Here is a 268,081-nt window from a genome sequence, read left to right on the forward strand (position 1 = left end):
CACACCTGATGGTACTGGTCATGAGAAAAAGGTCTGAACCGTGGAAGAGGTGGCTTTTCTTTAGTTTTCCATCTTGATACAAAACTTTCAAAGTTTTCTTCCACAGGACAAAGTCATCAGTAAAGCATAAAATCAATTTTCCCCCATAAGCCAGCCTCTATATGACTGAATGAATTGGTTCCATTTTATTTTTTACAAATGGGCTCACACCTTTGGCAGGAGAGCAAAACACCACTGCCATGAAAGGGAGATACTCTTCATGGAAAAGGAGAGCGAGGGCACTTGGTCAAAAGAGACGGGAGCCCTTCAGTAACTGAGTTTTAGCTCACACATACAAGTCGAATGAACTGATGGGATCCACGAAGTGCAAGTCTTCTGGCCTTAGAGGCTTTCTTCTTTTTGGTTAAGAACAGACTGACGAATAATTAGACCAACATAGCTAAAAACAAATTGCATTTCCAAACTCATCTCACTGCTCGGCGGTTGATCTTTAAGACCAGCTTGATGTACAACAGGACACATTAAGGCACAGGAAGGTGATACAGATACAATGAATACTTTAGGACTAGCTGGGAAGTGGGCTCTTCCACAAATACTAAAATATGTACCGTTTTCAAGGTTTAAAAAAAAAGAAAGTACATTATTCTGTTATGAAAAGCCTATACAAAATTTAAAAATTTACACCATCTGAGCTGCCAAAAAAGGTTTAAAAAAGTCTCAATTTTTCACATAAAACTAGATCTCTTGACAGTAGGTCCACAGCGAACTGGGTCTAAAACACCCCAGCACCTTAGGAGTGGAGGAGGGAAAGATATTTTCCCCCACGTAAGACCCCCCAAAGAAAAGTCAAATGTATACAGTAGTGTATCCTACTTATTAAAAACAACTAAAATCCATAAGGTTATAATATGTGGCGCTTATTGGTTCAGTAACCGGTTACAGTAAGGCACTTCCTTCGTGGGAGTGGCACCTTCCGACGACGTGGGGTACAAAGGAGATGACAGATCGGGTTCTGGTTACAACAAAGAACTGGATTAGGGTCCCCAGGATACGACAGGAACACTTCAACAGCAGGGAGAGACACAGGAGGTAAAGCCCGGAGGTGAGTCTACACAGAAGTGGTCACTCTGTCAACGGCATTATTGACCTCGTTTTTGTTGGAGTCCAGTCCTTTAGCAGCATTCATGTCGTTCCGCAGGTTTTCCACCGTCTTCTTCATGTTCTTTAGCTCGCCTGGGTGTGGTGTGGCTCGTCTGAGAAGTGTTCTCTACAAAAGAACAGGAGAGTTAGTTGGGGGAAGGTTTGGACCATTCATTTTGGGCACCCGTACCTCTCTCTGGTTCCAGTTTTTAAATCACAGCTGCAATCTCAACGAGGAACAAGTTGTGAGCAGGGAATATGTCTATTTATTGTGTACTGTACTCACTCAAGTGCTCAGTACAGTGTTCTGCACAGACAAAGCGTTCTATAAATACAACAATGAAAGAATGAATTTGCTTTAAAAAACAAATTCTGCTACTACTGTTCCAACTACCTGTATGAAAGATGGAAGGGTTATAGCTGGTTGTAGAAGAGCTTTCCCACTGGAGTCAAATAATGTAAGAACCGCAACAGGCTGCCCTGATAGGGCAGAAGGGCAATATCCATTTAGTGTGGAAGAGGAAAGATAAAGAGATTTTTCTCATTTCCTGAGAATACAGTGGCCAAACACAAACCAAGAACAGAGGGTGTGGAGAGGGGAAGCCTGAATATTATTAATCTTGGAGCTCTAAGTTTAGCAGTGCATTTGGAATTCTTCTTGATCCCATAGTGTTTGTGTAAAGTAGGGGTAGAGAGTGGAAAGTGAAGAGAGGAGGCAAGGTATAGAACTGGGCTTCATTTCTTTTCTTGCTTCAAATTTCTCCCTTGTCCTGTGGGAAAATGCATTACCAGGTTAAGTGCCTGTCTGGGCCATATATCAAGAGCAACTAATTAGAATCCATTGATGCAATCTGCCAGCAAGTGTTAATTCTCCAAAAGGGGCCACAAAACTCACCCTGAGATGCCAGCACAACTTGCGTATGTCAAGTTTTAAAATATATATAAAAAAACTGGTAATAGAAAATGGTTTGTAAAAATAAAATCCCCTGGCCTGGAATCACCAGAAAGCCTCTTTTCTTCTATTCTGATGGGGTTATTGCTCTTATTCTATCAAGGTTTCAGTTACCTTCAGCACTGGAGAATGGGGCTGGGAAAAGGGATTTTAAGAAAACATTTTATATCATATTTAATAATAATGTTGGTACTTGTTAAGCACTATGTGCCAACTATGAACATAGAACAGCACTATGTTCTAAGCGCTGGGGTAGATACAAGGTAATCAGGTTGTCCCATGTGGGGCTCACAGTCTTAATCCCCATTTTACAGTTGAGGTAACTGAGGCTCAGTGAAGTTATGTGACTTGCCCAAAGTCATACAGCTGACAAGTGGCGGAGTCGGGATTAGAACCCATGACCTCTGACTCCCTAGCCTGTGCTCTTTCCACTAAGCCATGCTGCTTCTCTAATAGCAACAGAGTAATACAGGAATATCTAGAGGGCATGGAGGGAGAGAGAAGCCTGGTCAGGTGGGACTAACAATAAGTAATGTAGCTTATAGAACAACAGAAGCTGATTATATCATACGCCCACCCTGCACAGTTAATACAGTGCCAGGAACTTGTTGATTTCAGAGCATTCCCACAATACGCCAGCTATGGGATGTTATCCTTATTTGTCCAACATTTGGCTCCAGAATGTCAATTTCTTGGCCTCCTGTGTCATTCAATAATCAGATTCAGTGGCAATTCATGAAGTCAATCGTAAGCTACGTGGAAAAAAAATCAAAGGATTTCCTCCCTCATTTTGCTCAACCAATCAATACAACCAGGCAGTGCACTGGTTCCTCTTGCTGTGTGCCTGCTGAAATGATAACTCCCCTGCAACTTTAAAACTGTTTTCTGTAGAGAGCTGCAGGGCCCACTTATGAAAAACTCCATTAATAATAATAATAATGGCATTTATTAAGCGCTTACTATGTGCAAAGCACTGTTCTAAGCGCTGGGAGGTTACAAGGTGATCAGGTTGTCCCACAGGGGGCTCACAGTCTTCATCCCCCTTTTACAGATGAGGTAACTGAGGCACAGAGAAGTTAAGTGACTTGCCCAAAGTCACACAGCTGACAACTGGCAGAGCCAGGATTTGAACCAATCAATCAATCAATCAATCAATCGTATTTATTGAGCGCTTACTATGTGCAGAGCACTGTACTAAGCGCTTGGGAAGTACAAATTGGCAGCACATAGAGACAGTCCCTACCCAACAGTGGGCTCACAGTCTAAAAGGGGGAGACAGAGAACAGAACCAAACATACCAACAAAATAAAATAAATAGGATAGAAATGTACAAGTAAAATAAATAAATAAATAGAGTAATAAATATGTACAACCATATATACATATATACAGGTGCTGTGGGGAAGGGAAGGAGGTAAGATGGGGGGATGGAGAGGGGGACGAGGGGGAGAGGAAGGAAGGGGCTCAGTCTGGGAAGGCCTCCTGGAGGAGGTGAGCTCTCAGCAGGGCCTTGAAGGGAGGAAGAGAGCTAGCTTGGCGGAGGGGCAGAGGGAGGGCATTCCAGGCCCAGGGGAGGACGTGGGCCGGGGGTCGACGGCGGGACAGGCGAGAACGAGGTACAGTGAGGAGATTAGCGGTGGAGGAGCGGAGGTTGCGGGCTGGGCAGTAGAAGGAGAGAAGGGAGGTGAGGTAGGAGGGGGCGAGGTGATGGAGAGCCTTGAAGCCCAGGGTGAGGAGTTTCTGCCTGATGTGCAGATTGATTGGTAGCCACTGGAGATTTTTGAGGAGGGGAGTAATATGCCCAGAGCGTTTCTGGACAAAGATAATCCGGGCAGCAGCATGAAGTATGGATTGAAGTGGAGAGAGACACGAGGATGGGAGATCAGAGAGAAGGCTGGTGCAGTAGTCAAGATGGGATAGGATGAGAGCTTGAATGAGCAGGGTAGCAGTTTGGATGGAGAGGAAAGGGCGGATCTTGGCAATGTTGCGGAGCTGAGACCGGCAGGTTTTGGTGACGGCTTGGATGTGAGGGGTGAATGAGAGAGCGGAGTCGAGGATGACACCAAGGTTGCGGGCTTGTGAGACGGGAAGGATGGTAGTGCCGTCAACAGAGATGGGAAAGTCAGGGAGAGGACAAGGTTTGGGAGGGAAGATAAGGAGCTCAGTCTTCGACATGTTGAGCTTTAGGTGGGGAACCCACCTAGGTTTAGGAACCCACGACCTCTGACTCCAAAGCCCGTGCTCTTTCCACTGAGCCACGCTAACATGGAGTTAAAGTAAGAAACAAAAAGCACTCTAAAAGACAACTGCCTTCAAAGGCTGAAGCTTACTCATTTGGGACAGCTGGTGGCTACATCAGTTCAGTGACTGAAGGTATCTATCTGATAACCAGAGAACAGGCCATCTCCATCCCATCATGGATGCTGCAGCCATGGGCAAGATAAATGGCCAAGGGAGTGACAAAGGGGAAAGCCTGGAAAAATAGAATTGCAGACTGAAACACCCAGTCTGATGAAATGGGAGCCAATTCAATGTGGCTAAAAAAGTGGACCAATTACAATAGAGGGCTTATCTAGCTGTAAGAAATGAAAAGACTCTTCCCTGTTCTATGCTTCTAAAAGTCAAAGTCCCACCTCCCCACTTTCTGCTTCTAGAGAGAAGTGCTGCATAGTATTTAGCCGGAGTTACCGGCTTTGCAGAGTAATAATAATTATGGTATTTGTTAAGTGCTTATTATGTGCCAGGTACTGTTCTAACTGCTGGGGTAGAAACAAGGTTGTCAGGTTGTCCCATGGGGGGTGGGGGGGGGGGGGCTCACAGTCTTAATCCCTACTTTACAAGATGAGGTAACTGCGGCACAAAGAAGTTAAGTGGCTTGCCCAAGGGAACACAGCAAACAAGTAGCAGAGCAGGGATTAGAACCCTGGTCATCTGACTCCCAAGTCTGTGCTCTTTCCACTAAGCCACACTGCTTCTCATAGCGTCCATTGTTAGGATGGCCTTGTAGAAAGAATTTGGGCCTGGGAGTCAGAGGACCTGTGTTCCAATGCCAGCTGTGCCACTTGCCTGCGATGTGAACTTGGGTAACTTCTGTGCTTCAGCTTCCCTCATTTGCAAAATGGGGATAAAGCACCTCTTCCCCCTCCCCTTTATGTTGTGAGCCCTATGTGGAACAGGGACAATGTCAGATCTGTTTATTTTGTATCTACCCCTGCACTTAATACAGTGCTTGGCATACAGTGAGGGCTTAAATGCCATAATTATTACTGGGATTATTAGCTGAAGACTGGTAAAAAAAAAAAAGGAGAGCCTTTAGTGTAGTTACGCTGGTCTTCTAGGAATTAAAAAAGTTGAACCAAACACTGGAACCAACTACTATTCCGCCTACAGTTTTCAGTTACATGTTACAGAAATCTTGGAGAGGCAACATTATTACTATTTTAGAAGTTATTACTTTTCAAGTACTGATAAGTCCCTTATAGGTGCTTAATTAACACTCTGAAGCAGGTTCCTTGGTGAATGATTAGTTGTTTTGATGTCTACCTCCCCACTTCTAAACCGTAAGCCCGGTGAGGGTGGAGATTGTCTCTCTTTATTGCTGAATTGTACTTTCCAAGCACTTGGTACAGTGCTCTGCACACAGGAAGTGCTCAATAAATACGATCGAATGAATGAATGAACATCGAGGTCTAAGGTGGAAGCAGTGAGGTCTAGTGGAAAGACTACAGGTCTAGGAGCCAGAGGACCTGGGTTCTAATCCTGGCTCGGCCATGTGACTGCTGAGTGACCTTGGGTCACTTAGGTACCATCTCTGGGCCTCAGTTACCTTATCAGTAAAATGGGGTTTCAAGACTGGTTCTCTCTCCTACTTAGACTGTGAGCCCCATGTGGGCCAGGGACTGTTTCCAACCTGCTTATTTGTATCTACCCCAGAGTTTAGTATTCTGCTTGGCACATAGAAAGGCTTAAATATCACTATTATTTTTATTAAATCTCTTCCTGCTTGAGTAATGTACCGTTTCGTTTTCCTCTTCATCTTTCTCATCTTCTAAGAATCGGATGGCGCTGACTCTGTTCACTGCTCGCTCATTCCAGGTTTCATCCGACATTTCATTTACTAGGCTCTCAAAGGCTCCACAGCGGGGAAGATTTTCTGTTGTCACAGTAAAACAGAAAGTATGAAACTTTTCCACCTTAGCAACAACACATGGTACCCGTCTATTAATGTCCCCAAATACCTACACATTCCAAAGAGTTAAGGAAAACATCCAGAATAAAGAAAATAGGTTACTTGAACTACTGGCACCAGACTACCTGTGAACTCTTGACCAGGACAAAGCTGACTGAACCAAAAGTCTGTAGCAAAATTTTTCAGTGGGTTTAATCCCCCTTCCTCTCACCATCACAATAAAGCCCAAATTGCACAGGTGCCAACTCCATGGGGGCAAATCCCTTTTGAGCTGGCCTAGTCTGGCTCATCCCAGGTTCTAACTAAGTTTGAGAAGTTTCCAATCTGTGGTGAAAAGACCCAAATGGCATCTTTCTGGCCTGTGTGTTCTTCGAAGACTGCCCTCTCTCAATCTCCATGTCCCACCCCCCACACTAAAATCCCTGTCTCCTTTTCACCCCACACTAAAAGTGAAAAGATGGTACCAATGCCAAAATGTTTACTGAGTCATATTTAAATATTTCTGCTTTCTGGGTGACCAGAAAGCTTCAGTCCAATTGATCCAGCCAATGTGGTCTAATGTCTTCTTCCCCAAGGTTCTGACCATGACTGCAATCACAAACGAATGACTCCCAAATGATATTCACCTTGGCAGCTAGGTTCAGAAGGCCGCTGAGGAAGTAAAACACATGTTAAGATCTTTTCTCCCGTTGCATAGTCAGTATCTGTCTGGAACGTAAGCAAAGGCTGAGATTGGTTGTCAGACAACCACAAAGCTTTCAACTTCAAGTTAGTCATTGATAAGGGCAGGTGTTGCAACCTAATTTAAAAAAAAAAAGAAGTTATAGGCTTCTTGTTCATACTTTAAATGACTTTCAGAAAAGACAAAACTCAGTTGCTTGGGGTACCCTGCACCCAGGGAAATGGGAGCTGTCGATTATTCAATGTATTCCCTGACCAACTGCAAAATTTAGACCCATAAAACCACTTTACTCCACTGTACTGGCTCCATGGAAAGGTTTACCATCTCTCTTCCTTACATGATTCTACTAATATGCACTGAGATTAACCCACCACACATGGGATTGATACAAATTCTACACTATAGTCAAAATCTCTATTCCACTGGGTGGATTCTTTAATCATGAGTGACCAGATCTTGTGCTTCCCCTCCAACCTTCTACTCTGCTCACATTTTTACTGTTCATCTGCTAACTTTTGTTGGAGTATGACCATGAGGAGCTAGCTATGCAGTTTCAGGAGTTCTGTTACCAATTTTCCATTTTTTTTCCCCATAAAAGATCATATTCTTAGTTTTCTCCCAATAAATCAATGATTATTTACTGAGTGCTTATTGTGTGCAGAGAGCAAAGTACAATACAACAGAACTGGTAGACATGTTCCCTGTCCACAAGGAACTTAAAATCAGGAAGGGGAAAATCAATTACTGATATGTACATAAGTGCTGAGAATAGGGTAAATATCAAGTTCTTAAAGGTACAAATTCCAGTGCAAGAGGGACAAAGAAGGGAGAGGGGGTAGGGAAAATGAGGACTTACAGAAGCCTTCTTGGAGTAGTGATAGTCTTTTAGTTAAGAAGGAGGGAGCTCCAGGCCAGAGGGAGGGAGGGAGGACAAGGGGTCGTGGCAAGAGAGATGAGACTGAGGTACAGTGAGTAGGTTCGTGTTAGAGGAGCAAAGTGAGCATGCTGGGCTGTATTAGATCAGTGAAGTAAGGTAAGAGAGGGCAAGGTGACAATGTTTTAAAGCCAGTGGTAGAAGTTTCTGTTTCAATTGGAGGTAGATGAGCAACCACTGAAGATTCTTGAGGTGTAGGGAAACATGGAATGAATTTTTTTTTTTTTAGACAATGATCTCAGCAGCAGAATGAAGTAGGACTGGAGTGGGTAGAGACAGGAGGCAGAGAGATCAGAAAAGAGTGGATTTTACAAGTGTTGTGAAAGTAGAATAGGATTTGGTGACAGATTGAATATGTGAAATGAAAGAGAGATGAGTTAAGACAGGGAGGATGGTGGTGATGTCTATATGGGACAGTAAGGGGGAGGATGGTGTTTGGGTGGGAAGTTGAGGAGTTTTGGTTTGAACATATTAAGTGTGAGATATGGGTGGGACATCCAAGTAGAGATGTCCTGAAGGCAGGAGGAAATAGGAAACTGCAGAGAGGGAGAGAGGTTAGTGCTGGGAGATGTCGATTTGGGAGTCATCCATGTTGAAATGGTAGTTGAAGCCATGAGAGTGAATTAGTTCTCCAAGGAGTGGGTGTAGATGCAAAATGGAAGGGGACTCACAACTGAGCCTTGAAAGACACCCACACTTAGATGGTAGGAGGCAGAAGAGCAGCCATAGAAAGAGATTGAGAAAGAGTGGCCAGAGAAATAAGAGAACCAGGAGAGGACAGTGTTGGTGAAGCCGAGGTTGCATGTTTCCAGAGGAAAGGGGTGTCCCCATTGTCAAAAGCAGTTGAGAGGTTGAGAATGAGGATGGAGTAAAGGGGGCAGAACCCAGATTGGAAGGGGTCAAGGAGAGAATCAGAAGTGAAGAAGTGGAGGTAGTGGGTGTAGACAACTCACTCAAGGAGTTTCAAGTAGAGGGAGAAGGAGAAATAACTGGAGGGAGCTGTGGGATTATGGGAAGTTTTGAGGTTTTTTTTAGGCTAGGGGCTACATGAGCATGTTTGATAGCTATAAGGAAGAAGCCATTGAGGGATGAGTGGCTTAAGATGGCAGTCAGAGAAGGAAGAAAGGAGGGGGTAAGAGCACGGGCTTGGGACTCTGAGGTCATGGGTTCAAATCCCGCTATGTCAACTGTCAGCTGTATGACTCTGGGCAAGTCATTTAACTTCACTGTGCCTCAGCTACCTCATCTGTAAAATGGGGATTAAGACTGTGAGCCCCACGTGGGACAACCTGATCACCATATATCCTCCCCAGAGCTTAGAACAGTGCTTTGCACATACTAAGTGCTTAACAAATGCCACCATTAAAGCACTTAGTACAGTGCTCTGCACACAGTAGGTGCTCAATAAATATGATTGAATGAATTATGTGAGAACGGATAGGGTAGGAGGTGCAGGTGGAAGGGGCAGATTTTCAGAGGAGGTGGGAGATCTCCTCTTGAGACAATGTTGGGAAAGATGGGAGAGTGGAAGAAGAGGTAGAAGGGGAGAGGGACTGGAGAAGAGCTGGGGAGATTTTAAGGAGATCATGCCTGATGGTTTCTCTCCAAAGCAGAAAGTCCCTGTGTGATTGGAGGGGGCGCCACATGCCTTGTACATATTTATTCTATTTATTTTATTTTGTTAATATGTTTTGTTTTGTTCTCTGTCTCCCCCTTCTAGACTGTGAGCCCACTGTTGGGTAGGGACCGTCTCTATATGTTGCCAACTTGTACTTCCCAAGCGCTTAGTACAGTGCTCCGCACACAGTAAGCGCTCAATAAATACGATTGAATGAATGAATGAATGCCTGGAGAAGACCAAGCTCGCTCTCTTCCTCCCTTCAAGGCCCTACTGAGAGCTCACCTCCTCCAGGAGGCCTTCCCAGACTGAGCCCCTTCCTTCCTCTCCCTCATCCCCCTCTCCTTCCCCCCATCTTACCTCCTTCCCTTCCCCACAGCACCCGTATATATGTATAGATGTTTGTACATATTTATTACTCTATTTATTTATTTATTTTACTTGTACATATCTATTCTATTTATTTTATTTTGTTAATATGTTTGGTTTCGTTCTCTGTCTCCCCCTTCTAGACTGTTTGGTTTTGTTGGTTATGTTTGGTTTTGTCTCCCCTTTTTAGACTGTGAGCCCACTGTTGGGTAGGGACTGTCTCTATATATTGCCAATTTGTACTTCCCAAGCGCTTAGTACAGTGCTCTGCACACAGTAAGCGCTCAATAAATACGATTGATGATGATGATGATGATAAGGCCAGTGGGTAACCCTAACCAGTCCCTTCCAACAGTAACAGACATAATATGCTTACTATCCTATGGTTGAAAGGGTTTTCCCTTCAGTTTACCCTGAATCTGCCACCTTCAAACTGCAGCTCCTCATTCCGGTACAATAGGATTCAGTGAACAAATATGTTAAGCTCAATGTGGGCAGGGAACGCGTCTACCAATAATCTGTTGCTATGTTGTATTCATTCATTCAATCGTATTTGAGTGCTTATTGTGTGCAGAATGCTGTACTAAGCAGTTGGGAGAGTACAATATAACAATAAACAGAAACATTCCTTGCCCACAAGCTTACTCTCCCAAGCACTTTGTATAGTGCTCTGCACACAGTAAATGCTCAATAAATTGATATAATTGATTAACAGTTTTCCACAGTGCTAGACAGGTAGTAGGAAAAAAGAAGTTTTCTAATTTTCAGGAGCTTGGGATATTCCATGTAAGTACTGTTTTCTCTCTTTACACTGAAAAAAAAATCCATCCCCCGACAAACCATGCTACGTGTCACCAAAGACAACTCAAAGTGAATCAGCTGCAAGTCAGCAGAACCTTCAGGGGAAGCTGATAAGAAGTCTTGCAAGGAATTCCTTTGGAAAATTAATTTTGTGGGGACTCTGGCTAGCAAACAGCTGAGAACACTTCTGTGCAACAGGCACTAATTATAAGACCTAGGCCACCAGAGTTCAGAAATGCTTAGCCAAATATTTACTTTCCCAGATGGAAGGCTCTATGTTCAGTTAGTTAATTAAGGACCAGTAAGTAGCGGGAGCTAAAATTGCTCATGGCCCTTGTCACTCTAGGCTCCTGCCCATTTTCCAACCAATGGAAGCAATCAAGAAGGGCCAGCCAAATACCAGTCTTCCCTGGGTTAACTAATCTTCTCCTTGAAACATCTTACTCCCCCACAGGATGGAGAATTAGAAAGTAGAAAATGGCATTCACAATTGCCGATAAGAAAATAGCATCCAAGGGATGGACATGGACTTTCCACGTGTCCATTAATTCCCTGCCGATTTTGGAGGGAACAGTTCTTGTTGGAGTCATGTACTCTGTACTTTGAGCAGCCTGACACCAAGAAATAGTGCTGTGGCACTCTGTCCACCCTGAAATCACTAAAGGTCAAACAACAATCCATCTGATCAGTTCATCAGACAGTCAGCCATTCCCAGCAATGATCAAAGTAATCACTGACAAGGTATTTTCAGTGTCATCAATCCTGCCTCCCTTTTCCCCATTATGCAGGGTGGGAGATAATAAAAGAACAGGCAGTCTCTGGAGCCTCCACAAATTATCTCCCAGGTAAAAATACAGCTTATCTCCAATCTTAGAGGACACAGATGGTGAGGAACGACAGCTTAACTTGAGGCCTCCACTTAATAGAAAACTGTACTATGTACAGTGGAGCAGCATGGTCTAGTGGATAGAACACAGACATGCCTTGGAGTCATAAAAACCTGGGTTCTAATCCCAGCTCTGCCACTTGTTGGCTGTGTGACTTTGGGCAAGTCACTTAATTTTTCTTTACCTCAGTTACCTCATCTGTAAACTGGGGATTAAGACAGGGAGCCCCATTTAGGACAGTGACTGTGTCCAACACCATTTCTTTTATCCACTCCAGAGTTTAGTACAGTGCCTCGCACAGAGTGAGCGCTTAAATACCACAATTATTATTACTAAGTGTTTGGAAGAGAGCAACAGAATAAGCAGACATGATCTGTGCTCTCAAGCAGCTTGCAATCTAGCGAGGGGAGGGAAAGAAACACTAAAATAAGTTACCCTCCTTATCTAGTGGAGCTACTTGAACCTTCTATGACCAGTAAGATCTAGTTTCTAAGAGTGGATACTGATCTACCTGGAGATTTTCTCATTCTGATGCGAGATGGTTTCTAATTGAATCTAAATCCTTAAACAATATACTCCGTGTTGTTGTTTTTTAATGGTATTTGTTAAAAGCTTACTATTGTACCAAGAACTGGTACAGATACATGATAATAAGATTGGACACAGTCCCTGTTCTACTTGGGGCTCACAGTCTAATCAGGAGGGAAAACAAGTATTGAATTCCCCACTGTACAGATGAGGTAACTGAAGCCCAGAAAAGTGAAGTGACTGTGACTCTTTCCCCTAGGCTTTCAAAGGACCCTTGAAAGAGCAATGTGATGGCAGTATTCCTCATGGTTAGAGAGGCCACCAAGAGGCCTTCCCCCATTAAGCCCTATTTCCCCCGACTCCCTCTCCCTTTTGCATCATCTATGCATTTGGATCTGTAGTGTGGTGGATGGAGCACAGGCCCGGGAGTCAGAAGATCACGGGTTCTAATCTTGGCTCTGCCACTTTGCTGTGTGCCCTTGGGCAAGTCGCTTCACTTTTCTGGGCCTCAGTTATCTCATCTGTAAAATGGGGATTGAGACTGTGAGCCCCACGTGGGACAGGGACTACGTCCAACCCGACTTGCTTGTAATCACCCCGGCACTTAGTATAGTGCCCGGCATGTATTAGATGCTTAACAAACACCACAATTATTATTACAACAAATTTGAGCACTGGTATTCACCCCACCCTCAGCCCCACAGCATTTATATACATATCTCTTATTTATTTATATTAATGCCTGTCTCCCCCCTTTAGGCTGTAAACTCGTTGCAGGCAGGGAACATGTCTTCAAACTCTATTGTATTGTACTCTCCCAAGCACTTAATAATAATAATGATGATGGTATTTGTTAAGTGCTTACTATGTGCAAAGCACTGTTCTAAGCGCTGGGGAAGATACAAGGTTAGCAGGTTGTCCCACATGGGGCTCACAGTCTTAGTCCCCATTTTACAGATGAGGGAACTGAGGCCCAGAGAAGTTAATTGACTTGCCCAAAGTCACACAGCTGACAAATGGCAGGGCTGGGATTCGAACCCATGACCTCTGACTCCAAAGCCCATGATCTTTCCACTACGCCACAGCTGCTTCTCTACAGTCCTCTGCACACAACAAGCACATAACAAAATCCCACCTTTTCCCATTAAGCCTTAGTTCTTTTTGTCCAATAATTTAGGAGTCAATATTTTCTGCCTTATTCCTTCCTTTGGTAACACATTTCTTATTGTGGCTCTTCAGTGGCTGAGGAAACATTTCCTTACGATTATCCTGAATCTGCTTCCTTGAAACTTCTGTGGCTGTTCCCAGGTGCTGGTGAACTGGCATTTGGCTAAACAGCATTTTGATTTCTGCCCATCTAGACATGTGAGCACCCACTGGTTTTTTTTTTTTTTTTTGGGGGGGGGGGATATTTGACTCCACAGCTCTACTCTAAAGACTGGTCTGAGGTATCAGGACTCTTGCAGAGAGTCAAGAGTACCAGCTTGGAAGCAGCCAGGTTGAGCAAGCAAAGCAGTGCACATACGCTTGGCCAGGATGCTCTGATGGATACAAGCAATCTCTTGGAGGTAAGGAGAAAAAGAGAAGCAGTGTTCACTAGTAGTCTCGCCACAGCAGCTCTTCATTTTAATCTTGGCTCTCCTGCTGACTCATCCAGCTGGGGAAAAAAACCAGACACACAGTGCTCTGTCTCAATCTGCCACCCCTCCCTAATACCAGCTACAAAGTAGGCAAAATAGCTCCCTGTGAGGTAACTCAGTGGTGGCTAAATTCCTCTGGATTAGAACCCAATTGTAACTAGATTTTAACCCCGTGAGGAATAATCCAAAAGCTCTCAATCATCAAAGGTATTTATTGAGGGCTTACTGAGTGCAGAGCACTGCACTAAACACATGGGACAGTACACTATAACCGAGTTGTAGACTATGATTCCTGTCCTCAAAGAGCTTATGGTCTGGTGGAGGATGCGCTTTCCACCTCAATCAGCTATCTCCTGCCTCCTTGTCCACTCTCTTTTCCCATTACACCAGTTTACACTCACCAATACTCCCACTATAGCCTACTCAAATATACTTCACTCTCATTCTCTCCCTCCTCTGACACTGCTCACATCTTTCTTCCCATCTAGAACTTGCTCTTCCTTCGATACCTGCCGGATTAAAGTTTTCTTTATCTCCAAATCCCTTCTGAAATGACATCTCCTTCAGGAAGTCTTCCCGGATTGATTTCTCCTGTCCCACTCTTTTATTCCTCAATTACCACTTTTTTTAAATGGTATTTGTTAAGCACTTACTATGTGCCAGGCACTGTTCTGAGTGCTGGGATAGATACAAAGTAATCGGGTTGGACACAATCTCGGTCCTCCACAGGGCTCACAGTCTTAATCCCCATTTTACAGATGAGGTAACTGAGGCTCTGAGAAGTGAAGTGACTTGCCCAAGGTCACACAGCCGACAGGTGCCAGAGTCGGGATTAGACTCCAGGTCCTCCAGTCTCCCAGCTCTTTAGTCCAGCAATTTATACTAAAGCTGCATTTACATATCCACAACCACTTGTGGCAATTTTCTTACTCTTCTACAGGTCCAGCTTCCTTCTTTCCCTCATCTGTGAATTATTTTAGTGTTCATCTTCCTTGATGGGTTCCAGGAAGTCTGGGACTATGTTGGCCTACAATCTTGTACTCTCCCAAGGGATTTGTGCAGTGCTGTGCAAACAGCAGATACTTAGAGAGGATATAATAATAATAATAATTATGGTATTTGTTAAGCACTTACTATGTGCCAGGCACTGTACTAAGCACAGGGGTGGATACAAGCAAATAGAGTTGGACACAGTCCCTGTTCCATGTAGGGCTCACAGTCTCAACCCCCATTTTACAGATGAGGTCACTGAGGCCCAGAGAAGTGAAGTTACTTGCCCAAGGTCACAAAGCAGACAAGTGGCGGATCTGGGATTAGAACTCATATGGATATCAGCCTTTGGGATTGATGGTATGTGTGGCAGTGAGGGGACAGATAGGATGGATGTCAGCGTGAAAGAGCAGATTGGAGGGAGGGTGGGGAATAGAGTAAAAAGGGAATTTAAGGCCCTTGTGGGCAGGGGATGTGTCTACCAACTCTGTTATACTGTACTCTCCCAAGCACTTAGTACAGTGCTCTGTGGACAGTAAGCTCTCGATAAATATGATTGATTGACTGAATAATCATCATTTAACTGAATATCAGGGGAAGTCCTGAGACTGTTGGGATGTTTCTGAGAAAAGTTGAGAATCCCTAGTCCATGAAGCAGCCCAGCTCCTCGGTAGTTAACCCCCCTCATTCCCTCACCGCACCCAGGGACAGAAAGCTTCTTAGCCCAGCAAATTTGTCCAGCACCTTTTGATCTCTGGCTTAAGAGGCCAAGAACCAAGCTGGCACTGCCAAAGTAACAAGTGGAAACAGGAAGGGTGAAGTCAACAGAGAGGCTGATAAACTCACATTTTCTTTACACTTCTGTTAGAAAGGCTTAGGGATTACGAAGGCTACCTTTGCCAGTCACGACACTGTTTCACGCTCACTTATTACTTGAATTACTTCAAAACGCACAAGGCCTCTTGATACTAGCTATACGAAGGGCCAATTTCTGAACTCAAAGCTCTTCTCCCATAATACAGTCGCTATCTAACTTTTGTGGAGGGATGCTCTAAAACCTTTATAAGGAGCATATTGTTCACTATCACATCAAATATTTTTAGACTGTGAGACCCCGAGAGACAGAGACCACGTTGAATTCTTAGTGCATATTCTTTCCCAGAACTTTGTTTAGTGCTCTGCATAAAGTGCTTATAATAAATACTATTACCTTTGGTATTACTATTACTACTAGCTGACCTCATCCAATTCAATTCATCCTTTCCTCCTCTTTTTCTGCCCTCTCCACCACCTGACCACACTTCTCCATCCTAACTCTCCAACACATTGCCTATATCAGCTGTTTCAGATGTTTTCCTCCTGCACCAACACCTCCGCTTTCCCCATCTCTTTTTAATGACCTATGTACTTTATTAATAAAATTAAAACAATTAGGTGTGATCACCCCCCCCAAAATCCCCTGCTCCTCTCTAATCCCTCCCTCCTCCTGCACCCTCTTCAATTCTTCCATCTTTCCCAGCATCTCGAGATCTCTCGCGTGCTCTCAGAATCTACTCTCTTCACCTCCATCTCTGACCCCATCCCTTCACATTTGACTCTTTCCTGACCACCATCTTTAACCACTCACTCTCCAATGACGACTTCACCACTGTTTTCAAACATGCTCATTTATCCTCATCCCCCCAAAAACCTCCACTAACTCCACGGCTCCATCCAGTTAGTTCCTTATCTCCCTCCTACCGTTCCTCTACAAACTCCTGGACTGAGTTGTCTACACACACTGTCTTTGCTTTCTCTCCTTTAAATCTCTCCTTGACCCTCTCCAATCTCCTCCCCCTTCACGGAATCTGCCTTCTCAAAAGTCACCAACGATCTGCTCCTTGACAAATCCAACGGCCTCTACTCAACCCTAATTCTCCTCTACCTCTCGGATGACATTGTGGACCATCCACTTCTCCTGGAAATATTATCCAACTTTACCTTTACTGACACTGTCCTTTCCTGGTTCTCCTCCTCTCCCTCTAACCACTCCTTCTCAGTCTCTTTCATTTGTTTCTATAGTAATGCAAAAAATTAGATAGAATTCAATATTTGGATTGGCTAAAAATTTGGTTAACAATACCTACACTGGGGGCTCACAACTGACAGAGTGAATAACTAGACAGAGAAGTAACTATGCACCTCAACTGGGCTTTTCCCAACACTAGATTTCATTCTTTATTACATGGTAAAAAGTAAATCAATCCTGAGACAGCAAAAGTGAACCCCAATTCACCTGCTAAAAATCTCTGAACATCACTAAAGGCTTGCTCCAAAGATAAATAAGCCCAGATTTCTAAAGAGGAATTTTGGGGGTCCTACAATAGAGTTAATTAGCAAATGAAAACAAATGGTTAAAAGAGATTACAAAAGTCTTTCCTCCCTCCATTCTGTCAGTGCTTCTGAAATACTTATTTTTATTACAAGTGACCTTTTCAAAAATCAGATGTCAGTAGCCACAAAACGCCTCTTAAGTGAACAGTACAGCGAGGGCTATCGATAGCCAGTCATTTAGGGAATTGATTTTTTTTTAATTCTAACTTGGGCAGGGTAAGGGGTATCTCCCTCCTCAGAAAGAAAGAGGAAGGAGAGATGTGTATCTGAAGTTTGGTTCAGTCAGTCAATCACATTTATTGAGCACTTACTATGTGAACAGCATTGTATTAGTAATAACAATAATAATAACGATTATGGCATTTGCTAAGTGCTTACTATACGCCAGACACTGTACTGAGCACTGGAGTGAATCAAGCAAATGGAGTTGGACACAGTCGCTGTCCCACATGGGGCTCACAATGTCAATCCCCATTTTACAGATGAGGTAACAGGCCAAGAGAAGTCAAGTGACTTGCCCAAAATCACACTGCAGAGAAGTGGCAGAGCCAGGATTAAAATTCAGGTCCTTCTGACTCCCAGGACCATGGTCTATCCACATCATTCATTCACTCAATCGTATTTATTGAGCGCTTACTGTGTGCAGAGCACTGTACTAAGCGCTTGGGAAGTACAAGTTGGCAACATATAGAGATGGTCCCTACCCAACAGTGGGCTCACAGTCTAGAAGGGGGAGAAGCACCATGTAAGTGCTTGGGAGAGTACAATATAACAATATAACTTGCCAACCTTATCTACTTTAAAATAAAATGAAATTGGAAGATCTGGATGGTTTTCATTGCTTTCAAAATTTTTGTTCAATATATTTATTTCTAATTGTAGATGTAGAAAATGTCTGACTTAAAATTTCCTTCCATATTTATTTGAAATAAATTTGAATTCATGACAATATCGATTCTAAATTGGTCACACTGAAGAAGTACCTGCCTGCTGCAATCAGTGCAACTTTATTGTATTGTGGAAGAAAGGAGGTAGCCAATATTTAAAAATGAATTTAGAGTAGTTCCAGGCATTGAGTGAATCACCACTTTTGGAGCAAAAAGCATCACATATGAATTTGGTCACCCTGCTTGGTTTTGTCTGTTTTCACCAATTAAATGGTTCAAAACTACTAAACTGTTTTGTAAGTTAAACAGTTTCATAACAGGCCTTCACTGCTGCAGAATATATCTCACTCTCCTCCACAAGGAGATTTTTTTCCTGATTGGCCTTATTCAACTCTGCTGCCTAGAAATTAGCAAAATAGTGGCAATAGTAGTAGTGGCAAAAGTAATGTTATTTACTGAGTATACAATAAGTGCAATGCGATAAGCACTTGGGAAAGTGCCAGCACTTAGAACAGTGCTTTGCACATAGTAAGTGCTTAGCAAATGTCATTATTATTAAAACACATGTTCCCAATCCACAAAGGTAACACTCCACCACTACTAACTTAATGTTGGGAAGGGACTGTCTCTAGATGTTGCCAACCTGTACTTCCCAAGCGCTTAGTACAGTGTACACAGTGTACTTACTGTACTTACTGCATAGTGTACTTACTGTACTTACTGCACACAGTAAGCGCTCAATAAATACGATTGAATGAATGAATAGGAATCCCCTCCTTCCCAATACATAAAGCTTCCCCATGGGATCCAGGAGAACTTGTCCGTCAGTTAGTCAACTGAATTTATTGAGCACTTACTATGTGCAGAGTATTGTACTAAACTCTCGGGAGAGTACAATATAACAATATAATAGACATACTCCCTGCCCACAACAAGTTTGCAGTCTAGGAGGAGACAGACAATAATATAAATAAATTACAGATAGGTACATAAGTGCTGTGGGGCTGGGAGGGGGGATAAATAAAGGGAGAAGGTCGGGATGATGCACAACGGAGTTAAAGAAAAGGAAAAGAGGACTTAATCAGGGAAGGCCTTTTGGAAGAGATGTGCCATTTGGCCCTCTTGTACTCCATCTCCAACTTGTAGTTCCCAAGTGTTTAGTACACTGCTCTGCACACAGTAAGCGCTCAATAAATATGATTGAATGAATGAATCTCTTTAGATGGAAAAAAGACAAGGGTGTAGCTGGTAGATAGAGGCACCGGAAGACTAGGGATTTTAAAGCACGTAAGTGGCTGGGAAAGACAACCAAGAATCTACTTACCTGTTACCAGCTACATCCAGGACATGAAGTTCTGTTGCTTGGGACACCTCTGTGGGTATCCGAGTTAGTTTGTTGTCCCGCACACAGAAAACTGTGAGGCTGCAACACCCTCCAATCTGCATTGGGAAAGAGAAGAGCTTGTTTTCCACATTTTCATTCTAGGAGAACCTCCGAATATAAGGTAGATAATCCAGGTAGAACATGAACAAAAGCAGAACAGAGTTCCCAGATTCCCTGGAAACCAGTCATTAACAAAAAGTAAAATTTCCGACCATAGTATTAGTTTTGGAATAAAGACTAAACTCACCCAAGCTGCCTGCACATCCGACCACATCCCTTCACACCTTAGCAAAACAGTTGCCCTCCTCCCCTTCCTCTCCCTAACCACCATCTTCAACTGTTCACTCGCCAATGGCTTCTTCCCCTCCACTTTCAAACACGGCTCCCTCCAGTTATGGCCCCATCTCCCTCTTACCATTCCTCCCCAAACTTCTTGAGCAAGTTGTCTAAACCCACTCTCTAAAGTTCCTCTCCTCTGATTCTCTCCTTGGCCCCCTTCCAATCTGGCTTCTGCCCACTTCACTCCACAGAAACTGCCCTCTCAAAGGTCACAAATGATCTCCTTGTCAAATCCAACAACCTCTACTAATCCTCCTCGACCTCTGAGATGCCTTCGAGACTATCAACTACCCCCTCTTGTAAACATTATCCAACCTCAGATTCACTGACACTGTCCTCTCCTGGTTCCCTCCTATCTCTGTGGCCACTCAATCTCAGTCCCTTTAATGGACTCCTCCTCTGCCTCCCACCCCCTAACTGTGGGAGTCCCTTAAGGTTCAGTTCTAGGTCCCCTTCTATTCTCCATCTACACCCGCTCCCTTGGAGAACTCATTTGCTCACATAGCTTCAACTACCACCTCTATACGCATGACTCCCAAATCTACATCTCCAGCCCTGATCTCTCTCCCTCTCTGCAGTCTTGCATTTTCTCCTGCCTTCAAGATACCTCTACTTGGATGTTCCACCATCACCTCTTACAACATTTATAGAACAGAATTCCTTATCTTTCCGCCAAAACCCAGTCCTTCCCCTGACTTTCCCATTACTGTGGACAGCACCACCATCCTTCCTGTCTCACAAGTCCATAACCTAGATATTATCCTTGACTCCTCTCATTCAAACCATATATTCAAACCAGCACTAAATCCTGTTGGTTCAACCTTCACCACATGGCTAGAATCTGTCCTTTCCTCTCCATCCAAACTGCTACCGCGTTAATCCAAGCACTTATCCTATCCTGTCTTGATTACTGTGTCAGCCACCTTGCTGACCTCCCTGCCTCCTGTCTCTCCCCACTCCAATCCACACTTCACTCTGCTGCACAGATCACTTTTCTACAAAAACATTCAGGCCATGTATCCCTACTCCTGAAGAACCTCCAGTGGTTGCCCATACACCTCCACATCAAACAGAAACTCCTTACCATTGGCTTTAAAGCACTCAATCACCTTGCCCCCTCCTACCTTGATTCGCTTCTCTCCTACTACATCCAAAACCGCACACTTCAATCTTCTTATGCCAGTCTACTCACTGTACCTATATCTCGTCTAGCTCACTGCTGACCTCTTGCCCACATGCTGCCTCTGGCCTGGGATGCCCTCTCTCTTCCCATCCGACAGTTACCCTACCCCACTTCAAAGCCTCATTGAAGGCACATCTCCTTCTAGAGGCCTTCCCTGAGTAAGCCTTCTTTACCTTTTCTTCCACTCCCTTCCGAGTTGCCCAACTTGTTCCTTTCATACATCCCCCTCCCTAGCCCTACAGCACTTACATATCTATAATTCATTTATTTATATTAATATCCATCTCCTCCTCTAGCCTGCAAGCTTGCCGTGGGCAGGGAATGTATCAATTATATTATTATATTGTACTCTCCCAAGTACTTAGTACCGTGCTGTGCATACAATAAATGCTCAATACGACTGAGCAACTGATTTCAGGAGGAACAAATATTTTCATATAGACATAGAAGCAACATGACAATGACTTTTTCCACCAAATAAGTCAGTTTTCAAATCCCAATTTAAATCTTCTGTTTCTTATAGAATTTCTATTTGTCCTAGAGGCTGGAGTTAGATTTCTATTTCTACTTTTCCTTGAATTGTATAGGTAAGGACTTTAGCTTCTAAATACTGTTCTGACCTGATGTATACTTAGCACAGCACAGACCCCAAGAGATGTTAATTGAAAGTTATTTCGGTCCCATGCTACACTACATGGTCAAACTTGCTAATATAAGATTTTAACGGTTCCTCTTTATGGTAACATTATGCATTTTCAGTGGGCAATGTAACAAGACCAGTGGCAGAATAATTAACAACTGTTGATATTGACATCAGTTTGAATGGTTCAAGTCCCCTCCTTATTTGCTCCCTCTCCTTTTAATGCTCTGATTAGTTCCCTGAACCAAGGCATTTCCCAAAATCTCTTCCTTTACTCCTAAAAAACCCATTCTCAATACAAATTAATATTTGTTGAACTCCAACTCCAGGGAAATACAAGATGCTGAGCAGAAAATAATGCAACACCTTGAGAAATCCATGAGACAAGATGGGACCAGAACCTCCCTTTCCCTGTCCCGGCCTCCCCCTGTCAGTGGAGGGGGCTGATTTTTATTTGGAGTCTTTGTGTTGAGGTTGAAGGTTAACTGGAGGTTAAACTTCTGGAAGGACAACCACACCCACCCATGAAATGTATTCAAGCTTTCTGACCATGAAATATATCCATCTATATTCTGAAAAGACTAAACCCTTCCACCCAGCAGCCAAGAGGCAGGCAAGTTTCATGGCTGCCTTTTTCCCATTCACCAAGACTCCCAGGGAGATAATAATAATGATAATGATGGTATTTGTTAAGTGTTTACTATGTACCAGGCACTGTATTAAGCGCTGGGGCAGATATAAGCAAATCCAGTTGGACCTAGTCCCTGTCCCATGTGGGGCTCACAGTCTCTATCCTTATTTTACAGATGAGGTAACTGTGGCACAGGGAAGTGTAGTGACTTGACCAAGGTCACCCAGCAGACAAGTGAAAGGCTAGTGCTGTTGAACCCCCGGCAAAGAATTTTTCATTTATGGCTGGGAGGGAGAGGGCTCTCCCACCAGCAACAAGATTTACTTGGATTTGTTTCCAGAGCTGGGATGTGATCTCCCTAGCCCTCTCTCACTGGGCTTTCCTCCTATGCCCCTGGGCCACCCAGAGACATGGCTGGTTGGGCCAACAGGTGCAAACTAGCTATGGCAGGCAGAATGTCTCTGTATGCCCTCCTCAGTAGCATACAATTGATATGTTCTCTTGAGCAAGACTACCCTACAAACTGTGGACTTGTTCACTTGTTCACTAATGGCAGTTTAGCTGCAGTCCATTTAGCTAGTCTAGTGAGCATATGCTATGGCACCAAAAATATCTTACTGGTTATGGATGATGTAACTTGGCCATAGAGTGGCTTCAAAGCTTTCCATCACTTTGCCCCCTCCTACCTCACCTCCCTTCTCTCCCAGCCCGCATACTCCACTCCTCTGCCACTACTCTCCTCACTGTGCCTCATTCTCGCCTGTCCCGCTGTCGGCCCCTGGCCCACATCCTACCTCTGGCCTGGAATGCCCTCCCTCTTCACATCCGCCAAACTAGCTCTCTTCCCCCACCTTCAAAGCCCTACTGAGAGCTCACCTCCTCCAGAAGGCCTTCCCAGACTAAGCCCCCACTTTTCCTCTGATCCTCCTCCCCTCCCCATTGCCCCTACTCCCTCCTTCTGCTCTACCCACTTCCTTGCCCCACAGCACTTTGGTATATTTGTACATATTTATTATTCTATTTTATTAATGATGTATATATATCTATAATTTTATTTATCTATTTTGATGCTATTGATGCCTGCCTACTTGTTTTGTTGTCTGTCTCCCTGTTCTAGATGGTGAGCCCGTTGTTGGATGGGGATTGCCTCTATCTGATGCCGAATTGTGTTTTCCAAGCACTTAATACAGTGCTCTGCACACAGCAAGCACTCAATAAATACGACAGAATGAATGAAAAGATACCAATCTTTCTCTCCCCCATAATCACGGCATTTGGACACCCTAGCACTTTGCCATGAGCAGGGAACATGTCTATCAATTCTACTGTATTACATTCTCCCAAACACTTAACATAGTGCTCTGCACACAGTAAGTGCTCAATAAATACAATTGACTGTTTGATTCTACACTGGCCAAGAACCTAGTAAAGTATACTGCATCAAGCAGGCACTCAACAAATGTCACTACTATTAATAATTACAGAATTGAAAGAGAAGAGCCCTGTTTCTTTCCCCCCAAAATATCACAAGTTCTTTCCAGGATGTCTTCCATTCCAAAGACCACAAGTCAGTCAGTTAGTCAATTGTATTTGAGTTCTTACTGTGTGCAGAGCACTGTACTAAGCACTTGGAAGAGTACAATACAACAATAAACAGACACATTCCCTGCCACAACAAGCTTGCAGTCTAGAGGGAGAGACAGACATTAATGTAAATACCAGCCCATCTAAAACAGATATATGTCACTAGCCCATGACCCATCTTCAATAGGCCAAAGAGTCCCCACTTAAGGTGTCTGCAGGCACATTCATCCACTCTTCAACTGATGCAGAAGAGCTGAATCCCTAGATGGGCTCAGAATCTACTAAGCCCTCTCAGCATCCTCCAGATGCAATATGATCCAGGGCTGAGACAGATCTCCAGCCCTGTCCCTAGACCTGGCCTGTAACTGGCGCAGGTGCTGGGTGTTCAACCTGCTGCTGCCACCTCTCTCAGGTTCCTTCTTCTCCTTACCAAGTCCCTTGGAAAGCTTACCCACCACCTTTAAATCCTGGCTTCCCTGTCAACTCCCCCTTTCCCTTCAGCTGCTCTGCAGCTCCCTCTTTCCTAGGTCATCTTTGCCAATCTCTCCTCTGCACTATACGCACCCCTGCCATCCTGGCTGCTACAGGCTAACAGCCTAATGTCTTTCCCCCAAATCCTCATCCAACTCCCCCAAGCAGTTTTTGCCCCTATACTGTCCCTAGCTCCCCATGCCCTCTCAGCCTCACCCCCCAAAGCAAGGACAGCTCCTCCAACCCCTGCTACATCCTTTTCCATGTCCTAGGTCCCCAATGGAGGAAGACCAGCTTCCATCACATCCTCCTGAGCAGTGTTTGGAGGATGCAGGAGGGTTGGATATGACACCAATGAGACTTTATTCTTTCCCAAAGGGATGGGAAGAGAGCATGCAGAAATATGGTATCTTCTACCAAGACAAGCTTGTTTTCGACTCTAAACTAATGAGTCTTGCCCTGGGGTGATGGTGGATGTGGCTGGCTGAGATTCTAATCTATATGCTGTCAAAGCAGATTGAGTAGCCTCTTACTCTCTGCTGTTCTATCATTTCCAATATCCACTTCCATTTTCCATAACACACAATGAAATGTCCACACAAAGCGTCTGTCGTTGTGGAGGCTGCACGTCCCAGCTTAAAGGCCGTTATAGGTTAAAAGCAGTCTCCTTCCTCCACATCTTTGGCAAACACAAAGACTGAAGCTCCTTTAATTTTGAGTGCAAAGGAAGACGGCTTCCTGAATAAATGACATCTCATCCAAAAGGCCTCGGATTGACACAATAATACGTGGCTGAATCGATTAAAATTTGTTTTTGGAAAGAAACACTGCTTATTTTTTTTAAGGATCTTATTTCTTTAGGAGAGCATGCAAAATCACTTCATAAATACTACACAAATGTTCCAATTGGATTTTGCTGAAGTAAACACAGTATGGAATGGGAAGCCATACTGCTTTATGTATGGCATTCTGGTTTCTTTTATCAGGCTCCAAAACTTCACTTGTTCTATGCAGTCTTTTCTTTCAAAATGGAATCCCAATTAAGTTGGCTGAATTTGCAGTACTGCTTTCCCTCACTCACTGTGAGGTTTTAGTTGCAGAAATGTTCTTGGTTTGGTAACACTAGGGGCTTGTGGGACATACGGATTTGGTGCCCTGTAGAGGCTTTGGTCCCATTAGATAAAATTCTTGAACATTTTGAATCAAAAATACAGATTTTTAAGCTTGCACCAAAAATGTTAAATATACGTGCAGTGTATAAAACCATTTTTATTTACCCATAAACACTGTTTTTGCACAAATATAAACTGCTCTAGAAAAATTAAAATAATCAGATTATTAAACTAGTCTTAATAAACTCCCCTCTTTTCCTTTCTTCCAACTTTGATCATTCATTTTGCAATTTAGAGACAATTAAAAACCACTATATAATGAAATTGGGAGAAGAAACACGAGGCAATGTAAATGGATCTTAACAGCATGAAGTACACTGTGAGATGGAGAGTGAAGCATGTCTGGCCCTCGCCAAGGGGCCCTACGGGGAGAAAGTGCACAGGAGACCGGAAGGCCTGGCGGCAGGATGATGACTGGCCACAGAAAACTGTAGTGAAGCCAAACTGTACCATTTCTGTGAGCCAAAGTGCTTCACACCATATTAAGTGTGGAAATCCAAAACTGGGGTTGGAAAAATCTGTGGGGAGAAAGCTGTATAAACAAAACTTTGTGAAATTCAATTTGTTTCGAAGTTTAAAAGCAATACTGTTGCTATGCAGAATCTTAGCAGCCCAACCCTGATGGGATAGCTCTCACCATCAGCGCTAGCAAACTTCTTCAAGTCCCCCCACCTTCTAGCTGCAGTTACAATGAACTGCTTGCTTTTCCCTGGAGCTCACCAGAAACCACTAACTTTCCAAGTGGGAGGAGCTCCCTGGCACAAGGGGGATCCCTTTTGCTCCAAACCACATTCAAAGCTTCTACTTCAGCTGTGGTTTCGGATCTGCGAATCCCTTCCCGCTCAAACTGCCTAAATCAGTGCCACGTGTGTTGCCAAGGCAAATTTAATTTAAAATAAAGATAGACGCCACCCACTGTGGGGGTGAGGGTGGGATGTGGATTGGGGGAGAAAGGGGAACCACACCAAGAATCCAAAACTCCAGTGGGGCTTAACTGTTTTCTCCCCAGAGCTTTCTACTTATTGCAGATGAGCCTAACCAATTAGAATCAGCCTCTGTAGGTCCCCACTTCTGCCAACTTCCAAAATTGATGCATCTTCAGTAGGCAAGTAAAGCATCGGAAATCCTGGGGGAAATAAGGCAGACCCCATAAAGGAACATACTCCTTCAACTGCCCATCCCAACCTCTCTCCCACCTGCCCAAGAGAATGATAGGGGGCTTGGTAAGGCTGTACTAGGCAACAGAACAGGAACCGTGGTGGGACAGAATGTCACAGAAGTTATCAAGGGCACGGTCCCTGGCAGAGCACTGTGCCAGAGCCACATCCTGAGTCTGGGGCACTTCCCAGGAAGGCATGATGGCCTACCCCTCTGGCCCACACTCTAAAGGCTCCCTTGGAGGATTCATTTACTCACATGGCTTCAACTACCACCTCTACATGGATGATTCCCAAATCTACATCTCCAGCCCAATGACCACCTCTATGCGGATGTTTCCCACATCTACATCTCCTGCCCTGATCTCTCTCCCTCTCTGCAGTCTCACATTTCCCCCTGCCAAGATATCTCCACTTGGATGTTCCCCCACCGTCACCTCATACTTGACATTTATAAAAACAGAACTCCTTATCTTCCCATCCAAACCATGTCCTTCCCCTGACTTTCCCATCACTGTAGACAGCACCACCACCCTTCCTGTTTCACAAACCCATAATCTCAGCATTTTCCCTGACTCTTCTCTCTCATTCAACTCACATATTCAATCCATCACTAAATACCGTCAGTTCAACCTTCACAATGTTGCTAAATTCCACCCTTTTCTCCCCATCCAAACTGCTATCATGTTAATCCAAGCTTTTACCCTACCTGGCCTTGATTACTTTAGAAGCCTCCTTGTTGCCCTCCCAACCCCTTGTCTCTTCCCACTCCAGTCCATACTTCACTCTGCTGTCCCACATCACTTTTCTACAAAAAGGTTCAGGCCATGTTTCCCCATTCCTCAAGAACCTTCTGTGGTAGCCCATCCACCGCCGCATCAAATAAAAACTCCTTACCATCAGCTTTAAAGGACTCAATCTCCTTGCCCCGCTCCTAACTTACCTTACTATTCTCCTACTAAATCCAGCCCACACATTTCACTCTTCTAAAGCTAACCTTCTCACTGTACCTCAACCTTGTCTGTACCGCTGGTGACCTCACCCACATCCTGCTGCCTCTGGCTTGGAATGCCCTCCCTCTTCATATCTGACAATTACTCTCCCCCACCTTCAAAGCCTTATTGAAGGCACATCTCCAAGGGGCCCTCTCGGAGTAAACCTTCTTTTCCCTTTCTTCTGCACCCTTCTATGTCGCCCTGACTTGCTCCCTGCATTTAGCCCATCGAGCCCCACAGCACTTATTTACACATGTGTAATTTTATTTATTTATATTGTCTGTCTCCCCCCTAGACTGTATGCTTATTGTAGGAAGGGAATGTCTGTCATACTGTACTCTCCCAAGTGTTTAGTGCCGTTCTACACACAGAAAGCACTCTAGCAATACAATTGACTCAATGACACAATGGAGAAGCAGCGTGGCTCAGTGGAAAGAGCACGGGCTTTGGGATCAGAGGTCATGGGTTCAAATCCTGGCTCCACCAATTGTCAGCTGTGTGACTCTGGGCAAGTCATTTAACTTCTCTGTGCCTCAGTTACCTCATCTGTAAAATGGGGATTAAAACTGTGAGCCCCCCATGGGACACACCCCATGCTTGCAAGCTAAGTTTGTACGCTTACACACTAAGGGCTTTTAACCATCCCAGCACTTAGAACAGTGCTTTACACATATTAAGCGCTTAAAAAATACCATTAAAAAAATTGACAATAAATTCCAAATTTATTAATGAAGCAGTTGAAGGGGGACAGGGGCAGGGACGGAAGACAGGATGGTGAGGATTCCTCCTCTTTTCAAGAACTAGGATTAGCTACTTTGTTTTACATTATCATCTTGGTCAGTTAACTTAGTAATTTCTTGTTTTGTAAAGGCACACCCCACAGTACAGTCGCAATGTGTTCCTTGAAAGCATGGGTCATCACTGAATGGATATATTTTGGGGGTACATTACATTTTACAAATGAAATCAACAAGTAGCAGCATGGCCAAGTGGAAAGAGTACAGGACCTGGTTCTAATCCACTCTCTGCTACTAGCCTTCTGTGTGACCTCGGACTTGTCACTTATCTGAGACAGTTTCTGCCCCTTCTATCCAACCTCAGCTATGTTGCCTCCCTCCCGAGACGCCAGCCAATGTGGACAAGCTAGGCTTCAAGTCTGCATTCAGGAGAGGAGGGAAAAAGAAAGTACAGAGAAGGAACTGAATTCCCAGCAGTAACTGGATGTAATGTTAGGTGGAGCTTTCAGTCCTGGACTAAATCAGTAATTAGTGCATGATGGCTTAGTACAGTGCTCTGCTTCAGTCTATACTTCACTCTGCTACCCAGATTATCTTTCTAGAGAAACGCTCTGGGCATGTCATCCCCCTCCTCAAAAATCTCCAGTGGTTGCCTATCAACCTTCGCATGAAACAAAAACTCCTCACTATTGGCTTCACAGCTGTCCATCACTTTGCCTCCTCCTACCTCACCTCCCTTCTCTCCTTCTACAGCCCAGCTCGCACACTCCGCTCCTCTGCCGCTAACCTCCTCACTGACTGCGGCTCATTCTCACCTGTCCCGCTGTCGACCTTTGGCCGACATCCTACCTCTGGTCTGGAATGCCCTCCCTCCTCCTGCCAAACTAGTACTTCCCCCCTTCAAAGCCCTACTGAAAGCTAACCTCCTCCAGGAGGCCTTCCCAGACTGAGCCCCTCTTTTCCTCTGCTCCTTCTCCCCTCCCCATTGCCCCTACTCCCTCCCTCTGCTCTACCCCCCTCCCCACCCCACAACACTTGTGCATATATGTACGTATTTATTATTCCATTTATTTTATTAATGATGTGCATATATTTATAATTTTATTTATTTATATTGATGCTATTGATGCCTGTCCACTTGTTTCGTTTTGTTGTCTGTCTACCCCCTTCAAGACTGTGAGCCCATTGTTGGGTAGGGATTGCCTCTGTTGTTGAATTGTACTTTCCAAATGCTTAGTACAGTGCTCTGCACACAGTAAGCACTCAAAAAATACAATTCCCTGGATTTTATGGATTGTGGCTGTTCAGAATTAAGGCTTCACTTGAGTTTAACCTTTATCATTCTAAATGTGTTTACCCAGACTTAGGTTGAGAGAGCCCTGTGGGGCAAGGATCATATCTAATCTTCTTACCTTGTAATAATAATGATGGTATTTGTTAAGTCATACACTGTTTTAAGTGCAGTAATTACTCCCACCGCTTCCCATCTACTAAGTGCTTATAAGTACCATTGCTACTACTACCACTTCTGTAGGCCATGCATTTGGGCTTTAGGGTGGTACATAATAATAATACTTATGGCATTTGTTAAGCACTTACTATGTGCCAAGCACTGTTCTAAGCCTGGGGCAGGCACAAGGTAATCAGGCTGCCCCATGTAGGGCTCAGTCTTAATCTCCATTTTACAGATGAGGTAACTGAAGCACAGAGAAGTTAAGTGGCTTGCCCAAGGTCACACAGCAGACTAGTGACAGAGCTGGAATTAGAACTCAGGTCCCCTAACTCCGAAGCCCAGGCTTTTTCCACTAAGCCCCGCTACTACATGATTACAGATGTATCAAGTGAATCAAAAATTTGCAGCACGCCCCACACTAATAAGCTCATCCATTCAAATCTAACCTTTCCGCTTTAGAGATGGAATCATGCCGCCAGCCTGATGCTTCCCAAAAGTCAAATGAGCTTCCAAGTGGTGCCTTATTGTTTGCAAGATTTCTGAATAACAAAGGTTCATTTTCGGGGAAGGGGTGCCTAGCAGGGAGCATTCTCATGGGAGGGAAAGATCTGACAAACATAAAGCAAATGAGGTTTCTGGGCATGCAGCCGGATAAGAAAATTCCATTCATCCTAAAACAGTAAGCTATGCCGCAATTCAGCCATCTAGTTTGATCAGCATGCATTTCAAGCACTAAATGAATATCAGTGGTGCATTTGTGGATAGTTCAATGCATACAAAATTACAAGTTACCTGACTTTTCTAAATTCCCAAGCAGCTACCAATTAAGAAAACAAGAGATGTTCATTCATTTGGCTATGAATGCTCATGAATAACTCTATTAAACTCACACACATAATACAAAAACCACTATGTGAAGCAGACACTGGCATCCCCTACCTCACTTATCCCCAATGTTTATATATACTCGCAATGACACCTATGGCCCATGAAGTCATTTTTACCTTAAAAAATGACTTTATGATATGATCTTTAAAAGCAAAGCATTGAGCATTCTTACTGACAATTGTTGAAAGTTTGTTTGCGAGGAGCGAGTTGAAATGATAAGCATTTCAGCCCAGACCTTGCATCTGTACCGTCATGAAATGAGAAAATTCACCAGTAATGGAATGATCTGACTAGACAGTCACATTTGAAGAGCAAGCCAAAGCTAACTCTCTCTCTCTCTCTCTCTCTCTCTCTCTCTCACTAGATACACACATACACACAAAAAAAACCCCACCAAACAAAAAAACCCCACATACATTTTACACATCCACAGCTCTCCTGGACAGAAAGCCCAAAATGGGGAAAGATCACAGTGACCACTCTGATGCCACATGAGGCCAGAAGCCTCTCTCTATGGCTTGGTGTTTTTTTCTTCTCTGGTCAGAGTAGACCATTCTAGTTTTTCCCGGTTTGCCAGGGTCAAGCATAAAAAACTAATTATAGTCTCAGTACATGTCCCTGAATTTAGAGTTAACATAGGCATAAGCACCAGGGAAAAGACTCATTTTTTAAAAAACTGAAGTTGCTCTGCCAGGCTTTGAAGAAAACCCACATGGATCACAGTTCTCAGGAAGATTTGCTTTGGAGCTATGAAAAGGAGCCAAAATCCTTAGTAGAGTTACACCAAAAGTTTCTAAAAGACAGACCAAAAAAAAAAAAAAATGCTTCAAAAGAAGTTTCCTCTTCTTTGTTTTAGCTATATGGCGTCATAAGCAGAGACACGAAAAGGTCAGCAGACATTCCCAAGCTTATTATTATCATTTTTTATTATTACTACTACCAATAACAATAATAACTGTGGCATTTCCTAAGCATCCTAAGCATGTGACAATCAATGTCTAAGCACTGGGGTAGATACAAAGATAGGTCAGACCCAGTCCCTGTCCCACATAAGGGGTCACAATCTAAGTAAGAGACAAAAGGTATTATTGGGAGGGGGAAAGGACAGTGGGGGGAAAGAAGAGGAAATGGAAGTTTATTTAGCATATGTCACAAAAACAAAATGGTCCTGGAGGGGAGAAGGTCATCCCGAGTCAAACTGCTATTCAAGTCCAGAACTCTACCTTTGACAGTTGCACCAAAGGATGTTTGGAGACACAGTGAAAATAAATGCCCTTTCTTGACATCCAACTGCATGGTTCAGGAAGGACCTCCTCACATCCCTAATGTTGCCAACCCTTTGGGAACTCTCATCCCTGAATTTATCCACCCAACTTCTTGAACCTCTTGATATTTGCTGCCTGCACAAATTATCATGTGTCAAATTTCATATGCTTAACACCCAAAGGTTGAAGAAGAAGTGTTTCCTTTTGTGTGATTTGAACCTACCATTATCAATTTTCAAAAAGAGTGGTCCCACGTCTCTCTGGGGTGGTATTTGGTAACCAAAGCTTTTTTAAAAAACCCTCATTTACTACCAATTTCCTGTATTTTAAAACGGTTCTCCCTCTGGTACTGTCATCCTCCTGGAAGATTTACAATGACCATCCTCTAAACATGCAGATGACCCACCACTTCAACAACTATACAATCAATGTCAACTTCCAACACTTGTGAATTTTCCACTGTTCAGGGTGAAAAGAGTTTTATAAATTTACACAAGCAAAATAAAAGCTTTCCTTCTCGACACAGCTTCAAGTCTTCACACAAGAAACAGCCTAAATTCAAATGTGCCTTAAATACGTTAGCCTCTTCCCTCCCTATTTTTCTCCCCTCCTTTTCATTTCCCCTCTCTCCTATTAATCAATCAATTAATGGTATTTATTGAGTTCTTACTGTGGGCAGAGCACTGTAGTAAGCACTTGGACGACTACAATACAAGAGAGCTGGTAGATACGATCACTGCACTAAAGAAGATTAAAGATTTAAGGGAAATGTAAGAGTGGCATTCAGTAGCATAAATATGGCCATACAGGAGATCCCCCTTTAGACTGTAAACTCCTCAAGGGAAGGGACCACTTAATTATTACTAATGAATTGATGGTCCACGGTTGATTTAGGGCCATAAACCAGCATGAGGTCAGAAAGGAAGAAGCAAAGGTAGACTAGGACCCAGGAAGCACCACCTTGATTTAGGTGGTCAAAAATGCAAAGCTACCAGTTATGTGGAGAAAGAAGGCACATAAAAGATAATGCCTCCACTTCACTACCTTCTACAAATGTGACAATTAAGTTTACTAGTCATGCTGCTTGTGAGCAGTACTTCATTTAGAAAGCGCATTTAAAACAGACTATTTCACAGCTGTAAAATACCGCTTGACTGTTGTAGAAGAAAAGATCATGATGGATTTTCTATGGTATTTGGAGACTACCACAACTTTAAAATTGCCCTTTTTCTATTCATTATTGCTAAGACCATAGAAATTAAGACAACAAAGCACACAAAGCAATTTTCTACAGCAACTAAACCAGCTTTCAATTATTCAGAGCTGATTATCCATCTTGTGAATAACCCCATTGATTTTCTTCACCCCCACATTCTTCTTCTCCCTCCTGCTGTTACCTTTCAGCTGTTTCATAGCCCTAGAACCTTCACCAGATAATTGGCAGGACCAGACAGAGGATGTGAAACTCAAATGAGCCCAAATTCCTCTTTGTTAAAATTCAGATGTACAGAGACATTTGAAGATATGACTATGAGACACTTGGATTATCTTGAGATTTCTATTCTCTATGTTTTTCCTGAACTCAGTTGGAATAGGTAATCACTCAATCATACTTTTTGAACCCTTATGGTGTGCACAGCACTGTGCTAAAAGCTTAGGAATTTCTTTTCATTTTTTTTGTTCGTTTTTAATGGTATTTGTTAAATGTTTGCTATGTGCCAGGCACTGTACAGACACTATGGGAGATAAAGGCGAATCAGGTTGGACACAGTCCATGTCCCCCGTGGAGTCCACAGTCTTAATCCCTATTTTACAAATGAGGTAACTGAGGCACAGAGAAGTTAAGTGACTTGCCCAAGGTCTCACAGCAGACAAATGGTGGAGCTGGGGTTAAAACCCAGGTCCTCTAACTCCCTGACCTATGCTCTTTACACAAAGCCACGCTATTTCTGAGTTGAATAATGCTCTTTGTGGACAGGGAATGTGTCTGTTATATTGTTGTGCTGTACTTTCCCAAACGCTTAGTACAGTGCCCTGCACACAGTGAGTGCTCAATAAATATGACTGATTGCTGAGTTGAGAGTTCACAGAACTATGATATGCCTTGATTGCTATCATAAAATGGCACATCTCTGATTTTCTAGACATTAGCCAGGAAGATTAGACAATCTCTCCCACCATCCAACTGAAAACAGGATCATTTCTTTAAAATCCTTGAGATGAGCCAGAGAAAAAGTGTTGGAAGCGTTAGTAAATGCTTACTAAATACCATTATTATTATTAGTAGTAGTAGTAAAGGAAATTTATGACGAACAATTTTGACTTCTAATTTTTTTGTGGTGGAAGAGTTAGGGCCCTTAGGAAAGTAAGAATAAAATGGACGTTTGAAAGTAAACTGGTCCCAGGTACAGGTAGGTGGCAAGTTGTTTTAATTACCCACACAACTGCTTTCCCTCCAGGCTTAACACTTTGTGGCAAACTAAACAATAATAATAATAATAATGATATTTGTTTCATGCCATGCACTGAGGTAAACATAAGATAATCACATCAAACACCACCCCTTTTCTACACAGGGCATACAGTCTAAGATATAAACACAGCAGAGAGAGAGCAGGTTTTTAACTTCCATTTTACATATGAGGAAACTGAAGCCTGGAGGAGTTAAGTGCCTTGCCCATGGTGGCAGAGCTGGGATTAGAATCCAGGTCTTCACACTCCCAATTCTCTGCTTTTTCCACTAGAAAGCTGAGTTATGTGTTTACACAATGGATGTAGCCACAGTTTTTCCCTCTGTCTGATTATGGCAGCTACAAAGAAAAAGGGCAAGCTTCTGATACTGCCAATCCCTTCATTCAGTCAAGAGAAGGAGGGAGGAGAAAACGATGACAAGTTTTAGTCAGAAGCTTCCAAATTTTGTCCTTGCTGATATTTAGAATCATTTTCTACAAATGTATTGTAATTAACAATGCTGGCTCTATTACAGACAACTAGGGTTTTGTTTGTGTGCACACCATATATATAGGAGGAAGAAATGTATGAAAACTAAGAGTACTTCAATAACTCTCAGTTATGGTGCTACCTCAACATTATCAAAGTCCCTTTCCCAAAGGACAAAAACTATCCAATGAGTAGAGGTTTGAAGGGAATAATTCATTTTATAAGCATTCTACCTCTTAGTCTACTGTTACCTTCCTAGTATTTCAGTTCTCCCACCCATCCACTCTAAAGCATGTACCTCTTTTGGTAAATGTTGTAATTTGTTTCTGTCTGCATTCAAGTTGCTCAGCTTCTTCAGCTTCCCAATGCTCTTCGGTAATGTCTGGTTAAATGAAAAATAATTAGAAAACATGGATTAACAGTCCCATCAATATCAGGCTTGTTAGCCAGCCAGCATTTGTAACTGCCATCTGGAGATGTTCTTCAGATAGCCTGAGACACAGGGCTCCCTTCTAGATCCAAAGCTCCAGACTGAAAAGCAGCATGCCCTAGTTTTGTTGTCATTCTCCCCTTTCCAGACTGTGAGCCTGTTGTTGGGTAGGGACCATCTCTATATGTTGCCGGCTCGTACTTCCCAAGCACTTAGTACAGTGCTCTGCACACAGTAAGCGCTCTATAAATACGATTGAAAGAATGAATGAATAAATGAGCCTTGGAGTCAGAAGGACTTGAGTTCTAATCTGGCTTCGCCACTTGTCTGCTGGGTAACTTAGGCAAGTTACTTCACATCTCAGGGCCTCAGGTACCTCATCTGTAAAATGGGGATTAAGACTGTGAGCCCCATGTGACACAGGGACTTAATCTGTTTTCCATTATAAGAGTTTTCCCTCCCCCATTCTTCCCCAAATAGAGATCCCCTCTGCATCTAGACTCCTTAGTATACAACAGAGCATCCAGTGGGTGCACAATGTTAACTAAATAAAAGAGGCTCCATTACTATTATTATTTATGGTATTTGTTAAGCATTTACTATGTGCCAGGCACTGTTCTAAGCACTGGGGTGGATACAAGCAAATCAGGTTGGACAGAATCCCTGTCCCACGTGGAGCTCTCAGTCCCAATCCCCATTCTACAGAAGAGGTAACTGAAGCGCAAAGAAGTAAAGTGACTTGTCCAAGGTCATACAGCAGACAAGTTAGAAACTATGACCTTCTGCTTCCCTTACCCACGCTCTATGCACTAGGCCATGCAGCTTCTCTTTGAGCTTCACTGTATACTCCCAAGCACTTAACACAGTACTCTGCACACAACAGGTACTCTAAAAATACTGATTATGAGGGTGATGGACAAATAGGCTCTTATAAGTCAGTCTTTCTCTTATGCTAATGATGAGACTGTCTGACTAAAATACACACTGAGGCAGCCTATTCTACATTCCTTCTCTTCCACCAATATAGAACTATACTCTATCCGGGACAATATGACACAAGTAAAGTTTAGTTAGGGCTCATCTACTTTCAGCAGGAACTTTGAGGAGTTCTAATGGTGGTTCAGGTCCTTACTAATGAGTACCATATCATGTCCCCTGAATTTCCACAATCCTGTCTAACTCTGGAGTCACTTAAATCCATGTGAACAACTTCAGTGCCATGCTGAGATAGATGAAAAGTAAACATGTTGAACAAAATTATTGTGAGGTGGGACAGGCTGAAGACCAAGAAGTGGGACTTATGGTCAGAATGTTCAGAGAAAAAGGAAATAAAAAGAAACATACTGTAGCCAAAACAGCCTTTTCCCAATCTTCCTGGACTGTAAGCTACCAATAGGGAAGGCAGGCCTCACTTACCAGAAGTTGGTTTTCTGTAAGAACTAGTTCAGTAAGGTTTTCACATTCTCCAACGGCTTCTGTCAACTTGATTAGCCTATTTTGATCAACTTTTAAGATAGACAGCTTCTTTAACCTTCCTGTAAGAGAAAGCAATAACTTCATCTGTTCCAGAACTATAGCTCCTCAGACACTGGGTATCTGGTTCTTAGATTTTTTTTTTGTTTTAGGGAGGTGATATTTGTCCTGGGTTTTCCTAATTATGAAACTGCACAGTTAATTAATTTGCCAATGGGTGCAAGAAGATACAAAATAATATTTATTAAAAGAGATAAAGCCACCTGACAAGAGGAATAATATTTTAGAAGATGGGTTTTTTTACACTGTCCACAGTTAGCACATTCTGGTTCTCCTGGGCCCAGGGAACTGAGATATTGGTAATACCTCAAGGAGCATTGAAAGATGGTTATCTTTGATTTAGCTAGTTATATTTCATTCAGTTACATCAACCAACCTACTTTCAGAAAACAACATCAAAGAGAACTGCAATTTCTATGCGGTATGGTACAGGGCGCTAGAAAATCATCTCTCAAGGGTTAGTGGTACAGTGGAATCCCTAATACAGAATGTCTCTTTTAGGAGCAACAGTTCTTGCTGAAGGAGCGGACTTCCAAATAAAATTGCCCCTGGAAGAAGTAGGGACTGTTTCCAGAGAGACTGGAAGCTGATCACTGCCTTCAGAAGGCCCTAAGCCCTGTCTGGGAGCCTTTCAAGAGGCAAGGGATACAACTTCATTGGCTCTAATCCTGAACAGTAGACCTCAGCAGAAATCTACAGCAAACACGGCAGCAACTTAGAGACTATTTTCCTGAAAAGGGGGATTTCTGGTGGAGCAGAATTCTGGAAAAAGTGAGATATTTCTATGGGGTACTCACTTTGGGGTGAAAGGTGACATTTGCCAGGGCAATTGGTAAAACAATGAAAAATGAGAATGCGTAAACCATAACATGTTGTCCTCATGCTCATTCTACTGCACCCTAATTACTACTGATGTCAATAGAATATACTTATATGCATGAAATATGAGCCCAAGTTCAAAATTCACCCTACAATTTCAAAGTTGAGAGCTCAGTTTCAAGTCCAAGTTCAAAATTCAACCTACAATTTTGGGTTGCCCACTGAAATCCAAAGGAGAAATATATACATATATATATTTCTATTTATACATTAAAGGATAGGATAGGCAGAATTAAAATCATGCTCAGTGATATGGGGGAAGCGTGTAAAGCTCTGGAAAATGGTGGCCAGAGATACACCTTAATACAGTTCCGTCCTTGTATCTGGGAATTTCAGATATTTCTCAGTTCAAAGCAAAGACTAAGAAAGTGAACGATAGAAAACGAATGCAGTTACTTACCTATGCCATCAGGTATGATCTCCAGTAAATTCTGAGAAATGACTAAATCCGTTAATGATGTTAAGCCACTTATCTCTTCAGGCAGCCTCTCCAACTTATTTTCAGAGACATCTAAGCATAACAGACTTTTCAGGTTTCCTATTTCCTATATTAATGTCATAAAAAAACAAGAGTAACATAACTTCCAAAGCAATTCCAGAGAAACCCTTAAAACTGGCCCTACTTGGAAACAGGAACATCTTTCTAAATTCTGGAGAACACTTAGTATGATGATGACATAAGAGATTCCGCAAAAGCCTTCATTCAACTATAAGCTTGATAGCTCACAAGTTGAATAAATCAACCTTAGGGAATATGTCAATTATGAGCAGCATTTCTGCAGTGAATAGAAACAGGTAATACAATACCATTTTCTTCATTCTTCTATGTAGGGGTTCTAAAAAGCTATCCAGTTACATATAGCACTCAACTGACCCCAATCAATTCATGGGTACTCTGAAGAATCACAAAATAAAAATTGTTTATTTTGAAAATTGAGACTGGTACCCAATAGCCTTTTATTTCGTTGAAGTGAAAATAAGAGAGACACTGCCAAAAGCAATTGGGACTGGGGGTGGGGGGGAGACTATCATAAGAACAAACTGACTGGTTGCAAATAGGTCATGTAGTCAATAGGTCATATAGTGGAATAGACCCTTGATTCCAATCTGTCAGTCTAAGGAAATTTTTTCTACAGAAATTTCCTATCCTCCCATGCCTTTATCCTTATAACATACTCTGTGCCCCTTTCCCCCTTGCTGTCCATCAAATAAATCTACATTCATTCCTTCAACCCCAGAATAGTCCCTATACTGCCTCAGCTTTTAGTTCTACAGCCAACCTCATGCAATACTCTTCTCCTCCCTCCCAATTCTTTCCTTGCCCCTTCCTCCCTCCCTCCTTTCCTTCCCAGTATTTTCTGGTCCAGTGAACTGTAAAACAGTCTCCAGACTCAAACTGGGGCAACTCATGATTATGGTTACAATGATGGGACTCCGATTTGCATCCTCAACCCAACACATTATAAACACAGCTAAACCAAATAAAAGACCAGCTGTGTTTTTAATGCTGAAAGCACAACACCTACAGTATGAGAATAAACTAAACAGTCCTAAACTAAAACTGGGATAGGGTCTATAGCAAATCACAAAGCTCAATCAAGGCGTTGGGGAAAACAAGGTGATAGCAGGCCAAGAAACAGCATTGAGTACTCGGCTAAAAATCGCTTCAAACTAGTAAAAAGCCCAATTATTTTAGCCTGCTGTGCCTGTTCACCAGATGGAACAGCCAGCTTGCTTCAGTTCCAAAATATAACTGGCACGTAGAAATCTGTGCAAGATTCAACCCCATCTGGGACACAATTCTTACGTTCAGTATTAAAAAAGTAAAAAAAAGAGCAAAACACCACACGCCAGATAAGATATCCACAATATTGATGAGAGAAAATGTTCAATAAAAGCTTTTAGCCTTGTTTTCCATCAATTATTACAGGAATGTGGTGACCAATAACTAAGTAAAATTACTTCAGACCATTTGGCCAAGATAAAGTGCTCCATAAATGCATAATGACAATAATAGCAGAACTCAGACTGTACACATCTGTTAGGCTTAAAGCAGACTGTGAATGTGGACATGGGTGACAGGCCCTCTGTTTCACAATTAACAGTTTCAACTACCAATGGGGAGGGCGCATTGAGCTTTTCATTTTGCTACATATAAATCTCGACTATTAAATGCACACAAATGCAGCATGTTTGTTTTATTGTGTGGCTCAATCATTCGCATTTACTGAGACCTTACTGTGTGAAAAGCTAGGTACTAAGTGCTTGGGAGAATACAACATAAAAGAGATGGAAACATGTTCCCTGCACACAACGAGGCTCATTCATTCCAGCTCAGTTCGGTAGGGCCTACTTTCAACTACCCCAAGAAAAACGCATACATGAGTGGTAATAATAATAATAATAATAATGATGGCATTTATTAAGCACTTACTATGTGCAAAGCACTGTTCTAAGTGCTGGGGAATTTACAAGGTGATCAGGTTGTCCCACGTGGGGCTCACAGTCTTAATCCCATTTTACAGAGCAGGTAACTGAGGCCCAAAGAAGTGAAGTGACTTGACCAAAGTCACACAGCTGACAAGTGGCAGAGCCGGGATTTGAACCGAGGACCTCTGACTTCAAAGTCCGGGCTCTTTCCCCTGAGCCACGCTGTGTGAGATGGTTGTTATTACTTACCTGAGGTAATTCAGCCAGCTGATTTCCATCCAACCAGAGATCCTTAAGATGTAGAAGTGCTCCAATAGTTTCTGGCTAGAAATAGTTAAAATAAGGTTAGGGTCACAAGTTTCCCAGTGATCTTTTTACTTCTAACTCTGATTAGGCTTCTCACTTCCCTTCTCAGAGTCAATCCTGGTCATCCAGAAGAGGGGAGGAAGCTGAGGCTCTGCTTGCAGTCTCCCATATGCTCCCGGCGTACACTGCTCTGCTGTCTCCCCTTCCTTCCTGGTTGGCCTAGGGTTGCTAGCATTGGTTTGGTTGTGTACAGTCCGGGACAACCTTAGACTCTGTCCCGCCTGAAGATGCTGTCAGACAAGGCCAAGGGAGGGGGAAGCCTTTCAGCTGGGCACCAGTGACTGTCCCACCTTCCTACAAGATGGTGCCACTCCTGGGAGTCCTGCCTGCTGAGAGGGCCACGGCCTTCTAGAGCAGGGAGCCCTGGGCCATTAAGTAGGGTCAATTGAGGTAAGACTGAACCACAGAGGGGTCAATGGAGCCCTGCCCCATTGCATTCCTAAGAGCCTGCTGAGACATCAATCCTGCAGAATGCACGCTGAGTAAGGGATGAAGCAACATATAGCTGCCTTTAGGGCTCAAGAGGACACAAAATGAATGGACAAGGTAACAGGCAATAGACATATATATTAGGCCCTGTAGGTGCTGAACTGGATATAAAGATACATTCTCAAATATCCTTGGTACCAACTATTTTTAAGAGCCCAAATAAGTTTCCCAGATTCCTTTCCACAGGTTATATTTTTGAAACTAAATACCTAGTCCCCTCATATAATAATAGTAATATCTTGAATTTGTATAGGACTTTCATTTTTCCAGAGTGTTTTCAAATCAATTTGTCTCATTTTATCCTCAGTACTCTGAAGTAGAGCGGGGAGGTATATTATCCCCATTTCACAGATGAGAAAATTGAAACATTGAGCAATTAAGTGGCATGCCCAAGGTTACTCAGATGACTAGTAGCAAATGTGGGTTTGGAATATGTGTCTCAACACTCCTAGACCCATGCTCTTAATGATAGGCCAAGATGCCTCCTTAAACCACATGCCGCTTCCAGAGTGGTTTTTAAAATTTCTTCAACTTATTCAAATCCCGCTTCCTGTCACCAGCTGTCAGTCCCCCACCTCCCTGAGAATTCCTCCTGAGAATTTCCATCCTCTCCTCTAGTCTTTCCCAATTAGGGCTGAAGAGAATGAGGTTCAAATGGAACTTCCTTCTTAAAACACTTACCAAATGATAGATCTCATTGTTTCCTAAATCAAGTTCCTCTAATCTCTGAAGCTGGGTGAGTGATCTGGAAACAGAAAAGTACTACGTGAGGTCATCCTACCCAAAGGATACGGTGGTTTGTTTTTATACAAATTTAAAAGTGTTCAGCTCCAACTGTCTCATCTAAACTGACCCTGTCAGGGCACCATTTTGAGGATGGGATGAATAATTTCAGCTCTGCGAGGCTGCCTGAGGCAAGGGAATTGGAAGCACAGTGAAACCCCTTCTGTCCTATTATACAACTGCTGTGCCCCACCCAACCCCATGTCCCTGAATCATGCCTCAGCCCAACTTCATAATACGAGAGAATCAAGTCACAATAAACCCGTGCCTCAAATGTCAATGCACTGGTTCCTCAGAAACAGGGCAATGATTACTGTGAGGCAATATGGCGGCAGGAGAGGACCCAAAGTCCAGGGAGCCTTTCACAGTGTATTGTGGCGACCACTGATACTTCAATTAGCCAGTGGTGGAACAAACCATCGGACTGACCTCTAATACTCTACAGTGATTAGAGGGAAGGAAGCTGGTGTGAAGTACATTTGAAAAGCTACCCATTTGGCTATGGGCTCGGCAGAGGAATCCCTGATATGTCCAATACAGGCTAGAGTGATAACCTCGTTAGAAAGAACAAAGATGCCGCTGTAACATGTGGCTCTGAAACTTGTTATAATAAGTGTTCAAATCATGCAAGACAAGCCTTTATTTTGGACCTGAATCAACCATCATGAGGAGAGAGTTTTTCCGAATTACCTGGCAGATGCGCTCTTCACACAATACTCCCTCTCCCCCAGTCCCCTAGAAACTCACTCTGGCAAGTATGTAAGCAGGTTCTCTCGCAGTTCCAGGGAAGCCAGGTTATAGAGGCTGGAACAGGAAAAAGATGAAAAATTCATCCATATCGGCTTCACATGTAGTTGTATAAAACAGATTATTGACTGTGTGACATCCTGGAAGGAAGTTAACACCTTGAAATTTGCAATTTAGTTCACCCAATCCAAATATCACCTAAGTAAACAACTCACACCTGCTAAAAATGTTTCTTACCCACTACCCATTAGAACAGTCATTCAGGGGTAGGGTTTGAAACACAGCATGCGAGTGTTGGGCCTTCAAAGCCATTTCTTAAAACTCTCAAGATGGAATAATTCTGTCACACTAAAATAATTACTTTTATCCCACAGGATTTAATGTGCTTTGTATATATTGTCTCACACTCCCAATTCTCCTACAGCATGGGGATTGGGTTCTTGCCAAACTTTGCTTTTAGGAGAAATTCATGCTGTACGATTCACCCAGTATCTACTGACTCTGCAGTGCTCTTCTGGCAGGCAGATACCTACTACCAGGAAAGCATTCCTTAATTCAGCTGCCACACTCAATATAAAATGCATAGTGAAAAATACACATTCTGCCACAAGTGAGTGTATTTCTGAAAAGCATTCCTTCATGATAGCCATTAGGAGTAACCCCCATTTGAAACAGCTGGAAAATGATGTTAAGTGACAACCAAAATCACAACCAAGGAAGGAGCACAGCTTGGAACAGATGCCAAAATTCTCCACGCCCAAGAAATGTTTTCTCTGGTAGACCACGCTGCCCCAGCAAGAAAATTGGAAACAAAATAGTGTGTGGATTTTTCTCTGCTATCCCTCTTGGGGTTAGGTAACATGAAATTTCTATTGGGCTTTTGTCACTGAAGAGCTACACAAATACAAAGTGGTAGTGTCAGAAAGGCACAAATTATTAGAATGCACAACCTGCACAGAAAGGCACATGCTGGCATAAGGGAGAGCATGCTTCTAAGCTTTTCAGTTATGCCATAAACCAGGCTTTTGCTAATATCACCATAGTAACAGTCACATTTTTTTCAGGGTTTTATTTATGAGTGAACAGAACACAAGGAGTCAGACATTATCCCAACACTATAATCTGCCTTAATCCTCCAAACTCTCCTTTCCCAGGGCAAAATATAAACCAGATATTGTACCAGCAAATAGCAGAGGCTCCAAATGAAAAAATGCACTTGACATGAGGGAACAAGATTTCAAAGTATTTTAAACTTCAGCTTCACCAAAAATAAACCTATTGAAGAGAATCTCCATTCAGAGAAATGTGCCAACTCAGAATCCCTTTCCCCAGGTTCAAGCTGAATCATGTTCTAGGAAAGTTAATGAATGTACAGTCACTAGCACCAAGAAATAAAATCCTTTAATAATCACAGTTGCTTCAGACATAACACCTTGCCTAGGACAAACTCCCAACATAAAATAATATGAACAAATGCTAACCCTGAGGCTAACCAGACTACAGCCAAGCTTTCTTTTAGATTACATCTGGTTTCAAAAAATAGTTCAATACACGCAGCCTAACACACAAACTCCCAAATATCCTTTAGCCCTACCTGTACTTTACTGAAGTGTCTATCTCCCCAGATAGACTGTAAGCCCCCTGAGGGCAGGATTCATGCCTTCTAACTCTTTTTTTACTCTCCTAAGCCTGCATATATATAATATTACCCTAGAGGTTCAAACACTCAGTCTGCCTTGGTCTGGTCCAAGGTCACAAGCCACTTAACTTCTCTGTGTCAGTTACCTCATATGTAAAATGGGGTTTAGGACTGTGTCCCCATGTCAGTCAGTCAATCCAGTATACTGAGTGCTTACTGTTTGCAGAGCACTGTACTAAGCACTTGGGAGAGTATACCATACAACACGTGCTGCCTAGAATTCCTCAACAACAACTCTCTCCTCGACCCCCTCCAGTCTGGCTTCCGTCCCCTTCATTCCACGGAAACTGCGCTCTCAAAGGTCACCAATGACCTCCTGCTTGCCAAATCCAACGGCTCATACTCTGTCCTAATCCTCCTCGACCTCTCAGCTGCCTTTGACACTGTGGACCACCCCCTTCTCTTCAACACGCTATCTGACCTTGGCTTCACAGACTCCGTCCTCTCCTGGTTCTCCTCTCATCTCTCCGGTCGTTCTTTTTCAGTCTCTTTTGCAGGCTCCTCCTCCCCCTCCCATCCTCTTACTGTGGGGGTTCCCCAAGGTTCAGTGCTTGGTCCCCTTCTGTTCTCAATTTACACTCACTCCCTTGGTGACCTCATTCGCTCCCACGGCTTCAACTATCATCTCTACACTGATGACACCCAGATCTACATCTCTGCCCCTGCTCTCTCCCCCTCCCTCCAGGCTCGCATCTCCTCCTGCCTTCAGGACATCTCCATCTGGATGTCCGCCCGCCACCTAAAGCTCAACATGTCGAAGACTGAGCTCCTTGTCTTCCCTCCCAAACCTTGTCCTCTCCCTGACTTTCCCATCTCTGTTGACTGCACTACCATCCTTCCCGTCTCACAAGCCCGCAACCTTGGTGTCATCCTCGACTCCGCTCTCTCATTCACCCCTCACATCCAAGCCGTCACCAAAACCTGCCGGTCTCAGCTCCGCAACATTGCCAAGATCCGCCCTTTCCTCTCCATCCAAACCGCTACCCTGCTCATTCAAGCTCTCATCCTATCCCGTCTGGACTACTGCACTAGCCTTCTCTCTGATCTCCCATCCTCGTGTCTCTCTCCACTTCAATCCATACTTCATGCTGCTGCCCGGATTATCTTTGTCCAGAAACGCTCTGGACATATTACTCCCCTCCTCAAAAACCTCCAATGGCTACCGATCAATCTGCGCATCAGGCAGAAACTCCTCACCCTGGGCTTCAAGGCTCTCCATCACCTCGCCCCCTCCTACCTCACCTCCCTTCTCTCCTTCTACTGCCCAGCCCGCACCCTCCGCTCCTCCACCACTAATCTCCTCACTGTACCTCGCTCTCGCCTGTCCCGCCATCGACCCCCAGCCCACGTCATCCCCTGGGCCTGGAATGCCCTCCCTCTGCCCATCCGCCAAGCTAGCTCTCTTCCTCCCTTCAAGGCCCTGCTGAGAGCTCACCTCCTCCAGGAGGCCTTCCCAGACTGAGCCCCTTCTTTCCTCTCCCCCTCGTCCCCCTCTCCATCCCCCCATCTTACCTCCTTCCCTTCCCCACAGCACCTGTATATATGTATATATGGTTGTACATATTTATTACTCTATTTATTTATTTATTTATTTTACTTGTACATTTCTATCCTACTTATTTTATTTTGTTGGTATGTTTGGTTCTGTTCTCTGTCTCCCCCTTTTAGACTGTGAGCCCACTGTTGGGCAGGGACTGTCTCTATGTGATGCCAATTTGTACTTCCCAAGCGCTTAGTACAGTGCTCTGCACATAGTAAGCGCTCAATAAATACGATTGATTGATTGATTGATTTCCACTAGGCTACAATGTCTAGGAGGCAAAGGTGTTGGATGTGCTCATTATGAGTCAGTGTTTCAGACATCACGACTGACAATCATTCTTCTACCTGACCACAATGCCCTCAACCTGTCTGCTCTCCCACACACCTCCTCCCCACAAATCTGTGCTGTTCTCTGATAGAGACTTCTGATGTTTTGACCCCATCCAATTTTCTCAAGTCATGCCCGGTTTACCCTCCATACCCAAACTACTTTCCCTTGACCAAACTGACACCCTGAACACCAACCTCCCTACTGAATAATTCACTTGCTCCCTTATCCCTTTGTCGATCTTGTATCACTAATCCACAGCCTTGGATCACCTACATAGTCTGCCTCCTTCACACCTGTACATGAGCCACAGAGCGCTGCTGGCAGAAATCTAGAACCCACCTTGACCACTTCAAGTTTATCCTTGTGTGCTTTAACTCTGCCTTCTCCTCTGCCCGGCAAAATTATTTCTTCATCCTCATCGACAGCCATGCCCATTGCCCTCCCCAGCTGTTCTGTTCGTTTAACTCCCTCCTCAAACCCTGTCTCCCCACCTTCCCCATCTCTAGCCCCTAAAGACCTGGCTACCTACTTCACTGAGAAAATTGAAACTATCAGGCATGATCTCCCTAAACTATCGCTTGCTAACCCCTTCTTCAACTCTCCCATCAGGATCTTAATAGATCTCCTGCCTTCTCTAAAATCCACCCCTCCTCCTATGCATCTGAACACATTCCTTCACACCTTATCAAAACACTTGCCCCTCCCTTCTTCCATCCCTGACTGCCATCTTCCACTGTTACTCCACAGAAACCACCCTCTCAGAGGTCACGAGTTATCTCCTTCTTTCCAAATACAATGGCCTCTATTACATTTTCATCCTCCTAGACCTCTTAGTTGTCTTCAACACAGTTAACTATCCAACTTTAGCTTTACTGACATTGTCCTCTCCTGGGGCACCTCCTATCTCTCTGGCCAGTCATTCTCAATCTCTTTCACGGGCTCTTCCTCTGCCTCCCACCCACTGTAGGTGTCCCTCAAGTTTCAGTTCTGGGATCCCTTCTATTCTTCATCTACACCCACTTCCTTGAAGAACACATTCACTCACATGGCTTTAACTATCACCTCTATGCGGATGATTCCTAAATCTACATCTCCAGCTCTGCTCTCTCTCCATCCCTGCAGCCTCGCATTTTCTCCTACCTTCAAAACAACTCTACTTGGACATCCTGCCATCTCAAACTTAACATGTCCAAAATAGAACCTCTTATCTTCCCACCCAAACACTGTCCTCCACATGATTTTCCCCTCACTATAGACAGCACTACTATCCTTCCCATCTCACAAGCCCATAACCTTGGCATTATCCTTGACTCGTCTCTCTCATTCAACGCACATTAAATTTACCACTAAATCCTTTGGGTTCAACCTTCACAACATCCTAAAATTCACCCTTTCCTCTCCATTCAAACTGCTACCATATTAATCCAAGCAATTATCCTGGTCCACCTTGATTACTGTATCAGCCTCCTTGCCGACCTCCCTGCCTCCTGTCTCTCCCCACTCCAGTCCATACTTCACTCTGCAGGCCTTATTTTTCTACAAGAATGTTCAGTCTATGTTTTCCTCCTCCTCAAGAACCTCCAGTGATCGCCTATCCACCTCGGCATCAAACAGAAACCCCTTACCATCAGCTTTAAAGCACTTAATCACCTTGCCCCTTCCTACTTCACCTCGCTACTCTCCTAGTACAACCCAGCCCACACACTTCAATCCTCTAATGGCAACCTTCTCACTGTACCTCAATTTCGTCAATCTCACTGTCAACCTCTCGCCCACGTCCTGCCTTCTTCCTCATATCTCACAATTACTCTTCCCCTCCTTCAAAGCCTTATAGAAGCACATCTCCTCCAAGAAGCCTTCCCTGACTAGGCCCTCATTTCCTCTTCTCCCACTCCCTTCTGCATTTGGATTTGCACCCTTTATTCACCCTTCCCTCAGCCCTCCAGCACTTATGAACATATCCATAATTTATTCATTTATATTAATGTCTGTCTCTCCCTCTACACTGTGAGCTTGTTGTGGACAGGGAACATGACTACCAATTCTGTAGTACTGTACTCTTCCAAGCACTTAGTACAGTGCTCTTCATACAGTAAGCGCCCGAAAAATAATCTTCTGAGACTAATGACTAATGACTAATGATCTTCTGAGATCAGAGGAAACACGTTTTTGCCAAAAGGTTATTCCCAACCTGAGCCACCCACTTCTCCCTGTTACTTTGGCCAGACTACATGTGGCAGTACTGATGTCATAACACAAATCTGGCAATCCTGACATCATAACACAAACCCTATCTTTTTGGCTAGGTCCCATCCAAAGAGGAAAACTCAAGAGGTTTGCAGATGACCAAAAAAAAAAAAATTAATTCTTATACAAAACCAAGCTGGATGGGGTACAGTTGCCAAAATCTGATCAATAATGAAACTAATCCTATTTTAAAGATTAATTTTTCAACTGAGGCGTTTACATGTGGGGGTGAAGCCAATGGCCAAATTTAGTGCAAGATTCCTAAGTGGAACCAAGAAACTGGGCTAAAATGCCCCAGAAAGACCATTACACCCTCCCTTACCCCTCAGAAGTTTCCCCTAGAAAGAAACAAAATAGAGCTTCACAGAAGTCTTCGTGGCACCTACCACCTTTAATACTGCCTAGTTTTGTTAAAAGCCACATAGATATTACATTAAAAATTTGTCACCAGCTAGACCATAAACCAAACTATTTTTAGAGGTTCTATTTCCGGGATTAATGAAGTGGGTATTTTAAACGAACTCACAGCTGTTTCTCTCTATGTTTAAAAGCTCTTTCAATCCTGTTGGATATTGCTTTTCCACTTAGCAGGCCAAGAAACACTGGGGAATTTGGGGTAAAAAAAAATGCTGAGTGGACCAAAACAACTAGTGATTCAAAAAAGCTTACTATGCTGTAAATGGAAGCACTAATAGTCTAAATGATCTCCATAAGGCAACACTGAAAGGTTTTTTGTGAATGATAGGGCTTTATTTTTACATCAGGAATCATTTTGCTCATAATTAATCAACTAGTTACTATAATTTAACAGTTGAGACATAGATGTTACAAATTTCAAATTTCCCTGCTTTTTCCTTTAAAGAAACCTTGCTGTATAACTTTCAGAAATGAAGTTCTTTCCTACACTTATTTTTAGAAGCCAAATATAGATTTTTCCTGAAAATTGTAGGCTCTGGAAGAATTTTACTATATATCATTTACCTTTGCACATCAATCAATGGTATATGCTGAGTGCTTACTGTGTGCAGAGCACTTAATACTGTGTACTAAGCACTTGGGAGACACACAGCAGACACAGTCCCTGCCCACAATGAGCATACAATGTACAGGGAGACAGAGACATTAATATAAATAAATTACAGATATGTACATAAGAGCTGTGAGGTTGGGGCAGGGAATGAATAAAGGGAGAAAGGTTGGTGAGAAAGGGAATGGAAGAAAAGGAAAACAGGGCTTAGTCAGGGGAGGACTCTTGGAGGAAATGTCCCTTCAAAGCCTTTGAAGTGGAGGAGAGTAATTGTCTGATAGATATGAAGAGGAAGGGCATTCCAGGTGAGAGGACATGGGCGAGAGGTCAGCGGCGAGACAGACCAGATTGAGGTACAATGAGAAGGTTAGCAGAGGAGTGAAGTGTGTGGGCTCAGTCAATCAATCAATCATATTTATTGAGCGTTTACTGTGTGCAGAGCACTGTATTAAGTGCTTGGGAAGTACAAGTTGGCAACATGTAGAGACAGTCCCTACCCAACAGAGGGCTCACAGTCTAAAAGACTCGATTGTAGTAGTAGAGTACAACTCAACAGAGTTGTTGGATACTCTTCCTACCCACAGTGAGCTTACATTCCAGAGGGGGAGAAAGACATTAATATAACTAATTTATAATATATAATTTATAGATATGTACATAAGCGCTGTGTGGCCAAGGGTCAGGGCAAATGTCAAAAGCCCAAAGGTCACAGATCCAAGAACACAGATGCTGAAGGGAGAGGGCGATGAGGAAAAGAGGGTTTAACTGAGGAAGGGCTCTTGGAGAAGATACATCCTCAAGGCTTTGAAGGTAGGGAGAGTGGTGGTCTGGCACATATTGATGGGGAGGGAATTCCAAACCAGAGGGAGGATGTAGAAACGGGGTCAATGCTAAGATAGATGTGATCGGGGCACAGTGAGCACGTTGGCGCTAGAAAAGTTGAGTGTGTGGGCTTGGCTGTAGTAGGAATTTAGGGAGGTAAGGTAGGAGGGGGCCAGGTAACTGAGTGCTTGATGCAGAGGTGGATGGGCAACCATTGAAGGTTCCTGAGGAGTGGGGAAACATGAACAACTTTTTTTTTTTTAGAAAAACTATCAGGGCAGCTGAGTGAAATATGGACTGGAGTGGGCCAAGGCAGGGAGATTAGTGAGGAGAGAGATGCAGTAGTCAAGGTGGGATAAAATACGTTCTTGAATCCAAGTAGTAACAGTGTGGATGGAGAGGATAGGACAGATTTTAGTGATGTTGTAAAGGTAGAACAGACAGGATTTGGTGACAGATTGATTATACGACAGATATAGTGAGAAACTGAATATAGAAGCAGCATGGTCTAGTGGATAGAGCAAGGGACTGGTAGTCAGAAGGACCTGGGTTCTAATCTAAGGTACTCTCCCAAGTGCTAGTACAGTGATTGACTAATCCTGGCTCTGCCACTTGCCTGCTGCATGACCTCGGGCAAATTGCTTCTCTTTTCTGGGCCTCAGTTACCTCATCTGTAAAATGGGGACTGAGACTGGGTGACAGGGACTGTGTTCAACCCAACTGCCTTGTCTCTATCCCAGCACTTGGTACAGTGCCACGAATACAGGCAATATTAAAGGTGGTAGGTGCCACGAAGACTTCTATGAAGCTTTACTTTGTTTCTTTCTAGGGGAGACTTCTGAGGGGTAAGGGAGGGTGTAATGGTCTGGGAACAGCGATGACATTTTAGCCCTGTTTCTTGGTTCCACTTAGGAATCTTGCACTAAATTTGACCATGGCTTCACCCCAACATGTAAACTTCTCAGTTGAAAAATTAGCCTTTAAAATAGGATTAGTTTCATTATTGATCAGATTTAAGCACTTAAGTTCCACAATTATTATTTGTGGGTTGAATGAGAGAGATGAGTCGAGGACAACACCAAGTTTATGGGCTTGTTAGATAAGGAGGATAGTCTACAGAAATGGCAAGATAGGGGAAGGACATGGTTTGGGTGGGAGGATAAAGAGTTTTCTTTTGGACATGTTTAGTTTGAGGCATCTGCGGGACATCCAAGCAGAGGTACCCTGAAGGCAGGAGGAAATGCAAGACTGCAGAGAAGGAGAGAGATCAGGCCTGGAGATGTAGATTTCAGAAACATCTATGCAGAGACGGTAGTTGGTATGGGAGCGAATGAGTTCTCCAGGGGAGTGAATGTAGATGGAGAATAGCAGGGGACCAGAACTGAGCCTTGAAGGATGTTCGCTGTCAGAAGATGGGAGACAAAGGAGGAGCCTACAGAAGAGATTGAGAAGGAGCGGTCAGAGAGATATGAGGAGATATGAGAGAGGACAGGATCAGTTGAGAACAGGTGTGGTTCTCGACTCATCTCTCTCATTCAACCCACAAATAATTACCATTTCACAGATGTGGTAACCTAGGCACAGAAAACTTAAGTGACTTGCTCAAGGTCACACAGTATTGAAGACAGTTAAGGAGTCTAGGTAGATTAGGACGGAGTAGAGGTTGTCAGATATGGTGAGAAGGTGGTCATTGGTTACCTTAGAGAGGGCTGGTTCCATGGAGTGAAGCGGGTGTAATCCAGATTGGAGGAGGGCAAAGAGAGAATTAGAAGAGAGAAAGTAGGAAAGTAGCGTGGCCTATTGGAGAGAGCAGGGGCCTGGGAGTCAGAAGGACCAGGGTTCTGATCCTTACTGTGCCAATTGCTTGCTGTGTGACCTTAGGCAAGTCACAACTTCTCTGTGACTCAGTTTCTTCAACTGTACAATGGGGATACCTGTTCTCCCTCCTACTCAGACTGTAAGCCCAATGCGGCACAGGGATTGGGTTTGACCTCATTAACCTGCACCTAACCCAGGGCTTGCTCATATTCGTACTGCAGGCAACTGGCAGAGCCAGAATGAGAACCTAGGTCCTGCAACTCCCAAGCCCTTACTCATGCTTTTTTAAAAAAATATATTTGTTAAGTGCTTACTATGTGCCAGGCATAATTCCAAGCATAGAAGTATATGCACGTTAATCAGGTTGGATACAGTTCATAATAACAATAATAATAGCCATAAGACTAACAACAATAATTGTGGTATTTGTTAAGCACTTCTTATTTACCAGGTACTGTACTAAGCACTGGCGTAGATACAGGCAAATCGGGTTGATCACAGTCCCTGTTCCACACGGAGCCCACAGTCTTAATCCCTATTTTACAGATAAGGTAACTGAGGCACAGAGAAGTGACTTGCCCAAGATCACACAGCAGAAAAGTGGCAAAGTAGGAACAGAACCCAGGTCCTCTTGAATCCCACCAGGCCTATGCTCTTTCCACTAGGCCATTCATTCATTCATTCAATCATATTTATTGAGCGCTTACTGTGTGCAGAGCACTGTACTAAGTGCTTGGGAAGTACAAGTTGGCAACATATAGAGACAGTTCCTACCCAACAGTGGGCTCACAGTCTAGAAAGGGGAGACAGAGAACAAAACAAAACATAGTAACAAAATAAAATAAATAGAATAAATATGTACAAATAAAATAAATAAATAGAGTAATAAATACATACAAACATACATATTTACAGGTGCTGTGGGGAGGGGAAGGAGGTAAGGTGGGGGGGATGGAGAAGGGGAGGAAGGGGAGAGGAAGGAGGGGGCTCAGTCTGGGAAGGCCTCCTATGGAGGCTTCCTATGGGAAGGCCATGCCATTTCCCGTATATACATATCTCCTACCTATAACATACCTATCAGTGGGAAGCAGCATGGCCTAATGGATAGAACACAGGCTTGGTGGAGTCAGAAAGACATGGATTCTTATCCCAGCTCCTCCACTTGTCTGCTGTGTGACTTTGGGCATGTCACTTTACTTCTCTGTGCCTCAGTTCCCTCATCTGCAAAATGGGGATTACAACTGTGAGCTTCATGTGGGATGTGGACTGGGTACCACCTTCAGCTTTAAAGGTTTAAAGCACATTTAGCTTTAAAGCACTCCACCATCTTGCCCCTCACCCCACCTCACCTCGCTTCTCTCCTCCTACAACCCAGCCCGCATACTTCACTCCTCTAGTGCTAACTTTCTCACTGTGCCTCAATCTCGTCTGCCTCCCCACCGACCTCGCCTGCCTCACCACCTGACACCTGGCCCACATCCTGCCTCTGGCCTGAAACGCCCTTCTGCCTCATATCCAACAATCACTCTCCCCCTTTCAATGGCTTATTGAAGGCGTATCTCCTTCAAGAGGCTTTCCCAGACTAAGCCCCACTTTTCCTCATCTCTCACTCCCCCTGCGTCGCCCTGACTTGTTCCCTTTGCTTTTCCCCTCATTCCCGGCCCCACGGCACTTATGCATATATCTGTAATTTTACTTATTTGTATTGATGTCTGTCTCTCCCCTTCTAGATTGTGAGCAAGGAATGTCACTATTTATCATTGTACTGTACTTGCCCAAGCACTTAGTACAGTGCTCTGCACACAGTAAGACTAATAAATACAATTGAATGAATGAATGAACCTGATTAGCTTGCATCTAACCCAATTCTTAGTACAGTGCCTGGCACAGGGTAAGCACTTACACACCATTAAAAAAAACTAATGATATTTGAACACTTACTGTGTGTAGTGCACTCAGCTTGGGAAAGTAAAAGAGTGCTCAAATACCATTTTTTTAATGTTATGTAGATGTGAATCCTGCCCCCAAGGAATTTATAGCCTACAGGGGGGATCTTATTTCAGTGCCTGTCTCCCCTGCTACAGTGTAAACTCCTTCAGGACAGTGATCATGTACCAAAATTTTCTGTACTCTTTCAAGCATTTACTACAGTGCTTTCCTCAGTGTATGGGCTTACCAATGCCAGTAAACTCAAAAATTCACACTTCTAATCCACTGGGAAAGCACACTTGTCAAACTGACATTTTCAAAACATTTTTCTTTTGAGCAGCTTCAACAAAACTCTCAATGTTACCCAAATCACTGTTAAGATGTTGTCTTGTGTGCTACAGTTCACTGTTATAAAAACGTCCATTCAATCACTCTATCTATAGTGCTGACTTGCTCTATTCCTGTAAGCAACTCCACACAATGAAACAGTCAAGACCACCACCACTTATATGAGAAGAAAATGTGGCTCCAATTCATCCCTGATTATCCTTGCCAAAAGGGAGTCTATGCGTGCCAATCCATTCCTGGCTCAGGCAGGTGGAAGAGGGAGAATGGGGAGAGAGTAAAACATTTCAAAGCTGCAAGGATAATAATAATTATGATGTTACTTGTTAAGCACTTGCCAAGCACTATTCTAAGACAAGCTGTCGGAAGATAAATCATGAGGGCCCTCAGTTGAAACACAAGAACCATCTGATTCTCTCATCTATTTCCCATCACTAAGCACAGTGCTTGGCACTTCATATGCACTTAATGAAAATCATCACTAAACATACCGAAGACCAAAGAACACCATGACCATGAGAAGCTCACCTTAAGAAGTTTTCTGTATGTCTATAAAGAGTTAAACTACTTCCAAAAAGTGAACAGTTTACTCCAAGGGATTAATTTATCATCATCATCATCAATCGTATTTATTGAGCACTTACTGTGTGCAGAGCACTGTACTAAGCGCTTGGGAAGTACAAGTTGGCAACATATAGAGACAGTCCCTACCCAACAGTGTGCTCACAGTCTAAAAGGGGGAGACAGAGAACAAAACCAAACATACTAACAAAATAAAATAAATAGAATAGATATGTACAAGTAAAATAAATAGAGTAACAAATATGTACAAACATATATACATATAAACAGGTGCTGTGGGGAAGGGACGGAGGTAAGATGGGGGGGATGGAGAGGGGTACGAAGGGGAGAGGAAGGAAGGGGCTCAGTCTGGGAAGGCCTTCTGGAGTAGGTGAGCTCTCAGTAGGGCCTTGAAGGGAGGAAGAGCGCTAGCTTGGCGGATGGGCAGAGGGAGGGCATTCCAGGCCTGGGGGATGACGTAGGCCAGGGGTCAATGGCGGGACAGGCGAGAACGAGGTACGGTGAGGAGATTAGCGGCAGAGGAGCGGAGGGTGCGGGGTGGGCTGTAGAAGGAGAGAAGGGAGCTGAGGTAGGAGGGGGCGAGGGGATGGACAGCCTTGAAGCCCAGGGTGAGGAGTTTCTGCCTGATGCGCAGATTGATTGGTAGCCACTGGAGATTTTTATTAGGGATCAGGTTTCAACTCCTAATTTCTATCACTGCCAGTTCACAAGAAGCACATAACCTAGAGGGCTCAAATCCATCCTGGAACAGGTAAAGAAGCAAATTCCTTACTTAGGAAAAGCAGCATTCTGTAAGGGATTGGCTAGGCCTGACTAAGTGTATATATGTATACACTTGTATATATATGTATATATAAAAGTATATATATATCACCTGTATATATGTATATATGCTTGTACATATTTATTACTCTATTTATTCATTTATTTATTTTACTTGTACATATCTATTCTATTTATTTTATTTTGTTAGTATGTTTGGTTTTGTTCTCTGTGTCCCCCTTTTAGACTGTGAGCCCACTGTTGGGTAGGGACTGTCTCTATATGTTGCCAACTTGTACTTCCCAAGCGCTTAGCACAGTGCTCTGCACACAGTAAGCGCTCAATAAATACGATTGATGAAGTGGCAGGTCAAAGGGACTTGAGGGAAGATAGCAGGTCTCCTATTATCCTTCTACACCCACTCTCTTGGGAAACTCATTGGCTCCCATGGCTTCAATTACCATCTCTATGTAGATTTGTGAATCATCTGCATCTCCATCCCTGACCTATCTTCTTCCCAGCATCCTCTCATTTCCTCTTGCCTTCAAGACATTATCAACCTGGATGTTCAAAGCTGAACTCCCCCTGTCGTTCCCATTACTATTGACAATACCACTATACTCCTTTCCTCACAAGCTCGTAACCTTGGCATTTTCCTCAACTCATCTCTCTCATTCAGAGAAGCAGCATGGCTTAGTGGATACAGCATGGGCCTCGGAGTCAGAAGGACACAGGTTCTAATTCCAGCTCCACCACATGTCTGCTGTGCAACGCTGGGCAAGTCACAATTTTTCGGTGCCTCAATTACCTCATCTGTAAAATGGGGATAAGAGTGTGAGCCCCATGTGGGCCAGGTGACTGTGTTCAACCCAATTAACTTGTATCTATCCCAGTGCTTAGAAGAGTGCCTGGAACGTAGTAAGCACTTAACAAGTACCATTATTATTCATTAGTATTATTATTATTCTGCCCACATATTCTCTGTCACCAAATCCTGTTGGTTTTACCTTCATAACATTGTTAAAATCTGCCCTTTCCTCTCCATTTAAACTGCTATTTATGCTGAATATCTGCTTCCTTGCTGAACTCCCAGCTTCCTGTCTGTCCTTACTTCAATCCATGCTTCACACTGCTGTACTAATCATATATCAACAAAAAACACTCAGTTCATGTCTCCCCACTCCTCAAGAACCTCCAAAGGCTGCCCATCCACCTGCGAATCAAACAAAAACTCCATATCATTGGCTTTAAAGTACTCAGCCAGCTCTCCCCACCCTATTCACCCCATTAATCTCCTACTACAGCCCAGCCCAGACACTACACTCCTCTAACGCCAGTTTACTCACTGTGTCGACCCCTTTCCCAAGTCATGCCCCTAGCCTGGAACTCCCTTCCCCTTCTCTACATAAGCCAGACCAACACTCTCTCCACGTTTAAAGCATTATTAAGGTCGCATCTCCTCGAAGTGGCCTTCCCCTATTAAGCCCCCCTTTCCCCTGGCTCACTCTCCCTTTTCTGTCATCTATGAACTTCAATTTGTGACCTTTGGACAATATTCGCCCCACCCCAAACGCCACAGCACTCATGTACATATCTTTAAATTATATATTATAAATTGCTTATCTATTCTTTTTAACATCTGTCTCCCCTTCTAGACTATAAGCTCGATTATGGGCAAGAAACGTATCTATTAATTCTGTTGTAGTGTATTCTCCCAAGAGTTTAGTACAGTGCTCTGCACATAGTAAACACTCAATAAATATGACTATTTGATTCTTCCACACCCTGGTGCCTGGGAACTACATTCCCAGAGGCTACTGTTTCCCAGAATCCTCTAGGAATGAGACCCAATCAGTAAACGTGACAGAGCTGCTAAACTCTGGAGAGAGAAGTTCCTCCAGTTTCTTCCTTCTTTCTCTTGCTAACTGCTGAATCACCCCTGGCAGCTTTTTTTGCACAGCCTGCTTCAAGGGGTGACTTAATACAAATGCTTGGGCCCCGGAAAGCTTTAGAGTCTACAGAACTCTGTTTCTCTGAAGATGTCTGCTAGCCTGAACCCTGCATAAATTAGTGAGGCATTTAGATCTGCTTTAAGTTTTCCCTTTTTCTCTCCCGGTGTTGCAAACCAACTTCTGTGTCCCAGCTCTGGGTATTTCAAAGATGCCTGGAGTCCCCATGAATTTCTCTCTGGTTCTCTTACCACTAACCCTGACAGACCAGCTTTCATGGAATGCCACATGGATAGTAATTGCATTCTTGTGGCTTAGAGCCTGGATCCAAGATACTTTAAAGAACTCAGAATCCCAAACAAGATAGCATCTATTCAAGTGCCCATATACTGAAGCACTTCCAATTTTTTTTTAAATTTACAGACACTTGAAACTAAAATCACCCCTTACAGCAGACTTTATTTTCAAGGTTCACCTAAAAATAAAACTTTTTCTTTAGTATTTTTTTTCCTGAGTTACAGAAATCATCAGGTGCACATTCGTTCTCTTTAGAACTCATAATGGGCTAATAGATGCTGGCTGGTGAATCTTCTGTAGATGCTTCCACACTTCTGGAGATGTCAGCAGAGCTGGGAGGCAGAGGTTTTGAAAAATCAATTAATGTATTTATTAAGCATTTACTGGGTGCAGAGTACTGTCCTAAGTACTTGGGAGGTTACAAAATAACAGCTCCCACAAACAGCTTACAGTCCAGATGGGGAGACACTCATGTGCATAAGTATATAATAAATTACAGATATGCTGAGAGTGGGGTGAATAAAGGGTACAAATCCAAGTGCCATCCAGCACACTGATTGGTTTGAGGTGTTGGGCTGGGAGTGGCCAAACTTTAAGAGGGACACTGGTGTTGGCCCACCTCACGTGTTCACAATTCCCTGGTACCACAGCAGTTCTGACCACTGAAATCCAGGGACCAATCCAGCAGGTCTAACCCTGCAAACTGGCTCTGAAAATGCCCAGATTACGAGGACTGAACACTGGAACTGGAAGAGTGAGTAATTCCTGATGTGCAAACTCTAACCCTGCAAACTACACATTCCAGGAGTACTGGGGTCCTTAGATCTCCTTTCCACCACCCTCCTCCTCATCTCAAAGTTCTGGAAACGGAACTGCCTGCAGTCTGACAGAAGAGGGTGTCCAGAGATCCTGTTTCAGACCCCACAGTTGTGTTGGTCCCCGACCCTCGAACTAGGTGCTGTGCAAAGTGAGTTGAACAACACTGCCTTAGTACTCTTCAAATAGCTCCTTCTGCTATGCCGCCATGTTGAGCACAATCTTGAACAAGCAGCAGGAAGTCTGGCAACAACCCAGGTACCTCAGCATCCTGGCCAGGTCATTCGGGAACTTGAGGCCCTAAGATCCGCCACATCCCCCTCACTGGGCCACTGGCACCTAATGTTTTCTTGTGACCCCTACTGGGGCAGGCAGAGGGCAGAACAGAGCCTTTAGAATCAATCAATCAATCATATTTATTGAGGGCTTACTTTGTGCAGAGCACTGTACTAAGCGCTTGGGAAGTACAAGTTGGCAACACATAGAGACAGTCCCTACCCAACAGTGGGCTCACAGTCTAAAAGGGGGAGACAGAGAACAAAACCAAACATACTAACAAAATAAAATAAATATGTCTGGAATATACAAACAACTTCTCCTAAAATACTGAGAGAGGGTGGCCCAAGCAAGATTTTTTTTCTTGGGTTTGACTGCAATCAATTCAGTGACTCCAAAGCCCCGTGCCCCACCCAACACACACATGTGCACGCGCGCCAACGTCCAGCCCCAACAACAAACTGATTCTGATCCTGCCCCAAGTAGGCACTCAGCAAATAAGTGATGGTGATGAAATGACATATAATAATAATAATAATAATAATAATAATAATAATAGCATTTATGAAGCGCTTACTATGTGCAAAGCACGGTTCTAAGCGCTGGGGAGGTTACAATGTGATCAGGTTGTCCCACGTGGGGCTCAGTCTTAATCCCCATTTTACAGATGAGGTAACTGAGGCCCAGAGAAGTGACTTGCTGAAAGTCACACAGCTGACAATTGGCGGAGCTGGGATTTGAACCCATGACCTCTGCCTCCAAAGCCCGGGCTCTTTCCACTGAGCTACGTATAGTTCTGCAGTGGATTCAAATGTTGAGCAATGTGAACAGGGTAAGTTAATTTTCTGGAGAAATGGTTATAGGAAAAGTCAAAGGAGATGTGGGGTTAGGGAGCATGGGGAAATCTCCCCCTCTCTTCCATTGAGAAAGCAGTGCTTCATGGAGGAGGCAGGATTTTAGAATAATAATAATAATGATGGCATTTATTAAGCACTTACTATGTGCAAAGCACTGTTCTAAGTGCTGGGGAGGTTAAAAGGTGATCAGGTTGTTCCACAGGGGGCTCACAGTCTTAATCCCCATTTTACAGATGAGGTAACTGAGGCACAGAGAAGTTAAGTGACTTGCCCAAAGTCACACAGCTGGCAATTGGCGGAGCCGGGATTTGAACCCATGAACTCTGACTCCAAAGCCCGTGCTCTTTCCACTGGGCCATGCTGCTTCCTTGTGGCTAGTATACTTCCTCTAGTATAAATAGAAGCTATTTATACTACGGGAGGAGGAGGCAGTAGGAGAGTCCAGGACTATGGAATAGCTGAGGAAAAGATTTGGAGATAGGCACAATGGAAGGCAGAGTATATTTGCCAACAGAGGTAGAGGAAAGTGAAAGGAAACAAGGGAAATAAATGAACTTTGATTCCTTTATAAAGGGCTCTGAGGCAGAGGGTGGGGGTATGACCTCTAAGGCAAAAGCACATCCATAATGCACTGCAATTCAATTAGGACAAAGAGAATTTGAAAACACACAACTCTCCATTACTATCCCCATGGCCACTTTCTACAGCCCGGCAAAATCAATAATAATTGTAGCATTTGTTAAGTGCTATGTGTCAAGAAAGCACTGTACTAAGCGTTGGGGTAGATACAAGATGATCAGGGTAGACACAGGTAGTCCCTGTCTAATTCTTCCCTTCAATCATATTTATTGAGCATTTACTGTGTGCAGAGCACTGTACTAAGTGCTTGGAAAGTACAATTCCGCAATACAGACAATTCCTGCCCACACCAGGCTTACAGTCTAGAAGGGGCAAGACAGACATCAAAACAAGTAAACAGACATCAATATAAATAGAATCATATACATAAGTGCTGTGGGGCAGGGGAAGAGCAAAGGGAGCGAGTTGAGGTGATGTGGAAGGGAGGGTGAGCTGAGGAAAAGAGAGGCGTAGTCTGGGAAGGCCACTTGGAGGAGGTGAGCTTTCTAGACTGTGAGCCCACTGTTGGGTAGGGACTGTCTCTATATGTTGTCAACTTGTACTTCCCAAGTGCTTAGTACAGTGCTCTGCACACAGTAAGCGCTCAATAAATATGATTGATTTATTCAGTAGGGCTGTGAAGTGGGGGGGAAGAGTGATTGGCAGATTTGAGGAGGGAGGGCATTTCAGGCCAGAGGTAGGACGTGGGCCAGGGGTTGATGGTGGGACAGGTGAGATCGAGGCACAGTTAGAAGGTTAGTACCAGAGGAGTGGAGTGTGTGGGCTGGGATGTAGAAGGAGAAAAGGGAGGTAAGAAGGGGCAAGGTGATGGAGAGATTTGAAGCCAATACTGAGTAGTTTTTGTTTGATACAGAGGTGGATAGGTAACCACTGGAGATTTTAGAAGAAGGGGCTGACATGGCCTGAATGTTTCTGTAGAAAAATAATCTGGGCAGCAGAGTGAAGCATTGACCGAAGTGGGGAAAGGTAGAAGGTTGGGAGGTCAGAAAGGAGGCTGATGCAGTAATCCAGTTGGGACAGGATGAGTGACTGTACTAACGTGGTAGTTGTTTGGATGGAAAGGAAAGGATAGATCTTGGCAATGTTGTGAAGGTGAAACCAGCAGGACTTGGTGACAGACTGGACATGTTGGGTGAATGAGAGAGTACATGAGAATCTCATATGGGGCTTATACTTTAAGTAGAATGAAGAACAGGTACTGACTCCCCATTTTAACAGATGAGGAAATTGAGGCCCAGAGAAGGTAAATGGCTTGTCCAAACTCACACAGCAGGCAAGTGGTGGAGCCAGAATTGGAACCCAGGTCCAGTGGCTCCCAGATCTGCGGTCTTTCCACTAGGCTGCACTGCTCTAGCTCTGCCACTTGTCTGCTGTGCAACCTTGAGCAAATCACTTAACTTCTCTGTGCCTCAGTTCCCTCATCTACAAAGTGGGGATTAAGACTGTGAGCCCTATGGGGGACAGAGACTGTGTCCAACCCAATTTCCTTGTATCTACCCCAGCGCTTAGCCTGGCATATAGAAAGTGCTTAAATACCACATTATTATTACTAGCTAAATACAAAACATGAGGAGTACTTTGGTCATCCCCTCAATAAGATTCCCTGGGCCTGTCAGACAGCCAGAGTGTCCTATAAAATGGGGCTGTGGGATTAGGCAGGGCAGTTCTGGAGCTGGAGTATATTAAATATAAGCAATTGATATGGCTGCCAGACTCTGTGAAATCAAAGCAACGCATGTGAGGCCTCTGAAGTTAAAGTTAGGGCCTTAATCACAAACAGCACTTTCCAATTGGCCCTGTCTGCACAAGACAAGAGGAAAGTTTTGATCTGACCTCACTGGGAAGCTGTTTGAGAGAAGTAGGATCAAGCAAGTCCCAAAGAGGATAAATTTCAGCTCAAACTACATTTCCTTCACTCTGTTATAGATCACACAGGCCAAATTCAGGAAGTCAGACTGTGGCTCTAAGTTTAACCAGTAGTTCACTTTCTCTAAGAGGTTTCATCTGCTTCCGTGCTCTGTCTACTCCCTTCAAATGGATGACTCCCAAATGTGCAACTCCATACTGATTTTGCTCATGGAATATCTCAAATTGTCACATAACTCTTTGGAGATCTTGCACCCAATCAATCAATGGTATCTACTAAACACTTACTGTCCACAGAACACCCTACTGAGCACTTGCTAAGCGCTCGGACCCACTTCAACATGGCAACCAAACACCAGGCCTTTTTGCTCAAAAGTGTTCCCCCTACCCAAACTCTCTACTGCTGATGGAGAGACTGGAACAACCACAACTTCTCCTGACTGAATTTTGGTAATGGTGCTTCAAGGGTGCGGTTTTCCCCCCCCCCACAAGTACTACGTGCATTTGGAGAAGAAGAAAAAATGGCGTAGCAGTAGTGTCTCCTATAGTATTGGGCTTTGGGGAGATGAAGACTTTAAGAAGTTAAACAGATTATATCCACGGCTGTGCTACCCATTTCCCTGGAGATACTTTTAGATATGAACATCTTATTATTCCTGTGATGTTTTGGGTGGGCTCCTGGTAGATGGAGGACTGGATCAGCTACAGTGCTTCTCAGACAACCCTAGGATGGTACTTATGGGAAAAAAAAAACCAGTAACAAGCTTATCAATCAGTACCAACAGGCCAAAGGCTAGCCATTATCTTAACAAAATACTCTGGAGAAAGAACTTACTTGCCAATGTTTTCAGGTAGGGACTGCAGGGAGATGTCATTGACAGAGAGACAAGTTAGGTTTTGTAATTCAGGAAAGCTTTCTGGCAACCTAAAAAAGAGAGAATAGCAGTTACCTTAAGGGCATGATTCAGAGGGAGCAATAGGCCATCCAGTCCAATATTGTGCTTCCACTACAAAAGAATGGTTGGCAGAATCTTGTGACCCTCAAGTCTTCCTGGACAATTTTCTTCAGGGTTAGGTGTGGATCATATAACAACCCAAATGTTTCCCTCTAGTAACCCATTAAGGACCATTCGCCCATAAATAATACTGTGGATTTTTATGGCACTTTTATTTTCCTAGGTGTTTTCATATGGCATCTAATTTTATCCTTACTCCATCCTTGTGAGAAAGGAAAGGAAGGTAATATTATCTCCAATTTACAAATGAGGAAACAGAGGCATAGAGAATAATAATAATGATGATGGTATTTTTTAAGCACTGACTATGTGCCAAGCACTTTCCTAAGAGCTGGGGTAGATACAGGGTAATCAGGTTGTCCCATGTGGGGCTCTCACTTTTAATTCCCATTTTACAGATACAGTAACTGAGGCACAGAGATGTTAAGTGACTTGCCCAAGGTCCCATAGCACCCAAGTGATTAAAACCCATGTCCTCTGACTCCCAAGCCTGTGCTCTTTCCACCAAGCCACCCTGAGAAGTAATGTGACTTGCCTGAGATCAGACAGGAAATCAACAGATATCTGGGAGCAGAGTTTAGGTCCTCAGTCTCCAAGGCCCATGCTCTTTTCACTACCCAGTTCTACCTAGCAAACAGAACAAATGTATCTGAATCTCTCTTGCACGTTTTTGGCCAACACAAAATCAAAGCACAAACACCCTAATCATAGATTAAGCTGCTTCTTTTTATAATCAATTTCCCTGATAACCCTGGAACAGGCAACACACAAGACAAAGATTAAAATTACTGCGTGCTTCAGCAAATTGGGGTGCAAGGGGAGAAGAAAAAGGAACTTCGGGTATGAGCTGCACATTGTATTTTGTGGGGAAAAATCTAAGATCAAGCTACTCGGAAAAGCGTAAATAAAAATACTTAGGTCACTGGTAGAGAAATATCTGTTAGCGCCTACTAATCAGGGAAGAGACAATTGAAGACAATTCAGTCAGCCCATGAGATTTTGTGAGTCCCCGGGATAAAAGCCTTTGCAATTTTCCCTCCTACATACCCATCTGCAAGCTGTGCTGCTAGTTCTCACCAGCTGATCATTTGACAGCCAACTATTTACGCTTTTTTAACTTTAAAATTTAAAGTCACCTGGGACAATTGTTTGTTCTACTGTACTCCATTAGAGGAAATTGTCTACTCTTTCTCTGGGTTTTACAGAATAATGGGAAGTTTTTAGCTACTTTGAGAATGAAAAAAGAGACCATGAAATTCCAACATTTCTATGGTTACTGGTATTCAGAAGAAAATAAAATGTAATTGAAAACCTTTATGCCTTGAAATTTGAGAGTTCTGAAGACCACGTTTCAGTCATTTTTATTTTCTTTACTGATTTCTAAAGAAAATGAGTTGCTTTTGGATTCCCAACTTTTAGAAGGTCAAATTGTATTTATTCTCTAGACTTCTTACTCAGAATTTACTCAGAATTAAGAAAATTCATTTCTCCATCTGACACGAAGTGGCATTTCAACTGGCCATCAACCCAAAGTCATAATTTCCCAGAATAATTTCTCTTAATAAAGATCATTTCCTTTGCACAAGGCAAATAAATTCAAAGCAGGGAACACACTGGTGATAAAACTGACAGTTTTGAGTTAGCCAGTCTTGAGGCTCTAGATTTTTTAAAAAAATACGGTAAAATGAACTGAATTCAGTTTGTTTTTAGTTTAGAGGAAGGCCTATTATCCAAACCAAGAATTGCATATAATCAAAAGATAAGATAACCAAATGTAATTAAGGTGGCCTATCTTGAAGAGGTTGGGTGTTGGTTAATTAATTCACCTACAATACAATGGGGTTGGTAGACACCATTGCTGCCCTTAAAAAGTGCGGGAGACTGATATTGAAATAAATTACATGTAGGATAGGACCATAAGTGCTGTGTTTCACAGTGCTTAGGGAGCACAGACAAATGCATAGGTTGATACAGAAGAGAGAGAGAATAGGGTGGCAAGATGAGGGATTAGCGATGGTAGTGGCAGTCTGTCAGTATCAAAACTTTCCTTCCACATTTATCTAAACCAGGCTCTGTTGGAGTAAAATATTTTCTACTCTAACATTTTGGTGGGCTTCTTAGAAAAATATAGTAGAGTGGCTTAGTGGAAAGAGCACAGGCCTGAGAGTCAGGGGAACTGGGTTGTAATCCTGGCTCCACCACTTGTGTGTGGAGTGACACTGGGCAAGTCACTTAACTTCTCTTGTCTCACTTTCTTCATCCGTAAAATGGGGTTCAAATACCTGTTCTCCCTCCCCATTAGACTGTAAGCCCTTTGTGGGACAAGGATTGCATCCAGTCTGCTTATCTTGTATCTACCCCAACATTTAGTAAAGTGCTTGGCACAAAGGAATAACTCCCCTCTTCAAATATCTCCAGTGGCTGCCTGTCAACCTATGCATCAAGCAAAAACTCCTCACTCTCAGCTTCAAGGCTCTCCATCACCTTGCCCCCTCCTACTTCACCTCCCTTCTCTCCTTCTACAGCCCAGCCCGCACCCTCCACTCCTCTGCCACTAACCTCCTCACTGTACCTCGTTCTTGCCTGTCCTGCCATTGACCCCCGGCCCACGTCCTCCCCCTGTCCTGGAATGCCCTCCCACCACACATTCGCCAAGCTAGCTCTCTTCCTCCCTTCAAAGCCCTACTGAGAGCCCACCTCCTCCAAGAGGCCTTCCCAGACTGAGCCCCCTTTTTCCTCTCCTCCTCCCCACCTCCCCACCCTACCTCCTTCCCCTCCCCACAGCACCTGTAGATATGTTTGTGCAGATTTATTACTCCATTTATTTTACTTGTACATATTTACTGTTCTATTTATTTTGTTAATGATGCGCATTTAGCTTTAATTCTATTTGTTCTGACGACTTGACACCTGTCCACATGTTTTGTTTTGCTGTCTGTCTCCCCCTTCTAGACTGTGACTCCAATCAATGTTGGGTAGGGACCATCTCTATATGTTGCCAACTTGTACTTTCCAAGTGCTTAGTATAGTGCTCTGCACACAGTAAGCGCTCAATAAATACAACTGAGTGAATGAATGAATTAATGAAATACCACAATCATCATCATTAGTAGAAGTAATACGATTTCAAAAGAAAGTGGAAAAAGAAATGGAACACGAGGCTACCACGGCAGTAGAAATCCACCCTAGTGGGCCTCAATCCCCTTAGACACTATGGCAACCACTGAGACTCCTGGAGTGGCAGTGTTCACCCATTCCTGCTGCCACTTCATGTAACAGCAACTGTCAATAAGATGCATTCCTTCTGCTCAAGGGAAGTCACCCCTACAGTTGGTCTGCTAGCAGTCCACAGCTCTGCTGCTCGATTCAGGATGTGTCTTGGACACATAACTGTACTGTGCTCTCTGTCTCCGTTTGTCAGGTGTTTGACTCCTGCCTCTACACCAGATTCCCTGAGCAGGCAGATCTGAGTGGACTGTACTGGGCTCCCTGTTTGTGTTCACTGTATTTCCGTCCACTCAGTGGGAATGCTGTACATTAGACCTGTTTCATGTCCTGCCTGCTCAGGAGATCTGGTATAGGAGCAGGAGTCAAATGTTTCATTTGTTCGTTCATTCATTCATTCATTCAGTTGTATTTATTAAGCACTTACTGTGTCAGAGCATTAAGTGCTTGGGAAGGTACAATACAACAATAAGTAGTGACATTCCCTGCTCACAATGAGCTCACAGTCTAGAAAGGGGGAGACGGGTATCAATACAAATAAATAAAATTACAGATCTATATATAAGTACAGTGGGGCTGGGAGTAGGGGGGGAAGGGCAAAGGGAGCCAGTCAGGGAGATGCAGAAGGAAGCAGGAGAAGAGGAAAAGTGGGGCTTAGTCTGGGAAGACCTCTTGGAGGAGATGTGCCTTCAATAAGGCTTTGAAGGGGGTGAGAGTCATTGTCGGATTGAGAAGGGAGGGCATTCAAGGCCAGAGGCAGGACGTGAGCCAGGGGTCAGTGGCAAGACAGGAGAGATCGAGGCATAGTGAGGAGGTTAGCACTAGAGGAGCGAAGTATGTGAGCTGGGTTGTAGAAGGAGAGAAGTGAGGTGAGGCAGGAGGGTGCAAGGTGATGGAGGGCTTCAAAGCCAATGATGAGGAGTTTTAGTTTGATACGGAGGTGGATAGGCAACCACTGGAGATTTTTGAGGATGGGTGTGACATGTCCTGAAAGTTTTTGTAAAAAGACGATTCAGGCAGCAGAGTGAAGTATGGAGTGGAGTGGGGAGAGACAGGAGGTTGGGAGGTCAGAAGGGAGGCTGATGCAGTAATCTAGGCGGGATAGGATAAATGATTGTATTTACAATGGTAGCAGTCTAGATGGAGAGGAAAGGGTGGATTTTAGCAATGTTGTGAAGGTGGGACCGACAGAATTTGGTGACGGATTGAGTACACGGGTTGAATGAATGAGAAAGAAGAGTCAAGGATAATACGAAGGTTATGGGCTTGTGAGACAGGAAGGATGGGGGTGCTGTCTACAGTGATGGGAATGTCAGGGAGAGGACAGGGTTTGGGTGGAAAGATAAGGAGCACTGTTTTGGACATGTTAACTCCCAACATGGACTTAAGGCCTGGCAGCCTTGAAGATAGGACACAGTCAAACGTCTACATAAAGGAACATGGCTTTGATTTGAAATAATGAATGGAGTTCTGGGGAATTTTTTTTTTAAAGGCCAGTTTTTCTTAGGCTCTACTCTAGCCTGTTTACCTCTGGACACAGCTTCACCGGCACGTGATCAGGATGCATACTGAGACACCTATGTTCCACGGAGTTCAAGCTCATTTGAAAAAGAATAAAGGATAAGAATTCCACAACTATGCAAATCAGCACAGGCTGTGGGGCAGAGGAAAGCAGGCGCCTGCCCTTTAGGAAATCAGGCAAAAGGCCAAAAATGAGCTAACCGGGCTCCACCCCCTCCATTACTATTCGGTTATGCTTTCCCTGGAACTTGTGTACTTGTAGGGAACTCAGCCTTCTCTGCCAGAACTTGCTTGTGCTTGCTTAGCCTAGCTATCCAGAGAGCCTAAGGAGGCAGGGCCCAGTTTACAACAGGGCAGAAGGAGCAGTGTCCACATGCCCACTGCCCACAGGAGGGCTCCCGATGGCCATTAGGGGTTAGAAGCCAAACTGCCTTCTTCCTCCCAGCCCATGCTTGACCATGGCTTGGGCATGCAAGTCAACACTGGAGAGGAGAGTGCTCTGAGAAGCAGCATGGCCTAGAAGAAAGAGCACAAGCCAGAAAGTCAGGGGAACTGGGTTCCAATCCCACTCTGACACGTCTGCTGTGTGACCTTAGGCAAGTCACTTCACTTCTCTGTGTTTCAGTTACTTTAACTGTAAAATGGGGACTAAATCCTTCTCCCTCCAACTCAGATTGTGAGCTCAATATGGGACATGAACTGTGTCCAACCTGCTCATCTTCTATGTACCCCAGCAATTAGAACAGTATTTGACACACAGTAAGTGCCATGTGGGGGGAGCGGGGGAGGAGAAGTAGGGGTTTATCCCAGGAGGGCCCAAACTATGATCTTTCTCACAGCTTTAAGCTGGCCTTGATAGGAGGGAGCGGATGTAGTTAGGAGAAGAGTCTGGACAATGCAAATTCCACCAGCCACTGAAGGTTGCTTTATCAGCCTGAAGCTTTGGGGAGTTTATCTGCAAATGATAACTGAAGAAAGAAGGGGCAAGGGGTAAGCTTTAACACCATGCATCTTAAGGGAAAGGCAATGTCTAGCAGACTCGGAATTCTTTAGTATTGTAATTTATAATCCAGAAAGAATCTCTATACCAGGAGGCGGAAAAGTCGAGAGTACAAATCAGCCTTTACCCTCTGGGGCAGCAATCAGTCACTTTCCTCCTCCCACTTTCCCTGTCCCAGTTGCCTTCTAAAATGCTGAATGGGAGCAGAAATGGGAACAGAGGGGTTGAACAGCAGGGCCTTCCTGTCTCTATAGTCAAGGTCCTCGCCTTTCACCAAAGCATCCAATAAGCTGCCCTAAGCACCCAATATGGTGTGCTTCAGCCAGTAAGTACCCCTATGGTTCTTTGCATATCCGCTATCCGACCTTGGCTTCACAGACTCCGTCCTCTCCTGGTCCTCCTCTTATCTCTCTGGTCGTTCATTCTCAGTCTTTTTTGCAGGCTCCTCCTCCCCCTCCCATCCCCTTACTGTGGGGGTTCCCCAAGGTTCAGTGCTTGGTCCCCTTCTGTTCTCGATCTACACTCACTCCCTTGGTGACCTCATTCACTCCCACGGCTTCAACTATCATCTCTACGCTGATGACACCCAGATTTACATCTCTGCCCCTGCTCTCTCCCCCTCTCTCCAGGCTCGCATCTCCTCCTGCCTTCAGGACATCTCCATCTGGATGTCTGCCCGCCACCTAAAACTCAACATGTCCAAGACTGAACTCCTTGTCTTCCCTCCCAAACCCTGCCCTCTCCCTGACTTTCCCATCTCTGTTGATGGCACTACCACCTTTCCCGTCTCACAAGCCCGCAACCTTGCTGTCATCCTCAACTCCGCTCTCTCATTCACCCCTTACATCCAAGCCGTTACCAAAACCTGCCGGTCTCAGCTCCGCAACATTGCCAAGATCCGCCCTTTCCTCTCCATCCAAACTGCTACCCTGCTCATTCAAGCTCTCATCCTATCCCATCTGGACTACTGTATCAGCCTTCTCTCTGATCTCCCATCCTCGTGTCTCCCCCCACTTCAATCCATACTTCATGCTGCTGCCCGGATTGTCTTTGTCCAGAAACGCTCTGGGCATGTTACTCCCCTCCTCAAAAATCTCCAGTGGCTACCAATCAATCTGTGCATCAGGCAGAAACTCCTCACCCTGGGCTTCAAGGCTGTCCATCCCCTCGCCCCCTCCTACCTCACCTCCCTTCTCTCCTTCTACAGCCCACCCCGCACCCTCCGCTCCTCGGCCGCTAATCTCCTCACCGTACCTCGTTCTCGCCTGTCCCGCCATCGACCCCCGGCCTACGTCATCCCCCAGGCCTAGAATGCCCTCCCTCTGCCCATCCGCCAAGCTAGCTCTCTTCCTCCCTTCAAGGCCCTACTGAGAGCTCACCTCCTCCAGGAGGCCTTCCCAGACTGAGCCCCTTCCTTCCTCTCCCCCTCGTCCCCCCCTCCATCCCCCCCCATCTTACCTCCTTCCCTTCCCCACAGCACCTGTATATATGTATATATGTTTGTACATATTTATTACTCAATTTATTTTACTTGTACATATCTATTCTATTTATTTTATTTTGTTAGTATGTTTGGTTTTGTTCTCTGTCTCCCCCTTCTAGACTGTGAGCCCACTGTTGGGTAGGGACTGTCTGTATATGTTGTCAACTTGTACTTCCCAAGCGCTTAGTACAGTGCTCTGCGCACAGTAAGCACTCAATAAATACGATTGATTGATTGATTGATTTGCAGGAAGTAGGTGTCCTTTAAAGTGTTTAGCAAGTGCCCAGTAGAGTGTGTGGTCCACAGCATATACCAAATAAAGTCAAGACATGGCAGGCGCCCAGTACAGAGGTAAAGACATGGCAGGCACCCAGTACAGAAGTCAAGACATGCCAGGCGCCTAGTAGTCAAAACACACCAGGTACCCAGTACAGTGATCGACATGCCAGGCGCCCAGTACAGTGGTCAAGACATGCCAGGTGCCTATGACAGTAGTCAAAACACACCAGGTGCCCAGTACAGTGGTCAAGAAAGACACAGCAGGTGCCTAGTAGAATGTTCAGCATGCAGTAGGCATTCAATTAATCCTAACCCAGAAAATGAGGGAAGTGTAGGAGGAGTCGGATGGCTTCAAATGGGGGCTAACTAGTCCTGCCCTTTCAAGAGCTATCTTTGATGATGAATATTAATTAGTTTGGCACCATCCCCTACAGCAACATTAAACAGCTATGCAACTACCTCCCACCCTGATGCACCCAGGGTTTTTTATTTTACCTCCCTCTTCCCCTGTACCTGTTCTCACTTGTGATTCCCCTTTCTAAATCCATGAGCCTGGGGCAACTGCCATCCCTTCAGTTGCCTTTCTGAGCTGGCAGTTCAGCAGGTATGACAGTAGCCATACAATAAATCGTTGTGGGGGCTAATCTCAATTTGTGTAAAGACTACCCTGGCAGTAATTAAATGCTGAGTCAAAAAAGTATGTTGGCTGTCCTTCAAAACTGATGAATTGTGATCATCACCATCATAGGTATTTACTGAGCACTCACTGTGTGCAGAGCACTGTACTAAGTGCTTGGGAGAGTACAAATACCCAGCTTTCCTACTACATCAGGAATGAAACAGTAAGAAAAACACTGATCAGAAACACAGGTTAAGTGCCCAAGATCATTGGTGAATGTGTGCATATGCACATCAAAAATAGGATGTGCGCTTCTTTTCATTCGAGCACAAAAGCTTCACTTAATGACAAAAATTTGTGCTGATGTTCCACTTGAATAATAATAATGATAATAACTGTGGTATTTGTTAAGTACTTACTATGTGCCAGGCACTGTACTGAGCACTGGGATAGATACAAGCAAATAGCGTTGGACACAGTCCCTGTCCCACATGGGGCTCATAATCTTAACCCCTATTTACAGATGAGGTAACTGAGGCCCAGAGAAGCTAAATGACCTTCTCAAGGCCACACAGCAGACAACACCAAACTATACATTCATATATTTTTGTATAAATTTGTCTGTTTAGTTCCTTTTATTCACCCCTCAGTCCCACAGCACTTAGGTATATATCTATAAATTATTTCTATTGAGGTCTGTCTGCCCCCCTAGACCGTAAACTCAATGTGGGCAGGGAATGTGCCTACCAACTCTGTTATACTCTCACAAGCTATTAGTATAGTGCTCTGCACAAAATAAGAGCTCGATAAATAAGGTTGATTGACTGACATAGCTCTAGTTTTGAATTTGTACAATCAAATAAACTGATGCAATTGAGGGCCATTCATCTCTCTCTTTCCCTGCCCCAGGAAACGCAAAGGACACCTCCAGACTTGTGGGAGGGAATCGCATCTACCAACTCCATTGTACTCAACTCTTCTAAGTGCTAAGTACAGTGTTTTGCATACAGAAAGCAATCAGTAAATACCATTGACTGACTGAAATGTCAGTCTCTCTGGGAAGCAGGTTGGAAAAATACACCCACAGACACCCCAGGCTCAAACAAGGAAGGGGAGGGTCAGCCAAATAAATTGACACTAAGCAAGGTCAGGAAAGTATTTCTAGTGGAGTGCTCCATTAGACAGGAAAAGTCCCCCAATATATGGTCTAAGACAACTGACAATATAGAACCCCAATATTTGTAAAAGCTCCTCAAGGTCAGAGAACATATCTACCAACTCTGTTGCTCTGTACTCACCCAAGCACTTACAAATGCCTATTTACTTGTTCTGATGTGTATATTTATGTTGATGCTATTGATGCCTGTTTACTAGTTTTGATGTCTGTCTCCCCCCTTCTAAACTGTGATCCCTTTGCGGGCAGGGATTACCTCTCTGTTGTTGAACTGTACTTTCTAAATACGTAGTACAGTGCTCTGCACACAGTAAGCGCTCAATAAATACGACAATGAATGAATGCTCTGCACCCAGCAAGCGCTCAATACATACGTTTAATTGACTGAGTGAATTACTGCATCAGGATCAGTATTGGAAATCATTGTATTGTCGAAATCATTACCTGGAAGTCCCTCCAGGAACATCAGAAGTAAAGGGAAGGAGAGAGCCTGAGGGGAAACTCAGCTGGGAAGCGGTGTGACCTGGTGGAAAGAGTATGGACCTGGGCTTTAATCCCAGCTCTGGTACTTGCCTGCTGTGTGACTTTGGGCAAGTAACAATTTCTGTATGCCTCAGTCACCTCATCTGTAAAATGGAGATTCAATATTTGTTCTTCCCCACGTGGGACAAAGGCTGTGTCCAGCCTAATTAATTAGCATCTACCTCAGCTTGACATATAGTAATTACTTTACAAATACCATTAAAACCCCCCCAACAAAACTCACCCATGTCTTCCTGTTGCTCTCCTAATTGTCTCTGAGAGCCTACTTCTTCTCTTGGAGCTCTGGGTTTGGCGTGTCCATACTTCATGCTGCTGCCCGGATTATCTTTGTCCAGAAACGCTCTGGGCATATTACTCCCCTCCTCAAAAATCTCCAGTGGCTACCAATCAATCTGCGCATCAGGCAGAAACTCCTCACCCTCGGCTTCAAGGCTCTCCATCACCTCGCCCCCTCCTACCTCACCTCCCTTCTCTCCTTCTACAGCCCACCCCGCACCCTCGGCTCCTCCGCCGCTAATCTCCTCACCGTACCTCATTCTCGCCTGTCCCGCCATCAACTCCCGGCCCACGTCATCCCCCAGGCCTGGAATGCCCTCCCTCTGCCCATCCGCCAAGCTAGCTCTCTTCCTCCCTTCAAGGCCCTGCTGAGAGCTCACCTCCACCAGGAGGCCTTCCCAGACTAAGCCCCTTCCTTCCTCTCCCCCTTGTCTCCCTCTCCATCCCCCCATCTTACCTCCTTCCCTTCCCCACAGCACCTGTATATATGTATATACGTTTGTACATATTTATTACTCTATTTATTTATTTATTTTACCTGTACATATCTATTCTATTTATTTTATTTTGTTAGTATGTTTGGTTTTGTTCTCTGTCTCCCCCTTTTAGACTGTGAGCCCACTGTTGGGTAGGGACTGTCTCTATATGTTGCCAAATTGTACTTCCCAAGCGCTTATTAGTACAGTGCTCTGCACATAGTAAGCACTCAATAAATACAATTGATGATGATGATGATGATGAAAAAAACCACATACAGCCACATGCCACCCTGACAGGACCAGGTGGGCACCAACTATCCCACTGGATCTTCCCAGTATCCAGTGGATCAACCCAACTCCACTAGGATGGATGACAATACATGCTGTCCTACTATCTTTAATGAATACATTTTAATGAATACACTTTACTCACCAACGGAATGGCCTTCCTTCCATCACTAATCCCATGGCATCTGGTTACATATAAATGCTACTTATGAAAATAAGAAAACATTGCCTTCTTATGTGGGAGCTAAAGTCCCACCTTGACCCACCAAAGAAACTCATGCATCAAACGAAATTGTATTTTTGTCTTTGTTTTCAGTGCAGAGAGACATAGTCGTTTACCTGGTCAGGGGATTTCCGCTGAAGTCAGCTATCTGTAGTGCTTTGCAGAATGAGATGCTTTCCGGAATTTCAGGAATATCTGGAAGGGGGAAAAAATAAGTCATTATCTCAGATCTTGAATTTATACAGCAAAACTCCCTCCCCCTTCCTATCTGAAAGGCCACCAATCTCCCCATCTTCAAAACCCTATCTTCAAAATGCACATCTTCTCCAGAAAGCCTTCCCTGACTAACCTCTCATCTCCCACCCCATTCTCCCTCTCTTCTGAATCACTTATGCACTTGGGTCTGTACTCCCTACAGACTTTGATCCACAACATTTATGAACCTATCTTTATAAAGCACTCAACCACCATTCACTGATTGAAATGTCACCCCCCACTAGATTCTAAACTCCTTTTTTTTGCTATGTGTCAGACACAGTACTAAGTCTTGGGGCAGATACAAGATAATCAGGTTTGACACACTCCACATCCCACATGGGGATCACAGTCAATCTCCATTTTTAAGCTATGGTAACTGAGTTATGGAGAAGGAGAAGTTAGTTGCCCAAGGTCACACATCAGACTAGTGGAGGAACCAGGATTAGAATCCAGGTCCTTTAGACACCCAGGCCCGTAATCTATCCACTAGGCCATGCTGCTTCTCTTGAGGGCAGGGATTGTGCTTACCAACTCTATTGTAGTTTCTTAGGTGCGTAGCAGATGTACAGTGTTCTGAACACACAAGTGCTCAATAAATAACATTAATTGATCAACTGATCTTCCTATCAATTATGTCACTATCTTCACAACATCCTTGGGAAACAGTCATCATTATCATCACCACTTGCAAAATAATAATAATAATAATATTAATGGCATTTATCAAGCACTTACGACGTGCAAAGCACTGTTCTAAGCACTAGGGAGGTTACAAGATGATCAGGTTGTCCCATGGGGGGCTCACAGTCTTAATCCCTATTTTACAGATGAGGTAACAGGCACAGAGAAGTTAAGTGACTTGCCCAAAGTCACACAGCTGACAATTGGCAGAGCTGGGATTTGAACCCATGACCTCTGATTTTAAAGCCCATGCTCTTTCCACTGAGCCATGCTTACTTCAACCTGTCTTGACACCAGCCATTTTCTGAAAACATATATGTAGAACTATCGAACCATACATTTAAGAAAAACACACACATTTCAAAAGGTACCAAAAAATTAATTTCACAACTAGGTTCCAGGGACCTAATGATGGGCTTTTTTTATATCAAAGCATTTTAAAGGTATAACTTCATTTCTGAATTATTAATCAGGATAGGGTAGCCACAGTAAAAGCCAAAATCAAAGTTGCGATTGTCCCTGTCCCACATGGTTTCCACTATTGCTGTAGTGTGAAGAAAGTACAAAGGAGCACTGCAGACTTTCCTAGCATATTGAGTCAGAGGAGTTTATTTTACCTATAAATTAGGAAGACACCAAGATCCAATAATATCAACATATACCTGGCTACAATCCTGGAGCTTTTAAAATTGGAATTTTAAAAACTTATGGAACTTTCATTTTGTCATGCTGATTTTCTCCAGGGCATCATAACGCATTCATCTTGGCCACATCACTATCAGATAGGGCAAGGGCAAATACCATGACCCTGTACTCTAGGGAAACAACAAAATCCCGGGAAATCGTGGCTTGTCCGAGGTCCTGAGGCAGCAGGAGAGTGAAGGAACAGGTTTGTCTCAGTTTCTCCCTTCCTGGCTCAGCATTCCACCCTCCAGCCCCTGCACACCTGCATACACAAATGGTGTAATGTGTTGGTGGGATGGGGTGGTGCTGGGGGTGGCTAATTATTATTATTATTATTATTATTATTAATAATAATAATAATAATAATAGTAATGATTGTGGTGTTTAAGTGCTTACTGTATACCAGGCACTGTACAAAGTGCTGGGGTAGATAAAAGGTAATTGGGTTGGTCCCAGTCCCTGTCCCATACAGGGCTCATAATCTTAATTCCCATTTTCCAGACCAGGTAACAGGCACAGAGAAATCAAGTGACTTGTCCAAGGCTACACAGCAGACAAGTGGCAGAATCAGGATTAGAACCCAGGTTTTTCCGACTCCCAGGCCTGTGCTCTATCCACTATGCCATGCTGCTTCTCTGTGAGCCAAGCGAGCCCTCCACAAGGGCCAGACTAAATCCTAGAAATGTGGACTCCCCCCAGGTCAACACCTGAGAGGACCTAAAAGGGAGTCCAACTTCACTTTCAAAGTGAGGATGAGGAAGGGGGTGAAAAATTGTCTTGACATTACCTCTGGGCATTGGTAGTACTTAGGGCAGCCTCCTTCTTTCCATTGATTTCCTCCCACTTCACTGATCATTCTCTGTGTCTCATTTGCTAGATCCTCCTCCATCTCTCGGCCCCTGGCTGGGTGGGTGTTCCACAAAAGCTCTTTCAAGTCCTTTACTTATTTCATTTTTTGCTCACTCCCTTGGGAAGGTCGACCACTAGAGCGCTTTCACTTAGCACCTCTCCAAAGAGATTCCATCTCTATCTCAGGAATCCCAACCTTTTGCCAATTATCAATCAATGGTATTTATTGAGCCCTTTACTGTGTGCAGAGCAACGTACTAAGTGTTTGGGGCTGTGCAAGCTCACATTTTCCCTTGCCTCCAGGACACCTTCAGCCACAATGATGTCTCATCAGTAACAAATTTAGCATGTCTAAAACTGAATTCCTACTCTTCCCCCAGAAATCCACACCTGCTCTTAACATCCCCACCACCCCAGCCCCATCCCAGAAGCCCACAATTTCAGTGTCATTGGTGTCATCTTTGAGTTCTGTCTTTTAACCCTCGATTCAGATTCCTTAAATGTTTCCCGTTCTTTCCCCCACAATATTCTCCCATCGACCCCTTCCTTTCCATCCAAACAGCCACCCACTCGGTCATCTCCTAATTAGATTACTTCTCCTTGCCTCCAACCTCTTCCATCTTCACTCTATCACGTCGCAGTCCAGAGGCTCTTCCTAAAATGTTTGTCATCTCTTCTCCCCTCCTCAAAAAATTTCCTATAATTTTGCATTCCCTTCAATCACTCAAAGCAGAGTTATTGCCTATCACCTGCTCTGCTTTTTCCTTTGGGATACTGCTTAACTGCTTTCCAGATAAAGAAGCTAGCCACTTTTAGAGTTGGTGGCTCAGTGGAAAGAGCATGGGCTTTGGAGTCAGAGGTCATGGGTTCAAATCCCTGCTCTGCCAATTGTCAGCTGTGTGACTCTGGGCATGTCACTTAACTTCTCTGTGCCTTAGTTCCTCATCTGTAAAGTGGGGATTAAGACTGTGAGCCCCCATGGGACAACCTGATCACCCTGTAACCTCCCCAGAGCTTAGAACAGTGCTTTGCACATAGTAAGCACTTAATAAATGCCATTATTATTATATGCAGCAATAAATGCACCGCTCCAGCCTTATTTTTTTCCCCAGAAAGGCCCCCCTCTCTGAGCCCATGAGACTTAAGCCTTTCAGAGTCTTGAGAGAGAGAGAGAGAGAGAGAGAGAGAGAGAGAGAGAGAGAGATATGCAGGAAAGATTGCCATACTTCTGTGGGGAAGTCTCAACACCTTCAGGAACTAACTGCTGCATAAAGCTTAGTTTCAGTTTCGCGGTACAAACAGGACTCTAGCCAAATAAAAACAGAAGCGACTTTTCATCCAGATAGCAGAACATTTGTTACCGTGTGCATGGTCCAAACAGGGCACACTACTTACGATTCTCCTGAGGCTGAAGTGTATATGTGGGGGCAGGGGAGAGTCCCAGCTCCCAGGTGATAGACCCACAGGTAGTCCTTCCATGAAGGGTGAAACTGCCCAAGTTCAGGGTGGGGGGAGTCAGTTGCCCTGCGGCTTGCACCCCTTGGGGCTCCTGGTGGAGAGGAGCTGGAGCTGAGGCCTCTTTGTGTGAATGGGGATGATACTGTGAACACACCACCCGTTAGCTGGTGGTGGAGTTGGGGGAAGGAGGAGGAACTCACTATGGCCCCTGGAGATGTGACGGCATGTAACTTTTCCTGTCAGCATCTGCCCAGCCAAGCCAAAGATCTAGAGATGGTGCCCACAGCCAGGAGACCTGGACTTGGCTTCACCATAGATTGTTCAGCTGCCCACCCACTCTCCTCTCCCAGTCCTCCAGGGGAGTTCAACTCCGGGGCAATGCCTAGATGGAGAAGAATATGGGCTGTGTCAACAGCTGTTACAAAGAACCAAACTTTAATAAAAGCCTTAGACTTTTTACTACCCTGCCCACAGGCAAAACGGCTTGAGAATGCAAACAACCCTAGATATGATACATATCACCACCTCTGGGAAGTTTCAGGTCAAACTGTGCGATACATAGTGAACACAGAGCTAGCCAGAGCAGAAATCCACTCAGGAATTCATAAAGCTGAGCGTTTTTGGAAAACAACTCATTAAATATCAGAGAAAGTAGGTTGATGAGAGACAGAGAAGAGAAAGGAAAAGAAAATAAAGATGAGATGATTAAAATAGACTGCAAGCTCCTTGTTGGCAGTGAATATATCTACTGACTACCATATTGTACTCTCTCAAGCACTTAGTACTGTACTCTGCACACAGTAAGTGCTCAATCAATATGACTGATGGACTGACATATAGCTATATCTATTCCTTTGGTGAAATCAAAAGTTCGGGACTCAAAATTTAAGGAGACCAAGTAGCACTTCAGCATTGACCTAAGTGCAGGCTATAAGGCTGCCTGTACAGGTTGCGTGTATATATTAGTTGTGCTCCTCAACCTTGAGGGAGAATTAGTCAATACGGACTAATGGAAAGAGCACTGGGTGATCTTGGGCACATGACAACCTCTCTGTGCTTCCTTGTCCCACCTCTTCACTTTTCAGGTCAACAGCTGAGAAGCAGCATGGCTCAGTGGAAAGAGCATGGGCTTTGGAGTCAGAGATCAAGGGTTCAAATCCCGGCTCTGCCAATTGTCAGCTGTGTGACTTTGGGCAAGTCACAACTTCTCTGCGCCTCAGTCACCTCATCTGTAAAATGGGGATTAAGACTGTGAGCACCCCGTGGGGACAACCTGATCACCTTGTAACCTCCCCAGTGCTTAGAACAGTGTTTTGCACATAGTAAGTGCTTAATAAATGGCATTATTATCATTATTATTATAACAGCTATTGGACTGCTGCTAATCTCCTCACCGTGCCTCGTTCTCGCCTGTCCCACCGTCGACCCCCGGCCCACGTCATCCCCCTGGCCTGGAATGCCCTCCCTCCCCACATCCGCCAAGCTAGCTCTCTTCCTCCCTTCAAGGCTCTATTGAGAGCTCACCTCCTCCAGGAGGCCTTCCCAGACTGAGCCCCCTCCTTCCTCTCCCCCTCCTCCCCCCCTCCATCCCCCTTGCCTTACCTCCTTCCCTTCCCCACAGCACCTGTATATATGTATATATGTTTGTGCGTATTTATTACTCTATTTTACTTGGACATATCTATTCTATTTATTTTATTTTGTTAATATGTTTTGTTTTGTTCTCTATCTCCCCCTTCTAGACTGTGAGACCACTGTTGGGTAGGGACCGTCTCTATATGTTGCCAACTTGTACTTCCCAAGCACTTAGTACAGTGCTCTGCACACAGTAAGCGCTCAATAAATACGACTGATTGATTGATTGATTGCACTGTAGAAGTCTCTTGTTACAATTTGCCTCATCCCCACTCAAACTCTCTCAGAATTCACTAGTCTCCTGGAAAGTGGTCCAGGATCCTGGCATCATCCCAGGGAGTCCTAGCCTCTTGTCCCCTCTCCCTGCTCAGTTGCTCCATATCAACAGCACCTAGGCACTTGTCTCCCCAATTAGAGTGAAAGCTCCTACTGGACAGTGAATGTGTCACTTTATTCTGCACTTCCCAAGGGCCTAGTACAGAGCATGGCACCATAGGGCACTCAACATACTGAGCACCATGACTGCTACTATTACTAGTAGGCACAGAGGATACTCTGCAGGCACCAAGCTTTAATTCTGCAAGAGGCCAGTGAAACATCTCCAAAGGGGTTGGGGAGAAGGAGGGAAGGGGGCCCGATATAAACTTTGACAGCATTCCAGCCCTGTTTCCAAAAAAGAGTTTGGAGAGTCTGGAATTCAGTGCTACCTCACATTTTTTTCTGATGTAAATTTAAGGATGGAGGAGAAAATCAATCAGTGTGGCATGCTGCCACTGCCCTCAAACCCACTGTTCTGGCCACAACATATATGGAGTCCGAACGCATTGCATTTTAAAACAAATCCACTTGGTCACAACCCAGATTCGGAAACCAGCCACATCCACGGACCAAGACCGCCCAGAAGCAGGCAGTGGTGGGGGTGTGGGAAACACCCCAGATCATGCTGGGAGGGGGGCAGAAGGAGTGCCAGAACCCAGCCACAGGGCCGTCACCACCTGTCACCTGGTTCTGAAGTCAGCCGGGTCACAGCCTCCACACACAAGATATCCCAAAGCTGAACACCACCACGCCAGACACCCACTGCCTCACACTAAACAGTGGGGAAAAATTCACATACCACAGTGCCGCAGGTTTCTACTCACTTTAATGACCCAGTAAGCAGTGGTCTGAAGCTGACAAATTACACACTGAGACAAAAGATTGAAAACCGGCTCCCAGAATTCACTCTACCCAGCAAGAATTTAGGTGAAGACTTTTCTCTGGTAACTTGGGTCACAGACTTCAGAACCACATGGAGAAAAACAAGGGGTGAAAGGCAGAAGCTATGCTCACTACCAGGACAAAAATAATAATAATAATGATAATAATAAATAATATTTGTTAGGTACAAACACTGTGTTAAACACTATGTACAAACACTATGCTAAACACTGGGTAGATATATGATAACCTGTTCAGACACAGTCCTTGTAACATGAGGCTCACAGTCAAAGGGGAAGGGAAAGCAGGAGTTTCATCACCATTTTACAGGTGAGGAAATTGAGGTACAGAAAAGTTAAGTGCCTTGCCCAAAGTCACATACCAGGCAAATGGTTGAGCCAAGATTAGAACCCAGGTACACTAATTCCTAGTCCTTTGCTCTTTCCACGCTGCTTCTCAATCTACACAGATGACCCTGCTTTCACCACAGCAGGTTTTTTGGTTGCTGCTCAAAGGGGACATGGTCCCAAACCAAAATGAGATGCTATTCTGGACTTCCCCTTGCTATGCCAAAATATAACCCAATAATTGTAATTCCTGCAAAGAACTCTACCACTGCATAAAAATACAAGCCAAAAACTGTCCAGGAGTTGGGTGGGAGTGTTGCAGGGAGGGTACGAAGAAATGGCATCAATAAATGAGGTTCTGACAGTAGAAGTCTGAAGATGAATTTTGACTATGGCTGAATTCAACAGACCAAGCTGGGGCTTTCTGAACTGTTTCCTACTGGAGTAAACTGCTGATAACTTTCCCACAAGCCTGGGTTCATCGGTGCTAGGCAAGCAAGTGGAGCAGCACAACATGTGAGGTGTCTGACTCAATTACTTCAAAATATCTAGGATTGTTAAACAAGGCTAAACATTCCCGCGGGCTCCAAGTTTCCATGTGCTACCACATCTGCTGCTTTGGGTGTGCAGAGAAAATTGCCAAATGAGCAAGAGAGAAAGGAGACATTGGAAAAAGCATCCGCTCCACTATTTTGTGTTCAACATTCCCAAGCGGATAGGTTTAAAACTCTAAAGCTAAAGGCCTGATAGGGGCATTTTCACAAGCCTCCACTATGTATATGGATGCCTCCCATCTCCTCTTTGATGATGCTGCACAAAATAATGATAAGAACAATTGTGGTATTTCTTAAATGCTTACCATATGCCAAGCACTGTACTAAGCCCTGGGGAAGATACAAGTTAATCAGAACGGACACAGTTCCTGTCACACATGGGGCTTAAAGTCTATGAAGAGAAGCAGCGTAGCTCAGTGGAAAGAGCCCAGGCTTGGGAGCCAGAGGTAATGGGTTCTAATCCCAGCTCCGCCACTTGTCAGCTGTGTGACCTTGGGCAAGTCACTTAACTTCTCTGTGCCTCACTTTCCTCATCTGTAAAATGGGGATTAAGACTATGAGCCCCACGTGGGACAACCTGATGACCTTGCATACCCCCCAGTGCTTAGAACAGTGCTTCGCACATAGCGCTTAACAAATGCCATCGTTATTATTATTATTATTATTATTATTATTATTATTAAAAGAGAACAGGCCTTGAATCCTCATTTTACAGATGAGGATGCACAGAGAGGTTAAGTGACTTGCCCCAGATCATAAAGCAGGCAGGTGGCAAAGCCAGAATTAGAACCCAGGTCTTCTGACTCCCAACCTGTTTCTTTTTCCAGGAGATCACATTGGCCTCCTCAGATGTGAACCACACCTTTCCCATGAGGCCACAATGTGGACGAGGGCGGGAGAAGTGAACACAGCAGGGTCTGGCACTAGAGGCAGTTGCCCCTTTCAGACCCTCCACCACTCTCAAGTTCAGGGCCACCATCTGGGGCACCCCAGACGTGACTATCCAAACCGAGAGGGGGACAGCCAGGGAGACCTGGGAGGGTGGCCTAGGACCTTGAGGCTGTAAGCTCGTTGTGGGCATGGAATGTCTGTTTTTTGTTGTACTGTACTGTGCCAAGTGCTTAGTACTGTGCTCTGCATGTAGGAAGTGCTCAATAAATACAACCGACTATGTACAAGCACTGTGCTAAACATTGGGTAGATATACGATAATCTGTTCAGACACAGGCCTTGTCCGACGTGAGGCTTGCTGTCAAAGGGGAAGAACCTGACCCTGAGCCTGATCCAAGTCCAAAGGCCGGAGGGCCAACTTGATGACTTAGCAAGCCAGTGGCTGAGAACACCCAAGCAATACTTACAACCCAAGGCGGTTCTCGTACACTCTCCAACGCAAAGCCTCCAATCCTCACCACGGGAGGACACAGAAGTGTCCAGGCTTTTCAACTACATTTCTCCCAGAACGTCTGCTTTTGGTTTTTGGGTTTTTTTTTTTTTGAATTGTGGTATTTGTTAGGCATTTACTATGTGCTGAGCACTGAACTAACCCTGGGGTAGATAAAAGACAATCAAATTGGACACGGTCCCTGTCCTACGTGGGGCTCACGGTCTAAATAATTTTGCCTGCCTCCTCCCCACCACTGCCTTCTCTACCCCATTTTTTCCAAAACCCTCTGAAAGCCAAACTCCCCTGGTAGGAAAAAGCAACCAAGAAAACAGACCCTTCGGTATTCCCTCAAAGTCTCAGAACTGCAGACTATGATGCTCACAGCTTGAAAACGATACTGACAACAGGAATTCCAAAGCTGGAACATCTCTCTCTGTCTGATGACCTCTTCTTCACACTTGTTTCTGTATCCCTTAAGCACTTGATATCCACCCCACAGCACTTATGTTCATATCCTTATTCCCTGCCATTTCCTTTCTGTATTTATGTCAATCCCTTTATAGATTGTAAGCTCTTTGTGGGCTTGGATTGCATCTATTAACTCTATTGTATTTTTCTTTCCCAAGCACTTAGTACTGTGCTCTGCTCAAAGTAAGTGCTCAATAAATACCACTGACTGTTTGACTGCTCCTCCCTCCAGCCTGGAACCCCCAACCCCCTCATATTTGTCAGACCACTACTCTCTCCACCTAAGTCCTACTAAAATCGTATCTCTTCCAAGAAGACTTTCCTGACTAGCATAACATTTTCACGACCCTATTTTCCCTCCATTCTGTGTCACTTGAATCTGTACCCCTTAAGCACTTTGATACTCACCCACTCCTAGACTCACAGCACTGAATGTACATACCCTTACACTCTGCTGCTTCCCTACCTGTAATTTATCATCTGTCTACCCGACTAACTTCTTTAGGGAATAAACTGTGACTACTATACTGTATTTTCCCAAGCACTTAGTATAGTGTTCTGTACACAGTAGGAGCTCAGTATATATCACTGATGGATTGTAAGGAAGAAACTTTTGTAAGTCTTCTTCCCTGGCCCTGGGATAGTCCCGCAGGAGAAGGAGCTGAGCTCTGGGGCTGCAACGGAGGCTGCAGTGGCTAGTGGGGGCCAGTGATGAGAGAGCCCCAGGAGAGGGTTGAGTGTGACTGTGTCTGGGCTTCGCCTCCCCCACCTTCAGATAGGGACACAGAGCCTGGAAAACCTTCTCCCCATGTTGATTAACAAGGCTCCTTCTTTCAATGTTTGGTTAAGCACACTGTCCAGTGCTTAGAACAGTGCCTGGCTGTTAGTAAGGGCTTAATTATTATCATTACCAAGCACTGGGGTAGCTACAAGGCTGGACACTATCTTAAACCCCATTTTACAGATGGGGGAATTGAGGTACAGAGGCGTTAAGTGACTTGCCCAAGGTCACAGAGCAGGCAAGTGGCAGAGCCAGGATTAGAACCAAGTCCTTCTATCAGACCTGTGCTCTATCCACTAGGCAACACTGCTTCTCACAGGATCCTGGTGAGCAGGCCGGCCTAGCTCCTCTTTCCAGTGGGTGCTTCATTTTGGGGCTGATTTCCTGCCCTTAGCTCACATTATATGAAATCATCCATTTGTTACTGACCAGGCATTTTTGGGCTGATTTCCTGCCCTTAGCTCACAGTATGTGAAATCATCCATTTGTTACCGAGCAGAAAGCTCCACCCTTCCCCAGCCCCAGCTTCTGTCAGGGGAACCCGGATGATGCCTGGGAGAAAAAGATCCCCACCCACTTAACCTCACCATGCCCGAGGCAGGGAAGGGACAATTTTTAAACTTCTAGAAAAAGGAGCAGTACCCACCCTCCTCACCAAGCTTGATAACTGTAGACTATGCAACCCTGAATCCTTGGGGGGGCTGCCACTGCTTGTCTCTATGGTCTGTGTACCTGGAGCCGTAGAAGCTAAATTCATTCATTCGTTCAATCATATTTATTGAGCGTTTACTGTGTGCAGAGCACTGTACTAAGCGCTTGGGAAGTACAAGTTGGCAACATATAGAGACGGTTCCTACCCAAACAGCAGGCTCACTGATTTACTTGTTTTAACATTACTGTCTTGGTTTGGCGGTTCTATTGCTTATTGTTATTGACAGTCCACTGTGGCCATTGCTTTTATCCCTCAAACTTCTACCTAAAGGGTGAACCCCAGGTGGGAAGCAGCATGGCCTAATAAAAATAGCATGAGTCTGGGGGTCAGAGGGCCTGGATTCTAATCCTGCCTCCGTCACTTGCCTGCTTTGGGAGCTTGAGCAAGTCACTTACCTACTCTGTACCTCAGTTTCCTCAGTAGTAGACTGGAGAATAAATACCTGTTCTCCCTCTTTCTTAGACTGTGAGTTCCACTTGGGACAAGGACTGTGTCCTACCTGATTAACTTGTTTCTACTCCAGAGCTTAGAATAGTGATTGACACATAGTAATTACAATACATTAATGACAATGATAATAATCATAATAATAGGGACAGGTTTGTACCTGATCTGTTATAATAATCATAATAACAGGGACAGGTTTGTACCTGATCTGTTATAATAATAATAATAATAATGATAATAATAATGGCATTTATTAAGCACTTACTATGTGCAAAGCACTGTTCTAAGCACTGGGGAGGTTACAAGGTGATCAGGTTGTCCCACAGGGGGCTCACAGTCTTAATCCCCATTTTACAAATGAGGGAACTGAGGCCCAGAGAAGTTAAATGACTTGCCAAAGTTGCACAGCTGACAATTGGCAGAGCCGGGATTTGAACCCATGATCTCTGACTCCAAAGCCCATGCTCTTATAACTCAATCAATCAACAGCATTTGAGCACTCACTTTGTGTAAAGCACTGTACTAAACCCTTGGAAAAGTACAATGTAATACAGTTGTTAAACACAATCCTGGCCAGTAAGGAGCTTACAGTCTTCAGCGGGACTGACTAATCCCGGCTCTGCTGCTTGTCTGCTGTGTGATTTTGGGAAAGTCACTTACCTTCTCTGTGACTTAGTTACCTCACCTGTAAAATGAAGATTAAGAATGTGAACGCTGTGTGGGACATGGACTGTGTCTGACCTGGTTGTCTTGTATCTACCTCAGTGCTTAGTACAATCTCTGGCGCATAGTAAGTGCTTAACAAAAACCATTAAAAAAGCAGGGAGCAAATAGACATTAAAATTAATTACAGACAGGGGGAATAATGCAGTATAGGATATTTACATACATTCTGTGGGGCTCGGGTGAGTATTCAAGTGTTTAACAGTTACACACCGAAGTGCAAAGATGATGCAGAGGGGAGAGAAAATGAGGATTTAATCAGGGAAGAACTTTTGAAGATGACGTGGTTCAGGAGGGCTGTGAAGGTGAGAAGAGGGGTAGATTGTTGGATGCGAAGAGGAAGGGAGTTCCAGTCCAGAGGGAGGATGTGGGCAAGTGATGTGGGCAACAGAGAGGCAGACTAGAGAGTAGGTTAGTGTCTTCATAGGCTGGCATCCCGCCTCTGCCACTTGTCAGCTGGGTGACCTCAGGCAAGTCACTTCACTTCTCTGTGCCTCAGTTCCCGCATCTGTAAAATGGGGATTAAGACTGTGAGCCCCACGTGGGACAGCCTGATGACCTAGTATCCCCCAATGCTTAGAACAGTGCTTGGCACACAGTAAGCTACTTAAATACCACAATTATTATTACTATTATTATTAGAGAGAGTATGTCTGGACTACAGTAATAATAATAATGATGTCATTTGTAAGTGCTTAATGACTCCCACAACTATCTAGCAGGAACAAATTTGGGAAGTTAGCGGAAAGCAGGTTATGCAAAATTTATTTTGAATCCCACACTGCCTATCTCCAAGCACTTGCTCACACACTTTCTCCTCATCATCAATGTCAAATCCGTCAAAGCCTCCTCCAGGAGCTTCCCACCGATCCTGGACGAACCTTCAGCCTGGAGTAGATATTAAATTTACCCACTTCATTTGTTTCATTTGCCCATTCTCTTGTAGTTGCCAGTTGTATCTATGATTTTCCTCTTCCTCATACAGTTCATACACAATCTGTGTTTACCTAACTCTTATTACATTGTAATTTCTTTGAAGGCTGGGATAACACCTATTACTTTTACCGTATGTTCCCAGGCATCCCGTATAGTGCTCTTCACACAGTAGATGCTTAATAAATACTATTCAATAGAAAAATATAAGCCTCTCAAGGGTAGGGATGTCTACTAATAATATGGTACACTCCCAAACACTTAATACAGTGCCCTACAGACACTAAGTGACCAATAAATAGAACTGATTTACTGATGGACGTAATACCTCAAATCTCTCCGCTCTGGCTCTGAGGGGTTATAATGACACCCTTCCTCCTTGAGCACACTTCTGTGGATGAATTGATCCAGTTTCTCTGATTCATTTTGTGCTCTTTTCATTTGCTTTTCTGCAGCCTCTCATCCCCTCACTGTGGAAGTCCCTCCAAGTCAGTTCTCGGTTCCCTTCTATTCTCCAGCTTCAACCACTCCCTTAATCACTAAATCAATGGCGTTTATTGAGAGCTTACTTTATGAACGGCACTATACTAAGCAATGGGAGAGTACAATACACTCAATCACTCCATGGCTTTAACTACTAACTCTATGAGGATGTTTCCCAAATATATCTCTCTAACCCTGACCTATTCCCTTCTCGCATTTCCTCCTGCCCTTCAGGACATTTCTACCTGGATGTCTCACTGATACTTCAAAACTTAACATGTCCAAAATAGAATTCTTCACCTTCCAACCCTAACCCTGTCCTCCCCACAACTTTACCATCTGGGTATACACCACCACCCTCCTCCCTGCCTTGAAAGCCTGAAACTTTGGTATTATCTTCATCTTTCTCATTCAACCACATACTCAGTTTGACACCAAATCTTATCAGTTTTACCTTGACAACATCTCTAAAATCCACCCCTTCCTTTCCATCCAATCTGCTACCATGCTGGTCCAGTCAATCAGTGGTATTTATTGACCTTTTACAATGTACAGAGCCCTGCACTAAGCTCTTCGGGGAGCACAATACAAGAGAGTTGGAAGACATTCCCTGACCACAAGCATTTAGATCCCACCTTGATTACTGCACCAGTATCCTTCCTGGCTCCAATCACTCCCCATTCCAGTCCAAACTTCACTCTGCTACTTGGGATACCATTTTTCTAAAAAAAGCTATTCAGTACACATCTCATTACTTCTCAAAAACCTCCAGCAGTTTGCCCATCCATCTCCACACCAAGGAGAAACCCCCTACAATTGGCTTTTAGGCACGTAGTTTTCTCCCACCTTCCTAATATTGCTCATCTTCTACAACCCATCTCTAACACTTCACTCTCTAATTCCAGTCTACTCACTATGCCTTGATCTTGTCTCACTGCCAACCTCTTGCCCACATCACCCCTCTGGCCTTCAACTCCCTCCCCTTTTTTTTATCCAACAGACCACTTTCCCCATCTTCAAAGCCCTACTAAAGTCATATCTCCTCTAAGTGGCCTTCCCTGTTTAACCTCTCATTGTCCCACCATTTCCCCAACCTGTCATTTATTTTAATGTGTGTCCCCTAAAAGACTGTAATGCTAAAGCCATCTGTTGGCATACACTTGTTTTGTGTGTCTACTCAGACAGTAATAGACAAGTAGTCTCCAATCTAAAACTGAATTAGGAGAGCATGGGCCACAACCTGGGAAATCCTGACACTTTTCTAAGATGAAATCCCTGGGTGGGAGGAGCCAAACTGTCCCCAACGTCTCTTTCAGCACCTCAGTCTGATGATGATAAAGACGAACTAGGAACCAAGTTGTCATCGATAGAGGCAGCTGTGTCAGCTAGGGTGAGTCATCCTCTGGGAACAGTAGGCCTTCCTTTCACTTGCTGCCCTTCTACCTTTCCAACTGCACCTGGGTCCACCCTGAGATAACAGCGGAGAGGTGGCACATGCCAACCCAGGGTTGTACAGGTATTGATGCCCCATGGGAGTTTAACACGGGGGCCAAACCCGATCCACGGTGCAGGAATGGTCCTGTGACCGGCCTTACCTCCCTCTCAGAGGGAAGCTCTGCCCGCCTCTGACTCTGCTGTTGGGGGGGAGGAGGCGAACAGGGAGGCAGTGGAAGGTGGGTGGAGGTTACTAGAGATGAATCAGACAGATTACAAACAGAAAGCACATATCGGGATAGGGAATTGCTCCCTCACCACATCTCCCTCCTGTCCTGTTTAGACACTGTCCCAGCCCTAGGCCTGCTGAGGGCAGCAGGACAGGGAGCAGCAAGACTGGATGACAGTAACTGAAATTGCTGATATTGTCCCTCATGAAAACAGTGTTCCTCCTCTCAGGCCCCTTCCTTCTCTCTATTCCCCATTTTTTTCCCTATGTTTCCAATCACCAGCCTCCACTAGCCTCCCATTTCCCTCCATATCCAGCACAATCAGCTTCCTGGCTCTGTACCTACTCTCCCCATCTTACTTCATTGAATAGTATTTATTGAGTGCTTACGGCCTGCAGAGCACTGTACTAAACACTTGGGAGAGTACAATACAACAATAGACACAGTCCCTGCCCATATTGAGCTCACAGTCTAGGAGTGGGTAACAGACATTAATATAAATAGATTATACATTTGTACACAAGTGCTGTGGGGCTGGGAGGGAGGATGAACACAGGGAGCAAGTCAGGGCTATGCAGAAGGGAGGAGGAGAAGACAAAAGCGGGGCTTAGTTAGGGAAGGCCTCTTAGAGGAGATGTGCCTTCAATAAGGTGTTGAAGGAGTGGGAGAGTAATTGTCTGTCAGACTGGAGGAGGGAGAGCATTCCAGGCCAGAAGTAGGACATGGACAGGGGAGAGATAAACGAAATCGAAGTTCAGTGAGAAGGTTAGCTTAGAGGAGTGAAATGTGCAGGCTGGGTTGTAATAGGAGAGAAGCGAGGTGAGCGTGGACCTGGGGGTCAGAAGGACCTGGGTTCTAATCCCGGTCCCATCTCTTGTCTGCTATATGTCCTTCGGCAAATCACTTAACTTTTCGGGGCTTCAGTTACCTCATCTGTAAAATGGGGATTAAGATTGTGAGCCCCATATGGGACAGGGATTGTGTCCAACCTCATTAGCCTGTATCTATCCCAGCACTCAGAACAGTGCTTAAAACATCATACTGCTTAAAAACTACCATTATTATTATCATATTTTTATTGCATCATAACCCACTACTTCCCAGCTGGCACTCTCCATTGCTGCCAAGATCACCTTCCTAACTGTACCTCACTCTTGACTTGCCCACTTGGGTCCCCTTGCTCAAATAATTTCCTCAGCATGTATCTCTCTTCCCCCTTCACAAACCCAAAGGACCACAGCCCTTCCCATATTCAAAGTCCTGCTAAACTCGCAACACTTCAAAAAAGCCTTCCCCAATCCCCAAAAGCAGCATGGCCTAGTGGATAGAGGATGAGCCTGGGAGTCAGACTGACCTGGGTTCTAATCCCAGCTCTGATAATTGTCTCCTGTGAGGCCTTGGGCAAGTCATTTCATTTCTCTGTGCCTCAATTACCTCATCTGTAAAATGGGGATTAAGACTGTGAGCCCGATATGGGATAAGGAATGTGTTTGACTCAATTTACCAGTGTTTAGAACAATACCTGGCACATAGTAAGCGCTTAACAAATACCACAATTATTATATTATTACTATAATCAACCCACTAGCTTCCATTAGCACTTACATACTTATTTCATTCATTCATTCGATCGTATTTATTGAGCACTTACTGTGTGCAGAGCACTGTACTAACCGCTTGGGAAGTACAAGTTGGCAACATATAGAGACGGTCCCTACCCAACAATGGGCTCACAGTCTAGAAAGGGGAGACAGAGAACAAAACAAAACATATTAACAAAATAAAATAAATAGAATAAATATGTACAAGTAAAATACTCACATATAATCAAACCGTATAAGTCAATTATTTACCCATATTCCATTTCTAAATATTTGTCTGTCTTTCCCATTAGAGTGTAAACTCCTTGTAGGGAGGGAACAAATCTCTTCATTCTGTTGTAATACAAGCACTTAGTACAATGCGTAGCACCTAGTGGATTAAATCAGTGGATTAAATTACTGATCACTTACCATGTGCAAAGCACTGTACTAAGTGCTTGGGAAAGTGGAATAAAATAAAGTTGGTAGAAGCAATCACTGTCCACAAGAATTCTGCAGCCTAAAGTGAATGTTCAATAAACACCATTACTACTACCTATTAAAAGGTAGATCTGACTCAGCCCTACACTAGGCCTGGCTGAGCCCTGGAGTCACACCTGGCTGAGCCCTAGACCACAAAGACAGAGTCATTGGATCTGGGTTTCAGGCTGCCTTAGCTGCCCCGCAAGCTGGGCCCACAGACTCCCAGGGCTGAAAGGCAAAAGAAAGGTGGAAGAGGTGCCCTGACTAGGGGCCATGGTGTGCGTCCCGACTGGGCCACCCTTAGCCTTGGGCCACCAATGACCTGGACAACCAAGATGGTAGAAGCAGTTTTATTTTGTTCCCTGTCTCCCCCTTCTAAACTGTAAGCCCCATGTTGGGTAGAGGCCGTCTCTATATGTTGCCAACTTGTACTTCCCAAGCGCTTAGTACAGTGCTCTGCACACAGTAAGCGCTCAATAAACACAATTGAATGAATGAATGAATGAACAGTAATTGTAGTCTTTGTTAAACACTATATACCCAGCATTGTTCTAAGCTCTGAGGTAGAGACAAGATAATCAGGTCAGATACAATCATTCTCCCACATGAGGCTCACAGTCTAAGTACAACAGAGAACAGGTACTGAATCCCCATTGTACAGTTGAGGAAAATGAGGCACAGAGAAGTTAAAGGACTTGCCCAAAGTCACACTGTGAAAGTGGAGGAGCCAGGATTAGAATCCAAATCCCCTGACTTCCAAGGCCACACTTCTACTACTAGACCACACTGGTTTCCTGCTCTCAAGCAGAGGTGAGCCTAAAATAGCCACGAGAGAAGCAGGACATAGTGTATGAAACAAATCCCTCCTTCCACCTCAAATATTCCATTTCCTATAGAATAAAGGCTTTAAAAATCCAGAAGATAATTAAATGTGAGATATGGCATGAAGCAAATCTCTCCCACTTCAAATATTCTTCAATCACTTCAGTACCTGGGCCTTAAAGACCCAGTAAAGAAGCGGGAGTCAAGATATGCAGCAATCTCTCCTTTTCCTCGTCAAATACTCTTGCAACAAAAGTATGGAAAATTTTAAAGGACATTTCACAGGCAATTTTACTCTCACTCCTAGGTCATAAAAGCTAGTTGATTTATTCAATGGCTGTAGTGGAATTTTCATGAAACCTTTTGCAATTTTTCCATTTCTATCAAAAAAAATGTGTTGATAGTCTCACTCCATGTTCCTGGTCAAAGAAAAGAACCTGGGACTGAACTTTTATAAACTCCAGGAAATTTGTTTGGGACTAAGAAGAGTTTTCCTTTGTCCAACTCTTGTCCAGTTATCCACAACTTGATCCATGATTTTATTTTCCTTATATTCTTTATTGTTCCAATTTCATTTGCATTTAGAGAACTTGGGTAATTTGGTGTCCTTGAATTATTGTTCTAGTTCTTAACCTCTTTAGATGTAGGCAACATGAACATGAAAAGAGGATGCAGTTTTCTCATATTCCCCAGTATATAGCGTGGGTAGAGTATGGGCCTGGGAGTGAGGAGGACCTGAGTTCTAATCCAGATTTTGTCACTTTTCTGCTGCGTGACCCTGAGCAAGTCACTTAAATTCTCTGTACCTTAGTTATCTCATCTGTCAAAAGAGGATTAAGACTGTGAGCCCATGTGGGACCTGGACTGAGAAGCAGCATGGCTCAATGGAAAGAGCACGGGCTGTGGAGTCAGAGGCCATGGGTTCAAATCCCGGCTCCGCCAACTGTCGGCTGTGTGACTTTGGGCAAGTCACTTAACTTCCCTGTGCCTCAGTTCCCTCATCTGTAAAATGGGGATTAAGACTGTGAGTCCCCCCGTGGGACAACCTGATCACCTTGTAACCTCCCCAGTGCTTAGAACAGTGTTTTGCACATAGTAAGCACTTAATAAATGCCATCATTATTATTATTATTATTATTATTATTATCCAACCTGACTAGCTTGTTTCTACTCCAGCACTTTTATATAATACCTGGCACATAGTAAGTGCTTAAATATCAAAAAGAAAAGAAGAAAAAAAACCCACTTTTAACCTTCAACCCCACCCATCCCCCACTACCTTATTCCTTGACCTCCTCTCTGCTCTCCAATTCTTCTATCTCTGTCCATCCTTCAATAAATAGTATTTACTGAGTGCTTACTGTGCAGATATATCTATAGTAAGTGCTTGGGAAAATATAATACGATAGAGTTGGTAGAAATGATCCCTGCCTACATGGAGTTTTCAGTCAAGAAGAGGAGCTTGACAGTAGTTCCTTCTCCAAAGCAATGGCATGAAAGGAATGCTAAACTTTTGGGGATTATTTGTTTCCACTCTTTCCTTTACTTTGACTGGCCTTAATTTTTAGACATCTCAAAACAGACATGGGTGCCCCTCCATAGTTTAATTCCTCAAAAGGACAGTTCAATCAAGTAGTCCAGCACAAGAACCCTCTTGCCCCATTACACTGTACTCTCCCAAGATCTTCATATAACGTTCTGCACACACTATGCACTCAATTAAGATCACTGCTTGCTTACTCCACCTCTTTGCTCCAACCTCTTTTCCATCTTCTCCTTTGCCTCCATCCTTCTAGAAAATTACCATCAGCTACCTCTCCTCAATAAATCTCACCTTTGAGTGAACAGACAGATTTTTCACGTTACAGTCCAGTTTCCCTTTCCTCTGCCATTTTGTCCCTAATGAGCCAGTAGTCATTAACATTGCGGTTTTGAATGCCAATTACCTCTTGGTTAATAGACCTGCCCAGTGACTTGAGAAACTAACCTCCAACTCATCAGGTATTACTACAATTCTTATTCAAGGTAAAATGCCTAGGAAATTGTACTGCTCAAAATATCGGAGATAAACACAATCAATCAATTGTATTTAATGAGTGCTTACTGTGTGCACAGCACTGTACTAAGTGCTTGGGAGATAACAGTGTTGGTGCATATGTTCCCTGCAAAACAAGCTTATAGCCTAAAGGGGGAGAGAGACATTAAAATAAATTATAGATATGTACATAAGTGTTGTGGGGTAGATAACAAATGTTTAAAGGTTGCAATTCCAAGTGCAAGGGTGACATAGAAGGGAAGGGGAGTAGGAGACATGAGGGCTTAGTCAGAGAAGGCCTCTTAAAGGACATGGCAGAAACTCCTCACCCTGGGCTTCAAGGCTCTCCATCACCTCGCCCCCTCCTACCTCACCTCCCTTCTCTCCTTCTACAGCCCACCCCGCACCCTCCGCTCCTCCGCCGCTAATCTCCTCACCGTACCTCGTTCTCGCCTGTCCCGCCATCGACCCCTGGCCCATGTCATCCCCCGGGCCTGGAATGCCCTCCATCTGCCCATCCGCCAAGCTAGCTCTCTTCCTCCCTTCGAGGCCCTGCTGAGAGCTCACCTCCTCCAGGAGGCCTTCCCAAACTGAGCCCCTTCCTTCCTCTCCCCCTCGTCCCCCTCTCCATCCCCCCCATCTTACCTCCTTCCCTTCCCCACAGCACCTGTATATATGTATATATATTTGTACATATTTATTACTCTATTTATTTATTTATTTATTTATGTTACTTGTACATATCTATCCTATTTATTTTATTTTGTTAGTATGTTTGGTTTTGTTCTCTGTCTCCCCCTTTTAGACTGTGAGCCCACTGTTGGGTAGGGACTGTCTCTATATGTTGCCAATTTGTACTTCCCAAGAGCTTAGTACAGTGCTCTGCACATAGTAAGTGCTCAATAAATACGATTGATGATGATGATGATGATGATGACATGGGATTTTAATGAAGCTCTGAAGGTGGGGAGAGTGATGAGCTGTGGGATATGAAGATGGAGGGAGTTTCAGGCCAGAGGTAGGTCATGGGCAAGGGGTTGGAAATGAGGTAGAGTGAGTAGGTTGGCATTAGAGCAGCAAAGTGAGTGTGCTGGGTTGTTAGGAAATCAGTCAGGTAAGATGTGGGAGCAAGCTTTGAAGCCAATGATAAGGAGTTTCCGTTTGATGTGGAGATGGATGGGCAGCCACAGGCAGCCACTGAAGGTTCTTGAAGAGTGGAGAAACACGGACTTAACTCTTTTTGGGAAAAATGATCCAGGCAGCAGAGGGAAGTATGGACTGGAGTGGGGAGATTCAGGAGGCAGGGAGGTCAGTAAGGAGGCTGATGTACTAGACCGGCCAGGATGAAAGTTCCATCCAACAGAAAAGCAGTTTGGACGGAGAGGGAAGGGAGGATTTTAATGACGCTGTGAAGGTAACATTGACAGGATATGGGGACAGACTGAATATGTGAGTTGAGAGAGATGAGTTGAGGATAATGCCAAGATAAAGTTGTATGCCTAAAGCTAATGACGAATGACTTTCTACTTGCCATGAGCCATGACTAAACTTCAGCTCCTGCTCAACTACTTTAACTGAAATACACCACCATATTAGATTTAAAAATGGGAATATATTGTTACTACTTGACATGATTTTACTAGGCAAGCATTCCATTATGTTGATATTACACCTTTGCATCTCTACATTTAAAAAATTATGTCTCTGGGTCAAACAGCACTCCAATCCCTTCTATTGATCATTTTCTGTCTATAATGAAAATATAATTCACTAATACTAATATGGAAGATTATGTAGCTTCTTTATTAAAGACCACAGACCAGAATTTTTATAGTTTTTATCCATTTTTAAGGACAAGATATTTTCTGAATGTCACAGTTAAGGGGAATGAAGATTTTATCTCAACAACAATAATAATCATACCAATGGTGTTTGTTAAGTGCTACTACGTGCCAAGTGTTGGGGTAAATGCAATATAATCAGTTTGGACACAGTCTCTTAGCCATATGGGGCTCAAAGTCTAAAGAGGAAGGAGAGCAGCTATTTTAATCCCCTGTAACAGGTGAGGAAACTGAGGTACAGAGAACTTCAGCAACTTGCCCAAGGTCACACAGCAGGTAAGTGGCGGAGCTGGGATTAGAACCTAAGTCTGACTCCCAGTCCTGCTCTATTTCCATGAGTCCATACCAAAACACTGAAACAGCTAAAGTTCATATTTTCCAGTGACTATTTTTGACCCAGAAGAGGAAGGCTTCCACTGAAGTCAGGCTTCTCGCAATCAGGGCACATGGCCCAAGGCACAGACAGGCTGTAGCCCAGGCTACCTACCAGGGATGGCAGGTAGTTGCCAACTAGATTCCTCCACCAAGTGTAGAGCAAGGACAGAAACAAAATCCTGAATGCCCTGAGAATGTGTGCGTGCCCTTATACAGATACTATGCTTAGTACTTTAGACAACCAAAAGCTCCTGGAGGGTAGTGATCTTGTCTTTCACTCTGATTTACTCTCCCCAGTGCTTACCACAGTGCTCTGTAAACAGTAGACTCAATCAACCAATCACTTAATGGTATTACTGAGTGCTTACTTTACAGAGAGAAGTGCTTGTGAGAGTACAACAATGAGCCCAAAAGCAGCATAGCCTAATGGATAGAGCACATGTCAGGGAGCCAAAAGGACCTGGGTTCTAATCCTGACTCTGCAGCTTGTCTTTTGGGTGACCTAGGGGAAGTCACTTAACTTCTCTGTGCCTCAACTACCTCAGCTGTAAAATGGGGATTAAGATTGTGAACCCCATATGGGACAGCGACTGTGTCCAACCTGATTGGCATATATCCACCCCAGTGCTTAGTACAAGGCCTAGCACTTTTAAGTGCTTAAAAATATTAAGAATATTATTATTATAACGAATTTTAAAGGGTTAGACAGATATTAACATAAATAAATAATTTATAGATATACATAAGTGCTGTGGGGCTGAGGATGAGGTGATTACCAAATACTCAAAGGGCACAGATTCAAGTATATGGACAAGGGAGTTGGGGAAAAGACGGTTTAATCAGGGGAGGCCCCTTGGAGGATGTGTGACCTTGGGTTTTAAAGGTGGGGAGAATGGTGGTCTGGCATATGTGAACAGGGAAAGAGTTCCAGGCCAGAGGGAAGATGTGGGAAAGGGGTCGGTGGTGCAATTGATGAAACTGGGGCACAGACTGTGCTAGAGGAGCCAAGTGTGAGGGCTGGGTTGTTGTAGATCAGTGAGGGAAGGTAGGAGTGGCAAGCTAATTAAGTGCTTTAAAGCCAATGGTAAATCAATAAATATCAATAAAAATACAAAATATAATGGAAACAATATCAATAAATACCATTGATTGACAGCACAGGTCCACCAGGCGAATGGGTGAGGAGAACAGAGGGCAGCAAGATACCCAAGTAGTAACTTGCACTTCCTAAGCGCTTAGTACAGTGCTCTGCACACAGTAAGCGCTCAATAAATACAATTGATTGATTGACTGATTACTCAATTGTGCACTATGGCTTGGTGGAAAAGTTCTCATCCTAGTTCTGCCAGCTCTACCTCTGGCCTGCTGTGTGACACTGGGCAAGCACTTATCCCTATTTTGCAGATGAGAAAATTGAGGCACAGAGAGCTTAAGGTACCTGCTCTCCCTACTTCTTAATGGAGAAGTAGGATGGATCCTGATGGATCCCAGGACTTTAGAACACTGATTTGGTACAGGTGCAAATGCTTAATAACTACCAAAACTAGGACATATACAAGTGTTGCTTTCTCTTTCTACTGATGTTTATAGATTTTTCTGATGGTGAAAGCTAGAGGAAAAATATGGTAATGGCAGCTCTACCATAGTAGAGGCTGTCACCTCCCCTAAAATGGAGAGGTTCCTAGGTTTGAGATCTGGTTCCCCCTCCTAGGTACTGTTTTTAATGTGATCAATAATCATTACTGATGAATATTAATCAATATTAACAGCCCCTGCCAATTTTACTCTGATGTCAAACCCTTCACAATCCCTGCAGGATTCTTCCCCTCTGGTCTGGTGAAAGCCACTTCCTGTTTGGGGCCACGTTGACATCACCAGCCAGCTGGAGAAATGCAGGTCACAACACTTTTAATTAGATCCATGAGAAGGATGCCCTCGGCTGCCCGGAGGCTCATTATCACTTGGCTCCAGCTGCATTCATATGACAGAACAGATTATTTCCAAAACTGAGTGAAGCAATGCCGCTCGTCCCGCATAGCTTTTGGGCAGCCAGTGACAAACCTCTGATAACCACAGAGATTGCCCAACCAATTGACAACAACCACCAGCCCACACGGACCTTTTTCCTCTGCTTTAAAAAAACGATAAACAAAACAAAACAAAACAAAAAAGGGCAGGGAGCAAGAAATTCTGCTCCTGTGACATCCCCTCCTTTGGCTAGCTGGCCAGTTCCTGCAGGACAGCACGAGAAGGAGCTCCTCAGGAAGGTCCAAACTACAGGGACAAAAGTTCTGATTGGTCAGAGGGCGAGACCAAGGACACAGAACTGACAAAGGGTTTGCTAACTTGAAAGCAAGAATGATTAACCAAGAAGAATTAAGAAAAGCCTTTTGTACTGTAATCTTCAAGTGTTGCCAACCAAAACTGTACGGTAAGAATAACACGGCTGCGAGTTGTGTAAAGGGGTCCAGATTTTTCCGATTCCCAGAAAGCAGTCGGCCTCAGACGGACACACAATAGAGTAATGGAGGTGGTGAGCAATCCTATACTGACGTCCAAACAGCGAACACTGTGGTGATTCCAGGAAACCTTCTAGCTGGGGAACAACAAGCTGTCATAGGGGAAAAGAAGAAAAGCTAGGAAAAAATAAAAATTATCGGGACCATTAAATACTTTACATGGTACAAATACGCCCCTATAATTGGACCAACTTGTAAAACTCTTCTCCCTTCCTCTGAGTCAGAGATAATCTCAGAATTTAAAGTGATTAGATTTTCTATAATTCTTCATGAGCACTAATAATTTGGTATTGTTAAGGACTTACTATGTACACAGCACTATGCTGAACACTTAGGAAGATACAATCAGATCAAATGCAATCTCCATGCCACATTGGTCTCACAATGTAAAGGGGAGGGGCAACAGGCATTTAATCCCTATTTTCCAGATGAGGAAATTGAAGGTTAGAGAAGCAGGGGTTTAGCAGATAGAGCACGAGCCTGGGAGTCAGAAGGATCTGGGCTCTAATCCCAGCTCTGCCACCTCTGTTGTGTGACCTTGGGCAAGTCACTTACCTTCTCTGTGCCTGCCTCAGTTGCCTCATCTGTAAAATGGGGAATAAGACTTTGAAGCCCAGAGGGACATGGACTGTGTCCAATCTGATTAGCTCTATTTATCCTGAAACTTAGTACAGTGGCTGGCACATATTAAGCCCTTAAATACCATTTTTTAAAAAAGCTAAATGATTTGCCCTAGATCACACAGAGGGCAAGGAGCAGAGCTGGGATTACAGTCCAGGTTTCCTGACTTCCCATGTGTGCTCTTTCCACTAGACCATGAGTAGGAGGGGCTTCCTGAGAAATAGAACCAAGTTTTCAACCTAATGCTTGTAAAGGACAGAGGCACACTGGTGAGTGAGTCTCAGTTTCTCTCTCTCTCTCTCTCTTTCTCCCTCCCTACCCCTCCCAACCCCTGACCTCCACCCCCAGGCATGCTAAGCCCAAAGCCAAATAAAAGTCCGAGTCCCACTAGAGTTTCCTGGCATAAGCCTTTGAGAGCTTGTCTATGGAACCAAGTGAGGTCAGTAATGACAGAGGGGCAGTGACCATGGCTGCCTCACCTGCTTCTTTCACTACATCTGTAATCTCCTAGAGGGCGGGGTCCATGGTACTATCTCTGGTGTGTTCTCCCAAGTGCTTAGTACAGGGCTCCTTGCATTAAATTCTACTGATTAATTGATTAGCTTCATTCCTCTTCCTGTTGCTGTTCAGCTCCCTGAATTTTCAATGTCCCTTAGGCCTTCTGGTTCATGGCCAGTCCAAGTGGCTCCCTATATGCCTGTCTCTCCAGACTGTAAGATCATTATGGACAGGGAATGTGTCTGCTTATTCTCCTGTATTGTAATTTCCCAAGCACTTGGAATGGTGTTGTGCACACAGAAAGTGCTCAATAACTACCACTGATGGATAATGTGGAAAGAATGGGCTCTTTTACAGAGGGACCACTTTTCCCTCCCCACTTCCTCCTATAGGGTTTCATCACACCATAATGGTGCAACCACTTTCTGACATGGGATTGTTTCATCTCACGGATCCAGACTGGAGAAAATAATGCTTAGCAACCTTTAGCATCCTTCTATTAACTTCCTTCACCTTAAAAGTACTCACTCCTAGATGAATAAAAGGAGTCTTGTGCCATTCCAGTCACAATTTGCTTTTCTGATTGAGCCTCTGCTGCACCCAACTTTTGCAGATGTAAAACACTCCTCAGAACACATCCCTCCCTTCTTGAAAAATCTCCCAAAATGTCCCCACTGCTCCTCATATAAACCACTCACTCATTCCCGCACCCCATCAGCAGCCTCTTCAGCTTTCATTCTTTCCGACTCTCCCCAGTTTACGTTCATCCCTCCTCCCAAAATGAGGGGTAGGATAGTCAAGCGAGGAATAACTGATGACAAACCTTTAACCTAGTCCATGTTCCAACAGGCCTAGCAGAGCCAGTTCTGCTCTGGCACATATTTTCGCTATGCAGTTTGGGTAGAATGTTATTGATGAATTAGAGAACGTTCTTTTCCTAATCTACATCTGTCTGGAGGGAGGGAGGGAGGGAGGGAGAGGGAGGGAGGGAGGGAGAGAGAGAGAGAGAGAGAGAGAGAGAGAGAGAGAGAGAGAGAGAGAGAGAGAGAGATCTACAAATCAACTCAAGTAGATGCCGTGTAAGAAGAAACGGCTGTGTGCAAACACGTGACATCTGTCAAGGTTTGCGTACCTTAATGCAATTTTTTCCAGAGTGAGGTACTAAATTCAAGAGCCCAACTACTGCTTTGTAGGAAAACAAATGGTACAGTGCAGCACCCACAGCAGTGGCTCAATAAATACAGTCGATGATGATGATAATGAGTTAGGTGGTTAGCTAGGAAGGGAAGGGGAAGAGTGCAAACTGGGGAGCAAATGAAACAGCAGGCCATTGGTGGTTTCAAAGAAGGGAAAGGTGTTCTGAATGGGGTTTTACGAAGATCATCAGAGCAACTCATCATAGGAGAGACTGCAAAGGATCAGTAAGGAGACTGATGCAATAGTCCAAGCAAGTACCACGGGTGGCTAATGGGATATGACAAGGAAAGGTGCCTTTATTACCTACTGTACACTTAGCAATTTATATCTGACTGTCATTCCCAAGTAGACCGTAATATCTTTCACCTCAAGGGCAGAAACAATGCCTTACTTCTGCTGTGGTAAGCACCCAGTACAGTGCCCTTCACACAGTATGTACTCCATAAATGTCATGTGATTGTTGTATCCTCCCAAGCTTTAGAAGAGTGCTGTGAAGGGATCTTGTCTAACAACTTTATTGTACTTCCCTAACTGCTTAGCACAATACTCTGCACAAAGTAAACACTCAAAGACTATTGTTTATACGTGCTCAATTGCGGCTGTTGATGATGATGAGGTGGAGGAGGAGGAGGAAGAAAATTGATTTGGAAAATATGTCAAGGATTTTTGTTGTTGTTGTTTTTAAATCATCACACCCATCAGAAGGTAACACATTACTCCACCCCCAAGCTCTGTTTCAGCATCTAACAGACCTCTAATGTCAGCTCCCACATCAAGCTCCACACAATTTCAAAATTAAACACTGGCTTAACTTCATCAATTCCTGTTTGGTTATTCATCTGAGATAGAAAGCTTATCATTGAGCCAAAGTACTAATTCCTTTTAAATCAAATGACTGCCACTTCGTCATGGCATAGAAAGCTGGATTTTTTGTGTGTGCGTGTGGGTTTTGTTTGTGGCATTTGTTGAGTTTCTTATTCCTTTTCCCCCCCAAAATACTCATATAAATTATATGGCCACACCCACCTGCCTGTGAATGTTAGTGGCTCTTTCTTCATACATTTAGGTTGTTTCAGCAATTCCAAGAACCCGGGTCTACAGCACAATCCACTCTGGGCTAGAAATAAAGAAGGATTTCTATCTCCTTGATTTCATCCCGTGACTTGTGAGAGAGAATGGTTGGATTCTACCTGCAGGGCTGGTTGAGCCCCAAAGTGGCTTTCTGATTCACCAGGAATGGGAATTTGACTTTTCACAATCAATACTGGAATGCCCGGCTCAGTAACGACTGCTATTAGTCCCTGTTGAATGTATTCCCACTGAGAAGACTTTGGTTCTCAAGCCCAAGCATCACTCAGATACCTCAGGCAGCAGCATAAACTACTGTGTCAGCATAAACTCCTAGTAGGCTAAAGGGGAATACAGGATCCAGCTTCCCTCCATGTTTCTTTTTGTTTGTTTTTCATGGTATTTGTTAAGCGCTTACTAAGTGGCAGGCACTGAACTAAGCCCTGGGGGAGACACAAATTAATCAGGTTGGACACAGTCCCTGTCCCACATACAGCTTACAGTCTTAACACCCATTTTATAGATGAGGTGACAGAAGAGTTAAATACCATAATTAAAAAAGAAAAAAGTTAAGCACTTACTATGTGCCAGGCACTGTACTAAGCACTGGGGTAGAGGAAAGCGAATCAGACTGGATACAGTCCCTGTCTCACATGGGGCTCAGTGTTAATCTCAATTTTACAGATGAAATAACTGATGCTCAGAGAGTTAAGTAGCTTGCCCAAGGTCACACTATAGACAAATGGCACAGCTGGGATTAGAATTTAGGTTCTTCTGACTCCCAGACCCATGGTCTATCCTCTAGGCTAAGCTGCTTCTTTTAGACCTCACTGTTTCTCTATGGGCTCCAGGCTCCAATAGGGGCAAAATATTGGATAAATTATCAGTCCACCCTCCCTCTTCCCAACTTTTCAAACAAAACACAGACACTGGAGTCTACTGGGATATTAGGGAAGTGGGGCAGAGTTGGGGGAAATGGGTTAGGGAGCGGAAAGAGGAAGAACTGAACTACCCTGCTCAAACCAGAAGCCAGGTCTACCTGGATTCTCCTGTCACCATGGTTTGGGTACCAGGACACCCTTAAAGCACCATGTAATTAGGAGATTTTCCAGAGTGAACCGTCAATGCCTCTTTCAACTAAGCATCTGCCAGCAAGATCAGTTATCTGATCAACTCCTGCTGTGTGGCCTTGGGCAAGTCACTTCCCTGTGCCTCAGATATATCAGCTGAAAAATGGGGATTAAAACTGTGAGTCTCATGCAGGACAGGGGCTCTGTTGAATGCAATTTGCTTATATCCACCCCAGTGCTTAGTAACAGTGCCTGACACATAGTAAGCGCTTAAATACAATAATTATCATTATTATTGGAAACAAAAAACCAGAATTCTTTGAGTCTGTGAGAAAAATAAGGCCACTCCACTTCAGGATTACCAGGTTTAGGAAGTACTTTGGGGGTTGAATGTACTGTGAATAATTATTATAATTATTTTTATGGCATTTATTAAGCACCTAGTATGTGCTAAACACGGGTAAGATAGACTGTAATGATGCAATCTCTGTCCCACAGTCTACCTTATCCATATTTTAGAGATGAGGAAAGTGAGGCCCAGAGAGATTAAGTGACTTGCTCCAGGTCACACAATAGGTCAGCGGCAGAGCTGAGACTAACTCAGGTCTCCTGACTCCCAGTCAGTCCTGTGCTCTATTCAACAAGCAGTGCTGCCTCTCAGGTTTCCTGGCATTCATGAGTATGTGAGTTCCTGTAAGCAGCTTCCTTAGAAAAGACCTGTGCGGTTTCCCACAGACAGAGCAGAGCTCTTCTTGGGCCGGAATCCAGGCCAATTATCCCCGGCCACAGGAAAGTGTTTTCACCATCAAAACAATTTATTGAGCGCATAAACACGTACCATGTGGTACTAGGCTCCTGAGAATACACATTAGAAACGTGAATTACAAACAGATTGTCTGGAAATGTGAATTACAAGCAGACAGTGCTAAACCCACAAGGTGCTTTAGGGGACAGAGGAGAAAGTTAAATCAACAATTAAAGATAAAAGATCAACAGTTAAACAAGCACCAGCTCCTGCTGGAGGAATAATGTGATCTCCTCTTCCCCAACCCTAGCAAACCCTATATCAGCCACCTTCCTCCATCACTCTCCCTCCACACTAGGGAGCTTGGAGCCTAAACCTCCCTTTTCCTCTGTTCCTCCTCCCCTCCCCATCACCCCGACTCACTTCCTCTGCTCTACAGCACTTAAAATATTATTTTATTTATTTTATTAATGTTGTGTATACAGTTATAATTCTATTTATTTACATTGATGATATTGATGCCTATTTACTTGTTTTGATGTTGGTCTCCCCCCTTCTAGACTGTGAGCCCATTGTTGGGCAGGGATAGTCTCTGCTGCTGAATTGTACTTCTGAATTGTACTTTCCAAGCGCTTAGTACAGTGCTCTGCACATAGTAAGTGCTCAATAAATACAGCTGAATGAATGAATGAGCCATGAATGGAAGGTAGAGCTGAAATGTTTTAAGAAGGGGCAACACAACACGAACTATTTCTTTGGACAAGAGATGCCCACCATCCTATGAGTATCACTATGACTCTGAGAAAGGCAGGTGAAAACTCTAAGATGATCATCTTTATTCCTTTGATCTCGGCCAAATAGCGGAGTTGGCATTAAATGTGTGGAAGAATATGTGCTGGCTACTTCGTGCGATCACTTTCATTGACATGATTTAATTTGGGGTTGAGGATGACAAATCTATTTGAGAATGACAAATTAAATGGAGGTGGGAGTTGGAGGGAGGAAACAGATAAAAGCAATGGTTGCCTGGTTGAGGTGGAGGTGATGCTGATTTGTTCACTTACTACTATTTATCATGTGCCTCTATGAAGGAGGGCTCACTGGTCATATCTGCACTTTCCTACAGAGCTGATTTTTGTGTTCAGGAAGAAAGGGAAGTTACCTTTTTTCTTTTTATTCCACCCAATAGAAAAGAGTATCCTCTTTAGAATTCTAACAGCCAGGAAATCTATTCGTTAAAGCACGGTACACTTTAGTAAGACAGGTTTAAGACATGCTGTTTGAACACAAAGTGTTTTCGAATAATGTTCATTAAAATAACATTTAATGGCACGCAACAGAGCAAGCATTTAGACATCAAAATGAATCTAATTCAGGGCTCACCATTTCTGGATATGTCGAGCTCCACCAACTGCATGAAGTTTGCTATTTCAGGAGGAAGTCGCTGAATTTCATTATCGCTAAGTCCAAGTTTCCGTAATTTTACTAGTTGGAAAAATGGCTGAAAGACAAAACAGTCCTCCATAAGTGTTAAGCTACATTTATACCACTGCCTTCTTGATTGCACTGTCATTTTAAAGAGGCAGACAGATGCTTGCAATGAATTTTCACCAAATTTTCACGGCTGACAAAGAACGCTGGTTAGTTCTTTGCATTCAGAGCCCTACTGCATTGCAAGGAGGTGAATGAAAAACGCCCAAAGGGTATCCAGAAGCCCACACCACCACAAATGCTAAATTCTGGACTATGCTTTGCAGATGGAACCCTATAAACTGGGCCAGATTAACTCGAAGGCTTCAGGGGCTAAAGCTGCAGACCCAGGAGTAAGATGGTGCAACAAGGACGGACCCAAAGAGCCCCGAGCCACTGACAAAATGTGTGCCACCTCAGATGGCAGCTGCGAGCCTCCTGAACCTACCAACGTGGCTGGTGCTTGGGACAATACTAAAATGGCGCCTGAACTCAAACTCATCAAGATGACCTCTGCACATACACAACATCAGAGGAGGGGGGGATGGCGATGGAGTTGATCTGCAGCCTCTGCTGACTGACCCATTCCTCCTGCTGATGGGACACATGCACGGGAGCCATCTTCAATTTCAGAACCACTGATGAAGCTGGAGGAGGGGAGCAGAGGGAAGGGCGGGGGAGCAGATGGAAAGGTGGGGAAGGGAGGCCATACGAGGGGCACACTCAAGGCTCAGCTTCGATACCCGGGTGCTCGCCTGGCTCTCTCCCCAGCCCCTGGACACCCACCAATCACATACAGTCCTTGGGATCTGGCAGTCCACAGCCAGCAGCCTGTGGTCTGTCTAAGCCCGAGCAGGTGATGCAGTGGGCTCTGAGGGGATGTGTCCTCTAAGGGACCTGCCCCATTGGGAGGCCAGGGGCAGGTGGCCTGCAAAGAGAGCCTGACTGCCCTCCAAAGCCATTAGATCAGGTATAGCTAAGATATGCCACTCTGCCTTCCTTCTCCACCCCAGGTCCCGGGGACAGCAGGGAGGTCCCGGATGTGTGAGGAATGAGAAGGGGTAGGAACAACAGTCTTGGCTTTTGCCAGCGAGGCGCTCCCGGGCCGTGCCTTTCCTTCTGCCCGGTCCTCATAGCCAGGGTTGGGTCAGTGTCTCTGCTGCAGTGAGAGTTTGCCAGCGAGAGATGTTCAGAGCTGGGTCCGGATTCCCGCTGGTGAGAATCAAGTCGAAACCCAAGCCTTCCCCTTCCCCCTCTGAGCAGTTCCTGCTCCCCTCAGGAGCCTCTAACCAAACAGCAGAAGCGTTCCTCTCCACCTGCAGTCGGGGGGAGTTGGGGGAGATGGAGAATATCTGTATAAGCCAGGGAAAGCAGCATGTAGATCTGGCAGGCAAGCTGGAAGTGTCCTGCTGCCCAGCCCTGAGGGTCACCCCCATCTGGGCTCATGCCTGAAGTTCCAGAGAGACACAAGGAAGGGGAGAAGAGGGTTGGGGGTGGCAGTGAAGAGGCTTTGGCTACAGGTTCACAGTGAAGAGGGAGGAAGAGCGCAGCCCGCACAGCATAGCCATAATTGATTCATTCATTCATTCATTCAGTTGTATTTACTGAGTACTTACAGTGTGCAGAGCACTGTACTAAACACTTGGGAGAGTAAAATACAACAATAAAATAGATATATTTCCTACCCACGAGTTTACAGTCTAGAGAATGGTATGTGACACGTGGGGGCCACCCTGCAAAACTGAATATCCCCAAGGCCCAATGTGGGGAGGAGCTTAATTGGGCAAAACCCAACATGATGTGTGAAAGCATCAAGTAGGCATGAGCTGAAGACAATTAAAAAATGTTGGAACATCTCTTTATGCCATGAAAGCATGTCCTCTGCCCAGTCTACTTAGAACTTTCCATTCCGGCTCACCTCAGTTTGCCATTCATCCATCAATGGGCTTGCCTACTGCTGTGCGTTCTTCACAAATGTCCATTCAGGCAAGCTGTGTTGCAACAGGTATTGCTTCACTGCTGATTATAATGGCTACATTCCTCCAGTTAGTAATCCTGTTTTGCCTTTTCAAATTAAATAAGGCAGGTTATGGATGATGAAACTGCTCAAGAAAGTGGAGGGGCTGTCCCTAGCAGGCCTAAGTCTATGACGCGAGCCTGACCGTAACTACATAATCTTGCAATGTGATTTGGCATTAAATGCCAGAGTGGACCCCACAATAACTGCCAGGACCCCAAAGTGCCCGAGAGCTTTTTGGTCTTCTACTTGTCAATCAACATTCTGCAGAAGAGTCTGCATCCTAACAGAAAAATTTGGATGGCGTTGATGCGCTCATTCATTTTCTCTTTCATTTACTGGTATTTACTGACCTGTTTCTGGTTGGGAGAGAACAAGGAATCTAAAATCTAAAGCTCCATAAGCTGACTTTGAAACTGGATGTTTGCAATCCTAACCCTTAAGTAATTGTGGTAGTAAAAATTAAACATGAAAAGGAGCATTTTTCTTGGAAAATGTATGTTGAGGACAGTGGTCGGTGGTGATTTAAAAAAATATAGAACTCCACACAACAGGGAATAGGACATCTTATTTTCATATGAAAAAAATAATTGAAACAGCCTGAACCTCTCTAAGCTATTACAGGAGATGCCCAATCATCCTTCCTAAGAGTGCCAACTTAAAAGAAAAAAAAGTGAATTATTGTGTTTTTTATGAGCATATTTTAAGAGCAAATGAATCTAAGCATATGCTGCACATTGCTCCAGTTACTCCCAAATGAAGCTTGGTGAGTGTCCAAAATGATGAATGCTCCTCAGACATGTGTGATTTTTATGACTGAAAAGTTTACATTCAAAAGTCCAAATAAGATCCCTTTTAGAAGCCTGTCCCATTAGGCAGTATAAAAACCACTCAAAGACAGCCACATATCTAAATGACTGTGCCCAAACCAATTGTTCAGTCTGACAGTTTCATAACACGTCAATGTGTTTACTCTAACATGAATGCTGCCTTTGTTTCTGAGGAAGTGCAGTAAGGCACAAGTACAAGAGAACATCTCCAATCCCACAGTCCTGGGTCACATTCGGAACCGACAACTGTTAGCTGACAGATGAAATCCGGTCAGTGGAGATTTCAGATTGGAAAAAACAGGGACAAGTCTAATTACTACAAACAGGTGGTGGATGATCAAACTCCACACCTGAAATTCCACTGTAATAACAATGGTGGTATTTGTTTAGTGTTTACTATGTGCCAAGCACAGGATTAAGTAGAGAGATAGATAAAAGATAATCAGGCAAGACATAGTCCTGGCTCCACATGGTGCTCACAGTCTAAGTAGGAAAGGAGGCAAGGTATTGAATGCCCAATTTTTTTTCCTTAGATACTGTCCCAAGGTGACCCTGGGGTATGGGCCATCTCAAGGTCAAATGCTATCTCATGACCACCTGAGCTGGCAGGCGGAACTCGGAAGTGAGGGTGGGATACCGCCGCCACAACCAAAATGGCTAGATTGACAGCCCAAGCCGGGAATACAGAAGGTGTCCCTCACCCCCGTGCCAATCAAATTAGGTATGGAGGAGGGGGGAGGGCAGAGATTGGATAAACTGAGGCCGGAAGCTGGAATGGCCTAGGAGCACAGGTGATAAATACCTGTCGCTTCTGACCTTCTGGGGGCAGAACACCAAGACACACAGCAGCAGGAGGAACAGCCGCAGCAGCGGCCCACGTGTCTTTCTCTGCCCAGAAGGCCAGACGCCCGCTCTGCAACCAAAACCAACACACTGAGGAAAGAGCCACGGGAGGGGTGAGTGTCTCACTGAACATTCACAGGTGGGACCCAGGTGCCCCACTGAGGATGGGGAACATAAGTGGATTCCTCCCATGTAGGGAGAGCACATGGTGAGAGCTAGCTGCCCACCACGTGCACGGTTAATGTAATGGATTCCTCCCATGTGGGAAAGTAATTGGATTTATCCCGAGTGGGGAGTGCACATGGTTGAGAGCTGGCCGCCTCACCCCACACGCAAGTAACATATGATTGTGTTCCTCCCATTAGGGAAGCTCTAATATTACTAATTGATTACATTCCTCCCAAAAGGGAAGTTCAATCCATTGCACCTAAACAATTAAATAATTCATTTCACCTTGCGGAATAAATTTTATGTAAAACTCAGGCTTTCCGTCCCCAGCCTCTCTCTCTCTTGCCACGCCGATTACTGAATGAACCCGTCCCTGGACGACAGGTGACAGATACAGAAAATGAGGCACAGAAAAGTCAAGTGACTTGCCCATGGTCACAGAGCAGGCAGCGACAGGACAACGATTAGAATCTAGGCCTGGGCTCTTTCCACTAAGCCATGCTTCTTAGGAAATGGAACAAATGTAGGATGTCATTTTTGACACCTCTGTTCAAATTCAATTGCACATTTCATCACATACTGAGCTAGTCTCAAAAACTGACAGAAAATATTTAGATAAAATACCCTAGGCATTAAAAAAAATCCAATTTACCACATTCTACAAAGCATAGGACTTTCTTCCCTCCATGACAAAATCTAAATCACCCAATATAATAAAAACAGCCATGACTCACAAAGAAAGCCTTGCTGGGGCCTTCATTCCATTTTGAAGGCTGCCCCTTTAAAAACTGAACTGTCCAAATACACAACTCTCTTTTCCACACAGGTTTCCCCCTTTTTCCTTTCCCCTAGACTGTGAGCTCCAGGTGGGACGGGGACTGTGTCCGATTTATTTTGTATCTTCCACTAGTGCTTAGCACAGTGCTCGGCACACAATAAGTGTTAAACTAATACCACCAATGTTATCATTATTCCTTTCTCCATAAGGCCCACTTGTTTTCCAGACTACAGCCCACTGTGAATAATAATTGAGGTATTTGTTAGACACTATGTGCCAACCACTGGACTATGAGAAACAGCATGACCTAGTGGATAGAGCACAGACCTCGGTGTCCAAAGGACCTGGGACCTAATCCTAGCTCTGCAAGTTATCTGCTGTGTGACCTAGGGCAAGTGACTTAAGTTCTCTGTGTCTCAGTTACCTCATCTGTAAAATGGGGATTAACACTGTGAGCCTCATGTGAGATATGGACTGTGTCCACTCAGATTATCTTGTATCTACCCCAGTGCTTAGTACAGTGCTTGGCATGTAGTTAGCACTTAAATATCATTTTTTTAAAAAACTATTCACTGGAGTACATACAAGATCATCAGACTGGACATAGTCTCTTTCCCACATGGGACTCACAGTCGAAGAAGGAGAAAGAACAGGTATTTAATTCCCATTTAACAGATGAGGAAACTGTCACAAAGAAAGAGGAGCAGGGAGAAGGAGGAGGGAAAGTGGAAGCAGCATGGCATAGTGGATAGAGCATGGGCCTGGGAGTCAGAAGGTCAGGGGTTCTAATCCCAGTTCCACCACTCGTCTGCTATGTGACCTTGGTTAAGTTACTTCACTTCTCTGTGCCTCATTTACCTCAACTGTAAAATGGGGAATGAGACTGTCAGCCCTACACGGGACAGGGATTGTGTCCACCGTGACTTGCTTGTATTCACCCCAGAGCTTAGAACAGTGTGTGGCACACAATAAGTGTTTAACGAACACATAATTATTATAATTATTAGGCCCCTGTAAGTGGCTGCTGACGTCATGGCTACCGGGGCTGCTCTGGAGAACCGCTGCTGGACAGTCACCGTTTCCTCATAGGAAACCAACACAGCCTCCCTGAAAACTTGAATCTTTTTTCCTCTATCAGCTTCCCAAAAGGGAAATATTTATCTTTCCTCCCTTTGTCTTCTGTCACGGTAGCAAAAGGAACAATTGTTTTAGTTGTCTGGAAAAGGCTGCCAGTCTCCATCAGGACAGTTGTGGTGCTGAAACCACAAAGCACCGTCCTGCCTGCCTCCAGCTCCAGCTACACCAGGCCCCATAATGATATGTTGGCCCAGTGGATTCTATGTGACACAATTACACGGAGGTGGATGGCAAATCACTGGGATTCCAAAAACACTATGTGCCATGGCGCCTTACGTCCACCCCTGCTTCTTTGTGTGGCAAGTCAGTTTTTTTTTCCCCTTTCTAAATTTGACAAAATACTTAAGTCTATTTCAGCCCAGATCTTCCTCCTCCTAACAGCGCTGGGTTGTTGGCACTAGATCTGGGATGTTTTCTCTGATAAAGCAAATGAGGCTGGAGAACCCAGACCGCTATGATCCAATGGAACAAGGAACGCTGAGTCTCGGGAGCCCTGATCATCCCAAATTAGCTGTGTGGCCCTTGCCCTGCCAGGCCCTAGCCTTCTTGGTGCTTGAAAAAGTCCCAACAACCCAAAGGGCAGCACCTTTCCGAAAAGGGTCTCGCTCAAAGTAACAAGAAAGTGTGGCAAAGACTACTTATTATTTTAAATCTGAAAAGAACTGAAATATAATGTAAGATCCCAGAATACACTGTGAAAGGCGGTTTCAGGATTAAAATCACAACTCCTGAAAGCTGGGAAGAAAACCAAGACCAGAACTGAAACACCCTTGCTAGGATACTGCCTGGAGAAAAAATGAGAAATGACACACAGGGCTTTGCAACAGATTTGCAAAGAGCACAGAAAGAGAAGCAGAAAATAATTCTTGGGCTGGGTGGGACTTTGAAAGGTCAACTTGTCCAGCTCTCTGCCTCTAAGCCAAGAAATGATCATACCATGAGTCCAGATCTCAAGAGAAGGGAATTCCATTACCTTTCTGGCTAGTATTTCCCAACAGAATGGATTCCCTTCTCGTTCCCTTCCAGCTTAGAGATGGGTACTTTGGGAGAAAAATAATAATAATAATGGTATTTGTTAAGCACTTACTATGTGCTAGTCACTGTACTAAGTGCTGGAGTGGACACAAGCAAATTAGGGTTGACATAGTTCCTGTTCCACATGGAGCTCAGTTTCAATCCCCATTTTAAAGATGAGGTAACTGAGGCCTACAGAAGTGAAGTGATTTGCCCAAGGTCACACAGCAGACAAATGGCAGAGCCAGTATTAGAACCCATGGCCTTCTGACTCCCAGGCCCATGCTCTATCCACTGTGCCATGCTGCTTCTCCAACAGAAGAATGGCGAGAGAGGAGGAAAAAAAGAAAGCAAGATTGGCTAACAGACTCAGAACTGGAAATGAGAACAATACTTACACGGAAAGTGAATCTCCACTCCCTTAAAGCACTCCAATTTTATTTAAGGCAAACCAGTAAGCAAGTAGATTAACCTCATCCTCCCCCTAGAAAAGCAAGCACAAAGCATATATCCAGAGGGAAGTGAAATTCTGCTAGTGGCGCAAGCATAAGGGAATCAGAAATAGAGAGATCTTGGTGGAGCAGGGCCAAAGAGGAGTGGCAGAGTGAGGAGAGGAAAGAAAAAAAAGAAGAGTGGAAATGGTGGGGAGTGCAAGAGGAAAATGAGAAGATGGGAAATGGAGAAGGCAAGAGAGAGAGGGAAAGAGGAAATGCAGAATATGGAGAGAAGAGGAGGGGGAAGAAAAATAAAGGACAGGAAGGAAGGCAACAGGAAAGGTGGAGATGGGGGTGGGGGTCTTTTCCTCCCTCTTCTCCTCTGCAGGGGTCAGCAGTCACTCTGCCATAGCCTTCCTGCCCTGTCGAGGTAACTTCCATCAACTACCCGCCAGCCCCCGCCCCCAACCTGCAGACACAGCAAGGCACAGCAAAATGGGCCCTTTTGGGCCACACATGGAAGCTTCTGGCACAGCCAGATGAAGTGCTTACACCCAAGAGAAACTTCACTTCAGTGGCTGCTCTGGGTAGAGGTATCTGTGTCTCAACCTTAATCTAAAATGGTATCCTTGATGGGCACCTCCCTTCCCCCTAACACACAACCTGTGTGGTGGCAGAACAGAATCCCCCAGAGCAAGAGGCCTGGTCACCTTCCATAAGCCCCTCCGGCTGAAATGCACCGATCTTTAAGAAAACAGTTAGGGATGGTTCCGTTGGGGGTTAGAAAAAATATGAAAGTGAAAAATGCTAATCATAGTCCCAGCCTTACCATAATTAAATTTCAGGCAACTCAACTCCCCTTCAGGAAATGAAAAGGGCTGGAAACCAAACCAGCATGCGCTGCTTAGCAGAAAGCAAACGCAGCGAAGAACTGAATGGCACGCTGGGAAATGGGATTAAACAAGCACCAGGGCTTTTAAAAAACACACCAATGGGATAGGGGCTACAGAAAAAACAAAGGAAAATGTGCTCAAAAATTGCACCGAATAATTTTGAAAGGAAAAAGCCTAGTTCTTGACATTTCTTCAATGGTAATTAAGAAAAAATGATCACAACCAACAATGATAGGCTTGTCATCAGATGATAAAAATTAAAATGAAATATCTGCCAGCACACATTCATAGAAAAAGTAAATACAGAATTTACTTTGTTTTTACTTGGCACAAAGCAGACTGAATGCAGTATTCTATTCCTGGATCTGGGGAAAGCCCAATTAAATTGATCAATTATTGAGCACTTACTTTACGCAGAGTAATGTACTAAATGCTTGGGAGAATATAATAGAATTAGTAGGCACCACTCTCTTTTCAAAAAAATTTACAATCTAGTGGGGGAGACAGACACTAAAATAAATTACAGGTAGGGAGAAGCAACAATGGTTAAAGACATGTTTATAAATGCTGTCGGGGAGTACCCAAGTGCTTAATCATTTCACTTGCAAAGTTTTTGCTAATTACAGGATTCTACATATATGAACAGCAAGATGATCGAATGTTATTTTCTAAGACTTCAGGAAAGCAGCTGTGAGAACATTCAATAATTGAACCTGCAGTAAGTCTTTTTCCTAATTAGGCTGTGTAGGGCTATAGTTACTTGTATTAAAATCAACTGAGATTAATTTTAAAGGGACACTGATAAATATGACTCTATTAAGGCAGAGAAGGATGTCTTCCCAAGCCAATATGACAATATTTCTTGCCTAATGATTTAGAAGTGCAAGAAAGCAGCTGATAGTGAACTTTTCAGGTAATTCTTAATCAATAAATGCTGTCATCTATTGGGTTTTTTTAATATGGCATTTAAGCACTTACTATGTGCCAGGCATTGTACTAAGTGCCAGGGTAGATACAAGATAATCAGCTTGGACACAGTCCATGTCCCACATGGGGCTCACAGTTTAAGTGAGAACAGTAATCTTCATTTTATGGATGAGAGAACTGCGGCACACAGATGTGAAGCAACTTGCCTGAGATCACACAGCAGACAAGTAGCTGAGCTGGGATGAGAACTCAGGTCCCCTGATTCCCAGGCCTTTGCTCTTTCCGCTAGGCCAAGCTGCTTCTCAGTAAAGTCGAGGACTCTCCCAAGGGCCTAGGGATGAAAGAAAGCAAGCCAGGCAAAGGAGTACAAAGTGCACCATTTGGGGAAAGCTGCTAACTAACATATCCAGAAAGAGAGCTGGAATGCTAGAAAGGATTGAAAGCAAGCAGTGGGAGATGCTAAACTCCTAATGCAGTATGATAAAAACAGTTTTGGCAATTTTTAAGCTGAGTCAGACTACACAGAAAACACAAATTATCTATGTGCTGCACTCAGTCTGGAAATGATAATTGTGGCATTTATATATCGTGCTTTTTGCTGATAGTGAATCCCAGAAAGATGTAAACAAAATGATTTTATAAAAGAGCCACAAGAATATGATAAAAGGACTGGAAATACTGACTACTAGGAAGAGGAGCTGAGCCCAAATGGCATAGGTAAGCTATAAATGGTAGGGTTACATGATAGTCTGCAAATATCTGTAATGAAAAAGTGTCATGAGGTGAGAAGAAGCATGTGAGAATGACTATTTAGTCTTAGTGTAGACTGAATGAATAATAATCACAGTATTTGTTAAGCACTTAGAGTGTGCCAAGAGTTGAACTAAGGCCTTGGTAGATACAACGCAATCCGATATAATTGTCAATTCAACCTTCACAACATCACTAAAATCCACCCTTTCTTCTCCATCCAAACTGCTACCATGTTAATCCAAGCACTTATCCTATCCCATCTTGATTAATCCATCAGCCTCCTTATTGCCTTTCCTGCCTCTTCGCATTTCACTCCACTTCCCAGATTATTTTTCACAAAATTGTTCTGTCCAAGTTTCCCCAGTCCTCAATAGCCTCCAGAGCTTGCCCATCCACTCAACATCAAATAGAAATTCTTTACCACCGACTTTAATTAGCTCACCTCCCTCCTACCTGACCTCTTTGATTTCCAACAACCCAGACCAAACACACCGCTAATGCCAACCTACTCACTGTACCTCAATCTCATTTACCCTGCAGATGACCCCGCCCCACATCCTGCCTCTGGCCTGGAACTCCCTCCCTCTTCATATCCAACAGATGATTACCCTCCCCACCTTCAAAGCCTTATTAAAAGCACATCTCTTCCAAGTAGCCTTCTCTAAGCCATCATTTCCTCTTCTCCCGCTCCTTTCAGTCACACTTGCACTTGGATTTGCACCATTTATTCACCCCACCCTCAGGTCCACAGCACTCTTGTACATATCCATAATTCATTTTTTTATATTAATGTCTCTCTCCCCACCCTAGACTGTAAGCTCCTTGTGAGCAGGGAACATGTCTACTGTATTCTCCCAATGGTTGGTACAGTGCTCTGCACAAAATAAGTGCCTAATAAACATGACTGATTGACTGTTTGATATAATCCCTGTTCCAAGGAGCTCACAGTCTAAGGTGGACAGAAAATAGGTATTTTATCCCCATTTTATCCATGAGAAAACTGAGGCACAGAAAAGTGATTTTGCTCAAGGTCAGAGTAAGCGGCAGAGTCAGGATTAGAACCCAGGTGCCCTCACTTTCAAGTAGGCCACACAGCTTGTCACAACTGGATCCTTTCATTCCCCAGTCAAGGACGGGAGTGGCGCTGTCCTCCTAAACATACAGCTCTCCAATTGAGCAAGCGCTGCCTGTGGTGGCCAAGTTTTAAATTGAAAGTCAGGAAAGTTTCCCAACAGTGAGAATTACCTGATTCTAACATGTGTTCCATGCTAACAAAAGCTTCCATTAATCTAAACATTTGAAGCCAGCGATGGCAAAGCAGGACAGGACTTAACCTCAGCAGCCATGGCAGGCAGGGTGGCACATGGATCTCCCATGGCTGGGGAAGAGCCCCTTGGCCCAGGTGACAAGTACAACAGATGGATTTTTGAACTCTCCAAGGATAATGGAGGAAGGAACCAAGCAGCAAAACCAGGAAGGGGGAAAGAAAAAAAAAAGAAACTGGGTGATTACGCACACTTCCTCCTTTACCCAGATACCAGAACCCTCTTACAGATGGACCCCGTTCACCTTACACCCAGTCCCACAATTCCAGAAGACCACCATGAGAAATCCTGAGGAAGCCATAGTCTTCAAAGCCCCTGCTTATATCCTGGCTCCTACACCCAGCTCATTGTAATCCTTGGCTCCAGCACTGGGTGCCTACATTTCAGAATGCAAGCTGTAAACTCTAGACTAAGCTCATCATAGACAGGGAATGTGTCTGTTTATTGTGGCACTGTACTCTCCCAAGTGCTTAGTACAGTACTCCACTTATAGTAAGCACTCAATAAGTATGAATGAATGAATGAATGAATGGGCAGATGGTGATTTCCACCACTCTTGTCATGGCACAGGAACAGCCATCCATAGTAATTCTGTATCTATCAGCATAGTCCACCTATTTCATTTCCTACTTTTAAGATTTCCTTCTGCTACATCTATACAATCTGCACCTGCCTGCTTCCTCCATTAGCCTGTAAACTCCTCAAGGACAGGAATTATGAATTTTGCTTTTATCATTATCTCCCAAGTCCCCATGATGGTACTTAGAACGACTAGTCACTCCACAGACTATTAAATGAAAAGCAATAAACTTAATAGTTACTGCTAAGTATGTAAATGTTCCCTTTAAACCTCATATTCATTTTCAATTACTAGGATCAACCAACTCCATGCTACTGTACTCTCCCAAGTGCTTAGAACCGTGCTCTGCATACAGTAAGTGTGTTCAATAAAGCCCGTTGATTGGTTAATTCCGAACAGAACGCAGTGGTGATTCCTAAATGTGAACACACTTCTGTCTTCTTGCAGTACCAGCAGGATAAAGTGGGCATACTCATCAAGATATGGGAAAATCAAATTCAATATTTTCACTTATCTCTTCTACTTAAAAAAAAAAAACAGCTGTGACCCACAAGGAAGATCTGTATAGAACTGCTGACTCGGTCTGATCGTAGCAAGAGCTGAGGAGCATTATTCTGACCATTGAAAGATTAATGCTACTGACTGAATGGCCAAACTAATTAGGAGAGTCATTTCATGATGCCTGGTAGCAACAAAAAAAGCTCAGTTCAACAGGAGGAAGAGCTCCTTCGCTTTCAAACTCAGCCTGATGGGAATTATGGAGATGTACCTCTTGAAGTGGGCAAAAGCACAAAACACAGATGGAAGTCCTTGCAACTGAGAATTGAAAATTAAAATGAATGCACAGTCAGCAGTTCCAGACTCTGAAATTCTCTTATAATAATAATAATGATGGTTGGCATTTGTTAAGCGCTTACTCTTTGTCAAGCAATGTACTGCTAGGGTAGATACGATAATTAGGTCCAACAGTCCCTGTCCCTCAACGGCCTCACAGTATGAGGAGGGAGAGCAGATACTGAAGCCCCATTTTATAGATGAGGAAACTGAGGCACAGAGAAATTAACCAACTTGCTCGAGGTCACACAGCAGACTAGTGGCAGAGCCAGAATTTGAACCAAGGTCCTCCTTTTATCCCCACACTGGGCCATGCTGCTTCTTATTAATCAATGATATTTCCTGAACGCTTACTATGTGCAGAGCACTGAATTAAGCTCTCAGGAGAGTACAACAGAATTTGCAGACAATTTCCCTGCCCATAAAGAGCTTACAGCCTAGAGTCTAATCCCTTCTTGCCATGGAGGCTGAGGCTTACATCCTGTCTTGCTGGTGCGGGTCAGATACAAGCTGGAGCCACAGCCTTTAACTGCTGGGAAGGTTGTGGTTTGGACCAGGGGGTGGCCCTGCCAGGGTGAGGAGGACCCTGGAAACTGATCCTTTGGCCAAACGGACCACCATCACTCTCACTTATATCACTGTCCTTGCTTTGTTTTATTGTTTTTGCTTCACCCTGTTATTCTTTCCTCAGGAGTCTGTCGTCAGTTTCCTCCCCTTTTGAACTGAAAGCCCACTGCAGGCCAAGAACCAGGTCTGTCTTTGAACCTTTCCAGTGCTTGGCACAAAAAATACAATTAAAAAGAAAAGAATCATGGAACCATGCCAGACTTTTCTCGCCTTAGAGACAACCTCAGTTCTTTTTCACCAAGTGAGGGTCACCAGCCAGAAGGCAGCTGGCAGTGCTCCCCTTTAGCCTCACACCCTCTCCCCCACATCTTGGGCTAATGAATTGTTGGGAAGGGTGGCCCACTAGTAACCCAACCTGAACTTTCTCTGATCAGTCTCCTGTAAAAGTTGACCAGCCAGGGCTTCTGGTCCGAAAAACCTCTCGAAACCTTATGAGATTAATCAGAGCCTGTAAAGCTGCCAGCTCTAGTAAAAGGACAAAAAATTGGCTTCAAAATTGATTCAAGCTCTGTCTCATATGTGGTTTCATTCTATCAGAGGCCAAGTTTATTAGTGAAAGAATTCAGCGAATACACAGAGAGTTTAATGCCCTAATTACAGGCTTCCAAAAGGACGAGGTCATGTTCCTCTCATTGAACAGGGCTGAACTTAAAAGCAAGCAGGCAGGAGAGAATCCTCTTTTTAAACACCTCCCAAGCAAGAGACTCCACAACCCATCCCAATAATTCAATCTTCCATCACGAAATACTTGCTTAATATGCCTAACCTAACATGTGCCCATTTAAATTTATTCCTTATGTTCACTCCCCAGTCACCATCCTCTACTGGGTGCGTTAAAACTCTTCAAAGTGCTTGACAAAAATTAAGTTTTCACCCTTGGTCTTCCTTCTCCACGATAAATAACCCCGGGACCCAATTTCTTCTCCAGGAGATATTGTGGTCTAACCTTGGTTCCATTACTCCTCTTGTGTGACACTTGGCAAAAAATCAATGGTATTTATTAAGCACTTACCGCATGCAGAGCACTGTACTGAGCACTTGGGAGAGTATAATACAATAGCATTATCAGAAATGTTCCCTATTCGGAAGGAGCTTATAGTCTAATAATAACAATGCTATTCGTAAGTGCTTACTATGTGCCAAGTATTGTCCTAAACACTGAGGAAGATAGATGATAATCAGGTCAGACACAGTCCCTACCCTGCACAGGCTCAACAGTCTAAATTGTGATCCAGTCCCTTTCTCTTAAATAACCCAGGAAGCTTCTTTTCCAGTCACTTTTCAAAAATCTCCAGAGAAGATTACACAGCCTCCACTCACAGTGCATTTCAGTATCTTCAGAAATCTTTGGGATTCCTCTCTTTAAATAAAAACATATATCACCAGAGGGCAGCTTAAGACTTGCCCACAATACTATTATGTGAGAGAGACTGCATTCATTTCTATTCCCCATCCCCTGACCAAGTCAATATATAATGGTAGCCCTAAAAGACAGAACCAAGCTCCTGATGATGAGTATGGTGGGAGTTCATGCACCTGGGTGGTTTTGAGGTGCCCCTTGAACTTGCGGAGATCCATAGGGGTGGACAGCCTCCACCTAGACAGGGAGACAGGCATTACCATAAATTACAAAAATGCACATAAATTCTGTGGGGCTGAGAGGGTGGGGGCACTATCAAGTGCTTAAGTGATTTTAATACTGCTTGGAAGGTGGGGAGGATGACAGTCTATCAGATATGAAGGGCGAGAAAGTTCCAGGTAGAAGACGGACATGGGTAAGGGGTTGGCAATGAGACGGATGACAGTGAGGTAAAATGAGTAGGTTGCCATTAGAGGAGCAATGTGAATGTGCTGGGTTATAGTAAGAGCTCAGTGAGATAAGGTAGGACGGGAAGAGTTGACTGAGCGCCTTAAAGGCAACCCAACCTAGAAGTAGCATGGTCTACTGGAGAGAGCACAGGCCTGGGAGTCAGAAGGAGCTGGGCTCTAATCACAATTCCACCACTTATCTGCTGTGTAACCTTGCGCAAGTCACTTAACTTCTCTGTGCCTGTGTTACCCCATCTTTAAATGGAGTAATGGATTAATACTGTGAGCCCCACTTGAGGCATGGACTGTATCCAGAAGTCATGGGTTTGAATCCCAGCTCCACCACCTGTCAGCTGTGTGACATTGGGCAAGTCACTTAACTTCTCTGTGCCTCAGTTCCCTCATCTGTAAAATGGGGATTAAGACTGTGAGCCCCACGTGGGACAACCTTGACTACCTTGTATTCCCCCCAGCGCTTAGAACAGTGCTGGGCACATAGTAAGCGCTTAATAAATACCAACATTATTATTATTATCCAAACTTAGTACAGTGCCTGGCATATAATAAGCACTCAACAAATACCATAATTATTATCTTGTATCTACCCCACTGCTTAGTACAGTGGATTCTAATCCCTGCTCAACCACTTTGCTGTGTGACCTTGGACAAGCCACTTAACTTCTCTGTGCCTCAGTTACCTCATCTAGAAAATGGGGATTAAGACTGTGAGCCCCACATGGGACAACCTGATTACCCTGTGTCTACCCCAGTGCTTGGCACACAGTAAGCACTTAACAAATACCGTAATTATTATTATTATAGTGCCTGGCACGTAGTAAGGGCTTAATAAACACCATTAAAACAAATGGTAAGGATTTTCTGCTTGAGGCAGTGGTGGATGGGGAACCACTGGAGGTTACTGAGTGGGGAAATGTTGACTGAACATTAAAAAAAAAAGTGATCAGGACAGCCAAGTGAAGTGGGGACTGGAGTAAGGAGAGACAGAAGGCAAGGAGGTCAATAAGGAGGCTGGTGCAGTAATCAAGGCAAGATACAATAAGTGCTTGGATCAGCAGAACAGCAGTTTGGATACAGAGGAAAGGAAGGATTTTAACAATGTTGTGAAGGTAGAACCAACAGGATTTGGTGACAGATTGAATATGTGAGTTGAATGAGGGTGATGAGTTGAAAATAATGCCAAGGTCTGGGCTTAATAGGAAGGATTATGTAGTTGACTACAATGGTGGGAAAAGACAAAGTGATCCCTGGGGAAGAAGAGCACCAGTCCTTTTTTCATTAAAGAAATAATCTGTTCATAGATAAATTTTATACAAACATTGCTCTCACATCCCAGTTTTCCTGTTCTATGTGGCCCTTACCCTCACTGCAACTTTTCTTCTACCAGGTATACTAACAGAGAAGACAGGCCACACCCATTAATGCCAGTTAAAAATACAGGATGCAGACATGTCAAGCTCTCCTACATCTCAGGATTTATAAACGCAACTTTTTTTTTCATTAGCCATGGGACTAAGTGAATTGGATTTATTGAGCGATATTGTTTTTTCACGCAGTTCTGCCATGACCAGCCTGAAAACTGAGCAATTAAAATAGTCCAACCCATGGTCCCTGAAATTGTAAGCAGCAGACTGGGACTAACCTGTTTTGAGATGATCTTCCAATTCATAAATTTTAGAAGCACATATTGATGTCTGAAAAATAGGTGTTTTTTTAATCACTGCAATATTCTAAAAAAAAGAAGTACATTTTACTGCACTGTATCAAAGATCACAGTGGGCCTTTACGTTCCCAAGTAACTTACTTGATTTCTACCTTTTCCTATTTCCCCCAACATTTAAACAACACGCCAATAGGTGGATCGTTGTTCTCAAAATAAACCCTTCCTTTTCCATGTTTACCTTTCTCACACATGCTGAGCCCACAGTTTCCTAATGGTTTTACCAAAACAGCCTGCACAAGGCAACATGGAAAAAGCAGGGACTCAATTCCCTAGCAACTCACTAACACAGCTCCGCAAAAACAAACTGGGGCAACTTAATCCTAACGTCTCATCCCCACGATTTAACTACCCAGCCCAAATTGAATAGTAAATTTGAGATGGAAACCTCAACCGTAACTCTGCTTACTGATTTGACAGCTACCATCACAAAGGGAGCCTTCTTAAAAACTCTGTTTCATCCTTCTGATCATTTAACGCTGTGAGAGAAGCTTTACAGCTTCTCCCACTCCAGATTATCCTACAGCCAATGTAAATGAAGTAAGCTGTTGGTGTGCTCAGAGCCTACAACGTATTTAAGAAATAGTTAATTAATTGTCCAAATCTTGGCTCAATTGGGATTGGGAATGGGTTGCTTCTCTCCTTGGCTGCAGACATCCAGTTAGGCCTGAAGGGGCTTACCCACAACTCGACAAGGGTATTTTGGTCACTTGTGCTTAAGAAGAACACTTTGGAGTACAGGGCCTAAGCCCCTTGGTTTGTGACCCAGACCATCCCCGGGGCCTCTTTGGTACTTCCCATCAGCGCCTGCTCCAGCCCAGAAACAGTGAGGAATCAGCAGCAACATGAGGCTCTCTCAATTTTCAGTATGTTCGGGTGGGAGGTGCTATGGTTGTAGCTATGATTCCAAATCTACCTCTCCAGCAGAACCTGTCTCCTTCTTGGCAGTCTCACATTTCCTTTTGCCCTTAGGCATCTTTACTTAGTTGTCCCACAAATATCTCATGTCCAAAAGTGAACTCATCCTCCCACTCAAACCTCATCCTCCTCAACTGAAAACAACACCACTATACTCCATCTCACAAACCCATAATCCTGGCATTAAACTCATTTCTCCCCTTCAACTCACATATTCAGCCTGATACCATATCCTTTGGTTCTACCTTCAGAATATTGCTAATATATTCTATTTATTCTGACGGTTTTGACACGTCTACATGTTTTGTTGTCAGTCTCCCCCTTCTAGACTGTGAGCCCCTTGTTGGGTAGGGACCGTCTCTATATGTTGCCAATTTGTACTTCCCAAGTGCTTAGTACAGTGCTCTGCACACAGTAAGCACTCAACAAATACAATTGAATGAATAATATCCACCCCTTCCTTTCCATCCAAACTGTAACTACACTGATCCAAACATTAACGTCCTTATTACAGTGTTCTGCACACAGTAAGCACTCAAATACCACAGATTATCACATCCTGTCTTGACTACTATGTCAGCCTCTGAACTAGCTTCTCTTTTTCAGTTTCCTTATTTGTAAAATGGAGATAAAACTACCCACTCCTTCCTAATTCCCAAGAAAGTTGTGAGGACAAAATGACATGATTGATGTGAAAATGCACTGGAATTATAAAAAAGCATTTTACAGGTTCAAGGTATCATTATTTTGCCAGTAAAAAAAAAACCAGCAGTGACTTAGAGAATGCTAAATTTATAATACGGCTCTTTTTACCCACACATCTTGGGAAAGGCAGAGAGAAAGTTATTATTAATAACAATAATAATAATGGAATTTGTTAAGTGCTTACCATGTATCAAGCAGCATAGCCTAGTGGCAAGAGCACGGGCTTGGGAGTCAGAGGATGTGGGTTCTAATCCCAGCTCCACCACTTTTCTGTTGTGTAACCTTGCGTAAGTCACTTAACTTCTCTGGGCCTCAGTTACCTCATCTGTAAAATGGGGATTAAGACTGTAAGCCCCACATGGGGATACCTTGTATCTACCCCAATGCTTAAAACAGTGCTTGGCACATGGTAAGCGCTTAACAAATACTATAATTATTATAATTATTACTAAGTCCTGGGGTAGATACAAGTAAATAAGGTCAGATATAGTCCCTGCCCTACATGGGGCTCACAGTCTAAGGAGGATATTTGTACATATTTATTATTCTGTTTATTCTATTAATGATGTGCATATATCTATAATTCTATTTATCTATTGTGATGCTACTGATGCCTGTCTACTTGTTTTGTTATCTGTCTCCCCCTTCTAGACTGTGAGCCCATTGTTGGGTAGGGGCTGCCTCTATCTGTTGCCGAACTGTACTTTCCAAGCGCTTAGTACAGTGCTCTGCGCACAGTAAGTGCTCAATAAATATGATTGAATGAATGAAAATGAATGAGGAAAGGAAACAAGTATTGAGTCCCCATTTTACCAATGAGGAAAGACTCAAGAGAACTTAGGTGTCTTGCTAAGATTACACTAGACTGAAAGGTCCTTGTGGGCAGGGAACGTGTCTTCCAAGCCTGCTGTATTGTACTCTCCCAGGCACTTAGTACAGTGTTCCGCACTGGAAGTCATAAGGTCATAGATCCTAATCCCAGCTCCACCACATTTCTGCTGTGTGACCTTGGGCAAATCACTTCACTTCTCTGTGCCTCAGTTACATCACCTGTAAAATGGAGATCGAGACTTTGAGCCTCACATGGGAGAGGGACTGTGGCCAACCCAATTAGCTTGTGCCCATCCCAGTGCCTGGCACATAAAAAGCACTTAAATACCATAATTATTATTATTAATTGATTTATTAATTGAGTACATATCAGGCAAATGGCAGAGCACCCATGTCCCCTGACTCCCAGGCTCATGCTGCTTCTCTCTCTAGCAAAAGCCCTTGAAAATCCATTCTGATTACGGACAATGAGTGGAAGGGAATGAATGGTTTTGACTCATAAGAGACGAAAAGGTGAGTAAGAGAAGGGATGAACTGGGGGACGAAGTTAGAAGAGGAGAGCAGATGAGGGCGATCAGTAGGATGAAAATCCTCAGGTATAAACCAGCCCAATATTCACAAGAGGAACCTGGGGCGTGGGTGACTAAGCTCCTCATAGACTGTAAGCTCACTATAGACTGTAAGCTTTTTGTGGGCAGAGATCAGGTCTACCAACTCTACTGCACTGTACTCTCCTAAGCACTTAGTAGAGTACTCTGCATACAGTAACTGCTTAACAAATGCCACTGATTGATTGAATGGAGTCTCCTGAACAAAATGATAAATCTCAGTCCTGAGACTGCGGGATTGTGTAGACTCATTCATTCAATCGTATTTACTGAGTACTTATGTGCAGAGCACTCTACTAAGCACTTGGTAGAGTACAATATAACCATAAATCGACACATTCCCTGCCCACAAGCACCTTACACATTGGCACTTTCAGCTCTTCACCAAAACTCCAGGGAAGGGCAATTTTTCTGACCCGTTCCCCAAGAAATGCAGGGTCTTCAAAAACTCACACGACCCGATTCCCAAGGGAAGCAATTTACTACTAAGTCCTGATAGGCATCGAAAGCCTGACTGACATTCGCAGAAGATACTGTTATGTGACAGAGCCCAAAGAAACGGAAACCAGCTAGCTTTGAAATTCAGTAAACTGCAGTAAACTAGAGGGGACCCTATCAGAGACATGATCAATGTTCTTTTAGGTTCTGATTTCATCTCCAACTAAATTCATTTGACTGTAAGTTCATACATATATACACCTGTATATATGTATATATACCTGTATATATGTATATACATTTGTACATATTTATTACTATTTATTTATTTTACTTGTACATATCTATTCTATTTATTTTATTTTGTTAGTATGTTTGGTTTTGTTCTCTGTCTCCCCCTTTTAGCCTGTGAGCCCACTGTTGGGTAGGGACTGTCTCTATATGTTGCCAACTTGTACTTCCCAAGCGCTTAGTACAGTGCTCTGCACACAGTAAGTGCTCAATAAATACGATTGATGATGATGATGATCCTCTAGATTGTAAATTCGTTATGGGCAGGGAATGTGTTTCTTGTTATAGTGTACTCTCTCAAGCACTTAGTACACAGTAAGGACACAATACAACAATGAATATTTGTTCATTTATACCCAGCTGCTGTTCAATCAAGGAATCACTGGAGAAATTGGTCTCATCCCTTTAAATGAGGGTACATTCCAAAACATTTGGGGTTTACATAGGTTAGACCTAATTTCTCAATGCTTGTTGTTCCCAAAAATCTGGCTCATTAAGGGCTCCATTAGGGACTGGGCCAAAGTTGGCACAGGTTATAATCATGGTATTTCTTAAGCACTGGGCAGATACACTACAAGCAGACACAATTCTTGTCTCCCAGTCTTTCTGGAAGATAAGAAAACTGAAGTACAGCAACCCCTCAGCAGGTAAATGGCAGAGATGGGATTTGAACCCAGGTCCTCTGACTCCCAGGCCTGTATTCTTTCCACCGGGCTACACTAAAGGCAGCTGGCTAGATTGTTCAAACCAGTCTACCTGGGTTGAAACTGGACTAAAGGGGGAACTTCAGCTAAGAATAATCAGGTCAGTGAAAGGAGAGAAAAAAAGGAACATACAAGTTCAAACACTCACATATCGGTTACTCACGTAAAGGTGTGGGAGACTTTAACCCAAGAACAAGAACTGGAAAATCCCTTAAACCCATAAGCAGCAAGTAGTATAATCTTCAGAAGAGTTTATGATTGAAAAGTATGGCATAACGGTTTTAAATGAACATGGATTCATCTTGAAAATTCCCCACTTAAGGGAACACCCATAGAAACACTCACATCTACCAAAAGTGATATCGTGCTTCTTTTGAAATAGGCTACTTTTCCTCAGCTCTGGACTTCAACAATATATTAGTAGAGCAGAAGTCAAGGGTGTAATAAATCAATAAGAAATTTCATTAAATTGAAGCATTTCGGTAGTTTCAATAACTATGCTGGAAGGAGAGGAATCAATTAATCAACGACATTTACTGAGTTATCTGCAGAGCACTGTACAAAGCACTCAGAGTGCAATACAATGGAGTTGGTAAACGTATTCCATGCTAAAAGAGAAAAGGAGGAATAAGGTATATAGCAGCTACAACGAGGGGTGGGGGAATACTGGATGGAAAAAAGGAAAGAGGAACAGAAAGGGGAGATGGCCCCTTCACATGAGAATGGTCTGATAGGATTTCCTTTTCACTCTTGGATGTTGGCAGGGTTTGACTCTGCTACTGGTACTTACTCCTGGCTCTTTCCTCCAAGGAGACTCCGTTAACCTTAAAATGGCCCATCATCCCTTTCCCAGACAGTGAGGGCAGGAAGGAAACACACAGTTCTTGAGAATTAGTCAAGTACTCTCAACACTTAGGACATGAACCGAACTTCTCAAAGCCAATATCTGACAACAGGAAGTAGAAAGTCCTTCACTGAAAACAAGAAATAGCTCAATGTCTACCTAGCCTGTTCTTCTGCCAGGGAGAAATTATCTGTATATAAGTCAGGGTGCTAGCCAGTTCCACTTCAATCAAAGGTTTTTTATCAAGTGCTTACGATGTGCAGAACACTGTACTCCGCGCTTGGGAGAGTACAACAGAGTTGGAAGATACGATCTCTGCCCCAAAGGAGCTTACAATCTCACAATTAAGTAAACTCAATTGAAATGGACTCAACATTATGAGATTCAGGAAATGGGACAACAATTGGCTCGGTATACTTAGCCAACACAGTCCCCAAATGCCCTGACTAGAATGAATTCCTTCATCTTCAGTACTATACTGTTTTGGTGGGTTGCAAACACCTGGTTCTCTCCTTTACCAGATGGACTCAAACCATCCAGAGCTACAGTAATCAATCGTATTTATTGAGCTCTTACTGTATGCACGTTTTCTCCTCCAGGGAATGAAAGATCACCTTTAAGCAGTCCCCTCCTCCCGCTCCATGCACAATTTGCAGCAATTTGTGAAGAGATCATTCTCATTTGACCTGCCACAAAGAATACTGCACATATTTGCTCGGGTGTCAAGATTCTGCATTTTCAAAGAAGTCACAAAGCAAGCAACAGGACAATCTCCAGAGAGCAAAAAGCTCTCCCGATTTCTACACAGAAAACTTCAACAAAGGCCCCAAACCCAGGAAAACCAGCGGAATGAGGAGCACGTTAGCGTGGGCCCAGCAATACAGTTTCACAACCAACTGGGACAGTGTACCAAGGTGACTCTGGGGTACCGGCCATTTCAAGGTCAAACGCTATCTCATGACCACCTGAGCCACCAGGCAGAACTTGGAAGTGAGGTTGGGATACCGCCCCCACAACCCAAACTGCTAGATTGACAGCCCAAGCCAGGAATACAGAAGGTGTCCCTCGCCCCCGTGCCAATCAAATTAGGTAAGACGGAGGGGGGAGGACAGAGATTGGATAAACTGAGGCCGGAAGCTGGAATGGCCTAGGAGCACAGGTGATAAATACCTGTCACCTCTGACCTTCAGGGGACAGAACACTGAGATACGCAGCAGCAGTAGCCGCAGCAGCAGCGGCGGCCCATGTGTCTTTCTCTGCCCAGAAGGCCAGATGCCCGCTCTGCAACCAGAACCAACACACTGAGGGAAGGGCCATGGGATGGGTGAGTGTCTCACCGAATGTTCGTGCGTGGGAGCCAGGTGCCCCACTGCGGATGGGGAACATAAGTGAATTCCTCCAATGTAGGGAGAGTACATAGTGAGAGCTAGCCTCCCACTGCATGCATGGGTAATGCAGTGGATTATTCCCGTGTGGGAAAGCACATGGATTCTTCCCAAGTGGGAAGTGCACATGGGTGAAAGCTACCCACCTTACTTACGCGCAACGTATGAGTGTGTTCCTCCCATTAGGGAAGCTCTAGTATTACTAATTAATTACATTCCTCCCAAAAGGGAAGTTCAATTCATTGCACTTAAACAATAATTCAATTAGCCTCATGGAATAAATTTTATATAAACTCAGGCTTTCCGTCCCGGGCCTCTCTCTCTCTCCCTTTCTCTCTTTCTCGCTGCGCTGATTACCTAACGAACCCATCCCCGGACAACGGGTGACAGATGGGCAGGAAAGAAAAAGACTCCAGTTTCCAGCAAAATGTATAATCCTCAACTTTCAGGGGTACCACTAATTATCACACAGTTTACACACTAAATGATTACCTCAGACCAAGGACAAAGGTGACTGGAAAGTTAGCAATCACAATACATTCTCATTCAGGGTTTTATGTACGCTAAAAAAAATTGGATTCATTTTGAAAATCCCCCACTTAAGAATCCCCACGTATCCTTTGAAATACGCTACTTTTCCTCAGCTCTGGACTCCGTCATTATATCAGTAGAGCAGAAGTAAAGGGTGTGATAACCACTAAGGAATTTCATAAAATGGAAGCACTTAGGTAGTTTCAGTAACTATGCTGGAAGAAGAGGAATCAAATACCAGAGTCTATACCACAAATTTTTAATTTCCCACTCCTACTTCTAAAAATATTCATATTTCAAAAGTATTTGAGCACGTGAATTATTAGCCATGGTCAATGAGGACTGTGACAGCTCAAGAGTCAGCAAAAAATTGGCTGGTGCTTTATGACATCATGGCTTAGATATGGAAAAATTGAAGCATTTTAAAAGCCTCACTAAAGTTGACCCAAATCATCTAGTTGTAGGGGAGAATTGGAGGGAAGAAAAAGAGACAGAAAAAGAGAGAGAGAGGGAGAGAGGAAGAGATATCCCACTAGAAATACATAGTAAGCAACAAAGGAATAATTCAAGACCAGCTCCTTGAAATTCACTCTCCCAGTCTCCCTGGGACAGAGACACGACTACCAGTAGTGGAAAAAAAAACCCTCAATTTTTCAACCAGAGAAATAAACTCCAGGCACAGATGTACCAGAATTAAAATTTCTGCTGGGCCTGAAGAACTATGCTTTGGTGGGTCTTGACTTCCACAGACGCTAAGCTGATTATTAAGTGATTGATTAATTATTGAATACCTGGGCCCAGGAAACTACATGTTTTGGTAGATCTTGGCTTCAATGAAGGCTAGGCTGATTATTAAGTGATTGATTAATTATTAAATAAACACTTATCAAAGCTACCTTCCCTGTCTAAACTAATGGGCCAGAAGAAATGACAACTCTTTCAGTTTCTTCTAATCAGTTTCTTCCAATCCAGTGCTACTTTCCCTGGTTTTATTTAGGGGCTTGGATAGTTATTTCAGTTTTATCCACCTTCTTAGAGGCAGAAAAATCAGTAGTTAAATTGATCCACGTAGTCTCCTCTTTAGACTGTTGTGTTTGGGGAATTCTCCAACTCTTCTGCTATCTTTCTCCTTAAATATTATATTCTTACTGAAATCCTTCCTTTCCAATTACCAGGCCAATATAATCTTGGATCCCCTACATGTGTGAAGCCTTTTAAGCAAAAAAATCAACCAATGGTATTTATTGAGCACTTCCTGTTTGCACAGTGCTTGGGAGAGTACAATACAACAGTTGGTAGGCACAATCTCTTCTCTCCATTACAATTCAGTGGGGCAAAGAGAGAAGCAAAATAAGCAAATTGGAATTGGTAAATAACCTTTGCTTCTCCAAACGGGAGTAAGGGAGAGGCTAGGTGAGCATTCTAGCAGATTCCACGGCTGATCCTGGGAAAGGAAGTGGGATCCTGGCAATTGAAACCAGTGCTGCAGGACAGAAGTACCATAAACAGATCTCTCCTCTCGAGGTCCTATTCCAACACCAGTGGCCCCGGAACGTAAATGGAATCTGCCTCAAAAATCTCCAGTGGCTACCAATCAACCTACGCATCAGGCAAAAACTCCTCACTCTCGGCTTCAAGGCTGTCCATCACCTCGCCCCCTCCTACCTCACCTCCCTTCTTTCCTTCTCCAGCCCAGCCCACACCCTCCGCTCCTCTGCCTCTAACCTCACTGTGCCTCGTTCTCGCCTGTCCCACCATTGACCCCCGGCCCACGTCCTCCCCCTTTCCTGGAATGCCCTCCCTCCGCACATCCGCCAAGCTAGCTCTCTTCCTCCCTTCAAAGCCCTACTGAGAGCTCACCTCCTCCAGGAGGCCTTCCCAGACTGAGCTCCCTCCTTCCTCTCCCTCCCCATGCCCCCCGCACCTGAATATATGTATATATGTTTGTACATATTTATTACTCTATTTTACTTGTACATATTCATTCTATTTATTTTATTTTGTTAATATGTTTTGTTTTGTTGTCTGTCTCCCCCTTCTAGACTGTGAGCCCGCTGTTGGGTAGGGACCGTCTCTATATGTTGCCAACTTGTACCTCCCAAGTGCTTAGTACAGTGCTGTGCACACAGTAAGCGCTCAATAAATACGATTGAATGAATGAAATGAATGAATAAGGTCTCTAACAGAAGCAGAGCAATTCTATCCTCAGTAACAACAAAAAACCCACCTAGAATTGAGGGGATGAAAGTAGTTTTTCTAACAGGTACTCCCATTAACGATGGTGGTGGTAGTAGTAGTAGTACTAGTTATTGAGTGCCCACTTGGTGTGGTACACTATATTAGGTGTTTAGGCAATTTAAGTGATATATTCCCTGCCCACAAGGAGCTTGCACTCTAATGGGAGAGCCAATTGTAACTATTTACAATTAGACTGGTCAAAAATCGAGTACATAGATGAACAATGAGCCAGTTGAACTGCTGAGGAGTCTGGGGTGTGGGAAACAGGGCTATCACTCTCCCTGGTGCCTAGATTAGTCCTTCAACCCCATGAGGAGTTGCTACCTAATGAGTCACAGTCGGCACATACCATCTTCTGGGGGCGACCGGCTCCTAGCAGCAGGGCCAGAGCATGGACGGGCTACCCTGCTTAGGCCCCAGGGCCGTTAAGGCCATCAGCCTCCTTTCTGACCTCCCAACCTCCTGTCTCTCCCCACTTCAGTCTATACTTTACTCTGCTGAAACGTTCTGGGCATGTCACCCGCTATTCAAAAATCTCATGTGGTTGCCTATCAACCTCCGTATCAAGGAAAAACTCCTCACTATTGGCTTCAAAGCTCTCCATCACCTGGGCAGCGTGGCTCGGAGGAAAGAGCCCAGGCTTTGAAGTCAGAGGTCATGGGTTCAAACCCCGGCTCCGCCAACTGTCAGCTGTGTGACTTCAGGCAAGTCACTTAACTTCTCTGTGCCTCAGTTACCTCATCTGTAAAATGGGGATTAAGACTGTGAGCCCCCTGTGGGACAACCTGATCACCTTGTAACCTCCTCAGCGCTTAGAACAGTGCTTTGCACATAGTAAGCGCTTAATAAATGATATCATTATTATTATTATTATCTCCCCTCCCTTCTCCTCCTACATCCCAGCCTGCACACTCCGCTCCTCTGGTGCTATCTTTAGAGAAGCAGCGTGGCTCAGTGGAAAGAGCATGGGCTTTGGAGTCAGAGGTCATGAGTTCTAATCCCAACTCTGCCACTTGTCAGCTGTGTGACTTTGGGCAAGTCACTTAACTTCTCTGTGCCTCAGTTACCTCATCTGTAAAATGGGGATTAAGACTGTGAGCCCCCATGGGACAACCTGATCACCTTGTAACCTCCCCAGCACTTAGAACAGTGTTTTGCACATAGTATGCACTTAATAATAAATGCCATTATCCTTCTCAATGTGCCTGGAGGGGTCTCACTTGTCCCATGTCCTACCTCTAGCCAGCAATGCCCTCCCTTCTCAAATCCGCCAATCACACTTCCCCCCTTCAAAGCCCTACTGAAGGCTCACCTCCTCCAAGAGGCCTTCCCAAACTAAGCCCCCCTTTACATCAGCTCCCCCTCCCCATCGCCCCAACTCACTCCCTTTGCTCTACCCCCTGCCCCTCCACACTTGTGTATACATGCACATATCTATAATTCTATTTATTTATATTAATGCCTGTTTACTTGTTTTGATGTCTGTCTTCCCCCTTCTAGTCTGTAAGCCCATTTTGGGCAGGGATTGTCTCTCTGTTGCTGAACTGTACTTTCCAAGCACTTAGTACAGTGCTCAGCATGCAATAAGTACTCAATAAATATGATTAAAGGAATGAATGTGAACAGCATCCAGCCAAGGGTTGCCACTGCCCGGCACCACTGCCCCGGCTCCCACCTCTGTCACAAGTCGGTTAGATTGGCAGGAGCAACAGGGACAGCAGCCCAGTTGTTTCCTCATCCCAAAATCAATCAATCAATCAATCGTATTTATTGAGCGCTTACTATGTGCAGAGCACTGTACTAAGCGCTTGGGAAGTACAAATTGGCAACACATAGAGACAGTCCGTACCCAACAGTGGGCTGACAGTCTAAAAGGGGGAGACAGAGAACAGAACCAAACATACCAACAAAATAAAATAAATAGGATAGAAATGTGCAAGTAAAAATAAATAAATAAATAAATAGAGTAATAAATATGTACAACCATATATACATATATACAGGTGCTGTGGGGAAGGGAAGGAGGTAAGATGGGGGGATGGAGAGGGGGGTGAGGGGGAGAGGAAGGAAGGGGCTCAGTCTGGGAAGGCCTCCTGGAGGAGGTGAGCTCTCAGTAGGGCCTTGAAGGGAGGAAGAGAGCTAGCTTGGCGGAGGGGCAGAGGGAGGGCATTCCAGGCCCGGGGGATGACGTGGGCCGGGGGTCGATGGCGGGACAGGCGAGAACGAGGTGCAGTGAGGAGATTAGCGGTGGAGGAGCGGAGGTTGCGGGCTGGGCAGTAGAAGGAGAGAAGGGAGGTGAGGTAGGAGGGGGTGAGGTGATGGAGAGCCTTGAAGCCCAGGGTGAGGAGTTTCTGCCAGATGTGCAGATTGATTGGTAGCCACTGGAGATTTTTGAGGAGGGGAGTAATATGCCCAGAGCGTTTCTGGACAAAGATAATCCGGGCAGCAGCATGAAGTATGGATTGAAGTGGAGAGAGACAAGAGGATGGGAGATCAGAGAGAAGGCTGGTGCAGTAGTCCAGACGGGATAGGATGAGAGCTTGAATGAGCAGGGTAGCGGTATGGATGGAGAGGAAAGGGCGGATCTTGGCAATGTTGCGGAGCTGAGACCGGCAGGTTTTGGTGACGGCTTGGATGTGAGGGGTGAATGAGAGAGCGGAGTCGAGGATGACACCAAGGTTGCGGGCTTGAGAGACGAGAAGGATGGTAGTGCAGTCAACAGAGATGGGAAAGTCAGGGAGAGGACAAGGTTTGGGAGGGAAGACAAGGAGCTCAGTCTTCGACATGTTGAGCTTTAGGTGGCGGGCGGACATCCAGATGGAGATGTCCTGAAGGCAGGAGGAGATGCGAGCCTGGAGGGAGGGGGAGAGAGCAGGGGCAGAGATGTAGATCTCCAAAACAGAACAGGTTCAGACCCTCTGCCCAAATCTATGCCAGGATTGCTGTGGGCTTGCATGGCACTGCTGGCACACTGCAGTCTGAGCCCCATGCTGTCCTGCCCTTTGCCCAGCAGCTGCCAGCCTACACTAGGCTGCTTTGCCAGCACCACAGGCATCTTTGTCCCGACTTTCTCCAGAGCCTCTGTGTCCCCTTTCCCGGGGGGTTTGACATCCGGCCCAGCCGGGGACCTCGAAGGAGACTGTAAGCTCATCCTCTAGACTGGAAGCTCATTATAGGTCAGGAACGTGCCTCTTTATTGTTATATTGTACTCTCCCAGGCTCTTAGTACAGTGCTCTGCACACAGTAAACGCTCAATAAATACGACTGAATGAAGAAACCGGGGCAGAGGGAAGCTTGGTGTTTCCTAGTCACCCAGACCACAATGCTGGACTGGTATTGAGTGCTTCATGGGAACTGTACTTTGGATGGCTCACATTTTTTCCCACCTCTTGGAAGAACAAGCAGGATGATGGAAAAAGGAAGGACAGAGTGGGGCAGTTGGAAACATAAAAACAGGAGTGTAACAGAGCAAACTGTTCTGGCCAACTCGGAAAACAAGTGGGAAAGAAAGATTAAAAACTTGGTGGGGGAAGAAACTACACAGCATAGACAAGGTGGACTGAAGACACTAACTAGAAAGGCTCTGCAGGAGAAGGTTGCCTTCAAGTGGGTTCTTCAGTAATGTAGAGCTCCTTTTTGCCAGAAGAGCAAGTGGACAAACAGGAATAAGGGACTGGGAAGAAGTGGAGGATTTATTCAATGAATTAAAGGATTGAGGGTTACTTGGGAGGGTAAGAAAAGGAAGGACCGGGTCTAAGTAGATTCTTAAGGTAAAGCCAAACTAATTGCAGGGCATAAAATAAAACATCATTTTGAGAGATTAAATGCCCACACGCAAGCATGACACATAAAACATAAGCCTTACCCTCTAAAAGCTGAAAGTCTAAAGCCACGACGGCATGTGTTTGCAATAATCAACTGGTATTTAATGAGTACACAGAGAGCTCTACCAACTCCAACCAATACACCAGTCACATAAGCACCAGGGCAAGTACTTTTGGGGATGGAAGGTGAGCCAAGAGCCAGAACAATCACAAGGATGAGGGGGAGAAAAAGTCACCCATTCACTTCCAGTTATTCAGGGAAGACTTCCTGGAGGAGATGGAATTTCTTTCACCCTGGATGAGAGTTGGCGTAGGCTGGCACTGTTATTATTCGGTTAGGTTTGGCCCAGTGTCAACAGTGAACTGAGTGGAAGGAATTTGTTTCCTTTTGGAAGATGTTTACTGGACTCACCATTTTCTAGCTACAGAGGCAGGTTCTGGTGAAGGACTACAAATCCCAAGATGCCTAAGGGATTTGGAACTGTCTGAAGAGAAGTGAAATCCAACTAATCAGATTATCAGAATTTCTCCAACAGGACAAAAGAGAAAATGCTTTATGGGTCTCACACATTTACACTGCCTTCTGGTCCCATTTCTCCAATTTCTTCTCTTGGGGAAGGGAGGAGGAAAACTCACAGAAGAGCACCAGCCTGGGAGTTAGGGGACCAAAGTTCTACACTATTTCCACTTCTTGCCTGCTGTGTGACCTTGGGCAAGTCACTTAACTTCTCTGTATCTCAGTTTCCTCATTTATAAAATGGAGATTAAATTCCAATCCTCCCTCCCTTTTAGACTTTGAACCCTAAATGGAATGGGGATTGTGTCCAATCTGATTATCTGGTATATAACGCAGTGCCCAATAAGGTGCTTGATAAATAGTAAGCACTTTATGTATCTGAGTTATTATTGGAAGGAATATTTGAGAAGCAGCATGGCCTAGTGGAAAGAGCACAGGCCTGGGATTCAGAGGACCTGGGTTTTAATTCCAGCTCTGCTTCCTGTCTGCTGTGTGACTCTGGGCAAGTCATTTAACTTTTCAGTGCCTCAGTTCCCTCATCTGCAAAATGGGTATTCAATACCTGTTATCCTTCCTACTTAGACTGTGAGCTTTGGGTGGGACTTGAATATTCTATATGTACCCCAGTGCTTGAGATATAGTAAGTGCTCAGCAACACACAATATTATTATTATTTCACCACTTTTCTCATACCGGGCAAATGCACAGTAATTGTATTCAGCTACTGATCCAGAGGCTTTTAATTCTGACTTCGAAAAAAGGGAGGCTCAGTGAACTCAGGAGAGAAAAGAGCTCAAGGAAAAGAACACATAAAAATGGGAACAGCAGGTAGATTTTCCACAATAGTGGGGCCAGATAAAAAAGTAGATGGAAGACAAAGGGGTTAAGTAATCTGGGGCAATGAAGCTTGAGTGTAAGAAGGCTGGTCCTAATGCACACTGGAGCCGTCTTCGGGTTCACATGCAACACAGCGAATGGTGAGGCTGAATCCACAAGTGTGGATGTCAGAGAGAATTTCTTGCTCATTTGTTCCATGAAATACAGCAGTGCCACTTACCTAGCCCCCTGCCATTCTGTCCAGTTAAGCATTATTCAGAGGCCAGTGACTAAATCAATCACGGTATTTATTGAGCGCTTACTATGTGCACAGCACTTTACTAAGCACTTGGGAGAGTATGATATAGAGTTAGCAAACATGTTCCCTACTCACAACGAACTTACAGTCTAAAGGGGGACATAACCATTAATATAAATAATTTCTAATATATAATTTAAAGGTAAGTTCATAAGCCAGTGGTAACTATTGAGCACTTACTGTGTGCAGAGCACTGTACTAAGTGCTTGGGAGAAAACATTACAGAGCTGGTAGATACGTTCCCTGATGACAATGAGCATACAGTGGAGAGGGGGAGACAGGCATTAATATAAATGACAACATATAATTTAAAGATGTATACATAAGTCAATCACTGGTATCAAGCGCTTCCTGCGTGCAGAGCACTGTACTAAGTGCTTAGGAGAATACAATACAGAGTTGGTAAACGCATTCCCTGCCCACAACGAGCTAACAGTCAAGAGGCTAAAAGGGGAAAGGTGGCGTGCTCAAGTAGCGGTGATGGCTTGGCTGACGGAATATTTTGCAGTAGCACAGCTGATCCTAGAGCAGTATTCTGAAAACCTCCCTGACCCCCAGCTGCCCACCTCCTGCACTGTCCATGTTCCTCTCCCAGGTTCCTCTGGACACGGGTGCTGCTTCCGACCTGCAGAACTCGGCAAAAAGATCCGAGGCAAAGGGAGGCTGATTGTGGGAGTGGTGCTACTGGGGATGAGGGGTGAAGGTGGATGGATTGGTGCTGTCCTCTCCCCTCATTCATTCGTTCATTCAATCGTATTTATTGAGCACCTACTGCGTACAGAGAACTGTACTAAGCACTTGGAAAGTACAATTCATCAAGTGAGACAATTCCTGCCCACAACAGGCTTACAGTCTAGAACGGGGGAGACAGACATCAAAACAAGTAAACAGGCAGGTCTCCTCGTGCCCAGCAGCACCCCTTGCGAGCTGGCAGACGCTTAGGGCAGTGAGAAGCCACTTCAGGGTTCGAAGAGCAGGGTGGAGTGTTACCGTTTGGGCCAGCGGGTGGGAGGAGGGAAAGGGGTGTTTCATATGATTGACTGGCACTGAGTACACCAGGGACCAGGAAGTTGGTAAGCAACTGTTTGCAGCCATCCAGACACGGAAGGTCAGAGTCAGTTCTAAGGCCATTTCAGAGAAGGAAAGAAGCGGTGGGTATAGAAGGAGTTTATGCAGCAAGAAAGAGCAGGGTATGGAAACCGACAGCATGAAAAGCACAACCCTGGGTTTTCTGACTTCAGTGGGAGGTCAAAAGGGCAGCACCATTATAGAGCATCCACTGATGCTATGCATTGTAATGAGTGCTCGGAGAGTATGGAGAAATGGCATATTCCTTGTCCAAACGGATCTCTCACTATCAGAGGAGACTGAAAAATGTTTTACAAAGAGAGTACCCTAACCAAATAACTGCGTATACAATTGAACACACACCCAGAAGGGCTGAGATGGGTATAAAAAGCATGCAAGTGCTATGGATTAATACAATTTGGGGAGTCTGGAGTCAAACAGAGAAGGCTTTTTGAAAGAAATGGGGGGATTCCAAGCCAGGGGAATAGCATGAGTGAAGAGACAGGTGGGAGAGTCAAGACTGAGGTAGGGTTAGAAACTTAGTTTGTATGAACGAAGACAGCCAGCAGGGGAGGAGCAGGTGAAGGTGGGGTAAGTTGGTGGAGGGCTTTGTAGAAAACTGTGAGGAGTTTTTGCTTGATACAGAAAGACTCAAGAAGCCAGAGGAGGATTCTGAGGAATGGAGAGATGTGGGCAAAGTGACACTTCAAGAAACTGATCCATATGCAGCACCACATGGAATAGACTAGATCAGGAACAGGCTGGAAGCAGAGAGATCACTGAGGCTGATACAATCACCTATTATCCTCAAGGGTGTAGAACGCCAACTCTCTCCTCGACCCCCTCCAATCTGGCTTCTGTCCCCAACATTCCACGGAAACTGCCCTCTCAAAGGTCACCGATGACCTCCTGCTTGCCAAGTCCAATGGCTCCTACTCTATCCTAATCCTCCTCAACCTCTCAGCTGCCTTTAATATGTATATATGGTTGTACATATTTATTACTCTATTTATTTATTTATTTATCTTACTTGTACATTTCTATCCTATTTATTTTATTTTGTTGGTATGTTTGGTTCTGTTCTCTGTCTCCCCCTTTTATACTGTGAGCCCACTGTTGGGTAGGGACTGTCTCTATGTGTTGCCAATTTGTACTTCCCAAGCGCTTAGTACAGTGCTCTGCACATAGTAAGCGCTCAATAAATACGATTGATTGATTGATTGATTGATTGAACCACCCCCTTCTCCTCAACACGCTATCCAACCTTGGCTTCACAGACTCTGTCCTCTCCTGGTTCTCCTCTTATCTCTCCGGCCGTTCATTCTCACTCTCTTTTGTGGGCTCCTCCTCCCCCTCCCATCCCCTTTACTGTAGGGGTTCCTCAAGGGTCAGTTCTTGGTCCCCTTCTGTTCTCTATCTACACTCACTCCCTTGGTGAACTCATTTGCTCCCATGGCTTCAACTATCATCTCTACGCTGATGACACCCAAATCTACATCTCTGCCCCTGCTCTCTCTCCCTCCCTCCAGGCTCGTATCTCCTCCTGCTTTCGGGACATCTCCATCTGGATGTCTGCCCGCCACCTAAAACTCAACATGCCCAAACCCTGCCCTCTCCTTGACTTTCCCATCACTGTTGACGGCACTACCATCCTTCCCGTCTCACAAGCCCACTACCTTGGTGTCATCCTCGACTCCGCTCTCTCGTTCGCCCCTCACATACAATCCGTCGCCATAACTAGCCGGTCTCACCTCCACAACATCGCCAAGATCCGCCCTTTCCTCTCCATCCAAACCGCTACACTGCTCGTTCAGTCTCTCATCCTATCCCAACTGGATTACTGCATCGGCCTCCTCTCCGATCTCCCATCCTCCTGTCTCTCCCCACTTCAATCCATATTTCACGCCGCTGCCCAGATAGTCTTTGTGCAGAAACGCTCTGGGCAAGTTACTCCCCTCCTCAAAAATCTCCAGTGGCTACCAATCAACCTATGCATCAGGCAAAAACTCCTCACCCTAGGCTTCAAGGCTCTCCATCACCTCGCCCCCTCCCACTTCACCTCTCTTCTCTCCTTCTCCAGCCCAGCCCGCACCCTCCGCTCCTCTGCCGCTAATCTCCTCACTGTGCCTCGTTCTCACCTGTCCCACCATTGACCCCCCAGCCCACGTCCTCCCCCTGGCCTGGAATGCCCTCCCTCCACACATCCCTCCGCACATCCACCAAGCTAGCTCTCTTCCTCCCTTCAAAGCCCTACTGAGAGCTCACCTCCTCCAGGAGGCCTTCCCAGACTGAGCCCCTTCCTTCCTCTCTCCCTCCTTCCTGTCTCCATCCCCCCCACCTTACCTCCTTCCCCTCCCCACAGCACCTGTAAATATGTATATGTGTTTGTACATATTTATTACTCTATTTATTTTACTTGTACATATTTATTCTATTTATTTTATTTTGTTAATATGTTTTGTTTTGTTGTCTGTCTCCCCCTTCTAGACTGTGAGCCCGCTGTTGGGTAGGGACCGTCTCTATATGTTGCCAACTTGTACTTCCCAAGCACTTAGTACAGTGCTCTGCACACAGTAAGCGCTCAATAAATACGACTGAATGAATGAATGGTGTGGGGAGAGGGGGTCGTCACTCTTTGTCATGGCTATGAGAAACACCTTCCAGGCAGAAAATATTCAGTGATTGAATGGAAGTTTGGAAATGGGCAAGCAGATCTGAGGCTTATCGACGTAACTGACTGTAGAAAGCAAAGCAGAGTTCTCTATCAACCAATTCATACCACTTACAGAGTCTCAACTATGTCCAGTGCTTGGACATAGTGCTTGGGAGACCACAAAAAAGTTAGACTCATTTTCTGCCCTCAAGGAGCTTACAATCTAGCAGGGGAGACAGACACAAAATAATTTACTGATAGAGGACTAGAAAGGAAAAATGGTGAGGCTGTAAGACTAGTTGGAAAGTGACCTTGGAAGCCAATGACAGAGGATAACAGATTGCTAATCAAAAGTGTTAAGAGCTGTGGAAACATCAAGATGAACCGGAATGAAGAAATGGCCTTTTCTTTTTCTGACTGACATCACAGAAATGATATCACAGACTCTGGAGGCCAGGCCAAAGAGGGAGGGAGAGGCGGGAAGGTCGGGGGTGAGGGGGAGAGAAGGGGTGGAGAGAAGAAAAGACAGGACAAAGTGAGAATGGGACAGATGGATGGAGGGAGGCAGGGAGGGAGACAGTCTGTGATGGGGAAAAGTTGGTTCAATTTTGTCAGAGGCACCAAAGGAGGTTTTGGGGGAAAATCTTGGAGCCCCAGCTCAAAGATTAGGAAGTGGAAGACTGCCACCAGGGTTAAGCTGGCTCCCAAATTATTGGGGAGAACTTCTGGTTTGAACACTTTGAAAATGAAGGGAGGATACGGAAAGGAAGTTTGAGTAGTAGAATTTTCATCCACCACTCCTCTCTCCAGTACCATGCTTGCTCCTAGATTCTAAGGAAATATTGTGAACCAGTTGGGAGAGGGCAGGAGAAGGCAGTGGAGAAACCAAAAGAACATCTCTGAGCTTCCCAAAGCCAAGCATGGCACACAGGAGCTCATATCAGCTCCCTGGGCTTTTCTCAGCATCCCCTGGGCCAATCCCATCCCTGACTGAGAAGCAAAAGTCCCCCACCTAAAGCACATGGTGTGATCTCAACTCTGGTCTCTAAATCACTGTCCTGAAGCAGCTGAGTTGGGAGGCCAGGGAATAGACCAGTGCTGGGGGGGGGGAGAGGAGGAATGGAAGGGTCGTAGTTTTGTCAAGGGAGAGCCTGGCTTCTCAAGGATTTCCCCTGGGGTAATCCCCATCACCCTGCCTCGCGAACTTGGAGTAGTCCTTACCCAGAACTACATCTGCTCGTCAGTCACTTTGGGCTGGCACTTCCCTTCCAACCAGCAGAAACTCAGTCTGATCCAAATGCTCAGGGAGAAAAGATGTTTATGCAGGTTGCTACACTTCCCACACACACTGGGAATAAAACAAATGAAGTTGTCAGCCCTTGGCCGGTGCACACCCAAAACTTCAGGGGGCCCAATTCAGTACAAATTTAAGATGGTGCGTTTCAAGACGAGACCAACTAGAAGAAAACATTAGCTAGGAAGACCAGGTAAGTAAGGGTGAGAAAAGAAGACTAGAGAAAGCAGAGTTTAAACCTGGGCTAACAATCTAGCATAAACACATTTTTATTCAAAAGAGTTATAACAGCGCTGCACGTATTTCTTAAAACCTAGTCCAGAATTGAAGGTTTAAGTACCAATAGGGGGCTGAATGTCTTTAACCAGACAGAACAGAACACTGAGAAGAAATCCAGTCTGTGTGCCTTGTTTGATGGTTGTCAGAATTTAGAGGACACTAAGGAAGGTTGGTCTGCTGGTTGAAATTACAGCAGGCACTTATGGGTTATAACCTTATCTCTCTCACCAACTCAATAATATGTACTAAACACCTACTTTGGGGAAAGTACACTAGAAATAGTAGGCATGATCACTAATTAATTAATTAATTAATGTTGGTATTTGTTAAGCGCTTACTATGTGCCAAGCACTGTTCTAAGCACTGGAGGGGGGGGGGTACAAGGTGATGAGGTTGCCCCACGTGGGGCTCACAGTCTTAATCCTCATTTTACAGATGAGGTAACTGAGGCACAGAGAAGTGAAGTGACTTGCCCAAAGTCACACAGCTGACAAGTGGCAGAGCTGGGATTAGAACCCATGATCTCTGACTCCCAAGCCCGGGCTGTTTCCACTGTGTCACGCTGCTTCTCTAAGGAAGCACTACCCTCAAGGAGCTTATAATCTAGCAGGGGAGACAGACTCTAAAATAAATTACAGATAAGAGGAAGCAATGGAGTATAAAGAAATGTATGCAAGTTATCATAAGCTCCCTTGAGGCCAGGGATCATTTCTACTGTGTCACGTCTTTGGACTCTCCCAAGAGCTTAGAGCGTTGCTCTACACATTGTAAATACTCAATAAATACCACTGATAGATAGTAACAGTAGAAGTACTGAAGTGGTAGTGGAGGATTTATGGTTTAGAGGTGATAGATTGATCAATCTATCCATGTATTTATTGAGCATCTCCTGTGTGCACAGCACTGTCCTAAGCACTTAGGAGAGTACAACAGTTGATAGACATGTTCCCTTCCCACAATTAGCTTACAGACTAGAGAGGGAGACAAATAATTTATAATATATAATTTATAGATTTATACATAAGTGCTGTGGGCTGAAGGTGGGGCAAATATCAAATGCCCAAAAAAGTTACAGATTAATCAGGCAAGACTTCCTGGAGATGTCATTTCAAAAGGGGTTTGAAGGTAGGGAGGGAGTTCTTGCAAAGTCATTGTGGACAGGGACTGTGTCTGTTATATTGTTGTGTCATACTCTCCCAAGTGCTGAGAATAGTGCTCTGCGTACAGTAAGTACTCAATAAATACCCCTGATTGATTGATCAAAGGGAGGGTGTGAGCAAGAGGTTGGTGGCGAGAGACAAGAGTGAGGCATAGTGAGTTAATTAGCTTGAAAGGAATAAAGCATGAGAGGATGGTGTCCCAAGGTGATCCAGGGGTACCAGCCATCTCAAGGTCAAATGCTATCTCATGGCCACCTGAGCCAGCAGGCGGAACTCAGATGTGAGGGTGGGATACTGCCCCCACAACCAAAACTGCTAGACTGACAGCTCAAGCCAGGAATACAGAAGGTGTCCCTCGCCCACGTGCCAATCAAATTATGTATGGAGGAGGGGGAAGGGGGGAGATTGGATAAACTGAGGCCAGAAGCTGGAATGGCCTAGGAGCACAGGTGATAAATACCTGCAGCCTCTGGCCCTCTGTGCAGAGGATCGAGACTTGCAGCAGATGGCTGCAGGGCCCCTGTCCAGAGCATGAGAAGCCCGATCTGCCTGCACCAAGTGAGGAGCCATGGAATGGGGGAAATGTCCTGTTGCGCTGGACGCTCGTGGGGGCTGGAAGCCAGGCGCTTCACCATGAGTATGGAGCGAATTAATGGATTCCTCCCAAGTGGAAAATACTTGTGGGTGGGAGCTAGGGGCTTCCCCAGTGGTGTGTAAATCAAGTGGATTCCTTCCGAGTGGGAAGTGCACATGGGTGGGAGCTAGCCACCCCACTACGGGCAAACAAACTGTAAGGGAATTTTGCCTAGGTGGGACCTGGGGCTTCTGCCACGCGTAACGTATGAGTGTGTTCCTCCCGAAAGGGAAGTTCAACCCATTGCACCTAAACCATTAAATAATTCAATTCGCCTCGCAGAATAAATTTTATATAAAACTCAGTCTTTCCGCAGAATAAATTTTATATAAAACTCAGTCTTTCCGTCCCGGCCTCTCTCTCTCGCCACACCGATTACCGAATGAACCCGTCCCCGGACGATGGGTGACAGATGGATGAAGTGGGAGAAGAGCAAGGATAAGTAGTGGGGACAGAGCAGATTTGGCACTTAAAAGTCAATGGTCAGGAGTTTCTGCTTGATGCAGAGAGGAATGAGCAACCATTGGAAGGTTTGGAGGAGTGCGGAGACAGATGCACATCATGAAGTTTTTGAAAAGTGATCCAGGTAGCAGCAAGAAGTAGGGACTGGAGAGGGGAGAGACTGGAGGCAAGAAGACCCATGAGGAGGCTGTTTCTTTTGTGAAGTCATGATATAATAGTTAATAATAATTGTGGTACGTGTAAAGCACTTACTACGTACCTGGAACTGTACTAAGTACTGAGGTGGATACAAACAAATCTGGTTGGACACAATCCCTGTCCCATATGGGCTCCCATACTTAATCCCCATTTTACAGATTTGGTAACTGAGGCATAGAGAAGTGAAGTGACTTGCCAGAAATCACATAGTAGACAAGTGGCAGAGCCAGAATTAGAATCCAGGTCCTTCTGACTCCCAGGCCCGGGCTCTATCCACTAGGCCCATGCTGCTTCTCTTAGGACATGAACCTGGGCCAGCATGGTGGGCCATTTGGATGGAGGGACCAGAGTGGATGGTGGAAAGACTGTGGAAGGAAAAACATCACGATTTGGTGACAAACTGAATATGGAGGTCAAAAGAGGGAGGAACCAAAGACAATGCCAAAGTTAGGTGGGGGGGGAGGATTGGTAGAGAAGATGTGGAGTTCTGACAATGGGGTTTGAAAGAAGAAGTGGTTACATTGAGGGTTGCACAGGAATAGACAAGCCATCCAAGCCATCCAAGACATCCAAGCCATCACCAAAACCTGCCGGTCTCAGCTCCGCAACATTGCCAAGATCCGCCCTTTCCTCTCCATCCGTACCGCTACCCTGCTCATTCAAGCTCTCATCCTATCCTGTCTGGACTACTGCATCAGCCTTCTCTCTGATCTCCCATCCTCATGTCTCTCTCCACTTCAATCCATACTTCATGCTGCTGCCCGGATTATCTTTGTCCAGAAACGCTCTGGGCATATCACTCCCCTCCTCAGAAATCTCCAGTGGCTACCAATCAATCTGCGCATCAGGCAGAAACTCCTCACCCTGGGCTTCAAGGCTCTCCATCACCTCGCCCCCTCCTACCTCACCTCCCTTCTCTCCTTCTACAGCCCAGCCCGCACCCTCCGCTCCTCCACCGCTAATCTCCTCACCGTACCTCATTCTCGCCTGTCCCGCCATCGACCCCCGGCCCACGTCATCCCCCAGGCCTGGAATGCCCTCCCTCTGCCCATCCGCCCAGCTAGCTCTCTTCCTCCCTTCAAGGCCCTACTGAGAGCTCACCTCCTCCAGGAGGCCTTCCCAGACTGAGCCCCTTCCTTCCTCTACCCCTCGTCCCCCTCTCCATCCCCCCTTCTTACCTCCTTCCCTTCCCCACAGCACCTGTATATATGTATATGTTTGTACATATTTATTACTCTATTTATTTTACTTGTACATATCTATTCTATTTATTTTATTTTGTTAGTATGTTTGGTTTTGTTCTCTGTCTTCCCCTTTTAGACTGTGAGCCCACTGTTGGGTAGGGACTGTCTCTACATGTTGCCAATTTGTACTTCCCAAGCGCTTAGTACAGTGCTCTGCACATAGTAAGCGCTCAATACAATTGATGATGATGATGAATAAAGGACATGTAGTGTATAGATCAAAGACGTAGAGTCAGAAGGCCATATACTCTAATCCCAGCTCTGCTGCTTGTCTGCTATGTGACCTTGGGCAAGTCACTTAACTTCTCTATGCCTCAGTTACCCTATCTGTAAAAATGGGGATTAAGAGTATGAGCCCAATGTGGGACAGGGACTGTATACAACTTCAATCAATCAATCGTATTTATTGAGCGCTTACTATGTGCAGAGCACTGTACTAAGCGCTTGGGAAGTACAAATTGGCAATATATAGAGACAGTCCCTACCCAACAGTGGGCTCACAGTCTAAAAGGGGGAGACAGAGAACAAAACCAAACATACTAACAAAATAAAATAAATAGAATAGATATGTAAAAGTAAAATAAATAAATGGAGTAATAAATATGTACAAACATATATACATATATACAGGTGCTGTGGGGAAGGGAAGGAGGTAAGATGGGGGGATGGAGGGGGGACGAGGGGGAGAGGAAGGAAGGGGCTCAGTCTGGGAAGGCCTCCTGGAGGAGGTGAGCTCTCAGTAGGGCCTTTAAGGGAGGAAGAGAGCTAGCTTGGCGGATGGGCAGAGGGAGGGCATTCCAGGCCTGGGGGATGACGTGGGCCGGGGGTCGATGGTGGAACAGGCGAGAACGAGGTACGGTGAGGAGATTAGCAGCAGAGGAGTGGAGGGTGCGGGCTGGACTGTAGAAGGAGAGAAGGGAGGAGAGGTAGGAGGGGGCGAGGTGATGGAGAGCCTTGAAGCCCAGGGTGAGGAGTTTCTGCCTGATGCGCAGATTGATTGGTAGCCACTGGAGATTTTTGAAGAGGGGAGTAATATGCCCAGAGCGTTTCTGGACAAAGATAATCCGGGCAGCAGCATGAAGTATGGATTGAAGTGGAGAGAGACACGAGGATGGGAGATCAGAGAGAAGGCTGATGCAGTAGTCCAGACGGGATAGGATGAGAGCTTGAATGAGCAGGGTAGCGGTATGGATGGAGAGGAAAGGGCGGATCTTGGCAATGTTGCGGAGCTGAGACCGGCAGGTTTTGGTGACGGCTTGGATGTGAGGGGTGAATGAGAGAGCGGAGTCGAGGATGACACCAAGGTTGCGGGCTTGTGAGACGGGAAGGATGGTAGTGCCGTCAATAGAGATGGGAAAGTCAGGGAGAGGGCAAGGTTTGGGAGGGAAGACAAGGAGTTCAGTCTTCGACATGTTGAGCTTTAGGTGGCGGGCAGACATCCAGATGGAGATGTCCTGAAGGCAGGAGGAGATGCAAGCCTGGAAAGAGGGGGAGAGAGCAGGGGCAGAGATGTAGATCTGGGTGTCATCAGCGTAGAGATGATAGTTGAAGCCGTGGGAGTGAATGAGGTCACCAGAGGAGTGCGTGTAGATTGAGAACAGAAGGGGACCAAGCACTGAACCTTGGGGAATCCCCACAGTAAGAGGATGGGAGGGGGAGGAGGAGCCTGCAAAAGAGACTGAGAAAGAACGACCGGAGAGATAAGAGGAGAACCAGGAGAGGACGGAGTCTGTGAAGCCAAGGTCAGATAGCGTGTTGAGGAGAAGGGGGTGGTCCACAGTGTCAAAGGCAGCTGAGAGGTCGAGGAGGATTAGGACAGAGTATGAGCCGTTGGATTTGGCAAGCAGGAGGTCATTGGTGACCTTTGAGAGGGCAGTTTCCCAGGAATGTAGGGGACGGAAGCCAGACTGGAGGGGGTCGAGGAGAGAGTTGTTGTCGGGGAATTCTAGACAGCGCATGTAGACAACTCGTTCAAGGAGTTTGGAAAGGAATGGTAGGAGGGATATGGGGCGATAACTGGAAGGTGAGGTGGGGTCAAGAGAGGGTTTTTTTAGGATGGGAGAGACATGGGCATGTTTGAAGGCAGAGGGGAAGGAACCAGTGGAGAGTGAGCGGTTGAAGATGGAAGTTAAGGAGGGGAGAAGGGATGGAGCGAGAGATTTCATGAGATGAGAGGGAATGGGGTCAGAAGCACAGGTGGCCAGAGTAGCACTTGAGAGGAGGGAGGAGAGCTCCTCTGAGGATACTGCTGGGAAGGATGGGAGAGTGGCAGAGTGTTGAGAGCCGGGGGGTTGGAGAAGGGGGGGAAGTGACTTTGGGGAGATTGGACCTGATTAACTTAACTTGTACCTACCCCAGTGTTTAGAATAGTGCTTGGCACATAGTAAGCGCCTAACAAATACCATAATTATTATTACTGAACTGAACCTGGAGTGGGACTTCAGGGGGACCACTACACCTGCCCTTTGCTTTAGGCTGGAGGGAAATACAAGCTAATCAGGTTAGACACAGTCCACGTCTGACATGGGGCTCACGGCAGTTGCTCCTTGGTGACAGATCTGGTCAGCGTGGTTAGGATTTGTGAAGAAGTCAGGCTCTTGGATTATCTGTGTGTTTTCTGAATCCAGGATTCTGGTGGCTCTGAATCATAAACAGTCAAGAATGGGCTGCATATCCCACTACTGAAGGACCAGGCAGAAATGTGGTAGTGGCCTCATGGGCCTGGGCCAGAGAGAGCAGGGCCATACAACCCAGAGAGAGAGCGGATCAGGTCTTCCCTCCTCCTGACACAAACTCCAAGGAGAAGGTGGGTCAGCTTCCAAGGGCCCAACCAGCCCTCCCTCCCTTTTCCCACATTCCTGCACACAGGCTATGTCCGCTTCAGTTTCCCCAACCCAATGGTGACCTGCAGGGAGTGTACTTCTAAAACAATTCCCTGGCATAGCCCAGGGGACAATCAAGGCATGGGGCATGCCTGCTCAACTGCTCTGGCACCCTACATTTGATCCACCTTCACAGTCTTGGCAGCCAGTGGCCTTAAGGAAGCAAATGGTTAAAGTTTAAAAGCAGTTTGGTTTACAGGACATTAGAAATAATTATCGCTTTGAATAACAGCAAGCAGGGTGTTACTGGATACACACCTAAAAAGATAGGAAGCATTTTTTAGCCAGGGTATTTGCAACGAAAGACCTGGATGGATTTCCATGTCCGTCTCCCATAGGAGTTAAAAATAATGGATGACCCTGGCTTTTCAGGTAGCGCTAGGCTTTTCATGAGTTTCACAATTGTAAAGTAAATGAAATGGCTGTTTTGAGACTCAGCCCCTCTGTTCGGCTACATTCCATACCTCATTATAGAAAGGGAAACCGCCTTTTTACGGCATTTATTAAATGTTCACTGTGTACCAGGCACTGTACTAAGTACCGGAGTAAGATACAAGCTAATCAGGTTGGACCCCGACCCTGTTTCACATGGGACTCACAGTCTTAATCCCCTTTTTACAGATGAGGTAACTGAGGCACAAAGAAGTGAAGTGACTTGTCCACGGTCACACAGCAGACATGTGGCTATGCCAGGCAAAGAATTTTTTAGGGCGATAGCCAGAGGGAGGCAAAAGGGCAGGGGGCACATGAGGGAAGAGGGGGGTTCTTTTATGTGTTTTGCAAGTATGTGACTCCAAACCTTCAAAGTGTTGCATTTTCCACTCATACTTAGTTTTTTGTTGTTTTAACACAAAAAAAATTTGAAGGCGACTGCAGTAAAGTAATATAGTCATATACCTTCTCATTTGATAATTTAAATTTATACAGCACCCTCTTTTGAAGCCCTCAGAGCACTTTCACATCTCATTATTATTGAGAAATTTTATGGTTTATAAATAACGTTTTATTGTAACTCATTTTAACTGCTTAAAAATTCATTTGTTAAGTTGTCTTATTTCTAGATTACTCCACAGTCCTTTCTAATAGTAATGGCTATTAAGCACTTAGTATGTGGCAAGCAAAATTATACAAAATTAATGAGAACAGACACAGTGCCTCTCCCACATGGAGCTCACTGTCATCTCCCGTTTTTAACAGATGAAAAAATTTGGGCCCAGAAAGGTGAAATGACTTGCCATGGTCACCCAGCAGCAGAACTGGGACTCAAACCTAGGTCTCCTGTCTCCCAGTCCTGTGATCTTTCCATTAGGCCCTACTTCTAGCTCTTCCATTCTCTTTCCTGGGCCTTTCAAACATCTCTCCCACCTCTGACCTGCCACATTCCTTAGGCCAGTAGAGTTTAGCATGTTATGGTAGTAATAATAATAATAATGGTTTTGTTAAACATTTACTATGTTCCAAGCGCTGTGCTAAGCGCTGTGGAAGATTATTATTATTATTAAGTACCATCAAGTCGTTTCTGACTCAGAGCAACTCCATGGATATACTTTTTCCAGAACGTCTTGTCCTCTACCATAATCCACAACTTTTCAAACTGTTGTTCCATTATCTTTGTTATGGTCTCTATGATAATAATAATAATGGCATTTGATAAGCGCTTATTATGTGCCAAGCAATCTTCTAAGTGCTGGGGTAGATACAAGCTAATCAGGTTGTCCCACGTGGGGCTCACAGTCTTAATCTCCAATTTACAGATGAGGTAAATGAGGCACAGAGAAGTTAAGTGGCTTGCCCAAGGTCACAAAGCAGGCAAGTGTGGAGCCGGGATTAGAATCCATATCCTCTAACTCCCAAGCCCGTGCTCTTTCCACTAAGTCACGCTGCTTCTCTACCCACCTAGCTGCTGGTCTGTCTGCCTCCTCCATGTTTTCCCTAGACTTCTCCTAACATTAATGTCTTCTCCAGAGAATTAGCCCCCCTGATTATGTATCCAAAATATGCTAATCTAAGTCGAGTTATTTGGAAAGATACAAGACAAAAATACATGGGGCACAGACTAAGTAGAAGGGAGAACAGATTTTGAGGCCTATTTTGCAGATGAGGGAACTGAGGCACAGAAAAATTAAGTGACTTGCCCAAGGTCACAAAGCAGGTAAGTGACAGAGCAAGGAAAATAACTCAGGTCCTATGACTCCCAGGTTCATGCTCTTTCCGCTTGGCCACGCTGCTTCCCACAGGCCATGTTGTGTTTCTGCTTCCTTCCTCATGACAGTCATGGTCCATTTTGTCTGTAACACTCCTAAATTTGACACTGCCTTTTACAAGTATTTTTTCATTCTGTACCAGCCACATACTATATCTTTACACAGCCTTAAGAGTCGTGTCAGCTTTCCTTCAACCTCCTTCTCTTCCATTTATGATCCTCCCAAGGGGAAGGAGAAAGCTGGTATGATCAGTTCTTCCCTAATGTGTGTCTTCACTCTGCTCTGAGGAAATCACACTGTAATGGAATTAGGGAATGTTCTTCTCAAGAGTGTCTATCTGGATAGAATGCACTGCGAAATGAAAATGAAGCAGCTGTGCACATGCGTGTGGCACTGAACAAGGAACACACACAGCACACAATCTTCCTTATCGTCAAGTCCGTCAGTCATATTTACTGAGTGCATATTGTGTGCTTGGCACTTGGGAGAGTACAATATAAACAAGAGACACATTCCCTTCTCACAGCGACTTACGGTCTGTATGGGGAAACAGATATTAATACAAATAAAATTTCAGATATGCATATAAGTGCTGTGGGGTTGTATGAATAAAAGGGAACAAGCCAGGACAACACAGAAGGGAGTGGGAGAAAAGGAGAGCTTAGTTAGGGAAAGCCTCTTGGAGGAAATGTGCCTTCAGTAAAGATTTGGAGGTGAAGAGAGTAATTGCTTTCAGATATGAAGATGGAGGGTGTTCCAGGCAAGAAGCAGGACGTGAGTGAGAGGTCATCAGTAAGATACATGAGATGGATGAGATGGGGGTACAGTGAGTCGGTTAGCATTAAAGGAGCAAAGTGTGCAGACTGAGTTGTAGTAAGAGACTAGTGAGGTAAGGTAAAGCGGACAAGGTGATTGAGTGCCTTAAAGCCGATGGTAAGGAATTTCTGTCAAGAACATAACCCCCACATTACGGGAAAAGTGAGTGTATTCTTGTTCCTGGGCTACAGATGATTAAGCAGGGGTTATGCGGTTTGGCTCAAGGTCATATAGCAAGTCAGGAGATAGAATTTGAATTCAGGGCTGATGATTCCCAGTCTCTCCCCCCACCCCCCGCCCAACATCAAAGTGTTTTCTTTGCACTTCTAACTGTACAGATCCCAGATTTCTCAGAAAAGTTTTCCTCTGAGCCACAAGCTTTTCACTTGCATGTGAAAATGCTCAATTGAGGCAAAAAAAGGAAGTGGCCCATATAAGCAGGTTTCATGTTATTGCATGTCTCCAGCATTCAAAGCTGATCATGTCAACAAAGAATGAAGCTTAAAACAATTCACATCGGATTTATTCAAGTGCACTTAAATCTGAAGTGGCATGGCCTAGTGGAAAGAGCCTGGGCATGAAAATCAGAGGACCTGAGTTATAATCCCAACCCCGCCACTTTGCCTGCCATGTGACCTTGGGCAAAATCACAACTTCTCTGCACTTCAGTTTCCTCATCTCTAAAATGGGCATTCAATATGTGTTCTCTCCTCTCCTTCTTAGACTGTGAGCTCTATGTGGGGGAGGGCCTGTGTCCATCCTGATAATAGTGTACCTACCCCAGCACTTAGTACAGTGCTTAGCAACAGAGTAGGTGCTTAATAAATACCACAGTTATTATGGATTATTCTTTCAACAGGGCAGACAGTTGGCATTCACTTCTCCTTATTGGTAAACAGGGCTTTGCTGAAATGCAATTCCCATACAGCAAAGTGCCACTGCTCAGATTTGGTTAGAAAACCACACGAACACACCAAAGATCTCTTTCTTCTGTCCATGGGCTTCAAGAAGCCCATTAATACTAGTGAATCCTAGATAAGGAGTAAACCTGAAGTTGTGGTGAACCCAAAGGCCTTCAGAACAGATGAAGGCCCTAGCACCCAGTCTAAGATAAGGAGTAAACCTGAAATTGTCGTGAACCCAAAGGCCTTCAGAACAGATGCAGGCCCTAGCACCTAGCCTAGGCCTGAAGTTACAGCAGATAAGAATAATAATAATAAATTGGTTAAATGCTTACTATGTGCCAAGCACTGTGCTAAGTCAAGTGCTAGAGTAGATATAAGATGATCAGGCTGGCCACTCTGACGCTTATATGGTTCATAGGGTAAGTAGGAGTAAGACCACTGCAGGAGGATGGTGCCATGTATGAAAACCAGAAGACACAGCCATCCCTTGGGGTTAAGTGTGTGTGTGTGTGGGGGGGGGGGGGGGGGGGGGGGAATTAAAAAAAAAAAATCAGCCACCAAACATTCCCCAAGCCTTCCAACTGTCAGGAGGCCGAAGCCGAGTCCCTCTGCTGGGGAGCTGGCAGAGTTTCCAGACTGGCTTTCCCAGGGAACAGGACAGGAAGAACTAAAGATCACTAAAGTCACAAAGGTGACCATGAGTGAACGCTCTACCCTCCCCTGCTGGGCCTCTCCCTCCCGGAAACCAACCCAGGACAAAACGGCAATAAACAAGAACACCCCTCCCGCTCACCGCCCCAGCTCGGAGACAAGTTTAGCTGGGAGAAAGAGCAGGTGAGAGGCCAGGGCAGAACAAAACTGACTAACCCATTCCACAGCGTTCACCCCTGATAAAAAGGAGCAAGGGAATAGGAGAAATGGAAAAAAAAAAATTGAAAGCCCTGAGGAAACACTTCAAAAATGATAAAAACAAAAGTGGACCTCAGGAGTCAGCAACTGGAGGTGCCTGTGTCAGATGATGGGTGACTGGCATAGCTGGCGGGCACCTCAGCCTCCAGTCCCATGGCATCTATCCATCCTGCTGCCCCAGGACCACTCCACCTCAGTCTGTAAGCTCCTTATGGTCCCCCCACTCTAGATTGCAAGCTCACCGTGGTCAAAGTTGTGCCACCTCTGTTGTATCGTACTCTCCCAAGAGCTCAGTAGAGTGCTTTGCACAGAGTAAACACTTAATAAATACCAATTATGATGTTATAAAAGGAAGGGAGCTCTAGGCCAGAGGCAGGACTTGGGCAAGGGAGTGGCAATGAGATAAGTGAGATCAAGATACAGTGATTAGGCTGACAACGGAGGAGTGAAGTGTGTGGGCTGAGTTGTAGTAGATCAGTGAGGTAAGGTAGGAGGGGACAAAGTGATTGAGTACTTTAAAGCCAATGGTAAGGAGTTTCAGTTTGATGCGGAGATGGATGGGAAACCACTGGAGGTTCTGCAGAGCATGAAAACATGGAGTGAACATTTTTGTAGAAAAATTATCTGGGCAGCAGAGTTAAGTATGGACTTGAGCGGGGAGAGATAGGAGGCAGGGAGGTCAACAAGCAGGCTGATATAGTAATCAAGGCGGAAAAGTGCTTGGATCATCATAGTAGCAGTTTGGATGGAGAAGAAAGGGCAGATTTTACAATGTTGTAAAGCTTGAACAGGATCTGGTGACAGAATATGTGCGCTGAATGAGAGCAATGTGCTGAAGATAACGCCATGGTTAAGGGCTTGTGAGAAAGAGGATGGTGGTGCTGTCTACAGTGATGAGAAAGTCAGGGCAGGGGAAGGACAGGGTTTAATGGGAATATGAATTCTGTTTTGGTCACCTTTAGTTTGAAGTTTTGGTGGAACATCCAAGTACAAATTGGAAACATATAGACACGGTCCCTACACAACAACAGGCTCACAGTCTAGAAGGGGGAGACAGACAACAAAACAAGTAGACAGGTGTCAATACCATCAGAATAAACAGAATTATAGTTATATACACATCATTAATAAAATAGAGTAATAAATATGTACAAATATATACAAGTGCTGTGGGGAGGGGAGGGAAAGGGGGCAGGGCAGAGGGACCATCTCTATGTTACTGATTTGTACTTCCCAAGCACAGTACAGTGTTCTGCACACAATAAGCGCTAAATACAATTGAATGAATTAATTAATTAATGAGAGTAGAGATGTCCCGAAGGCAAGACTGAAGAGAAGGAGAGAGCACATGGCTGGAGATGTAGATTTTGGAATCATCTTGCATGGGAAGATGGTAGCTGAAGACACGAAAATGAATGAGTTCTCCAAGGGAGTGGGTGTAGATGGAGAAGAGAAGGGGACCAGGAACTGAGCCTTGAAGGGCTCTCAGTTAGAAGGTGGGAGGCAAAGGAGGAGCTTAAGAGACTGAGATTGAGCATTCAGAGAGATAGGAGAAGAACCCAGGAGGGTGGACAGTGTCAGTGGACAGTGTCAGTGAAGCCACGATTGGATAATATTTCCAGGAGAAGGGGGTAGTCAAAAGTGACAAAGGCAGCTGAGAGGTCAAAAAGGATTAGGATGGAGTAGAGGCCATTGAATGAGTGAATGAATGAATGGCAAGAAGGAGATCACTGGTGACCACTGAGAGGGCAAGGCAGTTTTGATGGTGTGAAGGAAGCAGAGTTCAGCTTGGAGGAAATCAAGGAGAGAATTAGGGGAAAGGAAGTGAGGGCAATAGGTGTAGACAACTTGCTCAAGGAGTTGGAGTTTGGAGAAGAATGTGAGGAGGGAGATGGAGCGATACCTAGAGGGAGTCATGGGGTCAAGGGAGGGTTTTTTTGTTGTTGTTTTTTGTTTTTAAGGCTAGGTGAGACATGAGCACGTTTGATGGCAGTGGGGAGGCCGGTGGAGAGTGAACAGTTGAAGACGACCTGCAGGGAGGGAAAAAGAGAGGGGACAAGCATTTTGATTACATGTGAAGAGATGGGGATGGAGGTGCAGGTGGATGGAGTGGATTTTGAGAGGAGGAGGGAGATTTCGAAAAGCAGCATGGCCTAGTAGAAAAAGGACGGGTCTGGGAGTAAGAGGACCTGGGTTCTATTCCTAGCTCTACCACCTGTCTGCTGTGTGACTTGAACAAGTCACTTCATTTCTTTGTGCCTCAGTTACCTCACCTGTAAAATAGGGACTAAGGCTATGAGTCCCATAAGGGATAGCTGGAGTCCCAGCGTTTAGTATAGTGTCTGGCACATGGTAAATGCTTAATAAATACCATTTTAAAAATCCTCTTTAGATACTACTGGGAAAGATGGGAGAGTTGAAGTAGGGCTTCAGTAGCAAAGGGGTCCCCAGAAGGCAGTAGCCAGATCTCAACAGGTGAGTGGCCTCAAAATGACAAAAACAAGATGGAACCCATATCTGCAATACATAGTAATGAATCCCATCTTTCTTCTACTAGAAGCAGCATGGCCTAGTAGAAAAAAAGCATATGTGTGAGTCAGAGGACCTGGGTTCTAATCCAGACTCTGTTACTACCTTTCTGTGTGACCTTGCGTAAATCACTTATCTTTTCTGTGCCTCAGTTTCCTGAACTGTAAAAATGGGGATTCAATACCTGTTGTCCCTCCTGGTTAGAATGTGAGCTCCACGTGGGACAGGGACTGTGTCCAAATTGAATATATTACCCCAGATCATAAAGACAGTGCTTGGCACAAAGTAAGTGCTTAACATGTATTGTAATCATTATTACTATCATTTTGTTGTTATCATCCCAGAGTGTTAAGTACTTTACATACACACACACACACACACACACACACACACACACACACACACACACCCCAGGATGGCATCTCTTGGCAAATTTTTTCCCCTGTGCCTTAAGAACACGTCAGTGGAAAAAAAAAAACCACCTGAAAAAAAAGTTAGGGTTCCCCACATGTGCCCTTGACCCTCCTGGTGCTTTTGGAAGTGCTGTGATCTCATTACTTCTCATTTAAATGAATGGGGGCAATTACTGTAATGTTACTTTCCGAATGTAAGAGAGTGAAGCAGATAGGTTCAATTCTTGCTGGTGATCATGGGAAACAGGAACTGAACAAAATAACAGGTCTCAACTTCTCATCATCAGGCCACTTGGGCCCTCTACAGATGCATCTACAGGGGTTGGTTTTTTTTACCTTTAATCATCATTATCAAGTCTTTGTGGACTGCCTACTCTACACTAGGAAATACTTCACTTAATTATGGCATTTCTTACTGCTATGTGCCAACACTGTACTAAATGCTAGGATAGACATGGTATAAACTGATCAGACACAGTCCCTGTCCCACAAGGACTTCACCATCTAAAGGGGAGGGAGAACAGGTACTTCATCCCAATTTTGCAGGTGAGGAAACTGAGGCACAAAGAAGTAGCACTTAGACCAGTGCTTTGCACATAGTAAGCACTTAATAAATGCCATTATTATTATTATTATGTGACCTGCCCAAGGTCACACAGTAGGCAAGTAGCAGAACTGGGATTGAACCCAGATCCTCTGACTCCCAGGATGCAACTCTTTTCACTTGGACACACAGCGTCCCGCTTGCCTCCTTTTAAAAAAAATCTAATTTACCTTGCTTAATCCAGTTAAAAAGTAATCCTGCTTGTGAAAAAAAATCTTAAAACAGATGCCACTTTACTAGAGCAGTACTTGAGATTTCAATTTAATTGTTCACTTCCTGTCCTCAATTGGGGAGGGGTGGATAGCCATAACGCAAAAAACAATCTGCTCCCCAAAAAAAGGATATTGGAATAGAGGGTAGATAGGGTTGGAAAAGTTAGACATCATTTTTCCATCTCCTCTGTAGTCGTACCATTAACCAGTTTGCTTCTAATCACCAGATCGCCCTACAACAGTCACCCTGAATATCAGCAGCTATTACTACTATCAGTAGGTGATGAAATGGCATACAGAAGAACAGCACGGAAACTCCCAATATACCTTCACAACTACACTACACCAGTGCTCATGAAAACTACCCATCTTCCTAAAGGGACTGTTCTCACAACTTGATGATCACATACACTGTAGGCAAGGCTAAAAGATAAACAAACTACCTATAACACCAAGCTCAGTCCCCAGGAGGAGATGGAGTGGAATCTGCCAGACAGTGTCCTGTCACCTAAGAAGAATTCCTTCTTTGAGGCAGGATTAAGGAGTAAACACTTGGGAACCAACCTTAGTTCAACCAAATAAGATAGTAACATCTTCAGGCATTTGTTCTTTGAATGTATAATTCAGTTTCCCAGACTGCATTACCCTTGAATTTGTGGAATTAAAACACCCTCAGATTCACCAAAAACGTTAAGGGTTAATAAATTCTAAAATCATTCAACTTTCAAATGGAGCAACACTAACCCCCTGGGAAAAAAGTCACATGCCTTTTGAACAAATTAGTGATTATCAGCTCATTTATAGAGGCTTCTTGATGCTGGGAATGTGACTCCCAACTCTGCTTTATTGTACTCTTCCAAGTGCTTAGAACAGTGTTCTGCACACAGTAGTGCTCAAAAACCATTGATGATGATGCATTTTTATCTTTCCATGAAGTTTCCTGCCAACCTCACAATACGATGCTGTTTCCACAGCCAAAGAACTGGAATCAGCTAGGTGAATTTGCTTTCATATTTGCACAAAAAGGGTGTATGGAGTGAACAGTCAAAAACCAGAGAGTCTACCAGCTGTAACAGCAAACATTTCCAGTTGGATAGTTTTTTACAATCTCTTTATAAACTGTAGCTTTTGCACTGTTGAAAATCACTACATCACATTGCTCATTCACGCTAGCGGCCTCACCTATAAGTTACATAACTAATTAACAAACGTCCTTAAAACCTTATACCACACCAGTCAGAGCAAAAAGGCACATGAAAATCATCGTTTGAAAAAGCCAACAAAAGTGTAAATGGCCAAAAGGAGGTTGAATGACTTCTCGGCTCCTGAGCTAATATAATATCAGGGACTTCATGGCGATCTCAGTTAAGGAAACATCTTATAATTCCAATTCCACAGGACTCACAGAAGGCCAATCTAGAAATCTGCCAGAAGAATGATTGGGTGTGGAAGGAAGCATGCACTTGCGGTTCAAAAATTTTTTAAAAACGAACTAGTCAGCACTGGAGATCCTATCGGGTCTTGCAAACAAGCCGGAGCAGTTCACTGAGCTGTGTGCTTCGGTGACACTGGTTTCGCAGGCGCTAGGGGATTCCAGCTGCAACTCCGGTTTCTGAAACCTTCCCCACTCCCAGCAGTGCCGGTTTTCCTGCACACCTTCGGATCCCTCCCTCGTCCTGGGGGCAATCCCTTCTCCTCCTCCAAGGCCACCAACTCTGCCTCATGGACTCCCAATCAATGGCACTTATTTCACGTTTATTGTGGGCACAGCAGTGCACTATGGGCTCAGGAGACCCCGATGTAACAATATAAACCGAGTTGGTAGCCAACTGCCCAATCGAGGTTTCAGCCCTGAGTTCTCTCGGCCCTTCGCATGTGACGGAGTGGTGATTCTATAATAATAATAATTTGTTAAGCACGGGGGTAGATACAAGGTAATCAGGTTGAACAGAGTCCATGCCCCTTATGGTGCTCACAATCTTGATCTCCATCTTACAGATGATGTAACTGAGGCATGGAAAAGTGAAGTGGCTTGCCCAAATACACACCACAGACATTCACACATCTGGCAGAGAGGGGAGTAGAACCCACGACCTCTGACCCCCAGGCCTGTGCTCTTTCCACTAGGCCATGCTGCTTCTGTATGTAAACAAGCATCAATCACCAGGAGGAAAGGAATGGGCAGGCAGGGGGCGAAATTCAGCAGGGATAATAATAATAATTATGGTACTTGTTAAGCACTTACTGTGTGTCAGGCACTGTACTAAGTGATCTCGGGGGGGAGGGACGGCAATCTGGCAGGACTGTACCCCATAATCGAACAGGGACTGTCTCTAAATATTGCCGACTTGTACTTCCCAAAGGCTTTAGTGCTCTGCACACAGTAAGCGCTCAAATACGGATGAATGAATGAACGCTCCGAGGGTGAAGATTCACCCCTGGACAGCAGCAGGGCAGGGTGGGGGGAGAAAGACCCCTGCATTCATTCATTCAATGATATTAATTGGGCGCTTCCTTTGGGCAGAGCACTGTAATAAGCGCTTCTGACTCCTTTTAGCTTAGGCAGCGTACACAAGTACACCTTCCGAAGTTTACGACAAGTGAGAATGGCCAGTGTTGTGGGCAGGGCACCAGAAAACCAACACACAGACACACACACACCTAAGACTTCCCGTCCACCTCCACCTGGCTCCTTCTTATCTCCAGTTGGGGAACTCCACCCAGGTGCCAAGTAATGAACCCCTCCAGCTCCGCAGGGCACAGCCCCACCTGCCCACTTGGCTCCGGGCACACCCCTCTCCTCCATTCATTCATTCAATCGTATTTATTGAGCGCTTACTGTGTGCAGAGCACTGTACTAAGCGCTTGGGAAGTACAAGTTGGCCCAGTCCCTTTACACCTTCCCTACTGCGGATGTCCCTGGCCCAGCAAGGGTAGTCTGATCGATCGATGGCATTTAGGGAGCGCTATGTGCGGAGCACTGTGCCGAGCGCTGGGGAGGGTACACCAGGCCAAAGTGAAGGCGGAGCCCCCGTTGGGGAAGGGAAACGACCCCTCCCCTGGAAAAGGCTCGTCTTCCTTCAACCCGGGCCGAGGGGGACAGACACACAGAACACCTGGCTCCTCGCTCACCTGCACAGAGTCACATGATTTACCCCTCCCCCGCACTATGTAAACATTTATTGATCGTTTACTATGTGCAGAGCACTGCCCTAATAATAATAATAATAATAATAATGGTATTTGCTAAGCGCTTACCATTTGCCAAGCACTGTTCTAAGCGCTGGGGTAGATACAAGGTGATCAAGTTGTCCCAAGTGGGGCTCACTGCCTCCATCCCCATTTTACAGGTGAGGGGAATGTGGCACAGAGAAGATAATAATAATAACAATAATTATAATAATGTTGGCATTTGTTAAGCGCTTACTATGTGCCAAGCACTGTTCTAAGCGCTGGGGTAGATACAAGGCAATCAGGTTGTCCCACATGGGCAAGTCACTTCACTTCTCTGTGCCTCAGTTCCCTCATCTGGAAAACAGGGATGAAGACTGTGAGCCCCACAGAAGACTGATTACCCTGTATCCCCCTAGCACTTAGGACAGTGCTTGGCACATAGTAAGCACTTAACAAATGTCATCATTGTTATTATTATTATTAGTGCTTAAAAAATACCATTATTATTATTAGCACTTAAATACCACCATTATTATTACTGCTTAACAAATGCCACCCTTATTATTACTAAAGGGAAACAGATCTCGACCTCGAATCATCTCTTGGAGATTGGGCACCACCTGAATGCCCCCTTCTCCCTGTGACATCTCAGCACTCAGAACAGTGCTTGGCACATAGTAAGCGCTTAATACCATCATCACCATTGGAGCGAAAGCAGGGTGCCACTAAAGTTTCCTGCTTCACCACTGTCAGGTGGGGAGCAGGTGGCAGAGGGAGGTGGGCATGCCCGGCCTGCCAACCTGGACACCAGGAGTGTGATGTCTGAGTGTGATGGGAGAGGGACCGCCTCTAGATGTTGCCGACTTGTAATAATAATAATAATAATGATGATGATGATGGTATTTGTTAAGTGCTTACTATGTGCAAAGCACTGTTCTAAGCACTGGGGGGATACAAGGTGATCAGGTTGTCCCACGTGGAGCTCACAGTCTTCATCCCCATTTTACAGATGAGGTAACTGAAGCATAGAGAAGTTAAAAGCCCTTCAAAGCCTTCCCTTCAAAGCCCTACTGAAAGCTCACCTCCTCCAGGAGGCCTTCCCAGACTGAGCCCCCTCCTTCCTCCCTCCCTCCTCTCCAACCCCCCGCCTTAGCTCCTTCCCCTCCCCACAGCACCTGTATATATGTTTATTACTCTATTTTACTTGTACATACTTATTCTATTTACTTTCTTTTGTTAATACGTTTTGGTTTGTTGTCTGTCTCCCCCTTCTAGACTGTGACCCCACTGTTGGGTAGGGACCGTCTCTATATGTTGCCAACTTGAACTTCCCAAGCGCTTAGTACAGTGCTCTGCACACAGTAAGCGCTCAATAAATATGACTGAATGAATGAATGAATGAAGTGACTTGCCTAAGGTCACACAGCAGACAAGTGGCAGAGCAGGGATTTGAATCCATGACCTCTGACTCCCAAGCCCGTGCTCTTTCTACTGAGCCATGCTGCTTCTGCCACTTGTACTTCCCAAGCGTTCAGTATCATCATCATCATCATCAATCGTATTTATTGAGCGCTTACTATGTGCAGAGCACGGTACTAAGCGCTTGGGAAGTACAAATTGGCAACATATAGAGACAGTCCCTACCCAACAGTGGGCTCACAGTCTAAAAGGGGGAGACAGAGAACAAAACCAAGCATACTAACAAAGTAAAATAAATAGAATAGATATGTACAAATAAAATAAAAAAATAAATAGAGTAATAAATATGTACAAACATATATACATATAGACAGGTGCTGTGGGGAAGGGAAGGAGGTAAGATGGGGGGGATGGAGAGGGGGACCAGGGGGAGAGGAAGGGGCTCAGTCTGGGAAGGCCTCCTGGAGGAGGTGAGCTCTCAGTAGGGCCTTGAAGGGAGGAGGAGAGCTCTGCTCTGCACACAGTAAGCGATCTATAAATATGATTAAATGAATGTCTGGGGGGTCGTCTTCTAGACTACAAGCCCGTGGTTGGGGAGGGACCGTCTCCATCTGTTGCCGATTTGTACTTCCCAAGTACTTAGTACAGTGCTTTGCACACAGTAAGCGCTCAATCAATACGATTGAATAAATGCCTGGGGGTCGTCTTCTAGACTGTGAGCCCGTGGTTGGGGAGGGACCGTCTCTACCTGTTGCCGATTTGTACTTCCCAAGCGCTAAGTACAGTGCTCTGCATACAGTAAGCGCTCAATCAATACGCTTGAATAAATGCCTGGGGGTCGTCTTCTAGAGTGTGAGCCCGTGGTTGGGGAGGGACCGTCTCTGTTGCCGATCTGTTCTTCCCAAGCGTTTAGTACAGTGCTCTGCACACAGTAAGCGCTCAATCAACATGATTGAACAAATGACCGGCTCTATCTGTTGCCGATTTGTACTTCCCAAGCGCTTAGCAGTGCTCTGCACACAATTAAGTGCTCAATCAATACGACTGGACGAATGACTGACCGTTTCCGTTGCCGATTTGTACTTCCCAAGCGCTTAGCACAGTGCTCTGCACACAGTAAGCGCTCAATCAATACGATTGAACAAATGACCGGCTCTATCTGTTGCCAAATTTGTACTTCCCACGCGCTTAGCACAGCGCTCTGCACACAGTAAGCGCTCAGTCAATACGATTGAACAAATGACCGGCTCTGTTGCCGATTTGTAGCTCCCAAACGCTTAGCACAGCGTTCTGCACACAGTAAGCGCTCAATCAATACGACTGAACGAATGACTGCCCGTCTCCGTTGCCGATTTGTACTTCTTAAGCGCTTAGCACAGTGCTCTGCACACAGTAAGCGCTCAATCAATACGACTAAACAAATGACCGGCTCTATCTGTTGCCGATTTGTACTTCCCAAGCGCTCAGCACAGCGCTCTGCACACAGTAAGCGCTCAATCAATACGATTGAAAGAATGACTGACCGTCCCCGTTGCTGATCTGTACTTCCCAAACGTTTAGTGCAGCTCTCTGCACGCGGTTGGGGCGAATCAATCCGACGGCCTGTATATATGTATGTACATATTTATTACTCTATTTATTTACTTTACTTGTACATATCTATTCTATTTGTTTTATTTTGTTAATATGTTTGGTTTTATTCTCTGTCACCCCCTTCTAGACTGTGAGCCCACTGTTGGGCAGGGACTGTCTCTCTATGTTGCCAACTTGTCCTTCCCAAGTGCTTAGTCCGGTGCTCTGCACACAGTAAGCGCTCAATAAATACGACTGATTGATCGTACATATCTATCTGTTTTATTTTGTTGGTACATTTGGTTTTGTTCTCCGTCTCCCCCTTTTAGACTGTGAGCCCACTGTTGGGTAGGGACTGTCTCTATACATTCATCATCAATCGTATTTATATGTATATATATGTTTGTACATATTTATTACTCTATTTATGTATTTTACTTGTACATGTCTATTCTATTTATTTTGTTAGTATGTTTGGTTTTGTTCTCTGTCTCCCCCTTTTAGACTGTGAGCCCACTGTTGGGTAGGGACTGTCTCTATACGCTGCCAACTTGTACTTCCCAAGCGCTTAGTCCAGTGCTCTGCACACAGTAAGCGCTCAATAAATACGATTGATGATGATGATGATGAAGTACAAGTTGGCAACATATAGAGACAGTCCCTACCCAACAGTGGGCTCACAGTCTAAAAGGTCACAGTCTACGTTGCCAACTTGTCCTTCCCAAGCGCTCAGTCCGGTGCTCTGCACACAGTGAGCACTCAATAAATACGATTGATTGATGGATTGATTCCCAAGTGTTTAGTGCAGCGCTGTGCACGCGGTTGGGGTGTATCAATCACTGTGAGCCCCCCATGGGACAACGTCATCACCCTGTAACCTCCCCAGCGCTTAGAACAGTGTTTTGCACATAGTAAGCGCTTAATAAGTGCTATTATTATTATTGTACATATCTATTCTATTTATTTCATTTTGTTAATATGTTTGGTTTTGTTCTCTGTCTCCCCCTTCTAGACTGTGAGCCCACTGTTGGGTTGGGACTGTCTCTCTATGTTGCCAACTTGGACTTCCCAAGCACTTAGTCCAGTGCTCTGCACACCGTAAGTGCTCAATAAATACGATTGATGATGACGATGATGAAGAACAAGTTGGCAACATAGAGAGACAGTCCCTACCCAACAGTGGGCTCACAGTCTAAAAGGTCCCAGTCTACGTTGCCAACTTGTCCTTCCCAAGCGCTCAGTCCGGTGCTCTGCACACAGTGAGCGCTCAACAAATACGATTGATTGATGATTCCCAAGCCTTTAGTGCAGTGCTGTGCACGCGGTTGGGGTGTATCAATCACTCCCCCCAAGGGACAACCTCATCACCCTGTAACCTCCCCAGTGCTTAGAACAGTGCTTTGCACATAGTAAGCGCTTAATAAGTGCTATTCTTATTATTATTGTACATATCTATTCTATTTATTTTATTTTGTTAATATGTTTGGTTTTGTTCTCTGTCTCCCCCTTCTAGACTGTGAGCCCACTGTTGGGTTGGGACTGTCTCTCTATGTTGCCAACTTGGACTTCCCAAGCGCTTAGAGTGCTCTGCACACAGTAAGCGCTCAATAAATACGATTGATGATGATGATGAAGTACAAGTTGGCAACATATAGAGACAGTCCCTACCCAACAGTGGGCTCACAGTCTAAAAGGTCACAGTCTACGTTGCCAACTTGTCCTTCCCAAGCGCTCAGTCCGGTGCTCTGCACACAGTGAGCGCTCAATAAATACGACTGATTGATGGATTGATTCCCAAGTGTTTAGTGCAGCGCTGTGCACGCGGTTGGCGTGTATCAATCACTGTGAGCCCCCCATGGGACAACGTCATCACCCTGTAACCTCCCCAGTGCTTAGAACAGTGCTTTGCACATAGTAAGCGCTTAATAAGTGCTATTATTATTATTATTGTACATATCTATTCTATTTATTTTATTTTGTTAATTTGTTTGGTTTTGTTCTCTGCCTCCCCCTTCTAGACTGTGAGCCCACTGTTGGGTTGGGACTGTCTCTCTATGTTGCCAACTTGTACTTCCCAAGCGCTTAATCCAGTGCTCTGAACACAGTAAGCGCTCAATAAATACGATTGATTGATTCCCAAGCGTTTAGTTAAGCAGCGCTGTGCACGCGGTTGGGGTGTATCAATCACTGTGAGCCCCCCATGGGACAACCTCATCACCCTGTAACCTCCCCAGCGCTTAGAACAGTGCTTTGCACGTAGTAAGCACTTAAGTGCTATTCTTATTATTATTGTACATATCTATTCTATTTATTTTATTTTGTTAATATGTTTGGTTTTGTTCTCTGTCTCCCCCTTCTAGACTGTGTGTTGGGTTGGGACTGTCTCTCTATGTTGCCAACTTGGACTTCCCAAGCGCTTAGTCCAGTGCTCTGCACACAGTAAGCGGTCAATAAATACAATTGATGATGATGATGAAGTCCAAGTTGGCAACATATAGAGACAGTCCCTACCCAACAGTGGGCTCACAGTCTAAAAGGTCACAGTCTACGTTGCCAACTTGTCCTTCCCAAACACTCAGTCCGGTGCTCTGCACACAGTCAGCGCTCAATAAATACGATTGATTGATTCCCAAGCGTTTAGTTAAGCAGCGCTGTGCACGCGGTTGGGGTGTATCAATCACTGTGAGCCCCCCATGGGACAACCTCATCACCCTGTAACCTCCCCAGTGCTTAGAACAGTGCTTTGCACATAGTAAGCGCTTAATAAGTGCTATTATTATTATTATTGTACATATCTATTCTATTTATTTTATTTTGTTAATATGTTTGGTTTTGTTCTCTGCCTCCCCCTTCTAGACTGTGAGCCCACTGTTGGTTTGGGACTGTCTCTCTATGTTGCCAACTTGGACTTCCCAAGCACTTAGTCCAGTGCTCTGCACACCGTAAGTGCTCAATAAATACGATTGATGATGATGATGATGAAGTACAAGTTGGCAACATAGAGAGACAGTCCCTACCCAACAGTGGGCTCACAGTCTTAAAGGTCACAGTCTACGTTGCCAACTTGTCCTCCCCAAGCGCTCAGTCCGGTGCTCTGCACACAGTGAGCGCTCAATAAATACGATTGATTGATGATTCCCAAGCCTTTAGTGCAGCGCTGTGCACGCGGTTGGGGTGTATCAATCACTGTGAGCCCCCCACGGGACAACCTCATCACCTTGTAACCTCCCCAGCGCTTAGAACAGTGCTTTGCACATAGTAAGCACTTAATATGTGCTATTATTATTATTACTGTACCTATCTATTCTATTTATTTTATTTTGTTAATACGTTTGGTTTTGTTCTGTCTCCCCCTTCTAGACTGTGTGTTGGGTTGGGACTGTCTCTCTAGGTTGCCAACTTGGACTTCCCAAGCGCTTAGAGTGCTCTGCACACAGTAAGCGCTCAATAAATACGATTGGTAATGATGATGTACAAGTTGGCAACATAGAGAGACAGTCCCTACCCAACAGTGGGCTAACAGTCTAAAAGGTCCCAGTCTACGTTGCCACCTTGAACTTCCCAAGCGCCTAGTCCGGTGCTCTGCACACAGTGAGCGCTCAATAAATACGATTGACTGATGATTCCCAAGCCCTTAGTGCAGCGCTGTGCACGCGGTTGGGGTGTATCAATCCCTGTGAGCCCCCCACGGGACAACGTCATCACCCTGTAACCTCCCCAGCGCTTAGACCAGTGCTTTGCACGTAGTAAGCACTTAACAAGTGCTATTATTATTATTATTGTACCTATCTATTCTATTTATTTTGTCAATGTGTTTGGTTTTGTTCTCTGTCTCCCCCTTCTAGACCGTGTGTTGGGTTGGGACCGTCTCTCTATGTGGCCAACTTGGACTTCCCAAGCGCTTAGTCCAGTGCTCTGCACACCGTAAGCGCTCAATAAATACGACTGATTGATTCCCAAGCGTTTAGTGCAGCGCTGTGCACGCGGTTGGGGTGTATCAATCCCTGCGAGCCCCCCACGGGACAACCTCATCACCTTGCAACCTCCCCAGCGCTTAGAACAGTGCTTTGCACAAAGTAAGCGCTTAATACGTGCTATTCTTATTATTACTGTACCTATCTATTCTATTTATTTTATTTTCTTAATACGTTCGGTTTTGTTCTCCGCCTCCCCCTTCTAGACCGTGTGTTGGGTTGGGACCGTCTCTCTAATGTTGCCCACTTGGACTTCCCAAGCGCTTAGTCCAGTGCTCTGCACACAGTAAGCGCTCAATAAATACGATTGATGATGATGATGAAGTCCAAGTTGGCAACATAGAGAGACAGTCCCTACCCAACAGTGGGCTCACAGTCTAAAAGGTCCCAGTCTACGTTGCCAACTTGTCCTTCCCAAGCGCTCAGTCCGGTGCTCTGCACACAGTGAGCGCTCAATAAATACGACTGATTGATGATTCCCAAGCCTTTAGTGCAGCGCTGTGCACGCGGTTGGGGTGTATCAATCCCTGCGAGCCCCCCACGGGACAACCTCATCACCCTGTAACCTCCCCAGCGCTTAGACCAGTGCTTTGCACGTAGTAAGCACTTAACAAGTGCTATTATTATTATTATTGTACCTATCTATTCTATTTATTTTGTCAATGTGTTTGGTTTTGTTCTCTGTCTCCCCCTTCTAGACCGTGTGTTGGGTTGGGACCGTCTCTCTATGTGGCCAACTTGGACTTCCCAAGCGCTTAGTCCAGTGCTCTGCACACCGTAAGCGCTCAATAAATACGACTGATTGATTCCCAAGCGTTTAGTGCAGCGCTGTGCACGCGGTTGGGGTGTATCAATCCCTGCGAGCCCCCCACGGGGCAACCTCATCACCTTGCAACCTCCCCAGCGCTTAGAACAGCGCTTTGCACGTAGTAAGCGCTTAATACGTGCTATTTCATTTCATTTCATTTCATTTAATCGTATTTATTGAGCGCTTACTGTGTGCAGAGCACTGTACTAAGCGCTTGGGAAGTACAAGTTGGCAACATACAGAGATGGTCCCTACCTAACAGTGGGCTCACAGTCTAGGGGAAGCAGCGTGGCTCAGTGGAAAGAGCCCGGGCTTTGGAGTCAGAGGTCGTGGGTTCAAATCCCGGCTCTGCCAGCTGTGTGACTTTGGGCAAGTCACTTAACTTCTCTGGGCCTCAGTGACCTCATCTGTAAAATGGGGATTGACTGTGAGCTCTCCGTGGCACAACATGATCACCCTGTAACCTCCCCAGCGCTTAGAACAGTGTTTTGCACACAGTAAGCGCTTAATAAATGCCATCATTATTATTAGAAGATGATGATCATGATGGTATTTGTTAATCAATCAGTTGTATTTATTGAGCGCTTACTGTGTGCAGAGCACTGTACTAAGCGCTTGGGAAGTTATTCTTATTATTACTGTACCTATCTATTCTATTTATTTTATTTTCTTAATACGTTCGGTTTTGTCCTCCGCCTCCCCCTTCTAGACCGTGTGTTGGGTTGGGACCGTCTCTCTAATGTTGCCCACTTGGACTTCCCAGGCGCTTAGAGTGCTCTGCGCACAGTCAGAACGATTGATCGATCGATCGATCCGACGTCCCGGGGCGTCCGTCTCACCTTGGGCAGCTCTCGCAGCTGGTTGGCGTCCAGGAGCAGCTCCTCCAGGCTGCGGCTGTAGCGGTAGATCTCCTCGGGCACGGCGAGCAGGGAGCAGTGGCGCTTATCGATCGCCTCCACATGACGGTTGCACCGCCAAAGGGGGATGCAGTGAAACATCGCCGCCGCCGCCGCCCGGTCCCCAACCCCCGGGAGCCCTCCGCGCCCAGCACAGCCCCGCCGCCGCCCGCCTCCCTCGCGCGCGCGCGCGCGCGCCCCCGCCGCACATGCACGCGCTCCCCCCCCCCCCAACATGCGCGCGCTCCCGCCTCGCCCCCGCCCACTGAGCATGCCCAGCAGCGGGCGGCCGCCGGCTCCCGTCCCGGCCGCTCCGCTCCGCTCCGGGTTTTAGCGGCGCCCCCCAGCGGGCGGAAGGCCCCCCCCCCCCCCCCCCCCTCGGCCCCAACCGGGACCAAAACCCGGATCCGGATCGCGGGCCCCGCGCGGAGGGGAGTCAATCAATCAATCAATCAATCAATCAATCAATCGTATTTATTGAGCGCTTACTATGTGCAGAGCACTGTACTAAGCGCTTGGGAAGTACAAATTGGCATCACATAGAGACAGTCCCTACCCAACAGAGGGCTCACAGTCTAAAAGGGGGAGACAGAGAACAGAACCAAACATACCAACAAAATAAAATAAGTAGGATAGAAATGTACAAGTGAAATAAATAAATAAATAAATAAATAGAGTCGTAAATATGTACAACCATATATACATATATACAGGTGCTGTGGGGAAGGGAAGGAGGTAAGACGGGGGGATGGAGAGGGGGACGAGGGGAGAGGAAAGAAGGGGCTCAGTCTGGGAATCAATCAATCAATCAATCAATCGTATTTATTGAGCGCTTACTATGTGCAGAGCACTGTACTAAGCGCTTGGGAAGTACGAATTGGCATCACATAGAGACAGTCCCTACCCAACAGTGGGCTCACAGTCTAAAAGGGGGAGACAGAGAACAGAACCAAACATACCAACAAAATAAAATCAGTAGGATAGAAATGTACAAGTGAAATAAATAAATAAATAAATAAATAGAGTCGTAAATATGTACAACCATATATACATATATACAGGTGCTGTGGGGAAGGGAAGGAGGTAAGACGGGGGGATGGAGAGGGGGACGAGGGGAGAGGAAAGAAGGGGCTCAGTCTGGGAATCAATCAATCAATCAATCAATCGTATTTATTGAGCGCTTACTATGTGCAGAGCACTGTACTAAGCGCTTGGGAAGTACAAATTGGCATCACATAGAGACAGTCCCTACCCAACAGTGGGCTCACAGTCTAAAAGGGGGAGACAGAGAACAGAACCAAACATACCAACAAAATAAAATAAGTAGGATAGAAATGTACAAGTAAAATAAATAAATAAATAAATAAATAGAGTCGTAAATATGTACAACCATATATACATATATACAGGTGCTGTGGGGAAGGGAAGGAGGTAAGACGGGGGGATGGAGAGGGGGACGAGGGGAGAGGAAAGAAGGGGCTCAGTCTGGGAATCAATCAATCAATCAATCAATCGTATTTATTGAGCACTTACTATGTGCAGAGCACTGTACTAAGCGCTTGGGAAGTACAAATTGGCATCACATAGAGACAGTCCCTACCCAACAGTGGGCTCACAGTCTAAAAGGGGGAGACAGAGAACAGAACCAAACATACCAACAAAATAAAATAAGTAGGATAGAAATGTACAAGTAAAATAAATAAATAAATAAATAAATAGAGTCGTAAATATGTACAACCATATATACAGGTGCTGTGGGGAAGGGAAGGAGGTAAGACGGGGGGATGGAGAGGGGGACGAGGGGAGAGGAAAGAAGGGGCTCAGTCTGGGAAGGCCTCCTGGAGGAGGTGAGCTCTCAGTAGGGCCTTGAAGGGAGGAAGAGAGCTAGCTTGGCGGATGGGCAGAGGGATTGAGCGCTTACTGTGCGCAGAGCGCTGCACTAAGCGCTTGGGAAGTACAAATTGGCAACATATAGAGACGGTCCCTACCCCACAGCGGGCTCACAGTCTAAAAGGGGGAGACGGAGAACAAAACCAAACAGACTGGCAAAATAAAATAAATAGAATAGCTAGGTACAAGTAAAATAAATAAATAAAGAGAGAGACGGAGAACAAAACCAGACTGACAAAATAAAATAAATAGAATAGCTAGGTACAAGTAAAATAAATAAATAAAGAGAGTAATAAATATCATCATCAATCGTATTTATTGAGCGCTTACTATGTGCAGAGCGCTGCACTAAGCGCTCGGGAAGTACAAGCTGGCAACGTATAGAGACGGTCCCTACCCCACGGTGGGCTCACCGTCTCGAAGGGGGGAGACGGAGAACAAAACCAAACATATTAACAAAATAAAATAAGTAGAATAAATATGTACAAGTAAAATAAATAAATAAATAGAGTAATAAATATGTACAAACATATATACAGGTGCTGTGGGGAAGGGAAGGAGGTAAGATGGGGGGGCGGAGAGGGGGACGAGGGAGAGAGGAAGGAAGGGGCTCAGTCTGGGAAGGCCTCCTGGAGGAGGTGAGCTCTCAGCAGGGCCTGGATTGATCGATCAATCAATCAATCGTATTTATTGAGTGCTTACTGTGTGCAGAGCACTGCACTAAGCGCTTGGAAAGTACAAGCTGGCAACATATAGAGATAGTCCCTACCCAACGGTGGGCTCACAGTCTAGAAGGGGGAGACGGAGAACAAAACCAGACTGACAAAATAAAATAAATAGAACAGCTAGGTACAAGTAAAATAAATAAATAAATAGAGTAATAAATATCATCATCAATCGTATTTATTGAGCGCTTACTATGTGCAGAGCACTGCACTAAGCGCTTGGGAAGTACAAGCTGGCAACATATAGAGACGGTCCCTACCCCGCGGTGGGCTAACCGTCTCGAAGGGGGAGACGGAGAACAAAACCAAACAGACTGACAAAATAAAATAAATAGAATAGCTAGGTACAAGTAAAATAAATAAATAAAGAGAGTAATAAATATCATCATCAATCGTATTTATTGAGCGCTTACTATGTGCAGAGCGCTGCACTAAGCGCTTGGGAAGTACACGTTGGCAACATATAGAGATGGTCCCTACCCCACGGTGGGCTCACCGTCTCGGAGGGGGAGACGGAGAACAAAACCAAACATATTAACAAAATAAAATAAGTAGAATAAATATGTACAAGTAAAATAAATAAATAGAGTAATAAATATGTACAAACATATATACATCTATACAGGTGCTGTGGGGAAGGGAAGGAGGTAAGATGGGGGGGATGGACAGGGGGACGAGGGGGAGAGGAAGGAAGGGGCTCAGTCTGGGAAGGCCTCCTGGAGGAGGTGAGCTCTCAGCAGGGCCTTGATTGATCGATCAATCAATCAATCGTATTTATTGAGTGCTTACTGTGTGCAGAGCGCTGTCCTAAGCGCTTGGGAAGTACAAGCTGGCAACATATAGAGACGGTCCCTACCCAACAGTGGGCATCACAGTCTAGAAGGGGGAGACGGAGAACAAAACCAAACAGACTGACAAAATAAAATAAATAGAATCGTCATCATCATCAACCGTATTTATTGAGCGATTACTATGTGCAGAGCACTGCACTAAGCGCTTGGGAAGTGCAACTTGGCAACATATAGAGACAGTCCCTACCCAACGGTGGGCTCACAGTCTCGAAGGGGGAGACGGAGAACAATACCAAACAGACTGACAAAATAAAATAAATAGAATAGCTAGGTACAAGTAAAATAAATAAATAAATAAATAAATAGAGTAATAAATATCATCATCAATCGTATTTATTGAGCACTTACTATGTACAGAGCACTGGACTAAGCACTTGGGAAGTACAAATTGGCAACATATAGACAGTCCCTACCCAACGGTGGGCTCACAGTCTAAAAGGAGGAGACGGAGAACAAAACCAAACATACTAACAAAATAAAATAAATAGAATAGATATGTACAAGTAAAATAAATAAATAGAGTAATAAATATGTACAGACATATATACATATATACAGGTGCTGTGGGGAAGGGAAGGAGGTAAGATGGGGGGATGGAGAGGGGGACGAGGGGGAGAGGAAGGAAGGGGCTCAGTCTGGGAAGGCCTCCTGGAGAAGGTGAGCTCTCAGCAGGGCCTTGATTGATCGATCAATCAATCAATCGTATTTATTGAGCGCTGACAGTGTGCAGAGCACTGGACTAAGCACTTGGGAAGTACAAGCTGGCAACATGTAGAGACGGTCCCTACCCAACGGTGGGCTCACGGTCTAGAAGGGGGAGACGGAGAAAAAAACCAAACATACTGACAAAATAAAATAAATAGAATAGATGGGTACAAGTAAAATAAATAGAGTAATAAATATGTACAAATATATATACAGGTGCTGTGGGGAAGGGAAGGAGGTAAGATGCGGGGAATGGAGGGGGAGAGGAAGGAAGGGGCTCAGTCTGGGAAGGCCTCCTGGAGGAGGTGAGCTCTCAGTAGGGCCTTGAAGGGAGGAAGAGAACTAGCTTAGCCAACCGTCTTCTAGACTGTGAGCCCACTGTTGGGTAGGGACTGGCTCTATATGTTGCCAGCTTGTATCAATCAATCAATCAATCCATTGAGAGCTTACTGTGTGCAGAGCACTGGACTAAGCGCTTGGGAAGTACAAGTTGTACTTGTATTGCTCCGCACACCGTAAGCGCTCAATACATACGTTGGATTGATTGATTGATCCCAGTTACCGAGCGCTTACCGCATGCTGAGCTCTCGGGAGAGGACGACGCAACACTATAATAATAATAATAATGGCATTTATTAAGCCATTACTATGTGCAAAGCACTGTTCTAAGCGCCGGGGAGGTTACAAGGTGATCAAGTTGTCCCATGGGGGGCTCACAGTCTTCATCCCCATTTTACAAATGAGAGAACTGAGGCCCAGAGAATAATAATAATAATAATGATAATGGCATTTATTAAGCGCTTACTATGTGCAAAGCACTGTTCTAAGCGCTGGGGAGGTTACAAGGTGATCAGGTTGTCCCTGGGGGGCGCTCACAGTCTTCATCCCCATTTTACAAATGAGGGAACTGAGGTCCAGAGAAGTTAAGCGACTTGCCCAAAGTCACACAGCTGACAATTGGCGGAGCCGGGATTTGAACCCATGACCTCTGATTCCAAAGTCCGGGCTCTTTCCACTGAGCCACGCTGTTTCCCAGTTATAATGTCATTTATTAAGCACTTACTATGTGCAGAGCACTGTTCTAAGCTCTGGGGAGGTTACAAGGTGATCAGGTTGTCCCATGGGGGCTCACAGCCTTCATTCCCATTTTACAAATGAGGGAACTGAGGCCCAGAGAATAGTAATAATAATGACATTTATTAAACGCTTACTATGTGCAAAGCACTGTTCTAAGCGCTAGGGAGGTTACAAGGTGATCAGGTTGTCCCCGGGGGGTGCTCACAGGCTTCATCCCCATTTTACAGATGAGGGAACTGAGGCCCAGAGAATACTAATAATAATGGCATTTATTAAGCGCTTACTGTGTGCAAAGCATTGTTCTAAGCGCTGGGAAGGTTACAAGGTGATCAGATTGTCCCCGGGGGGGCTTACAGTCTTCATCCCCATTTTACAAATGAGGGAACTGAGGCCCAGAGAACAATAATAATAATAATAATAATAATGACATTTATTAAGCACTTAATATGTGCAAAGCACTGTTCTAAGCGCTGGGGAGGTTACAAGGTGATCAGGTTGTCCCCGGGGGGTACTCACAGTCTTCATCCCCATTTTACAGATGATGTAACTGAGGCCCAGAGAATAATAATAATAATGGCATTTAGTAAGCGCTTACTATGTGCAAAGCACTGTTCTAAGCACTGGGGAGGTTACAAGGTGATCAGGTTGTCCCATGAGGGTCTCACTGTCTTCTTCCCTATTTTACAAATGAGGGAACTGAGGCCCAGAGAATAATAATAATAATTATAATGACATTTATTAAGTGCTTACTATGTGCAAAACACTGTTCTAAGTGTTGGAGAGGTTACAAGGTGATCAGGTTGCGCCACGGAGGGGCTCACAGTCTTCATCCCCATTTTACAAATGAGGGAACTGAGGCCCAGAGAATAATAATAATAATAATAATAATAATAATAATAATGATAATAATGGCATTTATTAAGTGCTTTCTATGTGCAGAGCACTGTTCTTAGTGCTGGAGAGGTAACAAGGTGATCAGGTTGTCCCACGGGGGGGCTCACAGTCTTAATCCCCACTTTACAGATGAGGTAACTGAGGCCCAGAGAATAATAATAAGAATAATAATAATAATGGCATTTATTAAATGCTTACTATGTGCAGAGCACCATTCTAAGCACTGGGGAGGTAACAAGGTGATCAGGTTGTCCCAACTTGTCAGCTGTGTGTCCTTGGGCAAGCCACTTAACTTCTCTGTGCCTCAGTTACCTCATCTGTAAAATGGTGATTAAGACTGTGAGCCCCACGTGGGACAACCTGATCACCTTGTATTCGCCCCCAGCGCTTAGAACAGTGCTTTGCACATAGTAAGCACTTAACAAATACCATCATTATTTTTATTATTATATTATTATTAATCCCCATTTTACAGATGAGGTAACTGAGGCCCAGAGAATAATACTAATAATAATAATGGCATTTATTAAGTGCTTACTATGTGCAGAGCACTGTTCTAAGTACTGGAGAGGTAACAAGGTGATCAGGTTGTCCCATGGGGGGCTCACAGTCTTAATCCCCATTGTACAGATGACGTAAGTGAGGCCCAGAGAAGTTGTGTGACTTGCCCAAAGTCATACAGCTGACAATTGGCGGAGCTGGGATTTGAACCCATGACCTCTGACTCCAAAGCCCGTGCTCTTTCCACTGAACCACGCTGCTTCCCAATAATACTGGCATTTATTAAGCACTTACTATGTACAAAGCACTGTTCTAAGTTCTGGGGAGTTTACAAGGTGATCAGGTTGTCCCACGTGGGGCTCACAGTCAATCCCCATTTTACAGATGAGGTAACTGAGGCCCAGAGAAGTTAAGTGACTTGCCCAAAGTCACACAGCTCACAAGTGGCGGAGTCGGGATTTGAACCCATTCATTCATTCATTCAATCGTATTTATTGAGCGCTTACTGTGTGCAGAGCACTGTACTAAGTGTTTGGGAAGCAGAGGAAGCGCTCAATAAATAATGATTGAATGAATGAATGTACATATAGAAACGGTCCCTACCCAACAGCAGGCTCACAGTCTAGAAGGGGGAGACAGATGACAAAACAAAACATGTGGACAGGTGTCAAGTCGTCAGAGCAAATAGAATTAAAGTTAAATGCACATCATTAACAAAATAAATAGAAGAGTAAATATGTACAAGTGAAATAGAGTAATAAATCTGTACAAACATATATACAGGTGCTGTGGGGAAGGGAAGGAGGTAGGGCGGGGGGGATGGGGAGGCGGAGAGGAAAAAGGGGGCTCAGTCTGGGAAGGCCTCTTGGAGGAGGTGAGCTCTCAGTAGGCATGACCTGTGACTCCCAAGCCCATGCTCTTTCCATTGAGCCACACTGCTTCTCTATAACAGATAATAATAATAACAATGATGGTATTTCTTAACCACTTGCTATGTGCCAAACACTGTTCTAAGCACTGGGGTAGATTCATTCATTCAATCGTATTTATTGAGCGCTTACTGTGCGACGAGCACTGGACTAAGCACCTGATACAAGGCTAGATACAAGGCCATCAGGTTGTCCCACATGGGACTAAAGAGCACGGGCTTGGGAGTCAGAGGCTGTGGGTTCTTATCCCGCTCTGCCACTTGCCTGCTGGGTGACCTTGGGCAAGTCATTTAACGTCTCTGCACCTCAGTTCCCTCATCTGTAGAATGGGAATGAAGCCTGTGAGCCCCACGTAGTCACCTGGTTACCTTATATCTACCCCAGCGTTTAGAACAGCACTTGGCACATAGTAAGTGCTTAACAAATGCCATTATTATTATTATCATTATTATTATTATTATCATTAATCCCCATTTTACAGATGAGGTAACTGAGGCTCAGAAAAGTTAAGTGACTTGCCCAAACCCGTCATTGGGTAGGGATTATCTCTGTTGCAGAACTGTACTTTCCAAGTGCTTAGTGCCCAATAAATACGATTGAATGAATGGATGGTGGGGCCGGGATTAGAACCTGCAACCTGTGACTACCAAGCCCATGTTCTTGCCACTAAGCCACACTGCTTCTCGTGCATTTCCTGCATTCCCTGCCCACAAGGAAGTGACAGTCTAGTGACAGAGAAGCAGCATGGCTCAGTGGAAAGAGCCCAGGCTTTGGAGTCAGAGGTCATGGGTTTGAATCCCGTATCTGCCACTTGTCAGCTGCGTGACTTTGGGCAAGTCACTTAACTTCCCTGGGCCTTGGTTATCTCATCTGTAAAATAGGGATTAAGTCTGTGAGCCCCACGTGGGACAACTTGATTACCGTGTATCTACCCCAGTGCTTAAAACAATGCTTTGCACATAGTAAGCGCTTAATAAATGCCATTATTATTATTATTATTATTATAGAGGGGAGAGACTGTTGGCGGGGGGGCGGAGGAGGAGAAGAAGAAGGAGGAGGAGGAGGAGGAGGAGGAGGAGGAGGAGGAGGAGGAGGAGAGAAGAAGAAGAAGAAGAGAAGAAGTAATAGTAGTAGTAGTAGTAGTAGTAGTAGTAGTAGTAGTAGTAGCACTGTATTGCAACATTGTTGCCATCTGCGGGGAGTTGAGGGGCACCCAAGCTCGGGGATCCTGAGCATCCCCTGAGACCCAGGGGACATTGTGGGGAATCCGGGTTTGCCCCTAAGAAGCTGGAGCTGCCTTTTTGCGGGCACCGCAGTTGGGTTTCCAGCCTAGAAGCACTCCGGTGACCTGCTGCGGAATTTGCTTTCTTATGAACTTCCTAAGGAAGAAGTTGTTGGCAGTCGGGGTGATTAAAGGCACGGGCACAGGGAGGCTGGAGGTGCTCCACCCGAGGAGGATTTAAAACTAAAAAGCCTTGCAGGGTGACAGACCAAATGACTTCTCTTAATCCATTCTAGTTGAAGAGTAACGCGATGGGGGATAGGACGGTAGGTGCCAACGCCCGTGCCACTGTCAGAAAGTGCTGCCAGGAAGTTGTGCAGGAGGGTGGGAGGATGAGGAAGCAGGGAGGGGCGAAAAGCATGGATGGGTGCCTCTTCTGCACCCTCATCTCCCACCCAGGGCACCTTGGTACTGGCCCCATGCCCAACAGCCCATCCCCAGAGGAAAGAAAGGGAACTCCGGGGGGGGGGCTGTTTCCAATGCAAAGATTTATTTTCATGCCCTTTCCCTTCGGAATGGTTTCCAGGCTTGTGAATTCCTTTACTCAACGTGTCCAGTGAGACAGGATCAGTTTAAGGAACCCACTAAATGCCACAGACAGCAGTAGTACTACTAGAAGAGGTAGTAATAATAGAAGTAGTAGTACAATGCTGGGCACCTAGTAGGCGCTTAACAAATACCACAATTATTCTTTCAGTCATATTTATTGAGCACTTAACTACATGCAGAGCACTACACTAAACAGTTGAGAGTGTACTGTAACGATAAACAGACAAATCTCCTGCCCACAAAACTTACGAGTAGTAGTAATAGTATATGTGGTTACTATGTGCAGAGCACTGGGAGAAAAAAATTCAGAGGTGGGAATTGAACACTGAATATGGTGCCTGTCCCTCCCTGAGCTCATGTGTAGAACTGAACACCCCTGGTTGGCATTAATGGGGCAAAGCAAGAGCCGGGTGAGGATTAAGCTGGCACAACATCCAGGTCAATATTCCAGTATCCCATTAAATTGTAAACTTCTCCAAGGCAAGGGACCCTGTAGTGTATTTTTAAACATCTATCACAGAGCGCCACACAAAGTAGGGGTCCAGTACAGTGTTCTGCACACAGTAGACAATAAATACTGATAATGATGATGATGATGATTATGATGATGAATGAAACTGACTACCATGATATCTTGGTGGCAATCTGGGTCTCCCAGACCACAAATTGTTCTTTAAATTGTATCTGGTTGCTCGTAATTACAAGAAAGGTTCAGGGCAGGGCTAGATAATGGAATGCCACTCTCCCAGGCTTTCCCCAAGGAGGTAATGCCCTACCCACCGCCCCCTCCCCTTATCTCCCTCCTCCTCTTCCTTCTTCTCCTCCTCCCCTCCACATTTGTACATTTCAGGTCCCACCCTACCAGGCAAGGTCTTTACCTCTTTCTTACTCTCTCCCTTTGCTGCTGCTGCTGCTGCCGCTGCTGCTGCTACAAACCAAAAGAATGGAACCTGGGCCCCTGCCCAGTTTCATGGCTCTGCGCTGAGAGCGCTCAGTGTCCAGGGCAGCTTTCAGCCACCAGAGAGGAGCTGTGCATGGCACCGGAAGCTTCGGACTCAGGAACTGGCCTCCTGAATCCCTCAGAAGCCGCACACCCTCCTACCTGGGGCACTGGTTAAAGTGCCCCCACTCCCCACCCCCACAAGATTTTCTAGTGCACGCCCCAGCCATTACGCCTCCACCGTCAATCATTTGGCAGGACCCCTCCAGTGTCATCTGCTGGGCCCAGGGACCCCACTGTAGCCCCCTTCCCTTTACTGTCTAGATTCCGGGTCTTCCTCTACCCAACACCCTCTTCTCATACTTCCCAATCAGGTTGGGTGACAGACACTGTGTGTTGGCTGGTACTCCCTCTTATGGACTCTGTCTCTGTCGATTTTCCCATAAAAAGAGGGAGAGAGTGGCCTGGTACCAGCAAAAGTGCCACCCCCTTTTCATTCATTCGATCATATTTATTAAGCGCTTACTGTGTGCAGAGCACTGTACTAAGCACTTAGGAAGTACAAGTTGGCAACATATAGAGACGGTCCCTACCCAACAATGGGCTCACAGTCAGACAACAAAACAAAACAAGTGGACAGGTGTCAAGATGGCAGAACAAATAGAATTAAAGCTAAATGATTAACAAAATAAATAGGACAGTAAATATGTACAAGTAAAATAAATAGAGTAATAAATCTGTACAAACATATATATAGGTGCTGTGGGGAGGGGAAAGAGGTAGGGTGGTGGGGATGGGGAGGAGGAGAGGAAAAAGGGGGCTCAGTCTGGGAAGGCCTCTTGGAGGAGCTGAACTCTCAGTAGGTCTTTGAAGGAGGAAGAGAGCTAGCTTGGCAGATGTATGGAAGGAGGGCATTCCAGGCCAGGGGGAGGACTTGGTCTGGGGGTCGACGGTGGGACAGGTGAGAACGAGGTACAGTGAGGAGGTTAGCAGCAGAGGAGCGGAGGGTGTGGGCTGGGCTGTAGAAGGAGAGAAGGGAGGTGAGGTAGGAGGGGGCGAGGTGATGGAGAGCCTTGAAGCTGAGAGTGAGGAGTTTTTGCTTGATGCGTAGGTTGACAGGCAGCCACTGGAGATTTTTGAGGAGGGGAGTAACATGCTCAGAGCGTTTCTGCACAAAGATGATCCGGGCAGCAGCGTGAAGTATAGACTGAGGTGGGGAGAGACTCTCCAACAACCCCCTTCTCCCTCCAACAACCAGAGCCGGGGATCCATCTTGGCCGGGGTTCCAGCTTGGCCGCTCAGAAAATTCAAGGAGCCTCATATTCCAAAAAGGAGTCAGAATGGTCTGTCCAGAGGTAGAAAATAGAGGTGCTTTTTGTCTGACATATCCTGAGAGCAATTTTGGGAGTGTGTCAGTTTTATGGGATTTGTTTTGGGGGGGAATGGAGTGAACAAGAATCAGAAGAAAAGTGACAGAGAGTTTCTCGCAAGCAGTCTGTTTAAATGTGGTCCTGGAGGTAAAGAGGAGGAAAGAAGCCGCATGACTTTGGTGGAAAGAACAGGGGCCTGGCTCCTGCCATTTGTGTACTGTATGACCTTGGGCAAGTCACTTAACTTCTCTGTGCCTCAGTCACTCCATCTGTAGGATGGGGATTAAGACTGTGATCCCTATGTGGGCCAGGGATTATGTACAACCTGATTATCTTGTATCCCCCCCCCCAGTGCTTAGTACAGTGCCTGGCACATAGTAAGCACTTATCAAATACTTTTAAATAATCATAATTGAAAAGGGCCACGTTTTTCTTTTTGAACCCTGCAGAGTTCAATAGACTTTCACAGGGGAAATAAGCAGGCCACAAATGGGGGCCAATCCAAACCTCTTGGAGGAGGGTGGCATTAATTACTTTCCCTCCCAAACAGCTGACAGAGTCAGTTTCACCTTGCCTGTTTCAGTGGACAGGTGAAACTCACTAATGGGTCAGGTTCCCAAGTAACCTGTGGGAGAAGCAGGATGTAAAGGGAGAAAAAGAGGGGAGGAGTCTGTCCCCTCCAGCACAGTAAATTCATAAAACCCTGAGTCTACCCACCCTGGTTATTAGGGGCAGACTCTCCTGCTTGGCAGAGGCTCTATTTAGACAGCTAATTCTCTTATTAATGGAAGGGAGGTACGGAATCATGGGATGTGAAGAGTAACTGGGAGGTCATCTTGACGAGTCTTTGAACCTCTCCCTGGCCTTCAGGCAGTGCTACACCCAAACTGTTCAAGATAGACAAGATTCCATGACTTTTCTGAGAAGCCCAGTATGACGATTATCAGGACCTTTGAGTCAGGGTGTTCTTCTTTCTGGTGACTATTAACCTCTCTGGTGACTATTAAAACCCATGTCCTCATGTCAGTCTCGTGGTCAGTTGACAGATTGAATAATCCAAAACCTCACTTTAACCACCAGTTCCAACGTCCTCTTCCATGCAAGCCCTGTAGATGTTGCAAACGTGGAAACAGTTCTTGGTGTCCTTTCCCATCTGCTGAGAGAACTGCAGTAAAGGGGCTAATTTGAAGGACTGAGAGGAGAAAGGAAGAAGTCAGAGCTGGGGGATAAATAAGGGAAGCATGAATGGGAAACTAGGGTTTGCCCCAACTTTGGTGATAGGTGTCCAGAGAGACTAAGAGAAGAGGTAAACATGGTAAGATAGTTAGTCGCCCCGAGTGGGAGAAATGAAATAAAGGGGTGGAGGGGCCAGTAGAGGGGCAGAAGAGCTTGAGGCAAGGCAGCTGCTAAAAGATGTGTTGGGTGATGGGAGGAGAATGAGGGACTGCTAACCTCTGGGACCCCTCTAAAACAGAGAAGACTGACTCCACTGTTATCTCTGTCCAACCCCTCCCCATTCTACATCTCTGTCCTTAGTCACCTCCAGCCCTAGCTTTGGAGTTTGCAAGGACTGCAAGTGGAATCTTCCAAATGATTGGATGAATGCCTGCAAAGTTTCCAACAAGGCAAGGAGGGGGCAATGCTCTGGATTACAGAACTTGGTGCAATTACCCATGTCGTCTCTATGGGGAATTCCAGGGCCATGCAGCGGGCACCTCCTGGTTACAGACCATTGTACCAAATGCCTTCTGAGTGCAGAGTACAGTAGGGAATGGGTCTACCAACTCTGTTGTACTCTCATAAGCACTTAGTCTCACTTAGCACGACTCTGCACACTGCAAGCCCTCAATAAATACCTCTGATTACTGTGCACAGAGTTCTGTATTGATGATTAATTGATCAGTTACTGTACTGAGCGCCTCCCTGTGCAGAGTCGGCCCAGCCGGGTACCCTCCTGCCTTCTGGAGATTGGAAGAAGCAGGGCAGTTGTCTGTGTACATGCACTGTCTTCGGTTGGCATCGCGGGGGTTTGTTGTACCACCATAATTACTCTGACCTGGCAGGTATAGGTCAGGAACAGCCTGATGTGGGTGGAGGAGCGTGGAAAGTCGCAGCCCCTTAGCTCAGACTGGCTAGTAACTGTCTGCCCAGCCCCAAGCTAAGCAAAGGTGATCCATTTATGCTACGTCTGGCCCATGAAGCCGGGTAGATTTTAGGCTAAGTCTACTTAGACGAAGCAAAATGGCGAATGGCATAATCAGCTGATCAGTGTGGGTTCAACCACACACCCAGTTCCTGTCATTTGTGTTCCACAAAATCTGTGTATATGAAATCTATCATCCTCATCAATGGTGTCTGTCCTGCACTCACTAAGCATTCAGTACTGTAAGCACTTGGAGAATATACAATAGAAGCTAAAGCCAAGGCTTACTTTCAAGGAGTTCATTCAGCCAAACAATGGTGTTAACTGAAGATTTACTGTGCAGAAAGCACTGTTCTAAGCACTTGGGAGAGTACACTACAATAAGAGGTTTGTTGGGTTTTTTTAAATGACATTTATTAAGCACTTACTATGTGTCAAGCACTGGTCTAAGCACTGGGGTAGGTACAAGAAAGATCACCAGGTCAGACAGTCCCTGCCCACACAGAGTTTACAGTCTAAACCGGAGGGTGGAGGATTTAATCCCCATTTTACAGATCAGATAACCGAGGCTCAGAGAATCAATCAATCAATCAATCATATTGAGCGCTTACTGTGTGCAAAGCACTGTACTAAGCACTTGGGAATTACAAGTTGGCAACATATAGAGACGGTCCCTACCCAACAGCAGGCTCACAGTCTAGAAGGGGGAGACAGAGAACAAAACAAAACATATTAACAAAATAAAATAAATAGAATAGATATGTACAAGTAAAATAAATAAATAAATAGAGTAAAATACATACAAACATATATACATATATACAGGTGCTGTGGGGAAGGGAAGGAGGTAAGGCAGGGGGATGGGGAGGGGGAGGAGGGGGAGAGGAAGGAGGGGGCTCAGGCTGGGATGGCCTCCTGGAGGAGGTGAGCTCTCAGTAGGGCCTTGAAGGGAGGAAGAGAACTAGCTTGGCAGATGTGGGGAGGGAGGGCATTCCAGGCCAGGGGGATGACGTGGGCCGGGGGTCGACGGCGGGACAGGCGAGAACGAGGCACGGTGAGGAGATTAGCGGCAGAGGAGCAGAGAAGGTAAGAGACTTGTCCGAGGTCACAGTAGACAAATGGCAGAGCTAGGATTAGAAGTCAGTTCGTTTTGACTTCCAAACCCAGGCTCTTTCCACCAGGTCATGCTGCACCAAGATCCAGTTCATGCCCTCAAGGAACTGGGAAGACAGACATTACATTACAGGTAGGGAAAGTAACAGAATATAAGAATGTGTACATGAATGCTGTGGGGGTGGGGTATCAAAGAGTTTGAGGCGTACAGATTTGAGTAACATTGAAAGGAGGGGGAGTAGGGTGGGGAGAGGAGAGGTTAAGCCGGAAAGCTTCCTGGAGAACAGTGCTCTGCAAACAGGAAGTACTCAATAAATACATTTGATTGATTAATTGAGAGATGATTTTAATTCAGCTTTGAAGATGAAGAGATTTTTAGTCTGTCAGATATGAAGCAGGAGAGAGTTTACACTCTATGAGCCAAGAGGAGCATTGTCCATGGAGCACGCAACTGTCACCACAGTCCACCCAAGACATTAAAGCCAAAAATTTCAAGTCCACTTCTTACCCATCTAAATTCCCCACTGTACAGTCAGGTAGACTGTATTCAAGACCTCACAGCATGAACAAATGGCTAAAATTGCCTGTAGCTCTAACTACATGCAAATGTAATTGTGTCAGCAAAGATTTTGCTAATGAAACATCAAAGAAGGACATGACCAGAGTATTTTTAGGATCCAATAATCCTTGGCCTCTTTAAAACTCAGTTCTTCCTGCCTAACTTCTCTTTAGTCATCAGACAACAGGGAGTCCTTTTTGAAACTGCTTCAGTGATTACCTACGACTTTACTAGGTCAAACTTCAAGCCTTCCCTCCCTGGCTCCATATTCTGAAGTTATTTGACCATCACGTGCAACGAGTAGTTTTCTGGAAGTTTCTGTAAAGTTTTTTTAGAGTTCCAGTAATTTCATGGTCATTTGTAACAGTAGTTGTCAGCTCCTTATGTCTCTGAGGGGGGGTTGGGCTTTTGAGATGTTCTGCCTAACGATACACCTGTAAGATAATTAATGGACTAAATCCATAGAAACCAGTAAAATATTACACTACCTGCCTAAGGCACATTTTATAATCTGAATTTGTTTGTAGAAACCTTGCATACTGCTAAGCAACAACCCCGAAATGCTGTTACTTTTGCATCATTAAGTTCATTCCCCCAGAGTTTAGATAGGGGCTTCAAAACGAAGAGAGTTATTTTTTTCTTGGTAATTATTATTATTATTCTCTTTATGACACTCTGGGTACAGTACTGAATCTATAAGCAGAGAGGTGATTTATATAACCATCAATGAAGGGAGTTCAGTGGATAGAACACCGAACATCTGAGGACCCGCGTTCTGTCTCCTTTCTGTCCCTGGCCTTCAGAGTAGCCTTGGGTCAGTCATTTAAGCTTGATGGACCTCAGTTTCCTCATCTGTAAAATGGGGATAATAATGCTGTTTCTGTCCAATTCATAGGGATGTTGTGAAGACAAAATGGGATATGATATGAAAGTGTTTTGTAAAAATAAAACCATTCTACAAATACAAGCTACTTGTATTATTAATCCAAGACTGTGATTCCATGATTTTGTGGCCCAGCAAATGAAAGTTTAAAAGGTTATATAGATGGAGACTCAGTGGATTCCTGTGTCTTCACTCTCCTCGCACTCTCCTAATTCTCAGAAGCCCTTACCCATCAACACTGTATCTGCAAGAGATGAATAAAGTCTGTTCTGTTCCCAAATTTAGTTACCATTAGCTCTAATAACAATACATTAAGTAGCTCATAATTTCACCATGAATTTATTTAGTAACTTGCAGCCTTTTTGAAGTGCTGCTCTTGTACAATTGCACAACCACAAAAGCGGCTTGTTCATAGGAATAGGTCTGACCTGTCCTCTTAAGAATTTAAGAATTCAAATTGACATACTGTATAGGGAAATTCTTCAATGTGTAAAGCTGTGTTTCTCACTTTGTTTAGCTTGCTTTTGACATTCCTAGCAACAGGTGACACATTTCTAGGATAAGTGGCTGACGAATTAATGGTTAGAGTTTGGAAAACATTAAACATAATGTCCACTAAGTTGATACACTGAGTGGGCGGGAAATCTCTAGACTTTGATTCTTCGTATTCGTGCTCAGAGTTCCGAGAAACGTGTTTTCTACTCTGAACTCCTGGCATCTGTTCTAAGAAATATTTTGTTTATAGTTAGAGTGCATTAGTTTTACTTGCTGGCAAAAATTCTGAGGAATTTTGATTCTTTATCATTGCACAGTGTACTTGGGTGGACAGGCAGGCACCGATCCATCAAAGCATCATGTGTGCATGCGTGTGTACACTCAGATCTGTCTATCAGTTGCAATTGGCTCTGGCTGGCTTACATGATGAGAATGAATGATCAGATGAAATTCTGGGATTTGGGGAGAGGCTGGGAGAGACATGTTTTTTTCCTTCTCAACCACCCACCAGCCATCATCCCTCAGTCAGATCCATTGCTAGACTGTAAGCTTATTGTGGACAGGGATTGTGTCTGTTTATTGTTTATTGTTCATCTCCCAGGAGCTTAGTACAGTGCTCTGCGCAAAGTAAGTGCTCAATTCATTCATTCATTCATTCAATCGTATTTATTGAGCACTTACTGTGTGCAGAGCACTGTACTAAGCGCTTGGCAAGTACACGTTGGCAACATATAGAGATGGTCCCTACTCAACAGTGGGCTCACAGTCTAGAAGGGGGAGACAGAGAACAAAACAAAACATAATAACAAAATAAAATAAATAGAATAAATATGTACAAATAAATAAATAAATAGAGTAATAAATACATACAAACATATATTCATATATACAGGTGCTGTGGGGAGGGGAAGGAGGTAAGGCGGGGGGAATGGGGGGGGAGAGGAAGGAGGGGACTCAGTCTGGGAAGGCCTCCTGGAGGAGGTGAGCTCTCAGTAGGGCCTTGAAGGGAGGAAGAGAGCTAGCTTGGCAGATGTGTGGAGGGAGGGCATTCCAGGCCAGGGGGATGACGTTGGCCGGGGGGTCGACAGCGGGACAGGCGAGAATGAGGCACAGTGAGGAGATTAGTGGCAGAGGAGCAGAGGGTGCGGGCTGGGCTGTAGAAGGAGAGAAGGGAGGTGAGGTAGGAGGGGGCGAGGTGATGGAGATCCTTGAAGCTGAGGGTGAGGAGTTTCTGCCTGATGCGTAGGCTGATTGGTAGTCACTGGAGATTTTTGAGGAGGGGAGTAACATGCCCAGAGCATTTCTGGACAAAGACAATCTGGGCAGCGGCATGAAGTATGGATTGAAGAGGGGAGAGACAGGAGGATGGGAGATCGGAGAGGAGGCTGATACAGTAATCTAGACGCGATAGGATGAGAGCTTGAATGAGCAGGGTAGCGGTTTGGATGGAGAGGAAAGGGCGGATCTTGGCAATGTTGCGGAGGTGAGACTGGCGGGTTTTGGTGATGGCTTGGATGTGAGGGGTGAACGAGAGAGCGGAATCGAGGATGACAACAAGGTTGCGGGCTTGTGAGACGGGAAGGATGGTAGTGCCGTCAACAGTGTTGGGAAAGTCAGGGAGAGGGCAGGGTTTGGGAGGGAAGACAAGGAGTTCAGTCTTGGACATGTTGAGTTTTAGGTGGTGGGCAGACATCCAGATGGAGATGTCCTGAAGGCAGGAGGAGATGCAAGCCTGGAGGGAGGAAGAGAGAGCAGGGGCAGAGATGTAGATTTGGGTGTCATCAGCGTAGAGATGATAGTTGAAGCCGTGGGAGCAAATGAGGTCACCAAGGGAGTGAGTGTAGATCGAGAACAGAAGGGGACCAAGAACTGAACCTTGAGGAACCCCTACAGTAAGGGGATGGGAGGGGGAGGAGGAGCCTGCCAAAGAGATTGAGAATGAACGACCGGAGAGATAAGAGGAGAACCAGGAGAGGACAGAGTCTGTGAAGCCAAGGTTGGATAGCGTGTTGAGGAGAAGGGGGTGGTCCACAGTGTAATCAATACAATTAAATGAATTAGTGAATAAATGAATCTCCCTCAGGAGCAGGAACCAGATGGTGGCCAGCATTGTCAGGACTCAGAAACATCCCACTTTCCGGAGCCCAGCACCTGCCTCTGGCTAAAAGCAAAGTCAACTTCTGGATCTGCCTGGCCCTGCAAAGCACAGACGTTTTGACCAGTCCATTTGTTCCTTGTGGGCAGGGAGCACCTCCACGAAATCTACTTTATTGTGCTGTCTTCCAAGTGCTTAAAACAGTACTCTGCAAGTAGTAAACACTTGGTAAATACCATTGATTGATTGATTTCCATTTAGGAAGCAGAAAAGAAAAGAATTCAAACAATGTAGTGGTTTTCTTTAGCTAGTTCATTTCCTTTTCCATCAATTTGGTTTTGCAATATATCCCTCGCAGCTTTTTCCACTCATCCAAAGTTTACTTATTTTCAGACATCCCTTTCTCCCTTTCTGATTAAAATCCACCCCGGAGCCACAGTCACATCGGGGAGGTGGTTTGTCCCTCCCCATGGACACTTTCAGCTGTCAGGCTCTTTCAGGAGGGACAATCTCAGCTATTCCAATTGAGGAACCACCCAGCGTTGACCACAGGCTCAGAGAGTAGACAGCATGTGCCTTGAGGCAAGTAGCTATCGCAGTTAGATAGCCTCCATGTGTTTCCTTTGCCTAAGCCTCCAAGGGGGTTCAACTGCCCTATGCTAGGCTTTCAACCACCTGCACCAGGCAGGCATTTTCCCTAAATTGAACAGTCAGAATTTCTGGTATCCGCAGCCACCCTTCCACACTCCTCTTGGAATGAATCAATTGATCAATTGTAATGATGATAGCATTATTTATACATTTTATGTGGTATTTATTTATATGTGGTATTTATTAAGTACTTACTACATTCCAGGCGCTGTACTGAGCACTGGAGCAGATACCAAAAAACCAGATCCTGCAGTCTGGAAGGGTGAGCCAGTGCTGAATCCCCATTTTACATATGAGGAAACTGATGCACAGAGAAGTTAAGTGACTTACCCAAGGTCATACAGCAGACAAGTGGCAGATCTGGGATTAGAATCCAGGTTCTCTGACTCCAAGGCCCATGTTCTTTCCATTAGGCCACACTGCTTCTCTATTTATTGATCAGGGTACTTCACTAAGAGCTTGGGAAAGTACAATATAATAAAGTTAGCAAGCACAACCCCTACCTTCAAGGAGCTCACAGTCTAGCAGAGGAAATAGGCACTAAGGTAATGTTTCTGACATTAATAAGCAGGGCTGGCTTCAAACTCGTCCCCCCCTCCCATTCTCCATGACATCATTTTAATAATTATTATTATTATTATGGTATTTGTTAAGCTCTTACTTTGTGCAAGATACTTTACTAAGCTCTGGTTTGGATACAAGCAAATTGGGTTGGACACGGTCCCTGTCCCATGTAGGGCTCACAGTCTAAATCTCCATTTTACAGATGAGGTAGCTGAGGCCCAGAGAAATGAAGTGACTTGCCCAAAGTCACACAGCAGACAGGTGGTGGAGCTGGGAGTAGATTCCATCACCTTCTGACTCCCAAGCCTGTGCTTGATCCACTAAACCATGCTACTGTTCCTGTGATGCCATATGGAAGTCTGTTTGAACCGAACCTGGAGCGGGACTCCAGGAAGCCAGCCACACCTCCCCTTTGCTGCAGCGCCTCTTAATAGTGCTTGTTAAGCACTTATTATGTGTCAGACCCTGTATAAGCACTGGGGTAGATAGAAGATAATAAGGTTGGATACAGTTCCTGTCCCACATGGGGCTTCAGGTTTAATTGCTAATGTGTTCCCTTCCCAAGGCCCTGTTCCAACAGGCTCCAATCCCCACAAGCAGTCACATCTACATTTGTAACCCCCGCCACCACACTATCCAATTCTGCTCCTTTATCACTGCCGACTCCCTCTGACACCATCCCCCCAACAACACCCACCAATGCACCCCAATTAGACGTAGTACCCTGAGGTGGCTGCCTCTCTCACATGGCCACCACCCCGGGAACTTCTGGACACAGTGGGACACTTGGACTAGTTCTGCAGTCTGGCCCTGGCCCATTGGGGGCTGGACTTGGCCCACTCTTCTGAATACCAATCCCTCTCTGGCTAGTGCGACCCCCAACATGGACTTGGTTGTGGGGAGAGGCTTGGGAATGCAGTACAGACTCACTTTCTGCTTCATTTAGGAGAACAGAGGGAAAAGGAGAAAAGTTTTCAATCTAAAGACAGGTCCAATATGACATGGAGCTATAGAGAGCAATGGTTTCTGAGCAACGAGCGCTGAATGGTGGCTCACACCGATGGACGGATGGACCGCCAGCCATCCAGGTGGATGAGAAGCAGAGTGGCTTAGTGGAAAGAGCAGGGGCTTGGGAGTTAGAGGTCATGAGTTCTAATCCCGGCTCCATCACTTATCAGCTGTGTGACTTTGGGCAAGTCCCTTAACTTCTCTGTGCCTCAGTTCCCTCATCTGTAAAATGGGGATTAAGACTGTGAGCCCCTTGTGGGACAACCTGATCACCTTGTATCCTCCCCAACGTTTAGAACAGTGCTTTGCACATAGTAAGCACTTAACAAATGCCATCATCATCATTATTATTATTATTATCCAGTCCACACTCTCTCCACTCTGAACTGCCTCTGGGCTTCTCAAATGCCATTCGCTCCTCCTTCTGTGTATCAGGTTCCTTCTGTGTGCTGTCCTGTAATAGGTGCCTCCTGCATGCAGAGCTCTGTACTGTATGCCTCCTGTGTGTAGAGCCCTGTGATCAGGTGTCTTCTGCACAGATGAGGTGCTCAGTACAGTCCACTACATACAGTAGGCCCCTGGTACAATAATCTGTTCACTGGAGGCATGCAGTATAAGGCTCTGTACACGGAAGGCACCTGGTACATGACTCCGCACATAGAAAGTACCTGATAATAATAATAATAATAATAATAATTGTAGTATTTGTTAAGTGCTTACCTAGCACTATTCTAAGCACTTCAGGGCTCTGCACACAGAAGGCACCTGATACAGGATTCTGCTCACAGGAGGCATGCAGTAGCACTTAGAATAGTGCCTGGCATATAGTCAGTGCTTAACAAATACCAAAATTATTATTATTATTACAGAGCTTTGCACACAGAAGGCATATGATAAACACCTCCTGAGTGTAGAGTGCTTTCTTCGGGGTGGGTGTTTATATGTGGGGATGGGGGGTGGGTGGGGGCGAGGAAGACACACAATAAAAGTAAAATACACAATCCCTGCCCTGGAGGAGTTCCCAGTTGTCTCCCCTCCACTTCTACAGTCACGGGGAAATTATGTTCTCACTCCTGACAGACTGTTCTGGGAAAGCAAGATGAGGCAAAGCAGGAGCAGAGCAAGAGCCCAGCAAAAGGACGAGGGAAGCAGCATGTCCTAGTGGCCAGAGCCAGGGCTTGGGAGTCAGAGGGCATGGGTTCTAATCCTGGCTCTACTACTTGTCTGCTGTGTGACCTTGGGCAAGTTACTTAACTTCTCTGTGCCTCAGTTACCTCATCTGAAAAATCGAGATGAAGACTGAGCCCCATGTGGGACTAGCACTGTGTCCAACCTTGTATCTGATTACCTGATTACCTTGTATCTACCCCAGTGCTTGGAAGAGTGCTTTGCACATAGAAAGCACTTAACAAATACCTTAATAATAACAATAATAATAAAGAGCAATGATCTCACGTCGTCGCTGGGGTCTCTTCAGTGCTCTTTCCTTGCCCACTGATTGTGATGGCCCAAGCTGGGAGCTCAGGAGAGGTGACAAGACTATAAATATTCAGAGCAGAGATCACACCCAACCCAGGCAAACAGGCCTCTCAGGCTGCGTAATACAGTGATGATATATCCGGGTGTGTACATGTGTGCATTCAGTTTTACAAAACGTCAGCTATGAGCATTTTTTTTCCCCAATCATTTTGTGTTATTAGCAGACTAATCCTGCAGTTAATTGAGCAATAGATCTGAAGCAGCAGGCTAAAATTGCATAAAATGTTCCTCAAATGCATTGGCAAAGAAACAGTCAGTGCAGCTGGGCAGAGCTGTTCCAACTGTTTAAAGATTTTTTTTTAATTTTGAGAAGAAAATGAGGACTCTTTAGTAGCATTTGCCCATGCTCTGAGATCAGTTTATCGACTATTATTCCCCTCCTCTATGTAGAACTCAAAAGAACCATGTGAAAAATGATTTTCTCCTTCTCTCAATAACATTAACAATAAACGTAGTATTTGTTAAGCACTCACTTTTAGCTAAGCACTGTGTGAAGATTTGGGGGGAATACAAGATAATTAGGTCAGACACAGTCCCTGTCATGCATGGGGCTATCAGTCTAAGGGGGAAGGAGAACAGGTATTTAATCCCCCATTTTACCAATGAAATGGAGGCATGGAGAAGTTAAGTGATTTTCCTAAATTATACATTAGGCAAATGGCAGAGCTAAGATTAGAACTCAAATGCCCTGACACCCAGGCCCACGCTCTTCTCACTAGGCCACACAACTGTGTGGCAGCTGGACTCTTTTTTTCAGCTTTCAGCACTTTAGAAACAAGATGGCTGCTGGCAAGGGTTTCCATTTTCCCAGAATTGCATTGGTTGTAATGGCTGTGAGGTAATGACCCGTTTTATCTTGTTTCTCTTTGACCATGAAACTTGTCTGGAAGTTGGCGGGGTTGGGGGAGAGGATTACAGGGTTGGGGGTGGGGAGCGGAGGAATAGAGATGTGCGGCAATTTTCTCATACATCAATCTTACAATTAGTTGTCTTTTCTTTCTAGAATTGATATCCTGGGTAATGAACAGATGCTCTCTTAATGCAAGGTCAAAGTGGTTTTGTTTTGTTGTCTGTCTCCCCCTCCTAGACTGAGCCTGTTGTTGTGTAGGGACCGTCTCTATATGTTGCTGACTTGTACTTCCCAAGCATTTAGTACAGTGCTCTGCACACAGTAAGCGCTCAATAAATACGATTGAATGAATGAATGAATGAATGAATGAATGAATGGTGATTACTATTAATTGCAAAGAACTGACTCCCCCATGTGGACTCTGGGATGCTGCAATTTTTCTGCCAAAAAACAGCAGTGAGCCAATACAATGCCATGAACTGGAAATTTATTTCACTTTCACTCTTTCTTTAAAAGGATGAAATAAGACATTAAAATTGAGAAAAGTGTTGCACTCATACACAGAGAAAGATTTTATATATCTGTACATTCAAATACTTGTTCAGCCATTTCATCCTGAAGTGTTTGTTCAGACTCCTGAATTATACTTGCTGGCCTTCCTGCTTCCCATATTTGCAAATACATTTTGTCAGTCTCCTTTATTATGATGTGAGCTTCTTAAGGTCAGAGAATAATGGGTCGTGCTTCTGATGTCATCTCCCGAGAACTTAGTACTTTTCCCTGTACTCACTCAGTGCCCAATAAATGTCATGGATTGATTCACTGAACAAAAGAGTCATGGGCTACAGACACTCACTCCTGCAGAAGTTTGCTTGTTCTGAAGTTAAAATCCTTACAGAGTTCCCAAAGTCCTAGAAATGTTTCACTTTCCAAGAGTTTCTGTCTTTCCCCACTTCAGTCCATACTTCATTCTGCTGCCCTGATCATTTTTCTACAAAACCATTTCTTCAAATCCATGTTTCCCCACTCCCCAGGAACTTCCAGTGTTTGTCCATCTACCTCTACATCAAAAAGGAACTCCTTACCATTGGCTTTAAAGCACTCAATCACCTTGCCCCTTTCTACCTTACCACTCTGATTTCTTAGTACAACCCAGCCCACACAGTTCACTCTTCTAATGCCAACCTACTCACTGTACCTCAACCTCATCTATCTTGCCGATGACCCCTCGTCCACATTCTGCCTTTGGCCTGAACCACCCTTCCTCTTCGTATCTGACAGACCATCATTTTCCCCATCCTCAAAGTTTTATTATCCTCCAAAGGGTCTTCCCCTAGTAAGCCCTCATTTCCTCTACTCCTTCTCTCTCTACTGTGTCAACCTTACATTTGGATTTTCTCCCTTTATTCACCCCTCCCTCATCCCCACTGCACTTATGTACATATCCCTAATCCATTTATTTATATTACTGTCTCTATCCCCCTCTAGACTGAAAGCTCCTTGTGGGCAAGGAACATGTCTACCAACTCTCTTATATTGTACTTCCCCAAGCACTTAGTGCAGTCTTCTGAACAGTAATTGCTCAGTAAACACGATAGATTGATTGATTGATTTGGCAGATAAGAAGTGCTTACAAAGTATAATAATAAATAGTAAGAAGGGACACAGAACTGGGAGCCAAGGAACCCAATAATAATAATAACACCATTAAAAAAATACAATAATAATGGTGATATTTGTTAAGTGCTTACTATGTGCCAAATACTGTACTAAGCACTTGGGTAGACACAATATAATCAGGCCAGACACAGCCCCTGGCCCACCTGGAGCTCACAGTCTAAGAAGAAGGGACTTTACAGATGAAGAAACTGAGGCACAGAGAAGTTAAGTGACTTGACCAAGAGCACGGGCCTGGCAGTCAGAAGGTCATGGGTTCTAATCCTGGCTCCACCATTTGTCTGCTGTGTGACCTTCGGAAAGTCACTTCACTTCTCTGGCCTCAGTTCCCTCATCTGTAAAATGGGGATTAAGACTGTGAGCCCCACACAATCCCTATACATGTCCCAGTTCCTAGTACCTGGAGTCAAAGTCAAAGCTGTCTTACTGGAGGGAGCCTCCGATCCTCTTGTCACTAGGGGAGATGGTGAAATATTGGCTTCCCCAGACACTACAGTTGCTCTCTGATGCCCTTCTCATCCTTGGGAAGCTTTTCAAATGAGTTGAAAACATTTACCAGCCTCTCTCACCCCCATTCCCTACCCTGACCCCAGGCCCTGCTCAGAAGTCTGCAAGTGGATTACTTGCAGAAGAATTTAAAACCCTAAAGAGCTGTTGGCCTACTTTTGCAAATAATAATGATTATGGTGATGGTAATGATAATAATTGTGACATTTTATCAAGCACTTACTATGTGCTAATCTCTGTACTAAGTGCTGGGGAAGATACTAGATAATCAGGTCAGACACAATTCCACTTTCTCATGGGGCTCTGAGGGAGGGAGACAGGGATTTAGTGTCCCTTAAGCAGATGACAAAATTCAGGTACAGTTTTCCTCCTAGCTTCTTTCTCATAAATCTCTCCTGCTCCTCTATAGTCCCTCCCTCCTCCTGCACCTCCTTTGACTCTCACATCTTTCCCAGCAGTATCTCAAGAGGTGGTCTACTGCTTCTTCCCACAATCTACCCCCTCCACCTACTCCTCTGATCCCATCCCTTTATGCCTAAGTAAAACACTTACCCCCTCCTTTTCTCCTTCCATGACTGCCATCTTCAACTGCTCATTTTCCAATGGCTTTTTCCCCACTGCTTTCAAACGTGCTTATGTCTCCCTTATCCAAAAAAGCCCCTCCCTTGAGCTCACAGCTCCCTCCAGTTGTCACCCCATTTCCCTCCTACCACTCCTCTCCGAACACTTTGAATGAGTTGTGTACACCCACTGCCTCCACTTTCTCTCCTCCAATTCCTTCCTTGACCTCTTCCAATCTGCTTTCTGCCCCTTTCACTCCACAGAAACTGTCCTCTCCAAGGTCACCAATGACCTTCTTTTGTTTCAAATCTGATGGCCTCTTCTCCATTCCAATCTCCTTAGACATCTCAGCTGCCTTCTACACTGTAGACCACCCCCTTCTCCTAGAAACATTATCTAATCTTTGTCCTCTCCTGGTTTCCCTCCTATCTCTCTGACAGCTCATTCTCAGTCTCTTTTGTGGGCTCTTCCTCTGTCTTCCCCCTCTAACTGTGGGAGTCCCTCAAGGCTCAGCTATGGGTCCCCTTCTATTTTCCATCTTTGCCCACTACCTTGGAGAACTTTTTTACTCTCATGGCTTCAATTACCATCTCTACGTGGTTGGTTCCCAAATCTACATCTTCAGCCCTGACCTCTCTCATTCTCAGAAGTTTCACTTTTCCTTCTGGCTTCAGGATGTCTCTATTTGGATGTCCCACTGACACCTAAACTTAACATGTCCAAAACAGAACTCCCTCATCTTCCCACCCAAACTCTGTCCTGCCACTGACTTTCCTATGACTATAGGCAACACCACCATCCTGTAGGACGTCTGTAACCTTGCATTAACTTTGATTCATCAACCCATCTATATGTTGCCGATTTGTACTTCCCAAGCACTTAATACAGCGCTCTGCACACAGTAAGTGCTCAATAAATATGAATGAATGAACCCATACATCCAGGCTGTCACGAAATCCTGTCGTTCTACCTTTACAACATAGGTAGTTACCAGCTGCCGTGCTTATCCATCATTTCCTGCCTTGACAAATGCAACAGCCTCCTAACTGACCTCCTGCATCCTATCTTTCCCCTCCCCTTTTATTCATTCATTCATTCAATCGTATTTATTGAGCACTTACTGTGTGCAGAGCACTGTACTAAGCACTTGGGAAGTACAAGTTGGCAACATATAGAGACAGTCCCTATCCAACAGCAGGCTCACAGTTTATTGGAATCCTTATTTTATATTAGGTATAGTTAGTTTCCCAAAGTTTTGGAGCTCTTGAAAAAATTCATCTCAGCTTATGAAGTGAATAGTCTGCTCTTAGTAATATCTCTGAACTGAAATGAACTGAAACTTGCCCCAAATCCCATTTAACTGGCAGTTAACTTTTTGGCAAGAAAATAGCATAATATAAGAATGAAGAACTCAAGTAAACTTTGAGGAAAGTGACACAGTTTTCATTTTGGAATTCAATCATTTAGTTTCAGAGTATTTTCAAAATACTAAATACTGTAATATTTTCATAACTAGCCATCTCTGTCTTTCCATTTCCTGCCTCTTCTGAAGTTTTGTGGTTAACCTGTGCTTTTTTCATTCTTAAACTCTTCATTCCTAACCTATATCTCTGTTCTCCCTAGCTGGACTTCATTTGAAAAGAGAACAGGCAGGCAAAAGCTAACCGTGTTACTTAGCTTACCCTCAGCAGCAGACAAGGAAAGCTTGTGAGCATCCAGAATGATAATCCCAGCAGGTCAAACAAGACAGAGGAGATGGTAAGGCCAGATGTGTACAACCAAAGCCAAACAAGGCTCGCACAATTACCTGAATTTTGTGGGTTTTTTTTTTGTTTTTACTGGTAGTTGTGAAGTGCTTACTACGTGTGTGGCAGTGTACTAAGTACTGGGGTAGATTCAAGCCAACCAGGTCAGACACAGTTTAAGTCCCACAAGGGTCCCACAGTCTCAATCTGCTGTCTAGATCATTTTTATAAAAAAACTGTTCAGTCCATGTCTCTTCATTCCTCGAAAACCTCCAGGTCCCACCTCCAACTGTTTTTTAACCATTTGGATCTCTTTCTCACAGCCTTCTCTCTTTCTCTATCCCTATGTTGATCCTTGGGGACTTCAATATCCTCACAGATGTTCCTGATTATCCTTCTACTGCCCACTTCCTATCATTCCTCAATGCCACTGACCTTCTGCCTCCATCCCAGCTCGTCCACTCACCAACCTGGACACACACTCACTCTCATTATCTCTAGCCACTGCAGAATCTCTGTCCTCCCCCAACTTTGAAATCCCTCTATCTGACCACAATCCCCTCACCTGCCTCCTCTCCCACACAGCTCCTCCCCACAAATCTGTGCTGTTCCCCCATAGAAACCTCTGATTTTTTGGCCCCATCCAATTTTCTCCACTCATCATGCCCCATTTAGCCTCCATATCCAAACTACCTTCCCTTGTTGACCAAACTGATGCTCTCAACACTACCCACTCTACTGAATTCAATGGACTCTCTCCCCTAACTCTTCATCTATCTCGTACCTGCTAACCCACAGCCCTGGATTGCCTCCAAAGTCTGCCTCCTTCACTCTACTGAGCACTGCTGGCAGAAATCTATATATCAGGCTAGCATCATGCACTTCAAGTTTATCCTTGCATGCCTTAACTCTGCCCTATCCTCTGCCTGGAAAAATTATTTCTCCATCCTTACTGACACCCATGCTCATCCCCCCTGCCAGTTGTTCCAGATGTTTAACTCCCTCCTCAAACTTCCTGTCCCCCAACCACCCCCACCTCTTGCCTATAATCACTTGCCCTCCTTCTCAATTTCTACCCCCTCTACCTATGCATCCAACCCCATCCCTTCGCACCTTATCAAAATACATGCTTCTTCTTTCTTCCTTCCCTAACTGCCATCTTCAACTGTCTGGTCTACAGTAGCTTCTTCCCCAATGCTTTCAAACATGCCCAGGTCTCCTCTATTCTAACAAACCCCCCCCCCTTTAACCCCATTGCTTCCTTCTGTTATCGCCCCTTCTCCCTCCTACCATTCTTCTGCAAACTCCTTAAGCAAGTTGTCTACACCCACTGTCTCATTCATTCAGTCGTATTTATTGAGCACTTACTGTGTGCAGAGCACTATACTAAGAGCTAAGCTCTCAAGTTTCTTTCCTCTAATTCTCTCCCTGACCCCCCCAATCCTGTCAACCTTCACTCCACAGAAACCATCCTCCTTGATTTGGACGCATACTTGATCTCAGCATCTCTAGTCATTATACCACCTCTACCCTCACCAACTTTGAAATCCCTCTATCCTACCACAATCTCCTAACCTGTCATTTCTCCCACACACACCCTCCCCATGAAAATCTGTCCTTTCTCCCCCCCACAGAGACCTCCGCTCTTTTGAAACCCTCAAATTATCTTAAGTCATCATGCCCCATTTGGTCTCCATATCCACACTACCTTCTCTTGGCACACAAGCTGATACCCTCAACATGACCCTCTCCACTGAACTCAACTCCCATGCTTCCCTGACCTGCAATCTCATACCAGTAACCCACAACCCTGGATCACCTCCACACTGTGCTTCCTCCACTTCTGTGTATGAGCTACTGGGCAGTGCTGGAGGAAATCCAGATATCAGGTCAACCTCATCTAACTCAAATTCAACTTCACCTACTTAAGTCTGGCTTCTCCTCTGATGGCAACATTGTTTCACCATCCTTATTGACTGCCTATTCCCCCATTAGCAAAGTTTAACTCCCTCGTCAAACCCACCTTGTCCCCTTAAAACTCTGTTGCTTGCCCCTACCTATCTGGCCATCTACTGATAAAATTGAAATCACCAGGCTTTTGCTCCCTAAAATCTCCCCTGCTCCTCTCCAACCCCTCCATCCTCTTGCCTCTTCTTGGACTCCCCCATCTTCTCCAGCAGATCTTCCTCTTCTTTTCAAAATCTACCCATTCCACCTGCACCTCTGACTCTATTTCTTTGCAATTTACAGAAACGTTTGTACCCTTCCTTCTTCCCTCCTTGATCACTATCTTTTACAATTCACTTTCCACTAGCTCCTTCCCCATTGCTCTCAAACATGTTCTTGTCTCCCCTAGTACAGAAAAAAACCCTCCCTTCACTCCACTGGTTGGAGGAGGTGGGGACACACAGAAGCTGCTTTGGTTTGGGAACACAGAAACCTGCTCTGGTATTGGTAGGGGGGTGTGGGGGGAAACAAAGAGATTTGCTATGGTTTGTATCTGGAGTTGGGTTATACCAGCCCAGAGGCTGCCCCCATGCCCACCCTTCTCTTGCCCAACCAGGGTCTGAGCTGCCAGGAGCCCGGCCATGGCCAACACTCTGCTCCGCTGGCTGGGACTGCTCCCCGAGGGGCCCAAAAAAGCTGTGGGGCAGAAGCCCAGGCCACAACCTGAGGGGATCATGGGGCAGAAGCCCAGAGTGCAGTCCACAGACAGGACCATGAGCAGCTGGCTCCATCCCTCCCTCACTCTCCAGGACAGGCACTTTAGGCTCTTTCTGGGTCACGATGACCGAGCCACCCTGTTCCAGCATCTCAGTGCATTCCAGGAGGAAGGATGGGAGAAAATGGAGCAGGGAACAAGGATGCCAGTGTACCCTGTTCACGGTCTACTGCTGCCTCAGTTTTCCTTTTTCATTCCACTTTCTGCAATGTCCTGGGAACAGCTGAGAATGAGGAGTACTGTGGCCTAGTAGACAGAACACAGGGCTGGGAGTCAGAAGGAACTGAGTTCTAACCCTGGCTCTGCCACTTAACTGTGTGACCTTGGGCAAATCATTTAACTTTGCTGTGCCTCAGTTACCCCTTCTGTTAAATGGGGAGTAAGACTGTGAGCCTTATGTGGGACTTGGCCTGGGTCCATCCTGATCATCTTTTATCTACCCTAACACTTAGTACAGTGCCTGGCATATAATAAGTGCTTAACAAATACTATAAATAAAATGATAAATAATAATTTCCAAGTGTAGTCCCTTTGCTCTGGAAAGCTGTACTTTTTCTTCCACTCCCTTCTGCATCATCCTGACTGGATCCTTCTATTCCTCCCCCTTCCCAGCCCCACTGCACTTATGTACTTATGTACAGAGAAGAAGCGTGGCTTAATGGAAAAAGCCGGGGCTTGGGAGTCAGAGAACACGGGTTCTAATCCCAGCACTGCCATTTGTCAGATGTGTGACATTGGGCAAGTCACTTAACTTCTTGGTGCCTCACTTACCTCATCTGTATAATAGGGATTAAGACTGTGAGCCCCAAGTGGGACAACCTGATAACCTTGTATATATCCCAGCACTTAGAACAGTACTTGGCACATAGTAAGCACTTAACAAATACCATTATTATTATTCCTGTATATATGTATATATGTTTGTACATATTTATTACTCTATTCATTTATTTATTTTACTTGTACATATCTATTCTATTTATTTTATTTGGTTAATATGTTTTGTTTTGTTCTCTTTCTCCCCCTTCTAGACTGTGAGCCCACTGTTGGGTAGGGACCGTCTCTATATATTGCCAACTTGTACTTCCCAAGTGCTTAGTGCAGTGCTCTGAACACAGTAAGTGCTCAATAAATATGATTGATTGATTGATTGATTACCTATACTTTATTTATATTAATAAAGAGAAGCAGCGTGGCTCAGTGGAAAGAGCATGGGCTTTGGAGTCAGAAGTCATGGGTTCAAATCCCGGCTCAGCCAGCTGTCAGCTGTGTGACTTTGGGCAAGTCACTTAACTTCTCTGTGCCTCAGTTACCCATCTGAAAATTGGGGATTAAAAACTGTGAGCCCCCAGTGGGACAACCTGATCACCTTGTAACCTCCCCAGTGCTTAGAACAGTGCTTTGCACATAGTAAGTACTTAACAAATGCCATTATTATTATTATTATTAATGTCCATCTCCCCCTCTAATGATGATGATGATGGTATTTGTTAAGTGCTTAACTATGTGCCAGGCACTGTACTAAGCGCTGGGGTTGATACAAGCAAATCAGGTTGGACACAGTCCCTGTCCCATGTGGGGCTCACAGTCTCAATCTTCATTTTACCGATGAGGTAACTGAGGCCCAGAGAAGTGAAGTGATTTGCCCAAGGTCACACAGCAGACAAATGGTGGAGCCTTGATTAGAACCCATGACCTTCTGACTCCCAGGCCCGTGCTCTATCCACTACGCCATGCTGCTGCTCTAGGCTGTAAGCTCGTTAATAATAATAATAATAATGGCATTTATTAAGCACATACTATGTGCAAATCACTGTTCTAAGCACTGGGGAGGTTACAAGGTGATCAGGTTGTACCACGGGGGACTCACAGTCTTAATCCCAATTTCACAGATGAGGTAACTAAGGCACAGATAAGTGAAGTGACTTGACCAAAGTCACACAGCTGACAAGTGATGGAGCCGGGATTTGAACCCATGACCTCTGACTCCAAAGCCCAGTCTCTTTCCACTGAGCCACGCTGCTTTTCTAGCATCTCTGCTTCTCTAGCTGCCTCGTTGTAGACAGGCTATGTGTCTGCTTATTGCTATATTGTACTCTCCCAAGCAATTAATACAGTGTTTTGCCGAACGCTGCTGGTGAAAGTCTAAACACCATGCCAACCTTGTTCACTTCAAGTTTATCCTTTCCTGCCTTAACTCAGCCCTCTCCTCTGCCAGACAAAACTATTTCTCCTCCCTTATTGACACCCATGCCCAGCATCCCCGCCAGCTCTTCCATACATTCATTCAACTCCCTTCTCAGGCCCCTAGTTCCTCCCCCTCCTCCTTCCCTCACCCCCAAAGATCTGGCCTCCTACTGCATTAACAAAATTAAATCCATCAGGTCTGACCTCCCCAAAGTCACTCCACCCTTTCTCCAACCCCCCGGCTCTCAACACTCTCTGCTACTCTCCCATCCTTCCCAGCAGTATCCTCAGAGGAGCTCTCCTCCCTCCTCTCAAGTGCTACTCCGGCCACCTGTGCTTCTGACCCCATTCCCTCTCATCTCATGAAATCTCTCGCTCCATCCCTTCTCCTCTCCTTAACTTCCATCTTCAACCGCTCACTCTCCACTGGTTCTTTCCCCTCTGCCTTCAAACATGCCCATGTCTCTCCCACCCTAAAAAAACCCTCTCTTGACCCCACCTCACCTTCTAGTTATCACCCCATATCCCTCCTACCATTCCTTTCCAAACTCCTTGAACAAGTTGTCTACACGCGCTGCCTCGAATTCCTCAACAGCAACTCTCTCCTCGACCCCCTCCAGTCTGGCTTCCATCCCCTGCATTCCACAGAAACGGCCCTCTCAAAGGTCACCAATGACCTCCTGCTTGCCAAATCCAACGGCTCCTACTCTATCCTAATCCTCCTCGACCTCTCAGCTGCCTTCGACACTGTGGACCACCCCCTTCTCCTCAACACGCTATCCGACCTTGGCTTCACAGACTCCGTCCTCTCCTGGTTCTCCTCTTATCTCTCCGGTCGTTCATTCTCAGTCTCTTTTGCAGGCTCCTTCTCCCCCTCCCATCCCCTATGTGGGGGTTCCCCAAGGTTCAGTGCTTGGTCCCCTTCTGTTCTCGATCTATACTCACTCCCTTGGTGACCTCATTCGCTCCCACGGCTTCAACTATCATCTCTACGCTGATCACACCCAGATCTACATCTCTGCCCCTGCTCTCTCCCCCTCTCTCCAGGCTCGCATCTCCTCCTGCCTTCAGGACATCTCCATCTGGATGTCTGCCCGCCACCTAAAACTCAACATGTCCAAGACTGAACTCCTTGTCTTCCCTCCCAAACCCTGCCCTCTCCCTGACTTTCCCATCTCTGTTGATGGCACTACCATCCTTCCCGTCTCACAAGCCCGCAAACTTGGTGTCATCCTCGACTCCGCTCTCTCATTCACCTCTCACATCCAAGCCGACACCAAAACCTGCTGGTCTTAGCTCTACAACATTGCCAAGATCTGCCCTTTCCTCTCTATCCAAACCGCTACCCTGCTCGTTCAAGCTCTCATTCTATCCCGTCTGGACTACTGTATCAGCCTTCTCTCTGATCTCCCATCCTCGTGTCTCTCCCCACTTCAATCCATCCTTCATGCTGCTGCCCGGATTGTCTTTGTCCAGAAATGCTCTGGGCATGTTGCACCCCTCCTCAAAAATCTCCAGTGGCTACCAATCAATCTGCGCATCAGGCAGAAACTCCTCACCCTCGGCTTCAAGGCTGTCCATCACCTCGCCCCCTCCTACTTCACCTCCCTTCTCTCCTTCTCCAGCCCAGCCCGCACCCTCCGCTCCTCTGCCGCTAATCTCCTCACCGGGCCTCGTTCTCACCTGTCCCACCATCGACCCCCAGCCCACGTCATCCCCCGGGCCTGGAATGCCCTCCCTCTGCCCATCTGCCAAGGTAGCTCTCTTCCTCCCTTCAAGGCCCTACTGAGAGCTCACCTCCCCAGGAGGCCTTCCCAGACTGAGCCCCTTCCTTCCTCTCCCCCTCATCCCCCTCTCCATCCCCCCATCTTACCTCCTTCCCTTCCCCACAGCACCTGTATATATTTATATATGTTTGTACATATTTATTACTCTATTTATTTTGCTTGTACATATCTATTCTATTTATTTTATTTTGTTAGTATGTTTGGTTTTGTTCTCTGTCTCCCCCCCTTTCAGACTGTGAGCCCACTGTTGGGTAGGGACTGTCTCTATATGTTGTCAACTTGTACTTCCCAAGCTCTTAGTACAGTGCTTTGCACACAGTAAGCGCTCAATAAATACGATTGATTGATTGATTGATTGTTTTGCGCACAGTAAGCGCTCAATAAATAGGAATGAAGTCTTCGCTCCTCTAGTACCAACAGATGGCGATAAAGAGGCGCAGTCCCCGCCCCCCCACGCCTTCTAGACTGTGAGCCCACTGTTGGGTAGGGACTGTCTCTGTATGTTGCCAACTTGTACTTCCCAAGCGCTTAGTAGAGTGCTCTGCACACAGTAAGCGCTCAATAAATACAATTGATTGATTGATTGATTGCAGCGGCTTTGGCCGCCAGGGGGCAATAGAGAGGTGCAGTCGCCCAGAGTAACGCCCGTTGCCACCAGGGGGCGAGCGAGAGAGGCGCCGCTTCCCAGAACAAAGCGGCTCAAAGCGGGAATCTCCGTTTTTCCCAAGACGTTGCCGACGCTCCAAAGCGGTGCGGGAAGAAGGGATTCGGGAGAGGAAGGAGGCGAGGGAAAACTGTGGCTGCGGCACAAGCGTGGCTCAGTGGAAAGAGCCCGGGCTCTGGAGTCAGAGCTCATGGGTTCAAATCCCGCCTCCGTCACTTGTCAACTGTGTGACTTTGGTCAAGTCACTTCACTTCTCTGGGCCTCAGTTCCCTCGTCTGGAAAATGGGGATGAAGACTGTGAGCCCCCCGGGGGACAACCTGATCACCTTGTAACCTCCCCAGTGCTTTGCACATAGTAAACACTTGATAAATGCCATCATTATCATCATCATTATTATTACCCTTCCCCCAGCCCCCATCATCCATGGCCCTACTGGCTCCTGACACACGCTTAGTACAGTGCTCTGCACATAGTAAGCGCTCAATAAATACGATTGATGATGATGATGATCCCGTTCATGTAGAACCAGCAGCAGCAGTAGACTAAGCCCCCCTTTTCAGTCATTCATTCCATCGTATTTATTGAGCGCTTACTGGGTGCAGAGCATTGGACTAAGCGCTTGGGAAAGTACAATTCGGCAACAGATAGAGACAATCCCTTCCCAACAGTGGGCTCACAGTCTAGAAGGGCGCTCGGATCATTGGATTCGGAGTCCAGAGCGCTAACCATTACACCATTAACCATTTTCCTCTGCTCCCCACCCCTTCCCCATCACCCTGACTGGCTCCCTTTGCTCTATCCCCCTTCCCCTGCACCCACAGCACCTGTGTATCTATGTAAATAATTATAATTCTATTTATTTATATTAATGATGTGCACATAATAATAATAATGGCATTTGTTAAGCGCTTATTATTTGCAAAGCACTGTTCTAAGCGCTGGGGGGATACAAGGTGATCAGGTTGTCCCACAGGGGGGCTCACAGTCTTAATCCCCATTTTACAGGTGAGGTAACTGAGGCTCAGAGAAGTTAAGTGACTTGCCCAAGGTCACACAGCAGACATGTGGTGGAGCCGGGATTCAAACCCATGACCTCTTACTCCAAAGCCCGGGCTCTTTCCACTGAGCCATGCTGATTTATTTATATTGATGCTATTTATATAGTCCATTCATTCATTCATTATTCATTCAATAGTATTTATTGAGCGCTTACTGTGTGCAGACCACTGTACTAAGCGCTTGGGAAGTACAAGTCGGCAACATATAGAGATGGTCCATACCCAACAACGGGCTCACAGTCTAGAAACAACGGGCTCACAGTCTAGAATTTATGTATTTATATAGGAATATATAATTTATATATAAATAAATATTAAATAATATCATTATAATTTTATTATATAATACTTGATATTGTAATATTAAGTAACATAAATGCATATAAATATATATAATATAGAATATATAAATATATAGAATAAATATATTCTATTTGTTTATATTGATGCTACTGATGCCTCTTCATTTGTTTTGATGCCTCTCTCCCCCCCTTCTAAGATGTGAGCCTGTTATGGGCAGAGATTGTCTCTATTTGTTGCTGAATTGTACTTCCCAAGCGCTTAGTAATAATAATTATTATTATTATGGTATTTGTTAAGCGCTTACTATGTGCCAAGCACTGTTCTAAGCGCTGGGGAAGATACAAGGTTATCAGGTTGTCCCGCGTGGGGCTCACAGTCTTAATCCCCATTTTACAGATGAGGTAACAGAGGCCCAGAGAAGTTAAGTGGCTTGCCCAAAGTCACACAGCTAAGTGGCAGAGCCAGGATCAGAACCCATGACCTCTGACTCCCAAGCCCGTGCTCTTTCCACTGAGCCACACTGCTTGCCCAAGGTCACACAGCAGACAAGTGGCAGAGCCAGGATTAGAATCCATGACCTTCTGACTCCTAGGCTGTTGGTTGGCCCCCACCCAGCCTGTGCCAACAGTTTTTTTTTAATGGCATTTATTAAGCGCTTACTATGTGCAAAGCACTGTTCTAAGCGCTGGGGAGGTTATGAGGTGAGCAGGTTGTCCCACGATGGGCTCACAGTCTTAATCCCCATTTTACAGATGAGGTAACTGAGGCACAGAGAAGTGAAGTGACTTGCCCAGAGTCACACAGCTGACAGTTGGCGGAGCTGGGATTTGAACCCATGACCCCGGACTCCAAAGCCCCAAGCTTCGGATCCCAGGTCCCTGCAAGACCTGACATGGGCACTGCCTCCACAAGGGGCTGGTCACAGGCGGGAGCCCCGGCTGTGAAGAGGTCTGTCAACAATCAGAAGCAGCTCATTGCCAACAGTGAGAAAGCCTGGGAGTCTGAAGAACCTGGGTTCTAATCCTGCCTCTTCCACTTGTCTGCTGCACGACTTAAGGCAAGATACTTCACTTCTTGGGGCCTCAGTTACCTTATCTGTAGAGAAGCAGCGTGGCTCGGTGGAAAAGACCGCGGGCTTTGGAGTCAGAGGTCATGGGTTCAAATCCCAGCTCCGCCAATTGTCAGCTGTGTGACTTTGGGCAAGTCACTTAACTTCTCTGTGCCTCAGTTGCCTCATCTGTAAAATGTGGATGAAGACTGTGAGCCCCCCGTGGGACAACCTGATCACCTTGTATCCTCCCCAGCGCTTAGAACAGTGCTTTGCACATAGTAAGTGCTTAATAAATGCCATCATTATTATTATCTGTAGAATGAGGATTAAGGCTGTGAACCCCATGCGGGACAAGGACTGTATCCAATCCAGTTTGCTTGTATCCACCCCTGTGCTTAGTGCATTTCATGGCACATTATAAACACTTAACAAATGCCACTATATATGTGTACACACACACACACACACACACACACACATATATAAACAGTATCAAGTCCCTGCCAGGCACCTTTCAATAACAATGATGGAAGGGAGCAAGTGCTTACTAGGTACCAGGCACTGTGCTAAACACTGGGGTGTGGGCAGGAAGTGTGTCTGTTTATTGTTACGATGTATTCTCCCAGGTGCTTAGTACAGTACTCTGCACATAGTAAGCGCTCAGTAAATATGACTGAATGAATGGACGGAGAATATGGGTAGACACGGTCCATGGCCCATATGGGCTTCCCAATCAAATAGGAAGGGAGAGCATGTATTGTAGTCTCGCTTTACATACCAAGAGACGTTGGCCCAGAGTGGTTAAGTGACTTTTCCCAGGTTACACAGCAGGTCAGTGGGAGACCTGGGGCTATGACCATGATCTTCTCACTCCCAGTGCTGGGTTCTTTCCACTGGGCCACCAGACCTTCGCGAATTGTGCTAATTTACAAGCTTGTAGAGGAGGCAAATCAGAGGGATGGAGGAATTTATTCACTGCACAGGGCACAGAGGGCAGGCTGGGATTCCATCATTTCATTTCAGTAGGAGTTTTATTAGATGATCGTTGTGGGCAGGGAATGGGTACAGTTTATTGTTGTGGGGTACTCTCCCAACGTAGTATGTACTCTGCAGATGGTAAGTGCTCAATAAATATGTTTAATTGATTGTCAGAGCAGGCTTGGAGGACAAATAGTTGGATCTGCACTTTCTTCTCCACCCCAACTACTACTATGCTGATCCATGTACTTATCATACCCTGCCTTCACTACTCCATCAGCCTCCTTGCTGATCTGCTCATTCCAATCCATACTTCCTTCTGCTACATAGATCATTTTCTAAAAAAGTTTTCAATCCACATCTCCCCACTCCTCAAGAACTTTCCATAGTTACCCATCCACCCTCAAACAGAAACCCCTTTCCATAAGCTTTAAAGCACTCAATTCATTCATTCAATCGTATTTATTGAGCACTTACTGTGTGCAGAGCACTGTACTAAGCACTTGGCAGACCATCCTTTTTTACCTCACTGATCTCCTTCTTTACTCCAGCTGGCCAAGCTACTCTAATGCCAACCTACTCTCATCTTGTCTTATGCTGTTGAGTCATCTCCAACCCATAGCGATGCCATGAACACATCTCTCCCATAAAGCCCCACCTCCATCTACAATAGTTCTGGTAGTGTAACTATAGTTTTCTTTGTAAAAATATGGAATTGGTTTACCATTGCTTTCTTCAACACAGTTAACTTGAGTCTCCACACTCAACTCTCTCCCACGCCACTGCTGCCCAGCACAGGTGAGTTGTGACTTGTTGCAGATTGCTTTCCACTCACTAATCACTGGCCAAGCGAGGAATGGAATGGGTATGCCTCTGATTGACTCTCTCTTCCATAGGCGAGACTGGTATAGTACTGGAAACTCTCCAGGTGTGACCCTTAGAGGTGGCCAACCTACTCATTGTACCTCAATCCAACTCTCTGCCAACACCCTGCCCACGTCCTGCTCCTAACTGTAAACTCATTTTGGGCAGGGGATGTGTCTGTTTATTGCTTTATTGTACTTTCCCAAGTACTGAGTACAGTGCTTTGTACACAGTAAGAATTCAATAAATATGATTCAATGAACTCCAGCCCTTTCATAAATGATAGATGCCATTCTCCCCACTTTCAAAGCCTTATTAAATCACACATCCTCCAAGAGGCCTTCCACAATTAAGCCCTCATCTCCCCTATTCCCTCTCCTTTCTGTGTCACCATTGCACTTGGCTCAGTGGAAAGAACACAGGCTTTGGAGTCAGAGCTCATGGGTTCATATCCCGACTCTGCCAATTGTCAGCTGTGTGACTGGGTAAATCACTTAACTTCTCTGTGCCTCTGTTCCCTCATCTGTAAAATGGGGATTAAGACTGTGAACACAACCTGATCACCTTTTATCCCCCCAGTGCTTAGAACAGTGCTTTGCACAAATTAAGTGCTTAACAAATACCGTCATTATTATTATTATTTTTAAACACTTGATATTCACCCCACCCTCAGGCCCATGGCACTTCTGTACATACCCATAGTTTATTTTAATGTCCATCTCCTCCCCTTTACTGTAAGTTCCTTGTTGGGCAGGGAATGCATCTACCAACTCTGTTCTATTGTACTCTCCAAAGTGCTTAGTACACTGCTCTGCACACAGTAAGCATTCAATAAGTACACTTGATTGGACAAGGGACAAAAAAAGTGCCCCTGTATAAATGGGGTCAGAACTGCTGTAGGGGTTGTGTGTACCAACAGGCTGAGGTGGAAGTTGGGAGACTCAGACTGGGAGGGAAGAGAATGAAATAACTATTATCATTATTATTGTAATTATCATAAATTATTATTAATCTGATCTATTACTAAAGACTGCCAGTTCAACCTTCACTCAAATATTCTCTACTTGGGTAGCCAGACCCAAATATTCAGGAGAGATGTAAATGGGAGATATTACTTGCATCATATCTTCATCATCATCATCAATGGTATTTATTGAGTTCTTACTGTGTGAAGAGACACTGTACTAAGATACAGTACAATACTATACTTGGGAGAGTACAATACAACAGAATTGGTAGACACATTCCCTGCCCACAACGAACTTACAGGCTAGAGGACAAGCTCTGTACCATATAAAATTTCTCCTTTACCTTTTAAAATATATTCTCAACTTTTTTGAGAATTCTGGTCTTGATGACATGGGATAATTAAGCAAGAGATTTTACATGAAGCGAATCTCTCATTTTCCACCTCAAATAATCTCCATTCATTTGAGTTACCAGGCCGTAAAGATCCAGGAGAAAGGTGAGTGGGAGCTATTATAGGGAGAAAATCAAATCTCTCTCTCTTTTTCCATCTCAAATTTTCTCTCTGCTTTTTAGTGCATGTTGGCCTTGAGACCCAAGAGGGAATCAATCAAGCAGAAGACATTGCATAAACCAAATTACTCTCTTCCCACCTCAAATATTTTACCTGCTTCTTAGAGGAGTTGGGCCTTGAAGACCCATGAGTAGGAGGTATTGCATGAAGCAAAACTCTCCATTTTTTCTCAAATTTTCTCTCTGCTCCCACCATCCATTAAACTTTAGACACAGACATAGGCATTTGTGATATTGCATGAAGCAAAATCACTCCTTTCCATGTAAAATATTCGCTGCTCACCTAAACAGCCATACCTTAAAGATCCAAGAGATACTGTTGAAGGAGATAATACATTACATGAATCTTTTCTTTTCTGCTGCAAATAATCTCTCTGCTCACTCTAGGAATTGTGCTTTAAAGGCCCAGGAGTTAATTATGAAGTAGATAATACATGAAGCAAATCAAATCTCTTCTTTTTTTCTCAAATATTCTTTCTGCTCCTTCAAGGAGATATCAGTATAAAACAAATATCTCCTTTTTACCTCAGATATCCTCTCTGCTCTCTCAGGAGAACTAGGACTTGAATACCCAGAAGAGAGTTACACAGGAGATAGTGTATGAAGCAAATCTCTCCTTTTCACCTCAAATAGTCTATATTTACTTGAGTAGCCAGGCCTTAAAGATCCTAGGGAGAAGTAAGTTGGAAAAACTTCCTGCAGCAAATAATAGTGGATACAGCACTGGCCTGGGAGTCAGAACGGTCTTAGATTCTAATCCTGGATCCACCACTTGTCTGCTGTGTGACCTTGGGAAAGTCATTTCAATTCTCTGGGCCTCAGTTACCTCACCTGTAAAATGGGGATTGTGACTGTGAGCCCCTTGTGGGACAGGGACTGTGTCCAACTTGATTTGCTTGTATCCACCCCAGTGTTTAATACAGTACCTGGTACATAGTAAGCACCATCATCATCAAATCTGTCCTTTTCTTTCTCAGTTATTCTCTCTGCTCTCTCAATGAGGTTGGTCTTGAAGATGCAGGAAATAATTAAGTGGGGAATGACTCATGAATAAATTTTCTACTGGAAATATTTTATTTGCTCACTTGAGGAGTTGTGCTTTAAAGACTCCAGGGATAATTGAGTGAGAAATATTATGTGAGGTAAAGCTCTCCTTCCTACCTTAAATATTCTCTGGTCATTCAGGTAAGAGAGAGGCCAGAAAGACAATATAAAGGAATTGCAGAAATTGCATCAAGCAAAACAAATTGTACTCTCAAATTGCTTTGCTTCTCAAATAGTCTTTCTGCTTTCTCAGGGAGGTTGGACTTGAAGATACATGTGAGAAATTATGGCAAAAGATATTGCATGAAGGAAATCTCTGCTTTTCCACCTTAAATAGCCCCTGCTCAGGCTAGTAACCAGTAGAACCATGAGAGAAACAAGTTAGAAATATTTCATACAACAGTACAAATCTCTCCTTTACTATCTCGAATATTTTCCCCCTTGGTTCTCTAGAGGATATGAACCTTGAACACCCCAGGAGAAAAGTAAGCAGGATAAATTGCATGAAGCAAATCTCTCTTTTCCACTTCAAGTATTTTTCCACTTAATAGAACAGATGGCCTTTAAGATCCAGGAGAGAATTTATTGGGAGATATGACATAAAGTAAATCCCCCACTTCCTGAAGAAGCCAGTCCTTAAAGACCCAGGAGAGACCTAAGTGAGAGAAATTGCATGCAGTAAATTAAATCTCTCTATTCTTTCTTAAATACTTTCTGGCTTCTTCGAGAAGGTTGTACTTGGAAACCCAGGAGAGAATTAAGCAGGAGATGTTGCATGAAGCAAATCTTTCATATACCACTTGAAATATTTTCTCTGCTCACTGGAGGTGTAAGGCATTGAAGACTCTGGAGATAAGTGAATGAGGGATGTTGCATGAAGCAAATCTTTCCCTTCCACCTCAAATATCCTATATTTACTCAAGTACGCAGGCCTTAAAGGACCAGGAGAGAAGTAGGACATATTACATTCAGCAATCTCTCCATTTTTTCAACATATTCGTTCATTCATTCAATCGTATTTATTGAGCACTTACTGTGTACAAAGCACTGTACTAAGTGCTTGGGAAGTACAAGTTGGCAACAGATAGAGATGGCCCCTACCCAACAACGGGCTCACAGTCTAGAAGGGGGAGACAGACAACAAAACAAAACATGTGGACAGGTGTCAAGTCATCAGAACAAATAGAATTGAAGCTAAATGCACATCATTAACAAAATAAATAGAATAGTAAATATGTACAAGTAAAATAGAGTAATGAGCCTGTACAAACATATATACAGATGCTGTGGGGAGGGGAAGGAGGTAGGGCAGGGGCGATGGGGAGGAGGAGAGGAAAAAGGGGGCTCAGTCTGGGGAGGCCTCCTGGAGGAGGTGAGCTCTCAATAGGGCTTTGAAGGGAGGAAGAGGGATGGTTTGGTGGATGTGTGGAGGGAGGGCATTCCAGGCCAGGGGGAGGACGTGGGCCGGGGGTCAATGGCGGGGCAGGCGAGAACAAGGCACAGTGAGGAGGTTAGAGGCAGAGGAGTGGAGGGTGCGGGCTGAGCTGTAGAAGAAGGGAAGTGAGGTAGGAGAGGGTGAGGTGATGGAGAGCCTTGAAGCCGAGAGTGAGGAGTTTTTGCTTGATGCGTAGGTTGACAGGCAGCCACTGGAGATTTTTGAGGAGGGTAGTAACATGCCCAGAGTGTTTCTGCACAAAGATGATCCGGGCAGCAGCGTGAAGTATAGACTGAAGTGGGGAGGCTGATGCAGTAATCCAGTCGGGATAAGATGAGAGGTTGAACCAGCAAGGTAGCGGTTTGGATGGAGAGGAAAGGGCAGATCTTGGCAATGTTTTGGAGGTGAGACTGGCAGGTTTTGGTGACAGATTGGATGTGAGGGGTGAACGAGAGAGTGGAGTTGAGGATGACATCAAGGTTGCGGGCTTGTGAGATGGGAAGGATGGTAGTGCTGTCTACAGTGACGGGAAAGTCAGGGAGAGAGCAGGGTTTGGGAGGGAAGATAAGGAGTTCAGTCTTGGACATATTGAGTTTTAGATGGCGGGCAGACATCCAGATGGAGATGTCCTGAAGGCAGGAGGAGACGCGAGCCTGAAGGGAGGGAGAGAGAGCAGGGACAGAGATGTAGATTTGGGTATCATCAGCGTAGAGATGATAGCTGAAGCCATGGGAGTGAATGAGTTCACCAAGGGAGTGAGTATAGATAGAGAACAGAAGGGGACCAAGAACTAACCCTTGAGGAACCACTACAGTAAGGGGATGGAAGGGGGAGGAGGAGCCAGCAAAGGACACTGAGAATGAATGGCTGGAGAGATAAGAGAAGAACCAGAAGAGGACGGAGTCTGTGAAGCCAAGGTTGGATAGCGTGTTGAGGAGAAGGAGGTGGTTCACAGTGTTAAAGGCAGCTGAGAGGTCAAGGAGGATTAGGATAGAGTAGGAGCTGTTGGATTTGGCAAGAAGGAGGTCATTGGTGACCTTTGAGAGCGCAGTTTCGGTGGAGTGTAGGGGACAGAAGCCAGATTGGAGGGAGTGAAGGAGATAGTTGGCGTTGAGGAATTCGAGGCAGTGGATGTAGACAATTTGTTCTAAGAGTTTGGAAAGGAATGGTTGGAGGGAGATAGGGCTATAATTTGAAGGGGAGGTTTGGTCAAGAGAGGGTTTTTTTAGGTTGAGGAGACGTGGGCATGTTTGAAGGCAGAGGGGAAGAAACCAGTGGAGAGTGAGCGGTTGAAGATGGAAGTTAAGGAGGGGAGGAGGGAAGCAGCTAGAGATTTCATAAAATGAGAGGGAACAAATATTCTTTCAAAGTATAGACTATTCTCAAGGACATTTCACAGGGAATTTTCCTTTCTTGCTTCTACATCCTGAAAGCCTGTTGACTCCTTCAATGAACAGAGTGGATTTTCAGAAAACGTTTTGGTTTTTTTCCCTTTTCTGTCAAAAATATTTTTTCTCTCTCAATATTCCTACTCATAAAGACCAAGGATTGGGTTTTTATAAGCTTATGGGAATTTGTTTGGGGCCTAAAAGTGTTTTCATTTATCCATCTGTTGCCTAATGTTCTGTAACTTGATCTATGGTTATGTTTCCCTTATTACAAGGTCAGGGATCTACCAACTCAATTGTACTGTATTCCCCCATGAGCTTAGTACAGAACTACACACGGTAAGTACAATTAAATACCACTGATTGGTTGATTTGTACTGCATAGACAAATCTCTCTTTTCCACATGAGATACTAACCAAGGCCTTAAAGATTAAGGAAATAAGAGTCTGGTATTACCCACAGAAGATGAAATCTCTCCATTTCCTTCTCGAATTGCTCAGATTTGGAGGTTGGCCTTGAAGACTCAAGGAATAACTAAGAGGAACATATTGCATAAAGCGAATCTCTCTTTTTCCAAATCAGTAAGACCTGGCAGATAATTTTGCAGCAGAAATCGCTTGAAAGAACTCTTTCCTGGTCCATCTCAAATATTCTTTCAGGCGTGTGAGTCTTGATTCTCCAAAAATAAATAAGCAGGATGTACAGCAAATCATTACATTCCACCTCAGATAGTCTCTACTTAAATGACCAGACCTTAAAGATCCAGGAGAGATGTGTGTGATAGTATTTGCAGGATTTAAAATATCTCCTTATTCTTTTTAAATATTCTTGCCTCCTTAAAAGGTATTTGGCTTTAAAGACAAAAGACAGAATTCAGCAGGAGATACTGCATGAAGCAAATCTCTCTTTTTCCACCAGAGATTATTTCAGGGCTCACTTGAGGAGTTAGGGCCTGGAGACCCAGGTGAGAAGTAAGCGGGGGATATTGCACAAAACAAGTCTCTCCTTTTCCAATGCAACCATTCTTTCTGCTCTCTGGAGGAGGTTGGCCTTGAAGACCCAAAAGATAATCAAGCAAAAGATATTGCATAAAGCAAAGATCATGGAAAAAAAAAACTGTGGGATGAATTACTTGCAGCAAATTAAATCTCTTTTTTTGCTTCTCAAACATTCTCTCTGCTTTCTCAAGGCAGCTGGCCTTTAAAGACCCAAAAGAGAATTAAGCAGGAGAAATTGCCGGAAGAAAATCTGACATTTTAAACCTGAAATATCATCTTGACTCACTTGAGGAGATAGACCTTTAAGACCCAGGAGAGAATTAAGTGGAATTGCATGAAGCAAATCTCTCATTTTCTACCTCAAATATTTTCTCTGATCCTTTGAGGAGTCAGGCCTTGAATATTGAAGAGAGTATTAAACAGGAGATAATGCATGAAGCAAATATCTGTCTTTCCTATTTAATTATTCTCAATTCACTCCATAGAGAGAGTTTGTTAAGAAACAAGTTGGAAGTCCTACATGGTACAAATAATGTCTCTCCTCCTTCTCAAGTATTTTCTGTGCTCTCTCAAGGAGGTTATAAAGTCCCATGAGAAGAATAAGTGATATTGCAGGTAGCAAATCAGATCTCTCCTTGTGTGCCCCAAATTTTTTTTCAGCACCTTAACAAAGGTAGGCCTTGAAGAACTAGAAGAGAATTAAGAAAATGGGACATGAAGAAAACCCCTCCTTTCAACCTCTAATATTTTCTTCTTACTTAATTAGCCAGACTGTCAATACTCAGGTTTGGCATGAGACCTTACACGAAGCATTCATCCATTCATTCATTCAGTTATATTTATCAAGTGCTTACTGTGTGCAGGGCACTGAACTAAGCACAGCGTGATCTACTGGAAAGAACATGGGCCTGGAAGTTAGAGGACCTGGGTTCTAATCCTATTCTTCCATTTAGTTGTTGTGTGACCTTCTGCAAGTCACAGTTCTCTGTGGCTCATTTTCCTCATTTGTAAAATAGGGATTAAATGTTACTTCCTCCTACTTAGATGGTGGGCCCCATGTAGGACAAGGACTCTCCAACCTAATTATCTTGTATTTACACCATCACCTGAGTACAATAATAATAATAATAATGATAATGATGGCATTTGTTAAGTGTTTACTATGTGCCAAGCACTATTCTAAACAGTGGGGTGGATACAAAGTAATCAGGTTGTCCCACGTGGGGCTCACAACCTTCATCCCCATTTTACAGATGAGGTAACTGAGGCTCAGAGAAGTTAAGTGACTGGCCTAAAGTCACACAGCTGATAAGTGGTGGAGCCAGAATTAGAACCCACAACCTCTGACTCCCAAGCCCATGCTTTTTCCACTAAACTACGCTGCTTCTCATACACATGTACAATGCATGGCATTTAGTAAATGCTTAACAAGTACAGTCATTATAATTATTATAATTATAGCAAATGAAATATCTCCTGTTTCTTCTTAAATATACACTTTCCTCCTTCAAGAGGGTCTGCACTGAAGTAAGAAGAGAGTATTAAGCAGGACATACTGCATGAAGCAAATCTCTTATTATCTATCTGAAATATTTTCTCTAATCATTTTAGTTAGGCCTTAAAGACGAAGAGATAATTAAGCAGGAGGTATTGCATGAAACAAATCTCCCATTTTCCACCTGAAATATTTTCTTGGCTCACTTGGGGAGCTTTAATAATAATAATAATAATTATGGTACTTCTTAAGCACTTACTATGTGCCAAGCATTATTCTAAGTAGTGGGGTAGAAACAAGGTAATCAGGCTGGACACAGTCCCTGTCCTACATTCATTCATTCAATCATATATATTGACTGCTTACTTTGTGCCAAACACTGTAATAAGGGCTTGGGAGAGTACAGTATAACAAAAAACAGATACATTCCTGCCCACAATGAGCTCACAGTCTAGAGGAGGAGAAGACATTAATATAAATGAATAGATAAATAAATGGATAAATAAATAGATAAGTTACAGATATATACATGTGTGCTGTGGGGGTTGGAGGGAGGATGAGTGCTTGCAGTCTTAATCCCCATTTTACAGATGAGGTAGCAGAGGCCCAGAGAAGTTAAGTGACTTGCCCAAGGTCACACAGCAGGCATCAGCCGGAACTGGGATTAGAACCCAACTTCTTCAGATTCCCAGGCCCGTGTCCTATCCACCAAGCCACAGCTGCTTCTCTAGCCTAGAAGACCCAGGTGAGAATTAAGAGAGAGACTGGAGGAAGCATATCTCCCCCTTTTCAACTCAACTCTTCTCTCTGCTCCTGAGAGAAATTAGGCTTTTAAGACCCAAGAGAAAGTTAAGTGCCTGATACTGCATGACCCATATTTCCCTCCGTATTACCACAAAAATGATCTCTGCCCTCAACATAAATTAGGCTTTAAAGACATAGGAGAAAACTAAGCAGGAGATATTACAAGAAGCAAAATTTTCCTTTCCACATCATTTATTCAATGTACACACAACAAGCTTAAGCATGACCACCTGGGAGAGAAGTTATTGCATTCAGTAAATCAAATTTCTCCTTTTCTACCTCAAATACTCTCTGCTCCCACCATTACTAGTATTTAAAGACATAGGAGATAAATAAATATGAACTATTGAGTGAAGCCAATAGTAGCCAAGCCTTAAAAGATCCAGGAAATATTTTAGCAGGAGATATGGCTTGATGTAAATCTCTCCTTTTCTATTTGAAGTACTCTCTCTGCTAATTCAATGAATTATGCATTTAAAACCCAACTGAGCATTATTTGGCAGATAATACATGAACCAAATAAAATCTCTTCTACATATCAAATATTCTTCCTGCCTATTGGGTATTATGTTGCATGAAACTAATTTCTCTTTTTGTACCATACAGAAGAAGCATGGCACAGTGGATAGAGCAGGGTCCTGGGAGTCCAAAAGTCATGAGTCTAACCCCGTCTCTGCCACTTGTCTGCGGTGTGAATTTGGGTAAGTCACTTAACTTCTCTGTGCCTCAGTTACCTAATTTGTAAAATGGAGATTGAGACTGTGAGCCCCATGTGGGAAAAGGGACTGTGTCCAACCCAATTTGCTTGTGTCCACCTCAGCGCTTAATACAGTGCCTGGCACATAGTAAGTGCTTAACAGATACCATTATTATTATTATTATTATTATTACCTCAAATATTTTGCCTGCTCTCTCAGGAACTAAGCCTTGAATGCTGAGTAGAGTGTACTAGAAGTAGAAAATATTGCATGAAGGAAATCTCTCATTTCCTCAAGTATTCTTTACTCCTTCCAGTAGCTAGGCCTAAATACCCTGGAAAGAGGAAAACAATAGCTTGAAGGAGTCAAGCCTTGACTAACCTAAAGAGAATTAAGCAAGAGATACTGCATGAAGTAAATCTCTCTATTTTAACCATTAATATTCTCTCCATTCTGAAGTGGAGGTGGGCCTTGACACAGGAAAGAATGACAGGGAAAATGCTGTATGAAGCCAATCTCTATTTTCCACCTAAAATAGTCTCTCTGACCACTCAAGAACCCAGGCTTTAAAGTCTCAGGAGAGAAATTAGTGGAAGAAATTATCTTTTGCAAATTGGATCTCTCTGCTCTCAAGGAAGCTGGCTTTTTAAACTGAGGATTAAATTAAGAGGGAGATAGTATGTGAAGCAAATCTCTTGTTTATCTCTCAAATACTGGCCTAGTGGGTAGAGTATGGACCTGAAACTCAGAAAGACCTGTGTTCTAATCCCAGCTCCACCACTTGTCTGCTGCGTGACCTTGGGCAAATCCCTTTTCTGTGCCTCTGCTAACTCATCTAAAAAATGGGGCTTAAGATTGTGAGCCCCATGTGGAATATGAACTGTGTTCATTGTGATTAGCTTTTATCTAACCCAACACTTAGTACAATGTCTGGCACGTAGAAAGTGCTTAACAAATGCCATTAAACAAATAGTCTCTGCTAATTCTAGTATCAGGCCACAAAAAACATGGAATTTCAGATATTACATGCAACAAATCAAATCGCTCCTTTTCCTTATCAAATATTCTCTCAGATTTCTCAAAGAGGTTGGCTTTGAAGGTCTAAGGGGGAATTAAGCGGGAGAGATAGCGTGAACCAAAGCTCTCCTTTTCAATCTGAAATATTTTCTCTACTTATTTGCAGAGTTAGGTCTTAAAAACCCAGGTGTTAACTAAATGAGAAATACTGTGCAAGGCAAATCTCTCCCTTCTGTAGACAACAGAGTAACCTGACTTGAAGACCCATTGAAAAAGTGGGAGATAGTGCAGGCAGCAATCTATTAACCTCCCCAAATATTCTTGCAGTAAAAGCTTAGAATATTTTCAAGAAAAGGCATTTTTCTTCTCTTGCTCCTATGTCCTAAAGGCTTGGGGATTTTTTCAGTGACTATAGTAGAATTTCCAAGAAACTATAAGAAAAACATTTTTTTTCTCTCCATGTTTCTAGTCATAAGGATTTGGGATTGAGTTCTTATGAACTTCCAGAAATTTGTTTGGTTCCAAAAAGAGTTTTCCTTTATCAAACCCTTGACCAATTATCTACATCTTGATCCACTGTTATATATTCTTCACTAAACTCTTCAGGCTTCCAGATTTTTTTTCCACTGGAAAACCCAAGCAAATGAGTGTCTATTTATGTTTCAGTCCTTTACTAGGAAAAGAAAAGCCCTTTATTACTATTATTTATAGATAATGGGTAGCCAAAATTGGCAAGGTGCTCTTCGTTAACTTTCCCATATTAGTGAATATTAAGTAAATACTTTATTTTCCTGACAGTGTGAGACAAGCATGGCTTACGTATGGCATTTCAAGATTAAGAACAGAAGGGTAAAGGAACTAGGGGTTAAAATATTGCTTCACTGGATTGGAATTCCCATCTGTGGTATGTTATTGTAGAGTTCCTAGCTGAATCTGACTAGGCAAATATACATGAATGAATGAACATGAATCCTTTTCCTGCTCAGATGGAATTGGAAATTGACTGGCACATTTATTTCTCCTGCATTTGGCCCCAAGCATAAGAGCCCGGTTTCCTCTTATCCCATTATCAATTTGGAGGACTGTTATTTTAAGAAAGGCTGCTTAGACTATGGTTTGGCCTTAAATAGAGTTTAAAATATTCCAACTTATTATTTATTAATATTGATGTCCACCCCTCCTTTTAGACTGTAAGCTCACTGTGGGCTAGAATGTGTCTGCTAATCTGTGGTATTGTACTCTCCCAAGTACTTAGTACAGTACCCAGCACATAGTAAGTGCTCAATAAATACAATTGATTGATTGAATGATTATGGGCCAAGTTTTGTGGTGTCAATGTAAGACTGAGGTACACATTCCGGTCATTATTAATCAATAATAGGGGAAGGAAAGGAGAACCTTTCCCCAAATGCTCTGTATTTTCCTTCTCCCTAAGAGTGCAACTGAGCACTTCTAACCAGTGATTGCAGCAGGGGGTTACAAAAGCTTCAGGGGAGTAAGTAGCCCCTGCCCAAAACAACCCCTCTGCTCTGCTTCTGGACTATTTGGTGAAGGAGAAGATCGATAGGTAGGTCACTTGGTCCTTCCAGGAGCCAAAACTGGAAAGGTACAGGGGCAGAGACACCTTGAGACAGAGAATCCACCCCTCCTCAGGAAACCCTAGTCCTTCCCCACTGCCCCAAGCTCTGAATGCCCAATGAACACAGCCCAAGGCCAATCCTGCTTAGCCTTCTCAGAGGGACATGATCAGCACATATTAGGACTATAGGGGCAATGTTTTATCCCTTCCTGCCTCCCTCCACTTGAGTGGGACAGAAAGGTCTGAGGAACCCCGACATTACCACCTTAATAAATAGGATGTGTCACCACTGTGGTTACTCCTCCTGCACAGTCTCCTTCTTTCTGGGGAGAGGAAGAGAAAGAGGATGTTAAGAGGCTAGCCATAAGCCCTATGGAAATGGCACCAAAAACCAAAGGGAAACTCCTGGAGCAATCAGTCCTGCTGCCCTTCGTCACCCCAGAGACAGCTGTGGCTAGCTGCAAGTGGCAGATAAATCCTGTATATGAATGGTTTCTCTGAGCAGCAGTTGTAGGGATTGGGGCTACTTTTCCTCATTTTCTCCCGCTGTCTATTTCAGCCCAATCCAAACCTGCTTCCCCAGTTCTCTTACTCCCTCACGTGAGTCCAACTCTTCTCCTTCTTATCTCGGGCACAGATGGATCTGACTGGACTCTCTGGGTCAGGGTGCGGCAGCACTTGGGGAAGAGAAGTGAGATTAAATTCCATCTAACCTATCTCTGAACCTACTGAATCAGTGTGGAGAAGAGCTCTGAGAACTAAAGGTCATATTTCTGTTCCGCTGCTCTCTTGGGGACCCTGAGGTTTTATTTTTTTGTCTCCTTTTCCTTCCTCTCTGGAGATAATGGAATTAATAAAATATAGTAGTTAACTTGGATAAACACAGACTGGACAGGTAGTGAAAAAATAAAACACTCCCAATCACATGTTCCTCAGAGCAGGTGGGTTCATAGGTCTGAAATATATAAATTAGACTTTGTCGTAAAACTGACAAGACCGGGGAAGGACGTGATTGTAGATTTTTGGAGATATTTTGGTCCTCTCGGATGAATGTTCTCTTCAAGATTATAAAACTTCATTTAACTAGCAGGGATGTTTTCTCATTTGCCCAGTGGATATTTTTTAAAACTCAGTACTCAGTAAAAAACTCAGTACTTTTTTAATACTCAGTATTTACAAATGAATGAAAAACTTGCTCAACTTAAATCAAGTGTTTTCAACTGAAAATGGATTGGGCAAATATTCTATGAGGAAAATATTAATAAATTTCCCTGATTTCTTTGATGGTTAGTTTGAGAGAAATATTTCTAAGGTAAAGTACAGAAATTCCTAGAATGGGGTTTTCAAAGGTTGATTTGCACAGTGCAGAGTTTGAATTTCTGACAATCCCAGAAACAATTCTGGATAGCATTTTTTTTCTCTGTCAAGCAGTCAGCTCCTTTCCCCTTTCACTATGTTTCCAGAGGTCTGCTGCTGAGAAGCAGCACAGCTTAGTGGCAAGAGCTGGATTTGGGAGTCAGAGGTCATGGGTTCTAATCCTGGCTCTGTCACTTGTCAGCTGTGTGACTTTGGGCAAGTCACTTCACTTCTCTGGGCTTCAGTTACCTCATCTAGAAAATCGGGATGAAGACTGTGAGCCCTATGAGGGACAACCTGATAATCTTGTATTTACCCCAGTGCTTGGCACATAGTAAGCACTTAACAAATACCACCATCATTATTATTATTATCACTTCACCTCTCCTTTCTCAGGTGGGCCCATCTCTATCCACACTGACCTCCCTCAGGATGTTTCCCCAGGCATTTGGGTGATACAAAGGAGCAATGTAAACTCCCAGTGACTTTCCACCTTTTGTTTTCCCCTGCCAAGAATTTGAATTCCATCAGAACATTTACCTACAAAGTAACTTTTTAAAATAAACCACCCTAAATATATGTCCAAAAATAAAGTTCCGCTGATACCCAAAGTTACTTCCCTTCTTTGTGATAAGCTTCTACGATAAATTGATTTCTTCATTCTTCCTTGAAAAGTGTGTGCCTTCTCTCATCTCCTGTTTCCCTGAAACAGAAGGATTTCATCTACGGTTTTGTTTCTCTGACTTGAGTGCTGAGGAAGGAGGAGTCAGTGGTATCCTGGCATGGCTGATAGTGGATTTCAAAGAAAGCCAGACCATCTGGTTTAGGGCCTAGATCTGTGGTCCAAAAACATGCCACCAAGAATTTATTTCAGAGTAAAAGGGATGGAAAAAAATGTAGGGGCGAGAAAGGGGAGGGGAGGATGCAGAAAGGAGAAAGGGGAAAGGAGGAACCAGGAGCTCCTGATAGTCCACTTATCTCTTAACTGCTACTGCTCCCCCCTGCATTTCCTCCCTCTGAGGATCAGTGGGCAGCAGTGGTGCAGGTACAGACTCGCAATCCCACCTCCTCTCAGCTGGTCCCCCTAATAATAATACTAACTATTATAGTATTTATTAAGCACTTACTATGTGCCAGGCACTGCACTAAGCACTGTGGTGGATACAAATCATGTTAGACACAGTCTCTTTCCCACATTTGGCTCACAGTCTCAATTCCCTGTGCATGTCACCCCGCTTCCTCAAAAATCTCTAGTGGTTGCCTATCAACGTCTGCATCAAGCCAAAACTCTTCAGTGCTTCAAAGCTCTTCATCATCTTGCCCCCTCTTACCTCACCTCCCTTTTCTCTTTCTACATCGCAGCCTGCACACTCTTCTCCTCTAATGCTAACCTTCTCACTGTACCTTGTTCCTGCCTGTCCCACTGTTGACCCCTGGCCCACATCCTACCTCTGGCCTGGAACACCCTCCTTCTTCAAATCCACCAAATAATTTCACTTCCCCCTTCAAAGCCCAACTGTAGGCTCGCCTTCTCCAGGAGGCCTTCCCAGACTAAGCCCTCCTTTTTCTCAGCTCTCCCTCCCTTTCCCGCTGCCCCAATGCTCCCTTTGCTCTACCCCCTCTCCCTGCCCCACAGCACTTATGTATATATGTACATATCTATAATTCTGTTTATTTATATTGATGTCTGTTTACTTGTTTTGATGTCTATCTCCCCTATTCTAGACTGTAAAACCGGTGTGGGCAGGGATTGACTCTCTTTATTGCTGAATTGTACTTTCCAAGCTCTTAGTACAGTGCTCTGCCCACTGTAAATAAATACGACTGAATGAATGAATTCCTATCTTAACTGAGGCCCAGAGAAGTGAAGTGATTTGCGTAAGGTCACACAGCAGAAAAGTGGCAGAGGCAGGTTAGAACTCATGACTTTCTGACTCCCAGGATAGTGCTCTATCCACTACACCCTGCTCTAACCACCCTGCCTCTTCTTCCCCCCTGTAATTTGGGGCTGTAGGGACAGCTGCCAGGCTAGCAGTGCAGACACAATCACACAACTCCTTCACTACCCAGGGATGCTCTCTTGTTCCTTCTGTATTTTTACCTTCGTCTTTCTGGACCCAGGAAGGCTGGTGATAATCACCTGCTGGAGAGAACAAATATTTTCCCCACAGGTAAAGGAAATGGAAGAACACAGTAGGGAAGAATGAATTGACAATGTGTCAGACAAATCTTTCCTGTCCCCGTGGTTCTCTCCATGAATAATCCTGAAGCCCCAACCCTTTCTACCTCTTCTCAAGCACTGCCAGCAACTTCCTGGGTAGACCGTCCACTGCTCCTTTGCAGTGGAGCCTGGTGCTCCAAGGAGATAGTGCATGAAGCACAAGAAGCACATGTCCCGCTGTCGACCCCTGGCCCATGTCCTCCCTCTGGCCTGGAATGCCTTCCCTCCACACATCTGCCAAACTAGCTCTCTTCCTCCCTTCAAAGCCCTACTGAGAGCTCACCTTCTCCAGGAGGCCTTCCCAGACTGAGCACCCCTTTTCCTCTCCTCCTCCTCCCCTCCCCATCACTCCCCCTCTCTGCTGTACCCCCTTCCCCTCCCCACAGCGCTTGTGTATATTTGTACATATGTATTACTCTATTTATTTTATTAATGATGTGTATATAGCTATAATTCTATTTATTTTGATGATATTGACACCTGTCTACTTGTTTTGTTTTGTTGTCTGTCTCCCCCTTCTAGACTTTGAGCCCATTGTTGGGTAGGGACCGTCTCTATATGTCGCCGATTTGTACTTTCCAAACTCTTAGTACAGTGCTCTGCACACAGTAAGCACTCAATAAATATGATTGACTGAATATAGAGAACAGTAGACATTTTGTGCAGAATATTATACCTCTCCATTCACTTCTCAAATATCTCTTTCCTCACTCAAGTACTGAAGCCAAAAAGACTCAGAAAGAAGTACATGATGACTGTGAGCCCATTGTTGGGTAGGGACTGCCTCTATATGTTGCCAACTTGTACTTCCCAAGCGCTTAGTACAGTGCACTGCACACAGTAAGCGCTCAATAAATATGATTGAATGAATGAATGAATATTGCACGCAGCAAATCACATCTCTCCTTTTGCACCATCAGCTTTACAGCACTATTGGTTTAAAAGCAATCACCTTGCCCCCACTACCTCACCTCATTACTTTCCTGCTACAACCCAGCCCACATACTTTGCTCCTCTAATGCCAACCTTCTCAATCTACTCAATCTCATATATCTCACTGCAGACCTCTTTCCCATGTCCTACTTCTGTCCTGGAATGCCCTCCTTCCTCATATCCAACAGACAATTACTTTCCCCTCCTTCAAAGCCTTATTGAGGGCACATCTCCTCCAAAATACTTTCCCTGACTAAGCCCTCCTTTCCTCTTCTCCCACTCCTTTCCGCGTCGGCTTGTCTTGCTCCCTTTATTCATCCTGTCTCCCAGCCCCACAGAACTTATGTACATTTCTGTAATTTTATTTATTTATATTAATGTCTGTTTCCCCTTCTAGACTGTAAGGTTGTCTGGGGCAGGGAATATATCTGTTACTCTCCCGAGTGCTTAGGTCAGTGCTCTGCACACAGTGAGCACTCAATATTGACTGACTCCTAAAATTTTCATTCAGAAAATTTTCATAGAGAAAGTTAGGCCCTGAAGAACCAGGAGAGAATTAAGGAAATATGGCGTGAGGCAAATCCTTTCTTTCCAACCGCATGTAGTCTCTGCTTAAGTAGCTAGACCTTAAAAGCCCGGGTGATATCTAAAATGGAAGATATTTTATGCAGCAAAATCAAACTCCTTCCTGATCAAATAGTCTCTCTGTTCTCTCAAGGGGATTGACCTTGAAGACGGAAGACATAATTAAGAAAAAGATATTGAATGAAGTAAAAGGTTTCCTTTCAACTTGAATTATTTTCTCTGGCTTCTTCAGTAGCTAGACCTTGAGGAGTCAGTAGTGAAGTAATTAGGAGATACTGCATAAAGCTAATGTCTCCTGTACTCCTTCATATATTCTATACTCACTTGAAAAGTTAGGCTCAGTGTATGCTCATTACGGGCAGGGAAAGTGTCTACCAAATTTGTTGTCTTGCACTTTCCCAAGTTCTTAATGCAGTGCTCTGCCCACAGTAATAATAATGATGGCATTTGTTAAGCACTTACTATGTGCAAAGCACTGTTCTAAGCACTGGGGATACAAGGTATCAGGTTGTCCCATATGGGGCTCACGGTCTTAATCCCCATTTTACAGATGAGTTAACTGAGGCACAGAGAAGTTAAGTGACTTGCCCAAAGACACACAGCTGACAAGTGGTGGAGCTGGGATTAGAACCCATGACCTCTGACTACCAAGCCCATGCTCTTTCTACTGAGTCAGGCTGCTCAGTAAGTGTTCACTAAATACCACTGATTGATTTTTTTTTTTAAATCTAAGAAAGAATTAAGTGGACGATATTGCATGAAGCAAATAACTCCATTTCCTCCTCCGATGTTCAATTAGGCCTTGAAGACCCCGAAGAATAAGAAAATGGAAGATTTACGTGGAGTAAATCTCTCCCTTTCTACATAAACTACTCTGAGAAATTTGGGAAAAATGCAAGCAGAAAGTTACATCTCTCCTTTTCCTTCTCAAGTATTCTCTCTGCTCTGTAGAGGTGGTTGGCTGGTGTTTGTACATATTTATTACTCTATTTATTTATTTATTTATTTTACTTGTACATATCTATTCTATTTATTTTATTTTGTTAGTATGTTTGGTTTTGTCTCCCCCTTTTAGACTGTGAGCCCACTGTTGGGTAGGGACTGTCTCTATATGTTGCCAATTTGTACTTCCCAAGCGCTTTGTACAGTGCTCTGCACACAGTAAGCGCTCAATAAATATGATTGATGATGATGATGTTGGCCTTCAGGTCTTTATATAGGATAATCCATGAAGCAACTCTATCCTTTTTCACCTGAACTACCCTTCCTGTTCCTTGGAAAAGTTATGCCTTCAAGATTTAGGAGAAAATTAAGCAGTAGATTTTGCATAAAGGAAATCTCTCCTTTCCATCTCAAATATTCTCTCTGCTCTTTCGAGGACCCAAGAGAGAATTAAGCAGGAGATAGTGCATGAGGCACAAGAAGCACATGCTGTCTTTATTCCTCAGATATACTCTGATGTCTGGAATAGTGAGGCCTTGAAGATGAAGCAAAGATTAAATGGGAAATATTGAATGAAGCAAATCTCCTCTTTACACCTCAGAAATGCTTTGCTTACTTGAGTCACTTTAAAGATCATGGAGAGAAAGATAGATTTTCCATGCAGCAAATCAAATCTCTCCCATGCTTCTCCAATATTTTCTCTGCTCTCTCCAGGAGGTTGGCATTGGAAGACCCAAGATAGAATTGAACAGGACATATTGAAGAAAATCTCTCCTTCCGTCTCATATATTCCCTACAGACTATAAATACCTAAGATTGACGTGAGAGATACTATATGCAGCAAATCAAATTTCTCTTTTCCACCTCAGAATAACATTTATTAGGGGCTTACTATGTGCAAAGCACTGTTCTAAGCGCTGGGGAGGTTACAAGGTGATCAGGTTGTCCCACTGGGGCTCACAGTCTTAATCCCCATTTTACAGATAAGGGAACTGAGGCATAGAGAAGTTAAGGGACTTGCCCAAAGTCACACAGCTGACAAGTGGTGGAGCTGGGATTTGACCCATGACCTCTGACTCCAAAGCCTGGGCTCTTTCCACTGAGCCACGCTGCTTCTTTTGCCACCTAAGAGGAGCTAGGCCTTTAGGATCCAGAAAAAAATTGGTATTGGTATTGCATGAACCATATCTCTCTCCAATTTACTACAACAGTGATCTCAAGTCTCAATATGAATTAGGTATTAAAGACATAACAGAAAATTAAGCAGGAGGTATTACGAGACAAATCTTTCCTTTCCAAATCAAATATTTGGTGTCCATACAAATAGCCCAACCTTAACCACTCAGGGAAGAAGTTGAAATAATTGCATGCAACTTACCAATTTCTTTTTTTGTTCCTCAAATACTATATCTGGTCCCACTGTAATTAGGATTTAAAGACCTAGGAAAGAAGCAGTGTGGCCTACAGAGAAGCAATGTGACCTTGTAGAAATAGCACAGGCCTGGAAGTCGGAGGATTTAAGGTCTAACCCTGGCTCTGCCACATATCTGCTGAGTTACCTTAGACAAGTCGCTTAAATTCTCTGTGCCTCAGTTACCCCTTCTGTAAAATGGGGATTAAATCTTACTCCCTCCTTCTTAGACTGTGAGCCCTTTTTTGGGCAAGGACTGTGTTCAACTTGATTAACAGGTTTCTTGGCGTGTAGTAAGTACTTATCAAATACCATCATTAAAAAGTGAATGAAGCAAATCTCTCCTTTGCGTGTTAAATATTCACTGTTCACTTAAGTAGCCATGCCTTAAAGAACGAGGAGATACTTGATCAGGAGAAAATGCTTAATACAAATCTCTCGTCTTCTATCTCAAATGATCTCTCTGCTAACTCAATTAATTATGCTTTGAAGGCCCAGGAGAGAATTATTTGGCTGATAATAGATGAAACAAATCAAATTCCTCCTCTATATCAAATATTCTTGCTATTCCCTGGAGAAGATAGTCCATTCATTCGTATTTAATTAAGTGCTTACTGTGTGCAGAGCACTGTACTAAGTGCTTGGGAAGTACAAATTGGCAACATATAGAGATGGTCCCTACCCAACAATGGGCTCACAGTCTAGAAGGGGGAAGCAATGAAGCAATGAAGTCCATGAAGCAAACCTCTCCTTCCATGCCTCAACTATTCTCTCTGCTCTCTTGGTGAACTAGGCCTTGAATGCTGAGAAGAGAGTTATGTAGAAAATATTGCCAGAAGAAAATATCTCATTTCCACCTTAAACATTCTCTGGTCCCTCACTTAGCCACACCTTTTAAAACCCTGGAAAGAAGTTGGAAATACTTCATGCAGCAAATCAAATCTTTCCCTTTCCTTGTCAGATAGCCTCTCTGCTACTTTGAGGAGTCAGAGCTTGAAGAGCCAAGAAGGAATTAAGCAGGAGATGTTGCTAGGAACGTATTTCTCCACTTTCACTTCAAATATTCTCTTTGTTCTCAAGTGGAGGTGGGTCTTGAAGGCATAGGAAAGAATGGAGAGGGAAATACTGTGAGAAGCAACATAGCTCAGTGGAAAGAGCCCAGGTTTTGGAGCCAGAGGTCATGGGTTCAAATCCCAGCTACACCAATTGTCAGATGTGTGACTTTGGGCAAGTCACTTGACTTCTCTGGGCATCAGTTACCTCATCTGTAAAATGAGGATTAAGACTGTGAGCCCCCCGTGGGACAAGCTGATCACCTTGTAACCTCCCCAGTGCTTAGAACAGTGCTTTGCACATAGTAAGTGCTTAATAAATGCCATCATTATTATCATTATTATGAAGCAAATCTCACCTTTCCATTTCAAATGGTCTCTCTTGCCCACAAGTACCCAGTGGGAGAAATTGCCTGCAGTAAATCAGATATCTCCTTTTAATTCTCACATTTTCTCTCTGCTCTATTGAGGAGGTTGGCCTTGTAAACCAAGGAGAGAATTAAGAAGAAGACGTTGATGAAGCAAATCTCTCATTTCTATCTCAAATATTCTCTGCTCATTCAAATATAATAATAATAATAATACTGATGGCATTTGTTAAGCACTTACTATGTGCAAAGCACGGTTCTAAGTGCTGTGGAGGGGATAAAAGGTGATCAGGTTGTCCCACGTGGGGCTCACAGTCTTAATCCCCATTTTACAGATGAGGGAACTGGGGCTCAGAGAAGTTAAGTGGCTTGCCCAAGGTCATACAGCAGCCATGTGGAGGAGCTGGGATTAGAACCCATGACCTCTGGCTCCCAAGCCCAAGCTCTTTCCAATGAGCCAAGCTGCTTTTCTAATATCCAGATGATTAGGCCATAGAATGGCAAATATTACATACAGCAAATCAAATCTCTCCCTTTCCAAATCAAATATTCTTTCTGATTTAGCAAGGAGGTTTACTCTGAAGATCCAAGAGGGAATCAAGCAGGAGATATAGCAAGAAACAAAGTTCTCCATTCTCACCTTATATAGTGTCTGCTCACTCTAGGAGTCAGATCTCATAGACACATGAAAGAAACAAGTAGGAAATACTGCATACAGCAAATCAAATCTCTTCTTTTTCTTCTCAAATATTTACCCTCTAGGAGTTATGCCTTGAAGACACAGGAGAGAATTGAGCAGCTGATACGGCAGGAAGGAACACAACTTTTTCATTTCATATTGTCTTTGCTCTCTCGATGAGATTTGTCTTGAAGACCAAGGAGAGAAATAAGCAGGGCATATTGAACAAAGTAAATCATTCCAATCTATGTCAAATATTCTCTACTTAAGTAGCTAGACCTTAAAGACCCTGAAGAGATGTTAGCAATATTAGTATATACAGAAAATTAAATATCACTTTTTTCTTCTTAAATATTTTCAACTCCTTCAAGGGGGCTGGCCTTGAAAATACAAGAGAAAATTAAGCCAGAGATAATGCTTGAAGCAAATCTCTCATTTTCTCCCAGAGATAGTTTCACTGCTCAGTTTAGGAGTTAAGCCTTTAAGATCCAGGTGGGAATTAAGAGATATTGCAGAAAGCCTATCCCGCCTTTTCTAACTCAATTATTCTCTCAGCTCCTTAGAAGAATTAGGCCTTTAAGACTCAAGAGATATTTAAGTGGCTGATATTGCTTGAACCATATCTCTCAACTTTATCACAAAAATGACCTCTGCTCTCAACATAAATTAGGTTTCAAAGACACAAGAGAGAATTATGTAGGAGATATTGCAAGAGGCAAATCTTTCCTTTCCACATCAAATTTTCACTGTTCACACAAGTAGCCTGACCTCAACCTCCCAGGAGAGAAATAGGAGTTATTGCATGCAGAATATCAAATATTTCCTTTTCTTCCTCAAATATTATCTATGCTTCCACCATCATTAGGATTTAAAGAACAGAGGAGAGAAATAAACATGAAATATTGAATGAAGCAATTCTTTTCTTTCCATATTAAATAGTCACTGTTCACCTCAGTAGCCATGCCTTAAAAAAGCTAGGAGAGACTTTAGCAGAAGATAGGATTTGATGCAAATCTCTTCTTTTCCACCTCAGATAATCCCTTTCTGTTAACTCAATGAATTATGCTTTTTAGACTCACAAAAACATTATTTGGCAGACACTGCATGAGGAAAATCAAATCTCTTCTCCATATCAAATATTTTTTCTGCTCATATGACAGAGTGCATGAAGCAAACCTCTCCTTTTTTAAACTCAAATATTCTCTTTGCAGTCTTGTGGAACTAGACCTTGAATACCAAATAGAGATTTATATAGAAAATGTTGCATGAAGCAAAGTTCTCATTTCCTCCTCAAATATTCTATACTCCCTCGAGTAATCAGACCTTAAAGACCCTGTAAAGAAGGAAGCTGGAAATTCTCTATGCAGCAAAGCAAATCTGTCCTTTTTCTTGACAAACATCCCCAATGCTTTTTAGCAGAGTCAGAGCTTGAAGAACTCAGAGAGAATTAAGCAGGAGGTATTTCTGAAGCAACTTTCTCCACTTTCACCTCAAAGATTTTCTCTGCTCTCAAGTGGAGGTGAGCCTTGGAGACACAGGAAAGAATGAAGCGGAAAGTACTGTATGAAGAAAATCTCATGTTTTCAGCTCAAATAGTCTCTCAGTTTATTGAAGTACCAGGTTTTAAAGTCTCAGGGGAGAATTAAATAGGGAGTATTGTCTGCTGCAAATTAGAGCTCTTCTGTTTGTTACCAAATTTTTTCTCTGCTCTCTTGAGTTTGGCTTTGTACATCCAGAAGAAAATATTGCCTGAAGCAAATCTCTCATCTACCACATATAGTCTCTGTGCCATTTTGTATACAGGCTGTAAGGTTATGGAATGGCAGATATTGCATGCAGCAAATCAAATCTCTCCACTTCTTCCAATGAAGTTCTCTCTGGTTTATCATGGAGGCTGACTTCAAAGAGGGAATTAAGCAGGAAATAGTGCATGAAACAAAAATCTCTTCATTTTCACCTTAGACCACTGTCTCTGCTCAGTCCAGTAGCCAGGCCTTATACTGAGATGCAAGCAAAAAATATTGATCGTGCCAAATCAAACCTCTTTACTTCTCAAATATTTCCTCCTCTCTCTAGGAGTTACTCCTTGAAGACATAGGAGATAATTTAGTGGCAAATAATGCGAAGAGGAAACTTCTTTTCCATTCCATAGATTCTCTTTGTTCTTTCATGGAACTGAGCTTTGAAGCACAGAGAAGCAGCGTGGCTCAGTGGAAAGAGCACGGGCTTTGGAGTCAGAGGTCATGGGTTCAAATCCAGGCTCTGCCAATTGTCAGCTGTGTGACTTTGGGCAAGTCACTTAACTTCTCTGTGCCTCAGTTACCTCATCTGTAAAATGGGGATTAAGATTGTGAGCCCCCTGTGGTACAACCTGATCACCTTGTAACCTCCCCAGCACTTAGAACAGTACTTTGCACATAGTAAGTGCTTAAAAAATGTCATTATTATTATTATTATTATTATTGTTATTAAGAAGCAAATTCCTCCCTTTCCAGTTCATTTATTCTCTGCTTACTTAATTAGCCAGATTTAAAGACCCAGGAGAATCTTAAGTAGGTGATATTGCATGCAGTAAATAAAATCTTTCCTTTTCATTCTTAAATACTTTCTTGGCATCTTTGAGAGGTTGGTCTTGAAGACTCAAGAGAATTAAGCAAATATCTGATTTTCCTAAAATATTTTCACTAGTTACTTGAGGAGTTAGGCTTTGAAAACCCAAAAGATAAATGAAAGAGATAATGCATGAAGCAAATCTCTTCATTCCACCTCTATTATTCTATAATCATTCACTTACCCAGGTCTTAAAGGCCCTGTAAAGAAGTGGGAGATAGCGCATGTAGCAAGCTCATCTTTTCTTCCTCAGTAAAAGTGTAGAACATTTTCAAGGACGTTTTGCAATCTTTTTCTCTCACTCCTAGGTCCTAAAAGCTGGTGGGTGAATTCCTCCTATGGATTTCAATCAGAAACAGTTTTTTTTTCTATCCAGGTTCCTAGTCATAAAGATTCAGGATTTATTTCTAATAAGCTTCTGGAAATTTGTTTGGGACCTAAAAGAGTTTTCCTTTATCCTTCCCATGTCCAATTATCCACATCTTAATCTACTGTTGTATTTTCTTTATTAAGCTCTTCATTATTCCAATATTCTTTCAATCAAACAATCATATTTATTGAGTTCTAACTGTGTATCGAGCACTGTACTAAGCGCTTGGAAGAATACAATATAGTAGAGTTGGTAGATACATTCCCTGCCCACCATGAGCTTACACTCTAGAGGATTTTCCACTGGAAAATCCAAGAGAATCAAGGTCTTGAATTTTTGTTCCAGTCCTTTGCAAGGAAAAGAAAAAAAAACTCTTTATTATTGTCATTTACAGATAATGGGAGACAGAATTAGCAAGGTGCTCTGTCAATTTTGCTATATTAGTTAATATTTAGTACATATTTAATATTTCTGACTGAGAGACAATCATGACTTACTTTTGCCATTTCATGACTTTGGGCCACTAAGCACACAAGAATATAGGAAACAGGCTGGAATTCCCTGGGCTGGAATTCCCATCTGTGGTCTGTTACTGTGGGGTTCCTACCTGACTGTAACTTGGCAAATGTACAAGATGGATCCTTTTCCTTTTGGGATTGAAGTGGAAATTGATCTGCACCTTTATTTCCCCTGCATTTGGCTTCAGCCATAAACAGGCCAGCTTCCACTCACCCCAGATCTCTATGAAGGAAGACCATTTTAAGGAAGACCTCTTCGAATGTGATTTGGCCTTATATGGGTTTTTTAAAAAAATGTTACAATTTATGGGCCAACTTTTGCAGTGTCATTGTAAGAATGTGACACGCATTCCGGTCAATAATTATTAATGGAGGAAAGAAAGGAAAAACTCTCCTTGAAAGCTCTGTTTTTTCTTCTCTCTGGGAGCCTGCAATTGTAAGTGGTAATTGCAGCAGAGGGTTAAAAAAGCCTCAGGGGAGAAAACTGACTCTTTGGGGAGGGAGAAAGCTGACTGATAGGGCATTTAATCTTTCTATGTGCTGAAACCCTAACAGGGCACAGTCACTCTGGGACAGAGAATAACCCCCTAGAAACACCTGCATTCACCCGCAGTTCAAAACTCTGGTAGATTTATTACCATGGCTTAGCTTTCTCCCAGGGGCATGATCAATACATATTAGGACCCGAGGTCCAGTCTAAACTTCTCCACTTTGTCCCTCCCTGTCTCCCTCCTCCTGAGTGGGACAGAAAGATCCAAGGAATTGATATTTTACCATCCTCTGATGCAGGGTAAGTTCTCATGGTCATCAGTGCCCCTGCACAGTCTCTTTCCTTCTGGGTAGAAGGAGAAGAAGGGGGCTTTGAGGGGAACAGTGGTGAGCTCTATGGAAATAATATTAATTATGGTGCTTGTTATGCACATACTATGTACCAGGCTCTGTACTAAGCGAGGAGTGGATATAAGCAAATTGGGTTGGACGCAGTCCCTTGCCCCACGTGAGGCTCACAGTCTTGATGGCGGCGGTTGTTCCGGATGGCCACCAAGTCGCCGGGCGACTAAAGAATTAGTCAGACAGCATGTGACTGCCGAAAGTTTTAATAAAGTTTTATTGGTAAGGCCGAAGACCGAATAGGGGGTAACACACCCGGCGGGCTCATTTCCTTAAGGGAAAAGGCCCCGAGTGCCTGATACAGCGGGCTTATATACCGCTGTTGCTGATCACAGTGATTGGTAGATTTGAAAACAGTAGGGACTGGATTAGTGCAGATTTGGTACAGAGCTGGGCGGAGTCTACCTCTTTATTTGGTTTGGTTTCTGGACCCAGGCAGTGGGCTGCAGGGTCTAAGGCCCATACCAGATATGGCAACAGGACCGCGTACATTCAAACAATATCTGCAACCTTTCCATGGTGCATGAGGGGCCCCCATCAGTCTCAGTCCCCATTTTACAGATGTGAGGCCCAGAGAAGTGAAGTGATTCGCCCACGGCCCCACAGGAGACAGGTGGAGGAGCTGGGATTAGAACCCATGACCTTCTGACTCCCAGGACTGTGCTCTGTCCACTGCACCATGTCACCAGAACCAAAGCTCCTTCAAAGGCAAACTGCTGGAGCAGTCAGACCTGTTTGTCTGGGTCACCCTAGAGCCAGCTGTGGATGGCCAGAGGTCACAGATAAATCCTGCATTTGACTGGATTCCCTGAGCACCAACAGTAGGGGTAGGGTCAATAAATCTGATTGATTGATTCGTGGATTAGGGCCAGCTTTGACTCATTTTCTCCTGCAGTCCTCTTCAGCCACTCTGCACCAGCTCTCCTTAGTTCCAAAACTCCCTCAGTGAGTTCAACCCCACCCCTTCTTACCTCAAATACAGGCAACAACAGATCAGCATGGCTCAGTGGAAAGAGCACGGGCTTTAGAGTCAGAGGTTGTGGGTTCAAATCATGACTCCGCCACTTGTCAGCTGTGTGACTTCGGGCAAGTCACTTAACTTCTCTGTGCCTCAGTTACCTCATCTGTAAAATGGGGATTAAGACTATGAGGCCCATGTGGGACAACCTGATCACCTTGTAACCTCCCCAGTGCTTAGAACAGTGCTTTGCACATAGCAAGCACTTAATAAATGCCATTATTATTATTATCTGACTGGCCCTGCTGGGACAGGGAAGAAAGACAAGATTAAATTCCTTCTAACCTGTTTCTGAACATCTTTGACTCAGCTTGAGGTCAGATTCCTGTTTCGAAGCTCACTCAGGATTTTTTATTCCTTTATCCCCTCCACTCTGAAGATAACAGAATTTTAAAAATATAATAGTAACTTGGCTAAAACATTACCACATTTGAGAAGGAGTGAAAAGATGAAAGAAAGCACTCGGGATCACATGTTTTTCAGAGTGGATGGGCTTTATAAATCCAAATTATAGAAATTATTCATTGTGGTAAAACTAACAAGACCAGTAGGGAGGATCAAACTGTAGATTGGGAGAGATTTTGGTCCCCTAAGATGGATGGTTGATGTTTTAATTTGTCCACTCAATTTTATTTTTTAAAACTAAAAATTTGATCAGTATTTCAAAACAAATGAAAATCAAATCAGTTTTCAGAAAATCACTACAAATCCACTCAGCAAGCTGCATCCTTCCTAAATTCAATTCAGTGTAAAAAATGAAGGAAACACTTTTAACATTCAACTTTTAAGACTGTGAGCCCGCTATTGGGTAGGGATTGTCTCTATATGGTACCACCTTGCACTTCCCAAGCACTTAGTACAGTGCTCTGCACACAGTAAGCGCTCAATAAATATGATTGAATGAATGAATGAATGAAAAGTTACATCATTATTTTAATTTAAAAGGAGAAAACTACCTTAGAAACAAAATCCCTCTGTTTTAGCTTTTTTTAAAAAAATAACATTTGTTAAGTGCTTACTAAGTGTCAGGCCCTGGGGTAGATACAAGATAGATAGGATGGACGCAGTCTATGTCCTACATAAGGTTCATAGTCTTAATCCCCATTTTACAGATGAAGTAACTGAGGCACAGAGAAGTTAAGTGACTTGCCCAAGGTCACACAGCAGTCAAGTGGAGAAGCTGGAATTAGAACCCAGGTCCTTCTGAGTCCCATGCTCTAACCATTAGGCTATGCTGCTTCTATAGCAGATGTTTTCAGTCCCAGAACCCTCCATTTCCCTAGAGTTTCCAAAACACTACTAAACAAAGGCTAAGTTCCCCTTCCATTTTGCTCCTGGTACAAGAATAGAAATAAAATCTTACACTCAGTGTCTTTAGCAAGAAGTATTTTTAGTAATCTTCCTAGGAACTGACAGTTTGGTAAGTTACAATTTCCCGCGCTTAGTACAGTTCTCTACACAGAGCCGATACTCAATAATTACTATTCAATAGAGGACAAAATCAAATCTGATTGTCCCTCCCCTTAGAGGAAATGAATGAATCAATCATGTACTAGGTGTTTGGGAGTGTACAATACAAAATTATCCAGTATCCCCTCATGTCACCCTCCCCAGTTTCTCTTCCCTCCTTCTCTCTTACCTTGGGTGCTGCCCACATTACTCTAGACTGTGAGCTTGTTGTGGGCAGGAATGTGTCTGTTTGTTGTTTTTTTGTACTCGCCCAAGTGCTTAGTACAGTGCTTTGCACACAGTAAGTGCTAATAAATATGACTGGCTGAATGAATCACAGCACTTGTGTACATATCTGTAATTTTATTTATTTGTATTGATATCTGTTTCCCCTCCTCTAGACTGTAAGTTCATTGTGGGCAGGGAATGTCTGTTTTTTGTTGTGTTGTACTTTCCCAAGTGCGTAATACAGTGCTCTGCACACAGTAAGCACTCAATAAATGTGATTGAATGAATGAATATCATCACCTGGTCCTCCTCATCCTCCTCTGGCTTACTGATGCTGCCCACCCCACACCTTGTCTGGAGGCTCCTTGGAGCCTCCCGTGTCTGCAGACATGCAGGCATCCCGGCTTCTGAGAACAAACCTGTCACCAGTGGCAGCACTTATTTGGGCTTTCTTGGACTAATATGTCCTAGGAATTCCCAGCATATGCTTGCTGGCTAGATTCAGCGAATCCCTAGAGTCAGCGAAGAGTTTTAAAATCTATTCTTCAAGCACTTAGTACAGTGCTCTGTACACAGTAAGCGCTCAATAAATATGATTGAATGAAAACTAAAAAAAAAGGATGACAAGGGATGTAGAAATTTGGACAGGGAGGGAAAAGAAGTGTGGATGAGGAAAAAAGGAGGGAGTGGAAGAGATGAGAGAAGGGGATGGGGGATAGGAGGAAAACTGGATCAAGCCAGGATCTCACTTCCCTAACCAGCAGCTATCCCCATGCAATTTCTCCCTCTGAGGATCAAGGAGGACATAATAATAATAATGATGGCATTTGTTAAGTACTTACTATGTGCAAACCACTGTTCTAAGTGCTGGGGAGGATACAAGGTGATCAGGTTGTCCCACATGGGGCTCACAGTCTTAATCCCCATTTTACAGATGAGGTAACTGAGGCACAGAGAAGTTAAGTGACTTGCCCTAAGTCACACAGCTGACAATTGGTAAAGCTGGGATTTGAACCCAGGACCTCTGACTCCCAAGCCCTTGTTCTTTCCATTGAGCCATATGGCAGTGATGCTGTAGTTTCAGATCCACAATCCCATGACCTTTCCCCAAGTCCCACTCCACACCACCCCTTCTTCCACCACTCTGCCCTGCCTCTGTTTCCCCCCCTGCATTATGGGACCACATGGGTAGTTGCTAGACTATTGTCACAGACACAACCACCCAACTCCTTCATTAGTGTCTGGAACATAGCAAGCACTTAAAAAATATTGCGGTTTTTTAAAAAAAAACATGTTTCCTGCCCACAACAAGCTTACAGTCTAGTGGGGGAAACAGACATTAATATGAATAAATAATTTATAGATATGTACATAGGTGCTGTGGGGCTGAGTCATTTTATCCCCATTAAAATTAACTCCATTAGATATTTCAGCAAGTTGGAGACTAAGAATAATAGTAATTATATATTTTAAATGCTTACTATGTGCTAAGCGCTGTACTAATTGCTGGGGTACATGCAAGATAATCAGCTAAGACCCAGTCTCTGTCCCATATGGGGCTGCCAGTCTAATGGTGAGAGAGCAATTAGATAAAACCCCCATTTTGATGATGAGGAAAATGAGGCATGGAGAAATTATGTGGCTTGCTCAAGATAACAGTGCATGCCAGGGGAGGAACTAGGATTTAAGCCCAAAGGTCTGGATTTCTCCAGTCTTCTGGGTTCCTTAGATGTTAAATGGAGATATTCCATACCAAGGAAACAAAAAGACAGGCTGTAATATTTGGAGAAGAAATCTCTTTCTTTCTCTGTCTGTCTGTCTGTCTCTCTCTTCCCCAGCCTCATCTCCCAATCACCACCCACCAGGGGAATTAGAGATGAAAAGTATTCCAGAGCATTTGTTGGGCAAACTCCAAATTCTTAAGCATTACTATCCTGAATATTATGTTTTGTTGAAAACATGAGTTAAAAAAATTAATCTTTATCACACTCTCTGTTGTTCATACATCACTTGCCTTCCAATCACTAGAGTGATTGTTATTATTATTCCAGGAGCATCTGAGACCCTCCTCTTTGTGAACTAAAATCCCAAGGCAACCCACACTTCAACCTCCCCTACTCAATGAAATATTCCCCTTCTTACCTGTTTTGAAAGGCTTCCAGGACCTGGGTACTTTTGTCCATCCCAAATAGGATGAGAAGAGGAGAAGACCATTAAGTAAACTCCACGAGGGCAGGGATCTACCAATCCTATTGCATTTTGCTCTCCCAAGCCTTAGTAGAGAGCTCTACAACCAGTAAGTTCTGGTTAAATAGTACTGATTGATTAAGTGGTACTGCATGGAACAAATCTCTCTTTTCCACAATGAATACTTACTCTGGCCTTAAAGGCCAAGGAAAAAAGTGGCTGATATTACATATAACAATCTAATCTTTCCATTTCCTTCTCAAATACCATCTCTGCTCACTAGAGGAGGTTAGTGACTCAAGAAATAACTAAGTGGAACATATTGGATGAAGCAAATCTCTCTTTTTTAAGTTCAAATACCTCTGGAGTCTCAAACTGGTGCTCCTTGAAGACTTAGGAGAGACTTAATCAGAAGCAATAGCATGAAGCTAATCTCTTCTTTCCACCTCAGATATTCTCTACACACTTGGGTAATCAGGCCTTAAAAATCCAAGAGAGAAATAAGCAGGAGATATTTCATGCAGCAAATCAATCCCTCCATTACCTTGCTCAATTTTTCTCTCTGTTCTTTCTAGAAATTCGGCCTTGAAAACCCAAGAGAGAATTAAGCAGAAGATATTGCATCAAGAAAAGCTCTTCTTTTCAACCTGATAGTTTCTCTGGTCAATTCAGGAGTTAGACCTTGAAGACCCAGGTGAGAAGCAGGCTATATTGCATGAAGCCAGTGACTCCTTTACTGCCTCACATTTTCTCTGCGCACCCTAGTAGTTATGTCTTGAAGACCAGGGATAGAAAGAAGGGGGAAATATTGCATGAATCAAAACTCCCCTTTTCTACCTCCAATATTCTCTCTGCTCCTTTCAGGAGTTAGGTCTTGAAAACATAATGAGAATTACGCAGGGGATTCTGAATGAAGGAAATCTCTCCTTTGCACCTCAAATATTTTCTCAGCTCACTGGAGTAACCAGGCCATAAAGGCCCAGGAGAGAACTAAGTAGGTGATACTGAATTCAGTAAATTAAATCTCTCCACTTCCACTTCAAATTTTCTTTCTGCACCCTACAGAAGTTAGACAAGGAAGAATCAGCAGAGAAATAAGAAGGAATTACTGCTTGAAGAAACTCTCTATTTTTCCAACTCAAATGTTCTCCCTCTCACTTGGTACCCTGGCCTTAAAAACACAGAAGAGAAATATGTGGGAGTTACAGCATGCAGCAATTCAATCTCTCCTTTTTATAGATATGTTTTCTCTGTGCTCTCTTGAAGAGGTGGGTTTTGAAGACACATTTAATAATTAAGCACAAGATATTATATGAAGCAAATGTCTCCTTTTCAACCTGAAATATTCTGTCTGATAAAAAATAGATTGTGGTTTTTGTTGAGATAAGTAGTTGGGCTTTGAAGATCCAGGAGAGAATTAAGGGGGAGATATTACATAAAACAAATCTTTTCATTTCTACCTCTGTTATTCTCTCCACTCATTTGAGGAATTAGGCTTTGAAGACCCCAGAGAATAGTCTGTAGGAAATATTGCATTGGAGCAAACTTCTCCTTTTCCACTAAATAGTCTCTGCTTTCTTGAGTAGCCAGGCATTAAAGACCCAGGACAGAAATAAGTAGGAAATATTGTAGTCAGAAAATCATATCCCTTCTTTTCCTTTTCAAATATTCTCTCATCTCTAGAAGCCCCTCTCAGAGTCGCACCTGGAGAGTTTCCAGTACTCCACTGGTTTCAACTATGGGAGGAAGAGTCAAGCAGAGGCATATCCATTCCATTCCCAGCTTGGGCAGTGGCTAGCGAGTAAAAGGCAATTACCTGCAAACTTATCTGTGCTGGGCAGCAGAGGCATGGGAGAGAGTAGAGGGCAGAGACTCTAGTTTACAGAAGAAGGCAATGGTAAACCACTTCCATATTTTTGCCAAGAAAACTCTATGGATACACTCCCAGAATGGCTGCAGATGGAGGTGGGGCATTATGGGAGAGATGTGCTATGGGTCGGAGATGATTCAACAGCATAAGACAAGGTAAATCCCTAGAGGAGACTGGTTTTGAAGGCTCCAGAGAGAAAAAGGCAGGAAACTTTGCCATGAAGCAAATATTTTCTTTTTCACCTGAAATATTTCTCAGCTCCTCCAAGGAGTTAAGACTTGAAGACTTAGGAAAGAATTAAGGAGATATTGCCTCCTGTCTCTCCCTACTTCAATCTATACTTCACGCTGCTGCCCGGATCATCTTTGTGCAGAAATGCTATGGGCATGTTACTCCCCTCCTCAAAAATCTCCAGTGGCTACCAATCAACCTACACATCAGGCAAAAACTCTTCACTCTCAGCTTCAAGGCTCTCCATCACCTCGCCCCCTCCTACCTCACCTCCCTTCTTTCCTTCTACAGCCCAGCCCATACCCTCTGCTTCTCTGCCGCTAACCTCCTCACTGTGTCTCGTTCTCACCTGTCCCGCTGTCGATCCCTGGCCCACGTCCTCCCCTTGTCCTGGAATGCCCTCCCTCTGAACATCCACCAAGCTAGCTCTCTTCCTCCCTTCAAAGCCCTGAGAGCTCACCTCCCCCAGGAGGCCTTCCCAGACTGAGCCCCCTCCTTCCTCTCTCCCTCCTCCCCCTCCCCATCCCCCCCGCCTTACCTCCGTCCCCTCCGCATAGCACCTGTATATATGTATATATGTGTGTACATATTTATTACTCTATTTATTTATTTTACTTGTACATATTTATTCTGTTTATTTTATTTTGTTAATATGTTTTGTTTTGTTGTCTGTCTGTCTCCCCCTTCTAGACTGTGAGCCCGCTGTTGGGAAGGGACCGAATCTATATGTTGCCAACTTGTACTTCCCAAGCACTTAGTACAGTGCTCTGCACTCAGTATGCGCTCAATAAATACGATTGAATGAATGAATGAAAGAACTCTTTCCTTCACACGTCAAATATTCCTCTGCTCACTTGAGTAACCCAGGGCAAAAAAACTCAGGAGAGAACTAAGTAGGATATATTACATGCAATAAATCTAAACTCTCCTTTTCCCCCTAAGACTTCCTTTCTGCAGAACCAGGAGAGAATTAAGAGTGATTTATTGCATGAGAGAAATCTCTCCTTTTCCACCTTAAATACTTTCTCTGCTTACTTGAGTAGCCAGAACCTAAAGACCTTAGAGAAAAGTTGGTAATCCTCCATGCAGCAAAATGAAGCTCTCATTTTCCACCTCAAATATTCTCTATTCTCTGGAGGAGGTTGCTTTGAAGGCCCAGGAGAGAATTAAGCAGGTGATACTGTGTGAAGCAAATCTCTTCTTTCTTCAAATACTCTCTGTTCACTTGGGTAGACAGACCATGAAGACCATAGACAGAATGACAGATATTGCATGCAGCAAATCAAATCTCTCCTTTTCCTTCTCAGAAATTCTCTGTTTTCTCAAAGATTCTTGAAGAACCAAGAGAGAATTAAGCAGGAGAAATGGCATGAAGCGAACCTTAAATAGTCTCTGTCTAATCCAAAAGCCAGGACTCATGGGAGAAGCCAGGTGGAAGTATTGCATGCAGCAAATCAAATCTCTTCCTTTACTTCTCAAATATTTCAATAAACAAATGATGATGAGGATGAGGATGATGATGATGGTATTTGTTAAGTGCTTACTATGTGCCAAGCACTGTTCAAAACACTGGGGTAGATACAAGGTCATCAGGTTGTCCTACATGGGTCTTACAGTCTTAATCCCCATTTTACAGATGAGGTAACTGAGGCACAGAGAAGTTAAGTGACTTGCCCAAAGTCACACAGCTGACAAGTGGCGGAGCTGGGATTAGAACCCTCAACTTCTGACTCCCAAGCCTTCTAGATTTCTAGACTGTGAGCCCATTGTTGGGTAGGGATTGTCTCTATCTGTTGCCAAATTGTACTTTCCAAGCGCTTAGAATAGTGCCTTGCACACAGTAAGCGCTCAATACACATGACAAAAAAATAAAGAAAAAAAAGCCCATGCTCTTTCCATGAAGCCATGCTGCTTTGAGTGGTTAATGTGTGCAGATCACTGTATTGAGCACTTGGGAGAGGACCTTTGCTCTCACTAGGAGTTAATAATAATAATGATAATACCATTTGTTAAATGTGCCAGGCACTGTATTAAGCACTGGGATAGATACAAATTTATCAGGTTGGACATAGCACCTGTTCCACATGGAGCTCAGAGTCACTCACAGTCCTCATCTTACAAATGAGGAAACTGAGTAACAGAGAAGTGAAGCGACTTGTCCAACATCACACAGTGGACAAGTGGAGGAGCTAAGAACCTTCTGACTCCCAAACCCATACTCTAGGAAATACTTTAGCAATACTATTGCAGTGAACAAATCTCTCCTTTCCTATCTCAGCTATTTTGAGGAGCTAAGCCTTAAAGACACAGAATAAAATTAAGTGGGAGATACTACATGAAGCAAAACCCTCTATTTTCACCTCAAATATTCTCTGCTTTCTTAAGGAACAAGACCCTAAAAATCCAGGAGAGCCCTAAGTGGGAGATATTGCATAAAGCATATCAAATCTCGCCTTTTCATTTTTAAATATTTTCTCAGCTCCTTCAAGAAGGTTGGCCTCTAAGATCAAACAGTAAATTAAGCAGGAGATATTGCATATAACAAATTCCTCATTTTCCACTTAAATATTATCTCTGCTTACTTAAGGATTTAGGTCATGAAGACTCAGGAAAGAATTAAGTGCAATGTACTGCATGAAGCACATCTTTCCTTTCCATATTCCAGTCAGGCTTTAAAGACCCAAAAGAGAAGTGGGAAAGATTCCTTGTAGCAATATCTCCTTTTTTTCCTCAAAAATTATTGCAGTAAAGGTGTAATATATTTTCAAGGACATTTCACAGTGAATTCTTCTTTCCCACACCACCATCTTAAAGGTTATGGGTTTTCTTCAATGGCTGTAAGCATTGTTTTCAGGAAATTTGGTGAAATTCCTTTTTTCTGTAAGAAAAAAATATTTTTTTCTCCCCATGTTCCTTGTCATAAAGGCTTAGAGTGGAGCTCTTAAAAGCTTCTGGGAATTTGTTTGGGAACCAAAAGAGTTTCCTTTTATCCATCTCTTGCCCATTTATTTGCCACTTGATCCATGGTTTATCTTCCTCTATGCTCTTCATTTTCCAAATTTGACAAGTATGATTACCATCCATATTAGGCAGAAAGGTAAAACAATTTGCAGATAAAATATTGCTCCACTAGACTGGAATTCCCACCTGTGTCATTGTACTGTGGGGTTTCCATGAGTACCCAAGCAAAGAAATCTACACAGAACCTTTACTTGCTGAGAAGAACTGAAAATTGCTTGGCACCTTCATTTCTCTTTCATTTGGCTTCAGGCCTACCAAGCCAGTTTCTACTACCCTCTCCCTCCTCCCCCCACCCACATTTCCTTGGAGGATTGCCATTTTATGAAAGATCTCAAAGAAGGTGATTTGGTTTTAAAACGGTTTTGTTTAAAATGATAAAATGTATGGTCCAAATATCACTGTAAGGGTGTGACATGCATTATTAATTGCTATTATTTTAAGATTGTGAGCCCCCAGAGGGGCAGGGATGATGTCTAGTTCACACCTGGGAATTCTTTCCCAGTACTTTCTACTGTACTAGTAATCTGAAATATTGTACTCTCCCAAGCCCTTAGTACAGTGCTCTGAACACACTAAGTGCTCAATAAAAATGACTGAATTACTGAATGAATACTGATCTTTAATTTAGGAAAGGGCAGGGAAGTAAGGGTGAAAATCCCCTCAAGAGCACTATATTTGTCTCTTCCTTTGGAGTATAATTTAGCACTTCCAAGTGGTGATTGCAGATGCATGTTGAAGCAACCTCTGCCCCAGTCATTTAGCCCTGCTTCTGGGATCTTTGTGGTGGGGAGATGGGGAGGGCAGCAGGGTTTTAGACTGTGAGCCCACTGTTGGGTAGGGACTGTCTCTATATGTGGCCAACTTGTACTTCCCAAGCGCTTAGTACAGTGCTCTGCACACAGTAAGCGCTCAATAAATGTGATTGATTGATTGATTGGAGCAGGGTATCTATTCCCTCCAGGTGCTGAAACTTTAAAGGAACAGGGGCTCTGCACAGTCACCCCAGGAAGGTAAACCTTGCCAATCCCCAAAGTCCCATGGTGTAGTGGATAGATCATGGGTCAGCAGATCATGGGTTGTAATCCAGAGCTCCACCACTTTGTCTGCTGTGTGGCCTTGGCAAGTCACAACTTCTCTGTGCTTGAGTTACTTCTTCTGTAAAATGGGGATTGAGACTGTGAACCTCACATGGGACAGGGGCTGTAACAAAACCAATTTGCTTGTATCCACGCCAGCACTTAGTACAGTGCCTGGTACATAGTTAGCACTTAACAAACACCACAATTATTATTATTATTATTCTTATTGTGTATGCCTAATAGCAGGACCAGCTGCCAGTCCAGCTAAGCATTTCTCCAAAGTCGAATTGAAGACTCAGCTCTTCCAAGAGGCCTTTCCTGAATAAGCCCTGCTTTCCTCTTCTCCCACGCCCTTCTGCATCACCCTGGCTTGCTCCCTTCATTCATCCCCCATCCCAGCCTCACAGCACTTACTTACAGATCTGTAATTTACTTATATTAATGTCTCTCTTCCCTTCTAGAATGCAAGCTCATTGTGGGCAGTGAATGTGTCTGTTTTTTGTTATACTGTACTCACCCAATCACTAGGACAATGCTGTGCACACAGTAAGCACTCAACAAATACAACTGAATGAAAGAATTTAAGTAGTCCCCCCGCCTGAGGCTGAAAGTTTCTCTCCCTTTGCAAATCCCAGATGATCAATAAATGTTGGAACACAGTGGCCTACAGGGCTTGAAGTTTTTTCAAACAAAGCCCTTCCCAGAGGGGCTCAGTCCCTCCCCCCTCTCTCCTCCTGATGGAGGAAGAAATAGCAGCATGGCTCAGTGGAAAGAGCACGGACTTGGAAATCAGAGGTCATGGGTTCTAATCGTGACTCCACTACTTGTCAGCTGTGTGACTTTGGGCAACTCATTTCACTTCTCTGGGCCTCAGTTACCTCATCTGGAAAATGGGGATGAAGACTGTGAGCCCCACGTGGGACAACTTGATTACCTAGTATCCTCCCCCCACCCCACCCCGCAGCACTTAGAACAGTGCTTGGCACATAGTAAGCACTTAACAAATGCCATAATTTTCCCAAGCACTTAGTACAGTGCTCTGCACACAGTAAGTGTTCAATAAATATGATTGAATAAAATAGCAGAGAATCCAGGCTTCAATTTCATACAAGAGATGGAAGCAGGGGGAATTCCAGTTGTGGTTAGTAAGAGGTCCCTTTCCTTCTGGAAAGGGGAAAAGGGGCAGCTCCCACGGGTCTCCAAAATTAAGGCCTCACCAAAAGGAACTTGCTGCAGTAGTTAGTTCCCGCTCACTGAGGGGCCCTAAGGATTTTTTTTTCCTTTCTACCTCCTTTCTGGAGGTCATGGACTTAGTAAAATTTAATAATAAAGTAGATAATTGATTTGATAAAAACAATAGTGGCTTAAAGAGGAGTTAAGAAAATAGAGAGATATTATCCCCACAATGTATTCTTGAAAGGAGATTGATTTTATAGGTTGGAACTATAGAGAAATTAGGCATTGTGAAAAAAGTGACAAAACCAGCGGGGAAGACCTGGTTGTAGATATGGGAGAGATTTTGTTCCTCTAGAATAGACATTTCCTTCAAGTTTACTTAACTTTATTTTACTGGAGGGGATGTTTTGTCATTTGTCCATTGGATTTTATTTTTTAAAGGTAATAATTTACTCCATTTTTCAAAATAAATGAAACCTAGCTCAGCAAAACACAGTTTTCAGAAAATTATTACAAATCTACCAGCAAATTGCATCCTTCTTATATTCACTTCACCTTGGTCAGTAAAGAAAACACTTTCAACTTTTGATTTTTAGTAGATAGATCGCTGTTTTAAGTGAAAATGAGAAGAACCCCTTAGAAACAAAATCCCTTTGATGTCCCAATTAAATCATCCCATTTTATAAACTAGCCACAATTTCCTGTCCCAGAATCTGCGGTTCTCCTGGGCTCTCCAGAACTCTCCTGACCAAAGACTAAATTCCCCTTATCCTCTCATTCTGATAAATGGAAAGAAATAAAATTTCACATATAATGACTTAGGCTAGTAAAAATACTTTACAGAATCTTCCCCAGAACTGCAGATCCTCGAAGATAGGAACTATGGGTTTTACTTCATCTGCACTCTCCCCAGCAGTTAATGCAAGACCTGAATGGAGTAATTAATTAATCAATCAATCAATCATATTTTTGAGTGCTTACTGAGTGAACTCAATAAATATGCTTAATGGAAGATAAAATCAAATCTGATTATTCTCCGGCTTTCCCCCCTGCTTAGAGGAAATGAATCCAGATATTTGTTAAGCACTTTTTTTTTTTGTATTTGTTAAGCACTTACTAAGTGCCAGTCATTGTATTAAGCCCTCAGGTAGATTACAATCTTACTGGGTTGGACACAGTCGCTGTCCCACATAAGGCTCGCAATCTTAATCCCCATTTTACAGACGAGGTAATTGAGGTACAGAGAAGTCAAATGACTTACTCAAGGTCACACAAGAGTTAAGTGATGGATCAGGATTAGAACCCAGGTCCTTCTGACTTTCAGAATGTCTAGAACCAGGCCAAAAGTCTCTGGTTCTATGAAAATGCATTTTCATTTTTCTTCCTCCCTGCCATAAAGTGGTGGAGGATATGTGAACAGATTTTGCATGAACCTCCTCTCTCTCCCTTGAGCACTAGGACCTTGAAGACTCAGGGCAGAGAACTTCTTAGGAGGCTGTAGTAATAATAATAATGATGATGGTATTTGTTAAGCGCTTATTATATGCAAAGCACTGTTCTAAGTGCTGAGGAGGTTATAAGGTGATCAGGTAGTAGACTGAAGAAGGGTTTTGAAAGAAGCACAGGCTTCTTTTTTTAATTCAGATTTAATCTTTTCCCTCTTCCATAGCATAAGCCATAAAGATGGGAGGTGCTGACTGGACCCACATGAGTTTCCCTTTGCAAAACACCTGAGTTTCTCCTACCAGAACAGTTATCTGATTTCCAGTCATCTTCTCTTCTGCTGCTACCAATCATTCCATATTGTTTGATATTGTTTGAAATTGTATAATTGCTTAAAATATTGTTTAATTCTTTATTGTATGTGTACGTAAATGAGCTAGCATTAGAATCAGCACTTAAAAACAGCATGCATTTTTCACTTTTTCTCCTGAGTAAAAGCTTAACTAACATTTATTGCCCTCTCTACCGGAGCTGGATGCTGCTTACTGACCAGTATTTCACTGCAAAGTAAAATAGGAACACTTTTTAAATGGAAGTAACAGATAATTGTGACTATTTTTCTTTATGGGCTTTCTATTTCCTGCATCTATCACCAAGTAGCATATGCTGAAAATAACTGCCCTATTTGATCCAAACACACTGGGAAGAGTCCCACTTACATGTTTCTTTCTCCTGGGGCTTTTCGAGAGTCAGATCTGAACCTTCCTAAGGTTGCTGCACCTGTAGACCAGGAAGGACAGTCTTTAATCAATCAAACAATCGTATTTATTGAGCGCTTACTGTGTGCAGAGCACTGTACTAAGCACTTGGGAAGCACAAGTTGGCAATACATTGAGATGGTCTCTACTCAACAGTGGGCTCACAGTCTTTAAAAAGATGATAGGGTACCAGAAGGGCTGCAAATCTTCAGCCTCACTTAATTCAAGCAAAGGTGAAGGAGAGATCAACTGCACAAACACAAACTAAGTTCATAATTTTATCCCCATTAAAAAACAACTCCATTGGGCACTTGGACAAGCTGGGGGGCAAAGGCATAGGCCTCTGGGTTTCTTAGATGTACATTGAGACAGTCCATATTGAGGGAGATAAATATACTGGAAAATTGGAATGTGAAAATGTCTCCCTGTTTTCCTGGGGGAATTAGAGTTGAAAAATGTTCCAGGGTGCTTATAGTGCTAACTTCAATTTTTTGCCAAAATCTGAACTGTATTAAGCAAAACCTTAGAAAGCATAGTTTTAATGAGTTAAAGAAACAAACCTTTATCAGAATGTAAATTATTCAAATATCATGGAATATCTTTGAACCCTACTCTCTGAACTTAGAAACTAGAATCCCAAGGATTCCAACCCAAGTGCTCCCCCTTTTTACCTTTTTTAAGCAGCATGATGGTGTGGTGGATAGAGCCCAGGCCTGGGAGTCGGAAGTTTATGGGTTCTAGTCCCAGCTCTACCACTTGTCTGCTTGTGACCTTGGGCAATTTACTTTGCCTCATTTGTTACCTCATCTTTAAAATGGAGATTGAGACTGTGAGCCCCGCATGGGACAGGGACAGTGTCCAACCTGACTTAATTGTATCCATCCACTCCAGTGTACAGTGCCTGGCACATAATAAGAGCTTAACAAATACCATAATTATTAATATTATTAAGGTGGCCAAGGGCCTCCAGTAGGATAATTACTCTTCCAGGGATTATTAGAAGAATCAATTTCTTCATCACTTTACTTATTCCCTTGCTCCTCAAACTCACAAGTTCTCAAATACCCAGAAGAGGATAAGATGGAAGTTATTACAGGAAGGATATTTCTCCTTTTCCTCTGCAAATTTTCTGTGCTCACTTATAGAAACAGACCTTGAAGACAAGGGGAGAACTAGGCTGGATATGTTGCATGAAGCAAATCTCTCCTTTTCACCTTAACTACTCTCTGTTCACTCGAAGAACAATGTTTTAAAGACCTAGGACATAAGCAGGAGGTATTGCATGAAGCAAATCTCTCCTTTCAACCTCAAACACTTCATCTGCTCCTTCGAAGGTTAAGAGAAATGGGAGATATTGCATGAAGCAAATATAACTGATTCCAACTCAAAAATTCTCCCTGCTCCTTCAAGAATTTGGGCCTTGATAATCCAGGAGAGAATTAAGCGGGAGATTTGTTCTAAACAAATTTCTCCTTTTTCACTTCAAATATTCTTTCTGCCCTCTTGAAGCAATATTGCATTAATAAAATTTCTCCTTTACCTCAAATATCCCTTTGCTCCCTCAAGGATTGTGACAAATGTTTAGATACAAGAGATGAATGAAATATTGCATGAAACATATATTTCCTTTCCACCTCAAATATTCTCTAGAGTACTCAATTTTGAAGACTCAGGACAGAATTAAGAAACAGATAATGCATGAAGGAAATCAAATCTCTCCTCTCCTACCCCAAATATTCTTTTTGCTTAATCAGTACATTAGGTCTCGAAGACCCAAAAGAGAATTGAGGAGATAATGCATGAAGTACATTTCTCCTTTTTCATTTGAAACATCCCTGTTAATTTAAAGAGTCAGACCTTGGAAACTCAGGTGAGAATTGATCAGGACATATTGCATGAAGCACATCAAATTTATATTTGCCTTCTCAAACATTCTCTCTGCTTGATCAAGGAGATATTCCATGAAGCAAATTTCTTGTTTTCCATAGCATATAACCTCTCTGTTCTCTCAAGGAGGAGGGCCTTGAAAACTTGACAGAATTAAGCAGGAGATATTGCATGAAAAAAATGTCCCTTTCTACATCAAGAATTCTCTGCTCAATTCAGTAGCCAAGTATTAAGGACCCAGAAGAGAGGTTAAGAAGGAGATATTGCATTAAGCAAATCAAATGTCTGTTTTGCTTCTCAGATATTCTCACTGCTATCTTGAGGAGTTAAGCCTTAAAGACATGAGGGGTGAATTAACTAGGAGATATTCTATAAAGGAAATCAAATCTTTTCTACTTATTCCCAACTATTTTCTTTGCTTGTCTGAGATGCTAGTCCATAAAGACATGAAGGGACTGCAACCTGAGATACTGTACGAAGCTAATCTCTCTGCTCTCCAGAAGAAGTGGACCTTGGAGACCCAGAAGAAAATCTATCAGCGATGTTGTATGAAAGCAAATCTCTCCTTTCTAATTCAAATATCTCTGTTCTCTTGAGGAATTTTGGCCTTTCAGATGGAGAAGAGAAGTAAATGGGAGATACTGAATGAAACAAATCTCTCCTGTCAACGTGGCCTACCGGAAAGAGATAATCCCGGTTCTGCCACTTGTCTGCTGTGTGACCTTGGGCAAGTCACTTAAGTTCTCTGTGCCTCAGTTACCGCATTTGTAAAATGGGGATTACAACTGTGAGTCCCATGTGGGACAGGGACTGTGTCCAACCTGATTACCTTATATTCATCCATTCAATCATATTTATTGAGTGTTTACTGTGTGCAGAGCACTGTACTAAGCACTTGGAAAGTACAAGTTGGCAACAAATAGAGATGGTCCCTACCCAACAACGGGCTCACAGTCTAAAAGCGGGGACACCTTATATCTACCCCAGTGTTTAGAACAGTTTGGTACATAGTAAGCTCTTAACAATTACCACAATTATTGTTATTATTACCTCAAATATGGTCTCTGCTTTCCAGAGGAGTTTGGTGTTGAAGACCAAGGAGAAAATTGAGCTGGAAACACTGCATCAAACAAATCAAATGTCTTCTAAGGTTTTCAGCTACTTTCTCTGTTTGCTGGAGGTGTTAGTCCTTACAGATCCCAAGGTAAATAAGCCAGAGATATGGCATGAGTTAATCTCTTTTTCCCCCCATCCCCTAGTTTCCACTCTTTCTAGCACCCAGGGAATAGTCAAATATTGCATGCAGTCAAATGTCTCCTTCTACTTCTCAAATATTCTGTCTTCTCTCTCAAAGACACAAGCTTAACAGGCCCAGGAGAGAATTAAGCAGGAGATAACACATGAAGTCTATATCATCTTTCCAACTCAGGTATTTTCTGCTCATTCAAATAGCCTGGCCTTGAAGACCCAGGAAAGATATATGTAGGAAATATTGCAGACAGCAAATCAAATCTCTTTTTGCTTGTATGTTAGGCCTTGAAGACCCTAGGGGTGAATCAAATGGAAGATATTGTATGAATCCAACTAAATTCCTCCTTTTGCTCCTCAAACATTTTTATGGTACAAGTGCACTGTATATTCAAAGATATTTCACAGTAAATTTTTCTCCACCACCTCCCTCATCTTGAAAGTGTTTCTTCAATAGCTGTAGCGACATTTTCAGGAATTTTATGAATTTCTCCTTTTTTATCTCAAATATTTTAGTTTTTCCTCTCTTTATGTTCTGGTTATAAAGAGCTAGGGTGGAGCTCTTGTTAGCTTCTGGAAATTGATTCAGGAGCTAAAAAAGTTTTTCTCTCAATTAATCTCCTGCACAATTATCTGGAATTGTATCTAGTATTAAACTTTCCTCAATACACTCTTCATTCTTCCAATTTTCTTTCCACTGGAGTTTTTAAATTCTGGTTCCAGTTCTTCGGGGGAAATATAAAAACACTTCATTAACAATGGTGAGCCAGACTTAGCTTGGCACTGTCTATCAGTTTTTCCCAATTAATTAACATTCAGATACAGGGAGATTTGACCCATCTATAGAATTTAGGCTGCCAGGTCTTCAGTCCACAGTCAGCTCAAAAAGAACCAATGTTCTGCACAGAGGCCCAGACCCCATTTTCAGAAGCAGCTTGTGTGTCAACAGTGGCATCCTCTTCCTCACTTTTCTATCCCCCGACCTAGCTAATCTCCCCCATCATTCTCTCTCTCTCTCTCTCTCTCTCTCACACACACACACACACACACACACACACACAAACACATACCCTTCCCTCTGAGGTAGCAGTATAGCCCATGCCTCCATCTCAGTGGCAGGACAAGTCCGAAAATTGACTTGACAGTCCAAAGTGCAGAAGGATGGTCGTCAAGGCTAGGGAAATGCATTGAGCTGCCTCTCAAGAGAGAGTAATAACTATTCAGAGTTTCCCCTCCATCATCCCACCCCAATTTATGCACTACCAGGCATTGAAGCTGTAGGACTTCCTTCCAGGTCTTGGAGTGGTTTGGACATGGAACTGGGTGAGGGGACTCACTGTCGAGGCCTCCTCTGGCAGCACGGTACAGGACCCTGGAGTATCGGTCCGATGGAGGTGGGGTATAACTGGAGCTCTTCTGCTAGTCCTGGTCGATGCACATCTGAAAACCGGGCAGGGATGCTTGGATTAGTGATCTTGAAGGTTTGGTTTTCTCACCGTGTCCTCTGTCCACAGCTGAGGACCACATTTAAATCTAATGTCTCCAGGAGAATCTGTGCTCTCCAAACTGAACACACATATTCAATTCATCTCTAAATACTGTCAGTTTGACCTTCACAGCATCACTGAAACCTGCCCATTCCTCTCCATCCAAACTGATACCTTATTAATCCGATCATTTATCCTACCCATCCTTGATTACTGTATCAACCTCGTTGCTGACCTCCTTGCCTCCTGCCTCTTCCAACTCCAGTCCATACTTCATTCTGCTGCCCAGATCAAATTTCTACAAACATGTTCAGACCATGTTTCCCCTCTTCTCAAGAAACTCCAATCAATCTCCACATCAAACAGAAACTCCTCACCATTGGCTTTAAAGCACTTAATCACCTTTCCCCTCCTACCTCACTCACTTACTCTCCTACTACAACCCAGCACACACACTTTGCTCCTCTAATGCTAACCTTCTCACTGTTCATCAATCTCATCTATCTCACTGCTGACCTCTTGCCCATGTCCTACCTCTGGCCTGGAATGCCCTCACTCCTCGTATCCCACAGGAAATTACTCTGTCCCCCTTCAAAACCTTACTGAAGGCACATTTCCTCCAAAAGGTCTTTCCTAAGCCCCTCTTTCCTCTTCTCCCACTCCCTTCTATGTCTATGTCTATGCTTCCTTTGTTCATCCCCCCTTCCAGCCCCACAACAATTATGTTAATATCTGTAATTTATATATTTATATTAATTTATGCCTCCCCCTATCTAGACTGTAAGCTTGTTGTGGGCAGGCAAATGTGTCTGTTTTATTGTTGTATTTTACTCTCTGAAGTGCTTAATACACTGTTCTGCATGCAGTAAGTGTTGAATAAATATGATTGAGTGAAAGAATGAATGAACGAATGAAAGAGCAAAGAAACTTACTTAGCATCCAGAGGGACACTCTGCTAAAGATCAGCCTCACTTGCACTTCACCTCCTTACATAATGACCAAGGATGACAGCTGACCCTCCACATCACTCAGGAGGTAGCAACAGTGATTTCCATAAGCCCAGGATATTGGTCTCAAATATTGGATGTCTCGTATGAGGGTTGTATTGCAGAATATAACTGCTGTCACAGTAGACATTTTATAGAAATAAACACCTGATCTAAATTGTCAATTTTAGATTCTAAAGTTAGTACCCTTGTGGTTACTCCTGTTAATAGCAATTATTCCAGACAATATACATTCTGGTGGAGTAGCTTGAAAATTTTCCCAGATTAAGGGGAGAGAGTTTTGATGCTACTTTGAGGGTCTGCATTTGTCCCCCTCTCCACCAGTCCACCAAAGTTTCCAATAATTGTCCATTCTTCTGTGCATCAAGCAGAAACTTCTGCCCTTCAGTTTTAAGGAACACAGTCAGCTCTCCCCCATACTGATTCTTACTCATTCATTCATTCATATTTATTGAGCATTTACCGTGTGCAGAGTACTAAGTATTTAGTACTGTGTACTAAGTGCTTGGGAAGCACAAGTTGGCAACATATACTCCTTTCTCACTACAACCCAGTTTTCACACTTCACTCCTCTGAAGCCATACTACTTACCCTGGTTAGTCTCATCTCTCTCTTCTGTCTGGAAGTCCCTCCCACTTCACATTGGCAAACCACTGCCGTACCATGCAAACTAAGCACTTAGTACAGTGCTCTGCACACAGTAAGCACTCAATAAATACGATCGAATGAAGCCACGGCTCTTCCCTCTTCAAGACCCTTTTGAAATCACACCTCCTCCAGGATGTGCTCCCTGATTCATTTTTCATCTCCCTCTTCTATCCCCATCATCTTCCCCACTGCTAATTCAGCACTTCCACATCACCCAAGCACTTGGGTACTTACCCCACTGCCTCCCTGTTGCATCCATGTGCAGGTCTTTCTACTCTTTTGCTTCCCTCTTCTTGTAATGTATTTCAATGCCTGTCTTGCCTGCTAGATTTTAAATCAGTAAGTCAGTCAGTAAATCATATTTACTGAGCACTTCCTATGTGCAGAGCACTGTACTAAGTGCTTGGAAGAGTGCAATCTAGCAATATAATAGACATGTTCCCTGTCCACAGTGAGCTTACAGTCTAGAAGGGGAGACAAACAAACAACAAAAGTAGTTACAGATATATACATAAGTGCTGTGGGGCTTGGTGGAAGGTGAATGAAGGGAGCAAGTCTGGGCGAGGCAGAGGGAAAGGGAAAAGAGGAAAGGAGGACTTAGGGAAGGCCTCTTGACAGAGATGTGCCTTCAATAAGGCTTTGAAGTGGGGAAGAGTCATTGTTCAAATTTGAGAAGGGAGGGCTTTCCAGGCCAGAGGCAGGACATGGATGAGAGGTCTGTGATGAGACTGAAGTACAGTGAGAAGGTTAGCATTAGAGGAGCAAAGCATGTGGTCTGGGTTGTAGTAGGAGAGTAGTTAGGTGAGGTATGAGGGGGCAAGGTGATGGAGTACTTTAAAGCCAGTGGTAAGGAGTTTCTCTTTGATATGGGGGTGGATAGGCAACCACTGGAGTTTCTTGAGAAGTGGGGAAATAAGTCCTCAATGTCTTTTTAGAAAAATGATCCAGGCAGCACAGTGAAGTATGGACTGAGTGGGGAGAGACAGGAGGCAGGGGGGTCAGTAAGGAGATTGATACAGTTAACAAGGTGGGATACAATAAGTGATTGGAGTAACATGGTAGCAGTTTGAATGGAGAGGAAAGGGTGGATTTTAGTGATGTTGTGAAGGTTGAACTGACAGTTTTTAGGAAGGAATTGAATATGTGGGTTGAATGAGAGGAATCAAGGATAGTGCCAAGGTTCCGGGCTTGTGAGACAAGAAGGATCATAGTGCCATCTACAGTGATGGGAAGGGGAGGACAGTCAGGCAGAGGACAGTGCTTGGGTGAGAAGATAAGAAGTTCTGTTTTAGACATGTTAAGTTTGAGATGACAGGAGGACATCCAAGTAGAGATGTCTCCAAGACAGGAGAAAATGCAAGATTGCTGAGACGGAGAGAGATCAGGGCTGGAGATGTAGATTTGAGTATCAGCCGCATAGAGGTGGTAGTTGAAGCCATATGAGGAATGAGTTCTCCAAGGGAGTGGTTGTGTATGGATAATAGAAGGGGACCCAGAACTGAATCTTGAAGGACATTCACAGTTAAGGGGTGGGAGGCAGAGGAGGAGCCCACAAAAGAGACTGAGAATGAGCATCCAGAGAGACAGGAGGAGAACCAGGAGAGAACAGTGTCAGTGAAGCCAAGATTGGATAATGTTTCCAGGAGAAGAGGGTAATCAACAGTGTCAAAGGCAGCAGAGAGGTTGAGGAGGATTAGGATAGCATAGAGGCCATTGGATTTGGCATGAAGGAGGAGGTTTTTATGGAGTGAAGGGGATGGAAGCCAGATTGGAGGGAATTAAGAAGAGAATTGGAGGAGAGGACTGGAGACAGCAGATGTAGACGACTCATTCAAGAAGTTTGGAGGGAAGGAGATGGGGCAATAATTGAAGGGAGCCATGGGGTCAAGGGAAGGTGTTTTTAGGATAGGAGCGACATAAGCATGTTTGAAAGCAGTGGGGGAAAAGCCACTGCAGTGCGAACTGTTGAAGATGGCAGTCAGGGAGAAAAGGGATGGGACAAGTGTTTTTATAAAGTATGGAGGAATAGGGTCATATGAGCAGGTGAGGGGCTGGCTTTGAGAGAAGACAGGAGGTCTCCTTTAGAGATACTGATGGGGAAGATGGGAGAGTTGAAAAAGGGCAGAATTGGGGAGGGATCACGGAGAGGCAGGGGAGATTTTAGGATGATCAAGCAGGGATCATAACTATTAACTCTACTGTACTCTCCCACTATTCTGCTCAGTAGTATGTCAATCATTATATTTATTGAGCACTTACTGTGTGTAGAGCAGTATACTAATTACTTGGGGGCCTACAACAATAATTAAGTTTAATGGTAGCTTAGAACAATGAATTGCACTCAGGAGACACACAACTACAGCTACTCTTACTCCTAGAAGGCAGCAGCTCCTAGCTTTCATGCCTTCCTCCTGGAGGCCTGTAAGGGTACAGTACCTTCCACTCACCAACAAGTCGCCACTCTAAAGACTCCCTATCCTGACCCCAGATGATGTTTGTGCTGGAAATTTGGATTTCCCTGCAACAGTGCTTGTATAGCCTAAGGTGAGGTTTGAGATTTAATAATGCTATAGTGCTATATGTTAAGCACTATATTAAGTGCTGGGGTAGATACAAGATAATTAAGTTGAACACAGGCCCTGTTCCACACGGGGCTCACAGACTAAGTAGGAGGATGATCAAGCATTAAATCCCCATATTACAGAGCTAAGAAAACTGAGGCACAGAGAAGTTAAAAGACTTGCCCAAGGTCACACAGCAGGTAAATTTTTACAGATGTTTACTTCAGAAGTCCACTTCTTTTCAGTTTGGTTCAATAGAGAAACAGTGTTGCCTAGTGAGTAGACCAAAGGCCTGGGAGTTAGAAGGATTTGGGTTCTAATCCCAGTTCTTCCACTTGTCTGCTGTGTGACCCTGTGCAAGTAACTTAACTTCTCTTTCCCTCAGTATTCTCATCTTTAAAATGGGGAATGATATTGTGAGCCTCATATGGGATATGGACTTTATTCAACCTGATTAGCTTGTATCTACCCTAGTGTTTAATACAGTGCTGGGCACATAATAAGTAATTAGCAATCATGAAAAAATTGAAAAAGATTGGAATTTGATCTCTGATACAATTTAATGATTCATTGCTGGCAGTCCCCACCCTTTAGCTGCATAGAGGAGAGTTGTACAAGTCTCTTCTACCATCCTCATTAGCCTTTGGCCACTGCTGCTCTACCACTTGTCTGCTGTGTGACCTTGGGCAAGCCACTTAACTTCTCTGTGCCTCAGTTACCTTGTGGAAAGAGCACAGGCTTTGGAGTCAGAGGTCATGGGTTCAAACCCCGGCTCCCCCAATTATAAGCTGTGTGACTTTGGGCAAGTCACGTAACTTCTCTGTGCCTCAGTTACCTCATCTGTAAAATGGAGATTAAGACTGTGAGTCCCCCGTGGGACAACCTGATCACCTTGTAACCTCCCCAGTACTTAGATCAGTGCTTTCCACATAGCAAGAGCTTAATAAATGCCATCGTTATTATTATTAAATACCATCATTATTATTATTATCTCCCATCCCCAACCACAGTGCTGACTCAGCAAGTAGGGGATAAGTGCTGAGACAGTCATTGCTGGAGTTATTAAAAGCACATCCCCTCCAGGTGGTCTTTTCCAACTAGGCCCTCCTTTCCTCTTCTCCCACTCCCTTCTGCATCACCCTTGCACTTTAAAATAATAATGGTGTTTGTTAAGCACTTACTATATGCCAGGCATTGTACTAAATGCCAGGGTAGATATGAGATAGGTATACTTGAATTTTCACCCTTTGGTCACACTTCCTTCAGACCCACAGCACCTGTGTATGTATCTGGCTTAGTAGATAGACCACAGGCCTGGGAGTCAGAAAGACCTGTGTTCTAATCCCAGCTCAGCTACCTATCTGCTGTGTCACAATGGGCAAGTCACTTCATTGCTCTATGCCTCAATTACCTCATCTGAAAAATGGTTATCAAGGATGTGAGCTCTATGTGGGACAGGGACTATATCCAACCTGATTAGCTTGTATCTACCCCAGAACATAACACATAGAAGTGCTTAATTATATCCATAATTTACCTATTCATGTTAATATCTGTATCCCCCGCTATACTGTAAGCTTGTTGTTGGCAATGTGCCTACCAATTCCCAAGTGCTTAATAGAGTGCACTAAGCCCCCAATAAGTATGATTGGAGAAGTTTCTATAGGAGACCTAGTAATAATGATGATAGTATTTGTTATGCACTTACTATGTGCCAGGCACTATACTAAGCACTGGGGTGGATACAAACAAATCGGAGTAGATACAGTCCTTGTCCCACATGGGGCTCACAGTCTCAATCCTCATTTTCCAGATGAAGTAACTGAGGCACAGAGAAGTGAGGTTACTTGCCCTAGGTCATACAGCAGACAAGTGGTGGAGTCAGGATTAGAACTCATGACCTTCTGACTTCCAGCCCTGTATTCTATCCACTGTGCATTCTGCAGCGCAGGCAGGTCCAGCAGAAATACAGAAAATAGCTGCCTAGTATGGTTGACAAAGAATGCAGTGGCTACCAATCAATCAATGCTTTTTATTTAGTGCTTACTATATGTAATGCACTATACAAAGTACTTGGTACAATAGAGTACGTAGTAGTCATGTTCCCTGTCCACAAGGAGCTTGCAGTCTAGAAAGGGGAAAACAGACATTGAAATCATCATCAGTGGTATTTATTAAATGCTTGCTATATACAGAGCACTGTACTAAGCACTTGGGAGAGTACAATACAATAGAATTGGTTGACAACTTCCCTCACCACAACCAGCTTAGTCTAGTGGAACACTGAAATGTTACAGATGGGGGAAATGGGAGAGAATAAGGATATGTTCAGAAAGGATGTGGGTGAATATCAAGTACTTAAAGTGTACTGATCAAAGTGGGAAATGCAGAAGGGAGACTCTACTACACTGAGCTATCCCAAACAGTACAGTGCTTTGCATACAGTAAGTGATCAATAAATAAGACTGACTATGCAGGCTGGGTTGTAATAGGAGATCAGTGAGGCAAAGTAGGAGGGGGCAAGGTAGTTGAGCATTTTAAAGCTGATGATAAGGGGTTTCTGTTTAACAGGAAGGTGGATGGGCATTGTTGGAGGTTCCTGAGGAGTGGAGAGACATGGGCTGTACATTTTTTTTAGAACAATGATCCAGGCAGCAGTATGGATTGGAGTGAGGAGAAATAGGAGGCAGGGATGTCAGTGAGGAGGCTGGTACAATAATCAAGGTAGGATATGCTAAGTGCCTGGATCAGCATGGTAGCAATTTAGATAAAAAAAGAAAGGGTGGATTCCAGAGATATTAGGAAGGTAGAACTGGCAGGATTTGACAACCAACTGAATAACCAGGTTGAATTAAATGAGACAATGTCCAGGTAATGGGCATGTGAGGCAGAGAGAATGGTGGTGGTGGTGGTGGTGTTTACAGTGATGAGAAAGTTTTGGAGGAGATGTGCCTTCAGTAAGGCTTTGAAGGTGGGGAGAGTCATTGTCTGTCAGCAGTTACTCCGCTCCACAGCCCACACTCTGTGCTCGGCCTCTTCCTTGTGTTTTTAAGGCCTGGCTGGCGACTCCACCCTCAGAAAGCATGGGCCTGCATGCAATACACACCTTTTCCTGCTGTACTCCTACCCTGCCTACTCCCTGCATCCCACGCTCCAGTTGAGATAGAAGATTGCACCGCCGCTGCAATCAACTCTTTCGTGCAGGTTGACTGTCCTGAAGTCTCAGACCTGAGGCTAGTCCTCCATCTTGAAGGAGCTGCCCTCATCACTAGGCCACTGTCTGACTGGAAAATCCCCAGATGGGCAGGATCAGAATGCATATTTGTACAGTGGATGGGGCCCAATAGGCATGCCTACAGGCTTATTCAGTATGTCCCTTTGTCTCCAGCCATGACAGGAATGCCCACTTTGCATTTGGAATGAATTTGGGATGGGGCTTTGAGTTGGGGGATGGATGATGGTCATACTGACCTCCAGTGGGTGCTCAAGAGCTTTAATAATAATAATAATAACAACTTTGGTATTTGTTAAGCACTTACTATGTGCAAAGCACTGTTCCAAGCACTGGGGAGGATACAAGGTGATCAGGTTGTCCCATGTGGGGCTCACAATCTTAATCCCCATTTTACAGATGAGGTAACAGGCACAGAGAAGTTAAGTGACTTGCCCAAAGTCACACAGCTGACAAGCAGCTCAGGAAGGGGGAAAAATGGGCCTGGAGGGATTTCTGGATCAGGCTGGGAAGACATGGCCCGCTACAGTGCCAGGAGTGAACCAGAACTCACTGGAACTCAGTTCTGGTAAAAGGAAAATCCTGGAATGGGCATTCTGGGATGGCAACAATCGATCCTATTTATTGAGCACTTACTGTGTGCAGAACTGTGTACTCTGGGCTCCACTCTACAGCAGCTGCTTCTTCCACTTCATTCATTCATATAGTTGTATTGATTGAGCAATTACTGTGTGCAGAGCACTAGTAAGGGCACAGGAGAGTACAATACAACAATAAACAGACACATTCCCTACCCCTAATTAGCTTACAGTCTGGTGGGGTCGGGGGGAAGACAGGCATTAATATAAATAAATTACAGATAAGTACATAGTGCTGTGGGGCTAGGAGGAGGGAAGAACAAAAGGGAGAAAGTCAGGGAGATGCAGAAGGGAGTGGGAGAAGAAGAAAGGGGCTTAATTAGGAAAGGCTCTTGGAGGAGATGTGCCTTCAACAAGGCTTTGAAGGAGGGGAGAGTCACTGTCGGCGGTGACTCTGCTCAGCAGCCCAAGCTCTGTGCTCAGCCTCTTCCTGGTGCCTTCAAGGCCTGGATCAATCAATCAATCAATCATATTTATTGAGCACTTACTGTGTGCAGAGCACTGTACAAGTTGGCAACATATAGAGACGGTCCCTACTCAACAGTGGGCTCACAGTCTAGAAGGGGGAGACAGAGAACAAAACAAAACATATTAACAAAATAAAATAAATAGAATAGATGGACACACCACCCTCAAAACGCCTGCTTGATACTATGGCTGTTACTGCTGTAACACACCCTCACCCTCTAGTCCCCCCAGAAAGTCTGTTCATTCAACATTCATCATCAATCGTATTTATTGAGTGCTTACTGTGTGCAGAGCACTGTACTAAGCGCTTGGGAAGTACAAATTGGAAACATATAGAGACAGTCCCTACCCAACAGTGGGCTCACAGTCTAAAAGGGGGAGACAAAACCAAACATACTACAAAATAAAATAGAATAGATATGTACAAGTAAAATAAATAAATAGAGAAACAAATATGTACAAACATATATACATATATACAGGTGCTGTGGGGAAGGGAAGGAGGTAAGATGAGGGGGATGGAGAGGGGGACGAGTGGGAGAGGAAGGAAGGGGCTCAGCCTGGGAAGGCCTCCTGGAGGAGGTGAGCTCTCAGTAGGGCCTTGAAGGGAGGAAGAGAGCTAGCTTGGTGGATGGGCAGAGGGAGGGCATTCCAGGCCCAGGGGATGACGTGGGCCGGGGGTCGATGGCGGGACAGGCGAGAACGAGGTACGGTGAGGAGATTAGCAGCAGAGGAGCGGAGGGTGCGGGCTGGGCTGTAGAAGGAGAGAAGGGAGGTGAGGTAGGAGGGGGCGAGGTGATGGACAGCCTTGAAGCCCAGGGTGAGGAGTTTCTGCCTGATGAGCAGATTGATTGGTAGCCACTGGAGATTTTTGAGGACATTCAACATTGCAATCACTGTCCCTCCCTTCCCACTCTCCCTACCTCCTGCCTGACATGTACCAGGCATGCTCTGTGTCCTGCCACATTCCTTCCCTATTGATGATCAGTTTCCTCCCAACTTGCAAGCTCGATCACTGCCACCACTGCCCAACATACTAGCTGCACTGTGGAGAGTAGTAAGTCAGTCAATCATTCGTATTTATTGAGAGCTTACTGTGTGCCGAGCTCTATACTAAGTGTTTGGGAGAGTACAATACAACAATAAACAGACACATTCCCTACCCACAAGCTAACACCGAGGGAAACTGCTCATTTAATAGACTGTGGAAACTTCCTGCAAAGCTCACCTGTGAAAGAATTTGCAAACAGAATCCAATTCTTTTTCTTAACCAGCTATTGCAATACCTTTTGGGGGAAAGTCCAGGACTGTTTCAGAATAAGAGATGAAAATTTCTGATAAAGTTTTGCTAAAGGCAAAATAGAGTTCACACACACACACATGTCAAAATGGCATAAGCTTTCATAAAACGAAAAGCCTGCCTCACCCCAACAGAACTTCCCTCTCCCAACACTCCTTGGGTCTTTGGCAGGGAGAAGTAAGGTTATGTCTGTCTGGTGGGAAAAAATTGGCACTATAGATGTTTGAACACAAGAGGGCAGTTTAATACAATTTGGGGAAACACAGAACCACATCGGGAAAAACAGGCCGGGAAATTCCGCAGAGTACAGAACTAAAACACCTCGTTCCATCTCTCAGAAGGTCAGGATGGTGTTTAGACTGAGCTGCCAGAATGAAGTCAGTTATTGAGGTTGAAAGGAGTCATATTTAGATGGCAAAGATCATCAGGTCAGAGGACAGGAGCAGGACAGATTCCAGCAAATAGCACCAAGAGGACAAGAAGTCCAAGTGATGAGGTTACTCCAGGTACACTCTGTGGGTTTTCTAGAGGGCTTTCTTATTGGGGAGCAAAGTTGTTTGGTGTAAAGGGGAAGAATTCCAGCACAGGCTGTAGATACACTACTTAGCATGTCCAGTAATTCTGTTGTATTATACTCTCCCAAGTGCTTAGGACAGTGCTTTGCACAGAGTGGCAGTAAATACTGTTAACTACCCACTTCTCTGCCTATCCCTTCCTCCTTTGTATCTCCATCTGTCCCGTACCATATCTCACTCTGCGCCTGCCATATGAGTTAGAATTTAGAGGGAGTCTTCCCCAATTTAAGCATTTTCTCCACTTAGTACAGTGCTTTGCACACAGTAAGCACTTAAATGCAATTGAATAAAGTAGGAGGGGACAGCACTTCAGTACTGACACTTTGTTAGCAGCCCCCATCAACACAAATATTTACATCCATCCTTAGCACTCATGACTACGTCTAATCATTTCTTTAGTACTTCATTCTGATAGTCACATTACCTATTTTATCCATTTTCACCCTACTCCCCCTAGTGAATTTGTCTCCCCCATTAGATTGTAAGCCTCTTGCAGGAAAATATGTTTTAGCTGTGTAATACTCTACCACATGCTGTTTGTTCTGATGACCTTACACCTGTCTGCATGTTTTGTTGCCTCTCTCCCTCCTCTAGACTGTGAGCCCATTGTTGGGTAGAGACCGTCTCTACATGTTGCTGACTTGTACTTCCCAAGTGCTTAGTACAGTGCTCTGCACACAGTAAGTGCTCACTAAATACGATTGAATGAATGACTGAATGAATGCCTAATTCAGTGCCCTTAAAGCAGTTGGTCCTCAAGAAATAATGTCAATTGATCTACATTTGCATATTTGACTAAGAACTAAGCACCTTGAAGGCAGAGGAAATTGCAGCTTTTGTTTAGGCTGTATGTTTGCCCCAAGCTGAATCTACTGAATATTCAGTATAATTTCTACTCATGGTAGGCATTCAATAAATGCAACAAGTAGTTGACAGCCAGCTATTTTGAGTCTGCAGGCTGGTTCCTGCTTTGCTTGCCTTATTCCCCTTTGCCAGATAGATCTGTTGAGATGGGATGATGAATTATCCCAGGTTTGATGCACACAAACCCCATGAGAGAGGAGGTGGGTGAAACACGCCTGAACCTGGTGTCAATTTCAACTCTGGCCCCCACCTCTAAACATACTTTAAGTCATGAGAACTCTATCACCACAATCCAGACCAAAATTCAAAATAGGAGAAACAGGAACAGAATGTGAGAGGATATAAAAATGAAATGAGAGGAATGTAAAGTTATAAAGAAAGAAGCTTGAAAATAACATTTTCCCATTTAGGACAACTTTGTAGTACTGATTTTCTAGCCATAAAGTGACAAGGGACAGCAGACATTCTGATATGTGGCTTGAATGAAGTCTGATGAGTCTCCCATCAGGTGCTGCCAATGAATCTGATTCCTGAGACTCCTGTAGGCCTATATTGAGTGATGCTTCCTTGGCTTTTATGGCTTTTCCTCCCTCAGGTTCTAGTCTGGTAGGTAAATTTGTCAAAACCCAAAAAAGTGCAACCACGTGACACCTACTCATCCCAGTATTTTCCACTTCTGTCACAACCATTGTCTATTACTTTTTTTTTTAGCATTTAAAAGCTTTCTACCCTATCCTCCAACGCAAGTGTCCTACTACCATAGAAAAATCTACTCATGCATGAGGGAGAGTAAGGAAAAAAGTGACCAGACCCCTTGAGAGGAAGAGGGTTGAAGAGGCTAGGAAAGGAACATTAAATACTAGTTTCCTGAATGTCCAGGATGGGTTGTCTTTGTCAGAGTGAAACAGAATCTTTGCCGAAAATCTAGGTCACCAGCCCTGCTGGTGTGCTGGGTTGACCTTTGCAGGTTTCCCACTTTGATGCCTTTCCACTCCTTTCAACAAGCACCATGTTCACTGGTGACATTGAGGGGCACTAAGGTAGCGATAGGACCAGTGGGCAGAGTGATGCCAACTGCTTTCTCTCTTTTCCACGACTTTCTGCCTCTGAGCCTTGAACAGCAGCAATAGGTTTTCCTCCATGAGGGATGTGCATTTTCCCAATGTGATCCCTTCTGCCCTCTTTCTTTATTCATTGTGGTAGACACCACCACCCCCTTCCTCTTTCTCCCTCACCCGGGGTCCTTGCTTCTAGAAGGGCCTTCTTTCTACTTTGTGTCTCCAAATATCCAGGTAGACTAGAAGATATTGGTCAATCGATGTGTCACTCTCTCAATCATACTAAGAACAGAGTGGGGATCTAGGGAAAGAGGGCTAAGGGTAAATTTAAAGGGCATCTTTAAATGAGGTGGAGAATGATAATGACCAATCCATTTCATTCTCTTCAAGTCAGAGAGCATAACCTTGAAGTGTAGACTTCAGCTTTTATATAAAAAGTAAGATTTTCCCCAGAGAGTACTGTTAAAAGCCACAATAGGTTATAGGAAAAGGTTGGAGAAATCCTCTTGCCCTGAGGGGCTAGGGAAGGAGAAAGTTATAATAATCATTTATTAGGCATGCTGCATTTAATTATAAGGTAGAGGTATGGTGTCTTTAAAGTGGTAGTGATTCATCTGAATGGGGTCATTTAGTTATGAACCTGCTTGAAGGCTGGGGTTTGGACCCCAAACTTCTTGGAGACCCTCCCAACCTGTAGGGATCATGAAACCCTCTGGATCTTTAGGCCAGATGAAGCAGGTTGCACTGTGGAATCAAGTGTTGAGAGGAGACTTGAGAGAGCAAGAGAAGCACAAGTGTCTAGTTCAAAACTCTCATTTAGCCTGGAGAGCCTGGCTAGCTTAGCAACCAGAAACCTCATTTTCTTAACATAAAAGCCTAAATGACTGAAAATACTTTTTCCACTTAGTTGCTAGGTTAAAGAACTGGGATGCAACGTGGATGGAATGTAGATCTGGGAATCTGAAACTCTACCTCTAATTCCAGTTTTGTCTGGTGACACTATTCCCAA

At 44.2% G+C, this 268,081-nt stretch overlaps 1 protein-coding gene across 1 annotated transcript; it reads right to left on the reverse strand.

Moving 5' to 3' along the window:
• Positions 1–436: 436 nt before the first annotated feature.
• On the reverse strand, positions 437–170,089 carry LRRC1 (leucine rich repeat containing 1). Its single transcript, XM_038750569.1, has 14 exons — positions 169,931–170,089; positions 105,915–106,032; positions 74,533–74,611; positions 63,126–63,215; positions 42,487–42,543; positions 41,638–41,701; positions 40,351–40,425; positions 38,072–38,216; positions 36,676–36,794; positions 35,128–35,211; positions 19,315–19,430; positions 6,908–7,080; positions 6,109–6,245; positions 437–1,267 (listed from the first exon to the last, which is right to left on the reverse strand). Exons 1-14 carry the CDS (start codon positions 170,087–170,089, stop codon positions 1,109–1,111), a joined length of 1,575 nt encoding a protein of 524 aa, XP_038606497.1. The 3' UTR covers positions 437–1,108.
• Positions 170,090–268,081: the final 97,992 nt, after the last annotated feature.

Source organism: Tachyglossus aculeatus, chromosome 1 (genome assembly GCF_015852505.1).
Source record: "Tachyglossus aculeatus isolate mTacAcu1 chromosome 1, mTacAcu1.pri, whole genome shotgun sequence".
Classification (NCBI taxonomy): Eukaryota; Metazoa; Chordata; class Mammalia; order Monotremata; family Tachyglossidae; genus Tachyglossus; species Tachyglossus aculeatus.

Excerpts from the sequence above, each read along its gene's own strand:
- LRRC1 (XM_038750569.1), bottom strand. The coding sequence starts at position 170,089 with ATGTTTCACTGCATCCCCCTTTGGCGGTGCAACCGTCATGTGGAGGCG. Across the intron at positions 41,702-42,486 it reads CTGCTTACATACTTGCCAGA|ATCACTCACCCAGCTTCAGA; the intron begins GTGAGTTTCTAG and ends TTCTGTTTCCAG. Across the intron at positions 38,217-40,350 it reads AGCTGGCTGAATTACCTCAG|GAAATAGGAAACCTGAAAAG; the intron begins GTAAGTAATAAC and ends ACATTAATATAG.